Source organism: Erythrolamprus reginae, chromosome 3 (assembly GCF_031021105.1).
Source record: "Erythrolamprus reginae isolate rEryReg1 chromosome 3, rEryReg1.hap1, whole genome shotgun sequence".
Lineage (NCBI taxonomy): Eukaryota > Metazoa > Chordata > Lepidosauria > Squamata > Dipsadidae > Erythrolamprus > Erythrolamprus reginae.
In genome coordinates, this window is record NC_091952.1 from 85,013,898 (window position 1) to 85,302,255 (window position 288,358).

The following is a 288,358-nucleotide window of genomic DNA, read 5'->3' on the forward strand; positions in this document are numbered from 1 at the left end:
AAGTGGGATTCACATGATCTTTATTCTATCCCTCTGTTAATGCAGGCTAGAACTGTGTTGGCTTTTTTGGCAGCTGCTGCACACTGCTGGCTCATATTGAAATGGTTGTCCACTAGGACTCCAAGATCTCTCTCACAGTTACTACTGTTGAGCATTGTACCACATATACTGTACCTGTGCATTTTTATTTGTTTGTTTGTTTGTTTTGCCCAATAGGCAATAATACACAATGAGGGTTATAGAGGATATAATCAGGTAGAATGTATTAAAGGGAGAATAGAGGAGAAAATAAAGGAGTAAAATATAACTATGACAGAAGAGCAGAAAAAGATATAAGGATAGAAGAGAAGATATATGAGATATGGGAGAGACTACAGGACAGGGGACGGTAGGCACTCTGGTGCACTTATGTACGCCCCTTACTGACCTCTTAGGAACCTGGTGAGGTCAAGCCCTTCTTGGCATCAGACCAGAATATCTCCGGGACTGTCTTCTGCCGCACGAATCCCAGCGACCGGTTAGGTCCCACAGAGTTGGCCTTCTCCGGGTCCCGCCGACTAAACAATGTTGTTTGGCGGGACCCAGGGGAAGAGCCTTCTCTGTGGCGGCCCCGACCCTCTGGAATCAACTCCCTCCAGAGATCAGGACTGCCCCCACCCTCCTTGTCTTTCGCAATCTCTTAAAAACCCACCTTTGCCTCCTGGCATGGAGAAATTGACTCCCCTTGGCTGTTCCGTTTTATGTATGGTTTGTTTGGGGTGTATGATTGTTTTTATATTAAGGTTTATAACTATTTTTTAATTATTGGATTTGTACTGTGTTTTGTTGTTGTGAGCCGCTCCGAGTCTCTGGAGAGGGGCAGCATACAAATCTAATGAATAATAATAATAATAAATAATAATAATAAATGTAGATAGTCTAAGAGTGTTGGGGGTTAGGGGATGATACTACAGAGTCTGGTAGTGAACTATTTTGTAATACTGTAGTTTTCTAGATACTGGATGCGATTCTATCATATCTCAAGACCTAAAATGGTCACCTAACATCAAAAACATCATCAAAAAAGCACAACAAAGAATGTTCTTTCTGCGCCAGCTCAGGAAGCTCAAACTGCCCAAGGAGCTGCTGATTCAGTTCTACAGAGGAATCATTGAGTCTGTCATCTGCACCTCTATAACTGTCTGGTTTGGTGCTGCAACCCAACAGGACCGACACAGACTTCAGAGGATAATCAGAATTGCAGAAAAAACAATTGCTGCCAACCTGCCTTCCATTGAGGACCTGTATACTGCAGGAGTCAAAAAGAGGGCGGGTAAAATATTTACTGACCCCTCACATCCTGGACACAAATTGTTTCAACTCCTACCCTCAAAACGTCGCTACAGAGCACTGCACACCAAGACAACTAGACACAAGAACAGTTTTTTCCCGAATGCCATCACTCTACTAAACAAATAATTCCCTCAACACTGTCAGACTTTCTACTAAATCTGCACTTCTATTCTACTAGTTTTTCTCATCATTCCTATCACCCATTTCCTCCCATGTTGACTGTATGACTATAACTTGTTGCGTATATCCTAAGATTTTTATTAATATTGCTTCTTCATTGCTTATTTGACCCCTATGACAATCATTAAGTGTTGTACCACATGATTCTTGACAAATGTATATTTTATTTTATGTACGTTGAGAGCATATGCACCAAGACAAATTCCTTGTGTGTCCAATCACACTTGGCCAATAAAAACTCTATTCTACTCTATTCTACTCTATTCGCAAAGGGATTGTGTCCTTAGGCGCCCCCCCCCCCCCATATCAAAATCGTGCGAGAGATATGCCTTTCTAAAAAAAAATAAAAAAAATCGCAACATTAGCTTCCTGTCAGCTCTTTCTCTCTTTGCCATTTTACAAACCGCCGCTGGAAAGAACCAGGGCACGCGCTAGGACCCAGCGGCTACAGTCAGGAGGAGAAGGGTGGAGTCTTACAGCACCCGGCGTGACGTCAGAGGCGCGTCACTGCCAGAAAATGGAAGGTGGGCGGGAGCATCTGCTAAGGCGGAAAGGGGCTTTACCGAAAGTGGGATCCTTCTGGCTGGGTTCAAATATGATATCCTGGAATTCCCATCAGATTATCGATTTGGTTTTGAGATGAACCGTTTCAAGTTTCATGCATACCGATGGCATTCTCGCTCTGGGAACCTTTGGCCGAGTTTCAGCCGAGAAGCCGATCAATCCGTTGGCTGGTAACTTTCGCCAAGAAATCCTGCAATCGGCGGGGGGCGGGGGGGGCGGTGAGCGGAAGAGGAAAACTACTCACGGCTCTTCCAGGAAAATCAGAATTATAGGAACGATGATGCAGAAGAAAACTTCGGCGAGCGAACGAGAATCCCTGTACTTGCCTGTTAGTCACCCTTCGATAGAAACCAAAAGAAATGTCAGAAAATGTCAGAAAAACATGATGGGAAAACGTGTTTTTAAAATTAATAAATATTGAATTTATATATATATATATATATATATATATATATATATATATATATATATATATATATATATATATATATATATATATTTGTTTTCGTAAATATATATATATATATATATATATATATATATATATACACATACACACACACACACACACACACATAATATAATATATATTATTAAATATATTATTTAATATTAATATAAATATTATATATATATATATAATATATACTGTATATATATTATATTTATTATTTTAATAAATTTATATTAAAATCAATAAATATTGGTCAGGATAGCAATGATTCAGAATGAGATATATTTTTTTGAAAAATTATAGTCTTTATTAAAGATAAATAGGGGGGGGAAAGAGATTATATTTTATTTATCTTTGTAGCATACAAAATCTTTCATTGATTGTTTAGAAAGCAGGATTCTTATTTCCCACCTTCCCTTTGTGACAATGTATGATCCATTCAGTAGAAATCAAAAGAAATGTCATGAAACTTGAATTGAAGAAAAACATGATGGGGAAACATACATACATATATACATACATACTGAAAGTAAAATCAGAGAAAGTGTGAATTGGACAGAGACCTAAAAGTCACCTAGTCTAATCCCCCATTCACTGCAAACATTTACTAAACTAATCTTTGCTAACATCCAACCCAAGTTGGACAATTTCCAAAAAACAGAAGTGTATCATTGTTCTGCACAGACTTTTCAACTATTTAATAGCACCATCAGGAAGTTCCTCCCAATATTCAAAATGAAGTTCCTTCCTTTTGATTGATATCAACTCACTGTTTTGAATCTTGTCCGGTTTTAATAAGAGCAGGTCTTTGTGCAACAGAGCCTGTTATACTACGTAGATTGTTAGGCTTCTGCTTTGGCAGTACTGTAAATTTCTTTAGTTGTGCCTTATGGTTTTTGGTACCCTTGTCAAGACTGTGGCTGAACCAAATTCAGTTTTGCCATGTATCCTTTTAGTCTGCAGAGTAAGAAATTTAGTACAGATGGAAGGATCACCTCTTATGATATTGATGCAGGTAATGCAGCCAAGATTTCATTGTGTCTTAGTTCCTAAGTACTACATGTTCATGGTTAGCTAATTCAGGAGTCCCTAGTTCTCAACCTGTACATTTGATGTTACCATCCAGTCCCTAGACTGTATGCATATCATGGTTAAACATCAATTTTTAAGCTTTTAAGAATCAGTGTGAATTGTCTTCTTGTTCTTCAAACTTTTGGAACATAGAACAGAGTTGGAAGGGACCTTGTATGTCTTCTTAGAAAATAAAAAATTGCCTTAGAATAACACAGTTGGAAGGGACCCTAGAGGTTCTCTAGTCCAACCCCCTGCTTAGGCAGGAAACCCTACACAATTTCAGACAAATGGTTATCCAACATCTTTTTAAAAACTTCCAGTGTAGGAGCATTTACAACTTCTGGAAGCAAGATGTTCCACACTTCTGGAAGCAAGTTGTTCCACTGATTAATTGTTCTGTCCGGAAATTTCTCCTTAATTGTAAGTTGTTTCTCTCCTTGATTAGTTTCCACCCATTGCTTCTTGATCTATCTTCAGGTTCTTTGGACAATAGCTTGACTCCCTCTTCTTTGTGGCAACCCCTGAGATATTGGAACACTGCTATCATGTATCCTTTAATCCTTTTCATTAAACCTGACATACCCAGTTCCTGAAACCGTTCTTCATGTATTTTAGCCTCCAGTTCCCTCTTATTATAATTATTATTATATAACACAGCAAACGAGATCACTATGCTGGATTTCGTATTTCATCACCAGTCAGGTGCTTCCCAAGCACCCATCCCAGTAAAGCGGTCTTTTGCAATTGACAGATGGAGATTTTGTCAATTCTGATGGTTTTCAAATGTCCACTGAGATCCTTTGGCACTGCGCCCAGCGTGCCAAGTACCACTGGGACCACTTTCACTGGCTTATGCCAGAGTCGTTGCAGCTCGATTTTTAGATCTTCGTATTTCACTAATTTCTCTAGCTGCTTCTCCTCAATTCTGCTGTCCCCTGGGATTGCGATGTCGATGATCCATACTTTCTTTTTCTCCACAATTAGGATGTCTCGTGTGTTATGCTTCAGAATTCGGTCAGTCAGAAGTGCCACAGTAGTTTTGCTTACTCATTTTCGACCACTTTTTGGGGCTTATGATCCCACCAGTTCTTTGCCCCACTGGTAAATGGTAGTTCCGGCACAAGTTCCAGTCGATCATCTGTGCCAGAGCATCATGTCTGTGCTTGTAGTCAGTCTGTGCGGTCTTTTTGCAGCAGCTGAGTATGTGATCGATTGTTTCATTTGTTTCTTTACAGAGTCTGCACTTTGGATTGTTTGTCGATTTTTCAATTCTGGCTTTGACAGCATTTGTTCATAAATTATTATTATTATTATTATTATTATTATTATTATTTAGATTTGTATGCCGTCCCTCTCCGAAGACTTGGACCCTAATCATCTTTGTTGCTCTTCTCTACACTCTTTCTAGAGTCTCAACATCCTTTTTACATCGTGGTGACCAAACCTGAATGTGGTATTCCAAGTGTGGCCTTACCAAGTGTGCCTTATAAAGTGGTGATCTTGATTCTATCCCTCTGTTAATGCAGCCTAGAACTGTGCTGACTTTTTGGCAGCTGCTAGACATTTGTGGCTCCGATAAATGGTTGTCCACTAGTACTGCAAGATCCCTCTCACAGTTACTACTGTTGAGCAAGGTACCAGATATACTGGGCATTTTGTTTTTCTTGCCTAAATGTAGAACCTTACTTTTTTCACCATTGAATTTCCTTCTGTTAGATAGCACCCAATGCTCAAATCTGTCAAGATCATTCTGTATCTTGGGCCTATCTTCTGGAGTGTTGTCCAAAAAGGAGATAAATGGCTGTCCAGTCTCTTAAAAGAGCACCCACAACTTCTGAAAGCAAACTGTTCCATTGGTTGATTGCGCTCACTGTCAATACATTTCTCCTTAGTTCTAGATTGCTTCGCTCCTTGATGAGTTCCCATACTTGTTTCTTGTTTTGCCTTCTAGTGCTTTGGAAAATAAGTTGGGGCCCTTTTCTTTGTGAGATGTGTTAGCCAACCTCTGTAGCACGATGTCATCAGCAAATGTGATAACCATCTTTTTATTGGATAGATCATAAATCTGATTGAATAACCTTGGGCCAAGGCTAGAGCCCTGCACAACGGCAATGCAGAATTATCTATAATCTCCAGTGAACTGGACACAACCGAATTTCAAATGAATGAATATCTAGAATCACACTACTTAGTGATTAATATTTTACATCTTCGATTTGCAAATTTGTATTTTAGTTTTACTTCATTTCTCTCGTACCTTTTTTTATAGAATTGAAGCAGCCAAATATTGCACTCATCATAAACTACTTGGTTACGGTTGGGTCACATGCTTTGAAGGTATAGCTAAGGATATACCAACAGGTATATGAGAATCGAAAGGAATGCCAGATTGGTCTAGTGCAGGGGTATAAAATTGGTGGCCCACTGATCAAATTTGTCGTGTGCAATCATTCCTACCCCAATTCCATAAAGGGAAAATCATGAAACATCATGTGATGGCAATGTGACACTGTGAGTTTGACACCCATGGTCTAGTCTAGTGGTTAAGGCATCAAGTTAGAAACTAGGAGATAGTGAGTTCTAGTTCCACATTGGGCATGAATCTTTATCATAAATAAAGAGTATTTAGACTTCGATTGGGAAATCCAGGTTCATCATTTACCTACCTACCTATCTATCTACCTACCTACCTATTTAATTACCTACCTACCTATCTATTTACCTACCTACCTACCTACCTACCTACCTACCTACCTACCTACCTACCTATCTATCTATCTATCTATCTATCTATCTATAAAGAGACCTTGCAAGCCCAACCCCCTGTTCAAGCAAGAAATCCTACACCAACCCAGCCAGATGGCAGTCCAATGTCTTCTTGAATATGTCGAGAGTTGGGGCATTCACAAACCCAGTGGCAGGCCGTTCCACTGGTTGATTGCTCTGACCATCAGGAAGTCCTTCCTTATTATCAGGTTGAATCTCTCCTTGGTCAGCTTCCATCCCTTGTTCCTCGTCTGGTCCCCTGGTGCCCTGGAAAATAGTGTGACCCCCTCCTCTCCGTGGCAATCCCTTAAGTACTAGTGCTGTATACTATAATCCCTTAAATACTGTATACAGTGATCCCTCGATTTTCGCGGTCTCGATTTTCGCGAAACGCTATACCACGGTTTTTCAAAAAATAATAATTAAAAAATACGCCACGGTTTTTTTTTCTATACCACGGTTTTTCCCACCCGATGAAGTCATACGTCATCACCAAGAGTCACTTCTCTCTCTCTTTCTCTTTCTTTCCTGTCATTCTCTGCTTCAATCATTTTCTCATTTCTCTTTTTCCTCCCTTTTTCTATCATTTTTCTCTCTCTACCTTCCACTCTCCCCTCTCTTGCTCTCTCTCTCTTTCTCCCTCTCCCTCTCTGTGAGAACGCCTGCCCCCACCTCTCCTGCAGCCCCCTCGCTGATAGCTGGGACGAAAGTGCTCCCCCTCCCTTTCTCTTCCTTTTTCTCTATCCTTTCTACCTCTTACTCTTTCTTTCTCTCCCTCCTTCATTCAATTTTCTCTCCCTCCCTTTCTCTCTCTTTCCTTTCTCTCCCTCCCTCCCTGTGCCTACCCTGCGCCACCCAACAGGGACGGACAGCCCCCGATCATTGGTTCGTCGGGCCCCCCCCCCCCAGAGGGAGATCGGGCTGCGAGGGCAGTGGATCTGCGTCCCCAGCCACCGGAGGGAGATCGGGCTGGCAGGGGCGGTGAATCCACCTCCCCAGCCGGGCGGAGGGAGATCGGGCTGGCGAGGGCATTGGATCCGCGTCCCCAGCCACCGGAGGGAGATCAGGCTGGCAGGGGCGGTGAATCCACCTCCCCAGCTGGGCGGAGGGAGATCGGGCTGGCGAGGGCGTTGGATCCGCGTCCCCAGCCACCGGAGGGAGATCGGGCTGGCAGGGGCGGTGAATCCACCTCCCCAGCCGGGCGGAGGGAGATCGGGCTGGCGAGGGCATTGGATCCGTGTCCCCAGCCACCGGAGGGAGATCGGGCTGGCAGGGGCGGTGAATCCACCTCGCCAGCCGGGCGGAGGGAGATCGGGCTGGCGAGGGCGTTGGGTCCACGTCCCCAGCCACCGGAGGGAGATCGGGCTGGCAGGGGCGGCGAATCCACCTCCCCAGCCGGGCGGAGGGAGATCGGGCTGGCGAGGGCGTTGGATCCGCGTCCCCAGCCACCGGAGGGAGATCGGGCTGGTGGGGGCGGCGAATCCACCTCCCCAGCCAGGCAGAGGGAAAGCGGGCGGGCGGGGGGCAGCCAAAAATGGTGTTTTTACTTCCGCGCCGCTACATCGCGGAAAATCGATTTTCGCGGGAGGTCTTGGAACGTAACCCCCGCGAAAATCGAGGGATCACTGTACTGCTATCATGTCGACCCTGGCTCTTCTTTTCACTAGACTATCCATGCCCAGTTCCTACAACCTCTTTTTGTATGTCTTGGTTTCTAGTCCCCTTATCATTTGGAATCCAATTGGTGACTTTGGGCCAGTCATTCTCTCTCAGCCTATGACATCAGGCTCAGGTGACAAGCTGGTCAGTCAATTCCTGTCTTGACCAACACATTAATATTGGTTGATCAGAATAAAAGTGGGCCCTGCACTTGCAGAAAAACCGTAGGAAGAAACCCCCCCCCCAAAGATGATGATGATGATGATGATGATGATGATGATGATGATGATGATAATAATAATAATAATTTATTAGATTTGTATGCTTCCCCTCTCCGAAGACTCGGGGTGGCTCACAACAATAATAAAAACAATATTATTGTAAAACAAATCTAATATTAAAAAAGCATATAAAAAGCCTATCATATTTTTTTTAAAACCCCAAGTAACACATTCATACCAAACATAAAACAAAATATAAAAAAGCCTGGGGGAAAGGTGTCTCAACTCCCCCATGCCTGGCAGTATAAGTGAGTCTTGAGTAGTTTACGAAAGACAGGGAGGGTGAGGGCAGTTCTAATCTCTGGGGGGAGTTGATTCAAGAGGGCCGGGGCCACCACAGAGAAGGCTCTTCCCCTGGGGCCCGCCAAACAACATTGTTTAGTCAACGGGACCCGGAGAAGGCCAACTCTGTGGGACCTTATCGGTCGCTGGGATTCTTGCGGTAGCAGGCAGTTCCGGAGGTACTCTGGTCCAATGCCATGTAGGGCTTTAAAGGTCATAACCAACACTTTGAATTGTGACCGGAAACTGATTGGCAGCCAATGCAAGCCACAGAGTGTTGTAGAAAGGTGGGCGAATCTTGGAAGTCTCACGATGGCTTCCAAGATTACCTACCTAAAAATATGAAACAATAGAGAATATGTATCTTAATGGTGGCAAGGCTTAATAAACATTGATTAAGCTGAGTATGTGTAGATCTAGAAGGGGAAATGTAGTAGGATACACTAAGAGGTAAATGATCAAACGGGTGGGGTGGAGAAAAGAAGGCAATTTCCATCTGGATGTAACTATCTGGATTTTGTGGTTAGCTCTGGCCCAGCTCCTGCCCCAAGGAATGTGGAGGTGGATGTGGGGGAAACATCCACATGCCACAGGCCTGTTTCGCCAGCAGAACACTGGATGTGTCCATAAATGCACCAGGAGTCATGCAATATTAGAAGGAGACATTTAATATTTTTTAAACCTGTTATCGTTTAAGATGGGAGGCAATTGGCACATATAGCCCTGTAATATGTGCCACGTTTGAATGTAATTTGATGTCAGTTCTCCACCTCCTATGAAGCTAAGCAGGAAAATTAAGAATTATCTCACTAATGCCAGCCCTAAGAAATGACAACATCAGTGAATATGTTAAGGAAAAAAATGGGTGTATAGACATTTCTTTTTAGCTAGTAAACATAATTTCTAGGCCCACCAAAGTTTGTAGTAGTTCAGGTAGAACTTATGACACACTACAAATTATCATAATTTGGATTTCTCTGTGATGTGAAAGTAGTTTAATGTTTTTCTGCTTCTGTGAGAAGTAAGTGGATACCAAATATCTCTTCACAACGATCTCTAGGTACATCATAATGATATACATTTTCTGGGAAAACCTATGCAATACAATCCTATACTGATAAGAACACTGCAAGAGACAATTGCTGGTTAAATTTTATTTTATTTTATTTTATTTTATTTATTTATTTATTTATTTATTTATTCATTCATTCATTCATTCATTCATTCATTTATTTATTTATTTTGTCCCATACACAAAGAGGGTTTTAGTGGGTATATATCTATATACACATAGTAAAATACATGATGAAGGTTATAGAGGAGATACTCATAGTAAAATATATCTAAGAAATAATAGAAAAGAAGATATAGTAATAGAACATATCAATGAAAGAATAGAAGAAGAGATATAGGAATAGAAGAAAGGTATAGGAGATATAGGAGAGCAATAGGACAGGGGACGGAAGGCACTCTAGTGCACTTGTACTCGTCCCTTACTGACCTCTTAGGAATCTGGATAGGTCAACCGTAGATAATCTAAGGGTAAAGTGTTGGGGGTTTGGGGATGACACTAGGGAGTCCGGTAATGAGTTCCACACTTCGACAACTCGGTTACTGAAGTAATATTTTTTACAGTCAAGTTTGGAGCGGTTAATATTAAGTTTAAATTTGTTGTGTGCTCTTGTGTTGTTGTGGTTGAAACTGAAGTAGTCGCCGACAGGCAGGACGTTGCAGCATATGATCTTGTGGGCAATACTTAGATCTTGTTTAAGGCGTCTTAGTTCTAAACTTTCTAGGCCCAGGATTGAAAGTCTAGTCTCGTACCGTGTTTCCCCGATAGTAAGACCCCCCCGATTGTAAGACATATGGGGGTTTCAGGGGGGTCGGCTAATATAAGCCATACCCCGAAAGTAAGACATATGTCTTACTTTCGGGGAAACACGGTATGAAGAGACAGTAGAACCTCGACATACGTCCCCCCCCACCGCCGCCGTCCCCCCCACCGCCGCCCCCCCCTACCGCCGCCTGCAAGCGCTCTGCCAGGCGGCTCTCCCCGCTCCGCTCTTCGATATGCCGGAGAGCCGGAGAAGGGGGCGTCCGGACCCCCCCACCCCCAGCAGAAGCCAAGGGGGGGGGTTCCTTTCAAGCGGCGCTGGGCGAAAGAGGGTGGGCGGCCAGCAGCAGAAGGCGAGAGGTGCCTCCTTCTCCGGCTCTCCGGCAGATCGAGCGCGCGAAGAGGCACCTCTCACCTTCCGCCGCTGCTGGCCGCCCTCTTTCGCCCAGCGTCACTTCGGAAGCCGCCGAACGCCGTCAGGGGGGCGCTTGGCGACCGCCACTTGGCGAGCGGAGAGGCGGTCGCCAAGCGCCCCCCTGACGGTGTTCGGCGGCTTCCGAAGCGACGCTGGGCGAAAGAGGGCGGCCAGCAGCGGCGGAAGGTGAGAGGTGCCTCTTCGCGCGCTCGATCTGCCGGAGAGCCGAAGAAGAAGGCACCTCTCGCCTTCTGCTGCTGGCCGCCCGCCCTCTTTCACCCAGCGCCGCTTGAAAGGACCCCCCCTTTCCACCCCTTGTCGCCCGACAAAGGAGAAACTTCTGCAAATCGTGCGCCGTCTCCAGCGCTCTCTCCGGGTCGGGTTGTGTGAAAAAGGCTGGGGTTGGGGGAAGGGGAGAGGTAAGATGTGTTGTTTTTTTTTGCAACGCCGCTCCGTTGGGGAAAGAGGGAAGGTGGTTCACTCGGAGTTGGGGCTGAACAGAAGCGCGTGGAGAAGCCCAACCTTGGGGTGGGGTGGGGGAGAAGGGAGAGCATGGAGGGCCATTGTGCATTGCCAGGTGGTGGGGGTCTCCCCCAGTTCAAAAGGTGCCTTGGCTGGAAGATTAGCTGGTGTCCAGGGCATAAACTGGCTCGCTTCCGGGGATGGTGCACATCCGCTCACTTGCAGGGAAACAGCTTTGGGGCTAAAGAGGCGCTCCGGGCGCAAGATTGTATCCCGAGTAGTAATTCCATTTACTGCTCCGATGTGCCTCGCTGCAGGCTTTCTGTCAACAAAATAACAGCAACATGTTCTCGGAAGCCACCGCCTCTTCCCCTGCCTCGCTGCCCCTTGTCTCGGGCGACAAGGGGTGGAAAGGGGGGGGGTCCGGAGCTGCGCCCTCCTTCGCCCGCCTCCTTTCCAATGTAAGACATACCCCGAAAGTAAGACATAGTGGGGCTTTTGGGGGTAAAAAGAAAGTAAGACACTGCCTTATTATCGGGGAAACATGGTAGGGTATTCTATTTCGAGTGGAGGAGTGAAGGGCTCTTCTGGTGAAGTATCTTTGGACATTTTCAAGGGTGTTAATGTCTGAGATGCGATATAGGTTCCAAACAGATGAGCTGTATTCGAGGATGGGTCTGGCAAAAGTTTTGTAAGCTCTGGTAAGTAGTGTGAGATTGCCAGAGAAGAAGCTACGTAGGATTAGGTTTACAACTCTTGAAGCCTTCTTGGCTATATTGTTGCAATGGGCTTTGGCACTTAAATCTTTTGTTATTAGTATACCAAGGTCTTTAACCGAGTGGGGCTTATCTGTGATAATTTGATTATTCAGTTCGTATTTGGAGTTCAGATTCTTCTTCCCAATGTGTAGGACAGAGCATTTGCTAGTTGAGATTTGGAGTTGCCATGTGTTAGACCACTCAGAACAGCGTCAAGGTCTTTTTGGAGAGTAGTTGTATTATCGGTGGTGTTGAAGAGTTTTACATCTTTCCCTCTTATCAATGATGCTATTACTTATTTCCTATTCACAATGCCGTTCTATAATAATCAGTTTTCCCACACTTTGGTAAATAATTCATGCATTATTTTGGTGTGCTGCATTATCTTGTTAAATGTTCAGTAGAATTAGTAATCCATTAAGTTCATTTTACTAAGCAAAGAGATCTTCAGAAAGTCATATTCATCTTGAATCTTTGTCTTATAAAAATGGGGGTGGGTAGGGAAAAACAGTTTAATGGCTCAGTAAGCACAGCAGGAGCATCAAATCATTTCTTATACATAAGTTAATAGGATCAAGGGGTAATTTCTCTGCAGAAAACGTTCCTTCCCACACATAAGCAATGCAATTACTGGAATACAGCAAAGAAATACATCAAGTTGCAATATGCATCATTTTACAGAAAATGTACTTTCTGGTAAGAACATGCTTATGGTTCTCTATTCCTTGAGGAACATGAAGCTTTTAAAAGAACTGTGAATACAGCAAGTCTGCTCCAGGGGAATGGAAGTTGCCTGCAATTTTTAAGCCTCTAAGGATGATGCATGTCCTCTCCTTGCTTCGGTTACTGTATATGGTATTGAAGTAGTTTGTTCAATCTGAAGGTCAATTAAACTATCCCCCCCCCCAATTTATTTTTTTGAAACATGTAATTACAGTGGTGCCTTTACCTACTTATGAACTTTTCTAGATAAGAACCGGGTATTCAAGATTTTTTTGCCTCTTCTCAAGAACCATTTTCCACTTAGAAACCTAAGCCTCCAACTGTAACCGGAAAAGACAGGGAGAAGCCTCCATGGGGCCTATCTAGGAATCTCCTGGGAGGAAACAGGGCCGGAAAAGGTGGGGAGAAGCCTCCATGGGGCCTCTCTAGGAATCTCCTGGGAGGAAACAGGGCCAGAAAAGCCGGAAAGAAGCCTCTGTGGGGCCTCTAGGAATTTCCTGGGAGGAAATAGGGCCGGAAAAGGCAAGGAGAAGCTTTCGTGGGGCCTCTCTAGGAACCTCATGGGAGGAAACAGGGCTAGAAAAGGCAGGGAGAAGCCTCAGTGGGGCCTCTCTAGGAATCTCACGGGAGAAAACGGGGCCTCCACCCTCCCTGTGGTTTCCCCAATCGCACACATTATTTGCTTTTACATTGATTCCTATGGGAAAGATTGCTTTTTCTTACAAACTTTTCTACTTAAGAACCTGGTCACGGAACAAATGAAGTTCATAAGTAGAGGTACCACTGTACTTTAAAATATAAAAAAGTGATTAGAAAGTATCAGGTTTTAAATTTACTGCATTCATAAACCACCATAGAAATATCTGAGGTGATCAACCAGATTACAGGGCTGCTAGATTACAGATAATACTGGCTGGAGTATTCTGGGAGTTGAAGTCACAAGTCTTAAAGTTGCCAAGTTTGAAGACCCCTGAGCTAGTTTTTCAAATCAGATCCAGATATGAATGCTTCCAAAGAGTGACAAGCAAGTTCTATATTCATATCCTCTGTTCAGAGGACACTATATTGCCATTCATTCTTTGAAGAACTCAGAAATTTGGTGAGGGAGCCAGTTTGGTGTAGTGATTAATGTTCTGGTCTAAAAAACAGCCGCCTGTGAGTTTTAGTCCCATTTTAGACCTGACATTCACTCTCTCTCAGCTCACCTCACCTCACAGGAGGAAAAGGGTGAAACTCAAAACATTAGAATATTGTGCAAAAGTCCATTTATTTCAGTAATGCAATTTAAAAGATGAAATGTAATATATGAGAGACACATTACATGAAAAGCAAGATAGTTCAAGCCATGATTTGTTATAATTGTGATGATTATGGGGTACAGCTCATGAAAACCCCAAATCCACCATCTTAGAAAACTAGAATGTTACATGTAATCAATAAATTAATAAACTAAATAATGCCGTCTGGCGGGACCCAGTGGAAGATCCTTCTCTGTGGCTGCCCCGACCCTCTGGAATCAGCTCTCCCCGGAGATTAGGACTGCCCCCACCCTCCTTGCCTTTCGTAAACTCCTCAAGACCCATCTCTGTCGTCAAGCTTGGGGGAATTGAGACACTTTCCCCTTGCCTATGTAGTTTCTGTGCACAATATGACTGTATGTATTTACTGGGGTTTCTCTTTTAGATTTTTTATATGCATAATTGCTATTTTAGATTCTAATTATTAGATCTGTCATTATGTATTGTTTTTATCACTGTTGTGAGCCGCCCCAAGTCTACGGAGAGGGGCGGCATACAAATCTAATAAATAATAATAATAAAATAATAAATAATAAAAGGATTGCACATAGAGCATAAAACTTGGATTGTATATAGAACAAGAATTGTACATAGAACAAGGATTGTACATAGAGCAATATTGGACCTCTGAAAAGTACAGTGATGCCTCGTCTTACAAACGCCTCATCATACAAACTTTTTGAGATACAAACCCAGGGTTTAAGATTTTTTTGCCTCTTCTTACAAACTATTTTCACCTTACAAACCCACTGCCGCTGCTGGGAAACCCCACCTCCAGACTTCCGTTGCCAGCAAAGAGCTCGTTTTTACAATGCTGGGATTGCCCTGCTGGGATTCCCCTGCAGCATTGCAAAATCACGGAAGTCCAGAGGTGGGGTTTCCCATGGAGGGGAGCCTCAGGGGTATCCCAGCAGCGCAAAAACGGGAGCTTCGGCTGGCAAAAGGGGTGAATGTTGGGATTGCACGCATTAATCGCTTTTCCATTGATTCCTATGGGAAACATTGTTTCGTCTTACAAACATTTCACCTTAAGAACCTCGTCCCGGAACCAATAAAGTTTGTAAGACACTGTATCACTGTATAAGCATGCATATGTACTCAGTACTTGGTTTGGGCCCCTTTTGCAGCAGTTACTGCCTCAATGCAGGTTGGTCAGGTCCCACAGAGTCGGCCTTCTCCAGGTCCCGTCAACTAGAAAAGGCCATTTGGTGGGACCTAGGGGGAGAGCCTTCTATGTGGGGGCCCCGGCCCTCTGGAATCAGCTGCCCCTGGAGATTCATACTGCCCCCACCCTCCTTGCCTTTTGCAAGAGTCTTAATACTCGTTTATGCCGCCATTAGATCTTTGCCCACTGGCCAATGAATGTGTTGAGAGAATGTTAAGTGAATGGAATGACTATTTTTTAATGCTTTTGGGGGTTTTAGAGTTTAATTAATTAATTGGATTTAAAGTAATTGTACACTATTATATGTTGTGAGCTGCCCCGAGTCCTTGGAGAAGGGCGGCATTAAAATCCAATAAATAAATAAATGCGCCATGGCATGGAAGCTATCAGCCTGTGGCACTTCTGAGGAGTTATGGAAGACCAGGATGCTTCAATAGTGGCCTTCAGATCTTCTTCAGATCTTCTTCAGTCTCATGTCTCTCATCTTTCTCTTGGCAATGCCCCATGAGATTTTCAATGGGGTTCCGGTTAGGCGAGTTTGCTGGCCAATCAAGCATAGTAATCCCACAGTCATTGGGGTTTTGGTGCTTTTGGCATAATGGGCAGGTCCCAAGTCCTGCTGGAAAATAAAGTCAGCGTCCCCATAAAGCTCATTGTGGAAAGAAGCATTAAGTGCTCCAAAATCTCTTGGTAGATGGCTGCATTGATCCTGGACTTAATGAAGCGCAGTGGACCAACATCAGCAGATGACATGGCTTCCCAAATCAACACAGAATGTGGAAACATTTGCATCTCATTTGGAAACCAAGGACCCAGAGTATGGAGGGAGAATGAGGGGGCACACACTGCAAGATGCTTGAAGTCCAGTGTGGTTTCCACAGTCTGTGATGATTTGGGGAGCCATGTCTGGAAAATTTTCTCACCTGTTCAGAAACAAGAACAGAAGGGAGCAAGGGTAGTAGTTACCCAAAGTAGCAACTGAGGAATTGGCTTTCTGCAAATCAATTATCCTGCAATTTCTTTCTTTCCCCAAAAGCCATTTGGTGAATGACCAATTACCCAGGCAGCATTTTGCATGAACATTTTAAAGTCCAGCATATAAAACTCCATCATGCTTGATTCAAAGAACTGCAATTCAAAACTGCAATTTCAAATTTCTAGGTTCTATCATATCTCAAGACCTAAAATGGTCACCTAACATCAAAAACATCATCAAAAAAGCACAACAAAGAATGTTCTTTCTGCGCCAGCTCAGGAAGCTCAAACTGCCCAAGGAGCTGCTGATAAGTTCTACAGAGGAATCATTGAGTCTGTCATCTGCACCTCTATAACTGTCTGTTTTGGTGCTGCAACCCAACAGAACCGACATAAGATTTCAGAGGATAATCAGAACTGCAGAAAAAACACTTACTGCCAACCTGCCTTCCATTGAGGACCTGTATACAGCACAAGTCAAAAAGAGGACAGGGAAAATATTTACTGACCCCTCGCATACTGGACACAAACTGTTTCAACTCCTACCCTCAAAACGTCGCTACAGAGCACTGCACACCAAGACAACTAGACACAAGAACAGTTTTTTCCCGAACGCCATCACTCTACTAAACAAATAATTCTCTCTACACTGTCAGACTTTTTACTAAATCTGCACTTTTATTTCTACTAGTTTTTCTCATAATTCCTATCATTCTTTTCCTCCCACTTAGGACTGTATGAATGTAACTTGTTGTTTGTATCCTATGATTTTTATTAATATTGTTTCTTCATTGCTTATTTGACGCCTATGGCAATCATTAAGTGTTGTACCACATGATTCTTGACAAATGTATCTTTTTCTTTTATGTGCCCTGAGAGCATATGCACCAAGACAAATTCCTTGTGCGTCCAATCACACTTGGCCAATAAAATTCTATTCTATTCTATTCTATTCTATTACTGAAGTGTGCAAATTTTAGTCAAAATGTATCAAAAACTGAGGCAAATTCTCAGGAAGAATTGTTCATATTGTGTTGAATGATTGGAGACGTTTCTATACAGCATGTAGTGTTGCAGTTGTGAAAACTATTTGTTGGGTTCCGATACTAAGAGACAGGAGGCTGGTGGAATGACTTTGGCACTTTATTTGGTTACAGCGTGCAAACTTCAGCAAAAGCATAAAAGTGGTAGGAGTTTAAATAGGGAACCATTCTGGCAAGGAACCAATCAGAATTTTCCTAGTCCACTTCCCTGTCGGACTGGAGTGAAAACTTCCCAGCTCCTTAGGACATAACAGTACAGTATTTGCTATAACAGTAAGGACTTCCTGTGCCATTCAGCTGGCACTCAGAACTGGCTATGATTCAGCTGAATCAAGCTTGATTCGAAGAACTGCAATTGCAGAATTGTGCACATTTTAGTCAAAACGTATAAAAAACAGGCAAATTCTAAGGAAAAATTATTCAGATTGTGTTGAAAAGGTTGGAGCTTTTTATATACAGTTTGACACTCAGAACTGGTTATGATTCAGCTGAATAGTATGTAAGAGCAGGCTTTAAGATCAACAAACAGAAGATGAAGATGTTAACAAAGAATATGAAAACAAAAGACAAACAATTAGTAAATTGAAAAGTTTTAAGATTGAAATGAAAGTGAAATATCTGGATATCACTATAACAAATATGAACTGTAAGTTATTCAAATTAACCATGTTAAAACATGGAATGAAATTTAAAAAGATAGATTATGATGGGGGTGAAACTGTTGGTAAAATTTTCTGTGATAAAAATGAACTGGTCTAGAACGATGTGTTTGTATCAGACAATATCTTTTAAAGCAACTGATGCACCATTTAAACAGTGGTAAAACATTATGTCTACATTTGTGTGGTAGGAGAAAAAACCATAAATATAAGATGATACAGGATGGAGATGAAAGAGGATGGTTAGGTTTACCTGATTTAAAATTGTGTTTTGCAGTTTGTTTAGTTCGGATGAAAGAGTGGGTGGTGCTGAGAAACAGAAGGCTTTTAGAGGTAGAAGTACATTTAAAAGAACGTTTATGTGGCATGGATATTTGCAATATGACAAAGACAGGGTTATTAAAATTATATAAAATAGAGTTTTAAAAATAATTACATTAGTTGTAGCATATTGAGAATATGGAATAGATATAAATCCAAATAATACACAAAAACACCTTTGTAGCTTTCAGCACATGAAACATATAGAGGAGAAACAATAGATAAATAAAAAGATATCATAAAATACTAGACTTTTCTTAAGGGAAATATAAAATAAAGTCAAGAGAAGAACTGTCAGGGGGACATACTGCTAGTGTTTTTTTAAAATTTAGTTATTAGAAAGATTTAAAGTAGACAAAATAGTATGTGGTTTGGAAAAAAGTCTAAGTTGACAATGGAATTATGTACAAAATGATGGACATGTAGTTGCTAAAATGCATAGTTTAAACTTAAAATTTGAAATACCAAAACAAGAGAATGTAGCTTCACTTGCTTTTTTGTTTAAAATCTGATTAAAAGTTCATACCATTGTTTATGAAGAAATGGGCTAAAATATTGGTGATAACATAGAGATAGATCAATGTGAAAATATATGGTTGAAAGGATTGAAATGTACATTGTTATAATTTTAATGACATTTTAAATAAAATGATGTACTATTGCTCTACGTCACCAGAAAAATTGTCTACAACCCAGGTGTCAAACTCGCGGTGTCACATTGCCATCACATGACATTTTGTGATGTTTTTCCCATTTGTGGAGCTGGGGTAGGCGTGGCCTGCGTGTGATGCATCTGACCTGTGGGATGCTAATTTGATACCCCTGGTATAGAATGAATATAGGCACTTCATGTTCATATTAGAAATGTGAAAAAGAAAAGACTTAATAGATACAGTGGCCCCTCACATCCTGGATATAAATTGTTTCAACTCCTACCCACAAAACAACGCTACAGAGCACTGCACCCCAAGACAACTAGACACAAGGACAGTTTTTCCCAAATGCCATCAGTCGTAAACAAACAATTCTCTCACCACTGTCAAACTATTCACTAAGGCTGCATTACTATTACTATTAGTCTTCTCATTGTTCCTATCACCCATCTCCTCCCACTTAGGACTGTATGACTGTAACTTGTTGCTTGTATCCTTACAATTTATATTAATGTTGATTGTTTCCCAATTGCTTATTTGTATTCTTTGATAATTGTTTAAGTGTTGTATCTCATGATTCTTGACAAACGTATCTTTTCTTTTATTTACACTGAGAGCATATGCACCAAAGACAAACTCCTTGTATGTCCAATCACACTTGGCCAATAAAGAATTCTGTTCTGGTCTGTTCTATTCCATTCTGTTCTGTTGATTAGATTAATTAGATAACCTTTGACCCATTGGACCACTGTTTCATTTATGTCACCATTTCAGTGTTAGTTACTCATCTAATCAGATCAACTGGGGGATGGGACTTTTTGCCTCCGCCAGTTGGATGAAGCTCTTTCTTCCGCAGCAGCTGATAGGCCCTTCCCTCTCTACCATTCTGTAAGTCTCCTGAATGAGAAGGGGGTCAGACTAGATGGCCACTGAGGAGCCTTCCATCTCTATCATTCAACTGGTGTGTGCGTTTATGAAAGAGCAAACTGTCCCATTCTTTCCTTCCAAAAGTAGCATTTTGTTAGAACCGTTCTGATTGGATGGTGGCGAAGTGTCCCACGTGGCCAAAAGGCTGTGGCTGAATGTGGATTTTTGTGACGAAAGGGCTGGGGCAAAGAGCTAGGGGCCTTTGGGCGAGGGAGAGAATGCAGCGGCTATCAGCTGCTGCGGAAGAAAGAGCTTCATCCAACTGGCGGAGGCAAAATGTCCTAAACCCGATCAACTGATATGTCATGAATGGGCAAAAAAGCAGTGGAAACAGAAGCGACTTCTGACTTTCTGATGTTTTTTTATTTTATTTTATTTTATTTGGTTTTTTTTTCAAATTTCTTTATTGTTTTCAAAAATATTTCTCACATATTTTGTTTAGGTTTTACAGATTGTATTCCATCTCTATTACCTTTTGCATATATCTTTCATTTCTTTATATCTTTTATTTAATAGTATACATTCAATTATATATATCATTGGTATAATACATCCTTGGAATAAAAGGAAAGAGGGGAAATGTTTGCTCTTTGTTTCTATTGACATTGGTAAGGTATTTGTTATTCTTCTATATATACTGATACTTTGTATTGTAACATTTTTAGTTTTTCTTTTGAATCCATTCATGCCATTTGTACCATGATCGTTTTGATTCTTTGATTTTAGTTCCCTTAATTGAATTTGTGATTTCATCCATCTCTACACATCTATATATTTTGTCAATACTTAAGCTTTATTTGTTAAAACAAGTATGGAATTATAGTTTGTATTAACATAACAAAGTAGAAAGTTGTGATAAAAAGGATACTAGGACAATAGGACAGGGACGGTAGGCACAATAGTGCGCTTATGCACACCCCTTGCCCACTGACTTTTCTTGTGGGGAGCTTGCAAAGAAAGAAAAACAAGGAAGATAGTCTTGCTTGGATAAATAAGTCATGTATCTTCACCAGCCCTTCTGTGCTTGCACCGCACTGGCTGTTTGCATACACCCATACACTCCCCTAGATCAGGGGTAGGCAAAGTTGGCTCTTCTATGACTTGAACTCCCAGAATTCCTGAGCCAATCATGCTAGCTCAGGAATTCTGGGAATTGAAGTCCACAAGTCATAGAAGAGCCAACTTTGCCTATTCCTGCCCTAGACCTACGCAACACTTCTCCATCCCATGCTCTATGTATCCCACATACCTTTTCCATGCCTACACCTCATGCATTCTCCCCTATTTGAACTGCACCCTCCCTAGCTCCCTCACCACTGGCTCTATCAGCCCCCCCCCCCCGCTCACACCCTCACTGATGCTCACAGGACATCTCATCCACTCCTCACTCCCTTGCCCATCTGCAACAGCCATTACCTCCCAGCTCTCTTGTAACCTGTTGCTTACTTTCTGTTCTGTCGGGCTCTCTGGTAGAATCCTCCCAAAAATTCACAGGTACAGATTTCAGACACACACATGTTTGAAAATTCAAAACAATGTTCTTTATAATGAAAATTCACTTAAACCAAGCCCTCTTTTGGTATAGCAAAGAGCACTCATCTCCAAACAAACTGGTAATTGGCACAAGTCCCTTACCAGTTCTGTGATACTTAGCTTGCAGCTGTGAGGCAATCCACAGTCTTTCTTCTTTCACAAAGTGACACACACTTTGCTCTGGTTTAGTTTCAAAGCGGAGAAAAATCAGCACACAAAAAGTCAAAGTCAGTAAAGCAGTCACGAAACACAACAATCAGATAATCCTCCACAATGGCCAAACCCACAGGCTGCTATTTATAGCAGCCTCACTAATTATCACAGCCCCACCCAACTACAGGTGGCCTCATTTTCTTTGATAATAATCTCTCAGTTGTTGTTGCCTATGCATCGCTCTCCTCATGCGTGGCTGTATCATTAACTCTTGTTCTGAATCCAAGGAGTAGCTAGATAACTGATCTCCTTCTGAGCTGTCTGCCACACTCTCCTCCTCCCTGTCACTCATGTCTTCTTGGTCAGAGGAGCCTTCATCAGCAGATTCCACCAGGGGCAAAACAGGCCTGCAGCATGTGGATGTCTCCCCCATATCCAGAGTCCTTGGGGCAGGAACCGGGCCAGAGCTAACCACAACACTTTCTCACTGACTTTGCTTGTGAGAAGCTAGAAGGCAATGTTGAGGTTCATGATCGAGTGTAGATGTCCTGCTAGCTTTCTCATTGACTTGGGAGGAAGTTGTCCGGGAGGGTTGGAAATGACAATCGTATCACCTCAGTAGTGCAGCAGCCAGGCAGAGATAAAACAGTCATAACTTTATCAAAATTCAATTATTCCACAGGAGAATTGGGGTCTCAGTTTTTGTATGCAATCTATCTGTAAGTTAGCCCATTTGAAATACCTTTGTTCAAAATGTGCATTATTTCACCCAATTGAAGGTTACAAAGAGACAAATATGAGAATTGTAGCAGCATACAGAGACAAGAGGATTTCCTTTTTAGGACTGATGGATAAAATATAGTGGATTTTTTATTTTAGTAAGTGACAAATGCAGTGAGATTATTGTATGAGGAAAGACGTAAAGATTTGACAATACTAGCAATGGAAGAATGGTTAGTAAACATGATGAAATTTATTGATATTGCCAAATTGACTTCTTTGATTAGAGAAAAATCAATATCTATGTTTATTGTTGACTGGAAACTCCTTATGTATTTCTTACAGAAAAAAAAGATTTATGGTTTTGTTGACTAGACAGGACAATTTATAGGAAGAAGACAGATACATTGTAACTTTAGAGAAAGATACATTTCATACTACTATAAGGGAAATTAGAAGCTATTTTGTATCTCTTTTTCTATTTTCACTTTTTAAATTTTTAACTTTCTCTTTGATTATTCTTTTTTATTTTACTTTACTTTCTATTAGTTTTTAATCTTTTTAAAAACACTTTTAATAAAATTATTTCAAAAATTGAAAACAGGGAAACCTATGAAATATAAAATAGTGTCTGTTGTGGACCCTGACTTTTCTGCTTAAATCTAAATGGATCTGACTGTTGTGTAAATGTTTATATCCCTTTATTTCCTGTGTCAGTTTTGAATTATTTAACATATCCCTCATACTTACACACTCAGTTAAAGCTGAAGAGTAACCAATGAAGAGCAAAGCAAGATGGTCATCTTGGGGGGGGGGGGGAAAGCAAGTAAAAACCAACAACTTTTACTTCCTACATCCAGATGTGCTTGAAATAAGATGCACTACAACTGACAGGCTCTTTTATTGTTACAAACAAGCATCAGCCAAATATAATAAGTATTAATGCAAAGAGATTGTGAGCATAGGGATTGCAATCTGAATATAATACCATATACCCCCCGATCATTGCGAGGGTTCCGTTCCAGGACCCCTCGCAATGATCGGTTTTGCGCGAAGTAGCGCTGCGGAAGTAAAGGGACTCAGTTTTGCGCGAAGTCGGGACTCAGTTTGGAAGCCGCGCGGCTGTTTTAAAACGTCGCCGCCGGCATGTACCGAAGCCAAACGAACCCGGGTGGCCGGGCGAGCAGCGAGCGAACGGCGGGTGGCCGGGCGAAGGGCAGGCGAGCGGCGAACGGCGGGCGAGCCGGGCGAAGGGCGGGCGAGCAGCGAGCGAAGGGCGGGTGGCCGGGCGAAGGGCGGGCGAGCAGCGAGCGAAGGGCGGGTGGCCGGGCGAAGGGCGGGCGAGCGGCAAACGGCGGGCAAGCCGGGCGAACGGCGGGCGAGCGGGTGCTGGGGGGGCTTCTCGCCCTCCCGCCAGCAAGAGGAGACCCAGGGAAGCCGCCCAGCAGCTGATCTTCCCGGCGCCATCTACGCATGCGTGTCCATAGAAAAAAGGGCGCACATGCGCAGATGGTGTTTTTACTTCCGGGTTGCAAAATCGCCATATAGCTGTTTCTCATTGATCGGGGTCGCAATACCCGGGGGATCACTGTATAGCATACAGTATCCAGGAGTTCCTTCAGAAATGTCTCATCATTCCCATCACCCATCTTCTCCCAAAATGACTGTATGACTGTAACTTTATTGCTTGTATCCTTACAATTTATATGGACTGGTTCCTAATATGATTTGATTGCTTATTTGTACCCAGACTTTTATGTACACTGAGAGCATATGCACTAAGACAAATTCTTGTTTTGTCACACTTGGCCAATAAAATTCTAGTCTAGTACATTCCAGAAGGAGTTGGGCAGCTTAAAAATTAAATTAAATTTTCTATTTTCAATTTTCTATCTTTTTGCTAGATCAGACTAGGATTCTAATGTCATACAGGTTGACTACTTTCATGGTAAAGCTATAGGATAGTCTTGATGATTTAATTGTGCTTCTATCCTTCTATCCTGTCCTCCTATCCTTAATCTTCATGAGTACCAGTGGTAAGTCTTGGCTGAGATGTTTAGTCAGGGTACATCTATGTCCCATAATCAGTCCACTTTTATTTGGCTGTTGTCTTAGTAGTTGCTTTTCTTTCTAACCCTCAAGGCCTGAAGTGGGCTACTGCCTGGACGGTGTTGGTGGTGAGAAACGCAGTGGGGTAGCGAAAATGGAGCTCCACCCCAGAGCACCCAATTTGCACTAAAAGATGTTGAAAGAAAATGCAGGGCGTGCTGTATAAGCCACACCCACAGTGTGGTAGTAAAATTTTTGATAGCCCTTCACTGCTCAGGGCCATTCTTTTTTCCTGCTATACATTCCTTCTAAGATGTTAAGAATATTGACTTAAAAAAAATAAATCCATTAGGATAATCAGATGAGGATTTCTAATCCCCCTCTCCAACACGAGAGAATTTATTTGCTCCTGTATATCAGCAAAAAATTTTTTTATATTGGGGTTCCTTGCTTTTCAGACTTTTAAAATGTACTATTGTTATTTTAGATTCTAATTATTAGATTTGTCATTATGCATTGTTTTTTATCACTGTTGTGATAAATTGCCCCGAGTCTGCGAAGAGGGGCGGCATACAAATCTAATTAATAATAATAATAATAATAATAATAATAATAATAATAATAATAATAAAAATTGTTTGCAGATTAAGCTCAGATGAAGAGACACAGAAGTGACTGGCCAAACAAAAAATATCAGATTACAGTAAACAGAAGAACATATGTCACATTATTTATTAATTTACATGCCACAGAAATAAATGCACTTTATTTCTGTGATGTGGGGTTTTTTTAAACTTAATTTTGTATACTTATGGTAAATAGAAGGACAAAAATAAAAAGATATATGGTGAATAGGTTTGGTGTAAACCACATTTACAACAGCCAGGCTGTTATCATGGTTAAGGCATTGGGTAAAACTGTGATGGCAAACCTAGGGCACTTGTGAAGCCATATCGGAGGGCATGCAAGACATTGCCCTATATCAGCTCCAGCATACATTCACTCACTAGCCAGCTGACTTTCAATTCAGAGGCTTCAGGGAAGCTTCCTTGAAGTCCCAAGTACGAAAAACAGCCCAATGGGAAAACCGGAAGTTTGTAAAAATGGACTTCCAGTTTGCCCATTGTGCTATTTTTTGCACTCTGGAGCCTTTAGGGAAGCTTCCTGAAGCCCTGAAGTGCAAAAAAAAAAAAGCCCAATGGGAAAATCAGAAGTACATTTTTCCAAGCTTCCAGTTTGCCCGCTTGGCCATTTTTTTTCATTGTCCCAGGCTTTAGTGAGGCCCATGCACATGTACGGGGAATTGTGTGCATATGCAGGGGCAGCATGGGTGTGGATGGGAAAGAATGGGGTGGCGCACACACCACCTTTTGGCACGCGAACCAAAAAAAGGTTCACTGGACTAGAATCCTGAGTCTGTGAATTCCAGTCTCAGATTAGGCCCAAAACCAACTGGGTGATCTCAGCCATAGGAAAGAGCCAATGGCAACCACTTCTGAAAAACCTTGCCAAGAAAATTGCAATGATTTGTCCAGGCAGTCTGAGAATCGGACATGCATGAACAGAAGGGGGAAAAGAAGACTATACTGAGCTATGTTTATTTATCGTATTTTTGGTCACATCTCAATTTCAATTATTTATTTATTTATTTATTAGATTTGTATGCTGCCCCTCTCCATAGACTCGGGGCGGCTAACAACAATAATAAAAACAGCATGTAACAAATCTAATATTTAAAACCACTAAAAAACCCTTATTAAAAACCAAACATACACACAAACATACCATGCATGAATTGTATAGGCCTAGGGGGAAGGAATATCTCAGTTCCCCCATGCCTGACGGCAGGGGTGGGTTTTAAGGAGCGTACAAAAGGCGAGGAGGGTGGGGGCAATTCTGATCTCTTGGGGGAGCTGGTTCCAGAGGGCTGGGGCCGCCACAGAGAAGGCTCTTCCCCTGGGTCCTGCCAAATGACATTGTTTAGTTTGCAGGACCCAGAGGAGGCCCATTCTGTGGGACCGAACTGGTCGCTGGGATTCGTGCAGCAGAAGGCGGTCCTGGAGATATTCTGGTCCGATGCCAAGGGCTTTATAGGTCATGATCAACATTTTGAATTGTGACCGGAAACTGATCGGCAACCAATACAGACTGCGGAGTGTTGGTAAAACATGGGCATACCTAGGGAAGCCCATGATTGCTCTCGCAGCTGCATTCTGCACGATCTGAAGTTTCCAAACACTTTCCAAAGGTAGCCCCTTGTAGAGAGCATTACAGTAATCGAGCCTCGAGGTGATGAGGGCATGAGTGACTGTGAGCAGTGAGTCCCGGTCCAGATAGGGCCGCAACTGGTGCACCAGGCGAACCTGGGCAAATGCCCCTCTCGCCACAGCTGAAAGGTGTGTTTTGTGTTGGGTTGGGTTTGATATTTCATGCTCCTTCTTGGTATATTATATAGCATTGCTCACCCTGACAAGAAATAGCATACTATGTATTACATTTATGTGTTCTTTACTGGGAAAAATAAGCAAATATTTTCCCTGGTCACCCAGACATTTCAACTTGGAAAAAAAATGTTTATGCTACGCATTAACATTCCAGATGTCTTATTTATTTATTTGTTTGTTTGTTTATTTTGTTTTATTTTTTCCAATACACAATAATACACAATGAATGTTATAGAGGATAAAGTAGAGAAGAAATACGAGATAGAGGAGAGACTATAGGACAGGGGACAGAAGACACTCTAGTGCGCTTATGTACGCCCCATCTGTCTTATATACAGATGGACGTGACAGACAATTTTCCAACCGCTTTCCAGAGTGGTTTTTAATCCATAATAAAGTGAAAGTAGAATGCCTACAAGGCATTCAAAATATTTAAGAATTGATTGGCATGGATTCAGCCAAAAGCTGAATAAATGAATCGTCAGGTGGCACTAATGCAAATAAGATCATTTTCATGTGGCAATGAAAACTGGAAAAAGGAGTCAGAACCAACCACATATAGCAGGAGTTTCGTCAATGATTCACCAGTCTCTAGAAAGAAAGATCCTTAGAGTCATATTACAAAGGTTACAGCCAAACTAACCTTAAAGCGGAGTTTGACTAACCCTGGCAAATGTGCATTTAAATATGTGACTCTAGCCTACACAATATATAGAAACATAGAAACATAGAAGACTGACGGCAGAAAAAGACCTCATGATCCATCTAGTCTGCCCTTATACTATTTTCTGTATTTTATCTTAGGATGGATATATGTTTATCCCAGGCATGTTTAAATTCAGTTACTGAGGATTTAGCAACCACGTCTGCTGGAAGTTTGTTCCAAGGATCTACTACTCTTTCAGTAAAATAATATTTTCTCATGTTGCTTTTGATCTTTCCCCCAACTAATTTCAGATTGTGTCCCCCTGTTCTTGTGTTCACTTTCCTATTAAAAACATTTCCCTCCTGGACCTTATTTAACCCTTTAACATATTTAAATGTTTCAATCATGTCCCCCATTTTCCTTCTGTTCTCCAGACTATACAGATTGAGTTCATTAAGTCTTTCCTGATACGTTTTATGCTTAAGACCTTCCACCATTCTTGTAGCCTGTCTTTGGACCTGTTCAATTTTGTCAATATCTTTTTATAGGTGAGGTCTCTAGAACTGAACACAATATTCCAAATGTGGTCTCACCAGCACTCTATATAGCGGGATCATAATCTCCCTCTCCCTGCTTGTTATACCTCTAGCTATTCAGCCAAGCATCCTACTTGCTTTCCCTACCACCTGGCTGCACCGTTCACCCATTTTGAGACTGTCAGAAATCACTACCCCTAAATCCTTCTCTTCTGAAGTTTTTGCTAACACAGAACTGCCAATACAATACTCAGATTGAGGATTCCTTTTCCCCAAGTGCATTATTTTACATTTGGAAACATTAAACTGCAGTTTCCATTGCTTTGACCATTTATCTAGTAAAGCTAAATCATTTACCATATTACAGACACCATTCTATACTAGAATCAACGGCTAAAATGAACTGGTAGCCATTCTGTGTTTTCAGAAATAGTGCTGGATAATTCCAGTTCTGGATTAACAATTAAAAATGTTTTCCCCAAGTGATCATGCCTTAATTATTTTACTACCATAGTAATTCAGCCTTAGTTTCCAACACTTATTTGAGACTTAATAGCCTAGTCAGCTAAAGCAATGGAAGAATCTAGGAGTACCTGTGTTTAGGGCATCGTTTGGCCTTAATCCAGCCTGGGAAATTCTATTTTCATACAGGTAGTCCTCAACTTACAACAGTTCATGTAGTGACCATACAAAGCTATAACAGCACCAAAAAAAAGAGAAGACTTATGACCATTTTTCACACAACCGTTACAGTTTAGACACTTGGCAACTGACTCATATTTGTTGTAGTTGCACAGGGCCATGTCATCACCTTTTGTGACCTTCGGACAATCAAAGTCAATAGGAAAGCCAGATTCACTTAACACCCGTGTTACTAATTTCACAACTGCAGAAACAACTGTGGCAAGATGGGAGGAAATTCACATAACAACTGTCTCAGCTAACCATAGAAATTTGGGGCTTAATTGCAGTCATAAATTGAGGACTAACCGTACTTCAGGCATTCTGCACAAGCCATGTATATACACGCAGAATGTATTGGAATAACATGGTTGTGAGATTATTAGGGCATGGCCTAACAATGCCACTAAGAATAAGGCATAACCGGGCGTAACCACCACTGAGGTCATCTGAACATATGAAGAGAGTTTTGCTTTCCCCAGGTCCCTTAGAGAGCGTATTGCAGTTGCTAAACAGGTTGTCTCTCTAGTTCCTGAAAGCCACTAATCTGCAGTTTCTACATTTCATCAGGATTTGGCTTTAGCTTATTCGTTTTCATGTAGCTTAGCACTCTGTCAATTTCTGGCTTTCAGTAGCAATAATATATTTTGATGGCTTAGTTTTCAAACGTTTTCCTCACATGCTTCAAAGCAACTGTAAAAGATAAGGATTTTAGCTCTTTTCAACTCGGAGGCATAGAAGACTTTCTAGCAAAAAAAAAAAGTGAAAGATTTGATGATACAGCTTTAATTTAGTATGGAAACATACTTAGTGTTATCATATTATTTGTTTTAAAGGAAGCCTAGCAGGAAGGAAGTGCTTCATTGCAAAAAGGAAACACGAGACAGCATCTCAGTAAAGTTGCACAAGACATAGTGAATTTCTTTTTGTTTTCATTTTTCATTATTATTTAGGTAAAAGTGGGGAGAGCAGCACTTTAGAATTGGAAACTGAATCTGGTCTTCCAATGAAAGGACTACAGAATTGGAAGAAGAGAACCTTAGAGTAACTGAAAATTGGAAAGGAATGACAACAGGGTAATTAAGGAACGGTCCGACTAGTGTTAAGTACGATAAAGTGAAATTGTTATTTCTACTTACCCAGAAAAGGTACTTCGGTTGAAATAGCCTAAAATTCCACTTGCCAACTTGTAGTTATGTTGACAGTATTGACTATTAGGTTTGACAAAAATACTAATGACAAACCATGCAAATTTGCATTTCTTTTCTGTTAAATTTTGTTCTGCTATTTCTGTCTTCCAAAGTACTATTAGCTAGTACAGTGGTCCCTCTACCTAAGAACATCTCTACTTACGAACTTGATAAGTTCTAGATAAGAACCGGGTGTTCAAGGTTTTTTTTGCCTCTTCTCAAGAACCATTTTCCACTTACAAACCTGACCCTCTGAAATTGTAACCGGAAAAGGCAGAGAGAAGCCTCCATGGGGCCTCTCTAGGAATCTCCTGGGAGGAAACAGGGCCGGAAAAGGCAGGGAGAAGCTTCTGTGGGGCCTCTGTAGGAATCTCCTGGGAGAAAACAGGGCTGGAAAAGGTGGGGAGAAGCCTCCATGGGGCCTCCTGGGAGGAAACAGGGCCTCTACCCTCCCTTTGGTTTCCCTAATCGCACACCTTATTTGCTTTTACATTGATTCCCATGGGGAAAATTGCTTCTTACAAACTTTTCTACTTAAGAACCTGGTCATGGAACAAATTAAGTAGAGGTACCACTGTACTAGTTTTGTGTTATCTACAAAATAGCTAAGCATTCCATCTCCCCATTCATGTCATTAAAGTATTTAACAATTGGATAGTTGCCCACAATTGCCTGACAGTGTGGAATCAAATGCAAGGCCCAAAATCAATAATCTGCGGTAATGATTCAGTACACATAGGAGAAATTCCCTCCAGAAAATAACAGGAGAGACTCCTACAGACAAAAGGATGCACTCATATTTATATTTTTCAGATAAAAAGGATAAATAATAATTGTACATGTGCATAGGTAACAGATGATGTAAGCACAACTATTCATAATTGGTGAAACTCAAGTTTGCTTTCCCACATCTCTACTGTTACCGTAGTATCTGCTAATATGCTTCCACTTCTCCGAGAATTTGGATATAATTTTAATAAATAAATGAATAATGCACAAGGGTGGTCTCTGGGCGCACTTCATTTGGCAACTTTCTTCAGCGTGAGCACTCTATTATTTTTCTACAAGTTATAATCTACTTACCTCTTCTGCCACCCAATCCAGATTGCTAATGAAACCGTTGTGGCAATATCTAAAAAATTCATACTGGATGTTTGGAATCAATAAATTTACTTCCCCAATAAATTTCTCCAAGAGGCAGGGTGGCACAGTGGTTAGAGTGCAGCACTGCAGTCTATGTCAGCTAACTGCTAGCTGTTGTTCAGCAGTTCAAATCTCACCACCGGCTCAAGGTTGACTCAGCTTTCCATTCTTCTGAGGTGTGAAAAATGAGGATCCAGAGTGTTGGAGGCAATAGGTTGATTCTGTAAACAGCTTTTATAGAGCTTATAAATGCCCTGTGAAGTGATATATAAGTCTAAATGCTATTGCTATTGCTAAATGCTTTCAGTCTCAAAAAGCTTCTGTGACAAAAAATAATCTTTAGTTTAAGGTATGATATGTTTTATTGTATTTGTTTACTGCATACTCCCCAAAAGATCAACATTTGTCAGTGCAAATACTAGACTGGGCTGCCCTTTGGGATAACTTGTTTTTAATTTATTTTAATTGGAAACAGAAGTTCTGTTTATAAAGTTCATTTCAGCCATGTTTATGACTCATTTAGTAAAATCAACAGAGACATGAAAAACTAGTTCTGAATTTTGATTTACTTCAATAAAACTTTTAAAAATGGATTGCTGTTTCATCTATTGTGATGAAAAGAGATGATCTTTTAAATATATATTGAAAATAAAATAACTACACCATGTTATGTAGTATGGCACATTTTGAGGTCAGCATTTAAGGTGGAGCTTTTAAGACTTGAGGTCAGCCCAGGAGAGAAGAGAAGGGCTCAAGACTTCCGAGTGGCTGCTGTTAAATGCAGAGTCCTAATTTCAACGGGAAAGGACAAAAAGTAGCTGTTTAAAATGGATGCATGTTGCCCTTGTGCAAAAAAATCTTACTTAAAAGTTAAAAAGAGCAGATAAGAAATAAAAGCAACCAGGGTAGGAAAAAAGGGATGTGAACCAAATGTGGGCTGCAAGCGATACTTCCTTAAAGTGGCATCTTAGGCTTCTGTAGTGATTGTGATCTCAGGAATCTTCACATTTGCATTAAGGAGAACTCTGGAGCAAGATAATTTTATCCAAATCAAACAGTACCCTTAATGCCTCTTCCTTGTTTTTCTGCAAATGTTTTGCTTCCATGTGAAATCTGTTCCCTCCACCAAAAATGAGACAGGTCTTGTTTGAAGAGCCACTGAGAAATCCTGCCAGATATCCACACACATACTTGAAGGCACCTTTTACACTTGAGATCCCAGATACACATGCTGAGGAGTTAGCCAGGGGTCCCCAACTTGGCAACCTTAAGACTTGTGGACTTCAATTTCAGGGACTCAACTCCCAGGGTTGAGTCCCTGAGAGTTGAAATCCCAAAGTCTTAAAAGTTGCTAAGTTTGAAGACCTCTGAGTTAGCTTACGGCTCTCTTGATGAGGAACTAATCAGGAAGTACTTCTGGTAAAGTCACTAAAAGATTTCACAGCCAGTTGAACTGCAGCCTAGTGTGATAGCACGTAGCTGACCATGACTGATCTCACTAAGCACAATTAGTCTTGATTAGTTCATAGATGAGAGGACATTGAGTAATCCCAGGACTGTGAAAAAGGCTGAGAAAAAAAGTACAGTATATCTAGAAAACAAAGAACTGTTTCTGTCACCTTTCTAAAAAGTCACTAAACCCTCATGGGTTGATGTAAACTCCAAAGGAAATACTGTATTCGCTTATAGAAAAAAATGAGACAACACACACACATATCCAAATAGAAAAGATTATAGTTATAATCTTAAAATTTCTATATATTTTTAAATGTTTTAGATGTGTTTTTACTTATTATCTTACAATTGATATATCTAGGTGTTTTATAAATAATGATAGAGTTAGGTTTTTTCTTTTTTACTTATTATAAATATAAAGATGACTTCTACTTTGAGAGGAGCGATTGTTGCTCCACTAAATGTTACACGAAATGTATGTTTTGTCTGTCTTTGCAATTTAATAAAAAAAAAATTTTTTTTTTAAAAGAAAAGATTTGAACATGATTTAGTAGGAAAAAGAGTTACCTAAATGTTTCTTCAGTCTTTTCCAAAATCAAAGACCTGGAGAAACTCTAGTTCAATCCATTTGACCTGGATGTAGAACTTTACGTATTCCACAATTTATAAAGTATCTCCTTGTAAACATCATAGCTGGAAAACAAGAGTAAATGTGCTAACGTTACTATACTGCTCAAAAAAAAATAAAGGGAACAGTGATGGGCTATGAGCCGGAATGCTAAATTGCGCTCACTGCCGTGGCTCATAAGTTCTTGCAGGACCAGCACTATTTTCCTGCTGCACCTGTGGAGGTAGCAAAATTGCGCCGTGTTTTGGCAAGGTTTTGCCTGCAGCTCCATGTGTGATTTTGCTATCTACACAGGTGCAGCAGCAAAATTATGCTGGTCCCGCAAGAACTTAAGAGCCATGGCAGCGAGCGCAATTTAGCATTCCGGCTCGTAGCCCACTGCTGGGAACACTCAAATAACACATCCTAGATCTGAATGAATGAAATATTCTCATTGAATACTTTGTTCTGTACAAAGTTGAATGTGCACAACAGCATGTGAAATTGTCAATGTTGCTTCCTAAGTGGACCGTTTGATTTCACAGAAGTTTGATTTACTTGGAGATATATTGTGTTGTTTAAGTGTTTCCTTTCTTTTTTTGAGCAGTTTATATGCCAGAGGTCTTCAAACTTGGCAACTTTAAGACTGGTGGACTTCAACTTGTGAATTGAAATCCACAAGTCTTCAAGTTGCCAAGTTTGAGGACCCCTGCTATGCGCCTTCTTTCAATGGGAGTAGTAGCCTAGCAGTTTATAGCAATGCTGTCAGTGTGGATTGTAGTTTCGTCAACTGACCAAATTCCCTATCTTATTTTAGTTAATAGACTATATATAGAGCAAATAACAATACATTCAGGCAGATGGAAAATTGAAAGTGTCCTTTCTGAAATTGGTGGTGCTAGTGGTAGGGAGTTAGAGCAGAGTGTTTTGGCCAGAGAGCACAAGCATCCTTGAGGTTATATCGTTTTCATTTTTTTTTTGCTTCTTCCCAGTTTCTGCCTGGAATTCATGTACCCTGAAAATTATTAACAATGCACCTGTAGTTTTCACCAAGCATCTTGCCATATTTTTAAGCTGGATTCCAAGAATGCCTCTTAAGCTCCACTAAACATTTTTCCTATGTTTATGCTCCTTTATGAAATAATAATTAAACGGAAATGTGTTATGTATTTATTTGTGCCTGGAATGTGCTGGTGGCCCCACTGGAGCTGCTAAACATTCTTCAGATTCTTCCCAGGAAAATGTAAATTTGTGGAAACAGAAATGCTCTGACTCCCTCTTGTGGTCAGTTTTGAACACTGCATGTTTGGATGGCTCAAAAAAACCCAAAACCATTTAGGACTTTTTTCAATATGGCTTATTTTAGAAAGTTTGTATATATTGTATGTACCTGGTCAGAGTTTTACCCCCCCCCCCGCAAAAAAAAATCCTAAACAGGATGTTTCTTCTGAAATACACAAAAGAGAGCTTAGCAGGCAGGATAAACACAAACTGGATTTTTCTTTTGGGTCATTCTCTGTAGATATGAAAGTCTTAACTGTGGTTAAGATGAACCAATTCATGCTTAATTTAGAATATGGAGGTAATTATGAATTCAAAAATGGTTTCAGATATTGTGTACCAATCCTAAAATAGTCCTAAATACAATTCATGTTGTTTCTAATTGTAGCTCCAAATACCTTTGACGGAGAATATAACTCATCCATAATGGGACAGTCAGGATTAAATTTGTACCAAACCTAGGAAATACCTGCAGAGAGCATGCTGCTTTGCTTCACTGCATAACTGTTTTTGAAAAAGATGCATCTATGTTAAATGGTTACATTTAAAATATGTTAAGAGAAAAGTGGGTTAGAATGAGGATCTAGAAGGCATTTTGGTCTTAAGGTCTTAAGACTCTGCCAAATCCCAAACTATGTTTTTACAAAAGTACTGAATATTTCAGCCTCTTAATTTTGCAAGGCTCAAGAACCTAAAATTGGGATGCTTCCAAACTGTTTAATAGCACTTAGCAATAGCATTTAGACTTATATACCGCTTCACAGTGCTTTACAGCCCTCTGTAAGCAGTTTAGACAGTTGGCAAATTGTCCCCAACAATCTGGGTCCTCATTTTACCCACCTCGGAAGGCTGGAAGGATGAGTCAACTTTGAGCCTGGTGAGATTCGATCTGCCAAACTGCTGTTTAAGGATTCCTTTCAGAGTTTATTTAGACTTCAGCAAAGAGAGACACTCATTCTTTGGAATGACTGATTCAGTGTATTATAACTTTTTGTGGAATCCTCCAAATATGATAATAAAGCAAACGACACCTTAAGCCTTTCCTTTTTGATTATTTTTTTTGAAAAAGTTTATTTTTCCCTACATTAAAAAAAACATACATAACAACACATATACCTTCAATACCAATTGATATGATTGTATTATCTCTTGTAATAAACTAACAGAGTAGCCTAAATCGCATTCCAAATTCCCAGTAGTTCAGTCTGTCCAAAAAATTATTCCAAATAGCTAATTTTAATTATATTAAATGACTGATTAGATTACTTTTCTCATTCTTTTTTTCTTATAATCACAGTCTTAAATCTTTATTTCTATTACTTATCTAATGCTGCCTCCGTGTCTATATTTGTCCTCTGAGTTATAATAATAATCTTTCTCATTTCCTTTTATCCAACTTACGGTATATTAAATTAATATTAAAAACTTTATCTACATTCTTTTTCAAACCATTCATAAAATGTCACCCAAACTTTGTAAAACTCTGAGTCCTCTTTATCTTTAATTTTCATTGTCTATTCATTTCTGCACACATTTTTTGATTATAGTCATAAATCTAAGCATGTTTCATCCCTTTAAGAAATGAAATGGTAAGCCACAAAACTGTAAATATGTTTTTCCAGCATCCAGGTGCGTTCTCTTTAATTTTCATCTATAAAGCATCAAAAGTCTTATAGAATTAAGTAATGTCTTCGATCTCGATATGTTGAATTCCTTTGAAGCTAAGATGGCTACCATCCTTCAGTTATCACAGTACTGTACCTTTAGTATAGACAGCATCAGCACAGTGATAACTGAGCCAGGGCAGCCTGTCAATCATTGCCTGACTTCACAGTAGAACCACCCAAGGTGCAGGTTCCATCAGTTGATCCATAGCTGCAGGTTCAAAAGAAGAAGAATACCACAATGAACTCCAAACTTCCTGAAAGCTTTATGTTGTTTGTTTCAAATATACCTGACAATTAAGTACATATAAGCAGAAGCCTTGTCTGAATAGTATATTTGTTCACTGTGCTGAAAGTTCTCTAGTTAATTATGTGTAATAAGTAGAAAATGATTAAACAAACACTGTTTGTATATTTATTGATAAAATAGTAACTGAACCACCCAGATTAGTGCTAGCAATGTAGATTTCTGATGAGAGAAAAGAAAAATATCTCTGGAATTTATGTTTTTCTGCCACATATGTCAATAACATAAGTCCTAAATATTTTTTTCATAACTTTGATGAAATTAATGTCACTTAAGGATGAGCTAACTATTCTGCTGTTCATCCAAGCCAGACCTGGGTTTTGCAAAACAGATGTACAGGATTTCCCATAAAATAAATCCCCAGGGCACATTAGAAATAAAAATACAGTTTAGTGCTAAATTTGGGGCTCCTATAATTTTTATCTCAGAAATCAAATGGTTTGACACTTCATCTCTTAAATAGTTCCCCTAAGCTTGACACAGCCCACTTACCATATTTTCCAGAGTATAAGACGCACCTGAGTCCCATGGGATTGGGTGGCATATAAGTCAATTAAATTAAATTAAATTAAATTAAATTAAATCCTCCCTTCCTAAAAGAGGTTGAAAATTTGGAGGCATCTTATACTCCAAATATACCTTTTTGGAAGCTTTTCCCCCCAGCCTTAAGGAGATGTTAATGATCTTCCCTGCTTGCAGGCTTGTTTCCATTGCTACTCTGAAGTTTTTTTCTAGACCTAAGTCTTTGCAGGCTTGTTTTCATTGGGATTCCCTCCAAAAAAGTTTTTTTTCCCACCCCTAACCAGGGAATAAAATAATGTGCTGAAACTGACCAGACTAAGGGTGCTAGCCAGATAAATACCTGGTAGGTAAGATTTTCCCCATATTTTCCTCTCCCAAAACTAAGGTGCATCTTATACTCAGAAAAATATGGTACTTACTTTGATATGTACTCTACTGGGGCATCTTTACGGTTTTAAGTACAGTTCCACACAGCAAAAGACTGCATCCACCTGTTCTTATTATCCATAAGGTATTCCTTATTATCCATAAGGTATTCCTTATTATCCATAAGGTATTCCTAATTATCTGCCACAAAATTAATAACTTTTGTGTCCAGTTATGTTTTCAGGACTGGACTTTTGGTTAGAGTCCAGGGAACAGAAGTAGAGGAAACTCACCTCTCCTCTCCAGTTTGATTGAGAGACACCTGAAAAAAAACACATTTTTTTAAAGAAAACCAGAAGAGGGCAGTAATGGGATGAAAACATATCTGACAAATGCTCAACCATTTAAAAAATAAAGTTAGGACAAAAAACAGACAACCAGCGAAAGACTGCCGTCTCCTGCGCTACTGGTGCGCCTGTTGTAGGCACGTGGGCACCCAGCGGGCATGTGTGCTCCCATTGGTGCGAGTACTGGCTTCTGCGCATGCGCAGTGAGCAAAATCTTGTGAGACGCATGCGAGAGCAAAATTCTGGCTCTTTTCATCAAAATTTTTGCTTCAGAGCATGCACGAAAATAAAAAAAACAGTGAAAATTGACAAAATCTCACTCTCGCTAACTGCGCATGTGCAGAAGCCAAATCTCAAGTAGGGACATGCAGCTGTGTTTGCATCCTGAAAATTGCTACCAGAGTGTAGCACCTGACCATTCTGGTAGCAGGCTGTCTTTGGAAACAATCCATTGAATTGATTAATTAGCACCTGGCAGGATTACCATATTTTTTGGAGTGTAAGGTGTACCTTTTTCCTCCCTAAAAGAGGTTGATAATTTGGGTGCATCTTATACTCTGAATGCAGTATTTTTCCCAGCCCTAACTAGCTGCTAACGATCTTCCCAGCTCTTACCTTGCAGACTCTTTCATTGTTTCTCTCTGCAAATAATGTTTTTCAAGCCCTAAATCTTTGCAGGTTTTTTTTCCATTTCTCTAATTGGCTCCAAATAAGTTTCTTTTTAGCCCTAACCAGAGGCTAATGATGTTACCAGCTCTTAGCAGCTTGCAAGCTCTTTCATTATTATTCTCTGCGAAGAATGTTTTCCAAGCCATAAGTCTTTGCAGGGTTTTTTCCATTGCTCTATTTGCTCCAAATGTTTCTTTCCAGGTGCTAATGATGTTCCCAGCTTTTTCTGGCTTGCAAGCTCTTTCATTGATACCCTCTCTGAATAAAGTTTTTTTAAAGTCATAACAAGGGGATAAAATAACGTACTGAAGCTGGCCAGGCTAAGAACGCTAGCCAAATAATACCTGGTAAGCAGATTCTTTCCCCTATTTTCCTCCCGAAAAACTAAAAACTCTGGTGTGTCTTATACTCCGAAAAATACGAAAACTAAAAGTAGTTCTCCCTTTATAACCATTCATTTAGCAACCACTTTTGACCATTCATCTATTTTTATTTTTTTTACAGCATGGTCCCAGAAATGACAGAGTCTGTTTTCTGGGGATGGTGTGTGTGTGTGTGTGGCTGCAAATACTCTGTGCCAAAATCCTCAGGATTTGGGCGGTATAGAAGTCAAATAAAATAAATAAATAAATCAAATCCTGCTTAGATTTCAGGATGGATGTTCAAATACCACTTAGCTCAACAACCAAAGATTCTGGTCTCAGATCTGTTTGTAAGTTGGGGACTACCTGTATTTTATTGCATGTGTAAAGTCACATGCATCTTCCCAAAACCCGTACTAGTGCAAACAGAGACAGACATCTAAAGGCTCCAAACAAAATCAACATGTGTAAATAAACTAGAAGCAGGGATTCCCCTTATTTATCTTCCCATACAATATGTGAGCAAAACACCCCATTGAAGGTCAAGGAGTTTCTATGCGGAGAGCCAAAAACCCCCCAAACAAACTATTAACAAATCAGTAGGAATTGTATTTGCACTGTGTGATGAAGACTGATTCCACTACCCTGATGTCCTCACTAAAGCGTATGTAAATATATCTAGAACTTACATTTCTGACATTTGACAACCAATAGCTGTAGAGACAGATGGAACCAACAGTATAATCATGTGAATGAATATAGTATCTTTGTAAGAACTTTGATCTACACAGAAATGTAACTATAGTGCCAATCTGTGCCTAACCTTAAAGTTTTCTTACAACTTTTGTTGATTTTAAGTCAGCTTTTCACCTAATACTAAGGGAGGCCACATCTATGGGCATAGGTGGACAGGCAGGACGGGGTGGAACGCAGTTCCACCAGCGGAAATGAAACTGTGTGCCCACCTCCAGCTGACTATCCCACCCCCCTCCTCCTCAGAAAGCGGCACGAAGACCAGTACCGGCAGGAGTTGCAGGGGGATCATTTCCTCCCCCCACTTTTCTCAACAGCTGATTGGCACCTGTTCATCAAGCTACCCAGCCTGAGGCAGGGGGTGACCCAGGAAGGAGAGTGCGGGAAATGCGAAGCAAATTGTCACCCCAGAGAGCGACACTGGTGAGGTTGTAAGTCGAGAACTTAACAGTTCACGTTAATGCTTGATCATTCAAGCCACTCCCACCTGGCCACATGACCATCAAGCCACATCCATAAAATAAGCCACACCCACAGTGTGGCAGTAAAAAGTTTGGCTGCTCATTACTGTCTATGGGGATTATCAATCATCCAGGTTATTGTTGTCCCAATTTTTTTTTTTTAAAGGCAACTGGATTTCCTTGTTTTTCCCACTCTAAAAACGTTTCACTTTTCATCCAATAATTTCTTCAGTTTGCTGAAACAGTTTCTTAAATGAGAAGAGAAACATTTTCAAAGAAAAGCAACAACAACCAAGAAGTCCATTTTGCCTTTTGGCAAAAGCACCCTTAAGAGACTACTATGGGATAGTCTGAAGTAACAGTGTTTACTATTGATAAAGGACTGCTCCTACTTATTCAGTCTTCCCAAAAGTGCTTTTACAGGTGGAAACTGGATCCTCTTTTCCCCTTTTTGAAGACATTTCATTTCTCATTCAAGAAGCTTCTTCAGCTTTGACAACAATGGGAATGGAAAGATATATGGGTATATTCCTTGTAGACAGCTGGCCAATTGAATTCTTTTGTTGAGGTTTATTTGTGTTCTCAGGATCACCTGAGTAGTGCAAATGGCTGGGGAGCCTTCTTGGACATGTGGTGTTTTCTGCCCTGTGTCCCTTCATTGTTGAGGACAGGCCCAGGCTGTTGGGGATGAATCTATATTGGCTGCATCTCAAACTGAAGTGCAAATGGCTCGTGTAGTCTGAAATTTTTCTGTCAAGCCATTCATACTCCCATACCATTTGAAGGGTGTTCATCCCCAATGCATAGCTAAAAATGTATGGAGATTCTCAATCATCCAAGTCACGGTTGTCCTAAAGGTGCTTTTTCAAATGGCAACTGGACTTTCTTGTTTTTTCTTTTGAAGACGTTTTGCTTCTCGTTCAAGAAGCTTCTCCAGCTCTGACAGTATAGTGGAGAATGGAAGGATTTATGTTCCTTGCAGACAATAGGCCATTCCACACCATCCAAATAAAAAAAGGATTATTGCTTAGAAATGTGTATATAAATTATGAATTCTTCAGATGATGCTGACATATTGGGGAAATAATTATAACAAGATGAGGTTATGGGTTTCCTCTGCTCAGAAATGGCATTCCAAAGTTTAAAATAGACTGTAGCATTGGGACCGGATGCAGTTTTTTTGCTCTACAATGAAACACATAATTGCAACCTACTTTTAAAAGATGCATTAATTCCCTTATCCAGTTGGTGGTGGATCTTCAGATAGAACTGAGGGAGGTTCCTAGAAAATTCTATTCAAAACAAACAATGCTAGAATAAATAGACTAGTAATCTACGGTATTTGGTGTGAAGAAACTTACTACATTCCTTTATATATTTTAGCCTTAATAATATAATATTTTAATAATATGATGATACATTCTGAATCAACAGCACGTAAAATACACTTTAGCATGGCCGCATAAAAAAAATGAAAATATTATTTTGCATTTAAAGTTCAAACATTAAGAAACATATAGTTTTTTTTAAAGGTGTGGATATATCATTAAATAATTTCTGATTTTAAAAAAAATGTAATTGAAAACTGGTAATGTCTTCAATTTAGTCATGGTGGAACTCATTCATATAATATTAAATCATGGCTCAGTGCAGAAATTCTGAACATAGCAACCTCTCAGTTGTTTTAGGAGAGCAACTGCCAGAATTCCCAGACATAACAACCTTGGGTGTGTCTTAGATCTATTTTTATTTGTGAGATTATACCCAGCTTTCCATTCAGAAACTCATGGGGTACATACACTATGCTCCTTTTCCCCATTTCACCACCACAACAACACTGTGAGTTAGGTTTGAACTGAGCCAATCTAAAGACACCCAGAGACTTAGAAGTCACCACTCAATGGCATATGTAGTAGTTATATTTATTTATTTATTCAATTTTTATGCCGCCCTTCTCCTTAGACTCAGGGCGGCTTACAACATGTTAGCAATAGCACTTTTTAACAGAGCCATCCTATTGCCCCCACAATCTGGGTCCTCGTTTTACCCACCTCGGAAGGATGGAAGGCTGAGTCAACCTTGAGCCAGTGATGAGATTTGAACTGCTGACCTACAGATCTACAGTCAGCTTCAGTGGCCTGTAGTATAGCACTCTACCTGCTGTGCAACCCCGGCTCATACCTGGCACTTACATCAGGAAAACAGTTTAAGGGCTGCTAAAATTCCTCTTCCTTCTCAAATTATTTATTTATTTATTTATTTATTTATTTATTTTGTCAAACAATTATAGGTTACAAATAAAACATTAGATAAGTACTGTAATGATAAAAAGTAACAAAAGAAGACAATAGGACAGGGACGGTAGGCACAGTGGTGTGCTTATGCACGCCCCTTACAGACATCTTAGAAAGGGGGAGAGGTCAATTGTAGATAGTCTAAAGTTAAAGGTTTTGGGGTTAGGAGTAAACAAACCACAGAATCAGGGAGTGCATTCCAGGCGTTGATTACTCTGTTGCTGAAGTCGTATTTTTTGCAGTCAAGTTTGGAGCGGTTGACATTTAGTTTAAATCGATTTCGTGCTCGTGTGTTGTTGCGGTTGAAGGTGAAGTAGTCGTTAACAGGTAGGACATTTTGGTATATGATTTTATGAACTATAATTAAGTTGGAACGGAGACGACGGAGTTGTAAGTTGTCTAAACCAAGAATTTCAAGTCTGGCGGAGTAAGGTATTTTGTTGTGAATAAAGTTTCTCAATCCTGGCAACCTTTAAGACTTCAGTTCCCAGAATTTCCTCCTATTTTTGCTAACTCCAATGGGTGTTATTATGACAGACAGCTTAATAGGCAAATGTGGAAGCATGCACCAAAGACAAACCCAAGACCTTCAAATATTTGATTAGCATTCATTGATAGTGATTCTAAGAGATTAAAAAGTAACCACAATAACTGTTGTTAAAATCCTCTGAAGGTTGCCTCCCTCCCCTGAAACAATTTAATTTGGTATATTTGGGGATCATTTTTTAAAATAAAGTTTGGTGAAAATCTTACTGCATCCTTTGCCTAAACTCTTTGTCCTGCCTCACTGAAATGTAAAGTGGTTACTCTGACTAAATTTATATGCAAAAAATAGCTATGACAGGCTATCCTTATACTACTAAACTTCTATAGTCTCTTCCTCAACTGCTACAAAAGGTGTCAATAATACAACTGAATAATAAACACTCAATCTCTGCCTTTAAATGCATAATTTATATTCCTTTTAAATTTCCAGAGAAGTACAGGCTCTTCCTTCTATATAGCAGCATGAAGTTTTTCAATCTTTATACTTAACCACTTTTAAATTGACAGAAATGCATTAGAGTGTGATTAGCAAAAAATTCCTGTAACCTTGACCAAAATTTGAAACATTATCCACTGGGAACTTGAGTACAAGCTCTACTAAGATAATTGACTAATTTCAGGTAAGTTTTAGCAGAAGGTGTTCTCAATTTAACCATCTATGTCTATTAAGGCCTGAAAGCACTGCAGATGCTATTAAAAAAAAGATTTCCCCCCCCTATAAACTTACATTACCTAGATCTCTCCCACGATTTCTTTTTACAAAAAATAAATAAATTAAACCCTTCTGGCCAATTTAATTTCTGAAAAACTTCCATCTTAACATAAGTCAATAATTAAGATTTCTTTATTTTACATTTTAAAATTTAAATTAGTTATTATTTTTACAAATAACTCCAGCTGGTGAACAATAACCTCCCTGTGCAATGGAAGCAGGACTTGAATTCACCATCTCTCACTTTCTAGCCGTTTGCCTTAACCACTAGACCAAACTTGATCTCATACTTTTGTTGTTGTTAGTTGTGAAGGCATGTCCGACCCATCGTGCCCCTTGGACAATGATCCTCCAGGTCTTGGCTCTCATATTTACATGTTGCTATATTTTTACTTAGTTGTCTTTTGTTTTGCTCTGTTTTCCCACATCTGATTTCCACCCTTCACTTTCTAGGCAATAGTTGCTGGAATGTTTTTGGAAAGACTGTAACCAATTTTAATTTAATGTATTATTAGATTTGAATGCCGCCCCTCTCCGTGGATTCAGAGAGGCTCACAACAAAAATTTACCAAGCTGAGAGTTACATCTTACCTACTCAAGATCCATAAAGTACAAGCCAAGCCTAGCATGTTTACTTAGAAATACTTTAAGTTAAGTACACATTAGACTGCAGAATTAAAAAGACCACTGTTTGCAAATAGAGAAAAATGATATATCACAAAATCATGCAGACATCATCTCCTCTCAACTGCACCATCTATCTGCAAAATGTTGTTGTACATACTTCTTGCTAGACTCTGCTTTTAAAAATACCACTCTCTTCCACTACATTATTTTTAATATTTGCTTAAGAATTCTGTGTGAGACAGGAGAATTCTCATCCACCCCAAATGATACTTGTCTTGTCAAGACCACTAAACAAATATATAATTCAACACATTCATCTCACAAGCACGTTATTACTGTCAGTCATAGTTGACATTGAATCCTAGTATTTTCTTTTCCATCAAAGCCTCATAGTCCAAACAAACAAACCCACAGAAAAATACTTACAGTTTTGAGGTTGGCAACATCAGAAGCTGCATTCCTCAGAAAAAGGCATAAGACACCTTCACTTCTTTGCTGTCTATTGGGGGTAACAGAGAGAGAGGGAAAATAAGACTAATATATATAGAGAAGTCAAATTCTATTCACAAATAAATTTAGAATGTCTCTGTATTTACAGAAAAGTTCCATCAAAACCACAGATGCTGCAATAAAAGAATCAAGGTCACAAACCTGGACTTTTGTTACTTACTGGCCAGAGAGAACAAACACTCCTATATTTTGTTAAAATATAACCTATTCCATCATTGTGAAGCAAAAAATTGGATCTAACAATCCCAGCACTGCAGCCATTCTGTTTCAAGATATGAACAAGGGAGACCCTAGACTTCATTTTGCTAGATTTTTTTTAAAAAATCCCATGTTATAAAGCAAAATGTAACCAGAGGAGGTAACAGAGATGATTTGCATAAGATAATGAGATGCAAGTTTTCAGGCATAGAGGTATAAATTGCAACAGAAGAACAGTAAGAGAAAATGGACGTGTCAACTGGATTTTTGAGTTAATATTTCTGGGGACTACTTACATCCATTACTTTTAACATCAGAATGATGAAGATTAATTAATTCAGACTTGTTTAGATTATAGTAGTTAATTTCTAGAAGGTGCAGCAGCTCAGGCCTGAAAACCAAATTCCCTTGGGGCAACCTAGTTTTAACAAAGATACTACAGGGATGCTGCAGATTATACAAATTTAAGATTAAGCCTGTAATTGTAAACACATACCTAGGTCTCCTATTGTATTGCAATATAAATATACCTGGGATCAGTCAGCATATCAGTTTTTTTCATGCCAATACTTTATGTCCTTTTTCTACTTATAGTTAACTGAACATGGCCAGTAAGTGACAAAAGTCACTTTGTATTGATGCATTTTTGTTATATAGCTTTCACTTCATTCCTGTCCATGAGTGAGACAAATTAGCTGTGCAGGTGATTAAATAGTATATTTCCACTCATTCTCAAATCAGCGAAGACTGTTTCAAGCTATATAAAACTTGCATAGTTCCTTACAGGAAGTTAGGTGATTGGCAGTGATTTTAATCAAAGGCAATAGAGGCTAGAGGTCTATATGGGGATAGTGGTTTTTAATGCTTATTGGATATAGCCTTTTGTTCAAGAATTAAAGAATGGGAAGATTAGCACTTTATCTCAATTATGGGGAAAGTGTGATACTGGGAAATATAGTTACTGAGACATAATGACACTTATTACACCCCAATCATGCATTCACTAAGAAGCTAGGATAGGCTAAGGGTAAAAATGTATTGCAAAAGCAAAATATACAGGAAACATGAAAAGCCTGATTTCTGGAATTCTTTCCAAGGATTTAAGTTACAGCTTCATTCTAGGAAGGTAGGGGGCTTAGCATTCTGAGCCCACTGCCCAACTACTTCTTCCATTGGGATACACTGCAGATTTGAAGTTCTGGTCCAGATCCAGCCCCTATTCAAACTCACTGTTCTTTTATTGGAATTTCCTGCCAATCCAATTTCGTTTTCCAAGAATTATCCTGTTGATAAACAAAGTCCCAAGTCTCTTTATTTAATCTCTTTCCTGTTCTGACCCAGCTGCTGGACCAAGGAACACAGCACAAACAAGCCTCTGAACAAACCTTGTTTTAATATTAACAAAACGCTAATTATCTATCTTAGCAGTTGTTCTAAAGTCAATGAAATGATAAACCAGTCCTTTGGGTGCAACAGCTGTTAATTAACCTTCTTAACAGCCGGCAAAAAGAAAGTCCCACACAGTCTTTCTGATAACAGCACACAATCTGACTGTTGTTAGCAGAATGTCCAGGAGAAATTTGCAAGAAACTGGACGTCTTTTAAACAGGAGTTTCGAAGTCACAGACAAGTTGTGGAATAAACTAAGTTGTTCCCTGCAAATTGGTCAGTCCTTTTTCTTCCTTAAATAGACTATGGGAATGACCAAACCTTACTCCTGAGTAGTCCTTCTCCTCAGGAACCATTGATTGATTGATATTTATAGGCCGTCCAACTCCTCATGGACTCCAACAATATAAAACAAAGTTAAGAAAAATTCTAAGACCCTTAAGACTAGACCATTCATATCCATTGGGGGGGGGAGTTCATTCCATAGAGCCGGAGCCATTACGGCCTTTTGACAGCTTTGTGTGCTCATTGACAGGCTCCTCCTCCGCCTCTTCTTTTGCCCTCATGACAGCCTCTGGAGGTTCTGAAGGCCCTGGCTGAATCCCTGTCTCTGGCACCAACTCTTCTCCACGTCGGACACTGGTGCCAGCTGCACAGCCCACTGGCGAATCACCACACCAGCCTCCTCACTGTCTCAATCAGCTATCAGCTGCACAGGCTGCTGGTGGGCCACAACACTTCCTGTATTGGAAAGCATAACATGGTAGGGAACCAATGCAGAACGCGACTTCTGCAATTCTTTCCAAACTCTGATTGTTCACTCTGGGTCATGTGACCAGGAAGGAAGTGGGAAAGGATCTTAAGATGGAACAACCACTAATAGTCTAAATTCATGCCCTTTTCCAAAGGAATGCATTGGGAAATTTTTCATTTATTTTCTCTCTCCACAGACTCCAGGCACATCTGGCCATTTTCAAACTCTAGTCTTTTCTTTGCCAGCTTTTTCCCCACGTTCACCCATTTTGCTCCCATCCATCCTGCTTTTGAAATGTTTCAGCTGATGGGACAGACTGATGGGTGGACAGAGAATCCTGAGAAGCTTATTTACACACCTTTCTTTCCAATACTTCATTGAATCGGACAGAATAAAAACGCCCTAAGAATGGCGAAATAACTCATACTCTGTATCATCCACAGAGTCCTCTCTATACATTCAGGAGTTGCCCAGATAAATGACTTTTGGCAGAGGCGGCATTTCAAAGTGCCGTTAATCCTGGCTTGTTAAGATCTCTCCAAGAAGCCAGGATGCGTCAGGACTTTAGGTCCTTCCAGTCAAGCAGGAGGACAAGCAGGAGAGAATTTTGCTCTGTTATTTGACGGATGCAAATTGATAAGCAAGAGGGTAATTGTTGCTTGTCATTTGCATGGCAAGAATGACAGGCAAGGAACTCTTCCCAACAATGATACACAGACACACACACACACACACACACACGTACATAATAGATGAGACAAGCATGACAGCTAGAGGGGCTGGACCTTCTCTGCTATGGAGAAGAGGACCCAGTAGCATAACCCTCCACAAGTTCACCTCCTTTCCCTCCAAGATGATGCTGCCTTTTTAGCCATGCTGATTGGGAATCTGGGATGGGGGTGGGGGTCCGCAGGTCCAGAAATCGGGAAAGCTCCAAGGGAGAAACAGGTTTTGATCCCACCCAGGTCCAGCTTCTGCTTTATTGGTGGAAAGGCAGGGTGTGCAGAAGTGCACCAGTGTGTCTACCGTCCCTGTCCTAATGGCTTCCTCTTACTAAGTACCAATACCATGTATATAAACAGTGTTATATATTTGTATGCTACCAATACGTACCTGACAAAATAAATAAATAAATAAATAAATAAAGCCATTCCATGCCTCAGAAGCTCAAAACTGAAAGGAGAGAGGGAGGGAGGGAGAGAGGGGAAGAGAGAGGGAGGGAGGGGGAAGGAGAGAGCGAGGGAGGGAGAATGAGAGAGAGGGAGGGAGGGGGAAGAAGAAGGAGGGAGGGAAAATGAGAGAGGGAAAGAGGGAGGGAGGGGGAAGGAGAGGTAGGGAGGGGGAAGAAGAGAGAGGGAGGGGGAAGGAGAGAGGGAAAGAGAGGGAGGGAGGGAGGGGGAAGGAGAGAGGGAGGGAGGCGGAAAGAGAAGGAGGGAGGGAGAATGAGAGAGGAAAAGAGAGAGGGAGAGAGTGGGAAGGAGAGAGAGCGAGGGAGGGAGAAGGAGAGAAGGAGGGAGGGGGAAGGAGAGAGGGAGAGAGGGGAAAGGAGGAGGGAGGGAGAATGAGAGAGAGGGAAAGAGAGAGGGAGGGGGAAGGAGAAAGAGCGAGAGAGGGGGAAGGAGAAGGAGGGAGAATGAGAGAGGGAAAGAGAGAGGAAGGGAGGGGGAAGAAGAGAGAGAGGGGGAAGGAGATAGGCAGGGGAAGAGAGAGGGGGAAGAGAGGGAGGGAGGGAGAGAGGAGGGGAGGGAGGGGGAAGGAGAGGGAAGGAGGGAAGGGAGAATGAGAGGGAAAGAGAGAGAGGGGGAGGGAGGGGGAAGGAGAGAGAGGGAGGGTGGGTGAAGGAGAGAGAAATGGAGGGGAAGGAGAGAGAGGGAGGGGGAAGGAGAGGGAAAGAGACTGAGGGAGGGGAAAGGAGAGAGAGGGTGGGGGAAAGAGTCGGAGAGAGGGGGAAGGAGAGAAGGAGGGGGAAGGAGACAGAAAGGGAGGGGGAAAGAGATGGAGGGAGGGGCAAGGAGAGAGGGAGGGGGGAGAGGGAGGGAGAGAGGGAGGGGGAAGGAGAGAGGAGGAAGGAGAGAGAGAGAAAGGAAGGGAGGGGGAAGGAGAGAGAGGGAGGGAGGAGAGAGGGAGGGGAAGGAGATAGGGAGAGGGAGATCATTTTGGAGGACAAGCCAAGCCCCGACTGAGGGAGGCAACCTGACTCGCCCACCAGGCGCTTCTTCCACCCCAGCAGGCAGGCGCCCGGAGGGCAGCAGCGAGAGAGGCGCTCGCCGACCAAGCGCGCATACCGAACACCGCTGGGTCCGAGCCTCCGGCCCTCCGTTTCCACCGGTAGCTCCTCCTTTTTTGGGGAGAACTCACCCCTCTTGCCAGCTTGGGAAGCGAAGCCTCCTCCTCCGCCTTCCTCTTCCTCCTCCTCTCCGCGCTCCTCCCCCTGGACGGTTTCATGTAAACAACACCCGGGCTATATTTACAACCACTTGACTGGAAAAGGAACCGGGCCAGGAATCTGAAGGAAAAATAAGAAGTGCGCCACATTTTTAAAGAGGCACCGCCGGAGTGGACGCCTTCCCTTCGCCCCGCAACCACCACAGCCCCGCTTCCCTCCCTCCCCGTTCCTCGCTCGCTCTGCCCGTCAAGCGGCGGCCGAGCCAAACCTCCCTCCTCAGAAGACCCACCCGAGGACTGAGGGGATCTTTGCCAAGGATGGGACGGGTCCCCCCACCTCCAGTCCCCGTGCTTCTCTCTCTCTCTCACCCCGGTCTTTTATATCCCGCCGTCGTCGTCCACCCCCCCCCCCACCCTTCGCGAGCCCAAGAAAAGGCAAACATTGGCTCCCTTTGGCCAAAGCGCGCTTGGCGGTGGCCCCGGACGCCTAGTAGTTAGAGCGCAGACTCCTCCACCGCGGAGGGAAACGCGCAAAAAAACAAAAACACCACCGCACAAAACCGCTCAGGGTCGCGTTTATTAAAGGAGGAGGAGGGGGAGAAGGGGGCACAGGCATCTACACCTCGCTCCCCCCCGAGCTTGCCGCCGCCCCTCCTCCCCTCCTAAGGCTAATATAAGCTCCCCCCCCCACTCGCGTTAAAAACCCACCAACCTCTCGCAGGACTGCCCCCCCTCCCCGCAACCGAGGCTCCATGAAGCCGAATTTGCGAGCGGGCGGATGGGAGGAAAATAAAGAGTTGGGATGCCAACCCCGGTGCCCCGCAATAAACGCGCTCGCGCACCTCTCCCCCCCCCTAGTCTCTTCCATCCCCCCCTTTCCACCCCTCGCGCGCGCGCTCCCGCCTGCCCGTCGGCTCCCCGCGCGCTCCAGCGAGCCTCCCCTGCCCTTCGCCCACCCACCTTTCCAGACGCGCCGCTTGTTTTTTTTTTTTTTACCCCCTCGCCTTTGTTCTTTAGCTTTCTTTGCGCGAAGATTATCTAATGACGCAGCGCAGAGTCGCCCCAACGTGACTGTCGCCATTTTTCTGGTGTTTTTTTTTTATTGTATCTCTCTCGCACGATGCCATGTGATAGAAATTGGGAAAGGGGAAGGGGAAAAAAACAACACATCGCCACACGAAACGAAAACGCCAACCCACCACGCAGAGAGACGCGCTCTCTCACACACAACACACACACACACACAAACTTCCGGGTTCCGTGATTGTGTGGGAGGGGTGTTTGGAAAAATTTTTTAAAAAGAGGAAAGCCGGAGGAACGAGCGAAGTAACTTCTGTGCGAGGCAGGCAGGCGGCGCGTCTTTAAGTCTCGTTTTCCTTTTGCGCCGAGCGGGTGAGAGATGTGAGGTGACGCGTGTGGAGAGTATCGTCTGTATCCTCTGCCCCGGTTGGTTTGTCTCGGGTGGTTTTGACAGCTTCCCTGACGGGCTCGAACCCTTCCCGTTCCGATCTCGGAGCGAGCTCTCCAAACTTTGTAACGGATTCGGACGATCGGAGAGAAGGACCGCTTGGAAAATCGGCGTTGGGAAGTAGGGAGCTTATGAAGGGAGCGATGTTGAAAAAGAAGATTTTCCTGAATTGCAGATGCTGAAAGTGAAAATGGTTTTGTTTTGGTTTTTTTGAAGCACCTTCGGGGAGTCTTCGGAGAGGGGCGGCATAGAAATCTAATAAATTATTATTAAATTATATTGAACCGGTTTGGTATATAGGCTCCGTTTATCAATGGGATACTCCGAAGAGTAGATTAGCTGCTACCGAAACGCATAGCAACAGGGCAGAAGGTAGAAAGCTCTTCGCGAGTTGGTTGGTCACACAAAAATCACACACATTGGTCAGCCCGGCACCTGTTGTAACACGTATGGAAAAACTTTCATACGCACGAAAAATTCATTCCAACGTGCTCACTGATGTTTTCTTCTTTGGAGATTTCACCATTCAGCTGTAAGCTTTCTCAGCGTGAAAACCACACACATATTGGTGTGAATGGGAAATGCTAGACAGGTTTATGGTGCTATAAAACCAGACAATTCCAATATTTTTTGGGGTTATATATCAAGATCAGAAATGGGCAGTGTTTCAACATTAAGTCTCAGGTATTAAACTTCTTTTTAAAAGAATGCTTACGCATGCATAATATGTTTTTAAAAATTGAACAACAGACCTTTAGCAAATGGGGCTTTTTAAAAATCAGAAACATGGAAGTGTATCAAATGTATGTGCCTCTAGGAAGGGAAAAAACCCACTTATAATAAGCAATTGTGAATTTTGATTACCAATATCTTTTATTTTGTTCCTTTTTTCAGATCATATAACACTCCTCAATACCTATTTATTTAAGAAAAGCTGTATGGTTGCCTAACTGCATGACTCCAGGAGACTCAAGTTACAAGGATAAAACCTCAATACAAAAAAATAACATCCTCTTGATGTATTAAATGTTTATTTAAATTATTTATTAATTAAATAATTATTTCATCCTGCTTAATTGATTTGTAAATTCTTTCATTCCTATTAACTAATTTACTTGCCTTGTCTTTGTGCTGGTTTTAAGGTGAATGAAAAAGTCCTTAAAGAAATAATTCAAAAAATTATAGAACTAGGGAAAAGGAGAAATTTTCAGGGAGGGTTTCCAGCTGTGCTACCTCACTCAGGCACATACACACATTGTCCCTGTATTGTTGCCATTTATCAATGAATAGCAGCTGAACCTGAAAAAGCAAGAGTTACCAAAGATGTTAGCAAATATTCTTGGGACACATAAATGGTGGTTGATTTGAACCAACTCTTAGAATAAATACATTGTGGCAAATTCAATAATAGATACATTTTTATTTAGGTGATCATTATCTTATTACACTTGGCTACCACCAGCATATGAAGTATACTGCTCAAAAAAATAAAGGAAACATTCAAATAACACATCCTAGATCTGAATGAATGAAATATTCTCATTGAATACTTTGTTCTGTACAAAGTTGAATGTGCACAACAGCATGTGAAATTGATTGTCAATCAGTGTTGCTTCGTAAGTGGACAGTTTGATTTCACAGAAGTTTGATTTATTTGGAGTTGTATTGTTACAGTGTTTCCCTTTATTTTTTTGAGCAGTGTATTTTACATATAATTAGGAATTTGTCACTCCTTTAATAGTCCACTCTCTATTAAAGTCAGAAAGCCTTCTGCTACAGTAGACTGATTTGTTACTAATTACTATTAGCACAATATAAAAATACTGTAGCAGATACTATTGTAAATTGAAGAAATTTAGGGAAAAAACCCAGCTCACTCCAAGACACTGAAATGTGAAGGGCCAAAGTAATGAATGGAAACTTACCAAACAGACATCCAGCCAAAAACTAAGAAGGAATTTTCTGACAGTAAAAACAACCAGTGGAAATTCTGTGAAATCTTCAGACGTTATGGGTGCACAATCACTGGAACGTTTTAAAATGAGATTGGGCAGCCATTTTGTCTGACATGGTATAGGACAGCACAGAGCCATACTGGAGGGCACGCAAGGCTTTTCCCTAGGTCAGTTCCAGCGTGCATGCGCGTGCTGGCCAGCTAATTTTTGACCTTGGTGAAGGCCATTTTGCCCTCTTGGAGTGCAAAAAATGGATCAATGGGCAAACCGGACGTTCAGAAAAAGTGACTTCCTGTTTGCCCATTGTGCTGTTTTTGCAAGCCAGTTTGCCCATTTGGCTGTTCTTTCACCGTCCTAGGCTTCAGTGAGGCCTATGCGCATGCGTGGGGTTGTAAGCATTTGCAGGGGGAATCGTAGGGGGTGCACATGAGTGGGGGGGGAGGGAATGGAGGTGGGCACATGCATACGTGCTAGCGTGCATCCCCCCTTTTGGTACGCAATCCCAAAAAGGTTTGCCATGACTGGGATAGGATTTCCTGCTTGAGCAGCAAGTCTATCTATCTATCTATCTATCTATCTATCTATCTATCTATCTATCTATCTATCTATCTATCTATCTATCTATCTATCTATCTATCCATCTATCCATCTATCCATCTACCCATCTATCCATCCAACCCACCCACCCACCCACCCATCTATTTAATTAATTTACAGTAGTCCCTCACCTATCGCTGGTGTTATGTTCCAGACCTGGCCGCGATAGGTGAAATCCGCGATGGGGAATTTATCGACTGATAGTACTTATTTAAGTATTTACAGTATATGGTAATTGTTTGGTAAGTTTTCATTGTTTTAAGTGTTTATAAACCCTTCCCACACAGTATTTATTTTAGATACAGTATTTAAATACAGTATTTACAATTTTAGATATATATTTTTTTTTAAAAACCTGCCGATCGAGTTCGGCGGGCTGTTTAAATCTGCCGATCGACTTCCTCAGAAACCCGCGATGAAGTGAAGCCGCAGTAGGTGAAGCGCGGTATAGCGAGGGACTACTGTATATGCCGCCCAACTCCCAAAGGACTCTGGACCAGAAGACCTCCAACTTTGTAATTCTGTTCTGCTCTGATTGGAACAAGCACATATAGGGATGCCCTGCTTGGAACTTTGAGCCATTCTTTTATTTTATGAATGGGAGTTTAGACAGCAACCTCCTTGACATTTGTCAGCTTGCCAAATGTTTATCTGCAATCAATTTATGAGATACTGTAAGTTCATAAAGCAATAAACCTTTAAAAGTGCTACCTTTCCAGTAAAGAACTGTAACAGGAAAACAGTAAGAACTGTAGAGTGCCACTTTGGTCTAGTAGTTAAGTCACCAGACTAGAAATGAAGTGAGTATGATTTCTGGAATAAGAGAGCCAGTTTGATTTTGTGTTTACGTCGCTGGATTAGGAACAGAGGTGGGCTACGAGCCAGAACGCTAAATTGTGCTCGCCGTCGCGGCTCATAAGTTCCTTCGGGGCCAGGGTGATTTTGCTGCTGCACCTGTGGAGGTAGAAAAATCATGCATAGATTCGTAGGTGTGCTGTTTCAATAAGATTTTACCTGTGGCTCCCTGCCCGATTTTGCTACCTCCACAGGTGCAGCAGCAAAATTGCCCTGGCCCCACAAGAACTTACGAGCTGCAGCAGCAAGTGCAATTTAGCGTTCCGGCTCATAGCCCATCGCTGACTAGGAACCAGGAGACTGTGTATGCTGCCCTAGGCATGAAAGCTGGTTGGGTGACTTTAGGCCAGTCTCTCCCTCTCTCAGCCCAACTCAATTCACATTAACAGTTGTTGTTGTTGTGGGGAAAATAGGTGAAAGGTATGGTGTTTGCCTCCTTGAATTATTCATAAAAATAGTAAAGGTGGGATTAAAAAAATAACTGAAGCATTACAATTTAGCTTCAATTATACCCCTAGGTTGTGTGTATCATCAAGCTACTATATCCACCATGATTGTCTGATTATAGCAGGGGTGAAATGCTCCCATTCGCTCGTAGCTGTCAGTTGTCAGAGAGCTTGTCTCGAAGGAAGTGCAAGGCTCCACCCACCTGTCTGTGTGCCGCCATTTGGGATCTTTTACCCTCTGCGCATGCGCAGAGTTCTGTGCTTGCGCAAAAGGTAAAAGAACCCAAATGGCGGTGGGTGGGCGGAGCCTGGTGCTCCTTTTGCGGCCTGCTCTCCGAAGACCAACAGCCCCGAGCAAACCGGGAGCATTTTACCCCCTGGGTTATAGCTACAGCTCCATGGCCTGCCAATATTTACTATCATAATTTATTTTATGAACAATATACGTGAGTCTATCCTACATTCCAAGGCTCAAATTCTCTTTATCAAAAACACTAACATTACAGGTAGTCCATTTAATGACCACTCAAAGTTACAATGGCACTGAAAAAAAAGTGACATATGACCATTTTTCACAGCTATGATCTTTGCAGCTCCCCCATGATCACGTGATCAGAATTCAGATGCTTGGCAACTGGTTCGCATTTATGACCGTTGCCATGTTCCAAGGTTATGTAATCATCTTTTGCCACCTTCTGACAAGCAAAGTCAATACGGAAGCCAGATTCACTTATCTATAGGGTTACTAACTTATCAACTGCAGTGATTCACTTAACAACTATTTATTTATTTATTTGTTTGTTTGTTTGTTTGTTTGTTTGTTCATTTTGTATTTATATTAATTAATATAAATATAATTCCAAATGTTCTCTGGGTGGCTTACAATAATAAAAACAATATAAACTAGAGATACAGTCATAAACAAGAGTAAAACACTATAAAAATACATTAATATCCTGACAAAAAATACATACTCTCAATCATTCATGGTCACATCAAGGTGACAACTTAACAGCCCCAGGCCTGCTGGAAAAGCCAAGTTTTAATGGCTTCCTGGAAGGCTGGCAGGGTGGAGATAGTAGGAGTTTCCGGCGGCAGTTGGTTCAATAGCATCAGAGCTGCCACAGAGAAGGCCCTTCCCTACAGTCCCGGCAACTGACATTGTTTGGTTGACAGGACCTGTAGAAGACCAACTCTGTGGGTCCTTATTGGTCGTGGGGAAGTATGAGGTAGCAGGCAATTCCCTAAGTAGTCTGGTCATGTGACAAGAAAGGTTGTAAAGTAGGGCAAAACTCACATAACAACATGTCTCAATTAACAGAAAGGTCGGCCTACCTGTATAACAAAAATATAAATGATTTTTTAAAAGGCTGCAATCCTTTGCTCTGTTCTGAGTAATTAAAAAAACAGAGCAAAGTCTTACATTTTTATGTGACCTATAGTTCTACAAGACAGAACTCGAAGACTTATTTTAGTAGATGGTTGTTTTCAAGGATAAGCATCTTAAATTTTTCCCCTCTTCTTTTAATGCATTAGGTGTGTTCAGTCATTACAGTTATAAAACTCTCAGCATGTAAGAACTTCATCCTAAATTCAAGAGTGTTCAAAGTTAATAATTGAGCAACTAACCTAATTCAAAGATTACTGTGACCTCTGACACAATGAGTATGAATTGGCAGTTACCATTCTCTTTCAGCTTCCAAATAGAGGGACATGGAGATAAGACAACTGGAGTTCAACAGAGGGATTCACTCTTATAATTGCAACTTTCTTCTTCTTGTTTCAATGCACATCTTTACCAAGGGCAAGTAAAGAGGGAGAAAAAAGTTGGGAAAATTAAACCATTTTTAAGCTGGTTTTAAGATTCCAAAAAGCCACTATGGACTTTTACAAAAAGCCACTAACAATTTCTTTTAGGTAATTTTGCTCTGATGACTAATCTCAAGTATAGTGGTAGATCTAGTTGATCACCAAATTAAGGCAGATTTGAAATGAGACATCATTTCTGATAGTTACCATTGACAGATTGATAGATACTACCAACTTTTTACTAATAATTGAGAAAGTCTGAAGAGGAGGTTGAAATAAAATCTGGGCATGCCCTTAGAAAGCAGAAAGCAAAGCTCATAAATTTGTGAATTGATTATGTTTCCTAAAGAGCTCATAGATAGATTTTCTCCAGGAAGCTGACCAAGGAGAGATTCAACCAAGAAATAAAGAAGAACTTTCTGATGGTGAGAGCGATCAACCAGTGCAATGGTTTACACACTTCTACTTTGCACAAGTTTAGTGTGGTGGTTAAGGTGCTTTCCTAGAACCCTGGAGATTGAGTTCTAGTCTTGTTTTAGGCATGAAAGACAGGTAGGCCTAACCCATCTTCTAGGGTGGTTTTGTGAAGAAAACAGAAGGAAGGGATATTATGCATATTTGCTGCCTTGTGTTGCTTATAAACTAATAAAAGGTGAGATGGACAATCTAGATTGTCCTTTTAGAGACAAAGATGGAGGTCGACTTCTAAAAGTGTCAAAACAGTTTCTTTACATCCTCTAGTAAGGACCTACATTTTGTCCTCTTTGCAAACTTTGGAAATCTCCTTACAGAAAAAGCAAACAGGTTTAAACAGGCTTCTTAAAGAAACACGCTTCCTGGACTCCCATAGAAACAAATAAATAAAATAAAATTCATTTTAACATCGCTTCCTTTCATTGCCAGTACAATAATGTATTTGAGACTTTACTCCCAAAAAAGAAAAAAATGACGAAGCGGGGGAAAATAGCTATTTGAGGAAGAACATTTCAGGGTTAAATTTTATTTAAAAAAATAATAACATAAATAAAATAATGCTTTAAAAAAAAACACGAGGCTAACGTCTAAGTCAATTCTGCCTGGCTAACCCTCTCCCCTTCCCACATACGTATCTCTTCCAACGTTTGCAACATTATAAAACAGCAGCACCTTATCCTGACGCTCCACCGCCCACCCCCGCCCAACTTCCCCTCACAGCCCAACAACTACACCTACATTCCAGCCTCTCCATCCAGCCTATTGGCAAAGTGGGTTGAAAAAGGGCGGGTCGCTAAAATTCAGCTGTGGTAGGATTTCTGGACACGGTAGTCGAACGAAGCTGCGAGGTTGATTGAAAAGCGCCCGACAGAGGGCCGCTCAGGACTACAAACCCCAAGACGTCCTGCTTTTGTAAAGAGAGGGTGGAGTCGGTTCGCCTTTGACTCCGACTGGTGGGATTTCCTCCCCTCCTCGAACGATGTACCAAAAGCTCCCGCTGCTGCTGCTGCGCGCAATTGGGCAGAGTTAATTGGGAACAGTTTGCCTTGGCGAAGGCGCTCTCTCTCTCGCTCTATCTGCCCGTCTCTCTCTCTCTCTCTCCCCCCTCTCGCTTCTCTTAAAGGCGCAGGCGGAAACTGTTGAAGTCTCGCTTTTTTTTCTTCTTTGATCGAACGAAGATCGAGAAGATGTGAAACAATCGGTCGACTATTATTATTATTATTATTTTTGAAAAACCACGCCATTTTGCGGATTTATATTCTTTGACATTCCCCATTTCTTAGGATTTGGCGCGTTTGCTTTGCTGTCGCTCGGGGAAGAAATCTGAGTCGGTTGGTTTCTTCTGCTTAAAACAGAAGAGCTCTTTTTTTTGCAATCGGGCGTGCGAGGGGCCGATCCGAGTGCGAACGAGGCGGCGGCGATCGGTCCTGAAAAAGTTTGCAACGGGAGCCATAGATCTACACCGTCTAGGTTCGGGCTCCGACGCTTTGCAACTTCGGAGTTTTAACTCTTAAAAAAAATCGGACCAAAGAAAGTTTTTTTTTTCCTTGCAAGGAACCGCTCCGATCGTTCAGAGGCGTGGTGAGGGTTTTTTTTTTTTTTGTGTGTGTGTGTGTGTGTAGAGAGAGAGAAAATTCGCTCACATGCAACTCCGGAGAAAGTGCCCGGCGGTTCCTCCTTCTTTAAACTTTTGCAAACATTTGCAAAACCACCTTGCAGCCCTTCTGCGTTGAGAGGGGCAAGGATTCCTCTTGGGTGTGCTGGGGTGACGGAGTTAGACAAAGTTTGGCTTGGCTTCAATCAACGCCCTGGAACCTTTTTATTTCTATTTATTTATTTATTTATTTATTTATTTATTTATTAAACTTTATTTATTTATTTAGATAGATAGATGATAGATGATAGATGATAGATAGATAATAGATAGATAGATAGATAGATAGATAGTTACATAGATAGATAGTTAGATAGATAGATGATAGATAGATAGATGATAGATAGATGATAGATAGATGATAGATAGATAGATAGATGATAGATAGATAGTTAGATGATAGATAGATAATAGATAGATAGATGATAGATGATAGATAGATAATAGATAGATGATAGATAGATAGATAAATGATAGGTAGATAATAGATAGATAGATGATAGATAGATAGATAGATGATAGATAGACAGACAGACAGACAGACAGACAGTCAGTCAAGTACGTATTGGTGGTATACAAAGATCTAATAATATTTATACTAAACATGATACTAGTAAAAGAGAAACATTAGGGCAGGGGGACGGAAGGCAATCTGGTGCACTTATGCACGCCTCTTACTGATAATACGCGCAGGGCGATACACCCACCTTGAGCTCAGCTCCCGAACTCCTTTCTTCTCTGCCGGGGACTTGCGATGACTTAAATACCCCCCCCCCCGTGGTCTTATAGCGCCTCTCTGGTTTGGAATGAAAGGGAAAGTTACAGGGAAAGTGAATCTCTCTGGGAGGAAAGTCGGCACGGGTGCTGAGTTCCGGTCTTCCCTTTTTATTTTTTATTTGGAACCGGGATCTCGACGTTTGGGCTCTTCTCTTTCTTTTCTTTCTCCTCTAGGTTCGATTCTGCAATGGCTTCCAAGGTGCTGCGAGCCGTCGTCTTGGGTCCCCCGGGATCCGGCAAAGGGACCGTGTGCGAGCGGCTGGCCAAGAGCTTTGGCCTCAAGCATCTTTCCAGCGGGCAGTTTTTGCGGGAGAACATCGGGGCCAACAGCGGTAAGTTAAAAAAAACGGGGAGGACTCTGGTCTCCTCTCGGCTTTTTATCTTTTATTTTATGTTTTCTTTTTGGGGGATATCCCGGTACGTGTCTTCTTTTGCATGCAGGCGGATCTGGGGCGGATCGGGAACCCCCCCCCCCCCCGCGGCAGATGGAATCTGCACGGACTTTTTTTTTTTTTTAAAGTGCGTATTGGATCTTTAAGCGTTTGGGAGGGGGTAAAGGGATTGGCCTGATGTTGTTTTTTGGATGTGGGGGGAATAGCCCTTTTAAAGAGTTTTGAGCCTGCTTGTTTACGGTCTGTGCTTTGAGTAGTGGCAAATTTGGACCTGTGGCAAAGAGCAGAGAAAATAGAATAGAATAGAATAGGAAATAGAATGAATAGAATAGAGGATGGATAGAATGGAATAATAATAATAATAATAATAATAATAATAATAATAATAATAATAATAATAATAATTGTTCTGTCTGGGTGCCCCCAGACTTCAACACCAACTGGAAAAAGCAGCCAGACACGCTGGTAAAATCAAAAGCACTTTATAGTTTGAAAAATAAACACAGAGAAAAACCTGTTCTTCCCAACAGGCAGGCTATGAGACTTCACAGCAGAGTCCTGATGGCCAGACAATACAGCAGACTTCTTGCTGGCACACCCACCACTGTAGAGAATAAGACCCACACCTTTTTCCCCCAAGGTTTCAGTATTCAAAGTCACAAACCAGAATTCCAAGACGCCAAAGATCACAGCCAGGTCCCAGGACTCCCAAAGATAATACTCCACAAGCCAGGAAGGGTGGGTCTGCCTTTTCAGCCTTTCCAGAGAGCACCACACCCAAACCCAGCTGTTGCCTCTTTAGTGCTGAAAGTACCTGGCTAATTGTCCCCTTCGTTGTGTTGCTCTTCTCTGCTGGAGATCGATTATTGCTTGTGCATTTTCATCTAAGGAGTCCAGGCTGCTTGCTGGGGAGAGCTCCCTCTCGGGGGACTCTGGCTATCCTCCCTCTCCCTCAGCCTGAGATTCCTCCTCCCCGTCTGCCTGAACCTCCTGTTCCTCATCCTCCCCCTCTGAGCAGGAAGCCGGCAGAGGATCAGCCGTTCCCTGAGGGGCCTCAGACGGAATCACAACAAATAATAATAATAATAATAATAATAATAATAATAATAATAATAATAATAATTTATTAGATATGTATGCCATCCCTCTCCGAAGACTCGGGGCGGCTCACAACAACAGTGCAGTACAAATCCAATAATTAAAACTATAGCTAAAAACCCGCTATCATTTAAAAACAGTCAATACTACCCAATCGTAATGACACATAAATCTTACTAGCCATAAAGGGGATACATCAATTACCCCATGCTTGGCGACATAGATAGGTCTTCAGTGTCTTGCGGAAATGGAATGGAGTGGAATAGAATAGAATAGAATAGAATAGAGAATGAATAGAATAGAGAATAGAAAAGAAAAGAGAATGGAATGAATAGAATAGAGAATAGAAAATTAAATTAAAAAGAAAATAGAAAAGAAAAGAAAATGGAATAGAATAGAATACAGTAGAATTCTTTATTGGCCAATGTGATTGGACACACAAGGGATTTGTCTCTGGTGCATATGCTCTCAGTGTACATAAAGGAAAAGATACATTTGTCAAGGATCATGAGGTACAACATAGGGTACAAATAATCAATCAGGAAACAATCGGTGTCAATATAAATCGTAAGGATACAAGCAACAAGTTACAGTCATGCAGTCACAATATACCAGTAGGGCAAGATAAAAATACCAAACAGTACTTTTAAGAACTGGTAAAAGGGAATGGAAATAACTCTTGGGCTGTCCATTTTTAAAATGCTTTGATCTGAAGTGCCTTCATTATAGCAGAGTAGAATCAGTTGTATTGTGTGTTATGTATCCTGCGCCTTCATTCATGCATTTGATTCATGCATATCTAGTAACATGCTATTAAAACCACACCTTCTGTGTTTCTTGCTAACACAGTGTTACTTTTGACCCATTTCAGTCTTTTAAATAAGTTAGTAAGTATCTCCAGAGAGCTTTAAGTTATTGGACTGTTAGAATTAACTACAACCCTTCACCCATTTCTCTGAAAGTGAACTCCGCTGAACTTAATAGGGCTTGGGGCGAACTCCACGGAATTTAGAAGGGTGTACTATATATGCATATTTAAGACTGTAATATAAATGAAGTAATTTTAATAATTTTTTTTTAAAATAGATAATGCTACATGCATATTTCTCTAAGTAACTTTGAAATATGGAAGAAATAATCTGAGTAATCCAGTAGTTACTTCAGCCAATTTAGCATTAGGCATTTAGTGTTTCTAATAACTAGGAGTTAGAACAACAGGTAGTCCTTGCTTCACCAAGATCTCATTGAACAACTGTTGGTTTAAAAAAGTAACTTTATGACCCTTCTTTCAGTTTATAATCTTTGCAAGTCTATAAAGGAAAGTAAAGGAAAGTTGAAATAGGATTGTAAGCACTGGCATGATTTATCTTAGCGATCACTTTGCTTAATGACCAAGTTGCTGGTCCCAATTGTCCTTTAAAGAGGACTACTATAGACTGTACTATTTCAGCAAGATTTACTTCTAAATAGTGAGGGGTAGGATTATAATTCAGGCTGTCAAAGTCGTCAGTTTTGTTTCCGCTCTTCTTTGGAATTTGGATTTATGCAACACTGTAGCATTAGCTATACAACAAGCAAATATATAGGTGCTTATTGCAAATATATGGTTAAAGAGCCCTTTGGAATCTGGAGTCTTGCTTGGCTTTTGTGTTCCATCTTAAAAGTTGTGTTCCAGAAAGTAGGTGGACAAGGGAAACTCTGTATTGGATTAAATTAGAAACAAATTGATTTAATATAGTTAACATGATTAGTCTCTGTGCGGTGAATCATTTTTCTTTTCTTGCGTTACAAATAATTATGACTGCATTTTAGAACTGCCTTAGGCCTTCGTGCAATCCTTGATTTGCTGCTTGGGCAACCAGATTTAATTTAGTTTGTAAGAAGCTATTATTTTGACACTTGCGTCTTTTGGAAAGCTATGGAATTATCTAGAATTACCATAGTGATAGTGATGTGTACATGTAATCTTTGACTTATGGCCACAATTGAGCCCAAAATTTATGTTGCTAAGTGAGATATTGGTTAAGTGGGTTTTGCCCCATTTACAACTTTTTTTTTGCCATAGTTGCTAAGTGAATTGCTGCCATTGTTAAATTAGTAACACTTTTGTTATGTGAATCTGGTTTTCCAATTGACTTTGCTTCTCAGAAGGTTGCAGAAAGGGGTCATAGGACCCAAGGACACTGCAGCCATCATAAATATGAGTCAGTTGTCAAAAATCTGTTGTGAGTGTTCCTTGCCAGCCTCAGGAAGTATCAGACTATGAGGATGAGGAAACAGAGGTTTTAGCTTATCCTGGATTAAGAAGGTTATCAGAAGGCAGGGGGGACGAGAACGTAGGAGACAATGATTTAGAAGTTAGCATGGAAAGTGGTTCATCTTCAGATAATGGGGGAATATCTGACAGCCCATAGGTAAATCCTAGGTTCAGGAGATTTGCAAAACGAAGAGAAGAAATTTTTGGGAAAAAGTTTTGAATCTGCAGTTGTTAGATTTGTGTAAATAAGTAATATGTCACTTCCTGAAATAAAGTGGAAAAGAAGTCCTTTTAGACAACCTGCGTGATTAAAATATGGCGTGATTCATAGCTCCGGAAAAAGTAAGCTTTTGATAAACCATGACAGACTGTGTTAATTTAGATTAACAAGAACACCGAGCAGAGCCTTTTAGTACTGATAAACTCCTATGCCTTAAAAGAGATTTATAGCCTTGCTTCTCCAGATTTTGATCTTGGAATTTGCATCATAAAGTATTCACTCTGCATGATCATTGCAATCCCTGCTTGTATTTTTGCCAATTATATTCTGTGTAAGAGAGAATAAAGGATTTATTTGTTTGAAGATCAAAGCCTTGGGAAAAGATTTGTGGATTTGCCTTAGTTGGACCAGAACAACATCTGAAGGTAAACACATGTTTACGGGGATGCTGCAAAGGACATAAGTGTGAAAAATACCCCTAAGTCCACTTTTTTTCAGAGTTGTTAAAATTTTGAATGGTCATTAAATGAACTGTTGTAAAGTCGAGGACTAGCTGTATTTTTAAAATTGTGCTTTCAACCAAAGCTTTGTTGGGATTGCAACTGCTGTCATTTTGACTGACTGACTATAGGGTGCAATATTCTTGTCTCCTGACATTACCATCAATTCTACTTGTTCATTGCTATTGAATGTACAAATGAGCAATTTTCTTAAGCAGCATTTGTGGTTCCCATTTGATTAGCCGATATGTTAAAAGTACAATGAAGACGATTCTTGGAAAAATGCAGTTGTCAAACATGTAGAAGGCTGTATGATTCCTGAAGTATGAATTTCGTTATCGGTATGAAAATGATCTTTATCCACTGTCACACGTCTTGCATTTAGCGTTAGAAAATAAGACCAGATATGATTATTGTTGCTCTCACTTTGTTTTGCCACTAATTTAGCAAATCAGCTTTCAGGACCTCTGGTACTACTATTCAAGATCTCTTAAAGCAGAGAAGATAGTGGCTCTTTTTAGTACTTTAAAATAAATCCATATACTTCTGATACACGGGTGTCAAACTCAATTATGTCACGTGATATATGGTGATGTATCATGATGTTTTTTGCCTTTGTGGAGCCGGGTTGGGTGTGGCCTGTGTGTGATGCATTTGGCCAATGGACTGCCAGTTTGACAGGCCTGTTCTAATACACATTCCTTTGAATGTTTCTAAATCTTGCTAGTGTTGCAGGTCAAATTGTTGCATCTTAACTCCTTGAATCACATTGACTACAGAAAAGATACCATCAGTTATGTATACAGTGGTACCTCGGTTTTCGAACGCCTTTGTTTTCGTACATTTCGGATACCGAACAAAATTTTCTGCAAAAATTTGCTTCAGTATCTGAACAAAAATTCGGATACTGAACAGAAAATTTTGTTTTCTATCCGAAATGTAAGATCTGAGGGACGAGGTGAGAGGGAATGAGTCGGAACGCCCCTCCTGGCCGCCCTCTTAATAGCCTTCCAGTCTCTACCTTGTAACTGCTCCACGCAACAGGAAGGGTAGGGCTGGCTACAATACCGGCAGCTTCGGGGGGGCTACTTTCCTCAGCGTTCAGTTGGTTACCTCCAGGCAGTTGCACCAACTTTTTCTTTCCCCGCGGCGGCGGCTCGGGCAGCTTCTGTTCGAGGAGCAACAGCAGCGTCAGGAACGTCACGTGAAGGGAAGCTGCTCGAGCCGCCGCCGCGGGGAAAGAAAAAGTTGGTGCAACTGCCTGGAGGTAACCAACTGAACCGCGCGACATTCCCGACGCTGCTGCTGCTCCTTGAAGGGAAACCGCCGGAGCCGCCACCGCCGGGAAAGAAAAAATTGGTGCAGCTGCTTGTAGGTAACCAACTGAACGCTGAGGAAAGTAGCCCCCCCGAAGCTGCTGGTATTGTAGCCAGCCCTACCCTTCCTGCTGCGTGGAGCAGTTATAAAGTAGAGACTGGAAGGCTATTAAGAGGGCAGCCAGGAGGGGCGTTCCGACTCCCATTCCCTCTCACCTCGTCCCTCAGATCATTTGCTGGCTGGGGAATTCTGAGAGTTGAAGTCCAAATATCTTCAAATTGCCAAGGTTGGGAAATACTGGTCTAACATCTTATTTATGCTTTCCTTGAATTGTTACAATAAATGTTTTGAGGATCAGGATAATGCAATTGTCTGCAGTTAGTGCTATGGCTATTAAGTGAAGTTCCATTGTTCAGTGTAGGCTGGGAAGTAAATGCCAGTTTCTCGCAAACTCATTCTAAATTGTGGTCACATGGCCATGCAATGCTGTAAATGTGGGCCAATTTCCAGGCATCTCAAATTTTATCATGTGATTGCAGTGGGAGGGGGTAACTGAAGTTTAAAACTGGAGGGTAAGTAGCTTTATGGTGATCACTTTGTTTCCTAAGTGACCAGTTGTATGCTCAACTGCTACTACTGTTTTCTTAAGTAAATCTTTATTGGTTAGTATCCAATCTAGAATAGCCAACTGGGTTGGACAGAGTGGTAGTGGTAGTATTTAATTAACTACAATACAATTAATTGAAGTAAGCTGAAATTTAAAAACCCTACAGGTCTTACTGACCTTTAATTGTCCAGATGCTTAGGGGAATAAGTAGGGGAATAAAATAAAATAGGAGCATTGATATTTAGTAATTAAAAATATTAATATTCAATAAACAACTTGCTAGCAAAAAAAAAACATTTTTTTTAACTTTTTCTTTATTTTTGGTGCTTTTGAATAACTCTCACCTCCTGGCACCTACACAGACAAGTTTGTGCAGTTTTCTTGGCAAGGTTTTTCAGAAGTGGTTTGCTGTTACCTCTTTCCTAGAGCTGAAAGAAAGTGATTGGCTCCAAATCCCCCAGCTGGCTTCATGCCTAAGGCAGAACTCAAATTCAAGATGTATCATTCCCTAACCAATGTTTTTAATCACTAGACCAAACTGCCTGTTTTCTCTCAAAAGTTCTGTAAACTATGTGTTTCTACTTGTGGGTACTGTATCTGTTTCCGAGTTACAGTGATCCTCTTTGCTAATCGTGCAAGGAAGTGAATTTAATTCATTATTTCATCTCAAAGGGAAGTAGTACTAGGGCTGGGAGAAGTGCTTTGGCAAAATTATTTTTTAATTTTTAAATTTTTTTGCCAAGTATGTGTTGGTAGTATACAAAGATATAACAATGTTTGTATACATGAATACTAGTAAGAGAGAAACATTAGGACAGGGGACAATAGGCATGCTGGTGCACTTATGCACACCCCTTACTGACCTCTGAGAAATTGGGTGAGGTCAACAATGGATAGTCTAAGGAAAAAGTTTTGGGGGTTAGGTGATGATACTACAGAGTCAAGTAGTGAGTTCCATGCATTAAGTACTTGGTTACTAAAGTTGTATTCCCTGCAGTCTGGTAAGGTTCTGGCTTTTATTTATTTATTTATTAGATTTGTATGCTGCCCCTGTACGCAGACTTGAGGTGGCTAACAACAGTAAAAAGACAACGTAAACAAATCTAATACTAAAAAACCCCAATTTAAGAGATCAGTCATACATACAGTCATACCATACATACATTTTATAAGCCTAGGGGAAGGGAATATTTCAATTCCCCCATGCCTGACGACAGAGGTGGGTTTTTAAGAGCTTACGAAATTCAAGGAGGGTGGGGGCAACTCTGATATCTGGGGGGAGTTGGTTCCATAGGGTCGAGGCCGCCACAGAGAAGGCTCTTCCCCTGGGTCCTGCCAAATGACATTGTTTAGTCGACGGGACCCAGAGAAGGCCAACTCTGTGGGACCTAACTGGTCTCTGGGATTTGTGTGGCAGAAGGCGGTCCTGAAGATATTCTGGTCCGATGCCATGAAGGGCTTTATAGGTCATAACCAACACTTTGAATTGTGATGGGAAACCGATCGGCAACCAATGCAGACTGCGGAGTGTTGGAGTAACATGGGCATATTTAGGAAAGCCCATGATTGCTCTCGCAGCTGCATTCTGCACGATCTGGAGTTTCCAAACACTTTTCAAAGGTAGCCCCATGTAGAGAGCGTTACAGTAGTTGAGCCTCAAGGTGATGAGGGCATGAGTGACTGTGAGCAATGACTCCCGGTCCAAATAGGGCCGCAACTGGTGCATCAGGCGAACCTGGGCAAACGTCCTCCTCGCCACAGCTGAAAGATGTTTCTCTAATGTGAGCTGTGGATCGGCTTACCTTGCTGCCGGTTTTCTTCCTAGTGCACCCTGCAGGTGTGCACATGTGCAGTCCTAAAAAACAGCTTTTGCACATGTGTAGAAGCAAAAAACAACTGTACATGCGCAGAAGCAAAAAACAAAATGGTGCCACCATGAGAGTCAGTTCAGGAGTGTGGTAGGCTTGGGTTGCTGATGGTTTTAGTGACCCAGGCCACCAAGTTACTGCCGGTTCTATAGAACCAGTCCGATTCAGAAGAACCTCTGCCCCCATCTATCAAAAAGAGGAATTGGAGAAAAAATAACCTGCTTTAAGAGTCGTATTTACTTTGATATGTCAGATTCTCAAAACAGTGGTATCTTTTTAAAAAGTTTTTGTGAGCAGGCTGCTTTCATTAATAGTACAGAGATGCTTGTTCCTGTGAGTTCTGAAGCACCTCTGAATCCTATCAGAAGCTTACAGAGCCCACCTTGTACCATAAGCTATATCGGCAATGTCAATAAGATAAAAAGCATTCGTGTGATTCAGAAAACCTGGGTGATCAGGAATGTTTGAAGAGATTCTTGTTGCACATGGTCAACTAGTGACCTACTTGAAAATGGAAGAAACCCCAATTGGCTGGTTTTGCACTAAGTTTATAACTGATAGTTTACAAGTCTTAATGGTCAAATTCACACAAACGTTCAGATCACAGTGTGCAGAAAACTGCTTTATTATCCATTCTTTCTGGAAGAAAAAAAAGCATGCTGGAATTCTTGTTAAACTGGGAAAGGAAATAAATAAAACATTGACATTGGGGCACCAAGAAGTTATGCTATATATTGGGTTTTTTTCTGGTTAAATATATAGCATAGTTTTTTACTACTGCTTTTAACACCATCCTCGGTAGCCATAATTCTATCCCATTTCCTATTCTGATAGAGCTGCTGTTGTAACTTGATTCTCCTTGAGATTCCTTCCACCAGTGAGATATCTGGGAAAGAGATCTATTTGTTTTTAAACTTTACATAATTTTTCATACAGCAATATTCTGTTGTTTAACGTTGTTAGCCTTGAATTATAGAAATGAGAAGTAATAAATTCAGACTTCATGTCATTTGATATGCTGGATATAAAAACATCTAAAGTTTTAATGTTTTGGCCTTTTGACCTTTTCCAAAGAACCAAAAGTTGAGGCTGAATGGTATCTGTTGTTTGATTTATTATACCTCTGTGCTCAAACCAAACTTGTGTAGACCTCTCTGTCTCTTTCTCTTTTTGTGTTTAAAAATTATTGTAAAAGAGCAAATGTCATTGTAACTAAAAGATATAAATCTCTCTCTGTGTGTGCAAATGGTTTGATTTTTATCTTTTGGCTGCAGTGACATTTGCTATTTTATAATAATACCAAGCTCAATCTTGATTTCTTCTACTTGCATATGGACCTACATGCATTATAGATCTGTGTATTAAAGACTTCCTATAAGCACTATAGTAAAATGGAATATACTCAACCTTGGTGCAATTTAATAGCCAAGTTATTTGCAGACTTGGAAAACTGCTTAAACCAATTAGAGCTACTTCTCAATTAGTGAACTCCTTCTATACCTAATTCCATCTTTCAATTCTCCATTTTCATTCCCCCCCTTTCCTGTATATCTATACTCTTGAGATTATAGTATAGAATAGATTGTACATGTTGCTTGCTGTCTGACCTTAGGGAGGAAAAGCTGTCTTTTCTTGACCTGTTTTACCCTTTGGTGATTCTTGGATATTGCTATCTTCATTGACTCTTCATTGAGGTTCACATGTAACAGTGGAATACCAAGGCACTTGTAGCTAGTCTGTATGTCTTCTTATGTGGCCCACTGAAGCAACTGGACTTCCTTTTTCTTTTTTCTTTACCAAAAGGTCCAATTGCCTCTTGAAAAAGCACCTTTGGGACAACCATGACCTGGATGACTGAGAATTTCCATAGACGCGTGGCCCGCTGGTAGTTCCATTTCATGGTCTTAATTACCTTCCTTCTCTATATTTTCATCCAACCACATTTTCTAGTCCAAAATGACATCCAAATATCCTTACTATACAGCTTGATGTTATCTTATGTAGAGGAGGTGACTAATGGTAATTTCTTTGCTGGTCTGTGATCATTTGTATGCCGCCCCGACTTTTCGGAGAGGGGCGGCATACAAATCCAAATAATAAATAAATAAATAATGAAAAAAAACATGTAGTTTCAGTCTTGAATGTGTGTGTGTGTAAATTCTCATGTAGTAATGGTTTATTAGGAAACCATTTTGAAATTGTAAGATATAAAATTACCATTATAAAATATTTTATTTTAGCCCCACCAAAACATTACTGTAAACATAATCAAGAATCATTATTGCGACTTCCAGATTGAGTGGCTGATTTTGTTAGCTGAGCTACAACATTCTTAGTCCATTATTTTACTTTGGCTGGTGTTGAATTAACCATAACAAATGTGCATATATGGTGCATATATAAGCTTCTTAAATAAGTAGCTTGCTCTTGGTTTTCCCCCCAAAGGAAATCAGATGTTTTATCTTAAAGATTTTGGACTAGGTCACAATGGAGACAAAATTATGTTATATATTTAAGACAAAAAACTAGAATTGCTACAATGTTTTAAATTTTATTTTAAAAGAACAGTTGTCTGAAATGCTGTTTTGCTCATGGTAGGAGAAACATAGTTGTTACTGTGTGTTTCTACATTCTTATCTATACATGAATCTGCCGTATTACTTACCTTTTGAGCAAGCAGTTTTAATGCAATGCAAGTCATAACTGGTGGGAAAAAGAAGTTAGAAAAACAGGATATATAGCAAAAAAGGGAATTAAGTAAATCTAATAAGTTCACTATTTCTTCCTGTGCATTTTTATCCATAGCGATAGATGTACGTAGAGCAGTGTTTCCAATCTCGGTGACTTTAAGATGGGTGGATTTTAAATCCCAGAATTCCCCAGAAGTTTTAAAAATACTGCTCTGCATATATACTCTGTATTATCATTCTTTTTTATTATGTTCCATACAGCCTATATATTTCTATTTCTATTTCTATATTTCTATTTCTATTTCTATATTTCTATATTTCTATATTTCTATGTTGCTATGTTTCTATGTTTCTATGTTTCTATGTTTCTATGTTTCTATGTTTCTATGTTTCTATATTTCTATATTTCTATATTTCTATATTATTTCTATATTTCTATATTATTTCTATATTTCTATATTATTTCTATATTTCTATATTATTTCTATATTTCTATATTTCTATATTTCTATATTTCTATATTTCTATATTTCTATATTTCTATATTTCTATATTTCTATATTTCTATATTTCTATATTTCTATATTTCTATATTTCTATATTTCTATATTTCTATATTTCTATATTTCTATATTTCTATATTTCTATATTTCTATATTTCTATATTTCTATATTTCTATATTTCTATATTTCTATATTTCTATATTTCTATATTTCTATATTTCTATATTTCTATATTTCTATATTTCTATATTTCTATATTTCTATATTTCTATATTTCTATATTTCTATATTTCTATATTTCTATATTTCTATATTTCTATATTTCTATCAGATTGTTGAATGCATGTGTTTATTTATCCTTAATACTTTTTCATTAAGGACTCAGACTTTTATCTTCTCACAGTCATTTTACTTTTAGTTGCATTTCTTTCACCTTTTCTCCTTTTTTGTTTGTTTTCCTCTAATTTTGCTTTTAACAATCTGGCTCAAGCCAAGAACCTGTCTTGACCCATGAATCCTTCACTAAGCCCTTCAGGCTTTATTGTAAACGATAAAGTGAAGCATGTTTTTAGATGTACATTAATTCCTTTACCACGGCTATGCATGAATAGACTTATACTTCAACCATACATTAAACAGAACTGTTTCTAAGCAGATACTCATCAGTCATTTTGATTCATTCTTGGACCTCCAAATGACCTGATTGCTGCTCTGTATTCACCTAGTTTGCTACAAGCGATCCATTTTTTTCACCTGACCTAACTTTTTTTCCCTTGGTCACATTTGTACAGAACATTTTACTAAGAATTTATAAATTCCCATTATCACCACTCGCTAGAATGAAATATGCAACTGCCTCCACTTAATCTGAATGCCTACTTTCTTAGACCATGAAAAAATTATGCACAAACTCATGACTGAATAGAACAGCTACTTTTAGTTAGTCTATGACCAGGCTGAGACATATACGTTTTGTTCCAATCTGAAAATAGACTGAAGTTTGAAACATAGCTGTTCTGGAGTGAAGTGCTCTGTTTTAGCTGTTGTGATTGGAAGTTGCCTTGCTGCTTCTTATTGGGTAATGGACTTTGAGATTTTTCTCTCTGGGACAGCCCAGTACACAGGAGGGATTGATGACATGTTCTTGTGCTTGACTTAGGCTGATTGATGGTTACCTGGGTGACATTTTAGAGTGCAGCAACAGGCATTTAAGGAGCATATAACCTATTGTGAATCATTTTGTAGTAACTGACATTGGAGAAGATCTGGAGAGCAAGCCATAAAGAAAGAGATTACAGAGTACAGAATTAAAGTTAGAAGGGACCTTGGAGGTCTTCGAGCCCAAACCCCTACTGAACCAGGAGAACCTATATCAGTGATGGCAAACCTATGGCACGGAAGGCACACGAGGTATTACCCTATGTCAGCTGCAGCACGCATGTGTGTGCTGGTCAGCTGATTTTACGCCTTTTTTCGGGCCGTTTTCACAGGGAGCAGTGGGGGTGGGGGTGTTTGTTTGCAAGTGCAAGGGAGGCAATTGCATTATGGGTGAGGGCACGCTATCGTGTGCACACACACCCCTTTTGGCACCTGAGCCAAAAAAGGTTTGCCATCACTGATCTATATTATTCCATACAAAGGGCTGTCCAAACTCTTCTTAAAAACCTCCAGCAATTTCTGAAGGCGAGCTGATTAACTGTTCTCACCGGCAGGAAATTTCTCCTTAGGTCTAGGTTGGATCTCTCCTTGATAATTTTCCAGTTGTTACTATTTATTTATTTATTTATTTATTTATTTATTTATTTATTTATTTATTTGTTTGTTTGTTTATTTATTTACTTACTTACTTACTTACTTACTTACCTACCTACCTACCTACCTACCTATCTATCCAACACACAAATACATAGGAAGAAAAATAGACATATAGTAATATATATAAGAGTAAAGTGAACTTAGAGGAGAGGATATATGAAAGAAAGAAAATATATATGATAAGTGAGAGAAAGGAAAGACAATTGGACAGGGGACAAAAGGCACACCCATGCAGTTATTTTGCCCTGCCCTTAGGTGCTTTGGGGAATAGGTTGACCCCCTCATCTTCAGGACTGATACCCCAACTGAGCCCTTCGTTGGTCCTTCTGCTGCAGGGACTACTGTTGGAAACTGGCTCCTGCCTGCATCTGAAGCTGTGTCTGAAGTGCCAATCCCAGTTGGCTGTCTTATTTTTTGATTTACGTTTTGATTTAGACCAATAGAAGAATATGGAACAATGGGTCTCTCGCCACCTCTTGCCATTTCCTTGTTTTCCAAATCAATCAATTTTTGAGTTAATGTTTTCCCTTCTCCAAAATCTCCTTGCTATAGATTCATTCTTTTATATACGGTGGTTGTTTGTACATGTATGGTCCCGAACACACCATATTTTTCGGAGTATAAGACACACCTTTTTCTTCCCTAAAAGAAGCTGATAATTTGGTTGCATCTTATACTCTGAATGTAGCTTTTTTTTCATTCCTTAGCCCTAACTAGCTGCTAATGATCTTCCCAGCTCTTACCTTGCAAGCTCTTTCATTGTTTCTCTCTGTGAAGAATGTTTTCCAAGCTCTAAGTCTTTCTAGGGTTTTTTCCATTGCTCTAACTTGCTCCGAATATGTTTTTTTCCAGCACTAACAATGTTCCCAGCTCTTATCGGCTTGCAAGCTCTTTCATTGTTACTCTCTGTGAAGAATATTTTCCAAAGCTTAAATCTTTGCAAGGTTTTTTCCATTGCTCTACTTGTTCCAAATGTTTTTTTCCAGGTGCTAATGATGTTCTCAGCTTTTACTGGCTTGCAAGCTCTTTCATTGTTACTCTCTGCAAAGAATGTTTTCCAAGGCTTAAGTCTTTGCAAGGTTTTTTTCCATTGCTCTACTTGCTCCAAATGTTTTTTCCAGGTGCTAGTGATGTTCCCAACACTTACTGACTTGCAAGCTCTTTCATTGTTACTCACTTTGAATAAAGTTTTTTTAAAGCCCTAACCAGGGGATAAAATAATGTGCTGGCTAAGGACGCTAGCCAGATGAATACCTGGTAAGCAGATTCTTTTCCCTAATTTCCTCCCCCAAAACTAGGATGCGTCTTATACTCCGAAAAATACAGTATATTAAATAGAATCCTTTTTTTTCCTTTTTAAAATGAAGCTTGCCTTTAAGGTGTCCGCACCCCCTTATTTTTCTAAGGCTGCTAGGTCAATTGTGATTAGCTAGGTCAGTTCTTCATGAATATCCCACGTCTAAAATTGCACCAAACAAATTCTGGCCGGAGAGCTAAGCTAGTTAGAGAGTTAGAAGGAAACCAGTGCTAATGTTCACTTCTAAAGGTTTCTTCATTTGAGCCCAGGGAATGCACTAGGGATATTGACTCAGATATCTATGGAGATTCTCAGTGATCCAGGTCATGGTTGCCCCAAAGGTGCGTTTTCATGAGACATCTGGACTTTCTGGTTTTTCTTTGAAGATGTTTTGCTTTTCATCCCAGAAGCTTCTTCAGCTCATTTGTTCAGGATGACTGTGCACCTTCCTTCATCAGTTGGCAGCATGGTGATGTTTGGGTCTCTTTGTAGCATGTCATTGTTCTCCTTTCTTGAACTGTGAAGTTGGAAGGGGGGGTTGGCACTAGTGAGGGCTGCAGGTACCTTCATCCTTGTTTTTCTTCTGGTTCTGCTAATTTATTGTTCCTGGTGGTTGATGCTGTGGCTGTGAAGAGATCTACAATGGGTAGCTGTTCCGATGTTACTGCAAAATTCAGTCCTTTGGCCAAAACATTAAGTTTCAGTCCCTTGGGTAAGCTGAAGAGGCTTCTTGGATGAGAAGCAAAACGTCTTCAAAGAAAAACCAGAAAGTCCAGTTGTCTCTTGAAAAAGCATATTTGGGACAATAGCTCAGATGCACCAGGAAAATGCTTGTCAGAACCAAAACAAGCCCACTATATTCCACAATCTGGGACACCTTCAAGACATGGTCAGCAAAGGAAAGATGAGGGATAGGGTTGCCAGATTTGAGTTACTATTAAGAGCTTTCATTATCTTTTTGCTGTCTAGAGGTGACCTACTTTTTTTCTTTGCGGCTCAAGCGGCTCGTTCTGAATCCTAGGAACAAAACAGCCAAAACACAGATTTTGCTTTAGAAAAGATGCTCCTGGCCTGAAAATGATAGAACTTTTGGGATTCAGTGTTTTGTTTCACATTGGGGACCAAGACGCATTTCCCATTTTGTGTGCACCTCTGTTATTCACCCCCAGCAAACTACTTTCTGACATAATTTTAGTCCTTTCGTTCATTCTTAATCCTACGCTTTGCTTTGCATATTCATTGATCTCACTCTACAGCTCTACAAGCTGTCTTCATATCTATTACACCCAGCCCTATTTGTTAGTTGCTCAAAGAGATAAGCAATTTTTTAAAAAAATGATAATAATAATAATAATAATAATAATAATAATAATAATAATAATAATTTATTAGATTTGTATGCCGCCCCTCTCCGAAGACTCGGGGCGGCTCACAACAACGATAAAAACAATATTATACTGGCACAAATCTAATATTTAAAAAAACCCTAAAAACCCTATCATAATTAAAAACCAAACAGCACATACATACCAAACATAAATTATAATAAGCCTGGGGGAAAAGGTGTCTCAAATCCCCCATGCCTGGCGATATAGGTGGGTCTTAAGTAGTTTACGGAAGAAAAGGAGGGTGGGAGCAGTTCTAATCTCCGGGGGGAGTTGATTCCAGAGGGCCGGGGCCACCACAGAAAAGGCTCTTCCCTTGGGGCCTGCCAGACGACATTGATGACATGCAAAGGTGGGCTGCTAAAGTGGAACAGTGATATGTGCTCACCCCCGTGGCTCTAAGTGCTAGTGGAGTCCAGCCAATTATGCTACTGCACCTGGGCAGGTAGTGAAATTGTGCATGGACAGGCAGATGCGCCCGCACAATTTGCTACCTGCCCAGGTGCAGTAGCATAATTGTGCTGGACTCCGCTAGCACTCAGAGCCACAGGGGCGAGTACACATCACCTTTTCACCTTAGCAGCCCACCTCTGATGACATGCATTTATGTTCTATGCATTCTGATAGTTAGTTGGGTGTCCTCCTCGATTCACAGCTAACATTAGAGAAACATCTTTCGGCTGTGGCAAGGGGGGCGTTTTCCCAGGTTCGCCTGGTGCACCAGTTGCGGCCCTATTTGGACCGGGAGTCACTGCTCACAGTCACTCATTTCCTCATCACCTCAAGGCTTGACTACTGTAATGCTCTCTACATGGGGCTACCTTTGAAAAGTGTTCGGAAACTTTAGGTCGTGCAGAATGCAGCTGCGAGAGCAATCATGGGCTTTCCCAAATATGCCCATGTTACACCAACACTCCGCAGTCAGCATTGGTTGCCGATCAGTTTCCAGTCACAATTCAGATTATCAGATTATCTCAGGACCGCCTTCTGCTGCATGAATCCCAGCGACCAGTTAGGTCCCACAGAGTGGGTCTTCTCTGGGTCCCGTCAACTAAACAATGTCGCTTGGCGGGACCCAGGGGAAGAGCCTTCTCTGTGGCAGCCCCGGCCCTCTGGAACCAACTCCCCCCAGAGATTAGAATTGCCCCCACCCTCCTTGCCTTTCGTAAACTTCTTAAAACCCACCTCTGCCGCCAGGCATGGGGGAACTGAGATACTCTTTCCCCCTAGGCCTTTACAATTTTATGCATGGTATGTCTGTATGTACGTTTGGTTTTATAATAAGGGTTTTTTTAGTTGTTTTAATATTGGATTGTTATATGCTGTTTTTATTACTGTTGTTAGCCACCCCGAGTCTACGGACAGGGGCGGCATACAAATCAAATCAAATCAAATCTCAAATCAAATCTCAAATCAAATCTCAAATCAAAACAAATCAAATCAAATCAAATCAATAAATAATAAAATAAAATAAAATAAAATAAAATAAAATATAAAATAAAATAAAATAAAATAAAATAAAATAAAATAAAATAAAATAAAATAAAATAAATAAAATAAAATAAAATAAAATAAAATAAAATAAAATAAAATAAAATAAAATAAAATAAAATAAAATAAAATAAAATAAAATAAAATAAAATAAAATAAAATAAAAATAAATAAAAATAAATAAATAAATAAAAAATAAATAGTTACTTAAGAAATGTGTATTGTTAATTAAAATGTGTATTGTTAGTTAAAGATAGTTAAGAAATGTGTATTGAAAATAAACCTCATCCATGCTTTATCAAATCACTTCATTTTCTCCACCTGTCTTAGCGGACGATGAAACGGTGAGACCTTATTTCTATTACAGAGTTGCTTTTATCCCAAAGTCTTCAGGATTTGTGTAGTTTCCTACCCCCTCATAGAAATAGGACTGATATTATACTAATAGGTGATAGCTAAGTGCTTTGAAGTGAATAATCAAATGTGTATATAAACTCTCAAGGCCTTTGTAATAAAATATCAAAAATAATTGCTACAATGTATGTATTTTAATAAGGAAGCAATACTTGATCGCAGTGAACCGATCATAGCTATTCCACAGACTTAAGTCTGTGGGTATATATACAAACATATGCATGTGCTATTTTAAAGCAGGCTTGCAACATATGTTGCTGTGAAAAAAAATCTGCATGTGCAAAGTGTTGCTATAGGTCATTTGCCATTGCTTGTTGCATAATTATATTTTGCTTGTTTCTAGTGATCTGAGTCAAACTTTGTAGGAAGATTACAAAGAAGGGCTTGAGTTGCCCTAAGAAACAGGCTAAAGGCATGTGTGCAGATATGTGGATTTATCTCTTTTAAAAAAATCTCTATAGCTCTTCAGTGACAAAATATACACACTCTCACCTCTTGGCGTGATTTTAATGACACTCCTATTTATTTAATCTATGACTAACCCTTCTGCTATTCACTTGGCTACCAGTTTTCCTGATATATCATTTCCCACATAAACAGTATAATTTTAGAAGGATCTGAACTGATTTTTAAAGCTTACTGATGGTAGGATTCTTGATTTCCTCCCCTTAATTTCTTACCTCTGCCTATATTGAACAAGTATTCAAATAAGCATTTCAAATAAGAAAGATAGGATTTTCAGGGGGGTTTTTTGGCTTCTGTCTTTTTATTGTTACTAACATTAATGATTTGTGGCTTTTCTTCATTTGGTTGTCGTGGTTACTGCTTTCAAAGGACTTTGCCTTATGTTTTGAAGTGTCTTCTTTTTAAAGGGAACTTTCCTACAAGACTTAACAATATGCTGTTAACACACATCTCACTTTTAATTTGGCTCACACAACACGGTAGGTCAGTGATGGCGAACCTTTGGTAAGTGTGCCATAGATGACACGTGGAGCCATATCTGAAGTCACCTCCACCTCCAGTGCACATATGCATGCTGGCCAGCTGATTTATGGCTGCCTTTTCGGTCGTTTTACACCATCTACGGGGTTCAGGAAAGCTTCCTGAAGCCTGGAGATGGTGAAAAAAGCCCCAATGTCCCAACTGTAAGTTAGTTTCCAAAATTCCGTTTGGTCTGTTTGACCATTTTTAATTCCCCACAGGCTTCAGGAGACTTTCCTGGACCAGAATACCTATGGGACCGCCTTCTGCCGCACGAATCCCAGCGGCCGATTAGGTCCCACAGAGTTGGCCTTCTCCGGGTCCCGTCGACTAAACAATGTCGTCTGGCAGGACCTAGGGGAAGAGCCTTCTCTGTGGCGGCCCCGGCCTTCTGGAATCAACTCCCCCCGGAGATTCGAATTTCCCCCCCACCCTCCCCGTCTTCCGCAAGATGTTAAAGACTCACCTATGCCGCCAGGCATGGGGGGATTAATTCCCCCCTCTCTTCTGAACACTTGAGAATGGTATGACTGTGTTGCATTGATTGTTTTTAATATTAAGGGGTTTTAATTCTGCTTTTATGAATTGGATTTGTATTATTGTTTACTATATTTATTGTTTATTTATTTATTGTTATTGTTGTTGTGAGCCGCCCCCGAGTCTTCGGAGAGGGGTGGCAATTAAATTAAATTAAATTAAATTAAATTAAATTAAATTAAATTAAATTAAATTAAATTAAATTAAATTAAATTAAATTAAATTAAATTAAATTAAATTAAATTAAATTAAATTAAATTAAATTAAATTAAATTAAATTAAATTAAATTAAATTAAATTAAATTAAATTAAATTAAATTAAATTAAATTAAATTAAATTAAATTATTAAATAAAACTAAAACTAAAACTAAAACTAAAACTAAACTAAACTGAAAAACAGCCCAAAAGACTTACTGGAAGTCCAAAGGTTTCAGTGAGGCCTATTCGCATGTGCAGTAGGCGGTAATGTGGCTTCTTGGCTTACTGTGCTTTGTTTAGTCATCATGTTAGATACACCAAAGCAAGTTTGTTTAAACAAACTAGTGCTTAATACAAAATCCTAATCAGTGTTATCAGTCTTAAATTTGGGCCTTACTCTTTATTATTCAAATAGTAACTGAAATGAATTCCTGAGACATCCACAATAATAATATTTGCAATGACGTATGCAGCCATACAACAATAATTGAAGATGTAGATTGAAGATCAGAAGCCCTGGATCAGAATCAAGAGCTATTCTTGTTAGACTGGCTTCATTTAATATGTTGATTTGGGGAATTTTCAGGATTACGTCTTTGCTTTTTTGTAATATTTTCTCTATTCTAATTGTAAGATGCCAGAGGCACTGGAAGTTGGGCGGTCTATAAAATGTATAAATCATACTAAACTGATAATTAAATGTGTAGCTGGATAAATATGTTAAGGCATCTTCTTCATGAACATTGCAAGGAAAACGTGAATATATAGTATTCATACTTCTATTTAGTACTGGTGGAATTTAAGAGTCTAAAAGCCTTCTTAGATTTAATACACCTCAATTTCTGGGCATGGTGCCATAATCAGAAACTTTTAAAAACATGAGCAGTTTTGCATAGGACTAAGTGGCCTTGAGATTACCTAGGCCTCAAGCCATTTAGGGATTTGAAAGGAAGGACTGAATTAAAAACCTGTTCAGGCTTCCAAAACAAAAAGCTATGAACAGATCAGCTTCATTTACAGTTTACAACTCTGGCTGCTCCCTTTTTGCAGCAGAGGCGGAGTAACGACACGGACAAGAGAGCTGGATTTAAACTGGGTCATTTTTTATTAATTAAATTTGCATAATGTATTCATTAAATTAGCATAAATTTAACTAAACAACCTAACAAGGACCTGCAGGGTCAAACAATTACTTCCGGGGTGGAAAATGACGTTAGAACAACTTCCAGGGCAACATATGGGCATAGCTCCATGCTGATCCAGGTGAAGGGCCCCGCTCTCACCTGGATCCCAGCCATGCACCTGCATGTGGGAGGTCTCACTGTCTAACCCCTACAAGGGGATAGAAATGGGTGGGACCCAAAGACAGGTTCCCCCCAATTGCTCAGATTGAATTAAAGGCCTTTGAGCCTTTGGAGAGAACCTGTCAATCATCCCCAAAGATGCCCAAAGGAGAACACGCAGTTGCTAAACACCACCCAATTTTCCGCCCCATATCTGCCTACCCAAATGACCAAAGGTAAGCCAATTAGACTAATCGGGGGGCAAAGCACCCCCTAACTGTCCATCAGTCACCACAGTGTGGAATAGGCGAAAAACGGTCGCAGAAAATGCCGAGACCGCCAAAAATTCCTATTCGGCCCCCTAAGGGCGACCCACAGTGGCACACTGGAAGATAGGGAGGGAGGGCGGGTGTTCGCTGCTCGTCGTCATCGGGGCGAAAAGGAGGCCCCAAGCCTGCACAGCCTCTTATATAGGGCTGGCAGGCTCCGCCCCCCGACGACGTCATCGGCCAGGGCCGATGCCCAGAAAATGGCCGGGATCTCGTGAAATCTTGCGAGATCCCGGCCACAAAATGGCGGTTGCGCCGAGGGCCGTGTCTCCCTGGCCCTGCAGCAAATCCGGGCCGGGGTTGACTCACCGGCCGCGCATTGTATGAGTTGAAGGTACAAATTCTTTTACAAGAGTGGATCCATGTAGAAATCTCTTAGGAAGTTTGATTGGCTCTGGTTAACCAAACTAGGTTGTCCCTGCTAGCTTTAAGTTGCTGTTACAGAACCAGCTGTAACTGGGAAGAGTGGGATTAATGGCAGAGATTCTACTTGGACGTCTGATGTTCAAAATGAATCCAGAAGGAGTGTTGAACTGAAATATATTGTGTCTATTTGTGTATTGAAAACCATGCTTAAAGGCTACATGTTAAGCATGCTGGTTAAACTTTGAAAATAGGCCACAGCCCAGGGTCTCTGGAGCAGTCTCAAGTTCCCTTTTTTTCAGTAACAAGAGGGCTGTTTTTAACAGGGGGCCTGTAGTGGAAAACTAGAATAATTGTTTTCCCAAAGAATTAAGGTGCTAAAAGAGGAATAAATAGAACTACTCATAAAGGAGAGTGTTGAAGTAAAGTGGAAGCTGTCAGAAGCCCAAAATGAATATGCAACTGTTTCTTCCACAGAATATTTAATGGCCAGCCTGGTCATTGGTGTCAGAAATAATCCTCTCCTTCGAGACTCTGCCCAAGTTTCATTTTCTTCCTCTATAGAGTTAATCTCCTCTCTAGCCCACTGCCCATCTGTCTTTTCTTGACCTCACAAGAACAAAACCATCTACCACATTCTTTTCTTCACCATTAACTGTGAATTCATTAAGCTTTCTAGTTGACAAATCTTTGTCATCTGCCTGTTTAATATTAACCCAGATTTTTTCCCTTTCCATTTTACTTTGCTAATGAGCTCTTCTGAATCAGCCAACAAACTGCCACGGCTTTCTTATCTTAAATTGTTAGAATTTCATCCTCCAATTTTGATTCATGCTCTTCGTCCCCCTCAGAAACTATATTATAGTTTCATTTTATTATTTTATTTATTTATTTATTTATTGGATTTGTATGCCGCCCCTCTCCGTAGACTTGGGGCGGCTAACAACTATAATAAAAACAGCATGTAAATCCAATACTACAACAACTAAAAAAACCTTATTTTAAAACCAATCATACCTACAAGCAAACATACCATGCATAAATTGTAAAGGCCTAGTGGGAAAGAGTATCTCACTTCCCCCATGCCTGATGGCAGAGGTGGGTTTTAAGGAGCTTACGAAAGGCGAGGAGGGTGGGGAAAATTCTAATCTCCGGGGGGAGTTGGTTCCAGAGGGCCAGGGCCGCCACAGAGAAGGCTCTTCCCCTGGGCCCTGCCAAACGACATTGTTTAGTTGACGGGACCCGGAGAAGGCCCACTCTGTGGAACCTAAGTGGTCGCTGGGATTCGTGCAGCAGAAGGCAGTCCCTGAGATAATCTGGTCTGGTGCCATCGAGGGCTTTATATTTATAAGCCCGTATGTGTGTTTTAGATATGCAGTAGTCCCTCACCTATCGCTGGTGTTACGTTCCAGACCTGGCCGCGATAGGTGAAATCCGCGATGGGGAATTTATCGACTGATAGTACTTATTTAAGTATTTATATTGTAATTGTTTGGTAAGTTTTCATTGTTTGAAGTGTTTATAAACCCTTCCCACACAGTATTTATTTTAGATACAGTATTTACAATTTTAGATATTTTTGTTTTGTGAAAAACCTGCGGATCGAGTTCGGCGGGCTGTTTAAATCTGCCGATCGACTTCCTCAGAAACCCGCAATGAAGTGAAGCCGCAGTAGGTGAAGCACAGTATAGCGAGGGACTACTGTGTATGTGTTTTAGATATGTAGATATTATATTAAGATCTATTATAATTTAATCACTCCTTGAGTTAAACTGTTATGGGGATAATTCCTATCTGTCTCTCTACTGAATCACATTCTCCAAACTGAGTTCTTATAGTAGCTCCTTGTTCATTACAGAGATTTCTCAGAAAATTAATCAGATGTTCTGACATACCCATTAACATTAATAGATGTCACATTCTGTTATGGATGCATTCTCATTTTCATTTTTGAATTGCTTTTTTGTTTGTTGCTATCCTTGAGTCCTACAGCTTCCTCTTTTCATGCTTGAATGTCCTTAGGGTTTCTTTTCCTTTTTTGGAATTTGGAAATAATATTTTTTGTTGGGTTTTCATAGTGGCTTTTCCAATAGCAAACTGGGCTCTTGTTTCCATAAATGAAGTATTTTTCTATATTTTTTTCATAAATTAATACAGGAATATTTCTTGACTTGGAACCTGCTTAACCATTGTTCAAAATTACAGTGGTCCTGGAATGAGTGCTTTACAGCCCAGAAAATACCATATTTTTCTAAGACGCACCTTCAGCCCCAAAAGAGGCTGAAAATTGGGGTGCATCTTATACTCCAAATGTAGCTTTTACAAAGCTTTTTCTCAGCCCTAACACAGGTGCTAAGGAATGAAGCGATCTTCCCAGTTTTGCTAGCCAAGCAGTCTTCCCTTTGCTTGCTTTTCTCATTGTTTCTGTCTCTGAAGAGAGAGAGAGAAGCAAAGTGTTTTAGAAACTGTCTTTTATCCCCAACCAGGGGATGAAAAGCAAGCAACTGCGCTCAAAACCAGCAAATTAATATGCTGAAGCTGACCAGACTAAGGACTAGCCAGATGAATTCCTGGAAGGCAGATTATGTTTTCCCTATTTTCCTCCCCCAAAACTAAGATATGTCTTATACTCTGGTACATCTTATACTCCGAAAAACACAGCACTCCTAGCCTTCATAAAATGTTGTATCTCTGTAGTTTCAGGAGCTGGGCAACTGATTCATCTTATGATTGGATGTGGCATCACTTGATTACATGACCATGATTTGTGTTGTTGTTTTTTTGCCAGTTTCTGGGGAGAAATACTCCTTCAGAAAAATGGGTTCACACTTATGACCAGTGAAGGGCTACCAAAATTTTTACTACCACACTGCGGGCGTGGCTTATGCAGGGCGCCCTGCATTTTCTTTCAACATCTTTCAGTGCAGGTTGGGTGCTCTGGGGTGGAACTCCATTTTCACTACCCTACTGCGTCCCCCACCCATCCGGGCAGTAGCCCACCCCTGCTTATGACCATGATATTTGCTTAATGACCACCACACAATGTAGTCATGTAGGTGCCTCAAATTATGACCCTAACTATTTGTGACTAGAAATCCAGTTCCAATTGCAATCATAAGTGGATGACAACCTCAGAGGTGAGTTCTAACTCATCTCGCTGCCAGTTCGCGTTGCATGCGCAGTGCTGAAAAGTCCAGGGGAAAAAAAAGCTGAAAACAAGATGGCGAGCACAGTGTGGGAAACTTGGCTTCTGCACATGCTCAGAAGAAAAAAAATAAAATAAAAAATAAAATAAAAAAAATAAATCAAAAAAATAAAACAGAAAGAAAAGAAGCCAAAAACAAGATGGCGACCGCATACACATTGCCAGAAGCTCAGCTTGTGCACATGCTCAGAAGACAATAAAATAAAATAAAAGATGGCGGCGCCCATGGACCAGCATCGACTGAACTTGTTCCATTGCATCATCAGCGGGTTGCTGCCAGGTCATCTCTGGACTACCTGTATATTCTTTATATTTATCTATATTCGAGCTCCCCAGGTGAAATTGCCTTGTCATGCTTACTCTTTTTTAATTCACTAAATTGAAAACTTGTTCATTTCACTACATTACAGTCTGTTCTACAATCTGCTGATTGGTTTGTGTTTTGCTACCTTCTTTTTGCTATTATATAATCCGTTTTACTTTTGTGTGTGTGTGTTGCTGTGCAACACACACACAAAAGGATGTCCACACAAATGATGTCCATAAGTTACCTACTGTATGTATTTCCTGCATATTATGCTGACTGGAGTTGCTTTTTGTAGAATGGGTGACATCATGTGATGAATAAATAAAATATCATGTTTACCCATTTGTATATTATTATTGCTGTAAAACATATTAAATATTTTTTCAGAAATCAAAGTTTAGTTTAGCTGCAAAAACACTTGGTAATTCACTCTTTTGCATATATGCTAAAAATAGGTAGACTTGCCCTTCCCTTTCAAAGGATTTTTTCCCCTGTCAAATTATCATGTAAAAAGAATTATGTTGGGTTTCTTGCTCATAGGTTGCCTATGTTTTACAGGAAAGGACTTGCTAAAACATTGTGGATGTGTAATTTAATAACTTTCTATTCAAAGCTTATATCATATAATTTGTAATGAGTAACTTGAAAACTGGTAGATCCCTTCTGGGATGTTTCTTTTTCTGATGTCCGGTTCTGTATAATATATAATTCCATTTTCATTGTTTCATGTTACATGTCATCCAGAATAAGACTGCCAGTATATGCTGTAAATAAATAATACAATCCATGACTGATGTGAATGCTGTTTTAGCACTGTTATTTCATTATAGGATTTTAGATATTATCTAGAACCCAGGTTTGCTTACGGTAAAATAAGAATATATTTAATTGCTCTAACTTCTGAAGGTTACTCCTCAAGTTGTCTATTTTGGAAGATCTGATTGCCTGAACACTACTACAAGAAAGGATACATTTATTTTCTGATAATATTGGACCTTTTGAAATATTAATATTAAATGGGCAAAGAAACATAAAATCTGCAGTTCCAGGAACCACATATATTTCCAACCTGATGCAAGAAATGTAATATTTGCATTTTAAAGAAGAAATATCTGATAAACAGTGTAAAATACATTTCAAATCTTAGGCACGTATCTCAATTTATCTCTCTTCCAAATGCAGATGGGATTCTTCACGGACTGCAGTGCTTCATTTCGCAAAGTGTTCAACTACAATTTCAAAATGGATAAAAGCCTGTAATGATAGTCCTTGATCTATGACCACAGTTGGGACCAGGGTTTCTGTCGCTAATTCAAGTTTAAATGAATCACACCCAATTTCACAACCTTTTTTTGCCACCAAACCACTGTTCTTGTTAATCATGCAGTCATTATACAAATCTGGCATCCCTTGACTTTGCTCATCAAAAGCTAGGTTCCAGGTAACATCTGAACTAAATCAGAATCCGAATCAAGGTAGTCCTCAAAGTTCCAATTCATTTCCATAGCCATCCTGACACCTACCCATGTGATTTGGATTTCATGGACTCGCCCAGGTGGCAGTTTCATAGGCAAGGGTTCTCCAGACACCACAAATGTGAATTTATGTTTCATCAGTCTTTATCTTTCCAGCGTCACTTCATTTGTTCCAATTGAATTTTAATAGTCACACGCTGCTTCGGAGAAATGTTGAATCAAATTTTACCATTTGCTGCATCCTACTTTGAAATAATTTTCACGTCGTTATTATCAGACACAAATTTTGACCTGCGTTTAACACATGCTCCATCCAGGAAGTGGATTATTGAATGTGAATGTGTGAAAGTTGAAAATGGCAATCATATGACCTTGGCATGCTGCAAGCTTTATCAGTACATGCTGGTTGTCAAGCTCCCAAATTTTGATCATGTGGTCATGACGATGCTACAAATAGTGTAAAGGTGTGGATTGGTTTGGGTCACGTTTTTCACTGCCCTTGTAACTTCAAAGAGAGGCTAAATGAACGGTTGTAAGCCAAGGCCCACCTTATACAGTATAATCTCTGCTATAGATGTAAAAAAACAGTGTGCCCAACTTTTGTGGCATCAAGTTCTGTGGAGAGAGGTGTTTCCACAGATTGGAGGTCGTGTGGTTTCATGTGCTACCTGCGTCCAATGGATGGGGCTTCACTTGTTCATGTGGCCTGGTTTCTGGCATGCTGTGACCTGATGCTGGTCCATGTACCGGGGGTTGGGGACCCCGATGTAAAATATTCAGTTCATCCCAGAATTCTCTGTTCTGATAGCTAAGGAACACAGGATAAGATCGAAATAATTATGCAAAATTTGGGGTTTCCCCTCCCTTAGGTCTGATTGGTGCTTCCTGCTCTTTTCTGTGCCACTCCTGCTAATTTTCTGGTTAGCAAAGGTTCTAATTCTAAGATACCTTGTACAGGTAGTACTATTTTAGCAAGTGCCTTGGGTAGTAACTGTTCTCAGTTATGATAATAGGTGAAAAAGTAACTTTGTAGCCAATGTCTGCGTATACAGTAGAAACATAGAAACATAGAAGTCTGACGGCAGAAAAAGACCTCCTGGTCCATCTAGTCTGCCCTTATACTATTTTCTGTATTTTATCTTAGGATGGATATATGTTTATCTCAGGCATGTTTAAATTCAGTTACTGTGGATTTATCTACCACGTCTGCTGGAAGTTTGTTCCAAGGATCTACTACTCTTTCAGTAAAATAATATTTTCTCATGTTGCTTTTGATCTTTCCCCCAACTAACTTCAGATAGTGTCCCCTTGTTCTTGTGTTCACTTTCCTTTTAAAAACACTTCCCTCCTGGACCTTATTTAACCCTTTAATATATTTAAATGTTTCGATCATGTCCCCCCTTTTCCTTCTGTCCTCCAGACTATACAGATTGAGTTCATGAAGTCTTTCCTGATACGCTTTATGCTGAAGACCTTCCACCATTCTTGTAGCCCGTCTTTGGACCCGTTCAATTTTGTCAATATCTTTTTGTAGGTGAGGTCTCCAGAACTGAACACAGTATTCCAAATGTGGTCTCACCAGCATTCTATATAGCGGGATCATAATCTCCCTCTTCCTGCTTGTTATACCTCTAGCTATGCAGCCAAGCATCCTACTTGCTTTTCCTACCGCCCGACCACACTGTTCACCCATTTTGAGACTGTCAGAAATCACTACCCCTAAATCCTTTTCTTCTGTAGTATTTGCTAACACAGAACTGCCAATACAATACTCAGATTGAGGATTCCTTTTCCCCAAGTGCATTATTTTACATTTGGAAACATTAAACTGCAGTTTCCATTGCTTTGACCATTTATCTAGTAAAGCTAAATCATTTACCATATTACAGACGCCTCCAGGAATATCAACCCTATTGCACACTTTAGAGTCATCGGCAAATAGGCAAACCTTCCCTACCAAACCTTCCCCTATGTCACTCACAAACATATTAAAAAGAATAGGACCCAGAACAGACCCTTGTGGCACACCGCTTGTAACCTGACTCTGCTCAGAATACTCGCCGTTAACAATAACTCTTCGCTTCAGCCAGCTGCAAATCCATTGAACTATCCAGGGATTAAGTCCAATCTTCACTAATTTATCTATCAGCTCTTTATGTGGAACCGTATCAAAGGCTTTGCTGAAGTCCAGGTAGGCAATATCCACGGCACCACCTTCATCCAACACCTTTGTGACATAGTCAAAGAAATCAATGAGATTAGTCTGACATGATTTGCCTTCAGTAAAGCCATGCTGATTTGGGTCCAATAAGTTATTGTTTTTTAGGTGCTGATTTATCCTCTTTTTGAGTAGAGTCTCCATCATTTTAACTACCACTGATGTCAAGCTAACTGGCCTGTAGTTACCAGCTTCTTCTCTACTGCCCTTCTTGTGGATAGGCACAACACTGGCCATTCTCCAATCCTCAGGAACATCTCCTGTTAACAAGGATTGGTTAAACAAATCAGTCAGGGGGGTAGCAATGACAGATCTGAGTTCTTTAAGAACTCTGGGGTGGATGCCATCTGGACCCATTGCCTTATTTATCTTTAATCGTTCAATTTCTTCTAAGACATCGGCTTCTAAGATCACTGGAGCTGAATCCGTACAGCTGGAAGCAATGCTATATCCCTCTATAGTATTATTTTGTAAGGTGTCTTTTGAGAAAACTGAACAGAAGTAGCTATTGAAATGGTCAGTGATCTCCTTATTCCCATTAATGCATGTATTATTCCCGGTACTAAGCTTCCTGATGCCGCAGTTTTTCTTCTTCTTATCACTAATATATCTGAAGAAGGTTTTATCCCCCTTCTTTACAGATTTGGCAATTTCTTCCTCTTTTGAGGCTTTAGCAGCATATATTATCTGTTTTGCCTCCTTCTGTCTCATTTTATACACCTCCCTATCAGCTATACTTCCAGACTCTTTATACCTCCTATAGGCAGCCTTTTTTTCATTGACTATAGCCCTTACATCATTGCTAAACCATAGCGGTTTCTTCTTCCTTTTACCTTTAGTTATTTGTCTTACATACAGTCCAGTGGCATTTAAGATGGCCTTTTTTAATACAGTCCACTGGGTGCTCGCTCCTGCCATTTTATCCCAACCCTTTAATTCATTATCTAAATATTCCCCCATTGCATTAAAATTTGTTTTTCTGAAATCCAATACTTTGGTTGCATTATAGGATTGCTCACAATGAGTTTTTACATCAAACCACAAACATAGATGGTCACTGCAACCTAAATTTTCTCCCACCTTGACCTCTGAAACCCAATTCCCATTCGTAAAAACTAAATCTAGAATATTCTCCCCTCTAGTTGGTGTCTTAACCAGCTGTGCCAGAGCTGCTACTGTAAAGGCCTCTACTATATTCTTACTTTTGCATGTAAGGGCACTGGGGATATTCCAGTCAACATCAGGCATGTTGAAATCACCCATAACCACAATATCTCCCTTTAGTGCCATTTGAGTAATTTCATCCACCATCTTGTTGTCATATTCCTCAGATTGCCCTGGAGGCCTATAGATCACCCCAATTCTAATGACAGAACCTTCTTTATTTTGCATGCAAATCCAGAGAGTCTCCAGATCTTGACATGTATTTTGAATTAGTGTTGTTTTTAGACTTTCTTTAACATAAATGGCTACTCCACCTCCCCTTCTCTCTATTCTATCCTTCCTATACAGTGTATATCCCTGGTATGGATATTTCCCATTCATTAGAATCCTTCAACCATGTCTCAGTTATGGCAACCAGATCCAAATTATCTCTAGATATTATGGCCATTAACTCACAGAGCTTGTTGCTCAAGCTTCGAGCATTCGTGCACATTACCCGAACAACATTATTTTCATTATTAGTTTGCCCCTTATCATCCACAACTACATCTATTTTATTTGCAGCTCCCTTTTCATAAGCTTCCAAAAACTAATTTATCCTCATTGGTCGGGGACAGAAATCACCCACATCAGTTACATCTCTGTCCCCTTTACCTAGTTTAAATGCCTGTCCAAGAAAGTTCTGAATTCCTCACCCAGCACCTGGGTACCTCTGTATGATGGATGCAAACCATCCCTCTTAAACAACTCCCTATTAGACCACCTACTGACATCATGACTTACATAGCCAAAACCTTCAGCTTTACACCACTGCCTTAACCACACATTAAACTCTCTGATACACGTTGTTTTATCCTCTTGGCCACAAACTGGTAACACCTCTGAGAAAGTCACTGAATCAGTTATTTTACCCAGTTCCACACTTAGACATTAAAAATCTCTTTTTACTACATTAACATTTCTCTGGGACAAATCATTTGTGCCAAGATGCACCACCACATCAACGTTATTACCTTTACTCACAGCCTTGACAATGTTTGTAATCCGCCTCCTGTCCCTGCTGGCAGTGGCCCCTGGGAGGCACCTCATCTCCTTCACCACATCCTTACTCTGTCCCAAATCAGACTACAATCTTTCTAGTCTGTCTGTCTGTCTGTCTCTCCCTCTCCCTTCCCACCCAGATCATCCCCCACCCACCCTTTCCCTCTTCACAGAATGGAGAGATTACCTAAGCAAGCTATTGCTTCCTGGGTTGTTTTTTCTGCAACTCAAGTACTAACAGCAAGTTAACAGTCTGGGCTTGGTGACTTTAATGAGTTGATTATAACCCTCCAGTTTACTGGCAGCTTCTGGCAGCAATTGTCAAGATCCTAATCAGTTTCATACTAAATATTTCCTTTTGACTCCCTCGTGTGTCAGCCTGCAAAGCAAGAAGCTGATGGTATCACATTCTTTTTGATGTGGATCCTCAATTTTGTGCCTGCTTTACTCTCTTGTAATCCTATCTTTTCCAGTGAATGCAAATACAAACGATTATTTTCTTGCTAATTATCCTAGCACTGCAGTGAGGATTCTAAAGGGCAGTGGGAATTTTTTTTCCTGGTCTTTAAGCTGTCTTCCTCCTCGGTCAATTTCCAGAAACCTTTTTAGCTGTTTGGATTTATGGATGGTTGGAGTGGTATCCTTCAAAGGATCCTGGAGTGGTATCCTTCAAAGCAAAGGAAAGCTGAAATAAAATTCTAAGCACGGTCATGGTGGTATGATTTTTCAACTTAACAACTCTGAACTTCAGCAAAGCCTTTGATATGGTACCACATAAAGAGCTGATAGATAAATTAGTGAAGATTGGACTTATGGTAATCCCTGGATAGTTCAGTGGATTTGCAGCTGATTGAAGCATAAATATCAGAGGGTTGTTGTAATGGCGAGTATTCTGAGCAGAGCCTGGTTACAAGCAGTGTGCCACAAGGGTCTGTTCTGGGTCCTATTCTTTTAAATATATTTGTGAGTGACATAGGGGAAGATTTATTCTTGGAGGCGACTATAAAATGGCAAATGATTTAGCTTACTAGATAAGTGGTCAAAGCAATGGAAACTGCAGTTTAATGTTTCCAAATATGAAATGATGCACTTGGGGAAAAGGAATCCTCAATCTGAGTATTGTATTGGCAGTTCTGTGTTAGCAAAAACTTCAGAAGAGAAGGATTTAGGGGTAGTGATTTCTGACAGTTTCAAAATGGGTGAACAGTGTGGTCAGGCGGTAGGGAAAGCAAGTAGGATGCTTGGCTGCATAGCTAGAGGTATAACAAGCAGGAAGAGGGAGATTGTGATCCTGCTGTATAGAGCATTGGTGAGACCACATTTGTAATACTGTGTTCAGTTCTGGAGACCTCACCTACAAAAAGATATTGATAAAATTGAACGGGTCCAAAGACGGGCTATAAAAATGGTGGAAGGTCTTAAGCATAAAACATATCAGGAAAGACTTAATGAACTCAATCTGTATAGTCTGGAGGACAGAAGGGAAAGGGGGGACTTGATCAAAACATTTAAATATGTTAAAGGGTTAAATAAGGTTCAGGAAGGAAGTGTTTTTAATAAGAAAATGAACACAAGAACAGGGGTGCACAATCTGGTTAGTTGGGGGGGAAAACAGACGCAACGTGAGAAAATATTATTTTACTGAAAGAGTGGTAGATGCTTGGAACAAACTTCCAGCAGATGTGGTTGGTAACTGAATTTAAACATGCCTGGGATAAACATATATCCATTCTAACATAAAATACAGGAAATAGTATAAGGACAGACTAGATGGACCATGAGGTCTTTTTCTGCCATCAGTTTTCTATGTTTCTATGTTAACAACCAGTTCAGTTAATGACCAAGTTGCTGGTCAAGGCCCACTGTAATGTCTCTCCTAGTGTTAAGGAAAGCAGCAATTCTACTTGCATTTATGGGGATGGGGATGATTGTTTTTAGAAAGGTACAAAATGGTCTACGGCAGGAGTCTCCAAGCTTGGCAACTTTAAGACTTGTGGCTTCAGTTCCCAGAATTCTTATGTCAGCTTTGCTGGAATAGAATAGAATAGAATTCTTTATTGGCCACCTGTTATTGGACATCTGTTATTGGACACCCAAGGAATTTGTCTTTGGTGTCTATGCTCTCAGTGTGCATAAAAGAAAAGATACATTTGTCATGAATCAAGAGGAATAGCACTTAATGATTGTCATAGGGTACAAATAAGCAATCAGGAAACAATCAATATTAATATAAATCATAAGCATACAAGCAACAAATTACAATCATAAGGTCATTAGTGGGAGGAGATGGGTGATAGGAACTATGAGAAGACTAATAGTAATAATAATGCAGTCTTAGTGAATAATTTGGCAGTGGTGAAGGAATTATTTGTTTAGCAGAGTGATGGCATTCAGGGAAAAACTGTTCTAGTGTCAAGTTGTCTTAGTGTGCAGTGCTCGTTTTGAAGGTAGGAGTTGAAACAATTTATGTCCAGGCTGCAAAGGATGAGTAAATATTTTCATGACCCTCTTTTTGACTTGTTGCCTTCCATTGAGTCTTAAAGTTGCCAAAGTTGGAGATCCCTGGTCTAAGGGCCCAGAAATAATATTTTGGAATTAATTATAAAGAATCTTTCCTGTGGGTAAATGCTTTTGTTTTTATTTGTTTATTTTTTTAAAAAGCAAGATTTTAAACATTGAATGCTAGAGGGAACTGGAAAGATTACAATTAAAGGAGAAGAATGCTCAATCTTGACTTATAATTATAAAATGAAACAAAATGTTTTAATGTTGTACATATTGAATATCTTTGAAGAATGGTCCCAGAAGTTTATTCTAATAGTGTCTGATTCTGTAGATAGACTTTGTTTAAATGATGTTATTGAAGGGGAACAAGTTCTACCTGACAATATTGAGACTGCATTGAAAATGGATTTAAAAATGACAAGAATGACATGGAAAAAACGTTATACTGGACATACAAAAGGTTGCACTGGACATACAAAATAAATTGGCTGACATCTTAAAGTTAATTAATCATTGAATAATTAGCTAAAAGGATATGAAAATAAGGAATCAAGAGAGTACCGTAACTTGGATAATTTTCCTGTATTGGATTTACGAAAGAGGCATATTGAAGCTTTGAAGAATGTAGTAGGAAGGGACAAAAAAATGAAACCAAGTTTTACAACATTATTTGAAGGAAGTAAAAATCAAGATTAACAAAAAGAGAGACTATAAAGTTGGTTTATTTGAACAAGGCTAAATAGGTATGTTATCTCTGGTGACCCATGCTAGATTGCTTTGCTGACCTTGGCAATGAAAATGACGGAGGTTTTATAGATGGTTTTAATAGATAAGAGATGGATTATGGGAAGAAGATATCATCTGTTGCATTTTAAGCGAAGGTTGATAACTGATTAAAATTATTTATATTTGTGAAAAGATGAAAGTGGAAAGTCACTTTTTTATGTTTGTTATTTTTCTTTAGTATTGTTTATATTTTTTCTTTTTCTCTTTCCTTTTCTGCAACTTTTAACTTTTTTTTAGTTTTTAAAAACTTTGTATGAGCTATTATTGTTGCAGTTATAATTCTTAATTTTATTAAGATACATAAGAAAGATTCCTATTTTCCCCAAATCCCTATTTCACAAAAGGGAAATGTTCCATTATGAATCCCCCCCCCAAAATAATTTAAGTAAAAGCCCATGTTACTCCATTATTGTTGGTTGCTGTTGGGAGCTGGAATTTTAGAAATGAAAATTAAAGAAGGAATGAATTGGTTAATAATATAAAGCTCATCTAAATTTCTGATCTGTGGCATTTAGTTTGTTGGAAGAAAAGAAGAGTTGAGTGTTCAGAAGTAATTGCATAATAAATCATTGAAATTTAGATAATTTCGTTTTCATTTCTGAACAAGCTGTTCTCTGTCTAAACTAGAGAGAGAGAGAGAATGAGAAAGTGAGAATATGAATCCCATTTAAATGCAAAAAGAGCATTAAAAATACTTTGGTGAACTGCTCACAAGTCTTTTTCCACCCGTGAACAGATATCGGTATAATGGCAAAGCAGCATCTTGAGAGAGGTCTTTTGGTACCAGATCATGTAATTACACGTGTAATGATGTCAGAACTGGAAAAAATGCAATCTCAACCTTGGTTACTAGATGGTAAGTCATTCTCTTGTCTTTTTCTGCAATTAATCCTTAAACATTTCAGTAACATACCGTGTTTCCCTGAAAGTAAGACAGTGTCTTACTTTCTTTTTATCCCCAAAAGCCCCACTATGTCTTACTTTCGGGGTATGTCTTATATTGGAAAAAAAGTGTCGAATATTTTGTTTTAACCATAAAATTAACATTTATTAACAACCTGAACAGACGGTGGCGGCAGACGCGGTGACGTATGGAGGGGGGGCGGCGCGGAAGTGGGCAGGAGGCGGCGCTCATTAAGATCAGAGGGAGGTGGCAGACGCGGCGACGTATGGAGAGGGGGACGGCGCAGGCGTGGGCAGAAGGCGGCGCGCAGCTAGATGAGAGGGAGGCGGCAATACCCCCGTGTTTCCCCGAAAGTAAGACATATGTCTTACTTTTGGGGTACGGCTTATATTAGCCAACCCCCCTGAAACCCCCGATACGTCTTACAATCGGGGGTGTCTTACTATCGGGGAAACAGGGTATATATACTCTATCACGTGATATAATCTATCATGTGCCAATAGTTGATACTACACTGTACCAGAATTAGACTGAACCAATATTTTTAGTAGCTGGTAATAAAGTAGACAAATAAAAACATATTGAAAGAGTCTAGGAACAGAAGATTCATAGTTTGGTTTTTGACAAATATTTATTCATCTATTGCTGTAGATAATTACATACCTATAAATTCTGTTTTGTATATACTGTTATATACTTCTATTTTGCCTCTGTCAATTTGACCTTTAAGAGATTTTTTACAATGCTGTGTAAAATAACAGAACCCCCCCCCCCCCCCGCGCTCAGAATAATGTAATACAATAACAATCAGAAGATACTAAGTTCTCTGTTTTACCAGATTTCTAAACACCAAAGAAAACACCAGTTGTGCCTCTTTGGATAAGTTATTCTATATCAATCCCCTTACTGCAAAACGCTTGTTTTCAAGTGACCAACAACGTATTCTTTCTTTTAGAATATATTTCATAGGGAGTTTTCATTTGGAATTTTGAGATATGGTTTATGTCTCATGCGTGGATCCAACCTGAATTGAAGAGCCTAAGTAATCACCACCTCCAAAAGTTCTTTGCAGTTGTTACCTCTAATCTTCTCCAACATCTTCCCCCAAAATGGAAGTTGCAATTGTGGTTGTAAAACACAACCCTTCAGCTTCTTCATATTTTAAATTAATTTATTTAAAGTTTGTCTTCAGCTTTTAGGAGTTTCTAAGACAGTGGTTTTTAAATTAGGTCCCGACAGCAAACATTATGGATGATTGTTGTGGACTCCAAAGTGCTTTGGTTTATGCCACGGCGTCAAACTCAAGGTATTTAGACTTGGCCTATAGGGGCCGCCTTGGAGATAACAGAGGACTGGCCAGCAGTACTTCTGACAGTGAAAATGGGTCCTCATGTGGCCCTCTTTAGCTTTGTTTTTTCTGGCAGAGGGTTGCAGGAGACCCTTGATTGCCAAAAACAGAGCTTGGGAGCCCATTTTTGCTGGCAGAACACTCAGGCCACCAAAGGTGCTGCCAACATGACTGGCATCGAATTGGTCATATCCATCTGGCCATGCCCACCCCAGACCCCAGAGATCAGACACAAGCCTGATGCAGCTATCAGTGAAATTGAGTTTGACATCTCTGGTTTATATATATTGATTCCCCTCGGCCATCCTGTTTTATGTATGGTTTGTTTGGGACGTATGATTGTTTTTATATCAAGGGTTTTAATTGTTTTGTTTTTAATCATTGGATTTGAATTGCAGTGTTTCCCAACCTTAGCAACTCGAAGATATTTGGACTTCAACTCCCAGAATTCTGGGAGTTGAAGTCCAAATATCTTCAAGTTGCCAAGGTTGGGAAACACTGTTGTATTGTATATTGTTGTTGTAAGCCGCTCCGAGTCTTCGGAGAGGGGCGGCATACAAATCAAAATCAAATCAATAAATCAATACATCAATACATCAATACATCAATACATAAATAAAATAAAATAAAATAAAAATATATTTACTCTATTAAAAAAATTAAATGGAGAAATTATAAAATATTTGATTTGGTACACTCTCTGAAAGACTCTTAGGGACACTTCCCCCCAAGTGTCCCCAGATCACATTTTGAAGAAACGCTGTCCTAGATTAACATCTCTACCACTACATCATATTAGCTGTCTTCTCTTCCACCCAGAAGTGGTATATCAGTATCTTGTTTATCCCCAATGCTTGGGAACGTGACTACTGTAAGCTGTCAGATTCCTCGATCTGCCTTCTGTCACGTGAAGCAATGCACCCTTCATGTACTCCGAGAGCGCGACAAGTAACAACTGGTCGGTGGGAGGAAAGAACAGTGCCAAGATATATTGCTTATAATGATATCATTTTATGCTATCAACAACATTGTTAGTGATAGCTCACTTTGACTAATTGAATTTTAAAAGAAGAAACCTCACCCATTTTCTTTTAAAAAAAACGACAAAGCCTTATTTGACTATAGATAATTTGAAGCTTCCACAAATGACTGCATGAAAAATTGGACAAACTGGATTTCAGAGTCTTTGTTTAAAAAGAGTTCTAAAACAATGGAATAAATTTATTTTTGAAGAGTAGTATTTGCCTTTGTATAGAATAGAAGCAACGTGAAATAAAAAAGCCTAAGTTGGATAATTTTTGCTGTCTCAAAGCTCCCTAAGCCAATTAAAAATGAGGATCCCCAATGTCTTTAATGGGAAGATTCCTTCCACATGTATTTAGAGAAGGGGAATAAGTAGGTCATGTAGAAGGAAAAGATTAACAGGTATATGAACTAGATTCTCATTCGATTCAATCCAATGAGCTGATGTAATGCTAATTCATGCTTAATCTGTAAATCTTCATATCACTGTATTCATATGGATGACTGGGAGAAGACCTGGAATATTAATTGTAAAATTACGAAATCGGTGGCTTTTAAAGAAAATTACTATAATATATTCTATAGATGGTATTTGGCTCCTTCCAGATTAGCAAAAATTACCCCAATCTGAACCCGATTTGTTGGAAATGCAACAAAGAAATAGGCACCTTCTTCCATTTGTGGTGGACATGCTCTAAAGCAAAAGGATTTTGGAAAAGAATTCATAAGTGGCTAGTGGAAATAACTGAAACAGATATAGAATTTACCCCGAAATGCATGCTCCTAGAAATAAAGAGGAAAAAAATATCACTCTAAAATACAATATTTAATCACTCACATAATCACGACTGCAAGAATTGTAAAGAAGTGTGAGGCTCCCAGCTGCCGTAAAGAAATAATTTTTAAAATATTAGCAGAGATCTGGAAACAAGTATCCAAGTAAGAGTTGGTTCTTGATTCAGTTTAAAACTAATATCAGCTCATGAGATGTAACTTCTATCAATTCAGTTCAATTTATTAGATTTGAAGACTCGGGGCGGCTCACAACCATAATAAAAACAATATTCCAGCGAAAACAAATCTAATATTAAAAAACACATAAAACCCTATCATACTTAAAAAAGCAAACAACATATACATACCCAAACATAAATATAAAAAATCCTGGGGGAAAGGTGTCTCAACTCCCCCATACCTGGCGGTATAGATGGGTCTTGAGTAATTTACGAAAGACAAGGAGTGTGGGGGCAGTTCTAATCTCCGGGGGGAGTTGATTCCAGAGGGCCGGGGCTGCCACAGAGAAGGCTCTTCCCCTGGGGCCGCCAAACGACATGGTTTGGTCGACGGGACCCGGAGAAGGCCAACTCTGTGGGACCTTATCGGTCACTGGGATTCGTGCGGTAGCAGGCGGTTCCGGAGGTACTCTGGTCCAATGCCATGCAGGGCTTTAAAGGTCATAACCAACACTTTGAACTGTGACCAGAAATTGATCGGCAGCCAATGTAGGCCACGGAGTGTTGCCTACGAGAAGGCTCTGATCATTAATATGTTTTGCATATGCTTATGGTTAATAAAAAGTTGCATTTCCCCCTTTTATTTTATTTAAAACACTTATATAACCACTTATCTTCCAACCAACTCTGGGTGGCTCTAAGACGTTAATAGCAACACGTAAAATCATACGAAAATTATACGTCTTAAAAGGATTGAAATAAAACATTACAAATAACACTTGGCTTGAATCGCTCTGTCATGAGTGAAATACAGTATGTGATGGAATGGGAAATGTTCCCATGTTGCCACCTTGCTATATAATGAAACCAGTGTGGCCTTGAGCCCTTGGGAACTGATGCTTGTGGCATTTTTGTGAAATAAGGTGTTGTTTGTTTATGAATGGCTTAGATTAATACACAATTTTCCTGTATAGTAATTCTCACTGTTTTTTAAAAAAGGCATAAATGAGTCAAACATGCTGATAGAAAAAGAAAGCTGTGTTGTGTATTTATAAGAGAAAAAGGAAAACATGTTTATTCTGTTTCATATTTTCTGGCCATCTTGGTTCTTTCAATAGTTGCCTTCTTTATGCGTACATAGATGAACGGGCCATTTATACACACATAGGAAAAAGCAAAACTTCTGGCTCTGTAAAATAATTTGGATGTTGTAGAATTCAAACATGTCATTGAATTCAACTTAAAATGTAAGCTACTATAAGATTACAACCTTTGAATTTATGCAACACAATTTGCTTGATTGAATGCAGAATCCTAAGTTATTTTTGCCCTTTCTCTGAAGAACGAAGAGCCTAAAGCAACTGACTATTTTTAGGGGGGTGTCATTGTAAATATTTAACTGCTTGGTCACTGATCAATTTGTAAAGCGTGTGCTGTCAGATTTGTTGAACATCCGACTGCTGATTCTTTTATGATAATTAGTTCACCATTTTGTCATTTTTTAAAAAAATATTTATTAATTAGACTTCTATGCCGCCCTTCTCGAAGTGACTCAGGGTGGTGTGCAGCATAATGAAAACAATATGTAAAAAGAAATCTAATTATTGTTTTAAAAAAGAATTATTAATAAAATCATAAAAAGTCCCCTTATGCAGTCATTCCCATTCATTCAATTCAATAATTCACAACATCTGCCTGAGACAATCTCGTCTCTCACGGCCCCCATGCCCACCGGCAGAGGTAGGTCTTCAGAACTTTACGAAAGGCCAGGAGGGAGGGGGCAGTATGTATCTCCAGGGGGAGTTAATTCTAAATGGCTGGGGCCACCACAGAGAAGGCTCTTCCCCTAGGCATTGTCTGGCTGATAGGACGTAATAATTACGTGGGGAATTTTCTGCCTTTGGAACTTTGAGGGAAGTAGAACGGGTGCAATCTAGGTTGTTCTCTTCTACACACAATTTGGATTTTACTCATCCTGACTGCTGACAATAAATGGATGCAGAAGTGATGACTTGAATTCATGAGATTGTTAATACTTTATTTCCTTAAAGGTACTGCCCTAAAGGTGAATGAAGCTATCTCTAGGTTCTCCATAACTTCTGCCCATTTCCCAATGTTGTTGTTGTTGTTGTTGTTGTTGTTCTTCTTCTTCTTCTTCTTCTTCTTCTTCTTCTTCTTCTTCTTCTTCTTCTTCTTCTTCTTCTTCTTCTTCTTCAGTGCTTATTTACTCTATTTTAAATTGTTATAGCTAGAGGCATAGCATAGCTAGAGGTATAACAAGCAGGAAGAGGGAGATTGTGATCCCCTTATATAGAGCGCTGGTGAAACCACATTTGGAATACTGTGTTCAGTTCTGGAGACCTCACCTACAAAAAGATATTGACAAAATTGAACGGGTCCAAAGACGGGCTACAAGAATGGTGGAAGGTCTTAAGCATAAAACGTATCAGGAAAGACTTAATGAACTCAATCTGTATAGTCTGGAGGACAGGAGGAAAAGGGGGGACATGATCGAAACATTTAAATATGTTAAAGGGTTAAATAAGGTTCAGGAGGGAAGTGTTTTTAATAGGAAAGTGAACACAAGAACAAGGGGACACAATCTGAAGTTAGTTGGGGGAAAGATCAAAAGCAACATGAGAAAATATTATTTCACTGAAAGAGTAGTAGATCCTTGGAACAAACTTCCAGCAGACGTGGTTGGTAAATCTACAGTAACTGAATTTAAACATGCCTGGGATAAACATATATCCATTGTAAGATAAATACAGGAAATAGTATAAGGGCAGACTAGATGGACCATGAGGTCTTATTCTGTCGTCAGTCTTCTATGTTTCTATGTTATTTTATATATTTTATTGTAGGGTTTTTGGGTGTATTTATGCTGTGGCCATTTTGGAGCAGCCTCATGTGTGATATATAAGCATTGTAAATACCTGGTAAAAAGTAATTCAGTTTCAAGTACTTTAAGTACAAGCTATGGAAAATTCATGGAAACTACCAACTCATCTACTTTAAGGCTATAAAATAGGGGCGGGTTGTTTTTTTGTTAATATTCCAAGCTCTTTCCACAATTTATTGTTTTTAATACACTTTTTCATATAGGTTTTCCAAGGACATTGGGTCAAGCTGAAGCACTTGACAGGATATGTGAACTGGACCTAGTGATAAGTTTGAATATCCCATTTGAGACTCTTAAAGACCGACTTAGTGCTCGTTGGATTCACCCAACAAGTGGCAGAGTATACAATATGGAATTCAATCCACCTCAAAACCATGTAAGATAATGAACTGTGATTTGATAAGAGGAAGGGTGGGCAATGGACATTCAGATAATTTAGTATCCTATGTCTTATTAGAATTAGAATTCTTTATTGGCCAAGTATGATTGGACACACAAGGAATTGATCTTGGTGCATATGCTCTCAGTGCACATAAAAGAAAAAAGATACATTTGTCAAGGATCATGTGGTAGTTGTATTTTCTAGACTCACATTGATAGGTTTACGTATTTAAATTCCATGTTTTGGGGAAATGAAAGAGAATGGGAAACTCAACTGGGGGAGGAAGGGAGGGCAAGAGGAATAAGTATAGCCGGCTACCTGTCCAGTTCTTACTAGAAATGATTTCGAAATACAAGTAACCTTTCACTTAATGACTGCTCTGTTTAGCAATTATTTGAAGTTAGCAAGGTACTTAAAAGTAACTTTATGAAAGGTCCACACACTTATGACCATCATAGCATCCCCACAGTCACATGATTGTGATTTGCCATTTTTATGCTTCACAAGCAGACTTAAAGGACTAGCCAGCAATACTGTAAAAATCACAAGTGGTGGTGACATGGTGTCTTTTTTCATGCCCATGGATGATTTGTTTAATGATCACCAGTGTTTCATGTAACTGCCATATTATTTAGTGATGGAGTTGCCAGTGAGTTAAGCAAGGACAATCTACACTATTTAATGGCAGGATGCCTTCTGCCGCACGAATCCCAGCGACCAGTTAGGTCCCACAGAGTTGGCCTTCTCTGGGTCCCGTCGACTAAACAATGCCGTTTGGCGGGACTCAGAGGAAGAGCCTTCTCTGTGGCGGCCCTGGCCCTCTGGAACCAACTCCCCCAAGATATCAAAGTTGCATGGAGAGGGTAAAAACAGCTTCTCCCATTCCCCAGAGGCTCTCTGGAGGTCGGAAACGGCCTGTTTCCCAACTTCTGATGGGCCCAGTAGGCTCGTGTTTCACTCTCCCCAGGCTGCAAAGGCTTCCCTGGAGCCGGGGAAGGGTAAAAACGCTTTCCCCGCCGGAGGCTCTCTGGAAGCCAAAAACACTGTCCCAGAGCTTCTATGCAAGCCAAAAATCAGCTGCCTGGCGCACACATACATGTTAGAGCTGAACTAGGGCAACGACTTGTGTGCCAGCAGATATGGCTCTGCATGCCACCTGTGGCACCCGTGCCATAGGTTCGCCATCACTGGATTGTTGATATAAGCAGGCTACTCCAGGACTGTCTTTATTCAAAATCACACAAGTCAACCAAATATAAATGCCAATCATTGGAAGGGGTTTGTGTATCTGTATATTTTTCCTGAACAGCTTGCCCTGGGTAAAGTTAAAAAGAGATATATTCAAGAATATCTATCCATGTCATCCTCATAGACTCAAGTGCAGGAAAAAAGGGTAAAATGTCAGTCAGAAATATAGAGAATTGCGATCTTCATATCTGGGGAGGTGAGCCATTAATCATATTACAGTCTAGTAAAGGGTGTAAATTTGGATGTGTGTCTTTTTTTTTGGAAGTAAAACCAATAATTTGTATATAACAAGACTGTTCGACAATGAAAAGACTGGTCATTGGGCAAGAGATAGAAATTTTTCAACATGCAGGTTTTTAAAACTTAGTTTCCCACACAGTATAATTCATACCATATTTTAAACAGGGTATTGATGACATTACTGGTGAACCATTAATCCAACGGGAAGATGATAAGCCCGAAGCTGTTGCTGCTAGACTAAGAAAATATAAAGATGCTGCAAAACCTGTAATGGAATTGTACAAGTGAGTTGGAATCCAAACACCATACAATCAATTTTTAAAACAATACAAGAAAAGGAATGGAGTGTGTCAATAGTCTTTTATTTTTAAAATAATATTTCATTAAAGCTTTACATAAATAGAAATAAACTGACATCAGCTCACAAATATATATACATATATATGTATATAAAGAAATGATTTCTCTATTAAGAATAATCTCTGTGTTTCTGTCTGCTGTGGACATACCTCAGGGATATACATACATACATACATACATACATACATACATACATACATACATACCCGATGAAGGCAAATAAGTCTGAAATAGATCTACAGTGATCCCTCGATTTTCGTGGGGGTTGTGTTCCCAGACTGCCCGCGAAAGTCGAATTTCCGCGAAGTAGAGATGCGGAAGTAAAAACACCATTTTTGGCTATGGACAGCCAAAACCTTGCCGGGCTTGAAGTTGGGGGCGGGGAGCGACGAAAGTGCGGAGGCCGGCGAAGATTGTTTTGAATGTCGACCGCCCCGCCCCCTAGTGCCTCTGGCCCCCTCGCCGCTACCCCCCACCCGCCCGATCCGCCCTTCTCACCGGCTTTCTTGGGGAACGGGTCATCCTGCAGCAGCACTGGTGGCTACGGCTTCTCATCCTCATTCGGCCGCTAGCCACTCTGAGCGCTTTGAGAATGCCCGCCCCACCCCTCTCGCAGTCCCTTAGCTGAGAGCGCTTTCATCCCAGCTGTCAGCAAGGGAGCTGCAGGAGAGGCGGGGCAGGCGTTCTCATAGAGAGAGAGCAACAGACAGAGTGAGATAGAAAGGAGAGAGGGAGAGAGAGAGGGAGAAAGAGAGAGAGAGAGAGCAAGAGGGGCGGAGAGTGGAAGGTAGAGAGAGAGAAATGATAGAAAAAAGGGGAGAAAAAAAGAGAAATGAGAAAATGATTGAAGCAGAGAATGACAGGAAAGAGAGAGAAAGAGAGAGAGACATGACTCTTGGTGATGACGTATGACGAAAAACGGTGATGACGTATGACGAAAAACGGTGGTATAGAAAAAAAACCACGGAGTATTTTTTAATTAATATTTTTTGAAAAAACGTGGTATAGCCATTTCGCGAAGTTTGAACCCGCGAAAATCGAGGGATCACTGTATAGTAGTCTCACATCTTTTTCATTTTCAGGAAAAATATGTTACACACACATACACACACACACTCATTCGTAGATTTTCACAGGTATAGGTATGTAGGTCTTGGCATATTCGGGTCTTTTCCTATGTAAAGTTGATAGACTCTGGATGAATACAAAGCTGAAGATAAAAGCCTAAAGATGACAAGTGGGACCTCGTTGAAACATCACCAGAAGTCTATCAACTTTACATGGGAAAAGACCCGAATATACCAAGCCCTACATACATATGTACGTACGTACATACATATATGTGTGTGTGTAAGAGAGAAAGCAAACGTTGGAATGGTTTATTAGTGTCTGCATTAATTGCAAAATATGACAATCTAGGTTGGTTTAAAATATTTTCTATTGCAATATACACATTATTTTTTATGTTTAAAAGAAGATGAAAGTCATGGGATACAATACAAATAGTTTTGGATAACACAAACTTCACTGAATAATATTTTTCCTTTATTCTGTTACGCTACATCAATTGACATGTGAATATATGCCCATCTGGAAAATACTTCCACTCTGAAATATCTTATTAGAAATGCCCTTTATTTTCTTTGTTCAGTTACAAACATGTTATCTCTTTCACAACCTAAAAGACCTCTGGGAATATAGCTAATGGCTTAATTATGATTGCACACAATTTGTATCGAATAGTTGCTAAAAGACTTACATAATTAATACAACTGAAATGAAAATTAGCAGTTGATCATTCAACTATATTACAATTGATTCTAAAATGTGTCTTGTGCTAATTGAAGTGTTTAAATAAAAGATTCAATGTTAGATTCTGGATTTAATGCTCCCATGTTCCATTTTTAAGAGTGTACTGTAAATGTGTATTACCACATTTTCAAGGAAGTAAAAAGTTAGCCTGGATATGTTTTGTGGTCATCCTGCTAATAGATTGAGATTGATCCTAGGTATCTACTGCATTCTCAAGTCCTATTATATAGGTATTGCTGCTTTAAAATGGTGTAAATAATGCAAGATTTTTCTAACAATCAAGTGTCTGATAAAGTGAAGGAAACATGAATTAATAGTTTAGTGTTTAGTATCTTTTTTATTAACTATTTTTAGGTTTATAAAAATATTAAAAATTTATAACACATAAAAGAAAAAAAATCTAAGCAAAACAGAAAAAAAACAAAACAAAAAATACGTTTTGAGATATGACTGCTTGTCCAATGTAAACATTTTATAAATGCACTCACATCATTACTATTCATATTTTAAACACTAAGCTAAACTTAGATAATAAAATTGTATTGTCAGAACTTGACTCTGCTGAAACAAAACTTAACTGCAAAACAGAGTTGACCAATAAAATAGAACCAATAAATTAGTAAATAATAAAAAACTAGTACACAAGCATCTTTCCTGGGGGACAGTGTCTCTTTACAACAGTTGCCAGACATTATTCAGAGTTCTTCACAAATTGATGCATTTTAATCCTTTGCAATTTTCTTTAATGTATTAATATTTCTGAACCTCCAGGTGCTTGATTATCATAATCATCTGTAAGGAATTCCAATAAGGAATTGAGACATAACATGTACAACTAAAGCACAGATTGACAAAGGCTATATACTCATACATTTTTTTATTTTCTTTAATTCTTTAGCCTCTTAATCATATTAGCAATAGACTTACTGTATTTTTCAGAGTATAAGATGCACCAGAATATATGACGCACCTTAGGTTTTGGGGATGAAAATAGGGAAAAGAATCTGCTTATTCAGGTATTCATCTAGCTACAGTCCCGATCAGCTTCAGCACATTATTTTATCCCCTGGTTAAGGGCTTAAAAAAATTATTCTGAGAGAGTAATGATGAAAGATCTTGCAAGCCAGTAAGAACTGGGAACATCATTAGCACCTGGAAAGAAACAGTCTGAGCAAGTAGAGCAATGGAAAAACCCTGCAAAGACTTGGAAAACATTCTTCTCAGAGAGTAACAATGAAAGAGCTTAGGGACATTAATAGTACCTGGCTAGGGCTGGAAAGAAACATTTGGAGCAAGTAAAGCAATGAAAAAAAAATCAAAGACAGGGTTTGGAATACATTCTTGGCAGAGAGTAACAATGAAAGAGCTTGCAAGCTGGTAAGAGCTGGGAACATCATTAGCACCTGGTTAGGGCTGGAAAGAAACTTACTCAGAGCAAGTTAGAATAATGAAACAAACCCCAAAGACTTAGGGCTTGGAAAACATTCTTCAGAGAAACAATGAAAGAGCCTGCAAAGTAAGAGCTGGGAAGATCGTTAGCAGCTGGTTAGGACTGGGTAAAAAAAGCAGCTACATTTAGATATAAGATGCACTCTAATTATCAGCCTCATTTAGGGAGGAAAAAGGTTATTAAATAAATGTCCTTTTAAAATGCCTGTTTATTGGCATTCTATTGATATCTACGACTCCTGGAATTCAAAACAAGTTGCCTAAAGTCATAAGTAAAATCACTTATTAGTAAAGGTATGCACACTGAAAAATATAAAACAGTCAGTCCTGTTTTATATTGTTACCTAATCCTTTTGGCTTTTACTAAAGAACACAGTAGAACCTGCAATACTGGTTTCCTTAAAATTATTCATTTGCTAACACAAATGTCTAATTTCTATTTCAGAAACAGAGGGATTCTTCACTCATTCTCTGGAACAGAGACCAACAAAATCTGGCCTTATGTTTATACTTTGGTGTCTAACAAGATTCCTCCAATCCAAGCAGAAGAAGCTAACTAAGCATCTGTAAAATGGGAATAAGAATTTTATGTTGTTGATTTTGGTCTTGTTTATCATGTGCTGTATCTGTGCTCTGCTCTTTTTTTTAAAGAGTAGCTATTCTCTCTAATTCTGCTGGAGAATAGTGGTGGAACTCCATCTTTCAATGATCACTCTATATGGAATTCTACTTCTTGGCATATAAATACTTGTGCATGGACTTCAAGTAATTGTAATTGATATGCAGAGGCAATTACACCTGAGCAGCTCTAGGATCCATTGTTCAATCACTCCAGCTACATTTAGATCTTCTCTGTATTCAACAAGCATTTTCATGGATCCTTAATCTAACACTCCGTTTAAATGGAAACACAAAGTATTCTAGGTGTATCTTCAATGCGGTATAAGCACTGTGGAAAATACATGCATTATGCAGGTCAAATCATGTATGTTTTGAGTACTTAAAAACCTGAGAAGAATCGTGGTGAATTCAATCTCTCGGTTTGCTAACAGGACAACCTTAGATAAATATCTGTTATAAAATGCTGCTGTATAATAAAATTAGACTTTCAAATTTGAGTGGCTTTAGGCCTTTCTTTGTTGAAGAGCAGGCCTGTTCTAGTTCCAAGAACAGTTTCACGACGTGGTTAGTAGTTTTAAAACTTTGATTTTATAATATAGTACTAAAAGTGCAATATCTCAATTGTTTTGCTCTTGTAAATTTGTCCCAATTAGCCATCATCAACCAGGCCAATGATTATGGGGGCAAACATAAGTCAGGCTCAGTTGGTTGTTGATGTATTGAGTAGCAAAAATCCATTGCTGTAGAGGTGGCAAAATAGATATTTGCAGTTCTATGTCTGCATTTTAGAATTGTCCAGGTAACTGTTAAAGCTTAGTCTTATGAGCAAAAGATGTATATCAAGACTACGATTTAATTTAATAACAAGAGGGCAGATTTTGACTTTATTGCCTATATTTCCTGCATCTTCTTCTTTTCCTTGATAATTGCTTTGTCAGCATCTGACAGAGGTTGTAGGTAAGAGGAAGCTTTGGATGAGGAAAATCTGATCCATCTACTGTGAACTCATCCCTTAACATTCACTCTGCTTTTACAATGTTGTTCTTGAGTTTATATGCTGCGATGGTGCAATTAATGTGAGTATTGACCAAATTCCTGCCAGCCGTTTTAAATCAACAGTTGAATAGATATATTTAACTTTTAGTATGTTTGTTCAAACTTATTTTTTCTCAAGGGATCAATTTCTACTCTGCAATGCATATGAGAAAGCTGGGGCTCTACTGTAGGAATCTCTACAGGTTTTGTAGGATTCAACATAATTTTTTTGATAGATGGTGCTAATGGTCCTTGTTGGCCCATGCTAAGTTCCTCGGAGAGTTGTCCTAAAAGATCTATAGAAGATGTAAAAACAGCATAGCTTTGCTAAATTGTTGCAAGTTGCCTTATTTTATACAGTAGAAAAGGGATGAAGTAAGGTGGAAATGCATTTGAATAAATTAGCCTTTCATGAAATTATTATTTTCCCTTGATGCTTTTGATATTAAAATTATACTTTTTGACACAATACAGTTAAGTTCCACATATAATGAAATAGACACAAAACTCCTAATTTGTCTAATTAAGGTTGGAGCTTAATGCCATTTTTTCTACATTCCTACAAACACTTACTATACATTAGCTCATACTGGGGGAATTGGTAACTGCAATTAATATTTTCAAAATTGAATTGGCAAAGCCGCAGTGTTAGTATAGTACATTGCAAACTGTTAACTACAAGAACTTTGTGTAGTTATTTTTTAACCTTTCTATATAAATTTTATACAGGAAGATATGCTACTGCACAATTCATTTTTTATATCTTTACAAGTTTAGACTGAAGATATAAACCAAATCATATACAGTAAGCATATTTTTAAGTACACTTACAAATCTTCCATGACTGGGAAACTTGTTCCATCTATGTCAATGAGGAACACCCTTTTAATAGGCCTACCGGAGCTTATTTGCAATAATTAGCAAACAAACTTCCAGCAGACGTGGTTGGTAAATCCACAGTAACTGAATTTAAACATGCCTGGGATAGACATATATCCATCCTAAGATAAAATACAAGAAATAGTATAAGGGCAGACTAGATGGACCATGAGGTCTTTTTCTGCCATCAATCTTCTATGCTCCTATGTTTCTAGGTTTCTATAATTACATGATCACTAGATATCAGCAGGTGAAGAAAAATTACAACTCCTTGCTGCCATCTAGTAGTAGTGCAGACTTTTGTGCCTAGATATGGTACCCTTTCCTAGAGATATTTTCATTTTGTCCTTGATTACTACCTTATATAAGACAATAGAAGGACATTGGTTTTCATTTTTTAAAGAAATTTATTTTTACACAAAGCATTAAGAGGGAGAACCAGGCTGCTGTTCTATGTCCATACTTGCCCAGGAGCAAGTGCTCATGAGTTGTGTGGATTTCATAAATTGTTACATGTGGTATTGTCCACTTGCCTTTTTAAACTTTACACACAGATACTGTTACCAATACACTGTTTTGTTACTTGTTAATATTTGATTTAAAGACGTACTCTAGCAATTGCTTATGTGTGAGTATCCAAAAAATGTAAGTTAGTTACTCGCTGTTGCAGTCGTTGTTTTCACAGAGCGATTGAAGTAGAAGCCAAAACATTAAGAGCCATTGCATCACAGTAGCGTATTCCCATTCATTTAAATCAGTGTTTCCCAACCTTGGTAACTTGAAGATATTTGGACTTCAACTCCCAGAATTCCCCAGCCAGCATTTGAACACTGATTTAAATTATGAAGCTGCAAGAGTCATGTATATGTCAGACTTGTTGTAATGATCTACTTTAAAACTAAAGTCTTGCTTTTGGCTGATAGCTACTTTAGCATATCACTACAACCACCATACTTTCATTTATTACTGTCATTTAACTCTCAAGCATACTGTTGAATTTTTATCTGTTTTATACCTTGAACTTTTAAAAATGTTGCCTTTTTATTCCACGCTGCATTGCCATTTACTCTTATTTTTTAAAATGATGTATAAGCATTTATATGAAGCAATGATTGCTGTCTCGTCATTATGGAAGAATGAACATGTCTGAAACCAGCCCAAGATTTTTACTTTGTAATGAAAAATGGATTGTCATTTGGATTGGTGCTGGTTTACAAATTGGTTGTTCTGAGTGCTTCAATGTTTCTTACAATTCATTTATCGAAGATTTCATATATGGAGGTGCTTCCCATCTACTTTATTTTAGCATGACTAGTTTTAAAACTTTTTCGGAAAACAAATTATCCATTACAATATATACTGCTCAAAAAAATAAAGGGAACACTTAAACAACACAATATAACTCCAAGTAAATCAAACTTCTCTAAAATCAAACTGTCCACTGACTGACAATAAATTTCACATGTTGTCAGCACATTCAACTTTGTACAGAACAAAGTATTCAATGAGAATATTTCATTCATTCAGATCTAGTATGTGTTCTTTGAGTGTTTCCTTTATTTTTTTTGAGCAATGTATATTTGGAAATATAGCTTTTCAAAGGTATTTTGACATTCTTTTAAAAGACCTTGAATCATCCCCATCAAATTCCATTAACTCTCACTGCTGGTACTTCAGGGAGTTATTTCCTTGATGTTATTCCTATCAATAAGTGAAATTAAAAACATCACCCTTGTTGCAGTTTTATAAAGTTTAGAAATTTTAATGTAAAACATATTTAAGAAGAGAAAAGGAAACCCTGTTAAATATTATGCACATTTTAACTCTTTTGAAGATAACAAAGCATTGGCCCAATAAGAACATTTTTATGTACATTATGATGAACATCACTCAGAATCATTTGTAAGATGGGCAGCTATAGTAATCAAATTGATACAGTAATAAACAAAATACTGTATGTTAATTGCAGCTTTTCAATGTAGAAAGAAGTTTCACTTGCTCCTAAACTATTCCTGCTCAATGTCTAATGTAACCAAGGAAGAAATGATAAAAATCCTCTCTAGTTTCTAGAGTGTAGATTTCAGTTAATGTTTCTGGAAAAAACTCTCTGTTGGTTTCTGTGATGGGTTTATACAATGCATTAAATCAAGATATAATGGCCTAGTTCAAACCTTAAGTCATAATGGGTCAATTCACATATCTTTGCCCCAAGCAACATTGGGTTTAGCTTTCTATTCTGTCATAAAGTTTTTTCTGCTTGATGTCTAATTAGTGTCAGTCAATTTTGAGCATGGACTTTAAATGTAGGGCTGGGTATGCACCTTTTTTTTTGTGCTCCAAGCACATAGTGAAAATAGCAGATAATGCCACAAGGGATTTAGGATTTTCTGAAGAAAGGATGGACAGAGTTCTGATCTTAAATGGATTATTCAGCTAACTGCTAGCTATAGTTCAGCAATTCAAATCTCACCACCGGCTCAAGGTTGACTCAGCCTTCCACCCTTCTGAGGTGGGTAAAATGAGGAGCCAGATTGTTGGGGGCAATATGCTGATTCTGTAAACCACTTAGAGTGGGCTGTAAAAGTACTATGAAGCAGTATATAAGTCTAAATGCTAAATTAACTTGAACTGAGTCTATATTTCCATCCATTGTCATTCTGTATATCATAATAGCTTGAAGAAAAATCTTCCAAAGAGACTTACAAAGTGATAAAATACCGTAAGTTTCATTTGGAAGAATGAAATAGGGGAGTCCAGTAAATATATATCACCAAATGCTGTGACAACATGTAACTAACCTTTATTAATCTTCAAAAAGCTAACTAGAATCTGACCAGTTTAATGGCTGGATAGGAGATCAACATAGTATGCCTTTAGGTTAGTTTGGGAAGTTGGAAAAGCCTGCTGAAAGAAGGCAATATTAGACATCTTATCTTCCAAACAAAGTGCATGGATATTCCATCAAGTCATCCACCTTTGACTTTCCCTTGAAGGAGAATATTTATACTTTGATATTAGAAGAGAAGCACTCTGTAAGTCTCCAAAATCCATATTTATGGCAAAGGGGTAATCTATGAACACATTATATTGCTTTATGAATCTTCTGCAAGTGTATGTAATTAAATGCATCAAAATATTTTACAGGATTAAAATATCTAGTTGTTTTGAATTGTACACATTCAGATGCTACTGTCTTCTTGTGATACCTTTCCCCCCAAATTATTATCTTCTGTAATTTACCATCATTTTCACCTCACAATGTCAGCACCTTACTGTGAATTGGATGTGTTTTCTAAACTCAGCAATTGTTATATAATGACTGTATAATATTGGAACGTAGGTGTTCTTTGGTTAGACAAGTGTTGTAAACAATTTTTGTCTCAAATGACATCACGGGAGATGCAGTTTAGTTCTGCCTTGCCTAGCCTTCTCTCCACTCCCTCCAAATATTCCATATAGTCACTGTATTAGCATTTGTTGTGTGATAATAAATTATATTTAATTTAAGCCATGCTGTGAGAAGTGTGTATTATGTAGATAAGGTAAAGGTTTCACCTGTCTAGTTGTGTCTGAATCTAGAGGGCAGTGCTCATCTCCTTTTTTCTAGCTAAGTAAGTCAGCTTTGTGCAAAGATGCTTCTGTGTTCACGTGGCTGACAAGACTATATGCCAATATTTTATATATTTACAGTGTTCCCTCGATTTTCATGGGGGATGCGTTCTGAGACCGCCCGCGAAAGTCGAATTTCCGTGAAGTAGAGATGTGGAAGTAAATATACCATTTTTGGCTATGGACAGTATCACAAGCCATGCCTTTAACCCCTAAATGACCATTTCCCATCCCATTAACAACCATTTATTCACCATTATTACTGATACTCACCATTGAATAAAACACTTAGTGATCCTGATATTTATAAACATAATTATTTATTAACAATAATTATTTTTTTTGTTATTTATTTGCAAAAATTATTAGTTTAGCGATGACGTATGACATCATCAGGCAGGAAAAAACGTATAGAAAAAAACCGCGAAGTATTTTTTAATTAATATTTTTTGAAAAACTGATATAGGCTATTCACGAAGTTCGAACCTGCGAAAATCGAGGGAACACTGTATTTAGATTTATAAGCCACCCCTCTCCTGACAGACTCAGGGTAGCGTACGATAAAACCAGATACAAAATGTAAGATATTAGAACATATTCATCCAAGTTTCATTCATACTACTGGTCGGAGTAAAGTTGTCATTTAATGGCTCCAGGCCTGCTGGCACAGCCATTAAAAAAAAACCTTTCGGAAGGCCAGGAGGATGGGGGAGGTGCAAATCTCTGGAGGGAGCTGATTCCAGAGGACTGGAGCTGCTACAGAGAAGGCCCTTCCCCGGAATCCTGCCAGTCGGCATTGTTTGGCTGATGGGACCCGGAGAAGGCCAACTCTGTGTGATCTAATCAGTCGCTGGATATGTGAGGCAGAAGACAGTTCCATAAATAATAATAATAATAATAATAATAATAATAATAATAAAAAAAATAAATTTATTGTCATTGTCAAAACAACGAATTGTCATTGGCAACGAAAGTCGTGTGACACCCAGAGACCAGTCCAACCACACATAAAATTTAAAAATAGAATAAAAAATTGAATTAAAAAAATTGAATAAAATGTCCCACCCACTACAAATTCCCCACCCTGAACCACTCAACCATCTACATGACAAACCGAGTAATATTGTCTAACAGTTCACTGATGGTGACCCTTCAGTTCGTTGTTAAGTGCGAGTATAGCTCTGGGATAAAAACTATTCAGGAAACGTGTGGTCCGAGTTCTAGTTGTTCTGTATCTTCTGCCAGAAGGCAACAGTTCAAAAAGATTGTAAACAGGATGAGAAGAGTCTTTGAGAATGGTATGCACCTTCCTAGAACAGCGAGATGTGAAGATGTCATCCAGGGCGGGTAGCTGGAGCCCAATGATGTTTCTGGGCAGTCTTAAGCCATGTAGGGCTTTATAGGTGATAACCAACACCTTAAATTGTATCCAGATGCACAGAACGCCATTACCTTCCCACCTCAGTGGTACAGTACCTATTTACTTGCATTTGCATGCTTTTGAGCTGCTAGGTTGGCAGGACCTGGGACAGGAATGGGAGCTCACCCCATCAGGCAGGATTCTGGTCTTGAGCTGCCAGCCTTTCAGTCAACAAGCCCAGTGTCTTAACCGCTAGGCCAACACACTCCTATTATGTCGATACATGAATGTAATAAAAGCTGGCAATGTGATTCCCATTGCAAACCTTTGTTTGACCATTGGCCAGTTCTGCCCTGACTTGGTTTCAGTTTTGATTCATTACTTCTAATTAAAAAAAATAAATGATGTGCTTAACACTGTGTTTCTTTATAAGAATGCCTCTTGACATTATGATGGCCACCTGAGTATTCCTAGAAAACAAGCTGCTAACCAATACCTGATCTCTAGAAGTGTGACTTTCTGCTCTAAAAAACCCAAAAGTATAATGAAGATTTTCAGATTACTTGGAGGGATAGCAGAAAGCAATCTTGTTACTTTGCTTCTGTCCAACGCATGTTTTGTCCTGTCTTCTCCACCATGTTAGTCATTTTATAAGAACATGCATGGCAGCCTCTCAAACTCCACATGTGTGGACTGCTATACCACAGAATGATTCCTTGTCCCTGGCTAGCTAATGAAAAGCAGGTCTGGTTTTCAAAATATTTGGTATGGTAGAAAATTAGGCTGAGTCTAGACTCTAGAGCATACTGTTGTTAAAGACTGCGTCCATTTGCAGTTCATTCTGCATTTCCTTGCAATGAATGATGAAAGTCATAAGTGCCATGGTATTAGTTGGTATAGTGCAGTGATGGCGAACCTATGGCATGGGTGCCACAGGTAGCACACAGAGCCATATCTGCTGGCACACGAGCCATTTATTTATTTGTTTGTTTGTTTGTTTATCCAATACATAATAATACACAATGAAGGTTATAGTGGAAATACTGAAGAAAAATAGAGGAGAAAATATAGGAATAGAATATATTAATGAGATAATAGATGAAAAGATATAGGGATAGGAGAGAAGAGATATGAGATACGGGGTAGACAATAGGACAGGGGACGGCACGCTAGTGCACTTATGCACGCCCCTTACTGACCTCTTAGGAATCTGGAGAGGTCAACTGTGGATAGCCTAAGGGTAAAATGTTGGGGGTTAGGAGAGTACACCACGGAGTCCAGTAATGAGTTCCATGCTTTGACAACTCTATTACTAAACTCATATTTTTTTCACAAGTTTGGAGCGGTTAATATTAAGCTTGAAGTTGCACTAATATTAAGCTGTTGCATGCTCTTTTGTTGTTGTGGTTGAAGCATTGTCCTAGCTGAGCTCCAACATGCATGTGTATGCTGGCCAGTTGATTTTTGGCTCACACAGAGGCTCTGGGAGGACATTTTTGTCTTCCAGAGAGTCTCTGGGGGAATGGGGGAGGGCGTTTTTACCTTCCCCTGGCTCCAGGGACACCTTTGGAGCCTGGGGAGAGTGAAATACAAGCCTACTGGGCCCACTAGAAGTTGTGAAACAGACCCTTTCCAGCCTTCAGAGGGCCTCCAAGGGGCAGGGGAAGCTGTTTTCGACCTCCCTAGGCATTGAATTATGAGTGTGGGCACTCCCGCATGTGCGATAGCTCGCGCCCACGCTCTTTCGGCTCCCGAGATAAAAAAAAGGTTCACCATCACTGGTATAGTGGATTAAGGCACCTGGCCAGAAACCAGGAGACTATGAGTTTTAGCCTGGCCTTAGACCCAAAGCTAATTAGAAGATTTGGGATCAGCCCTTTCTCAACCTTCAGAAGCAAGTACAGCAGTACCTCTACTTAAGAACTTAATTTGTTCCATGACCAGGTTCTTAAGTAGAAAAGTTTGTAAGTAGAAGCAAATTTTCCCATAGGAATCAATGTAAAAACAAATCATGTGTGCAAACCCATTAGGAGAGAAATAAAAGCTTGGAATTTGGATGGGAGGAGGAAGAAGAGGTGGAGGAGGAAGAAGAGGAGGAGGACAGTCGCTGCCGAAGGAAGAAGGTGAGGTTAGGGGAATCAAAAAAATCTAGAACTTTAAGGCTTAAAAAAAAAAAGAGGGACTCTGAGATGGCGAGGAGGAGCACGCGCCTCCCATACACCGAAAATTTCCTTTGGCAGCCCAGAAATGTCTCAGATGGCTGGGATTGAAGAGGGAATGGCAGGAAACTGGCCGGGCCTTCGTGCCGCTCTCAAATTTCCTGGGAAATTTTTCTGGGCTCGGGTTCTTAAGTAGAAAATGGTTCTTAAGAAGAGGCAAAAAAAATCTTGAACACCCGGTTCTTATCTAAAAAAGTTCTTAAGTAGAGGTCCCACTGTAATGGCAAACCCATTCCAAAATATTGCCAAGAAAACTGCAGTTTCCTGTCCAGGCAGTTGCCACAGTCAACACTGACTCCAAGACATTCACACAAATCCATACCCTTGTTACATTCCAGCCAATTATCTAAGTGATTACAGCAAACAACATTTGTTTATTTTATTTATTTATTTACTTATTAGATTTGTATGCCGCCTCTCTCCGAAGACTCGGGGCGGCTAACAACAATAAAGAAAACAATGTAACAAATCTAATATTAAAAAGTAATCTAAAAAACCCCAATTTAAGAGACCAATCATACAAACAAGCATACCATGTATAAATTCTATAAGCCTAGGGGGAAGGGGAAAAATTTCAATTCCCCCATGCCTAACGACAGAGGTGGGTTTTAAGGAGCTTACGAAAGGCAAGGAGGGTGGGGGCAACTCTGATATCTGGGGGGAGCTGTTTCCAGAGGGTCGGGGCTGCCACAGAGAAGGCTCTTCCCCTGGGTCCCGCCAAATGACATTGTTTAGTCGACGGGACCCGAGAAGGCCAATTCTGTGGGACCTAACCGGTCGCTGGGATTTGTGCGGCAGAAGGCGGTCCCGGATTTGTGCGGCAGAAGGCGATCACTTGTGTCCATCCCAAAGCACTGGAGAAGTGGCCAAGAAAGATACATACTGTATTTTTCAGAGTATAAGATGCATCAAAGTATAAGACACACCTTAGTTTTGGGGGAGGAAAATAGAGGAAAAAAAATCTGCCTTCCAGGTAACGTCCTTAGTCTGGTCAGTTTCAGCACATTATTTTATTCCCTGGTTTGGGCTTAAACCCCCCCCCCCTTTATTCAGAGAGAGTAACTATGAAAGAGTCTACAAGCCAGTAAGAGCTGGAAACATTGTTAGTACCTTGTTAGGGCTGGAAAGAAACTTATTCAGAGCAAGCAGAGTAATGAAAAAAAGCCTTCAAAGACTTAGGGCTGGAAAAACATTCTTGGAGAGAGTAACATTGAAAGAGCTTGCAAGGTGAGAGCTGGGAAGATTGTTAGCACCTAGTTATGGCTGAAAAAAAAAAGCTTTGATAAACGCTACATCCAGAGTATAAGACACACCAACATTTTCAGTCTCTTTAGAGGAAAAAGATACATCTTATACTCCAAAAAATACGGTAAGCTCTAAACAAGTACAGTGATACCTTGTATTACAAACTTAATTGGTTCCTGGACGAGGTTCTTAAGGTGAAAAGTTTGTAAGACGAAACAATGTTTTCCATTGGAAAAGTGATTAATGCGTGCAAGCCCAAAATTCACCCCTTTTTCCAGCCGAAGCACCCATTTTTGTGCTGCTGGGATTCCCCTGAGGCTCCCCTCCATGGGAAACCCCACCTCCGGACTTCCGTTGCCAGCGAAGCACCTGTTTTTGCGCTGCTGGGATTCCCCTGCAGCATCACAAAAACACGGAAGTCTGGAGGTGGGGTTTCCCATAGAGGGGAGCCTCAGGGGAATCCCAGCAGCACAAAAATGGGTGCTTCGCTGGCAACGGAAGTCTGGAGGTGGGGCATCCCAGAGGTGGCAGTGGGTTTGTAAGGTGAAAATAGTTTGTAAGAAGAGGCAAAGAAATCTTAAACCCCGGGTTTGTATCTCGAAAAGTTTGTATGATGAGGCGTTTGTAAGACGAGGTATCACTGTATTTTGTTCTTTTGGATGCAGTTGTTTGTAAAACGAAAGAGAACCTGAAAAGTAAATACATATGCTGCATGCAAAGATAAACAATGACAAATCATGGTAGATAATGGTTTGTCAAATTGGACCTTTGCTGGAATGTTTCAGTTCACTTTTCTGATAGTCGCATTTTTGTACATAATAAGTCAATATGGATCCACTAATGGCTTAAAATAGCAGAGCATTATTGAATTCTTGGTATACCATGTACATATTAAAAGAGGAAAACAGAGTTTTCAGTTAAACGTTTACATGATTATATACGGGGAATTAAATATGAAAGGATTCAGTCAGAACCATTACAGACATCTGAAATCAAAACAATTTGAGCATGATACTTTGAATGACACATTCTCCTGTTAGATTTATATTTATCTCGTCACAATACAGAAAAAGGAAGGAAAGAAAAGGAAATCAATCTATTGTATTTGAAAAGTTGGATTAATTCTGCAATTGAAAATACTGAGTAAGGATAAAATATTAAGTTTTCAAGAATCATATTTTAACAATACATTTTAGATGTCTTCATGAAGCCTTGAATATTAGATGTCCTCACTGAAAGGCCTGGAAATTATAAAAAGGTAAAGTGCATGACACAACTAAAAGGTCAAGGGTCAAGGAGGGTAAAGGCAGAGAAAAGCATAAATAATCTATCTGGGAGAATTACAGCCAAGGTAATACACGTGACCACCTGCCAATTTATGGACAGGATATCCTTTGTCCATAAATTGGCAGGTGGTATCATTCAAGCGCCCAGATTAATAGCCAGATTTCATAGACAGCACCTGACTAAACCCTGTGTGTGTGTGTGTGTGTAGGAAACATGTGGATTGGAGATTCACCTTTGGTTTCTGTCTTCCAGGTGCTGTCTCAATGGTAGGGGGGCTGCATGTCAGCTCCAGTAAGCCTGCTTGTCTTTCGTGCTGGGGGAGAGACCGGTTATCTGACTGTAAGCCAATATGTGCTGTCCTTGGCTATCAGTGGCTGCATACCAATGACATCAGACAGCCCTGCATCTAACTGGAATAACCTCTGTTTCTACTTATGAGCCTGCCTGCTGATTACAATCCTGCTTGCAAGATTGGATGGCAATTAACCACTGGGGTGTGGCACGCGTATTATAAAAGGTGTTGGGGAGCACACAAACATAGAAACATAGAAGATTGACGGCAGAAAAGGACCTCATGGTCCATCTAGTCTGCCCTTAGACTATTTCCTGTATTTTATCTTAGGAAGGATATATGTTTATCCCAGGCATGTTTAAATTCAGTTACTGTGGATTTACCAACCACGTCTGCTGGAAGTTTGTTCCAAGCATCTACTACTGATGTAAATGTAACACTTTAATGCTACAAAAATTCTTAATTTTTTACTGGTGTTAAAAATGTAACTTTCCCCTCGCCCCTCTGCTAGACTATACTTTCATATTGTTTGTTGCTAAATATGCTAGTTATTTTTTAGGCCCAGGTAAATTTTAATAATTTTTGGAATGGCTTTCTGAGAAAATGACTGAAAACAGGATCATGATTTCTAAATCACAACTCAGCATAAGTGAGAATTGGATCAATCTTGACACAGCAAAGCCTTAGGGCTCCTTTTCCTTTATCTGATGTCCTTGCTGAGATTAACTAAATGAGTCAATTATCGTTTTCTTTTTCAACGAACAAGCGAAGCAGCGTCTATTGAAATGAACTGAGAACATCTTTGACTCCAGATCCTGTTCCATGCCAGATTTTATTAAATATGTTATGTCTTCTTGCATCCCATTCTTCCTCTGGCTCTCTATAATACAAACTATAACCCAGGACTGTGCATCGCTCCTGCAAATTAGCATCACGTCGCTTACCCTGGATGGAGAAACACAGCCTTTGTGACCTATGACTGGCTGTGAATGACAAATCAAAAGTCAGCATTTTAGGAATCAGCTGGGCTTTTCTCCCCCCCCTCCAGCTGAACTGCAGCAAGGAGAGGAAAGGGAGCATGAAAAAGTCAGAAAATAAAGGTAAGGAAAACCTATAACTGGGAACATACCCCGTGTTGCAAATAGATGCCTGAATGTATGTATTGGGTTATAGTGTTTGCTGTTTTGCTGAGTAACCTTTTTTTTTTCCTAAATGGAATTTTGGAATTCTACATCTTGAAAGCAAAACAAGCCTTGTTTAGAAATAAATGCAGTTATATAATATATAGCAGGGAATAGGCAGTGCATGGTATCTTACCCCAAATCTTTGCAATTGCTATTTTGAGAGATAGATTAGTACCATTTATTATCTATTTTTACATAACTGAAAAAAAATGATTTCTGTTACTGAAGTGGTCTTCAATCTGAGTTTGTTTGTACTTTGATGCTATCTTTATTACTACCTGCCGAGAATAATCGGATGGCTTGAAGTTTAAATAGTAACACCAGCTTCTGATTTGCAGGAGATACTTCTCTCCCCTTTAAAAGAAAACACAAATAATAGCGATGCTAAGGTGTTTTTTTTTAATGTTATGTCTGGATCATTTTTTATAATTGAATCAGTGAGATATTCTGAGCTCAAACATCTTGTCTTTACCGACCCTGTCCTTAATTCCAAATCGTACATCATTTCAAAATGCAACCTACATTAATCCAGCTTTGAAATTCACAAGAAAAAGATAAGTGAAGAATGGCTGTTTAGCAGAACGTAAATATGCAATGATGTGAAATAACAATTTTAAGGCTAGACGGCTGTACTTAAATTTGGATAGGAAGAGCTGGGCCCCTGCTATAGGGCCTCCTATTTAAAAAACATAAATATTCCTCTATCAAACAAAGAAATTGTATTAATCGAGATAGTCGAGGCCTCAGTTCCTTAAAGGGCAAGGGACCTGTAAATTTCAACCCCAGCTTCATTTGCCTGATAAAAGCTCTGTCATTCTGCTAGTTTAAAGTCTGCCAATAGCAGCTTGAAGACAATGCAGAGATGTGCTATATTTAGCCAACTGTGTTTTTTGGGGAGGTGGGAGGGAAACAGGAAGGTGCCAACACACAGCTGAGGCAGACCTGCTTTTATAAATCTCTTTAATGAGGAACTCTAGCGTTTTGCCCTTGATGCTTGTTTGTTTGTTTGCCTGCACGCCGATGGATGTGCGAGCAAATTGCTGGTGCTTTCTGTGCAGAGCTTTCATCCCGCTGAAAATTAATCCTCGGAGTAACAAGGCGGCCTACATATCATCCGTTGTGTAAATCTACCAGCAATTCGCCCCATCCTCCCATTTTTCTAAGCAGATATGTTCAAGTTGTTTGTCATGGTCGAATATTCCTTCCCAAAAACGATTCTTAGCTTGGGATGGAAATAACAATAAATTTGAAAGCATGAGTGAAGGGAATCTATCTCTGGTGATGAGCTGAATGTAGGTAAGTAAAGGGCAAATGGTTTTCTTCTTGGGTAGCTATCCAAACGTTGTGACAAATGTATTGGGATTGCATCTTAGGAGCGTGCCGGAGACTGGAGAAGGCTGAGATAGACATTGCAGGAAAGCCTTGCTGCCCATTTGAGCAGAATTACACCACGAGTCTTATCTTTTCTCTCTCTTGGGCTTAATAATATCTCTACCTAGCATAACATCACATTAAGGAGGTCAGTGAAGAGGGGTTAGTACCGGCAGCCAAATCAAATGGCAGTGCTTCTCGGGAGCCGTACCATTTTAGTTGCCAGGGGTGCATCTTGGAAGATTCCTCCCCAAATTCTGAGTCCTTTTCTGCCTGTACAAAACCAAGGCATATTCTGAGAAAAGATAACAGGAATAACCTCATTTTCCTTTGCTTTGCACATATGTGTTCATTGATAAGGCTCATCTTTCCCTTGTGATTTTTCCACAAGGATTTCTAAGCAGCATGCTCACCCTCTCATCTGTAGTGGTACAAACTCAATGGTAAACATAAAGGTAACTGCTCAACTTTTCTGTGTAGTTTTCCTGGCAACTGTACAGTAGATGAACAAGGATCTTTCCTCAGTTTTACCAGCCTTGGATATGTTTCCTTAATTTAGTTTACAGGCTTCGATTCCATCTTTGTTGCCCCTTCTAAAGTTAACCAAGCCTGAAATTCAACCAGGTGCTATTTTTCTAATGGGGTATTGAATATGGTAGCTAGAATTATTAGATTTGTTCTTACATTGTCTTTGTTATTGTTTTGAGCTGCCCTGAGTCTATGGAGAGGGGCAGCATACAAATCTAATAAATAATAATAATAATAATAATAATAATAATAATAATAATAATAATAATAATAATAATAGAAAACTAGCTCTTTTGGGAGATTTCCATGAAATCATCTCTATTGGAAAGGAAAAATAGTTAGTATTTGTGTGGGAGGAGCGGTCACTTTCTCCCTAGCATGGTATGTGACTCATGGCTGGTTTAATAGAAACTATCCTAGAATTCTGGGAGGTGAGTCATTTGCTTAAGCCATCTGGATGGATTATATAAACCTATTCCTTTTTATGGATGCCTTTGACAAGATAATTTTTTCCTGCATTTTGTTAGGGTCAGAAGCTACAATATGGTTGTATGATTTGAGCTACATAATTAATTACTGAATATATATATGAAGATGACACAGAGTACTGTATTTTTCAGAGTATAAGACACACCGGAATATAAGACACACCGGAATATAAGACACCCCTTAGTTTTGGGGGAGGAAAATAGGGGAAAGAATCTGCTTACCAGGTATTCATCTGGTAATCCTTAGTCTGGTCAGCTTCAGCACATTATTTTATCCCCTGCTTAAGGGCTTAATTTTTTTTTTTATTCTGAGAGAGTAACAATGAAAGAGCTTGCATGTCAGTAAGAGCAGGGAACATCATTAGCAGCTGGAAAGAAACAGTCCAAGCAAGTAGAGCAATGGAAAAAACCCTGCAAAGACTTAGGGCTTGGAAAACATTCTTCTTTGCAGAGAGTAACAATGAAAGAGCTTGGGAACATTAATAGCATCTGATTAGGGCTGGAAAGAAATATCTGGAGCAAGTAAAGCAATGAACCCCCCCCCTTACAAAGGCAGGGTTTGGAAAACATTCTTGACAGAGAGTAACAATGAAAGAGCTTGCAAGCCGGTAAGATCTGGAAACATCGTTAGCATCTGGTTAGGGCTGGAAAGAAACTTACTCAGTGCAAGTTAAAGCATAATTCCGGTCACAATTCAAAGTGTTGGTTATGACCTATAAAGCCCTTCATGGCATTGGACCAGAATATCTCTGAGACCACCTTCTGCCGCACGAATCCCAACGACTGATTAGGTCCCACAGAGTTGGCCTTCTCCGGCTCCCGTCGACTAAACAATGTCGTTTGACGGGTCCCAGGGGAAGAGCCTTCTCTGTGGCAGCCCCAATTCTCTGGAACCAGCTCCCCCCGGAGATTAGAACTGCCCCCACCCTCCTTGCCTTTCGTAAACTCCTTAAAACCCACCTCTGCCATCAGGCATGGGGGAATTGAGACATCTCCCCTGGGGCTATACAATTTATGTATGGTATGTTTGTGTGTATGTCTGCTTTAATAATGGGGTTTTTTAAAATGTTTTTTAAATTATTAGATTTGTCATGAATTGTTTTATTGTTGTTATGAGCCGCCCCAAGTGTACGGAGAGGGGTGGAATACAAATCTAATAAATAAATAAAGGAATGAATGAATGAAAAAACCCTTGCAAAGACTTAGGGCTTGGAAAACATTATTCGCAGAGAAAAACAATGAAAGAGCCCTTAAGGTAAGAGCTACATTCAGTATATAAGATGCACCCAAATTATAAGCCTTTTTTAGGGAGGAAAAAGTTGCGTCTTATACTCTGAAAAAAACCATTAATGCATTTAGAATTGCATGATTGGTAGATAATGCTGGATTATCTGAACTTCAAGTTGCATTTAGCCCCATAATTCTTTAGAGAAACCACTAACACGTGATATTAACAACTTATGGTAGCAAATGATAGATATATTTTACTCCTTCCTTTTATTTCTCTAAACCTTTTTGATAATAATTAATTATACTGCCTCTCAGTTTGCTCTTCTGCAGCCAAATTTATATGCATTTTTAAAAATCATTCTTGATAGAACTTTTTCCCCAATCTTCTCAAAATATGAATGGTTTTCCCTCTGAACCTATTGTGGTGGTCAGTTGCACAGTCAAACAGATGTTTAGACTGGATTTGATAATTATTTGATTTTGATCCTGCATTTATTATTGTTTATAAAATAACTCATGGTGGCAAACATACTTAATATTCCTTCCTCCTATTTTCCCTACAACAAACTGTGAAATGGGTTGGATTGAGAGAAATTGCCCAAAGTCACCCAGTTAGTCTTTACGCCCAAGGCAGGACTGGAACTCAGACACTTTTGGATCCCAGGTCGGCATCTTAACCACTAGACCCGTGATGGCGAATCTGTGGCATATGTGCTACAGGTGGCATGCAGAGCTATATCATAGGGCAGTGTTTCCCAACCTTAGCAACTTGAAGATATTTGGACTTCAACTCCCAGAATTCCCCAGCCAGCAAATGTCATAGGGCATGTGAGGTGTTGCCCTATTCAGCTCCAGCATGCATGTGAGTCCTAGCCAGCTGATTTTTAACCTGGCGGAAGGCCATTTTACCCCCCGCAGGCTTCAGAAAAGCTTCCCTAAAGCCCCAGAGTGCAAAAAAACACCCAATGGAAAAACTGGAAGTTCGGAAAAAGGGACTTCCGGTTTGCCCATTGTGCTGTGGGTTGTTTTTTTTGCACTGTGGAGGCTTCAGTGAAGCTTCCTGAAGCCCAGGAGGGTGAAAAACAGCACAATGGGCAAACCGGAAGTCCCTTTTTCTGAACTTCCGGTTTGCACATTTGGCTGTTTTTTTCACCGTTTGTGACGTTCCATGCGCGGGGAAGGGAGGGTGGATTGTGTGCATGCACAGGGGCAGTGCAGATGGGAGTGCACATGCGTGGGAGGGAGGAAATAGGCAGGGACACATCCTGGACACCCCCCCCAGTAATGGGCAGCCCATTTTTTTCTGCCACACTGTGGGTGTGGCTTATTTTGTAGGTGTGGCTTGATGGTCATGTGACTGGGTAGGAGTGGCTTGCCGGCCATGTGACCAGGTGGGAGTGGCTTGAACGATCATCATTGTTCAAGTGAACTGTTAAGTCCTCGGCTTACAACATCATCAGTGTCACTCTCTGGGGTAACAATTTGCTTTGTGTTTCACGCGCTCTCCTTCCTGGGTTGCCCCCTGCTTCAGGCTGGGTAGGTAGGCAAATGGGTGCTGATCAGCTGTTGAGAAAAGAGGCGGGAGGAAAAGGGACCCCTGCCACTCCTGCCAGTGCTGGTCTCCCTGCCGCTTTCCAAGGAAGAGGAGGATGGGAGGGAGGGATAGTCAGCTGGAGCTGGGCACACAGCTTCATTTCTGCCGATGGAACTGTTTTCCACCCCATCCTGCCTGCTTCCCACCCCTGCCCACACCCTTTCGGAATGTGGGCCAAAAAACTTTCATCATCACTGCACAAGACCAAACTTATTCCAATTTGTCAATGTCTTTTAAAGTTGCAATATTCCAAGTTTGGCTTGCCCAAGGCAGAATAATAATATGTGATCAGTGTATTGTGTTAAGTGTAGTTTCTGTGATCTGGATTCTACAGCATGTGCCTGTTAACACAGTTAATAGAGCTCTAAATAGCATCTGCCTTTTAGCAGCTGCATCACACCACTGTCATATGTTCAACTTGTGATTTTTTTGAACACCCAAATCTTTTTCACCTGCACTTCTGCAAAGCCAGGTCTCCTCCATCTAATATTCATTTCTTACATGTTTTTCTCCCCAGTTTCAAGGTTTCATGTAACTCCCTCATATGCTTTTCAGACTACTGTTCAAGCCTACTGAATCTTGTCTTTCTCTTCTGAAGTCCTAGCCACTCCTCCTATGTTTAAATCATCTGGAAATTTGATAATCATCCCCTTAATCATTTCATCCAGGTCATTAATAAAAAATGACAAATAGCCCTGGGCATTGCACTTAATCTCTCTCTCCCCCCTCCATCTGTTCAGTTTTCACCTGTAACTCAGAAACTGCAAAAGTGCTTTGTGATTTCATATTAATGTTCTCCATTCTTTCTGATTTATTTATTTATTTATTTATTTATTTATTTATTTATTTTCCCAATACACAAAACACATCAAGGGGAATGGGCATGAAGTATTACATACAAGGAAAAGATATGAAAATGGACGAGAAGATATATGAAAGGGAGGAAAGATATATGACATATGGGATAAGGGGAGACAAATTGGACAGGAGACGAAAGGCACACTGATGCACTTATGTACGCCCCTTACTGACCTCTTAGGATCCTGGCGAGGTCAATCGTGGATAGTCTAAGGGTGAAATGTTGGGGTTAGGGGTTGACACTACTGAGTCAGGTGATGAGTTCCACGCTTCGACAACTCGATTGCTAAGGTCATATTTTTTACAGTCGAGCCTGGAGCGATTAACATTGAGTTTGAATTTGTTGCGTGCTCTTGTGTTGTTGCGGTTGAAGCTGAAGTAGTCATCGACAGGCAGGATGCTGCAACATATGATTTTGTGGGCAATACTTAGTTTGTGTTTTAGGCGTCGTAGTTCTAAGCTCTCTAGGCCTAGGATTGAAAGTCTGTTTTCATAGGGCATTCCGTTTCGAGTGGAGGAGTGAAGGACTCTTCTGGTGAAGTATCTTTGGACGTTTTCTAGGGTGTTGATGTCCGAGATGTGGTGTGGGTTCCAGACAGATGAACTGTATTCAAGGATCGGTCTGGCAAATGTTTTGTAGGCTCTGGTGAGATTGCCGGAGCAGAAGCTGCGTAGGATCAGGTTAACAATTCTGGAAGCCTTTTTGGCGATGTTGTTGCACTGGGCTTTGGCACTTAGGTCGTTTGATATTAGTATTCCAAGGTCTTTAACTGAGTGGGGTTTGACTGTGATATTTTGTTTATTCAGTTTGTATGTGAGGTTTGGATTCATTTTGCCGATGTGGAGGGTAGAGCATTTATTAGTTGATACTTTACAATTTCTTACTAGAATAGTTTCATCATATAATCTAAACCATTGTTCCTCAATATGGGGCCCATGCCCCATAGGGGGGCAATTTGATTTTTAATTTTTTAATAGGGGCAATTGGAACCTTGTTTAAACCAAGTTAATGGACTTTTTGGCTTCCTCTGTGTGAGTAGTTCACTTTTTGAATAAGAAGAATTATGTGTCATGGGGGGGGGGGAGGGCTCAGGATTTTGGAGATGCTTAGGGGGGGCCTGGCCCAAAAAAGGTTGGGGACTTCCAGTTGCTTACTTTACAATCCATTTTACAGAGTCATCTTTTTGAGGAAAATAAGAGAAGGAATGTGTATTATGTGTATTTGCCACCTTGAATTACTTATAAAAGTAATAAAGGAGAGATTAAAAAAATAAGATCAATCAATAAATAAAGTTTATAGTGTAATGTTGTAACTAACATATCTTCCTCAGCTCTTCTGCCATAACGTCTCTGTTGTTCTTACAACTTTTATTGGGCACTCTTGTGGTTTCTGCCTAGGCTGAAAATTGCCTCACGTGTAGGTTGGACAGGAGATCTTGGATGATATACGAGAGCCGTTTCAGCAAGAACCAAGTAATAATTCTGTTCTTCTGCTTTCTGAATCTGTCCTATAACTAATATAGGACTATTGGTAGGACTATTGATCTGTTTTTCACACTTCATTGAGTTACCATTTGGCTTGGTGTTGTAAGGCTTGATTTAAATTCCTTGGTTGAGAGTATCTGAGAAACGTGAGCAAATCCAGCATTGTTGTAAGACTAGACCATAGATAATCCATTTTGTGGCGTGTTCTTGAGAGGAATCTGGAAGTATGTATGTGTGTAAATATCTATAGTAGAAAATAGGCTTCAGTATAAAGTTCACAAAGTGTTATATGGTGCTCCTTCTTTCTTTAATTTTATTAAATACAGTGGTACCACTACTTACGAACTTAATTTGTTCCGTGACCAGGTTCTTAAGTAGAAAAGTTTGTAAGAAGAAGCAATTTTTCCTATAGGAATCAATGTAAAAGCAAAGAATGTGTGTGATTGGGGAAACCACAGGGAGAGTGGAGGCCCTGTTTCCTCCCAGGAGAGTCCTAGAGAGGCCCCACGGAGGTTTCTCCCTGCCTTTTACGGTTACAGTTTTGGAGGCTCGGGTTTGTAAGTGGAAAATGGTTCTTGAGAAGAAGCAAAAAAATCTTGAACACCTGGTTCTTATCTAGAAAAGTTCATAAGTAGAGGCGTTTGTAGGTAGAGGTACCACTGTAAATTAAAATTCAACCCTTATTATTTTTATACATAATTCAAGCGGTATTATTTATACATAATTCATACCTAGTACTCCCTTCCTCCTATTTTCCCAGTATAACCCATCCTGTGAGGTGGGTTGGGTTGAGAGAAAGTGAATCCTTTTCGGAGCTTGGTTTTTTTCTTGCAAATGTTTCATTACCCAATCTATCAGTAGGTAACATCGGTGCTAGTCACAACCAAGCTCAAAGATCAATCCTGAGCTACACATATTCTCGACGGTTTTGTGATTCAAGACCAATAGACCCCCCTGGACCTATATATACGAACGAGACACTTCACCCAAAACTCTGCTGAAGATATTATCTAGTTTGGTAATGAAACTTCTGGGAGTCAAACTGCAAAATTCAGAGGACAAATCTACAAATAATCTCATTTATTGGATTCCATCTCCTCCATGCATTCATGTTCTTAGAAGATAACTTAGCCTTAATGCTGTATTTCGAGATACATTGTTATGTGGGCTGTTCTATCTATTAGATACCCATTTAAAGGCACTAAAACCCAGTCATCACTTTAACAGAGATTCAGTAGGACTTACTGGAGCGATGTCAGTATTTCATCCCAAACCACAATAATTTTCAATCTTATAAAGGCATGTTCCTAAACAAACAAAGCAATTTCCTCAGGGGTGAAATTCAAAATTTTACCCTATCGGTTTTATGAGCATGGCAGGGGAAGGATACTGCAAAATCTCCATTCCCCACCCATTCTTGGGCCAGCTAGAAGTGGTTATTTGCCGGTTCCCTGAACTACTCAAATTTTCCACTACTGGTTTTCCAGAACTTGTCAGAAAATGCTGAATTTCACCCCTGAATTTCCTCCATTTGAACCAGTCTTCCCCAAACTGTCTGGAGATAATGAAACAACAACCACAGAGTTGGTCTCCTCCGGATCCTGTCAACTAAACAATGTTGTTTGGCGGGACCCAGGGGAAGAGCCTTCTCTGTAACGGCTCCGACCCTCTGGAATCAGCTCCCTCCAGAGATTAGAACTGCCCCCACCCTCCTTGCCTTTCGTAAACTCCTTAAAACCCACCTCTGCCCTCAAGCTTGGGGAAAGTGAAACATCTCCCCCTGCCTATGTAGTTTTTGTGTATGATGACTGTATGTATGTTTTTATATATTGGGGTTTCTTGTTTTTTGGACTTTTTAAAATGTATTATTGTTATTTTAGATTCCAACTATTAGATTTGTTATTATATATTGTTTTTATCATTGCTGTGAGCCGCCCCATGTCTACAGAGAGGGGCGGCATACAAATCTAATAAATAATAATAATAATAATTTATCACATCTGGAAGCCTTGTGTTACTGAAGGATAATGCAGAGGAGTTTCCAATAGGCTTATAAGAAAGAGTTACAAGAAAACCAAGGAAAGGGAAAATATTTCTAACCATAAGAGAACAGAACATTTAAAGAAGCTAGAAATATTGTTTCTACTAAATATCTGAAGAAATATTAATGATGAAATTTAATTACCGTACATGACAATTGGTTCAACTGGATGACAAAACTAGAATAGTATGCAGGGGGAAGAATGAACTACTTACCAACAAAATATTTGTATTTTATTGTACTAAAATAGAAGGTGTATTGCACTGATGAATGTATGTGGAGAGAGGAAAAATAAAAAAAAAATCCTATCCCCCCCAAAAAAGAACATTTAAAGAAGCTTTCCTCAGTGTGTCCATAAATTATATATTCCCAAAATATGTGAAGAATTAATAATTTACAAATGGGTGGAAAAAATGTGAAAAACCTTTAGATAATGTTTTACCTAAATTATACAGCTGTCTTGTGGCTTATCTTGTATTTTCTTGTTAGATTCATTTATACCATTATACATTGGAAGAAACACCATAAGGTCAGACATAATTGTCTTCCTCCCCTGCATATTTTGTCCATATTCCTCCTATTTGAGAAGAACCAATAATTCCCTTTCCAATTTAGTTCATTTGAATTTTGCACATATCAATATAGCAATCTTTAAAGGGCAAAATGATTTGGCACCAAAATCCTTTGTAAATTGCTGCTTCATGACAAAATTTCCAACAAAATTAATTTTCATCTATATTAAAAAAAAGAAACTAAGCCATTAGTACATCCTTATAAAGAGCTATAAAATTCAATAGTGGAACAAAATGGTTCCATTTAACAATTATTTAAGAATGTATTGATTCCCTCCCACCTTTTTCAACTTGCCTTTCCTGGTATATGCCTTACCAAATTGCATTCTTTTGAATGAAGAGGAGAAATAGCTACCGTGTTTCCCCAAAAATAAGACAGCGTCTTATATTAATTTTTGCTTCCAAAGATGTGCCACGTCTTATTTTCAGGGGATGTCTTATTTTTTTCCAATGAATTGTATCCTGTATCCTGCTGCAGCAAAAATGCATCTAAACACTAAGCTGCATGTTGGATGCATGTTGGATGTATTTTGAATCTGATTAATGCAGCTTTTTGGGATGCAATTTATGGACAGCAGTGTTATATACTGTATGTTCTGTTCGGGAATGCTGTGAAATGAAACATCTCCTATGTCTTACTTTCGGGGGATGCCTTATATTAGGCAATTCTACGAAACCTCTCCTATGTCTTACTTTCGGGGGTGACTTATTTTGGGGGAAACAGGGTATGTGATATGCACATTGAAATTACACTGTAGCATTGGCAAATTTTAAACATTAGAATGGCCAGATCTAAAAGGCTTGTGTTCCTTTAATAAGGGAATTGGAAAAAGAGAATTGCAAGTGATGTAGTTTTGTGATAAGCAACATTTGGTGGGTGGGTATAATTCTCTGCCTCTTTGTTTCTCTTTCAAAACTGTAAAAGGCTCTGGAATCCTACTATTTTTAAAAAACTTTGTCATGCTGTTTAAAAAAGGAAGAAAAATCTTGGTTTGGCAAAACAATGAAGACACACTAAAACTGGATGGGATGTTGATGATATTAGAAAAGAATTTTAGAATAAGATTATAGCTGTTTGAGGAAAAAGTCTGCTAGATAGCCAAAATGTTGGTTTTGTTCCCATCCGATTTTCATGGGCCTATTCATCATAAGATATCTGAAATATGGATTTTTTTAATGGTTCAGAAATGCACGTCAAATGCTTCCTATTCTCACATTGTAGTTCTCACATAATCAGAAAACAGCCTCTTCCAGGTTGGTGGGTTACTATTTAGCATAGCTAAGCATGGTACTGAAAAGAGTTGTAGCCCAAGACATCTTTGCTACATGCTGGCTCAGGAATTCTGAAAGTTGAAGTCTACAGGCCATAATTGCCCATCTCATTAGCCAGTAACAGCACTAAAAATTGTAATGTGGTTCCTTGGTCAAGATATGCACTGCTCAAAAAAAAAAAGAGGGGGACACTTAAACAACACAATATAACTCCAAGTAAATCAAACTTTGGTGAAATCAAACTGTCCACTTAGGAAGCAACACTGATTGACAATCAATTTCACATGCTGTTGTGCACATTCAACTTTGTACAGAACAAAGTATTCAATGAGAATATTTCATTCATTCAGATTTAGGATGTGTTATTTGAGTGTTCCCTTTATTTTTTTTTGAGCAGTACATATTCAAAACAATTAAACCCTGACTATTTTAGGATCTAGAGTAATTACCACTGAACAGATAAAAATCAAATGTATAGTTATAGTGAACCATGCCCTGAGAACCCATTTTTAGTTGTTTGTTAAAAAACCATGGTTTTGTTGGTATGAAAATCATACAATACACAAATGCCTCTGAGCATGTATAAAATATTAGATCCTGTATAAGAGTTGAATATAGGGAGACCAATCCACACTCATATTATTATTTTTCTGTCTGGAACTGCCACCTGCACTGTAAAAACGTGAACTCTGGAGATTGTATGACCTTTTATATAATATTTTATTTGTTTCTGTTGCTAAAAATATTGATAGAAGCATAGGAAAGGACTGGAGAGTGTTAACAGCTGGAAGTTTGGAAACACAACTGGAGAGTCTTTTAAAAGTTGGAGGCAAAACTATCAAGTTATATTTTGTTAAGGTGCACCTTGGATAATTATGTTAACAGCTGAAAGGCAGAAATAAGTCTTGTCTGCAATTATCAATAATATGATATAAACTGGTACTGAAATAGATTTATAGACTGTAATTTTCAGGGAGCTCAGTTCAGATTTTACATCTTGTAGTTCAATAAAAACTACTACAGTATCTAATCCAGTCTACTATCCTACTTTGACTGTCCTCCGGGATGACTGATCTGCCATAACATTTTCAATTGGAAGTCTATAGAAAGCCCTGATAGACTAGGGTTTTACCCAAGATTTTATACATCCTTATGAGAACATAAGCTGCAGACATATCCATTGAATGCTGATGGATACTGTTTTCATGTCCTATTTAAATTTTTTAATATGAACTGGATTGAAACAAGCAAGGGTAGGAAAACATTCTAGTCTAGAATGTCCCAGTCTAAAATGCCAGCCAATAATATTTTTGGACACTTTTTCTCTCTCTTAGAATCCAATGCAGAAACAGTGATTTTTTTACTATGGATATTTAAATTGTGCCTGCAGCTTCTATATTTGTAAATTCCAATAAAAACAAAGCACCTCTGAAGATTTCCTAAAGAAAACCAATTTTAATTAAGTGTACAGTGTTCCCTCGCTTTTCGCGGGGATGCGTTCCGAGACCGCCCGCGAAAGTCGAATTTCCGCGAAGTAGAGATGCGGAAGTAAATACACTATTTTTGGCTATGAACAGTATCACAAGTCTTCCCATAATACTTTAAACCCCTAAATTGCAATTTTCCATTCCCTTAGCAACCTTGTTTATTTATTAAAGTTTATTAAAAAAAATTATTAAAAGCAGATGAAAGTTTGGCGATGACATATGACATCATCGGGTGGGTAAAACCGTGGTATAGAGAAAAAAACCCACGAAGTATTTTTTAATTAATATTTTTGAAAAACCGTAGTATAGACTTTTCGCGAAGTTCGAACCTGTGAAAATCGAGGGAACACTGTACTCCTAGAATTTCTGTCTGCATGAATGGGTAGGATTGGAAATGGATTAGAGATGAATTAGAACTATTATTATCAATTTTATTTTCTGCCTGTCTTGCAGTTTGAAGTAACACCGACCAGCTATAAGATGTATAAATTTATACAAATCCTAGGGATATAATTTAAAGAAATCCAATTACAATTTATGAAACAGAAACCATTCCTTGGAAGATGTACTAATTATTAGTATAAAATGACAGCAAATACAGACCTTATATTATTGCAGGGAGTTTTACTTATTGTTCTACTAGTTGCCTAACTATCCTATCTACCTGCATTCCAGGTAGCAGTCTGTTATATAGACCACTAACATTTATTGTATGGATAAAAATGCGGCAACATTTTGAATGATATTAGTATAACCAGCGAAAGGCTTCATGAGATACTTCATTGCATATATTCACTGTATCTTCTATGTTTCTGGCTCTGATGATAGTGATAAGGAAAGACTAGATGGCAGAGAGTTGGCCAATTTCTCACTTTTTGTAGGATACAAAGATAAAAGGAAACTTAGGCTACAAGGAAGGAACAGGGCACAAGGTGAGGTTTTGAGAATTGATTGTGCCCTGTCAAATTAGTGTTGATTCTCAGCGATCACATAGTTTTTCTCCAGATGGATCTGTCTCCAACTTGGACCATAGGACTTCCAATAGGGCACTTGCTACTGCTGTAATTTAGTCTCTTCAGTTTGTCACTGCTCATCTTTCCTTTCCTTTCACCATTGGAATTATTATAGATTTCATCAGAGAGCTGGTCCACTGAACAATTTGTGCAAAGTATAATAATTTGAACCTGGTCAAGTATTCCTTTAAAGGAAAATTCTGGGTTGATTTATTCAATACTTCCTTCCTTCCTTCCTTCCTTCCCTCTCTCTCTCTAATCTATCTATCTCTCTTATCTATCTATCTATCTATCTATCTATCTATCTATCTATCTATCTATCTACCTACCTACCTACCTACCTACCTACCTACCTACCTACCTACCTACCTACCTAATCCGACTTCTATGCCGCCCAATCCCAATGGGACTCAGTTTGTCTTCTTGGCTATCAGTTGTATCTTCAACACCACCTTTCCAAAGGGTAGACAATTCTTTCTACCCCAACTTCTTCAAAATCCAAGTAAGGCTTCCTTAGAGTGTCACAGGGGGGGGGGGAAACCACCCCCACAGATGCTTGCTGGATTCCGATCTTAGATTTTGGAGTGGGATCCATTCTACCCACTTCCTGTCTGCGCCTGCTGCCTTTTCTTTAACCTTGGGGTGTTTGAAATGCCTCGAAATCGGGATGAACGTGATCTGCAAGCCCCCTCCCCACTTTGCACGCGGCTTGATCCGGCTCCTTTCTAGGTCTCCGAGCAGCGGGATGGCGGGGAAGCCAAAGCGGCAGGAGAAGCGCGCGCAGGCCCGCTGGAGGAGGAGGCCGCCTTTGGCATTGCTTCCGGCCATCGCTTCCTGAAAGCGGCAGGCGTTGGAGACTTAAAAGGGTCGGGCTTCAGCGTCTGTAGCGAGCGGGCAAGGTGTAGCCTCCTAAAGGCTGCTCCAATAGCTGCCAGGCAGAGGCGGGCAACGGCAGCCGAGAGGCGGGGAGGTCGCACTCCCACCCCAGTCAAGCAGCCAGGAAAAGGCCCTGCTGGGGCTGCAGCCCCGCTCTGGGTGTGTGGCTGCTTCCGCCTTCTAGGGGAAGGGGAGCCGGTCCGCGATTCCCTCCCGCTTTTGATGCCGCGCTCTTTCTCTCCCTGACTCGCCCATGAGTCTCCTCGGGAGCTACCGGAAAAAGACCAACAATGATGGCTATGAATCTTTGCAGTTGGTGGACAGCAACGGTGACTTCTGCAGCGGCCGGCAGCGAACCGGCGGCGGAGGCGGCAGCGGCAACCTCGGCAAACAAGGGGTGATCCCCGCGGTGGTGGCGGCGGCAGCCCGGAGCCCGGCGCGACAGCATCAGCACCAGCCGCTCGACTGCAGCACCATGGACAGCTCAGGTAGCAGATTGACTTCCTCTGCGCCGGGAGAGAGTAGGGTTATTATTATTATTATTATTATTATTATTATTATTATTATTATTATTATTATTATTATTATTATTATTATTATTATTATTATTATTATTATTATTATTTCTTCATTATCATCATCATCATTATTAATTAGATTTGTATGCCACCCCTCTCCGAAGAGGCGGAAGGGGGGGCATGTACTTGGGGCCCAACCTTCTGGGGTGAGGACTATGCTGCTGGGGAGCAGACCCAAGTGGCCCAGTCTGCCTTTTTTAAGGGGAGGGTCTGCTTACTACAAAAAATCCCGTACCTAGCTTTTATGAGCAGTTAAATGAAGAAACCTGTCCCTTCTTGTTAAGTGCAGGGGGGGGGGGAGAAGAGGACGGGCGGGGCGCACCGATCAGTGTATTGTTCTCGGGCTGCATGTGTGCTTGTGAATAAGTGGGTGGATAGGAGAGAGGGAAGGGAAGAGAAATGCAGAGGAGAAGACCGCTTGGGGCTATTTTGCTAGTGTGCCTTGGTGTGAGACCAAAAACTATTAGCAATGACCTCTTCAGGGGAAAACCCTGGAAAGGAGCAAATGTATATATTTTTTTCCAAAAGTACTTGGGCTTGGGCAGTAAATCTTCTGCTTAAAAAGGGCTTTTTTAAAAAAAATAGATATTTATTGAAAGAAAGAAAAAGTGAATGTCAATACCGGGGAACTATATGTATTTAAAGCTGATGCTGTTTCTATTCTCTTGAAAATGAGGGTCATTCATTTGACTATTAGGCTCAGCCCTAATAAAAAGCAAGGCTTTTCTTTTGTTAGTTTTAAAAGCTAACTGGCAGCTCCAGGTTTTTTTAGTTTAATATAGACTGGGGGAAGCTTAAAACCCATGTCACTTTAAAAAAAAATTCATCGAGTGACACACCTTTTTCCCCCCTCACTGCAAAAATGGAAAGGCGTATCTGTCTCTATGGGGAATGCTGATAGTTAGACCTGTAAAAAGGTGGTTTATAGTCACATTTTTATCTGTTTTAAAATCTCAGTCGGACGGTTTATAGAACTAGTAATAGGCTAGTCACTGTGATGTCCAACCTCTGGATTGCTGACTGATTGCATCAATAACCTGGTAGCTATTGATGGATTATCTGCTGTGCTCTAAAATTGGTTAATGGGCATGTTTCGTTAAGTGTCATGATTTCTTCAATGCCATGAAAGCTAGCACTATAGAAATCTATTCATGGTTCTGTTTTGTTTCTGATGAAGTCTTCCTTTTTCCTGACTAGAGAGCATTTTTTGATGTATAAGCATTTTCCATCAAATGATGTGCTGCTGCTACATTAAGGGGGAAAAAGAGTGTCTTAGGGAGTTGAACCTCAAAGTTATACTGGTTAGACTGAGAATTTTACAGCATTCAGTTATTTTGATATAGTGCCCAATCTTGTTGAACGGTGAGGGGTATGTGCGTGAGAGAGAGAGAGAGAGAGGGAGACTCTGGCCTTTTTCAAATTCTGAAACAGTAGGATGTTGAATGAAATTGCTTCATAAAACCATTCTTCCCTGGATCAGTTTCAAACTCAATGAGAAAGAAATAGTACTGCTTTTCAAAATTTTGGCAACAAATATATGGTTGTTTCCCAATGAGCTGAGAAAATGCTACAAAGTTACAAGGAAAGCCAAATCTCATGTTCCATGTATAGCATTTTAAAGGATTTTATATTAACTTTTATTTATATTGAGATAACTGTGTAATCTACAGTAGTTACATCTGGTTTATTCTTGCAGAGGAAAAGGGTATTCTGTCACCTGCTAATCATGATTTAAACGTATCTTGGCTTTCTAACAATTAAGCATTACCTTTTCTTGTAATTCTTATGTTCTTCTTTTTTTGATTTGAAAAAACAGTGACAATATAGACCACAAATTCAGCAATTATGCAGATCTTGGATTGATCTGCCACTTCAAAAAGGAATAAGATTAAAATAATTTTTCTTACAAAATCAAAATTTTACTTTGCAATATATAGATTTTTCTAATTTTTGTAGATCAAATTAAAAATATTGATTGAAATTTTGAATTGCAAAATACTGTTTTGCAATTTATAGACTAAATGCTTGTGTGGACAAAATGGACAGCCATATATCTGTGCTTATTTTATGATTCTTGATTTAAATCTTTCCATGAAAAGGATAAAAATTACCTAATGGGTTTTAATATTCTTACTGAATCTTGTTATCTTTTTTTTTTTAATCCAGAGTTGCTGACTTTCAATGCTTATCAGAGTTAACAGTATATTCAGGGGAATTGTTGTTTAGCAACATCTAGAAGGCGACAGGTTCCTAAGGATACAGAAGATGATTACCTAAGGACTGTAATAATTATTTTAAGCAAACAGTCCTCAAACATTGATCCATAGGTTTTTAAAAATGGATAAAAATTAAACAGCTTCATTTGAAACTATTTGCAAATATTTTGTAAATTAAAAAACCTGCAAATTAAAAAACCTTGAGTGAATTTCTTAGAACTACCAAGGGGACCTGTTCCTTGATGTTTACCCTTATGGGTAGATTCTAGTTTTAGTCATTTTGGCAATATTGGAAGACATGCTTTTGTCTGCTTCCCTGGAACTTCAGGAATAAGGACATCCATTGGATGTTAGCCTTCATATTCTCATGATTACACATTGTATGTGTGTCTGTGTGCACACCTTTGAGTCAGTGTTGGCTCCTGCTGACTGGCTGAACAAGTCTGTGAAGTCTCTTGACAGGTTTCTGGGGCTAAGTGGCAAGAGTAGAATTCATATCTCCCTGTTTTTAGCTCAATGCCTTTAAACCATTCCACCATCTGTATAGCAATAAAGAAGAATTCTCTGTAAGGATGGGCAATCTTTGGTGGCCAAGGATGATATTTGAGGAAGGGGAAAGGGTTGCAGATTTAGTGGAACAATCTCACATGTGTTTGAGGGAGAATTGAATATTATTTTTATTTTTAATTAAGGTAGTTCTTGACTTACAGCCACAATTGAGTCCAAAATTTCTGTTGCTTAGACGTTGTTAAGAGAGTTGCACCCCATTTTATGATTTTTCTTGCCATAGTTGTTAAGTGAATCATTTGGTCATTAAGTAAATCAAAAGGTTGTGAGCTGCCCTGAGTCCATGGAGAGGGACAGCATGTAAGCCCAATCAATGAATCAATGAATCAATCAATCAATCAATCAATCAGGCTTCCAGCTTGGTTTTGCTTGTCTGAAGCCACTCTGGGAAGATTACAAATGGCGATCACGTGACCACAGGACAGTGCAACTGCCATAAATACAAGCCAGTTACCAAACACCTGGATTTTGATCACATGACCATGGGGAACAATTGTAAGTTTGATTGCAAGTTTTTTCAGTGCCTTTGTAGCTTCGAATCATCACTCAACAAATGGTTATAAGTTGAGGATTACCAAAGTATACCAAAGTATCCAACAGTTTATAATGTCAGAATATCAAGAATAAGCTATTTTTGCATATCATGTGTTGGGCTGCACTTAAGCCTCAAGGCGTGAGTTGCCCAGCCTTGCTTATTCTAGCTCATGTGTCTGTAGCCTGCGGCTCTGGAGCTGCATGCGGCTCTTTTGACTCACTGCTATGGCTCCCTGTTGGCTGAACTCATCACTGGCTGGCTCTGACCCTCTCCTTCACCTCTCAGTCACTCCTCGCCTGGCCTGAGAAGGTAAGGACAATGATGGGGGATGGAGACTTGTTCCATATTCCAGAATGGGAGTGAAGTGCTCCTGTACAGAGCCTCTGTGCGCAGTGGTTAGAGTGCAGAAATGCAAGCTACTTCTGCTGATCACTGTCTGCCAGCAGTTTGGCAGATCAAATCTCAGTAGGTTCAAGGTTGACTCTGTTGTGGTAAGCTCTGGCCCAGCTCCTGCCCCAAGGACTGAGGAGGTGGATGCGGGGGAAACATCAACATGTCATAGGCCTGTTTTGCTGCCGACAGAGTCAGATGGTGAATTGTCCTCTGCAGAAGGAAGTGATGGTGAGATGGAGGAGGGGGGCTTGGAAGACAGCCCAGGATGAAGTCAATCATCCTTATCTTCCTTAGATTCCGATGAGGAAATAATGATAGACCCATGCATAGGAGTGAACAGCTTCAAAAGTATTATAGGAGATAATTGAGTCCACCTGTGGTTGGGTGGGGTTCAAGTAATTAGGGCTGCTGTTAAATTGGCAGCATGCTGGCCTCGCAGTGTGGAGATTATCTAATCGTACTGGTTTGGACTGTGACTTGCTGTTTCAGGACTCTGTTTGTTAATTTTTCAAGACTTTGAAACCAAGGCAGAGCAAAGCGTGTGTATTTCAACTCGTGGAAGAAGGAGGGCTGTGATGTTTCTTCACAGCTGCTAGCTAAGTACTTAAGGACTGCTTAAGGGGTTTTTACAGCCTACAAGTTTGTTTTGGGAAGAGTGCTCTTTGCCATACAAAAAGGGTGCTTTGTTTCTTTTGAATTTTGTGATAAAAAACATTGTTTTTGAATTTTCAAGTGTGTGTGTGTCTGAATTTTTTACCTTTGAATTTTCGGGAGGCTCATACCATAGAGCCTGGCTGAACAGACTCAGCCTTCCATCCTTCCAAGGTCGGTAAAATGAGGATCCAGATTGTTGGGGGCAATATGCTGACTCTGTAAACTGCTTAGAGAGGGCTGTAAAGCACTGTGAAGCAGTCTATAAGTCTAAACGCTATTCCTATTGCTACTTGCCATATCTCACGGGTGCGTCTTTGCTGCTCACACCTTGGTTGCTCAGGCAGATGAGTGAGTTACACTGTCCCAGTCCAGCTGTGGCCAAAGTTCTGCAACATAATGGGCTCCAGGAGGAGGAGACACCATCTCCCCCGAAGCATGCTAAATTTAACTGTGCTGCGCAAGGTACTGCAGGCGCAGCAGGCAGGCTATGGAGGTGGAAACAGTAGCGGCATTGGCCACAACCAGGCCAGGCCAGTGTCTTGGGGTGGAGAGAAAGTCAAGCATCTCCTCGAGTGACCAAGGTATGTGCAGCACCGACAAGGATTGAAAGAGGTGCCTGAAAGATATGGCAAGGAGAGGAGCACTTCACTCCCATTATGGAATATGGAACGAGTCTCCATCACCTACAGTTGCCCTTATGTTCTCAGGCCAGGCGAGGAGTGACTGGGAGTGGAGGGTGAGGGGCAGGGCCAACCCATGGTGGGTTTAGCCAACAGGGAGCCACAGCAGGGGGATGAAAGAGCTTCATTTATCTGGGAACCTGAAATTATATAGTAAAAAGCACCCAAAGAAGAAGAATGGACAAATCTGCAAAGCAAACCAACCATTGCCTGTTTTTGGAACTGGTTCAAAATGGAACACACACACAAAACACACACACACAGAGAGAAACAGAGACAGAGAGACAGAGACACAGAGAGATACCTATTTCCCACAGAAAAGAAAACACCAAGAGCCACAAAACCTGGGTAGGCATGTCTGGGGGGGCTCATGTGACTTGCTGGGAGTGAATGACGTTGAGTTGGCCACGCCCACCCAGGATTTGTGGCTCCCGGTGTTTTCTTTTCTGTGGGAAAAAGAGCCAAATGGTTTAAGATTGCAGACCCCTGTTCAATTTGTAGGAATGCCAAGGGAATAGATGTTTGCCTTTGCCTTTCTGAATGCTTTCTACTTGAATTCTATTGTTGGTAGAATTCAAAGATAGTCATAATGAATATGCAGAATAATAAAAAGATATTAATGGTATGAAATTTAGCATTTTAAAGGTAAAAATAGAAGCCTAGTACTGCATGGAGTAAGCATTCTACAACCGAAATTGCTGGAGTTTTTCAGAGGTAGCTTGTGTGTCATTTGGGTATTCCTGCATTCATTATGCATGAATTCAATTCCCAGGCTTCCAAAATTAATGCCTATGATAACAACAACAGCAAAACCGTTTTCCAATTCTCAACCACGGAAGCACAAATTTTCGGTGTCCCACATAAGAAAAGCCAGCAACACAAGGTGATGTTAGACTGTTTATATAGAAACATGGACTGGCATGAAGCAACCATCACCTACAGGAGACCTCACCTACAAAAAGATATTGATAAAATTGAACGGGTCCAAAGACGGGCTACGAAAATGGTGGAAGGTCTTAAGCATAAAACTTATCAGAAAAGACTCAATGTACTCAATCTGTATAGATTTAGATTAGATTAGATTTATTGGATTTATATGCCGCCCCTCTCCGAAAACTCGGGGCGGCTCACAGCAAGACAAAAACAATACATAATGACAATCCAATACCCACCAATCCAATGACAATTTTAAGCTAAAATTCATAAAAAACAACCCCAGAGTATTAAAACAAATAAACAAAACACGCATACAATCAATCTAATACCAAAACAACATGGGCAAGGGGGAGATGTTTCAGTTCCCCCATGCCTGACGGCAGAGGTGGGTTTTAAGAAGTTTGCGAAAGGCAAGGAGGGTGGGGGCAATCCTAATCTCAGGGGGGAGCTGGTTCCAGAGGGTCAGAGCCGCCACAGAGAAGGCTCTTCCCCTGGGTCCCGCCAGACGACATTGTTTAGTCGACGGGACCCGGAGAAGGCCAACTCTGTGGGACCGAACCGGTCGCTGGGATTCGTGCGGCAGAAGGCGGTCCCGAAGGTATTCTGGTCCGGTGCCATGAAGGGCTTTATAGGTCATAACCAACACTTTGAATTGTGACCGGAAACTGATCGGCAACCAATGCAGACTGCGGAGTGTTGGAGTGATATGGGCATACTTAGAGAAGCCCATAATTGCTCTCACAGCTGCATTCTGCACGATCTGGAAGACCGAAGGGAAAGGGGAAGACATGATCGAAACATTTAAATATGTTAAAGGGTTAAATAAGGTTCAGGGGTGAAGTGTTTTTAATAGGAAAGTGAGCACAAGACCAAGGGGGCACAATCTGAGATTAGTTGGACGAAAGATCAGAAGCAACGTGAGAAAATATTATTTACTGAAAGAGTAATAGATGCTTGGAACAAACTTCCAGCAGATGTGGTTGGTAACTCCACAGTAATTCAATTTAAACATGCCTGGGATAAACCTATATCCATCCTAAGATAAAATACAGGAAGTAGTCTAAGGGCAGACTAGATGGACCATGAGGTCTTTTTCTTCCGTCAGTCTTCTATGTTTCTATCCAAATGGAATCAAAGTTTGTGCTACCGTGGTTAGTTCACCCTCCCCTTATATTGTGTTCCACCTCCCTTCTGTGTACACCCCTCCCCTCCGACCCACTGCTTGCTGCTAATACGGCAGTCCGGCCACGCCCCTAGCCTCCCATTCTGGCCTATCCTGTTCAGTTTCCCACTTCCACCCATGCTTCAATGATCAGCTGTTACAGTTGGGTAAAGTCTAGACCCCACTAGCCAGGCAGCAGCTCCATGGATACAGGAGCAAACAGCCAGATAAAGCCTGGGCCCTGTTAACCAAATGGCAGCCCCATAGATGCAGGAGCGAAGTGATGCAGGACATAGTTTGTGTCTTGGATAGTGGCTCCACCCCATCAGGACCCAAGGGCGTTGATGCCTGCGCGCACACTACCATTCCTCCCCCACCCGAATAGCAGCTCCAGGCCATCGGACAGTCCAGGGCTGAGAGACTTTTGTAAAAGCAAGTATTAGATTAGATTAGGTTTATTGGATTTATATGCCTCCCCTCCCCATAAACTCGGGGCGGCTCACAACAATGGTAAAAACAATACATAGTAACAAATCTAATATTTAGCAATCTAAATTACAGTTTTAGGTTTAAAAATCCAAAAGAACCCCCAATATATAAAAAACAAGCACACAATCGAATCATACACAGAAACTACATGGGCAAGGGGGAGATGTTTCAATTCCCCCATGCCTGACGCAGAGGTGGGTTTTAAGGAGTTTCCGAAAGGCAAGGAGGGTGTCGGCAATCCTAATCTCTGGGGGGAGCTGGTTCCAGAGGGTCGGAGCCACCACAGAGAAGGCTCTTCCCCTGGGTCCCGCCAGGCAACATTGTTTAGTTGACGGGACTCGGAGAAGGCCCACTCTGTGGGACCTAACCGGTCACTGGGATTCGTGTGGCAGAAGGCGGTCCCGAAGATATTCTGGTCCGATGCCTTGTAGGGCTTTATAGGTCATAACCAACACTTTGAATTGTGACCGGAAACTGATCGGCAACCAGTGCAGACTGCGAAATGTTGGAGTAACATGGGCATACTTAGAGAAGCCCATGATTGCTCTCGCAGCTGCATTCTGCACGATCTGAAGTTTCCGAACATTCATTATAGATTTCAGTAACATTCACACTTAATAAATGCAATAGAAGCATTTCTAAGACTGTAAATTGTTCCTCATTCAAGCATTCGTCATTGCAAGATTTATCCCTTGAAAAGTCAGATGAGGATGCTTTCCCTTTTAAAAATTATTTCCATTTATTTTAGCTCCATTCTCATTTTTAGAGATGTCGGTTCTGAGCTCTTCTATAGTGTTTATTGGCCCTGAAATTCCAGCCCTAGTAGCTAATATATACGCTATTAATCTTTCATTTTTATGATGAAGGCACACATTTCCAATCACACTTTTATTACATCTAATAACATGTTTCCTGCAAACTGAAGGCAACACAGAAATAATTCAGTTGTACAAACTAGGTATCCTCTTACATACTGAAGTGCTTATTTCATTTTAGGCATGAAAACTGAACATTTCCACTGATAGCAGTGATGCAGTTCTAATGCATATTGACAAAACGCTTTATAGAATTGTTCCTCGGGAAAATCAATTCAGGATACATGAGGTCCTCCTATATTGGATTAAATGAACGTATTCTGATCTTGAGCTGTTCAAATATGTTGGATTTGTTGATTGTGTGCCATGAAACTGATGTCACCTCTTAGTATCTCATTGCATACTTAGCACACTTTTTAGGATTTCCCATGGTGCATCCATTGCATCATTGTAACTGAGTCCATCCATCTTGTCTTCTTCTCTCTCCCTCCACCTTTCCCAGCAAATACGGAAAAGAGATTTGGGAAATAGAGGAATTAGATTTTAAAATTTGCTGAGAAACTTACTAGCATATAAGATCCACTGTATTTACTATCTTGGGATTGTCCTTTTTATGGGGAAGGAAGACATATAATATCTTCATAATAATTGCTTTATTTTCAGCTATAAGGTACAGTGGTACCTCTACATACGAACACCTCTACTTACGAACTTTTCTAGATAAGAATCGGGTGTTCAAGATTATTTTTGCCTCTTCTCAAGAACCATTTTCCACTTAAAAACCCGAGCCTCCAAAACTGTAACTGGAAAAGGCAGGGAGAAGCCTCCATGGGGCCTCTCTAGGAATCTCCTGGGAGGGAACAGAGCCGGAAAAGGCAAGGAGAACAGAGCCGGAAAAGCAGGGATAAGCCTCTGTGGGGCCTCTAGGAATCTACAGGGCCAGAAAAGGCAGGGATAAGCCTCCGTGGGGCCTTTCTAGGAATCTCCTGGGAGGAAACAGGGCCGGAAAAGGTGGGGAGAAGTCTCCATGGGGCCTATCTAGGAATCTCCTGGGAGGAAACAGGGCCTCCACCCTCCCTGTGGTTTCCCCAATCGCACACATTATTTGCTTTTACATTGATTCCTATGAGAAAAATTGCTTCTTCTAACAAACTTTTCTACTTAAGAATCTGGTCACGGAATGAATTAAGTTGAGTTAAGTAAGTAGAGATATGTATATGCTAGCAATTGTATATGCTAGCAATTGTCAGCTAACAGCTCATCAATAGGTGTGTAACTTATAATCCAACATAGTTAAAGGTTGGAATGAGATGAGTTAAACCAGTGTCTCAGGATTTTTCAGAACAAGGAGTTCTGATACAAAAAGTGCGTTTCAGCCAAATCATAAACCCATATCCTTGACCCACTTAAAGTAAGCTGCTTCTAAACTCAGTTCTTAAGTCTTTCTCAGTTTGTACCCGATTTCCAAATTTTGCTGTGAATTACATTTTAAAATCCAGACAGATGATTTTACATTTATTTTTATTCTTGAAATTGTGAAGACAATCTGTTCATTGTAAGGATTCAGTGAGCTGAAATATTTTGAAGTGGACTAGGATTTTTTTTTTAAGTCATGGCCCTGGAAAAAGTTTTAGTTTGAAGCATGTCATTGGAAAGAGCCAGCAGTGAGAGAATATTAAGAGAGCTGTGCTGGTGCAGTAGTTAGAATGCAGCATTGCAGGATAATTCTGCCAACTTCCAGCAGTTCAATTCTCACCGGCTCATGGTTGACTCAGCCTTCCATCCTTCCAAGGTAAAATGAAGATCCAGAATGTTGGGGGCAATGTGCTGATTGTGTAAACTACTTAGAGAGGGCTGTAAAGCATTGTGAAGTGGCATCTAAGTCTAGCTCCTATTGATATTGTTATTAAAAAGCTTCCCAAACACTCTTATCTTTAAAAATGAACATAGAAAGCATGGATGAAATGGTTGCTTTTAATGTTCAAGCAAATTCTCACAGGAACAAACTGTTTAGCTCCTCAGTCTATGAATTATGAACATCTCATCATATTAAATCAAACAGGTGGAATTTCAACATTGCCTACATTTTAAACATTTCCAGAAATATTAAGGTTACTCAAAATAGCTTCATATTAAGAAAATTATCAGATGTTGGTAATCTGTGGTTTCTTCCCCAAAGCCCCAAAATTTTAACCTTAAACTATCGCCTGTTGACCTCACCCCATTCCTAAGAGGTTTGTAAGGGTCATGCATAAGTGCACTAACATGCCCACCATCTCTGTCCTAATGTTCCCTTTTACTCGTATCCATTTCATATATTAATAACCATGTTTATACCTATATCTGTTATCTAATACAGTGTTTTTCAACCAGTGTGCTGCGGCACACTAGTGTGCCGTGAGACATGGTCAGGTGTGCCATGGGGAAATTAAACATGGGTTCCTGTTCTGTCGGGCTCTCTGGTAGACTCCTCCCAAAAATTCACAGGTACAAATTTCAGACACACACACATTTGAAAATTCAAAACAATGTTCTTTATAATGAAAATTCACTTAAACTAAGCCCTCTTTTGGTATAGCAAAGAGCAGTCGTCTCCAAACAAACTGGTAATTTGTACAAGTCCCTTATCAGTTCTGTGATACTTAGCTTGCAGCTGTGAGGCAATTCACAGTCCTCCTTCTTTCACAAAGTGAAACACACTTTGCTCTGGTTTAGTTTCAAAGCGGGGAAAAATCAGCACACAAAAGGTCAAAATCAGTAAAGCAGTCACGAAACACAAGGATCAGATAATCCTCCACAATGGCCAAACCCACAGGCTGCTATTTATAGCAGCCTCACTAATTACCACAGCCCCACCCAACCACAGGTGGCCTCATTTTCTTTGATAATAATCTCTCAGTTGTTGTTGCCTATGCATCGCTCTCTGCATGCGTGGCTGTATCATTAACTCTTGTTCTGAATCCAAGGAGGAGCTAGATAATTGATCTCCTTCTGAGCTGTCTGCCACACTCTCCTCCTCCCTGTCACTCATGTCTTCTTGGTCAGAGGAGCCTTCATCAGCAGATTCCACCGGGGGGGGGGGCAAAACAGGCCTGTAGCATGTGGATGTCTCCCCCACATCCACAGTCCTTGGGGCAGGAGCTGGGCCAGAGCTAACCACAGCAGTCCCCAAACTACCATTCCTGCCAGGATATCCCTTTTGTGTTCATTGAAACAGGCCCAGGTTTCACACTGTGAGTATAAATACATTTAGAAACTATATTATGAACTATATGTATAATATGAAGTGTGTTAGAGTGTCATTTTGTGTCATTTTGGTTGGTGGTGTGCCCCAGGATTTTGTAAATGTAAAAAATGTGCCGCGGCTCAAAAAAGGTTGAAAATCACTGATCTAATACATGTTTGACAAATAAATACATAAATAGATAAATGTAGAAAACATTAGACTGAAGAACTAATCTTGACTAACTAAAATTACTTTCAGTATACTAAAGGGCCTTAACTTTTCTTAAAAGGCCATTTCTAGAAGTTAAAATCTCTTATGTCATAGTAATTGTTTATGAAGAAACTGGGAGATATCTCCATATCTGTGAAAACAAAAGCCACTCTCTTAAACACTATCTCGTCTGTCTGTTCTCTTGGACAATTTGAAACGAGAAAAGTCCATTTCTGAAGTCTCTTTGTTTCTGGAGCTGAATAAAATTATCAGCTCATCCACAGAGTTTTGGTCATAACAGCATTCTCATTTAGGTTCATATCACCCTTGAGTGTGTTTTATATTATGGCAATTTACGTAGCATTTTAAAGCGCAAAGCACATCTGGTTTTTCTCAAGGTTGCTATTTTGAAAATGTGTTTAAGGAACATGCAGTTCACCATTTTGAGAAAGCATAAAGGAGAATTAAATGAGAGCAATGTTTGAGGAAAATGTTAGTGAAATGCAAAATTAAAATAATCAGCACAATTGCTAATCTTTCTATTCCCCGCCCCCGAATAATCTTTTCAGTAAGTTGAAACGATGAAATATTTCTGTTTCTAAACTACTTAAATATTCATCATAAAGAATTAATATAGTTAATATTTATTATAATTTTATAGTTTTTACTCCTATGCTTTTTTAATGCTTCATTTTTATCTTTATCTATAGACAGTTTTATAATAGGAGCAGCGTAGGAATTATATAAAACAAATGAATGAATAAATAAGTTAGATGGTAATTTGCCATTGCAGCTATTATAATTCACTGGGAGAAAGTTGCTACACAATTCTTCATGAAAAAGCTATGAGGGTTTCAGCTTTGTTCTCTTTTGTAATGAATGCCCAAATTCAAAGATGCATACTCACTTGGATATTTGAATAAAGCTGCAGCAAGTCACTGCATTATAGTTCCATCAGAATGAATGGCAAACTCTTGTATAGACGAACAACAATAAAATGAATATTAGGGATGTGTTTTAAGGATAGAAGTTGACAACTGCAATTCCGTATTGTATAAATCCATGAATGGTTAATAATTATGTCCCTTCAACTTGGTATCAACTACATAGATTTTCTTAGGATGGCCTGCCACTATTTATTTATTTATTTATTTATCTATCTATCTATCTATCTATCTATCTATCTATCTATCTATCTATCTATCTATCTATCTATTTTTATTTTGTCCAATACACAATGAAGGTTACAGAAAATATACTCGTAGTAGAATATATCACAGAAAGAATAGAAGAGAAGATATAAGAATATAATATGTCAATGACAGGGGACGGAAGACACGCTTGTGCACTTATGCACGCCCCTTACTGACCTCTTAGAAATCTGGAGAGGTCAATCATGGATAGTGTAAGGGTAAAATGTTGGGAGTTAGGGGATGACACTACGGAGTCCGGTAATCAGTTCCACGCTTCGACAACTCGATTACTAAAGTCGCATTTTTTACAGTGAAGTTTGGAGCGGTTAATTTTAAGTTTGAATCTGTTGTGTGCTCTTGTATTGTTGTTGTTGACAGTGGTCCTCAACCTTTCTAATGCCACGAGGTACAGTTCTTCATGTTGTGGTGATTCCCAACCATAAGTCTAGCACCAATTCTCCCAACAGAGCTTTAAGCTGATTGGCAGGAAGGTCAGAAGGATACCCCCACTGTAAACTCCTGATTGGTCAGATTGTAAAAATATGTTCCAAGGTGCCAGAATAGAAGCTTTAGTTCTTAACACCATGGGAAATTTGTCTTTCCCCCCATGATCTCCCTGTGAAATGGTTGTTCGACTCCCGTAGGGATCCCGACCCCCAGGTTGAGAACCACTGTTTTAGGTCTTTAATAGGCATATTCTTCCTTAATGTAATCAAATCCTTGATTACAAACCCTTTTTTTCCTTCCATCTTTCCTGACATTATTAACCTCTCTAGAGAGCTACATTTTTGCATAATGTGTTTAAAATATGATATACAGTACTGAGGCATGAATTAAGCAATTTTTCCAAATGCAGATAAATGAAACCATATTCCTATTCATTTGTTTTGGGAGAATTTTATCTCCTTTTGCTTACTTGCCTTTTGACAAAACAACCCCAACAACTTCTTTCAAACAAATAATTTCAAAGCGATGTCCTGGAAAAAAAATCTTCCTCTAACAAAAACCCATTAAAAGAGATGAAATGTTATTATTCTCATCAATGAAGCTATTTCCTTAGAGTGGTGATTCAGATTCATTTTCATCCAGTCAAATTTTGGCAAATAGTAAATTATCCTTGAATTATAGAGGCAAAAAGTGGGCCTAAATATATCTCAGAGCGGCATTTCTTCACTTAATTCAATTGGACAGTATTTCCTAATGCCCTGAATAAATAGTGATTTCATTTCCTGAAATGCGTGATGCCACAGATATGGTGTATGTCTATGGCCTGATAGACAGAGAGCTATTTAATTTTGCAGACTGATATTTATTTATTTTATCCAAGTCTGCTGTTTCCCAGACAAGTGACTGAGTGGTGTACAACAAAGCTAACGGCTATGTATGCTGACAAATGTTAACATTGTTATGTTTAAAAATGTTATAATAGGCAAACCCCCCTATATATATATATACCATATATAGCAAAAAACAGTTGCTAATTACACGGAAGCCATCTCAAGATTTCACCACTATGGTCCTCAGGCCTGATGACATAACCAGATCTTGAGGCACTACTGAAAATTTAAAATAGATAAGGTCAGACTGGCTTTCAGGGGAAGAATGTTCCATAAAGTAGGGATCCGCCAAGCAAAGCTCCCTATTTGATGGGATCAGTGTGACATGCCATTTTTTGCGAGATAATAATAATAATAATAATAATAATTTATTAGATTTGTAAGCCGCCCCTCTCCGAAGACTCGGGGCGGCTCACAACAATAATAAAAAACAATATTATAGCGAAACAAATCTAATATTTAAAAAGAAGCATATAAAACCCTATCGTATTTAAAAACCAAACAGCACATACTTACCAAACATAAAATATAAAGAGCCTGGGGGAAAGGTGTCTCAACTCCCCCATGCCTGGCGGTATAGGTGGGTCTTGAGTAGTTTACAAAAGACAAGGAGGGTGGGGACAATTCTAATCCCCAGGGGGGAGTTGATTCCAGAGGGCCGGGGCCGCCACAGAGAAGGCTCTTCCCCTGGGGCCTGCCAAATGACATTGTTTAGTTTAGACATTGATGGGACCTGGAGAAGGGCAACTCTGTGGGACCTTATCGGTCGCTGGGATTCGTGCGGTAGCAGGTGGTTCCGGAGATCTTTTGCAGGGGCTCCTAACCCCCTGTCCATGGACTGGAACTGGTCCGTGGCATGCCAGCAGCAATAAGCAGGCAAAGCCCCATCTGTGGGATGCAGGCAGCACACAAAACCACGCCCCTTCCTGTCTGCTAAGTTAAGAAGTGTCAGTTCTTATGGCTCCCAGGTCTGCCAGCAGAGCCAGGTTTTCAAGGCCTTTGGGGAAGTAAATAGGGTGGAGACCTTGGGGGGTAGTTGGTTCCAAAGTGCCGGGGCAGGCCCTCCCCCGTGGGGCTGCCAATTGACACTGCTTAGTTGATGGGACCCAAACAAGGCCAATTCTGTGGGCTCTCATTGGTCGCTGGGAGGTATGCGGCAAGAGATGGTCCCATAAGTAGTCCAGTCCTAAGCTATGTAGTAGTAGTAGTAATAATGATAATGATAATGAAAATGATAATTTATTAGATTTGTATGCCGCCCCGAGGACGGCTCACAACAACAATAAAATGCAATAAACACTGATACAAATCTAATATTACTGAAAACTAAAGTTAAAACCCCTAATATTAAAAAACAACCAATACTACACAATCATACCATTCTCAAGTGCTATAGTCAGCAGAAGCAGTCCCCCCATGCCTGGCAACATAAGTGGGTCTTTAACATCTTGCTGAAGACGGGGAGGGTGGGGGAAATTCAAATCTTCGGGGGGGGGAGCTGATTTCAGAGGGCCGGGGACACCACAGAGAAGGCTCTTCCCATGGGTCCCGCCAGATGGCATTGTTTAGTCCAGTGTTTCCCAACCTTGACAACTTGAAGATATCCAACTCCCAGAATCCCCCAGCCAACATTTGCTGGCTGGGGAATTCTGGGAGTTGAAGTCCAGATATCTTCAAGTTGCCAAGGTTGGGAAACACTGGTTTAGTTGATGGGACCCGGAGAAGGCCAACTCTGTGGGACCAGTGTGGCAGAAGGCGGTCCTGTAGATATTCTGGTCCAATGCCATGTAGGGCTTTATAGGTAATAACCAACACCTTGAATTGTGACCAGAGACCAATTGGAAGCCAGTGCAGCACACAGGATGTTGGTGTAATATTGGTGTACCTAGGTACACCCACAATGGCATCCACAGTATTATTTAGTTTGCTAGGACAGATATCTATAACTGAGTATCATCAGTGTACTGATACCTCATTCCATCATAACAAATGACTTCACCCAGTGGCCTCATGTAATTGTTGAATACAAACACAGGGAGCACCAATTCCAGTTGTACTCCACACAGTAGGGGATGAGGGCGGGATCTTTCTCCCTAGTCACCACCGATTGGATCAGTCTAATGGGTGTGGCCCCTCCTCAATGGATTGGCAGAGCAGTATCCATGGTAATCAAAGCTTGATCTGACCTTTGACAAAGGAGGATCCCAAAAGCTCCCTGCAGGTCCAGATCGCTCCATCGGACTTCTTTTTACTGTAGGAACCTTTTGTAAAAGTTACTACTTGCTTGTGATTCAAAGCCACTGTAAAATATCACACTTTCAAAAAAAGAAAAGTAAGAAAGTTCAACTTCACTTGCGATGTGAGGTTCTGTGGATAGAAATCACTACATTGGGATGTTATGATTCAAATGTATCCATTTGTCCGGGAACTCTTTCAGGACCTCTAAAACTAACGCAATCCGTTGACAGATCGCCTTATCTAAACCTATTCCTGCTGTGCCTGTTTCCTGTTGTTGCTTATTCTTGTCTCAGATCAGTTTCATCTTTTTCCAGCTCTAACTGGGAAAGAAAAACAAGAAATAGTCAGTGCCAATACATCTTGTTTTAACAGGACAATAATGTCGTTGTGTTCTGTTTTTGTCATACCATGGGTTACCTTGGTTGCTCCGAATGCCTCTGTTTTCTCATCTCTTTCTAATAAGTACAACAGTGTAACTGAGCTAAAATTTGCTGTAGTGGTTTCATTTCTTGGGGTGTTTTTCCCCACCCCAATGCTTTTGGTTTATGGAGTCTCCTTTTCCTTCTTTCAAGGTGCCTCATCTCCCGACATGGAGTCTAGCTATGGGGGAGGACTATTGGACATGGTGAAAGGTGGCGCAGGGAGACTCTTCAGCAACTTAAAGGATAACTTGAAAGACACGCTGAAAGATACTTCTACGAAAGTGATGCAATCTGTTACAAGGTACTGTGAGACACACCCATATGAAGTGCTCAGCAAACAACACAGTCCCTTGTCATAGAAAATAATTGGATGTCAAGAGGCTTGTGGAAAAGGAAATTTGATTATTGAGCAATAGAGTAGTGAAATGAAAAGCTTTTTTATAATTAAACTCAATTAGCTAAAGTGAGACACAGAATCTGAAATTTAGGTAACATGGTTACAGACAGATTGTCTATCTTACTTGCTTAACTGGCCTGCCTTTTTCAGTGACTGTTTAAACTTATGGAACAGCTGAAAATGTAGGTTTTGTTAGAATAACAAACTTCAAACAGAGTATATGTGGCAGTGATGGATGTTCAGTCACTAATACAGACCAATTATTATTATTATTATTATTATTATTATTATTATTATTATTATTATTATTATTATTAATTAGATTTGTATGCCGCCCCTCTCCGAAGACTCGGGGCGGCTCACAACAATAAAAACAATATTATAGCAAAACAAATCTAATATTAAAAGAAGCATATAAAACCCTATCATATATTTAAAAACCAAACAGCACATTCAAACCAAACATGAAACAAAATATAAAGAAGCCTGGGGGAAAGGTGTCTCAACTCCCCCATGCCTGGTGATATAAGTGAGTCTTGAGTAATTTACGAAAGACAAGGAGGGTGGGGGCAGTTCTAATCTCTGGGGAAGTTGATTCCAGAGGGCCGGGGCCGCCACAGAGAAGGCTCTTCCCCTGGGGCCCGCCAAACGACATTGTTTAGTTGACGGGACCAATCTTGTAAAGGTATAAATATTATTCACAATGTACACAATAGACTAACCAGCATATAAATATTAATGTATACAATAGACTAACCAGCATATACAGTCAGCTACATACAGTGAAGGGCTACTAAATTTTTTACTACCACACTGTGGGTATGGCTTATGCAGGACACCCTGCATTTTCTTTCAACATCTTTCAGTGCAAATTGGGTGCTCTGGGGTAGTGCTCCATTTTCGCTACACCACTGTGTTCCTCCCCATCCGGACAGTAGCCCACCCCTGGATACGTACATATCCAACCGTTAATATTACACACAGTTCCATACAGTATCATAATATAATATATTAAGCACACAGCAAGTACATAGACCATTTTGCACACAGCAGGTACATAGACCAATATTTAGCACACAGCAATATAGAATATTATTAGCATACAGCAATATAGAATATTATTAGCACACAGCAATATAGAATATTATTAGCACACAGCAATATAGCAAGCATCATCAAGCACTAGCCACTAACAACCAACAACACAATACAATCCAATAGAGACAGAGAGCAACACATCTGTCTCTCTTTTATGGCTAATTGCAGCCTAGCTCTTAAAGTAACATTATTGCAGCCTAGCCCTTAAAGTAATATTATACTATTTCCTCCAAACCTACATTGCTGGTTAATTCATATATTGACCAACCCTACCAGTATATTCATAGTACTGACAGGTTTACTTTGGGTCTTCAGACCTGAAGCTATTGCAACGTTCTTCTATTTCTCAAGTTCTTTCCTTTCCCAGGATTGAATTGGCATTTATTTTCTCATCAAGTCTCAGTGACTCTTACATACCTTTGTCAAGGCCATCTCTGCACTCTGTCACAATTAAAGTGTCATATTCTAAATCCACTGAAATACATTTGGCACAATTAATTCAGGAATGTTAGGCCCATGCGATTAGGTTCTTGAACAAGAACTGACAGCTCTAAGTGGGAATTATTGGTGAGAGGTTCCCCCCTGTCTATGTGAAACCAAAGAGACACACTTTTGAAATAAGACATTTTCATAAGAATATATCCTCGTACTTAAAGGAATGTTGGATCAGGACACAAAGACTCTTTCAGTCAAGGACAAAAATATCACCGTTGCTGCATTATGAACCAGGTTGCCATTCTCAACTGTCACTGTTTCTAGTGGGAGACTGGGATCAGAGGTGAGTTCTTACCAGTTCTAACTGGTTCTTTAGAACCATTAGGAAACTAGTGATGATGTCATGGAGCCAGTTCAGTTGGTGTCGGTCTGTGGGCGCTGCCATCTTGGATTTTGCTTCTGCACATGTGCAGAAGCTAGTTTTTAATTGCTGTGGGCATGCACACGCGCCTGGTGTGACCCTGAGGAAGCCAGTAGCAAAATGACCCACAACCCACCCCTGATTGGGATCATACAAACTCTTCCCTGCTCACAACCAGAGAAGTGGCCATTATTGCTTGGCTGCTGCATTTTGAACCAGCTGTACCTTTTGGAGGGCATCTTCAAAGGGCAGTCTCATTAGATTGCATCGCAATAATATCTATCAGGCCATATGTGATGGACTCCCAGGTGAGGAAAGGGCACAACTGATTATTATTATTATTATTATTATTATTATTATTATTTATTAGAATTGTATGCTGCCCCTCTCTAAAGACTCGGGGCGGCTCACAACAATAATAGAAACAATATAACAGTGAAACAAATCTAATATTAAAAATAAAACATATATAAAATCCCAGCAATTAAAACCATACAACACATACATACCAAACATAAAATATAAAAGCCTGGGGGAGGGTGTCTCACTTCCCCCATGCCTGGCGATATAGGTGGGTCTTGAGTAATTTGCGAAAGACAAGGAGGCTGGGGGCCGTTCTAATCTCTGGGGGGAGTTGATTCCAGAGGGTCAGGGCCACCACAGAGAAGGCTTTTCCCCTGGGGCCTGCCAAACGACATTGTTTGGTTGACGGGACCCGGAGAAGGCCAACTCTGTGGGACCTTATCGGCCGCTGGGATTCGTGCGGTAGAAGGCAGTTCCGGAGGTATTCTGGTCCAATGCCATTATTATTATTATTATTATTATTATTATTATTATTATTATTATTATTGTTATTATTATGTCAGTACAACACAGCAAACGAGATCACTATGCTGGATTTCGTATTTCATCACCAGTCGGGCGCTTCCCAAGCACCTAGGACTGCGTGATATAGTGACGAATTATGTTTGCCGATCCCAGTAAAGCGGCCTTTTGCAATTGACAGATGGAGATTTTGTCAATTCTGATGGTTTTCAAATGTCTGCTGAGATCCTTTGGTACTGCACCCAGCGTGCCAAGTACCACTGGGACCACTTTCACTGGCTTATTCCAGAGTCATTGCAGCTCGATTTTTAGATCTTCATATTTCAGTAATTTCTCTAGCTGCTTCTCCTCAATTCTGCTGTCTCCTATTATTATTATTATTATTATTATTATTATTATTATTATTATTATTTAGATTTGTATGCCACCCCTCTCCATAGACTCGGGGCGGCTCACAGCAATAGTAAAAAAACAATATACAATAAGAAATCTAATAATTAAAATATCTAAAAAACCCTTATTTAAAAGCAAGACATACACATTTATCTTGATGCTCAAGATAAACCTGTGCAAATGCCAGCCTGGCCATAGCTATCACTTTCTCTTTGAGCAGTAGCTGTAGGTCTGGGAGGACCTTCAATGTAGATAACAATCTTGAACGGGAAAGTGCAACCTCATCCAAGATCAAAAGTCTTCAACACAAATCTTGTCAGGATTGAGCCAAAGTCTGTTTGTCCTCTTTTCTATGCAAACAGCTTCTAGATAATGGGCCAGGACATTGACAGCATCACCTGCACAACTTGGAGTTGAGATGTATCTTTGGGATCATTCGCAGAATGCTTACACTGAACCGCAAACTGACCTTACCTAAAAGTTTCATATCAGTCATAAATAGGAGCTCTGAACCCCATGTACTCCACAAATGAAGACATGTGGGCCCTGTTTCTCTTCTAATATTGACCTGAACAAACCACTAAGAAAGGATGTGAACTATTGTAACAAAGTGATCCCTCCACTCCCAGCTTTTAGAACACAAGAATACCATAGCACAGGGGTAGGCAAAGTTGGTTCTTCTATGACTTGTGGACTTCAACTCCCAGAATTCCTGAGCCAATCAGGCTAACTCAGTAATTTTGGGAGTTGAAGTCCACATGTCATAGAAGAGCCAACTTTGCCTAACCCTGCCATAGGAGATCGTATCAAAAACCCTTGAAAAATCAAGGAACACAAGGAGGGATGCCATAGGTCATCAACAAGCACAACCAATGCTGTCTTACTAAAAATTGGCTTAAAACCTGACTGGAAAAGTATGGAACATAACAACAAGAATGAGTTCTTCTACCTTAGATTTTCAATATGTACCAAATGGAATGGAATGTAGTGGAGTAGAGTGGAATGGAATAAGCTGCTGAGCACTGTGATGAATATAGAATTCTAGTTTATTTTATTTTTATTTTTCTTCTTATAACTGGAGATTTTTTAATTAGGTAAATAAATAATAATATTTATTTGGTAAATATTATTGTTTGTAATGTGTTGGAAAAGTGGTTGGTCCCTAAAATATCCAGTGAATGTAAAAAAAAGAGGTGATAATACTAGTGCATTCTTGATATTTTTATCAGACAGTTGTATGTATTTATATATACAGTATATGTCACATGTTTTTTGCTGAATTTGAAAATTAAGGGAGACTACGATAGATTTATTTCGGCCTTATTTTGGCCTCATCAGCTAGCCATATCCTCACTGGGACTTGAACCTACAACCTTTGCCTTGTAAGGCAGAGAATTAACCTCTAGGCTACAGTATCCAATCCTTTCAGCTCTGTACCAGGGAAAGGTTACATATTTTTGTGTCGAATCACCCTGGTAATATATATATTACACATACATATACACATTAACCAGGATTTACTTTGTTGTTCTCTTCTGTTTCCTTTTATAGCTATACCAAGGGAGAACTAGATATTTCTTATATTACCTCAAGAATTATTGGTAAGTGATCAATCATTTGAATAATAAAGCAATGCAGCAACTTCCAACTTCTCATTGTCCATTTTATTTGGATTTCACTTCAGAATATGTTTGTTTCCCCCTACCCAATTTCTTGATAGTGATGTCATTTCCGGGTGAAGGAGTCGAACTGGGATTTAGGAATCATATTGACGATGTGAGGACATTTCTTGATTCAAAGCATCCTGATCATTACACAGTTTTCAATTTGTCACCAAAGTCTTATCGTACTGCACGGTTTCATAATAGGGTAAGTTTTGCTGATGCAGTGATGTGACAAAGACCGCGGTAAAGTTGTGACATTAAAATAATATGTAGGTGGTACCATGTCAATCTTCCTTTGAAAAGAAAGAAACATCATATTAATTGTCAGAATCATGACAGATTGAGGCAGTCAATTAAGACACTGCACAGCAAAAATTAAAAAGTTAAAAAAGTGAACTGGGAAGTAATAATAAAAGAATGTTACTTCCACAATTTCAAATTTACAGCAAATATTAATTTTTAAAAATATGCCTAATTTATTTCTCAGAATGATTTAATATTAGGGGCTAATCTCAATTCTGGACACTTGAGTTTGAATCCTGCCTTAAGCACAAAAGTCACCTGAGAGATTGTAGGCCAATCCCTGTTTTCTAACTGGAGGAAGCAGGCAAGGGCAAACTACACTGTTAAAAAAAGATAAAGGGAACACTTAAACAACACAATATAACTCCAAATAAATCAAACCTATGTGAAATCAAACTGCCCACTTAGGAAGCAACACTGACAATCAATTTCACATGATGTTGTGTACATTCAACTTTGTACAGAACAAAGTATTCAGTGAGAATATTTCATTCATTTAGATCTAGGATGTGTTATTTGAGTGTTCCCTTTATATTTTTGAGCAGTATATTTTTGAAATACAGTGTTCTCTCGATTTTCGCGGGGGATGCATTCTGAGACCACCCGCGAAAGTCGAATTTCCACGAAGTAGAGATGCGGAAGTAAATACACTATTTTTGGCTATGAACAGTATCACAAGCCTTCCCTTAACACTTTAAACCCTTAAATTACCATTTCCCATTCCCTTAACAACCATTTAGATTATTACTCACCATGTTTATTTATTAAAGTTTATTTTAAAAAATGTTTATTAAAGGCGGATGAAAGTTTGGCGATGACATATGACGTCATCGGGTGGGAAAAACCGTGGCATAGGGAAAAAAACCGCGAAGTATTTTTTAATTAATATTTTTGAAAAACCGTGGTATAGACTTCGCAAAGTTCGAGCCCGTGAAAATCGAGGGAACACTGTATATTGCCAAAAAATCCGCAAGGACAACTCCTGTAGGTCACCCAAAATCAGGAACCAAAGATATGCATTCAAAACATGTCCACTTGAATCAGTTCTGCAGGTTAACTCCAAGGAATTCTAAAACTATGGCATTATATTGGCTACAGTAACATAATCTTCCAGGTTTGATTGTTTCCTACAGGGTATGTAAGATATCCTTGTAGAGAGGCCAGATTGTTCAATCAATAGCCATCTAGAGACAAATGTTCAGAAGAAATCTTTTTCTACTCTTTTGGGTTGTGTTGGAGGGCGGCATACATTTTTCTCTGACTCACGGAAAAAAATCATTGTACTAAAAAAATCACTATACTCTGGATCTTCACCTGAATAAGAAGGGTTTTTTCCTTTCCACAATGTATAAGCAAAAGAAGTCACATAGTAAAATGAAAAGAAAAACCCTAATCAAACAAACACCTTGAAGGATTAGTTAACAGATGGAAAGTTGCTAACATAATTTTTTAAATCCTTTACATTATCATTTTAACAGACCACTTTATAAATGATGGGTTTTTAAACCATGTTCTTCATATTGTCATTAAATGGATTATAACATGAAATCCATGTACTGCCTGTTCCTCTTGGCTTGATTCTTGTTGTTCAATTGCTGTGTCATGTCTAACTTTTCAGACCTCATATGTCATGGCATGCCAAGCTCCCCTGCCTTCCCTTGCCTTCCAAAGTTTCCCCGCTAACACTATCTAACCATTTCATTCTCTGTCATCTCCTTATCCTTTTGCCTTCAATCTTTCCCACACCTTCTAAATTTCTGAATTCACCTAATGTGCTGTGGTTAGGGATAACAGCAGGTACAATCATTTGTTTCAAAATAGTAGGTGAAACCAAGGTGTTAAAGCCAACACTTTATCCTGTTTCACATGTGTGTAAAGCCATAGACCAGTGATGGCAAACTGATGGCATGGGTGCCACAGGTGGCATGCAAAGCCATATCAGCTGGCACGCGAGCCATTGCCCCAGCTCAGCTCCAACGTGCATGTGTGTGCCGGCCAGATAATTTTTGGCTTGCACAGAGGCTCTGGGAGGATGTTTTTGGCTTCCAGAGAGCCTCTGGAGGGATGGGGGAGGGCATTTCTACCCTTCCCTGGCTCCAGGGAAGCCTTTGGAACTTGGGGAGGGCAAAACATGGGCCTACTGGGCCCACCAGGCCGTTTCTTGGTCCTAGAGGGCCTCCGGGGGGCAGGGGAAGCTGTTTTCGCTCTCCCCAGACATTGAATTATGGGTGTGCGCATGCTCTTTTGGCACCCAAGGAAAAAAAGGTTCGCCATCACTGCCATAGACCATCGATCCATCAATCCATCGATCCATCGATCCATCCATCTATCTATCTATTTTCATCATGCATGTATTAGATAACAGCTATAAATTATTATTATTATTTATTAGATTTGTATGCCGCCCCTCTCCGAAGACTCGGAGCGGCTCACAAAAAAATAGTACAAATCCAATAGTTAAAAACAATTTAAAACCCCTTAATATAAAAAACAGTCATACATCTCAGACAAACCATACATAAAACAGAAACGGCCCAGGGGAATCAATTCCCCCGTGCCTGATGGCAGAGGTGGGTTTTAAGGAGTTTGCGAAAGGCAAGGTGGGTGGGGGAAATCCTAATCTCTGGGGGGAGTTGATTCCAGAGGGTCGGGGCCGCTACAGAGAAGGCTCTTCCCCTGGGCCCCGTCAGATGACATTGTTTCATCGTTGGGACCCGGAAAAGGCCAACTCTGTGGGACCTAACTGGCTGCTGAGATTTGTGCGGCAGAAGGCGGTCCCGTAGATATTCTGGTCCGATGCCATGAAGGGCTTTATAGGTCATAACCAACATGATTATGAATACATGAAATGGATACAAATAAAAGGGAATATTAGGACTGGGACGGTAGGCACTCTGGTGCACTTATGCATGCCGCTTACAGACCTCTTAGTAATGGGGTGAGGACGACAGTAGACAGTCTAAGATTAAAGTTTTGGGGGTTTGGGGAAGAAACCACATAGTCAGGTAGTGCATTCCAAGAATTGACAACTCTGTTACTGAAGTCATATTTTCTGCAATCAAGTTTGGAACCATTTATCATAAGTTATCTATTATTGTGTGCTTGTGTATTGTTGTGGTTGAAGTATTCATTGACAGGTCGGGCATTGTAGCAGATAATTGTATGTACAACACTTAGGTTGGATCGAAGACGGTGAAGTTCTAAGTTTTCTAAGCTCAAAATTTCAAGTCTGGTGGCATAAGGTATTTTGTTGCAAGCAGAGGAATGGAGGACTTTTCTTGTGAAATACCTCTGGACTCCTTCGATTGTATTAATGTCTAATATGCAATGCAGGTTCCAGACAGATGAGCTGTATTCAAGAATTGGTCTAGCAAACGTTTTGTATGCCCCAGTTTGCAGTTCAATATTACCAGAGAAGAAGCTATGCAAGATTAGGTTAATGCCTTTTTGGCAATGCTGTTACAGTGAGCTCTGGCACTTAGATCATTTGAGATTAGTACTACATGGTCCTTGACAGAGAGAGGGTCATCTACGATGTCATATCTGCCCAGCTTGTATTTTGTGTCCTGATTTTTTCTCCTGCATTTTTTTTCTTTTGCACTTTGAAGGTCAGGAATTTAATCATCCCTGTTGATGAGCCTGATCATGCCTAAAGAAATCATTCTATGTAATTATATGATTTATAGAACATACTTGGGTCTTAAAATATGCCAAACTGAAAACTACCTGACCTATTTCTAGTTTCTATTATGCTGTGCAAATCCAGCCGATTGTTACTACTTTTCTGACCTGTTTTCACTCTGTGCTTCCTTAGGTATCTGAATGTAGTTGGCCAATTAGACAAGCACCAAGTCTCCACAATCTCTATGCTGTTTGTAAGAATATGCATAACTGGTTGCAGCAGAATCCCAAAAACGTTTGTGTCATTCACTGTATGGTAAGTCAAGCAGTAAGTAAACATTTATATGTATATCTATATAGAAAAAATATTTGAAATATAAAGCTTGACATAAATTAATATCCTTTTAATGAATATAGATTGTTGTTTGTTGAACGATACAGAGAAAAACTAAAAACACCCTAAAAATTCACTTGTGGCAACAATATGTAAGGGCAGTGCTAAAGACACTGCAACGTTTTAAGATATTTCTTTGTTAAATTTTGCCTGTAATGCTTTTGTGTTTTCTCTTAGCTAGAAATTTATAGTTTTACTGATGAAAAAGTGGAAGAGAATCGCCAGGTCCAGATGGCATCCACCCTAGAGTTCTCAAGGAACTCAAGTGTGAAATTGCTGAACTTCTAGCTAAAATATACAATCTTTCTCTAAGATCAGGCACTGTACCTGAGTATTGGAGGGAGGTAAATGTAATTCTGATCTTCAAGAAAGGATCCAGAGGTGATCCAGGAAACTATAGACCAGTCAGTTTAACCTCAGTTCCAGGTAAAGTGATGGAAACCATTATTAAAGATAAAATTGCTGGGCACATAGAAAAACAGGCATTGCTGAAAGAAAATCAACATGGTTTCTGCAAAGGCAAATCATGTCTTACTAGCTTGTTAGAATTCTTTGAGGGTGTAAATAAACACACAGATAAAGGGGACCCAGTTGATATTGTATATCTTGACTTTCAAAAGGCTTTTGGCAAAGTCCCTCACCAAAGGCTCATAAAAAAGCTCTTCAGCCACGGAATTAGAGGACAGGTCTTGTCCTGGATTGGTAACTGGCTAAATTGTAGGAAGCAAAGGGTGGCAATAAATGGATGGAAAGAAGTAAAAAGTGGTGTACCCCAAGGTTCAGTTTTGGGACCTTTACTTTTTAATTTATTCATTAATGATCTGGATGTAGAAGTAAATAGTGAGGTAGCAAAGTTTGCTGACGACACTAAATTGTTCCGGGTAGTGAAAAGTGAAACTGATTGTCGGGAGCTCCAGAAGGATCTCTTGAAATTGAGTGAGTGGGCAACAAAGTGGCAAATGAATTTTAACCTAAACAAGTGCAAAGTTATGCACATCGGGGCAAAGAACTCCAATTATACCTACCAACTGATGGGGACAAAACTTTCCGAGACAACCCAAGAAAGGGATCTTGGAGTTTTGGTGGACAGTTCAATGAAGCTGTCAACCCAGTGCGTGGCAGCAGTAAAAAAAGCAAATTCCATGTTTGGCATGATTAGGAAGGGAATCGAAAATAGGTCAGCAAGCATTTTATTGCCTCCGTACAAATCGATGGTGAGACCACACTTGCAGTACTGTGTACAGTTATGGACACCGCACCCCAAGAAGGATATAATGGAACTGGAAAAGGTGCAAAAAAGGGCAACAAGAATGATAAAGGAAATGGAGCACCTCCCTTATGATATCAGGTTACAACGCCTTGGCCTCTTCAGCCTTGAAAGACGGCATTTAAGTGGTGACTTGATCGAAGTGTATAAAATCATGCATGGGATAGAAAAGGTGGATAGAGAAAAATTCTTTTCTCTATCCACCTTTTCTATCCCATGCATGATTTTATACACTTCGATCAAGTCACCACTTAAATGCCGTCTTTCAAGGCTGAAGAGACCAAGGTGTTGTAAATTCTTTTCTCTATCATACAATACTAGGACAAAAGTGAGGACAAATCAAGGGAAATATTTCTTCACCCAGAGGGTCGTTGGTTTATGGAATTCACTTCTAGAAGAAGTCGTGACAGCTGTCAGCCTTGATAGCTTCAAGGCAGGATTAGACAGATTCATGGATGCCAAGCATTTAGATGGTTATTGAAACGGATGTCCAAGTGCTGCCTCTATGTTGATTGAGGCAGGCAGGATTCCCTTGAGTACCACTTGTTGGGGGTCAAGGGAAAGGGAAGGTCTTGCCTTCTCTTTCTGCTCAAGATCCCCATGCACAATTGATGGGCCACTGTGTGACACAGAATGCTGGACTCGATGGGCTTTGGCCTGATTCAGCGTGGCTCTTCTTATGTTCTTATATCTTGTTCCTGTAATTTTATTTCTGCAGGTTTTTTGTATTTGATCCAAATCTGTCTCTAAGAAAAATTCATCAATTTTCATCTTAAGGGGAGATGTAGTCCCTATAATGACGTTTGCAGTATCTTATTTTTATAACTATGTAAATAATAAATGATCATTTTTAAAAAATGGACTGCTTAGTTAATAGGGTTGTGTTCTTAGAGAATTTAGAAGTATCTCAATTGCAATCTAGCAATAGCACTTAGACTTATATACTGCTTCACAGTGCTTTATAGCCCTCTCTAAGCGGTTTACAGAGTCAGCATATATTGCCCCCAACAATCTTCTCCTCATTTTATCCACCTCGGAAGGATGGAAGACTGAGTCAACCTTGAATGGTGCTTTCAATAGTGCTTTCAGAATGGTAATTGGAAAACTTGGCATCATTTCCAACATCTTGCCAGTTAAAGGTGAGCTGCCCCGAGTCTTCGGAGAGGGGCGGCATACAAATCTAATAAATAATAATAATAAAATAATAATAATAAATTGTGAAACTATGATACTTATTTTAGTCACTGCTTTCTTCTGGAGTGTTCCTTATCAATTTCAGAAAAGGTGAAAATGTTATGTCAGCATCAGCAGTGGATCTTATCAAAAATGTTGCAGATGAAGAGACACATCTTGAATGCATTGTATCAAAGGCACCATCCCAATGCATTATACATAACATGACTGGATTTGGAGTCATATTATGGATACTGATGAACAATGTAACTTTGGGGAGTTTTATGTGGCTGCTCCTGGAAACTTTACAGATAATACTGGAGGAACAATTGTCCATCCTAAACCCTATTTTGATTATTGTGTTTGGTTATTGAAACGGATGTCCAAGTGCCACCTCTATGTTGATTGAGGCAGACAGGATTCTCTTGGGTACCATTGGTTGGAAGTTAAGGGAAAGGGAGGGTTCTGCCTTCTCTTTCTGCTCAAGATCCCCATGTACAATTGGTGGGCCACTGTGTGACACAGAATGCTGGACTCGATGGGCTTTGGCCCGATTCAACAAGGCTCTTCTTATGTTCTTATGTTCTTATGATTCTTATCTGAGAACATTAAGAATGGATTTCCAAAATTGTCATTTCATTTGTTTATATAGAAATTAAAAAATGCAGCCTGTCAGTATTTTAATACTTCTCATTTTTCTGAACACATCAAAACTAAACAAAGGCTGCTTAAAGCATTTACCACCTACTCAGTTGCATGGTTAGTCTTTGTACCAGACCTTTTAGTTCTTTGGAAAATTCAGTGTGTTATAGAAGTTATTTCAAAAAATTGGACTGGCATTTTCACGGAGTCAAAAATATCAGGATCCATGTGGAGTGCTACTATATTAGAACATGCCTCCATAACTATATTTTAGGTCTGAAAATTTATTTATTTATTTATTTGTTTATTTAATTTATTTATTCGATTTTTATGCCGCCCTTCTCCTTAGACTCAGGGCGGCTTACAACATGTTAGCAATAGCACTTTTTAACAGAGCCAGCCTATTGCCCCCACAATCCGGGTCCTCATTTTACCCACCTCGGAAGGATGACATTACACCCTGTGTGGGCAACACAGAATGTATCTACATTAGCCCTGAGCAGTATTTTAGATATCATTGTTCCTTTTATGTCTTACATAAACATTTGATGTCAGGAGATGCCTAGCAATTCTATAACAATCTCAAACAGTATTAATTCTAGTGGGACCATATCAGTTATTAAAAAGGCTTATGTCTCTAGTAAACATTTTTTTAAAAAAATCCAAACAATAAAATTTATTATTTCAATTTATTCCATAACGATTGCATAGAAAGTAATCTGATTACCACTGAAACGTTCAATGGTTACAATTAATACTTTGCAAATTGTTAAGATAGGATTTTAAGAGTCTGTATAGAATTCAATACATTTAAGGCAGTAATGGGCTGCTACCCCAATATTGGGCGGGGGGGGGGGGAAACGATGCAGTAGGGTAGTAAGTTTATGCACTATTTATTGAATACTTGATAGGTTTTTTATTGTTCCTTCTCTAGTACATTACTATGATCCTTAATTACTTTTAAAATGGGAAATAATTAAATAGTATGTTTTTACCCAGTTCATAATATTGCCACTTATTAGATTTCTAGTAATCAACAGGTTTTCCCCCCCAAATACTCCTTTTTTCATCCTTCTGATTCATATTTTATTGACCTCCTAAAATAACAAAGAATGAAGTAGGGCATTTTCTTCCAATTCTTCAAAGGTGCAACACTGCAACAGAAGGATGATTCATAGACATCCATGAAAAAGAAACAAAATCCATCATTATTTCCCTAGAGTAAACAGCTTTTTGTCACTCAGATCTTGACTTCTTGTGCAGTTTTGAAATTGTAATATGGGGAACAGGCAATCATGCCTCACTGCCTTCTAGAAAACTATTTTACAGATTTTATAGTAAAGAAGCTATAAATCAGAAGGTACCGGCAAGATCGTTAATAATAAGATACTAGCTCTCAAAATCTATTCCAATTTAAGACTCGGGTATAGGCAGGTAAATTTGATTCCTCATTTCAGTATTGCCCATAGAAACTCCATTGCATAGTACTGTAATTGATGGAAGAGAATATTTGTAGGTCATGAAGGAAGTCTGTGGTCCTTAGTCTTGCAGAAAACATCTAGGCCAGTGATGGCGAACCTATGGCATGGGCGCCACAGGTGGCATGCAGAGCCATATCTGCTGGCACACGAGCCATTGCCCTAGCTCAGCTCTAATGTGCATGTGTTTGCCGGCCAGCTACTTTTTGGCTCACACAGAGGTTCTGGGAGAGCATTTTTGGCTTCCAGAGAGCGTCTGGGGGGGATGTTTCACCCTCCATGGCTCCAGGGAAGCCGTTGGAGCCTGGGGAGGGTGAAACATGAGCCTATTGGGCCCACCAGAAGTTGGGAGACAGGCCATTTCTAGCCTCCAGAGGACTTCTGGGGGTGGGAAAAGCTGTTTTCACCTTCCCGAGGCATTGAATTATGGATGTGGGCACTCGTGCATACGTGATAGTGCACATGCATGCTCTTTCAGCAGTCAATGGAAAAAACGTTCACCATCACTGATGTAGGCTAATACCATAGACCATACTGTGCTATACTGTACTGTACTGTACTGTACTGTACTGTACTGATGACAAAACCTACATTTAACCACCAAAGAACATCTTACTAAACGTTTACTCCCACAAGGTAAACTCTCATGGATAAAAGTTAGCCAGAACTATATCAGGATAGTGAGCACATGTCTATCATAGTCCATCTTTATTTATTTAAATATTTTATTCCATTATTTTAAAAATGCACTTAAATTGTTGTATATTCCATAGTTACTTATTCTATAAGGCACAATCTTCCATATTTATCATTCCATATCAAAGTTAAACAATGGCAAACTTCATGTATCATATTAAACTATAATGTTTAATATGTTTCATAGTTTAATTATCATATTAAACTATAATGCTATCTTTATCTTTGTTTGAAAAGAGTGATTTGTGGTTTAGTGTGATGCTTAAACCAGACGACAATAATCTTGCTTTAGTGTAATGTGTAAATCTAGCCCTGACCTTTCACAGGTCTATGGAAGTTATTTTATTTTATCTTTATTTTGCCTGGAACTCTCAAAAATCCCTAAAACATTTTGTTTGTTTAGCAAATTTATATAGTCACCGATCCACCTAAGAAAATTTTGGAGGTGACTAGAAATGAAATAATCAGCTGCACAGATCCATTAAAAATAAACTGGGCCAAGACTCCTAAAAATTATATTGTGAACCCATCAAACAAATCCCATACATAGCCAAATTTCAATAACTTTCTGACCCTAGTGCCAGGTGAAAAAAGCCAGGTCTTTACATCCTTCCAGAAAGTCAACAGGGTTAGATTGGATGAGGACTCAGATCTTTATTTATCTTCTAAGATTCTTCACATGTCACTTTGGTTATTTTATGTTTCCCTACTTTTGCAGCTGAAATCATGCATTGCCTTTGTACTATGATGGCGAACCTATGGCACATGTGCCACAGGTGGTACACAGAGCCCTCTCTGCCAGCATGCAACCCGCTCCAGCTCAGCTCCACCACGCATGTGTATCCCTCCCGCCAACTGGCTGGTTTTTGTGTCTGCCCTGTTTGCGGGAGATGCGTGTGCAGGCACAGGGGGGCTACCTTTCTATTCACTCTCTGCTGCCTGTGGTACCTCTACTTACGAATTTAATTCATTCTGTGACCAGGTCCTTAAGTAGAAAATTTTGTAAGAAGAAGCAATTTTTCCCATAGGAATCAATGTAAAAGCAAATAATGCGTGCTATTGGGGAAACCACAGGGAGGGTGAAGGCCCTATTTCCTCCCAGGAGATTCCTAGAGAGGCCCCACAGAGGCTTCTACCCGCCTTTTCTGGCCCTGTTTCCTCCCAGGAGATTCCTAGAGAGTCCCCACGGAGGCTTCTCCCTGTCTTTTCCAGTTACAGTTTCGGAGGCTCAGGTTTGTAAGTGGAAAAGGGTCCTTAAGAAGAGGCAAAAAAATCTTGAACACCTGGCTCTTATCTAGAAAAGTTCGTAAGTAGAGCCGTTCTTAGGTAGAGGGACCACTGTATATACTTACTAAATTCTACAGCGGCTATATCCCATTCTGATGCGCTCCAAATGTAGTTTTTAACTACCAACATTATCATCTCCCACAGTTGGCCCTGAAACATGGAATTCAAGAACGTTGTAATCTTTAACGTTTGAAGGCCATAAAGTTGTTTGTCAGATTGCTCTGAAGATCAAAGATTTGTAGAAAGGAACATTACAGAATGATCTTAATAGCGATATTGGATTCCTCCAACTACATCCCACACCTGGAAGCTTTTCTCTATCAAACTGATTATCGGAGTACTGGACACTTACTGTTTGTAATTTGAATGCTTCTGGTTTGTTGTGACGGACACACTCTAAGTACACTTTAATCAATGATGACTCACTTTTGGCATAACTGGGAACCATAGGTAGGATGCTGTTTGCTTCCTCTGCACCTCTGGATTACATTAGAAAAAATGAGAGAAACATTCTACCCTATTTGTTCTTCATCTTCTATTTGATGGATTGGCTTTGTTGTAGTCTATCTCCAGCTGGGGCACAATGCCAGGTATAAAAATAATTGTATTTCACACAACCCCATTCTAGTTTTTAACCCATTGTTGGGTTAAACCATCAAACTTCCAAAAGAAAGTTTCACTGTCAGTGTCTAATGGTCTTTCCTTTGCATAGGAAGTACTTGTGTATTTTTTTTCTTTTCACACTTTTAAAAATAACTTCGATGCATTAGAATCGAACTAAGTCAATTGTTTGTTTCTGCTTAATCAGTGTAAATCCTATGAACATTTTTTTTTCAGAGGGAAGCATCTCAAAAGAGTTTCTGTGGAGCTTCGGTTTTAGTTTTAGTTTCAAAGCATCATAGAGCAGATCTTGCTTTATGTTGAAAGCCGCCCTGAGTCATTGGAGAGAGGCGGCATATAAATCCAATAAACTTAAACTTATAGGGGAAGGTTTGGTAGGGAAGGTTTGCCTATTTGCTGATGACTCTAAAGTGTGCAATAGGGTTGATATTCCTGGAGGTGTCTGTAATATGGTAAATGATTTAGCTTTACTAGATAAATGGTCAAAGCAATGGAAATTGCAGTTTAATGTTTTCAAATGTAAAATAATGCACTTGGGGAAAAGGAATCCTCAATCTGAGTATTGCATTAGCAGTTCTGTGTTAGCAAAAACTTCAGAAGAGAAGGATTTAAGGGTAGTGATTTCTGACAGTCTCAAAATGGGTGAGCAGTGTGGTCAGGCAGTAGGAAAAGCAAGTAGGATGCTTGGCTGCATAGCTAGAGGTATAACAACCAGGAAGAGGGAGATTGTGATCCCCTTATACAGAGCGCTGGTGAGACCACATTTGGAATACTGTGTTCAGTTCTGGAGACCTCACCTACAAAAAGATATTGACAAAATTGAATGGGTCTAAAGATGGGCTACAAGAATGGTGGAAGGTCTTAAGCATAAAACGTATCAGGAAAGACTTAATGGACTCAATCTGTATAGCCTGGAGGACAGAAGGAAAAGGGGGGACATGATCGAAACATTGGAGCTGTGAGTTCCGCCACCTGTTTACTGGATCCGTGTCCCTCCTGGCTGGTTTCGGCCAGCAGGGAGGTGACACGGAGCTGGGTCCAGGAGATTATTAATGCTTCCTTGGGGAGGGGATCCTTTCCATCATCCTATAAAGAGGCGCTTGTGCGCCCCCTCCTCAAGAAGCCTTCCCTGGACCCAGCCGTACTTAATAACTACCGGCCAGTCTCCAACCTTCCCTTTATGGGGAAGGTTGTCGAGAAGGTGGTGGCACTCCAGCTCCAACGATCCTTGGAAGAAGCTGATTATCTAGGTCCCCAGCAGTCGGGTTTCAGGCCCGGTTACAGCACGGAAACTGCTTTGGTCGCGTTGATGGATGATCTCTGGCGTGCCCGGGACAGGGGTTTATCCTCTGTCCTGGTGCTTCTTGACCTCTCAGCGGCTTTCGATACCATCGACCATGGTATCCTTCTGCACCGGCTGGAGGGGTTGGGGGTGGGAGGCACTGTTCTCCAGTGGTTCTCCTCCTACCTCTCCGGTCGGTTGCAGTCGGTGTTAGTGAGGGGTCAGAGGTCGACTCCGAGGTCTCTCCCTTGTGGGGTGCCTCAGGGGTCGGTCCTCTCCCCCCTGCTATTTAATATCTACATGAAACCACTGGGTGAGATCATCCAAGGGCATGGGGTGAGGTATCATCAGTACGCTGATGATACCCAGCTTTACATCTCCACCCCATGTCCAGTCAACGAAGCAGTGGAAGTGATGTGCCGGTGTCTGGAGGCTGTTGGGGCCTGGATGGGTGTCAACAGACTCAAACTCAACCCGGATAAGATGGAGTGGCTGTGGGTTTTGCCTCCCAAGGACAATTCCATCTGTCCTTCCATTACCCTGGGGGGGGAACTATTGACCCCCTCGGAGAGGGTCCGCAACTTGGGTGTCCTCCTCGATCCACAGCTCACATTAGAGAACCATCTTTCAGCTGTGGCGAGGGGGGCGTTTGCCCAGGTTCGCATGGTGCACCAGTTGCGGCCCTATCTGGACCGGGACTCACTGCTCACAGTCACTCATGCCCTCATCACCTCAAGGTTCGACTACTGTAATGCTCTCTACATGGGGCTACCTTTGAAAAGTGTTCGGAAACTTCAGATCGTGCAGAATGCAGCTGCGAGAGCAGTCATGGGCCTACCTAGGTATGCCCATGTTTCACCAACACTCCGCAGTCTGCATTGGTTGCCGATCAACTTCCGGTCACAATTCAAAGTGTTGGTTATGACCTTTAAAGCCCTTCATGGCACTGGACCAGAATATCTCCGAGACCGCTTGCTGCCGCACGAATCCCAGCGACCGATTAGGTCCCACAGAGTGGGCCTTCTCCGGGTCCCGTCAACTAAACAATGTCGGTTGGCGGGCCCCAGGGGAAGAGCCTTCTCTGTGGCGGCCCCGGCCCTCTGGAACCAACTCCCCCCCAGAGATTAGAACTGCCCCTACTCTCCTTGCCTTTCGTAAACTTCTTAAGACCCACCTGTGTCATCAGGCATGTGGGAACTGAGACATCTCCCCCGGGCAGATACAATTTATGAATGGTATGTGTGTATGTATGCGTGTTTAGAAAATGGGTTTATAAAAATGTTTTTAGTAGAAATTTAGATTTGTTATAAACTGTTTTTTCCACTTTATTGTGAGCCGCCCCGAGTCTGCGGAGAGGGGCGGCATACAAATCTAAATAAAGATAAAGAAAGATAAAGAAATATGTTAAAGGGTTAAATAAGGTCCAGGAGGGAAGTGTTTTTAACAGGAAAGTGAACACAAGAACAAGGGGACACAATCTGAAGTTAGTTGGGGGAAAGATCAAAAGCAACGTGAGAAAATATTATTTCACTGAAAGAGTAGTAGATCCTTGGAACAAACTTCCAGCAGACGTGGTTGGTAAATCCACAATAACTGAATTTAAACATGCTTGGGATAAACATATATCCATTGTAAGATAAAATACAGGAAATAGTATAAGGGCAGACTAGATGGACTATGAGGTCTTTTTCTGCCGTCAGTCTTCTATGTTTCTATGTTTCTATAAGGTTTTGTGTGTACTGTATTTAACAAAAACAACAATGACACTGTGATTTATCTGAAAGGTGAAATTTTCCTGATTGAGGCTCTTGCATTTTGTCTGACAGGATGGTCGTGTGGCATCAGCAGTCTTGGTCAGTGCAATGTTCTGTTTCTGTCATCTCTTCTCTAATCCAGCTTCTGCTGTTCAATTGCTAAATTCAAAGAGACCTGGGGTAGTACTCTGGCCATCCCACAGAAGGTATAGTAAATGTGTCTTATGGCTGGCAAACCACGTGCAATGTATATTATATCAGGGGATACTAATTCATTTAACAATAGCAATAGCACTTAGACTTATATACAGTGGTACCTCTGCTTAAGAACTTAATTCGTTCCGTGACCAGGTTCTTTAGTAGAAATGTTTGTAAGAAGAAGCAATTTTCCCCATAGGAATCAATGTGAAAGCAAATAATGAGTGCAAACCCATTAGGAAAGAAATAAAAGCTCAGAATTTGAGTGGGAGGAAGAAGAGGGAAGAAGAGGAGGAGGAGGAGGACAGTTGCTGTCCAGAGCGGTTTTTTTCTCTGGGCGCTGGCAGAGGTTTATTCCCTCTCCAAGCACTCAGAGAAAGGGAAATGCTTTGTTCGCTCTGGACTGCCAAAGCCTCCTTAAGCGCCACTGAAAGGCTCCTCTTGCAACCCAGAAAAGCCCGAGATGGCTGGGATTAAAGAGGGAATGGCAGGAAACTGGCTGGGCCTTCGTGCCGCTCTCAAATTTCCTGGGAAATTTTTCTGGGCTCCGGTTCTTAAGTAGAAAATGGTTCTTAAGAAGAGGCAAAAAAAATCTTGAATACCTGGTTCTTATCTAAAAAAGTTCTTAAGTAGAGGCGTTCTTAAGTAGAAGTACCACTGTACTGCTTCACAGTGCTTTACAGCCCTCTCAGCATATTGCCCCCAACAATCTCATTTTACCGACCTTGGAAGGATGGAAGGTTAAGTCAACCTTGAGCAGGTGAGAATCGAACTGCTGGCAGTCGGCAGAATGATTCTTAATTCCTGGATGCAGGTTTTTGTCAATCTCATCCCTTTTTGTGGTGCAGTGGTTAGAATATAGTACTGGAAGCTACTTCTGCTGCCTGTAGTTCAGCAGTTTGAATCTCAGCAGGCTCAAGGTTGACTCAACCTTCCATCCTTCCAAGACGAGTAAAACCCAGATTGTTGGGGGCAATATGCTGGCTCTGTAAACCACTTAGAGAAGGCTGTAAAGCACTGTGAAGCGATACATAATTTTAAGTGCTATTAAGTGTTATTACAACAAAAGCTACCTTTATTTTTGTTCCTTTGAATGTTGACTCCTAATGACTACCTGGACAAATTCCTGCAGTCTTCATGTCAAGATTTTTGCCACTGCTTTTTCCCAGGGCTGAGATAGAGAGTGACTAATACCATTCATCCATTTGTGCCTAATGCAAGACTAGAAGACAGGTTTCTAGCCTGGTGCCTTAACCAGTATAGCAAAGTGGCTTTTTAACAGCTTCCCAACTGCACTCAATTCAGTGGGAATAGTTTTATCAAATTTGGTGTTTTAAAAAGGTTTTCAATGATAGTGTGAAACATTCAATGTTATTGAAGGTTTTTACACTTCTTGTTTTCGACAGCTGCATTCTCAAATATATATAGAGTTCTGTTAAAGTAAGACTCTTCTAATTATGTAGGGACAAGAATCTTCAGTTATTCACAAAGAATATAAATAGTGTTCCCTTGATTTTCGCGGGTTCGAACTTTGTGAAATGTCTATACCACGGTTTTTCAAAAATATTAATTAAAAAATACTTCGCAGTTCCCCCCCCTATACCACGGTTTTCCCCGCCCAATGACGTCATATGTCATTGCCAAATTTTCACCTGCCTTTAAAAAAACATTTTTTATAATAAACTTTAATAAATAAACATGGTGAGTAATAATCTAAATGGTTGCTAAGGGAATGGGAAATTGCAATTTAGGGGTTTAAAGTGTTAAGGGATGGCTTGTGATACTGTTCATAGCCAAAAATAGTGTATTTACTTCCGCATCTCTACTTCACGGAAATTCGATTTTCACGGGCGGTCTCAGAACGCATCCCCAGCGAAAATCGAGGGAACACTGTATTTGATTTTAGACAGGAAGCCATCACCTTTTCAAAAGTAGAAAAATATGTTATTTGGACAGAAACATCCAGATCAGATTTGCTCAGGCTAGTTCCTATCTTCCCAAGCGGGGCTCGTGATATATGTTATACTACAATACACATGGGGTTGTGTTGGAGAGTGGAGATAATAGCACTGGCAAAATGGATTAAATTATATGGCAATGCTTAATCATGGGCTGTGTGCAATTTATTTTGGGACCTGTGTTCTGCTGGGCCACTTGCCACCCAGCTGGTGGATGGATAGCTGAAAATGGGAATAGTTAGAAAGAATAGTTTCTAGAAAAGCAGCAGCAAAATGAAGCTGATATTTTTTGTATATTAAGTACTCATTCTCTTAGCGGCAGGGAGAGCTGGCTTCTGTAGTTTTTAAGTCAAATGTATAAAATCTATATTTTATTTTTTTTCTTCCTTAATTCATCATTTTTCATTGGATTTGCTCTTTTGACACTAATGTTTGCAAGAATGCATTAAAAATTAAATTGTCTTGACTGTAGGATATGCTGTTGAAAATCTGCATTATGATGACCAACCAAGCTCCCTGTAGAACCAAAGAACATAGGCAGTAATGCATGTAGATTTTTATGAATTCAGTTTTTCATTGCAGGTATTTAGGATATATTTGTGAACTAATAGCAGACAAACCTGTCCAGCCTCACTGTAAGCCTATAACCATCAAATCAGTCCTTCTTAGCCCAGTGCCCTGTTTCAACAAGCAAAGAAATGGTTGCCGACCTTTCTGCGACATCCTTATTGGAGAAACCAGAATATTCACAACATCACTGGAATATGAAAGAATGAAGTAAGTTCCTCTCTGTTGACCGCACAGATAAAATCCGCACGAATCCTAGCGACCGGTTAGGTCCCACAGAGTTGGCCTTCTCCGGGTCCCGTCGACTAAACAATGTCATTTGGCGGGACCCAGGGGAAGAGCCTTCTCTGTGGGGCCCCGGCCCTCTGGAACCAACTCCCCCCGGAGATCAGAATTGCCCCCACCCTCCTTACCTTTCGTAAACTTCTTAAAACCCACCTCTGCCATCAGGCATGGGGGAATTGAAATATCTTCCCCAGGCTTACATAATTTATGTATGGTGTGTTGTGTGCATGTTTTTTTAAATGATGGGTTTTTAACTTTGTATTATTAGATTTGTATTGTACATTGTTTCTATCACTGCTGTGAGCCGCCCCGAGTCTACGGAGAGGGGCGGCACACAAATTAAATAAATAAATAAATAAATAAATAAAATCCCACTTCAGTTGTTTAATATGTACCTGTGGTAGCACAGGTGAGCTAATTCCACATGACCTAGGCACCCTGGCTTTCAGTCAATTATGACTGATGTTGATTGGATCTCAGCAACTACTGCTTCCTTCAGGGAGATAAAAATCTCAGTTGCCTGAACTGCTCATACCTTTGAAGGATATCATCCATCCAGTGATGCGCTCCTACGGGTACGGTCAGGTATGCAGAACCGGTAGAAAATTTTTGTTTAGATACGCAGAACCGGTAGAAAATGTTTGATTTTTTTTTTCCTTTTCCCCCCTTCTGAGCTCTAGGTATGTTTTTCCTATTGAGGAAAAATGAGGTTGAATGTGTATAATTTTAGAAGAGCTGTGAGTGCATGTATGTACATATACTTTATATAGTAGATAATGTATATTTTTGTGTGCCTGTGTGTAATATGTATGTACACATATGGCATATATACATAGAATTAAATACTGTAGTACATTTTCGATGTTCAGTAATAGTAGGTGTTGTGGTTAGCTCTGGCCCACCTCCTGCCCCAAGGAATGTGCAGGTGGATGTGGGGGAAACATCCACATGCAGCAGGCCTGTTTTGCTCCCGATGGAATCTGCCAACGAAGCCTCCTCTGACCAAGGAAGTGTGAGTGACAGGGAAGAGGGGAGTTTGGCAGACAGCCCAGGAGGAGATCAATCATCTGTATCATCCTTGGATTCTGAAGAAGAATTAATGACACATCCACGCATGCGTAGAGTGATGCATAGGAGACAACAACTGAAGGATTATTACAAGAGAAAATGAGGCCACCTGTGGTTGGGTGGGGCTGCTGTAATTAGTGCTACAGATAAAAGTGCAACCTGGTGTTTTAGCCTCATGGCAGTTTATCTGATTCATTGTTTCGTCAAGGTCCTTTTATTGTGTGGTGTGTGTTTTCCTGGACTAATTACCCTGTAATTATGGGCGGTTGAAACACGCTGGCAGAACAGTAAAGGAAATTGTATCTCTTTGAGGCAAGGAGAGGCCAGGAACCCTAACCCTAATCCAAACCCTTGACGTGAGTGACGTCAAGTTGGCCATCTTTAAGCCAGTTACATGATCTTTAAGCCACTCTCTGGTCACATGATCATCAAGCCACTCCCACCTGGTCACATGGGCAGCAAGTCACACCCACAAAATAAGCCACATCCACAGTGTAGTGGTAAATTTTTTTGGAACTCTTCACTGCATCCATCCATCCATACACTACTCCCTTCAGACTGACATTAATTAGCCAATCCATTCATGCATCCAGGGTACATGGATTCTGTACATTTGATGGTATTTTGTGTCTTCCCTTGAAGTTTTGCTTCTGCTTCTGAGCAGCTTGAATGTCACACATCTGCTAATACTATGCCAGTATACAATAATGTTTGATCATAAACAGCTTACATGTAGATGCAGGGAAAGTCATATGAGTTGTGTAGTGTTTACTATATGAATTGCTGTCTGTATAATCCAGTGATGGCAAACCTTTTTGGCATTAAGTGCCCAAACCTGAATCCAGTGCCGGAGTGCCGGAGCATTGGAAACCTAAAGAACAGCTTTGCCAGTGCGTGCATGCCTGTTTTTTTTGTCATTTGTGAGGCCATTTTTGGCTTGGAAAAGGCCTGGAAAATGACTGGTTGTTTTAGTGTTTTCTGGGCCATTTCAGGTGGTTTTTCAGGCCATTTTTTGGGCATTTTCAGGCTGTTTTGGGGCCAAATATGATGTAGAAAATAGCCCCCAAAAGGCCTCAAAATGGCCCCCAAATGGCATTTCTTTGCCATTTTTTGCTACTCCAGGGCTTGCAAACATCAGCTGGCACACCAGAAACCAGAAAAGTAGCTAGCAATGGCGTGCATGCCCAGAGAGAGGGATTTGTGTGCTGCCTCTGGCATGCATATAATAGATTTGCCATCATGGATATAATCTATTAATTAAACTGTTTTTGAGAATAGCCAGATGATTACATTTAGCGATCAATAAGATTGCACAGGGTTGGCCTTCTCTAGGTCCCGTTGACTAAGCAATGCAGGTTGGGAGGTTGGGAGGGCCTTCTCTGTGGCTGCCCCGGCTCTATGGGACCAAATTCCCCCGATATCCATACTGCTCCCACCTTACTGGCCTTCTGAAAGGCTGCGAAGACCTGGCTTTGCCAGCAGGCCTGGAGGCCATGAATATTTACATCTGTCACTGCCAAATTGTGTTGAGTGGCATGCATGGGTGTTGATTGGATTGTTTGTGCTGTGGGTTTTATAATTGGGGTTTTATTGTTTTAATATTTATATTTGACTTCTTTTGTTATTGTAATTTGTATTTTTATATTGTTGTAAACCGCCCTGAGTCCCATTGGGATTGGGACTCAATAATGAATAAATAAAATTTAGAAGTCAGAATAAAAATGGACAATATTTTATTTTAATCCCAGTTGACTCCATTCAACTCAACAACACTGAACTGCAATGTTCAACTGCTGGGTTATAACGCATTGTTCAATGTGAATTTTGTGTTATGATTCTCATGTTCTGCTGAATGTTCTGCTTGCTTTTTTTCTTTAGGGAATTCCGTGTTCAAGAAGGAAAAGTTGTTATTCCACTAGGAGTCCTTGTCCATGATGATGTAGTTGTTTCTGTCTACCATATGAGATCCACCATTGGGGGACGGCTTCAAGCTAAAGTATGACTTGATGTATCTTTCAAATGCAACATTGAACATTCAGGAACTTTAGCTGATCTAAAATATTGTAATAGTATGATATAAAAATTGGATTTACGCATATTACTCAGAAAATCTGTTAGAGTAATGAGTCGTTTCCCCTAGTTAAAATATTTGGATATGAAAGGACAAGTTTTGAAAAGTTGTGATGTTTCTTATTGAAACCTCTTTGGTAGCTGAAGGAACAAATTTGCTTTGATAATGTTGCTGAAATATTATTTCATATCAGTACTAGATATCAGCCAATAGGAAGTGGGCAGATTCATTCATTACCTGGGTTGCTGCAGAAGCAACACACATCATGCATATAGCAAGAGTTGGGTCTTATGGAAAATACTTCTTACACCAGCCCTGGATCAACCATTAAGCAAAATAAAAATGTGTTTATGGCATAACAATATAGTTTCCCCCAGCTATCATGCCCTTAACCCTTCAGAGAGGAGCGGCATACAAATCTAATAAATCTTAAATCTTCACTGTCAAACCCAATTTTAGTTTTTATCACTTATTGCAGAGGTCTTCAAACTTGGCAACTTTAAGACTTGTGGACTTCAACTCCCAGAATTCTGGAAGTTAATGTTTGGGGATCCCTGACCTATTGGGTGTACTCTCAGTTAAGCAATGGAAAGGCCAAGGGACACTGTTAAGCTGGGTTTGCTACATCCACTGGCCTTAAATAGGCTCTGATTCAATCAGAAAAAGCCTATGATTCCTAGTTAACAGTCTTAGAGAACACTTAGTGGAGTACCTAGGTTTAGGGAGAGAGGAATGTGTAGATTTGTCACAAGTCTGAATTTAACCATAAACAAACAAATTAACAATTTACTTTTTATAAATAATTTAAGGCAGCAAACATATCCAACACTCCTTCCTCCTCCTATTTTCCTCACAACTACAACCCTGGGAGATCTGTTAGGCTGAGAGAGAGAATAGATTAGCCCAAAATCACTCAGTCAGCTTTCATACCTAAAGTGGGGTTTGAACTACAGTAATCCCTTGCTACTTCACAGTTCATCTTTCGTGGATTCACTACTTCATGGGTTTTTCAAAGGGGGCTTAAATTCATTAAATCCATTGAATATTTTAAATCCATTAAAAATTCATAAAATTCTTCTACAGTACTACTGTACTCTATTAAAGAAACTGGTAGGATATCACATGTAGTTCCAGCTGAGAAACATTATAGAATGACTGTTTAATGCAAAGGGTGGGTTTTAAAAATCCAAATACTCGTTAAATACATAAAAAAAAATATTTCCTCTACTTCATGGAAATTCGTTTGCAGAAGAGACGGAGTAACGACACGGACACGAGCTGGATTTAAACTGGGTCATTTTTATTAATAATAAATTAGCATAATTTATTTAATTAAATTAGCATAAATTAACATACTCAACTATGACCTGGCAATGGACCTGCAGGGTCAAACAAATACTTCCGGGGCAGAAATGACGTCAGAACAAACTTCCTGGGCAACTTATGGGCGTAGCTCGATGCTAGTCCAGGTGAGGGACCCCTCCATCACCTGAGACCATGCCATGCACTTGCATGAGGGGGGTCCCGCTGGCTAACCCCTAACAGGGGACTTAAAGGTGCGGGACCCAAAGACAGGTTCCCCCCAACTGCTCAGGTAGCCCCCACCACGAGCTTGGAGAGAACCTGTCAATCATCCCCAAAGATGCCCAAGGGAGAACGCGCAGTTGCTAAACCACCACCCAGTTTTCCGCCCCTAACCTGCCATGGAGCGGGGGTCAGATCTCTATCTTGGCCCCCCGACTCCCCCCTCTAGCTGCGCAAGCTCACGCAGAGACCGCTGCAGGTCCTGTAAGAAAATGGCGCCGGCCCGGTAAAGCCACAGCCGATCTACAGTGATGAGGGGATGGGCCACTACAACCCCACCTAATTCCCGACTATCCTGCCCAGGGCTTTATTTACTCTACGCCTGACCCGGTGAATGGCCCTAAGGGAAAATGGCGACCCACAAATGATCCCCGGGAGGATCGAAGACCGCACCACATGCATGGCGGGCCACACAGCGTGAAGCCACCGCAGGCCTCCGCAAGCCTGGCAGGTCCCCTACAGACCCCCAAGCAGGTACCGGTCATTGCCCGAAGAGCAAGACCAGCCACCGGGGCGCAGCAATGGGATGCCGCCCTCCCCGAACAACTGGGCGCAGCAATGGGATGCCACCCACCCAGCACCACCTGGGTGCAGCAATGGGATGCCGCCCTCCCAGTACCACCTGGGCGCAGCAATGGGATGCCGCCCTCCCAGTACCACCTGGGCACAGCAATGAGATGCCGCCCTCCCAGCCATAGCGGTAGAAACACCCGTCCCACCGCACACCCCTTCTCACCCAGCCAGACAACAATGACCCAGCCGCCACGACAGCAGGGTCACTCCCCCGGCGGTACCTTGTTGCTGAGTGGTCGGCGGAGCGCTCTATGACCCAAAGCAACACCGTCGGTTGCGTCCTGGCGGGGTTGCATAGAAGGGGACCAAAGGGGAACCTGGCCTAAGATCGTAACCCGGATCCTCAACCGGCCGTTCGTACCCTAAAACAGGCCGCTGACCGCCAGCGGTCGACTTCCCCGAATCCTCCGTATCGAGGAGGCCGTTACCGCACTAGTGGCAGCGCCGCTACGGAACGAGCGTTCCCCAATCGGCGGGATCCATACTTGGCCTGGCCAAACCCTGCACTCCAGAACCCACCTGACTAAGGCAATGAAATGGAAGGCACGAAATGACCTGGCAGCCTGCAACAAGGCCCTGGCCCAGCCTTCCCGCATCTTCACATAGAAACATAGAAACATAGAAACATAGAAGTCCGACGGCAGAAAAAGACCTCATGGTCCATCTAGTCTGCCCTTATACTATTTTCTGTATTTTATCTTAGGATGGATATATGTTTATCCCAGGCATGTTTAAATTCAGTTACTGTGGATTTATCTACCACATCTGCTGGAAGTTTGTTCCAAGGATCTACTACTCTTTCAGTAAAATAATATTTTCTCATGTTGCTTTTGATCTTTCCCCCAACTAACTTCAGATTGTGTCCCCTTGTTCTTGTGTTCACTTTCCTATTAAAAACACTTCCCTCCTGGACCTTATTTAACCCTTTAATATATTTAAATGTTTCGATCATGTCCCCCCTTTTCCTTCTGTCCTCCAGACTATACAGATTGAGTTCATTAAGTCTTTCCTGATACGTTTTATGCTTAAGACCTTCCACCATTCTTGTAGCCCGTCTTTGGACCCGTTCAATTTTGTCAATATCTTTTTGTAGGTGAGGTCTCCAGAACTGAACACAGTATTCCAAATGTGGTCTCACCAGCATTCTATATAGTGGGATCATAATCTCCCTCTTCCTGCTTGTTATACCTCTAGCTATGCAGCCAAGCATCCTACTTGCTTTCCCTACCGCCTGACTGCACTGTTCACCCATTTTGTGACTGTCAGAAATCACTACCCCTAAATCCTTTTCTTTTGAAGTATTTGCCAACACTGAACTGCCAATACAATACTCAGATTGAGGATTCCTTTTCCCCAAGTGCATTGCGGAAGTCACCATACATCAACAAGCCCACCCCCGCCTTAGACAAAAGGCGAGGCCGGCCAACCTGGACCTCAAAGTCCTAACTGAAAGGCCAAGCTGCCTGAGCTGGACACAAATATGGCCAGGTACACAACTGGGGCAGGCCAGCTATAGGAGTAACCCGTATCCTGCCTGAAATCCACGAACTCTTCAACAGCCTGCCGCTAAGCCCCCCAGAGTGCCAGGCACCACTGAGAGGGCCGTAGCCCAGCAGACCTCTACTCTCCACCACCCAGGAGCCCACTCAGGCTCCAAAGGTGGTCGGGGAAAGCCTCTGGCGACTCACGTGCCCACGGGGCCAGGGACCGAAACCTGGACAACTGACCACGGGACAAGGCATCAGCAACCCCGTTGTCCAACCCGGGGACATGCCTGGCCAAAAACAATGTGTTTAGGGACAAGGACCTGTGCACAAAATGGCGGACACGCCGCATGACCCTGTCACTCTTAGAGGACAGGGCGTTCACAACGTGAACAACCGCTAGGTTGTCACACCAAAAATGCACAGTCCTGTCCCTAAACTGCTCACCCCAAAGCTCTAGGGCCACTATCAAGGGGAAGAGCTCCAAAAAAGTCAAGTCCTTAACCAATGAAGAGGCACTCCATTCCGGAGGCCAAACCGACCAGCACCACTGGTCACCTAACACTACCCCAAAACCACAAGTCCCCGCAGCATCGGAGCAGAGCTGCAGCTCAGCTTCCAAAAGAAGCTCATGCCTCCAAAAAGACAGTCCATTAAACCGGTCCAAAAACTCCCGCCACACGCAGAGGTCAGCCCTGACCCCTGCGAATAGGCGGGTACGATGATGGGGCAAACGGAGCCCCTTCATCGCAGTATACAACCTCCTAGAAAAGGCCCTGCCTGGCACCACAACCCGGCAGGCAAAATTAAGTAGCCCCGCTAGTTCCTGGAGCTGCCGGAGAGTGACCTTCCGGCAGCCCAGAACCTCATCGAGCTTACCCTTGATTTTTAGCAACTTATCCAGGGGCAATCTAGAAGATTGCTCCTCTGAGTCCAATTCAATACCGAGGAAGGTAATCTTGGTGGCGGGGCCTTCGGTCTTCTCCGAGGCTAAAGGCACCCCCAGGTGAGCACAGAGGGCCGCGAAGTCCCGCATTAGAGCAAAACATTGCTCGGAACGCGCAGGCCCCGCCATCAAGAAATCATCAAGGTAGTGAACGACCGAGCCCAGACCACTGCGCCTCCTGAGCGCCCACTCCAAGAAGGTGCTAAAACTCTCAAAAAGAGAGCATGAGACAGAGCAACACATGGGTAAAGCCCTGTCCACATAAAAACCACCTTCGAAATGGAAGCCCAACAGCTCGAAGTTGTCTGGGTGTATGGGGAGGAGCCGGAATGCCGACTTAATGTCGCATTTACCCATAAGGGCTCCAACCCCACACTTCCTAACCATGGCCACGGCCGCATCAAAGGATGCGTACCGGACTGAACAAAGTTCGTCAGGAATGAAATCATTCACTGACTCCCCTTTTGGAAAAGACAAATGGTGAATCAACCTAAATTCACCACTCACCTTTTTGGGGACCACACCCAATGGGAACACCCTAAGATTCGGGAAGGGCGGCTCCGGGAAAGGCCCTATGACCCTGCCTTCGGCTACCTCCTTCCGAATCTTTTCCCTAACGATGTCTTCATGTCCCACAACCGACCTGAGGTTGTCAGACATGAAGGCCCTCCTAATCCCCATGTAAGGGATCCTGAATCCATTTGAGAATCCTAGCAAGAGAGCAGCTGCTCTTGAGCGAGGGTGGTAGTCCTTCAACCAACCCTCTAGTGCTTGTAAATTAATTGGGCTGGGCCCCTTTACCCCCAACAGGTGGGGGAGGTTTTGTTGGACCCCCACCCTTCTTTTCCGCCCCCTTCTTGGGGCGGGGGCACATGGAAGAGGCATGGTTCCCCCCACAATTCCCGCATGCATGCTTGTACCTGCAAAAGGGACGAAAACACGTCCCCTTTGCAGCAAACTCATGGCATGCTGGGGAGGCCCCCTTCCCCGCTCCCCCCGCAGCCGCCTTGGCTGGCATGGAAGCCACGGGCTCCTCCTCCATAAAGTGACCGCTATCGGTCCTGTCGCAACCTTCCTTGCTGGACATATACGTGGCCTGGAACCAAAGATCCGGCACCACCATATCCCAGGGCAAGGAGGGGTCATGGGCTATACGCATCCGGAAACCCTTATCATAATGCCGCCAAATAGTACCTCCGTACTCAAAATTAGCCCTGGCAATTAAATCAATATATTTAAGCAGGGAAGCGGCCCTAGCTGGCTGCCTCTGGATCACCACGGATGCGAAAGTCAAGAAAGCGTACAGCCATGAGCTGAAACACTTGGTGACTTTGGTCTTCTTTATCTTTTCCCCGGGCACTACATACTTGTCCTGCTTGTGGACCTCCCTGTTTAATAGGGAGAAGAGGTCCACATACTCCCCCCGCCAAATCGCCTCCTTCACTGACGGGTGGAGGTGGTACCCCAAGGGGGTGGCTGGCAGCCCACATGGGATGGCCCCAGGCTTGATGCTGGCGAACGGGTCCCACACGGTGGAGGCCCCCGTCCCCAGCATGCCTAGCCCCGGTGGATACACCAAAGGGGGCGGGGGCATAATAGCAGGCGCTGGAGGGATCCAACCCCCCTGCTCCTGGCCCTGGTGGGAAAACTACCCTTGGCGCTACTGCCGGCAGAGCCGGCAGGGACCAGACCTGACCACATGTGCCTAAAGTGGACCCCAGAAAACTAGCACCACTCCCCGAACCAGGCGGGTTAAACCCCGGACCCTGCATGGGGAGGAGCGGTGTGGTGGCTAAGTGTGGTGCAACCTCACCTGCCCCATAAGGGGTTGAAGACATCCACGGGGGGCCCATCCGAGCGGGGCCCTGGAATGCCGCCATCTGCCCCGACTGGGCCATCTGCCCGGTCTGGGCCATCTGCCCGGCCTGGGCTGCTTCATCTTCCGGATCCCTTCCCCAGGCCGCCGATGCAGCCGGGGGGAGCTCGCCTGGGCCCGATCCGGACCGCCAACGCTCCAACTCATCGAGCCTCTCCAGGACCCTGGCCCAAGAAAGAGAGGGAGAAACATCGGGGTGAGGGGCTGTGGGCATAAAACCCACCACCCCCTCTGATGGGACCACCCCAGGGGGCCCCTCCATGCTGGCCCGAGCCCGGGCAGAAGGCCTCAGAGCCCTTCTAGGCCGCACAGCTGGTTGGGCCGGAGGGGCCCGTGCTTGCCTCTTCTTTGGGGCCATCCCACCTACTGCCCAATTCAATGGGGATGAAGTAAGCACTCTAACCCCAAAACCCCAGCACTAAGGCCGCAGGCCCTACCAGGGGAAGGCCCAATCGGCTAAATGGGCCAATAACGCCCAGGGGCAGAAGAACCCTTAATGCGGGGCACCCCCCAGTATCTGCAGGTGTCCCAGTGGCCAGACGCCCCCCCCACCCTGGGCAGGGCCCAACCGTGCCCCCTCCCAGCCGGGAGCGCCCGATTCCACCACTCCCCCTCGAGCCCGAGGGGGACCAAGGACCACCAGCGCCGACACGCTCAGAGGCTCTCCGCCACCGCTGTGAGTTCCGAAAAGGCCTTTTTGCCGGAAAAAATTGCCACAAAATGGCGGCCGCAACACGAGGCCACTACAAAATGGCTGCCGCGAGCAGACTCAGCCGAATGTCTGCTCGTGGCCAATGGTCCGGGTGAAAAGGCTGAGCCCGGGCCTGCACGCCCTTAAATAGGGCCGGCAAGCCCCGCCCGGACCAATCAGCAGTCAGGCCTCGTTGGCCTGACTCTCGGGCGAAGTCTCGTCTCGCGAGACTTCGCCCGAGACCCAAGATGGCGACCGCCAGGAGCCCAGTGTCTTCCCGGCCCTCCTGCAAACGCTGCCGGCGGGTAAGTCCGCCGGCGCTATTTTCACGGGTGGTCTTGGAATGCATCCCCTGCAAAAAATGAGGGATCACTGTAATAGTTTCTGAGTTTCTAGCCAGATGCCTTAATCACTATATGCAGTGGTTCTCAACCTGGAGATTGAGGCCACTTTGGGGGTTGAATGAGTGTTTCATGGGGGGTCGCCTAAGACCATGGGAAAAGACCAATTTCACATGGTGTTAGGAACTAAAGCTTCTGTTCTGGTGCCTTAGAACATATTTTTACAATCCGACCAATCAGGTGTTTACAGTGGGGGTGTCCCTCTGACCTTCCTGCCAATCAGCTTAAAGATCTGTTGGGATAATTGGCACTAGATTTATGGTTGGGTGTCACCACAACCATATTAAGGGGTTGCGACATTAGAAAGGTTGAGAACCACTGCACTAGAGCAAATTAGCTCTCTAGACCAAATTTTTATTTCTTTATTGCTTCAATATTTTTGTTTTGTTTTGATGCCTATAGTAATAAAATAAAGTGAATTACAACTGACTTGATAGTTCTTCCATGGTAAACATCTGAATTTTATTATGGTTTTCTTTAAATGTTATAATTATGTATTTAACAATTCTTACAGATGACAAATACGCAAATGTTCCAGATTCAGTTTCACACTGGATTTGTACCTCTGGGATCAACAGCATTAAAATTTACTAAGTAAGTATCTCTAGAACACTGAACTGAATGAAAGTGGATATTATGAGATCTTGCAATAAATAGCTCACAAATCCAACAAGTGGAAACTGTAGATTTAATTTATTCAAGAAATATTTACCTTCAAAACAGGAATTTTTATAGATAGATAGATAGATAGATAGATAGATAGATAGATAGATAGATAGAAAGATAGATAGATAGATAGATAGATAGAAAGATAGATAGATAGATAGATAGATAGAAAGAAAGAAAGATAGATAGATAGAAAGAAAGAAAGAAAGATAGATAGATAGATAGATAGAATATAATTGCATAAGAATAATTACAATGCATTAATGAAGTAAATCCAGCTGCAAAAAACTATATTCAGGCTCAAAATATGATTTAACAGGTGATCTTCAAACCATTTTTTTGAATTAATTTTTAGGCCTGAGCTGGACGCATGTGATTCACCAGAAAAATATCCCCAACTCTTCCATATCATTGTGGAAATTGAAGTAGATTCTACTGATAGGCAAACTGACTTAACTCCTCCGTGGGAGAATTTTACCACAAAAGACATCAACCCAAGCATTCTTTTCTCATCACATCAGGAGCATCAAGACACCCTGGCTCTGGCAGGTAATGAAGGCATTTGTTTAACCTGGAGAAATAATCCCCAACATAGATGATTATGAGTTCCACTTCATAAACTCCCCACTCAGCATGGCCAAAGACTGGAGATTTCGGCTGTCATGAAAATATCAAGCTTGGCTATTTTAAATTCACTCATCTTTGATTTATTTGGACTCCTTTTACATTATAGGTAGAAGTTCTGTAGATGCAGTGCAAGATAACCTAAAGAATGTTGGCCAGGGTGCCTTCTTGTCCTCTCTCAGCTGGCAAGGTACATATGATTTCTCCTCAAGTCATCTATCTTTCAGAACTCACAGTTCACCCTCCTTCCCAAAGGTGGGTTTCAGCAGATTCTGACCAGTTCTGGAAAACTGGAAGTGGAAATTTTGAGTAGTTCAGAGAACCGGTAAATACCATCTCTGATTGGGCCCACCTCTATCTGTTCTATGCCTCTCGACTTCCAGCTGATTGGAAGGAAATAGGGATTTTGCAGTATCCTTCCCCTGGAGTGGGATGAGATTTTGCAGTATCATTCCCTCTGGAGTGAGGTGGGAATGGAGATTTTGCAGTATCCTTCCCCCTGGAGAGGGGTGGGAATGGAGATTTTGCAGTATCCTTCCCCTAGAAGTGAGATGGGAATGGAGATTTTGCAGTATCCTTCCCCTAGAAGTGAGATGGGAATGGAGATTTTGCAGTATCCTTCCCCCTGGAGTGGGGTGGGAATGGAGATTTTGCAGTATCCTTCCCCCTGGAGAGGGGTGGGAATGGAGATTTTGCAGTATCCTTCCCCTAGAAGTGAGATGGGAATGGAGATTTTGCAGTATCCTTCCCCTACAAGTGAGATGGGAATGGAAATTTTGCAGTATCCTTCCCCCTGGAGAGGGGTGGGAATGGAGATTTTGCAGTATCCTTCCCCTGCCATGCCCACCAAGCCATGTCATGCCCACCAAGCCACGCCCACAGAACCATGAATATATATATTTAATCCCACCACTTCTCCTTCCTGCCTCTTTTCAGAGTCCTCGAACATATTACGCCATAGTCCACAGGCATTCTTTACTTTAAACCAAATACCTGCATGTGCATGGAATTCAGTTCACATTTTTGAGTCAGCCAGATTTATTCTTGCTATTTGCACTCAACAATGTATGGCTGTAAAAATCACTGGAATGCAAACACCATACATTCATTTGTATTTTGGATATTCTCTGTGCATTGAGAATTACACACTATTACTTAATTATTACTGCTGGTATTATCTGCTTTCCCATGTGGCTGTTTCCCCCCCCACCTCCCTCCGAAGGATTTTTGTTCTGCCATAGAACAACCACAAAGTTGCTAGCTAATAATAAGCTGTTTTTACTACTTAGATCAAAAGGCAGAAAGAACCAGTTCTCATCCCAGCTCTGAGGACAGGGCAGCCCTGGTCCATGAAGAAAGCGAGCAATCGGATGATGAACTCTTATCTCTCTCCAGTCAGCACAGTGGGACCAGCACTGACAAAATTCATGGCGCTTCAAAGCACAGCAAAAAGCAACAAGAGCAACCAGGGCCACCTCCACAAGAGGATGCAGATCTTTTAGGTTTGGATGGCACTGCCATGAACTATCCAGCAGCTCCCACTGCACCACCTTCTAACTCAGATTTGCTGAGTGATCTTTTTGGGGGTGGAAATTCTGGCGGAATAAACCAAGGCAGTCAGGGAGCTGTTGAAGATGTCTTTCAGGTGGGTGGAACTGGTTCGGCACACTCAACTCCACGGCGGCCTGCAACTTCAGCATCCCCATCGTTGTCCCCAAGAATAGGAGAAGGTAAAAGAAAATCTTAACTATTAATGTATGAGCAGAGTAATCCTTGTTTACCAGGGTTGTGCACGCACAGAAACGTTTAGATATACTAACTTGAATTAAAGTTTACTTTGAGAAATAACATATTCAGATAAACAGTCTGTTCTGCTGGACTCTCTGGTAGGAGCCTCCCAAAAATTCAAAGGTACAAATTTCAGACACACACACGTTTGAAAATTCAAAACAATGTTCTTTATCACAAAATTCAAAATAAACTAAGCACTCTTTTTGTATTGCAAAGAGCACTCGTCCCAAAACAACCTGGTAGTTTGTACAAGTCCCTTATCAGTTCGTAAGTACTTAGCTTGCAGCTGTGAAGAAAGTCACAGCCCTTCTTCTTCCATGAAGTGAAACACACTTTGCTCTGTTTTGGTTTCAAAGTGGTGAAAAGTCAACAAAGGCCAGAGTCAGCAAGACATTCATGAAACACAACGATCAGATAATTCTCCACAACAGCCAAACCCACACACTGCTATTTATAGCAGCAGCACTAATTACAGCAGCCCCACCCAACCACAGGTGGCCTCATTTACTTTTGTAATAATCCTTTAGTTGTTGCTTCCTATGCATCACTCTACGCATGCGTGGATGTGTCATTAATTCTTGTTCAGAATCCAGAGATGATACAGATGGTTGATCTCCTCCTGGGCTGTCTGCCAAACTCTCCTCTTCTCTGTCACTCAGACCTCCTTGGTCAGAGGAGACTTCGTCGGCAGATTCCACTGGGAGCAAAACAGGCCTGCAGCATGTGGATGTCTCCCCCATATCCACCTGCACATTCCTTGGGGCAGGAGCTGGGGCAGAGCTAACCACAACGCAGTCTAAAGTCATACACATAATAAGTCAGAATAACAACCAAAATATTACCAAGTGCATACTATTTCTTGTCTTTGTCAAAATAACCAAAGAAAGATATCAAGCCTAAACACATTTTAGCTATAATACATGACTACAATACAGAGAATTGCAAAGCAAACCTAACAGTGAGTAGCCAGACGAAGAGAAACAGACAGGATGACTCAGAGAAATCAGCTATGAACTCTAGCTCCCTCCTGTGGCAGCCTGCAATACCGGCAGCCAATATATTGCCAACCCAATAGTTATGGACAGAGTCCTAACATTAACCATAACCTTACAGTACTTTACAAACAAATTCACTTTAAGCAACTGATGCTAAACAAGATTCCTTAGTTGTGTCTTCCTTTGCATTTATAAATTTTGGATGCTTTCTCTAGCTTGATTGTGTGCTCCAAGGGAGCAGGACATGTTATGACACCTACTGGCATATCCTGTGCCCTTGCACATATAATCATCGTTTACCTATGCAATGTGAATTGCCTATTTACATTGTGACAACAGGCATTCTTGATGTATTTGCTGAAAGCTGTGTGGCATCTATCATCACCGCAGCACGGGTCCAGTGTTGTTTTCCTCAACCTAATGACTGCTGTGATCTCCATGTTTACAATTAGATTAAAAGAATTGTGATACAGTGATCCCCCGGTTATTGCGTCCCCGACCATTGCGAATGGGCTACATCGCGATTTTTCAACCCGGAAGTAAAAACATCATCTGCGCATGTGCGCCCTTTTTTCCTATGGCCACACATGCGTAGATGGTGTTTCCCGCCGGGCAGATCAGCTGCTGGGCGGCTTCCCTGGGTCTTTCCCCTCTTGCTGGCGGGAGGGCGAGAAGCCCCCCCCCAGCACCCGCTCGCCCTCCGTTCGCCCGCCCTTCGCCCGGCCACCCGCCATTTGCTCGCTGCTCGCCCGGCCACCCGGGTTCGTTTGGCTTCGGGACTCAGTTGGGAAGCGGCACGGGTGTTTTAAAAGGTCTCCGCCGGCATGGGGGGCTTCTTAGCACCCCCCCAAACCCAGGTTGGGGGTTCGGGGGGGTAGGAAGCCCCCCATGCCGGTGGAGACCTTTTAAAACACCCGTGCCGCTTCCCAGCTGAGTCCTCAAGCCAAGCGCAGAAGTTAGCCTTGAATCCCTTTGAATCCCGCCGCTTCTGCTGGATACGGGCGATGGGGGGGGCGAGCTGCCACAGCCCCTGGCTTCCTCACCGCTCGTCCCACCCACCGCTCGTATCCAGCAGAAGCTGCTGGATTCAAAGTGATTCAGGGAACAGAATGGAGCGTTCCGCGGCGGGGCTGCTAAGGGGGGGGGAGCCGAGCCCAGCCCCGTGACATTCGCTTTCCTGCCACCCGCAGCCGAGTGATCCTGGGCTCCTTCGCAACCTCGGAGAGCTTCCTGGGCATGAAAGCTCACGAAAACCAGGAAGCTCTCTGAGGTTACGAAGGAGCCCACGATCACTCGGCTGCAGGCGGCAGGAAGGCGAATGCCACGGGGCTGGGCTCGGTTATCCCCTCGGCTCCCCTCCTACCAGCCCCGCCGCGGAAGGCTCCATTCTGTTCCCTGAATGGAGACCGCCGGCCGCTCAATCGGGCCGGCAGGGAACAGAATGGAGCCTTCCGCGGCGGGGCTGGTAGGAGGGGAGCCGAGCCCAGCCCCGTGGCATTCGCCTTCCTGCCGCCTGCAGCCGAGTGATCGTGGGCTCCTTCGCAACCTCAGAGAGCTTCCTGGTTTTCGTGAGCTTTCATGCCCAGGAAGCTCTCCGAGGTTGCGAAGGAGCCCAGGATCACTCGGCTGCAGGCGGCAGGAAGGCGAATGCCACGGGGCTGGGCTCGGTTATCCCCTCGGCTCCCCTCCTACCAGCCCCGCCGTGGAAGGCTCCATTCTGTTCCCTGAATGGAGACCGCCGGCCGCTCAATCGGGCCGGCAGGGAACAGAATGGGGCCTTCCGCGGCGGGGCTGGTAGGAGGGGAGCCGAGGACGGAACCGAGCCCAGCCCCGTGGCATTCGCCTTCCTGCCGCCTGCAGCCGAGTGATCGTGGGCTCCTTCGCAACCTCGGAGAGCTTCCTGGGCATGAAAGCTCACGAAAACCAGGAAGCTCTCTGAGGTTGCGAAGGAGCCCACGATCACTCGGCTGCAGGCGGCAGGAAGGCGAATGCCACGGGGCTGGGCTCGGTTATCCCCTCGGCTCCCCTCCTACCAGCCCCGCCGTGGAAGGCTCCATTCTGTTCCCTGAATGGAGACCGCCGGCCGCTCAATCGGGCCGGCAGGGAACAGAATGGGGCCTTCCGCGGCGGGGCTGGTAGGAGGGGAGCCGAGGACGGAACCGAGCCCAGCCCCGTGGCATTCGCCTTCCTGCCGCCTGCAGCCGAGTGATCGTGGGCTCCTTCGCAACCTCAGAGAGCTTCCTGGTTTTCGTGAGCTTTCATGCCCAGGAAGCTCTCCGAGGTTGCGAAGGAGCCCACGATCACTCGGCTGCAGGCGGCAGGAAGGCGAATGCCACGGGGCTGGGCTCGGTTATCCCCTCGGCTCCCCTCCTACCAGCCCCGCCGTGGAAGGCTCCATTCTGTTCCCTGAATGGAGACCGCCGGCCGCTCAATCGGGCCGGCAGGGAACAGAATGGGGCCTTCCGCGGCGGGGCTGGTAGGAGGGGAGCCGAGGACGGAACCGAGCCCAGCCCCGTGGCATTCGCCTTCCTGCCGCCTGCAGCCGAGTGATCGTGGGCTCCTTCGCAACCTCGGAGAGCTTCCTGGGCATGAAAGCTCACGAAAACCAGGAAGCTCTCTGAGGTTGCGAAGGAGCCCACGATCACTCGGCTGCAGGCGGCAGGAAGGCGAATGCCACGGGGCTGGGCTCGGTTCCGTCCTCGGCTCCCCTCCTACCAGCCCCGCCGCGGAAGGCTCCATTCTGTTCCCTGCCGGCCCGATTGAGCGGCCGGCGGTCTCCATTCAGGGAACAGAATGGAGCCTTCCGCGGCGGGGCTGGCAGGCCTCGGAGCCGGTCTGCCTCACTGCCTCCAGTCCGCGGCAATTCCCCTCAGCACGCTGCCGGATCCAGCGGGGGAGGGGGGGAAGCGAAGGCGCGGCGATGGGCAAGGGCTGCCAGTGAGCCTTCTCCGTCCCTTTCCTGCTGCACCGGTCTGGGGCCAAGTGGGCGGGGGGCGGCCGGGACCTCGCCTGTCTCCGCCGCCCGCATCGCCCCTCCGGCGGGCCGGCCTCCCCCGCCCGCCTCTGCTGCAGCCGCCACCGCCTCCCCGACTGGCACAAAAGGGCCCCGCCCGCCCCGCCCCGAAGCTTACCTTGCGGCGGGATTCCCTCCCCCCGCAGCCAAAACTAAAAGCCTGTCTCTTTTTTTTCTTGCGGCGAGCCCAAGCCGTTTCTCTCTCGACCGCAGCCGAGCTTCCCTCGGCCCCCTTTGGCCCCGTCGCCTCCTCCCCGCCTGCCTTTCCTCGCCAAGCGCACGAAAAAAAAGAGAGAAGGCTTCTACCAGAAGCTGGGTTGGGGGTTCCCATGTCGGCGGGGATGTTTTAAAACACCCGCGCGACTTTCCAATGAGTCCCGAAGACAAACGCGTTGTCTTCGGGACTCATTGGAAAGTCGCGCGGGTGTTTTAAAACATCCCCGCCGACATGAGGGGCTCGCTAGCACACCCCCAAACCCGGGTTGGGGGTTCGGGGGTGTGCTAGGGAGCCTCCCATGTCGGCGGGGATGTTTTAAAACACCCGCGCGACTTTCCAATGAGTCCCGAAGACAAACGCGTTGTCTTCGGGACTCATTGGAAAGTGGCGCGGGTGTTTTAAAACATCCCCGCCGACATGGGAGGCTCGCTAGCACACCCCCAAACCCGGGTTGGGGGTTCGGGGGTGTGCTAGGGAGCCTCCCATGTCGGCGGGGATGTTTTAAAACACCCGCGCGACTTTCCAATGAGTCCCGAAGACAAACGCGTTGTCTTCGGGACTCATTGGAAGGTCGCGCGGGTGTTTTAAAACATCCCCGCCGACATGAGGGGCTCGCTAGCACACCCCCAAACCCGGGTTGGGGGTTCGGGGGTGTGCTAGGGAGCCTCCCATGTCGGCGGGGATGTTTTAAAACACCCGCGCCACTTTCCAATGAGTCCCGAAGACAAACGCGTTGTCTTCGGGACTCATTGGAAAGTGGCGCGGGTGTTTTAAAACATCCCCGCCGACATGGGAGGCTCGCTAGCACACCCCCAAACCCGGGTTGGGGGTTCGGGGGTGTGCTAGGGAGCCTCCCATGTCGGCGGGGATGTTTTAAAACACCCGCGCGACTTTCCAATGAGTCCCGAAGACAAACGCGTTGTCTTCGGGACTCATTGGAAGGTCGCGCGGGTGTTTTAAAACATCCCCGCCGACATGAGGGGCTCGCTAGCACACCCCCAAACCCGGGTTGGGGGTTCGGGGGTGTGCTAGGGAGCCTCCCATGTCGGCGGGGATGTTTTAAAACACCCGCGCCACTTTCCAATGAGTCCCGAAGACAAACGCGTTGTCTTCGGGACTCATTGGAAAGTGGCGCGGGTGTTTTAAAACATCCCCGCCGACATGGGAGGCTCGCTAGCACACCCCCATCTCGGCGGGGACGTTTTAAAACACCCGCGCCGCCCCCAAGTAAAAACACCATCTGCACATGCGCAGAAGGTGTTTTTACTTCCGCAGCGCTACTTCGCGAAAACCCGCTCATTGCGGGGGGTCCTGGAACGGAACCCTCGCAAAGAGCGGGGGATCACTGTACTTGCTTTGGCAGTTGTTCACCTTAAGGACACAGTTTGTGTAAAGTTAAGAATATTACACAATTTCTTTAAAAATATAAGCATATTACCTAGTATTGGAATAGAAAGGAGTAGCGTGTTCTTATAATTAACTTTTTCTTCCCCAGCATCTACCTTTGACCCATTTGGGGGTAGTCCTAAGCAGCCTGTCCCAGATCTTTTAGGCTCTTTCCTTTCATCAAATGCCAAAAGTGATCCTTTTCTTCAAGCAACAAGGAGTCCTTCGCCTACAGTGCAAGGGGATCCTTTTAACATGGGTATGATGTCCTTTGTAATTTTGAATTATGAGAAAAAACAATGATGCTGGCCCCTCCCCCCGAAAATGTGGGTTACATACAAATGGAATAAGTAAAATGTTTCATTTTCCAAATTCTTTACATTGTGCTGTGAATAGTATCTGTTCATGAATGAAGGCAAATTTATTTTATTTATTTATTCAATTTTTATGCCGCCCTTCTCCTTAGACTCAGGGCGGCTTACAACTTGTTAGCAATAGCACTTTTTAACAGAGCCAGCATATTGCCCCCACAATCCAGGCCCTCAAATACTGTATATGTGTCCCAGGACAGGGATCCAATTTGGGTTGGTCATTGGGACCAGAGGTTTCTGAGTTTTCAGACTCATGTTGGATCCTGTCCTCAGATAACTTTTCTCTCGGATGACTGACACAGATTAGATCCTTCAGTATCTTTCAGTGAAGATAAAGGGATAAAATCTCATAAGTTTTGGAGTGCAGAAAAGACTTCATCTCTTCGGAAGCATAAGAAAATGCATAAAAGGCAGGAAAATGAAGCCAAAAGGAAAAAAAGAATAAAATTGAAAAAAAAAAAATTCAGCTAGAAGGCCAAATAGAACTGGCCACTGGAAGAAAATGTCTTTATGATTGAGACAAAAGTAGAGCCTTTTTTTGAGTATTATTATGATGGATACATATTGTAATGCAATTTCAAAATAATTATGTTAAGGCTGGAATGAAAACAAGGATATTTTAAGAAGGGAAAAACTTCTTTATTTATACATAAATAAAGAATAGGTTTCCCAAAGTGAAAAGATCCTTAGAAAAGTGAGAAACCACTTTTATACAGTTCAAACATTGGGTTTGGAATGTGTTCTCTCATTGGATAGCCTGATTTGAGTAATAAAGCATCTCCATGTTCATTTAATTAAGAATAGTAAACCACAAAGTTCAAATTGTTCACAAGTCAAACAGCAAAACATTGCGTGGTTATTAGTAAGATTTTTGGAGAAACTCTCATATTTTTTTAAAAAATGTGAATAAGACTGTAATCTTATTTGCAAAAAATGTGGAATCTGTTCATCCTCAGTGACCTGACTCAACCTTGTCAGATACTTCTGAGACACCTGAAGTAGCATGACTGTGTGAGAAATTAAGTTTACATTAAGTCATTGACATTGTCAATGAAGTAGATGCCTTTCTCATACTCATACTATCAAGTGCTTATTTTCCAATATTTCCATGGCTGAAGCAATATTTTGCCTTCTGGTTTTCACCCAATGTCATGGAGAAAATCTATGTGGTAGCAAATAATATCAATTTTCATCCAGTGATCTGCTGGACATTGGCACAGTTGATGTATTTTCTATATTGAGAACTCCAGTTCTCACACGAGCTGTTCTTTGAACTTTGACCCCACCAATATTTTAGAATGAGATTATTCATATATGATCCACTCCATGATTTGTACTAGACTACCATGGCTTAAGCATCCACAGCTAAGGACAAGGAAAGGATTGGAAAAAAAAATCTAAAATGTCTAAGTACCAAAAATACCTGGACACAATATTCATCACAGCCAATATTTAGGGAATTGTGTTCCCTCAAAAATTATTGCAGAACAATTTTGTCCACTTCCTACTTTACACAATTGGGAAGATGCAAAAATGGTTGAAGGAGGCAACACTTTCTTCTGATTAAATATCATATTTTTTTGGAGTATAAGATACACTTTCCCCCAAAAAGAGGGTGGAAATGTTGGTGCGTCTTATACACTGAATACAGCCATTTTTGTCCTCTGTCCAAAGCCCTATCCCAGTGTCCTATTTTTGCAAAAAAAAAAAAGAGAGGCAATTTTTCACAAAAATTGGGTGCACAAAGGATTTGGGAAGCCTGCAGAGTGCTTCTGGAAAGGCAAAAAAAATGCCACTGTTTTTGTGAAAAATGGGTGAAAAGCTGTTTTTTCACAAAAATGGCCCTTTTGGCTTCCCCCCAAACCTCTGCAGGCCTCCCAAACCTTCTGTGCGCCCTGTTTTTCACCCATTTTTGCAAAAAATGGGGTACACAGAAGATTTGGAAAGCCTGCAGAGTGCTCCTGAGTCTGGGCAGGACAATTTTTTTTTCTTATTTACCTCTTCCAAATCTTGGTGCGTCTTATGCACCAGTGCGTCTAATAGTCCGAAAAATACGGTAAGTAGAATTTTGACCTTCATGCATTCTAAGGTCAAAATTCTACTTACCATATTTTTCAAACTATTAGATGCACCGATGTATAAGATGCACCAAGATTTCAAAGAGGTAAATAAGAAAAATAAATTCTAAGCAATAAATAAGTTGATAGAGGCCAACATTTTGTTTACAGCACTGAAATTTGCATTTTAAAAATATGGAATTGGGAATATAGTAGTGCACTGATATCCATTAAGATCATATTGACTGCTTGTGGTTTAGACATTGTTGCATGACAGTCTTTAAGTGTTGCATGAAAAATTCCACCTATGTAAAGTTCATGAACCTGAATTTTTCAGATGATAAAAAGCATGCACATTGATTTTGTGAAAATGAATTTAGAATATTTAGAATGTTTTCTAAATTCTTATTAGTGAATACTAATTTCAGCAGAAATTGGCTATTTTTTTGGGAGAAAATTGCATATATGTTTACTTAATGAAAAGACATGGTGAATTTCCCATAAACAATGTGCTAAAGGCTGAAACAAATGCCTGGAGGACTTTTTATACTGCTATTTAAAAAATATTGCTAAATGGCAATGTTTATCTTTTAAGGTCCTTCAAACACACCATCCGTTTCCATCCAGCCAGATATTTCAGGAGACTGGGAATGGCCTAGTAAATCAGGTTTGTCTGAAATTAATATCTGTTTAAGATGATTTATGCCAATAGCGATAGCACTTAGTTCTTTACAGCCCTCTCTAAGCATTTACAGAGTCAGTATGTTGCCTCCAACAGTCTGGGTCCTCTTTTACTACCTTGGATGGATAGAAGGCCAAGTCAACCTTGAGCCAATGAAACAAATATCTAATACAATGTTCCCTCGCTTTTCGTGGGGGATGCATTCCAAGACCGCCCGTGAAAGTTGAATTTCCACGAAGTAGAGATGCGGAAGTAAATACACTATGTTTGGCTATGAACAGTATCACAAGCCTTCCCTTAACACTTTAAACTCCTAAATTGCAATTTTCCATTCCCTTAACAACCATTCAGATTATTACTCACCATGTTTATTTATTAAAGTTTATTAAAAAAATATTTATTAAAGGCAGACGAAAATTTGGCGATGACATATGATGTCATCGGGTGGGAAAAAACGTGGTATAGGGAAAAAACCCGCAAAGTATTTTTTAATTAATATTTTTGAAAAACCGTGGTATAGACTTTCCGCAAAGTTCGAACCTGCGAAAATCGAGGGAACACTGTATCTAGTAATTAAGATTGTTTTTGTGAAAGGTGTCCACCTAAGAACTGTGACATCATCAGTTTATAAGTAGCTGTTTGCTGTAAGATTTATATTCCACCTTCCCTTCAAGAGCTCAAGATGACATACTTAGCACTATTTGGGGTGGAGGGTGTCTTCAAATTTCTATCGATTCCTGATAATTGCTGAGAGCAGACATTGCAATTTGCTTAGCAAGATTTTTTGAAGTGTTTTGCCACTTTTGATAAGGCTGAGAGAGAATGACTGGCCTGAGATCACACAATGGGCTTCATGTTTAAGGCAGAATTAGAATTTATTGTCTCCTAGTTCTTAGCCTGGTGCCTTCACCACTACAGCAAACTGACTCTCTAAATAAAGTGGCAAGAACTGTATTTTTCAGAGTATAAGACACACTTTCCCCCCCTCCTAAAAGAGCTGAAAATTAGGGTGCGTCTTATATTCCAGATGTAGCCCTGCCCACTCATAGGGCCCTCAGCCATCACACGTCCTCTTCCTAGATGCAGAGATTGCCACTGACAATGGGTTGTGTTTTTGAGCTCCATGCATTTTTGAGCTCCACGCTTCCAAACGCTTTCATGGTACCCAAAATGGCTGTCTGGGACAGCTGTTGCCTTCTCTTACCCCTTCCCCACTTTGCCTGCTTTAGTCACTGGACCTCCCTCTGAGAATCAGCTGTGCCTTTTCAGCCCAAACTGAAAATAATAATAATAATAATAATAATAATAATAATAATAATAATAATAAAAAATTAGATTTGTATGCCACCCCTCTCCGCAGACTAAGCAATTTTCTGTGCTTTGCCTGCTTTTCTAATTGCTACTCCCTCTGACAACCAGCTGTGCTTTAAAAGCACAGCCCTCACCACCCCCAACCTCAAAACTAGCAAGTGAACTAATGTGCTGAAGCTGACCAGGCTAAGGACTAGCCAGATAAATACCTGGTAGGCAGGTTTTTTTCTCCCCTATTTTCCTCACCAAAAAATTAAGGTGCGTCTTATATTTATTTATTTATTTATTTAATTTATTTATTGGATTTGTATGCCGCCCCTCTCTGTAGACTTGGGGTGGCTAACAACAATAATAAAAACAGCATGTAAATCCAATACTACAACAACTAAAAACCCTTATTTTAAAACCAATCATATCTACAAGCAAACATACCATGCATAAATTGTAAAGGCCTAGAGGGAAAGAGTATCTCAGTTCCCCCATGCCTGATGGCAGAGGTGGGCTTTAAGGAGCTTACGAAAGGCGAGGAAGGTGGGGGCAATTCTAATCTCCGGGGGGGGGGAGTTGGTTCCAGAGGGCCGGGGCCACCACAGAGAAGGCTCTTCCCCTGGGCCCCTCCAAATGACATTGTTTAGTTGTTACTGAAGTTTTGAAAATATGCTTGTTCAATGGACACAACACATTTAAATTTTAATATTTAAAATTTTAATATCTTAAATTTTGAAAGGCTGCCTAAAAAAAAGGTATCATCAGAAGTGCTAATGAAATAGAAAAAAATATGACACCCAGAGAAGTATTGATGTATTACAGAAATTTTACAAAAGCATGTTTACTACAAGTTATACATACTGCTATTTATATTTATCTAGTTACCAAAAGCCTTTTTATAGTACATGAGCCAAATAAACTTCTTTATTCTCTATTTACTTAATAACATGTTTTAATGAAAAAAGTAATGTAGATGTTATTTTTTTCTACTCTGCCAAAGAGTGGGTGCTTGTTGAGACTTGTTCAATGTTGTTTGAATGTACTGTATCTTCAATGCAGACCTCATAGAAAGACATATTCCCACATTATTCCCATATTCCCACATCATCCGACGTTTTGGGGTGAGGTATCAGCAATATGCTGATGATGCCCAGTTGAATATCTCCACCCCAAGTCAGTTCAGTGAAGCAGTGGATGTGATGTGCCAGTGCCTGGAAGCTGTTAGGGTCTGGGTGGGTGTAAACAGGCTCAGACTTAACCCAGACAAGACCGAGTGGCTGTGGGTTTTGCCTCCATAGGACTGTATTGAGTATCCATCCTTGACTCGGGGAGTGTGGGAGAGACTACCACCACTCTATTGCCCTTCTGGAAAGCATTGAAGACCTGGCTTTTCTGGAAGACTTGGGCCATTGATCTCGCAATTTTATGAGGTCTGGCCTTGAATGATATGTATGTATGTATGCGATTTTTAAAACTGTTTTAACTTAATCTTTATGATTTTTTAAATGCAGTTTATATCTTGTTGTAAGTCACCCAAAGTCCTTTAGGAGTTGGGCAGCATAGAAATACAATAAATAGTTAGATAAATAAATAAATAAATAAATAAATAAATAAATAAATAGATAGATAGGTAGGTAGGTAGGTAGATAGGTAGATAAATAGATAGATAGATAGATAGATAGATAGATAGATAGATAGATAGATAGATAGATAACAATTCTATGAACGATATGGTTTGCTTATGTTGATGGGGTTGGGTTGCTTATGCAGTTAGGTTGTGCTAGTTTTAGCTCTGATTCAATGTCAATTATATTTTATCAACTTGCTCTTTCTCTTCTTCTTACATCATCTAGGTAGGATGAGCAAATCAACTGCTTCCAGCCCTACAGGATCACTGCACAACACCCCTACACATCAAGCCAAACCACAAACTCTGGATCCTTTTGCTGACTTGGGAGCTCTTGGTGCAAATCTAGCAGGTTGACTCATGATTGCATGACTAAACCACATGTATATTCAGAAGTGCATGTTCATATAACAGTCTGCTATTAATGTCAGTTGCTTGCTTCTCCAGAATGAATAATCAAAGTCAATCCATGAATGGCAGATAACAAAAGACTGCCATTTACGCAGCTCTCAGTATTTTACATGATGCTCTAGACCAGGGATAGGCAAAGTTGGCTCTTCTATGACTTGAGGACTTCAACTCCCAGAATGCCTGAGCCAATACATGCTAGCTCTGGAATTCTAGGAGTTGAGGTCCACATGTCATAGAAGACCCAACGTTGCCTACCCCTACTCTAGACAAATATTAAGCTATTGGAGGCTCCTCTAAATTTTAAATAAAACTAACATAAGCCATAAAAGTAAAAAGAAAGTAAAAAGAAAAGTGAAAAATAGAAAACAAAATCAACAATCAAAGAAGAAAAGAAAAAGATGTTACCTCCCTTCTTCCCAGCAAACATACCTGAAAAACATATTACCTCTTCTTAAAATGTAACAAACCGCTTAACCTTATATCTCATCTCATTATCAATAAACATAAACATCCTCATCATTCTTCCTAATCAGTAAAGTTCAGTAAGGATTATCAGAATTATAATCTATTATAAACTTAATCTAATAAATCTAACAAATCCACTTATTTATATCCCCTTGTCTGTTCTTAAGCAAATCCCACAAACATCACCAATTAAATACAACCAATAAAGGTTACCAGAGTTAATACTTCAATCATTTTAAACTTAAATAAAAAACAATTTAAATATAGCAAATAAGCTATTTTCATTAAAACAAAACCTTAGAACATTATTTTCCAATTCTAGTAAAAAAAATCCTTTCAAGACTGGTAGAAATAACCATAGCCAATTTTATCCTTGATCAAATAAGCACATTATTTATTCTTTCCCCTTACGTCCAAAATCTTAATAGGTCTCCTCAAATAATATTCAAACATATCGTTTCTTTTCATTTATTTTTCTTTTCTCATAAAATCACCAACAACATTAATAAATCCCTTTTGTAAATCCAGTATAAAATACTTATGCAAATCATTATTCTGGCCTATTATTCACATATCATTTTTAATTATTAACCATCACCTAGCTTTATTGGTAGGTTCAGTTCATCTTATTCTATATCTTTCTTATAGACTGTTATTATTTAAATCCATATTTAAGTCAAATTCATTCTCCAATGAAAGTTATTTCACTTCCATAGCATCATCTAGTCTTTCAATTACAGCCAAATATATATATACTGTATGTGTTTAAGTATCTGCTGAATAATTTTTTCCACGCACAGCTTGCAGTTATTTTATTTGCTTTACATGCCCTCTAGTGTCCAACCTTCAAAGACCTAACTTATTACACTATGTTTTTTCAAGTAAAGTACTGTAAATATCCACTGTTTCCCATGGGAAAGACTTTATAATCAACGTCAATGTTCTATTTCAAATCTGTTTTTGTTATTTTCCAAAAAATAATATTTTTTCTAGTCCTTACATTCACATTTAAAACACTTCTTTCACTAAGGATAAAGAGACTTACCCAGTGAATGTAGTAAAAACTTCTCAGTCGAAAGGATCCTAATATTTCTGCAACAGTAAAAAGATAATACAATACATTGATCAAGAAATGAGACTGTTTCACTTTTGTCCTTAAAAGGAGGCATTGCAGCTGTAAGGTTAAGTGGTATCCCAACTACTCCCAACCATTCAACTCATAAACCAACTGCAAAATTGTGGTTTCTGTGATGTACTCATGAGAAGTGGTTATCCAGAATAGACATGGTTATCTCATGATCTGTCCTTTTTTTGGGGAGAGATTTTTACCAGTGCAGATTTATTTATTATTTATTATTTTATTTTATTTTATTTATTTATTTTATTTATTTATTTTGTCCAATACACAATGAGGGTTTTAGTGGGTATATATATACACATAGTAAAATACATGATGAAGGTTATAGAGGAGATACTCATAAAATATATTTATATATATTAAATATATATATAAATATATTTATGAAATAATAGAAAAGAAGGTGTAGTAATAGAACATATCAATGAAAGAATAGAAGAAGAGATATAGGAATAGAAGAAAGGTATAGGAGATATAGGAGAGCAATAGGACTGGGGACGGAAGGCACTCTAGTGCACTTGTACTCTCCCCTTACTTTCCTCTTAGGAATCTGGATAGGTCAACCATAGATAATCTAAGGGTAAAGTGTTGGGGGTTTGGGGATGACACTATGGAGTCCGGTAATGAGTTCCACACTTCGACAACTCGGTTACTGAAGTCGTATTTTTTACAGTCAAGTTTGGAGTGGTTAATATTAAGTTTAAATCCGTTGTGTGCTCTTGTGTTGTTGTGGTTGAAGCTGAAGTAGTCGCCGACAGGCAGGACGTTGCAGCATATGATCTTGTGGGCAATACTTAGATCTTGTTTAAGGTGTCTTAGTTCTAAGCTTTCTAGGCCCAGGATTGAAAGTCTAGTCTTGTAGGGTATTCTGTTTTGAGTGGAGGAGTGAAGGGCTCTTCTGGTGAAGTATCTTTGGACATTTTCAAGGGTGTTAATGTCTGAGATGCGATAGGGGTTCCAAACAGATGAGCTGTATTCGAGGATGGGTCTGGCAAAAATTTTGTAAGCTCTGGTAAGTAGTGTGAGATTGCCAGAGCAGTAGCTTCGTATGATTAGGTTTACAACTCTTGAAGCCTTCTTGGCTATATTGTTGCAGTGGGCTTTGGCACTTAAATCTTTTGTTATTAGTATACCAAGGTCTTTAACCGAGTGGGGATTATCTGTGATAATTTGATTATTCAGTTTGTGTATTTGGAGTTCAGATCCAGCACCCAATAGTGATCTCCATCATAAATGCCATTCCATGTTGGTAAGACGTCTGGCTCTGCATGGTATTCACTAGAAGTTTCAGTTGTAGTAGGAATTCTAAGGAGAACTCTGAACAATTCTCTTGTTTTTGTCAAGCTTCTTATGCATTCAAATGTCAATATAGAGTGCTTATGTGTTAGATGCCCAGGATAGTTTGGGAATTTTGCATGTGTACTGTACATATCAGAAACTGGTGGCATTGGACATTGTGTTAAGAATTGCATAAATGGTAGCTTTGAGGAGATGGCAATAACTATGCTAGGTTCTTTTGAAGCAACTCAGGATTTCGGGGGTCTGCTTCAATCTGGCATATTTTTTTAAATCACCAACTTGTTTATTTGCTTCTTGACCTCAAGATATTATGTCTAATTGGGAGAATTGAAAAAAAAACAATTTCTTAATGGCATCTACACTTAATTCATGCTAGAAAAATAATAATTGAATCTAGAATATCCAAATAATTATAGTTCTATGACTTATTCTCAGAGAAGAGTCTAAAATGAGTGGAGCTCATTTTACCTGATTTTACACTGATTCCCTTGGTGGCCCAGTGGGATAATTTTGTTAAGAGAGATAGAGAGTGATTATAATATCCTTGTATGTAAAGTGTTGTCTGAATTTAGCTTTGAAGTGATTTTCTTCAGACTTATATAACTCACCCGAGAATAATTAAAGACGTAATATCTACGCAGAGGAATTCTCATACATCCAGATTTTCAAATAGGGTATGTTATATATATGAATAGTTTTATTAATTATCTTTATGAGTACATTCTCTAAATGGTGAGCAATTAGAAGTTTCATATCTCATTCTATCTATCTCATTCTCTTGATTATACATTTTTAGTTGATTGGGTGACTTTAAATTTCACTTCCCACCCACACTCCAAGCCATCAGTCAACCACAACCACAACAATACACAAGCACCTAATAGATTCAAACTAAATGTAAACGGCTCCAGACTTGTTTGCAAAATATAGTGGTACCTCATCTTACGAACGCCTCTTCTAACGAACTTTTCAAGATACGAACCCAGTGTTTAAGATTTTTTTGCCTCTTCTTCCGAACTATTTTCACCTTACGAACCCAAGCAGCTGCTGCTGGGTTGAAGGGGTTTCCTTTTCCCCCCCTTTTTTGAAGAAAGAAAAGGGAGGGGCTGCTTGGGGGAGGAAAAAATTTGTAGAGAACAACGTGCTTGCAAAGGAACTGAAAGGGTGTCTTTTTAAGAAAGAAAAGGGAGGAGGGAGGGGCAGCTAGGGGAGGAAAAATTTTGTAGAGAACAACATGCTTGCAAAGGAACTGAAAGGGTGTCTTTTGAAGAAAGAAAAGGGAGGGGCGCCCCCCTTGCCTTTCTTCCTTCCCACTCACCCTTTAGCCTAGCCTTGCTTCTTCCACCCGCCCCCTTTAGCTGCTCCTCCCTGCCCTCTGTTCGCCTCCCTTCTAAAGTTTGGGATTTTCCTGAAGGATTTGCACGCATTATTTGCTTTTACATTGATTCCTATGGGAAACATTGTTTCATCTTACGAACTTTTCACCTTACGAACCTCCTCCTGGAACCAATTAAGTTCGTATGATGAGGTACCATTGTATACGACTTTATCAATAGAGTGATCAATACCTGGAATGCACTACCTAACTCTGTGGTTTCTTCTCCAAACCCCAAAAACTTTAACCTTAGATTGTCTGTAGTCGACCTCACCCCAATCCTAAGGGGTGTGTTAGGTGGCGTGCATAAGTGCACCACTATGCCTACCGTCCCTGTCCTACTATTCTATTGTCCTCTTTTATCATTACTTTTTACTTATGTTATGTTTATACAAACTACTACTATCCAAGTTTGACAAATAAATAAAATAAATCAAAAATAAAACTTCATCCTGCACTTGAAAAAAACAGATTTTATTTATTCTGGAGAAGTGTACAGCCATTTGCCACTCTCGTATCTATTAGGAAATTTGTCTTGTAAGTTCTGTGTGCCCATATATTATTGTGGTGTACAATAACAGTCAGCATTTATAATCTTGGAAATGTGCTTTATTTATAATTCTGATGACTTGATACTTGGTTATAGGTGTAACAATTCTCATTCTGGTTTCTTACTAAGCCATACATAACATTAATACACGTTGCTTTACTTCATGTTCCAGGTTGTCCTTCCTTTGCCAGCAAACCCAGTACACCTACAGGAATGGGAGGGGTTTTTCCTCCTATGGGATCACCACAGAAACCATCTCCCCAGCCAATGGGAGGTGGCAGCTGGCCACAGGGCCCTGGATTCCCCAGGCCTCAAACCCAGACTAAACCTCAACAAAGCATGCCTCATTCTTCTCCGCAAAATAGGCCAAATTATAATGTGAGTTTTTCTGCAATGCCTGCTGGTCAAAATGATCGTGGAAAAGGATCGGGCAGTTCTGGTAACTGAACTTTTAATTTTTTGAACTATGTTTTAATGCAAATAGTATATTGCTTGGTAGGCTACAAAGTGCGATATTTTCATGGCCAAGTCTCTATTAATTATGATATAAGTGACGTGTGAAATTAAACTAGACACTCTAAGAGTACACCAGCTTGCTCCAACCAGATGCCCTCTGTGAATTTTGGAAAGACAATATCCCAAATTAGGAATTGTTTACAGGGATCTTGGAAGTGGCAGTCCTAACACATCTAAAGAGCTTGGGAAGACTGAATTAGATATTATTGCAGAGGTGGCACTTCTGGTTATTATAATAAACCAATGTTTGTCCTTCCCAATGACTTGTAAGTGAAAAAACAACAACAGATAGAGATTTCTGTAGATTTCCTGATAGTATCTCTTAGTATTCCTCATGGTTGGCAAGGACTGATGGGAAATGAATTTTAACAACCTCTGAAGGCCTACCTGTTGCCCATTATTTTGAAGTGAAACTCAGTGTAAGGTATGCTCTAGTGTTACCAGTTTTCCCATCTGCCAATGATACGGCTTGCATACAGGGAGCTCTCATATTTGATAATATTATGTTCTACAATAAATTTCATTGGATGTGGAAAGAGAAAAAGCAAAATCCAGGTATACCATTTTACAGCAGTATACAGTGGTACCTCGTCTTACGAACTTAATTCGTTCCGTGACGAGGTTCATAAGTAGAAAAGGTCATAAGATGAAACAATGTCTCCCATAGGAATCAATGTAAAAGTGAATAATACGTGCAATCCCAAAACTCACCCCTTTTGCCTTGCGCCGCTGGGAATCCCCGCCTCTGGATTAGATTAGATTAGATTAGATTTATTGGATTTATATGCCGCCCCTCTCCGCAAACTCGGGGCGGCTCACAACAACAATAAAACAGTACATAATAACAAATCCAATGCCCACCAATCTAATTACAGTTTAAAATTAATAAATTTATAAAACAATCCCAATGTATATAAAAACAGACACACAGTCAATCAATCAATGGCGAAACAACATGGGCAAGGGGGAGATGTTTAGTTCCCCCATGCCTGACGGCAGAGGACTTTCATTGCCAGCCGAAGCGCCCGTTTTTGCACTGCTGGGATTCTCCTGAGCCTCCCCTCACTGGGATTCAAAGCAGCTCCAGCAAAAATGAAGGGAATCCCAGGGAGGGGAGCCTCAGGGAAATCCCAGCAGCACAAGAACGGGCGCTTCGGCTGGCAATGGAAGTCCGGAGGCAGGGTTTCCCAGTGAGGGGAGCCTCAGGGGAATCCCAGCAATGCAAGAATGGGCACTTTGGCTGGCAATGGAAGTCCGGAGGTGGGGATTCCCAGTGAAAGGAGGCTCAGGGGAATCCTAGCGCTTCGGCTGGCAATGGAAGTCCGGAGGCGGGGCATTCCAGTGGCGGCGGCTTGGGTTCATAAGGTGAAAATAGTTCGGAAGAAGAGGCAAAAAATTCTTAAACACCGAGTTTGTATCTCAAAAAGTTCGTTAGAAAAGGTGTTTGTAAGACGAGGTACCACTGTACTTGTATACTTGTAATTAAAGTTTTTTAGTTACCACATGTTCACGCGAGTTTAAAAGAGCTGAACTTCTCAAAGGCAAGCGAAAATTACATTCACATTGCTGAGCGAGTTTAAGTCCAAAATGGGCCTATCTGGTAAAACAAAGAAGAGGGTTCTTACTCAGATAGGTAGACTAGAAAATGCAATACAGTGATCCCCCGGGTATTGTGATCCCGATCATTGCGAAACGGCTATATGGCGATTTTTGAACCCGGAAGTAAAAACACCATCTGCACATGTGCGCCCTTTTTTTTCTATGGGCACGCATGCGTAGATGGCGCCGGGCAGATCAGCTGCTGGGCGGCTTCCCTGGGTCTTCCCCCTCTTGCTGGCGGGAGGGCGAAGCCCCCCCAGGACCCGCTCGCCCGCCGTTCGCCCGGCCACCCGCCGTTCGCCGCTCACCCGCCCTTCGCCCGGCCACCCACCATTCGCCGCTCGCCTGCCCTTCGCCCGGCCACCCGCCGTTCGCCCGCCCTTCGCCGCTCGCCCGCCCTTCGCCCGGCCACCCGCCCTTCGCCCGGCTCGCCCGCCCTTCGCCCGGCTCGCCCGCCCTTCGCCCGGCTCGCCCGCCCTTCGCCCGGCTCGCCTGCCCTTCACCCGCTTTAGGAGTCAGCGGAGAAGCAGCGCGCCTGTTTTAAAAGATCGGAGCCGGCCTGGGGGGGCTTTCCAGCAACCCCTGAGCCCCCAACCCGGGCTCGGGGGTTGCTGGAAAGCCCCCCCAGGCCGGCTCCGATCTTTTAAAACAGGCGCGCCGCTTCTCCGCTGACTCCTGGCGAACTTCCCCGCTTTAGGAGTCAGCGGAGAAGCGGCGCGCCTGTTTTAAAAGATCGGAGCCGGCCTGGGGGATCGGAGCCGGCCTGGGGGGGCTTTCCCTTTCAGTTGGGAAGCCGCGCGGCTTCCCAACTGAGTCCCGAAGTCAAAGGCGAACTTCAGGACTCAGTTGGGAAGCCGCGCGGCTGTTTTAAAACGTCGCTGCTGGCATGTCCCGAAGCCAAACGAACCCGGGTGGCCGGGCGAGCAGCGAGCGAAGGGCGGGTGGCCGGGCGAAGGGCGGGCGAGCGGCGGGCGCGGCAGCAGCGAGGAGTTTGCGTGGGCGGCGGGGAAACCCCAATCTTCGGCTCCTCGCTGCTGGGAAGTAAAAACACCATGTGCGCATGCGCAGATGGTGTTTTTACTTCCGCAGCGCTACTTCGCGAAAACCCGCTCATTGCGGGGGGTCCTGGAACGGAACCCTCACAATGATCGGGGGATCACTGTATATGGAGTGCTAAAATACAGGTAGGACCTCAATTATGATCATAATTGAGCCCAACATTTCCACCGCTACGTGAGATGGTTGTTAAGTGAATTTGTCATTTAATGACCTTCCTTGTCACAGTTGCTAAGTGAATCAATTGTTAAACTAGTAATGATTGTTAGGTGTATCTGGCTTCCCCATTGACTTTACCTGCCAGAGGTTCACAAAATGTGATCACATAATCCAGTGATCCACTGCAACTGTAATAAATACATGCCAGTTGCCAAGCATTCAAATTTTGATCATGTGACCATAGGGATGCTGCAGTCACAAGTGTGAAAAATAGCCATAAGTCGCTTTTTAAAATGGGGTTGTAACTTTGGTCACTAAATGAATGGTTTTAAGTCAAGGACTACCTGTATACATTACATAAAAGTTCTGCAATTGAATTTCCAGTGACTGCTGTTGCGGAAAGTTCTGCTTACAACGTTAGCACTGCGGGAGAAAGTATAAATGCCCATATTTTTCTGTGCAATGGATGCCTATGTATTAACTTGTTTGGCTTAAGTTTCAGGGTACAGTAATTTGTCTTAAGAGAAATATTGAACTATCTCAAATCAGGAAGGCTAGGCTAGGATGAGATGGGATGGATGGGATAGAATTCTTTATTGGCCAGGTGTGATTGTCTTTGGTGCATATGCTCTCAGTGTACATAAAAGAAAAAGATACATTTGTCAAGAATCATGAGGTACAACAACACTTAATGATTGCCATAGGATACAAATAAGCAATCAGGAAACAATCAATATTAATATAAATCGTAAGGATACAAGTAACAAGTTACAGTCATACAGTCATAAGTGGGAGGAGATGGGTGATAGGAATGATGAGATAAGTAATAGTAATACGGTAGTAATGCAACCTTAGAGAATAGTTTGACAGTGCCAAGGGAATTATTTGTTTAGCAGAGTGATGACATTCAGGGGAAAAAACTATTCTTGTTTCTAGTTGTCTTGGTTGTCCAGTTGTCTTGATGTGCAGTACTCTACAGTCGTTTTGAGGGAAGGAGTTGAAACAATTTATGCCCAGGATTTGAGGGTTATTTTATAATGTCATTATATTTAATAATACTTTTTTTTTTTTACTGTTCAGATTCTAAGCCCAAACTGTCTGCTGATTTTGAGGATCTCTTATCTGGTCAAGGTTTTAATGCACATAAGGACAAAAAGGGTCCTAGAACAATAGCAGAGATGCGAAAAGAAGAAATGGCCAAAGAAATGGATCCTGAAAAATTAAAAGTAAGCATTGGGGTAACTTAGAAATTTTAAAAATAAAGTTTCAACGATGCATTAGGATGCAATGTTAATTGTGTAGGCCATACATAAATAATGTAAATAATGTCCAGCTTCTCGGGATCTTTTGCATTGTTATTTTCTATATACAGTACTTTCAAAATGTTAGCATCCACATGGTGACAGTGATGGTAGAAAGGAGGGGACAGAGAATCTCATTGAGATAATCCGGCTACGGAAGAGTAGTTTGACATTTCTATGTGATGGTTCCTTTCCCTAATTTTGAAACTAAGTTCAGTCTAATACAGAGCCACTTTAGCCTAATACAGAATTCCCCAGAACCACCTGGGGCAGGGGTAGGCAAAGTTGGCTCTTCTGTGACATGTGGACTTCAACTCCCAGAATTCCTGAGCTAGCATGAGTGGCTCAGGAATTCTGGGAGTTGCAGTCCACAAGTCATAGAAGAGCCAACTTTGCCTACCCCTGACCTGGGGAAAAGAGGGGATGATTTTGTTGGAGAAGCAGGTGTATGTGTGTGCTCATGGTCACGCATGTCCATGACATTCACGGCGATGCTTGTGTGAGTGGGACCGCTAGCCTCTGCAACGAGGCTCACATGAATGGGGTTGCACTGGCCGGCCACTCATGTGTCCAGGTAGCAATGGGGCCACAGCCCAATAGAAGGCTGTAGTTCACAGGTTGGTGAGCCCTGGTCTACCTTAATAGGATTAATTACACCCACCTGTTTAGCTGCTTGATTCGGGATTCTATCTCTCTACACAGATCCTTGAGTGGATTGAAGGGAAGGAGAGAAATATAAGAGCACTGCTATCTACCATGCATACAGTGCTCTGGGAAGGAGAAACGAAATGGAAACCTGTGGGCATGGCCGATCTTGTTACTCCAGAACAAGTGAAAAAGGTTTATCGGAAAGCAGTACTTGTTGTTCATCCTGATAAAGTAAGAAACCATGTCTTGGGATTCATGACTTACAACATTAATATTCTAGTTCTATGTATTGCTTCAGGCAATGTCAGATACATAAACAATTGTACATTGTTGTTACCATTATTATCTTCAAATATTAAAATCGTCTACATGAGAGGATGTTTCTTGGGATATACAATGCATTGTCTAGTGTGATTCATCTTGATAATCTTTCATTCATACTAGATCTACACAGCCTAGCAAGAAGACTTGAAATTAATTGTCCTGTTAGGAGGAGAAGGAGGGAGATGGTTTAGGTCTGAAATCTCAAGATAATTTGCAGTATTTCTTTTTTCGATATTAAAAATGTCTAGAAAGTTCCAATAAGTTTCATTTAACTAGTGGAAAAAATAGATTTCTTGCATTTTAATCCTCACGATGACTTTTTTTAATTAAAAAAATGTGATTTGAAAAATTAATAGCCCCAGGTTACAAATAAATACAAAAGCCACTCCACAGATCACTAGCTTAAGGTTGGATTTTGTGATAAGCAACATTTTTTCTTTTCAAATTAAGGTTACATTGATTGGCAATCATTAGCCAGCTAACAAAGAGAGTTTTATATTGCAAGTACTTCTTTAGAATAAATGAACATGTACAACAGTAGTGGGTTCTAAAACCCTTTACTACCAGTTTGTGTGCTTGCAACACTACTGCGCATGTGCAGAAGCATCCTGGGCAGTGGGCGGAGCTTCCCACCACCACCGTACTACCCTGTTTCCCCGATAGTAAGACACCCCCGATTGTAAGACGTATCGGGGGTTTCAGGGGGGTCGGCTAATATAAGCCGTACCCCGAAAGTAAGACATATGTCTTACTTTCGGGGAAACACGGGTATTGCCGGGGGGGGGAGCCCGATGATGTCGCTTCCAAGATCCCCGCGCGCACTTGCCTTCGCCTCGCCGTGGCGCCACCGCCTCTTCCCCGGCGTGGCAAAGCGAAGGATGGCGCTGGTCCGAAGCGAGCCGAGCGGGCGGCGGCTTGCAGCGAAGGCGCTCGTCCCAGCAACCGAGTCCTGCCAAGGCTCGGCTGCAAGCGGCCAGCGAGGCCGACCAGCTCCGAGGTGAGTGGCTGGAGCTGCGCCCTCCTTCGCCCGCCTCCTTTCCGGCAGGCAGGTGGGGCTGCCCAACTGCGCAGAGCGGCTCCTCCCCTCCAGACACACGCTTCCCCGACACGTGTCTGTGGCTCCACGCGTGCACGCCGCTTGGAGCCCTGAGGTTGAACTTGGAAAAGGGCTCACGAGGCTCCTGTCCCGTGGCTGCCCTTCTGGACTCTGGGGAGATGCCTTCGGGAACGCGACCCTTTCAATTTTTTTCCAATGTAAGACATACCCCGAAAGTAAGACGTAGTGGGGCTTTTGGGGGTAAAAAGAAAGTAAGACACTGTCTTACTTTCGGGGAAACACGGTAGTTCTTGGAACCGGACCAAACCAGGACCAACCTACCACTGATATACAACCGATTAAATCCCACTATAAACGGACATGTGTAACAGTAATTTTATTGTCATTTCTTTGCTGTTTTGATTACTAAGACTTTCCTGAAATAATCAAACTTGATAAAATGTGCACTGTTCCACAAATTAATATAGCTTTGTGGTTTGATTTGTTTCAAAAACAAGACTTAGCCTAACCATCTGTTCATTTGTCAGGGAATAAATTTACGGGCTTATCTGCATTGCCTGGTTATCCAACTCTTTTTGGAGGACAGAAATAGACAAGGTCACCCTCTATGAATCCTCACTCACTTTTGAGACTTTTTTTCTATTGCCTTGTCTATAGGGGCTCTGTCAGTTTGAGATGAAGGCTTTAGTTGGCTTCAGGTTAGTTTTTATGGGGTACTTTATGGAGGAAGGGCGGATTTCGGCTGAGTATTTGCTCATATCATTTAAACCTTTCTGCTTTTCTGCTACTGTAACTGAAGCAATATCATGGTCAGTATTACTCTCACCTTGAAAGTCAAATTTTACAGATTCATAACCCAACAGAATGTTAAAGAATTATATTCTCCCCACAGCTTCTCTCTCTCACGCACATACCTCTTGTGAGGTTCCTAATTCTCCTTTGGCTTTATTCTATCTTTTAAATAAAACGAAGTGTCACCATTTCACAATTTCCCACCACCCTCACCTTAAAGTCTTTTCACCTCAGGTAACTGACACAAAGCTAAGCTCTAGATAAATAGTGAAGTAGAAGAATATGAAGAAATTAAAATTGCAGCAATAGAAAGTGCCCAAGCAACTATAGTGCTTGGGTGGAAAGATGCTAATAAATGGACGATTAAAAATTGGTGCAGGTACATGGTGGATCACATTCACTACGAAATTATGGAAATTAGATTACATAATTATAATGAAGAGAAATTAGTAGCAACAATGAGGCGGTGGGAAAAGGTTAAAAATCATATATTAATATTAGTAAGCAATGCAAATGTAAAAAATAAAATTCAATCACTCTATAAAGAATGAGCAATGTAACCCGGAGCTGAGGTAAATGAAAGATATAGAATTGAATCTTCCCTGGTGGAGGGACATATGATTTTGTTTGGTGATGGTACACACATTTATGTTTTTGAATTTATGTTTTTTCTTTTTGTTAAAATTTAAAAAAATCAATAACATTTATTTTTTTTAAAAATAGATTTAGTGTTTTTGTTTTCAGTTAAAATTCCATGGAGAAAAATGGATTTGCCTAAACAGCCCCAAATGTCTGTTGGATATTTCTGTGTGCATGTCCAAACAGATTTATGTCCTTACTGAGATGTGTTGTTTTGCTTTTCTTCCAGGCTACCGGACAGCCATATGAACAATACGCAAAGATGATTTTTATGGAGCTCAACGATGCCTGGTCAGAATTTGAAAACCAGGGCCAGAAGCCTTTGTATTAGCATCCCTCCTCAGAAGTTGCTGTAGATCTGTGCTAGTGCTTGTATTGTTCCTTGCCACATGATTTTTCACAGCTGAACTGAGGTCTGGCTGGAGGTGTAAAAGTATTAATACTAGCCCAATTAAAAAAAAAAAAACCTCTTCAGGGACAGGAACAAAAGAGAAGGCTGATCTTCATGAATAACAGATGCAAAAAGAAAGGAGTTCTTGGGACTGATTAATGTTCTTTCAGATTTAAGTAGGCACTCTAGTAAACTAGGATTTGTTTGCCTTGGAACAAGTGAGATGAAATTGTCTCTTTGCCTTTAGCAAAAGGGACTCTGTACCACTTTGGATGTGGCTTGATTTTGAAGTTTGTATCCAGAACTAGCTCAAACTATGGTACATCTTCATTCATATGCAGTTATTTAAAACACTTCCTTTCTTATCCCAACCGGCCCTTAAATCGTTTGTTTTATTATGTTTCTGATATGTCTGACAAATAACTGGATTTTGTTGCTGGTAACTTACTGCAGCCTTAAGCGTAGTATTGCATTTCAGATTTGAGATTTAAGCAGGCATTCTTCACCATAGTTGAATTGGGAGTTGCATCTTTAAATAATCTATTATGTTAAATCAGAAACCTCTTGGAGGTGATATCAAAATCATCAGCACGCTGTGTTGACTGTTCTGCACTAATAGGAACTGAGGGTGTGGTTATATTACAAGCTTTTAAAATTCCCCATTGAGATATACTGTCTTCTTACATACAGGTGGATCCTTGATTTTTCCTCTAATTATGTTTTAATCGAGTTCAATCAAACATAAGCTTCCCAGATCATTTTTAATGCAACCTAAGTGCAACATAGGCTCACCTTCTAAGCCTCTGGAAATAATTTATTTTGCAACTTATTCAAATGATGGAATCTTACTACAATAGATATATTGGCTCAAAAAGCAATAAAATACAAACATCTGTATGGTACCTATGAAGATAAAAGTGTTCTTTTCTCCTTCTTACAAAACTAATTTTATATAGTACTCTTCCTGCAGACAGACATTTTATTTCGGGGCATTTCCTGAATAAATCTGGTCACAGGCAATTATGCATTATTTTTCCTCCTAAACAACTGTCAATTTAAGTCAGAAACAACCGTGTAGCCCCGGACTGAGTATTATTGATCCTGAAGTGACATTTTAAAATTGCATTTCTCATTGATTGAATGTACGGTAGCATCGCAGTCTTGTCATACACCAGAATCTATTATACAGCCTATCTCCTCAATAAAGCTTTCAGAGATAGGTCTAAAAACACTGGGTGGAGGAAAATTGTTCTGTATTTTCACTAGGAGGCTAGTGGATGGGCAGAAGTTTTCACTCTTCAATGGAGGAATTTCAAGCTAATGTGAAAATCTTTGTCTATTTAGTGTTTTTAAGACAATCTGTTTTTCTGTTCTGATTTTCTAGTGAGAAACCCTTTTCTGCAGATACAGCATGTCAACCAGTCTACATTTATTTTTATATTACATGCCACCTTTTTGTTGTATCGATCCATTATTTATTGCCATTTACTGCCAATGTGAATCAAAAACATCAAGTTCTCCTTTTTTTATATATCCAAGACATTAAGATGTTTGAAAAGTATAACACACTGGATGTTATTTATTAACATATTATGAAATGTTTTGATCAAGTATGTGCTTGTCTATTAAAAACATTTTGGAATGTGAGTTATGTTCCTGTGAATGGTTTTACTCCTTTATTTCCACCTGTAGATGCTTATGATGCTGTATATAAATAGATTTAATTAATATAGCAAACATTGCTGTATTAACATAAACATGATTAGCTTAGTGTATGAAATTTATTATTTTTATAAGTCCAGCTAACTCAAGTTTATGTGAAACACAAAGCAATCCTTCAGTTTCATCCAATTCAGCATCATGAAAAAGTAATCCAGTTTAAACGCCTCCTCTAACTGCTGTGTTTTATGCATGAAAACCAGACTTGGGTTTGCGATCAAAACGATAGAGACCAGGCAAGGTTTCCACTTCTGTCGTTTTGTTGCTATCAGGAAATAACACTTTTATTCAGGTGTATCAAGAATCTTTTTTTTTTTTGTAAATCTGCAGTAAGCCCATTGAACTGTGAATAGTCTGAAAGATCTGTATATATTAAAAACTTCAAAGAACTCAGACCATTTGATTTTGTATTTATTCTTTGTGGAATAAAAGTTTGAAGATGTAGAAGGATAACAAGATGTACAGGTACATCAAATACGATGCCATAGAAATTTGATTCCATTTTCTTTTTAAACAAGCTCATAAAAGTCTGTGGTGATTGACCCCATTCTGCAATTTTCTGAATTTATATTCTGGGGAACCTCCAAGCAACAGTTCCTTGTTCAATTATTATTTCATGGAATTTTAAAATATATAAAAATGATGCTGTTTCTATCTATAGCTTTGCTGTGCTTTGACACTTTTTTTTTTTAAAAAAAAACTCCTCCTGAAGAAAGAATACCTACTATTGCCTTTGGATTGCTTGTAATTCTACCAATGTCTTATGGGTATGGATGGTCAGAGAAGCAATAGATTCAGTCGATATAAATGAAGTATCAATTCTTCTTTACAATAGTCTAAGTCTTGAATATTATGCTGGCTGAAAAAAAGGGGGAAGTGATTGGATTTTGTTGTTGTTGAAGCCACTTCACTTGTTAGGAGACAAATTATGTGAATGGAGTTATTTTCTTATGTAGTTGTGGACCTTTAAGGCACAGAAACATTCATAGGCATATGCAATATTCACGTTACAGGGCCAGTAAAAAAAAATAATCCCAGGGTAAAATGGTCATAATGGTACTGAGAAATAAATCAAAAAGTATAAAACAGGCATTTATAATTTAGGGATTTATTCTCTACAGCAGCCAATGGTAAGTCCAGAACCAAATAATGGAAGCTTTATAGGGACAGATCTAAATTCGAAATAATGAGGAATTTTCTGACTTTCAGAGGCATTAATAAATTGAACAACCTGTTCTTTTGAAGTACAGAGTCATCAGTGGATATTTTAAAGAAGTCTTCAAAGTTGTGGATGTCAACTCCCAGAAATCTCCAGCCAGCATAGTTGACTGGAGAATTCTGGGAATTGATGTCCATAAGTCTTAAAGTAGCAAATTTGAGGACCCCTGTTTGAAAGAGATGACTGAACAACTATTTGTCCCACACTGGACAGGAATTAGATTAGAAGACCTCCAAAGTTTCTTCCAACCTGTTTACTAAGAACACCCATCATCCTTAACTTAACACTTTGAACTGATGGTACTTCCACATGAAGATCTAAATACTGCTCTACAAGTAATCATTTTAATGATTTTCTTTCCCTGTCTTATCAGACTCTTCATCTGGAAAGGGAAGAAACCTCTTCATGCTTTTCTAAACATTTTGATCATGGTTTAAGCTGCTTTTGAGGAATCCAAAGAGTAAAAACTGTAATTTCATTTCCTATGCCATTACAGATTTTTGAGTAGGTGTATTATGTTCTAAAAGTACCAAATCATTTCTAAATATCAGCATGCCCACGGAAGAACATAAGAATCAAAGTATTTTTTGTGCGTTAATAAACCCACGAGTGGTTTTTATTCCAGACAAACTTCCCCAGTCCTCAGGAAATTATCTCCAAAATGCTTCTTAAAATAGCAATAGCATTTAGACTTATATACTGCTTCACAGTGCTTTACATCCCTCTCTAAGCGGTTTACAGAGAGTCAGCATATAGCCCCCAACAATCTGGGTCCTCATTTTATTGATGTTGGAAGGATAGAAGTTGATGGTGAGACCACACTTAGAGTACTGTGTACATTTCTGGTCACCACACCTCAAGAAGGATATAATGGAACTGGAAAAGGTGCAGAAAGGGCAACAAGAATGATCAAGGAAATGGAGCACCTCCCTTATGATACCAGGCTGCAACACCTTGGTCTCTTCAGCCTTGAAAGACAGCGTTTAAGGGGTGACTTGATCGAAGTGTATAAAATCATGCATGGGTTAGAGAAGGTGGATAGAGAAAAATTCTTTTCTCTATCACACAATACTAGGACAAGGGGGCACTCCCTAAAACTCATAGGTAAGAAAGTGAGGACAAATCAAGGGAAATATTTCTTTGGTTTATGGAATTCACTTCCAGAAGAGGTTGTGACAGCTGTCAGCCTGGATAGCTTCAAGGCGGGATTAGACAGATTCATGGATGCCAAGTGTATCGGTGGTTATTGAAACGGATGTCCATGTGCCGCCTCTATGTTGGTTGAGGCAGGCAGGATTCCCTTGAGTACCATTTGTTGGGGATCAGGGGAAAGGGAGGGTCTTGCCTTCTCTTTCTGCTCAAGATCCCCATGGACAATTGGTGGGCCACTGTCTGACACAGAATGCTGGACTCGATGGGCTTTGGCCTGATTCAGCATGGCTCTTCTTAGGTTCTTACAGAAGGTTGAGTCAACCTTGAACCTACTGAGAGTCCTCTGCCAAACTGCTGGCAGACGGTGATCAACAGAAGTAGCTTGCAGTACTGCACTTTAACCACTGCACCATCGAAGCTCTATGAATGAAAACTGAATGTAAATTTATTTTTCAGAAGCTCTGAGATGACAGTGAAGGAAAAAACAGTTCATTTTAGTCCCAAGGTTCTTTTTCAGGCGGTAACTGGACTTTACTATTTTCCTTCAGCTCTAGCTGGATGGTGGGGAATCGCAGCCAGAGCTGAAGAAGCTTCTTGATGGGAAGCAAAATGTCTTTAAAAAAACACACAGTTCAGTTGCCTCTTGAAAAAGCACCTTTGGGACAGCCATGACCTGGATGACTGAGAATTATTATTATTATTATTATTATTATTATTATTATTATTATTTATTAGATTTGTATGCTGCCCCTCTCCGTAGACTCGGGGCGGCTCACAACAATAACAAGAACAATGTAAGAGCAAATCTAATAATTTAAAAAACACTAAAAACCCCATTATTAAAAGCAAACATACACACAAACATACCATGTATAAACTGTATAGGCCCGGGGGAGATGTGTCAGTTCCCCCATGCCTGACGGCAGAGATGGGTCTTAAGAACTTTACAAAAGACACGGAGGGTGGGGGCAGTTCTAATCTCCGGGGGGAGCTGGTTCCAGAGGGTCGGGGCCGCCACAGAGAAGGCTCTTCTCCTGGGTCCCGCCAAACGACATTGTTTAGTTGACGGGACCCATAGGCAGTTCATTTTAGCTTGCCAATTCTCCTTTCTTGCTAAAAAGTCAGCCAGCTGGTTCTCAAAAGGAGGGATTGGCTGGGCTCTAGCAGAATAACAAGAATAATAAAAGTTGGAAGGGACCTTGGAGGTCTTCTAGTCTGACCCCTTGCTCAAGCAGGAGACTTTATACTATTTCACACTTGAATCCCGTCCTCTCTAGATGCTAGATCCATGATGGTGGCTGTTTACAGAGCAACCTGCAACTACAACACCTGGTTTTATACTTTTCATGTATTATTATTGGTTGTGTGATTGTTAGGTGTTTGGTGCACAAAACCTTTTTCTCCCCGAGTTCCACACATGGAAGGTACTAATGAAAAACTTTACCAAAGACATAACTTTGTCTTTGGTCGGGACGGCGTACAAATCTAATAAATACTAATACTAATAACAACAATAACAAAATAATGATAATGATGATGATGATGATAATAATAATAATAATAATAATAATAATAATAATACTGTACTTGGCATGCTGGGCAATTGTCAAAGGATCTCAGCGGACATTTGAAAACCATCGGAATTGACAAAATTTCCATCTGTCAATTGCAAAAGGCCGCGTTACTGGGATTGGCACATATAATTCGCCGCTACATCACTCAGTCCTAGGTGCTTGGGAAGCGCCCGACTGGTGATGAAATACGAAATCCAGCATAGTGATCTCGTTTGCTGTGTTGTACTGACATAATAATTTATTTTATTTATTCATTTGTCCAATATACAAATACATAGGAAGAAAAATAGTCATGTAGTAATATATATAAGGGTAAAGTGAACTTAGAGGAGAGGATATATGAAAGAAAGAAAATATATATGATAAGTGAGAGAAAGGAAAGACAATTGGACAGGGGACGAAAGGCACACCAGTGCACTTATGTACGCCCCTTACTGGCCTCTTAGGAACCTGGATAATGATGATGATGACGATGATAATAGTAATAATTGAGCCAGTATAGTAATACCTACGTAAAAGAATGTTAAAATAACCAATCGTATTTCCTTAGGGAACACAAGCGGTCACGGAGAGCGCGCGAGAGAAACAAACAATACAAGTAGTAGAATTTATGTCTACTTTCTCGCGCGGTGGAGAAACCAGAACTTCCTACTGAGAGAATCCCTGCCTCAAAATCTATGAGAAGGACGAAGAGAAAAAAAAAACCCTTGTGAGATTTGCGAAGCAGCCCCTCCCGAATGATCTCACTCGATCCCGCCAGATTCCCCCGAATCTAGGGATGCGCATTTGGATATTTTTAGGAGGCCACTTCTTCCCGTTCCTCCCACTCTCTGTTTTTATTTTTTATTTCCCTTGTGGGGAGGGGCCGGCGTTGGCATCGGACCACGTGAAGCGAAGGCGGAAGAGGAGCTCCCTTACACTCCGCCTCCGCTGCCTCGGAGCCCGGAAAGCGATCGGGAGACTCGCCCCTTCGAGGAAGGAGGCATGGCGGGGATTAAAGGTACGAGCCGTTTCCCCCTCTTCTCTTGTGAGGGGTTTTCCCCGCTCCTGCTTCTTGAGGCAGTCGTAAGGTTTCCGCCTTTTCATAGAGACTGTCGCGGTAGCAATCGAATCTCTCCCCCCAAGAGATCCCAAGATCTCTTCTCTCTTTCGCTTCTATCTCTGCCCTACTATTACAACTAGTTTTTGCTCATCATCTCCTCCCACTTATGACGGTATGACTGTAGCTTGTTGCTTGTATCCTTAAGATTTTTATTAATATCGTTTCCTGATTGCTTATTTGACCCCGATGACAACCATTAAGTGTTGTACCCCATGATTCTTGAAAAAAGTATCTCTCCTTTTATGTACACTGAGAGCATAGACACCAGAGACAAATTCCTTGTGTGTCCAATCACACTTGGCCAATAAAGAATTCTAAATGTCTCTTTTCTTTTATGCACACTGAGAGCATAGGCACCAGAGACAAATCCCTTGTGTGTCCAATCACACTTGTCTATCTATCTGTCTGTCTCTCCATCCATCCATCTATTTATCCATCCATCCATCCATCCATCCATCCATCCATCCATCCCATAGATATAATATTTGTATACAATACTAGTAAAAGAGAAACATTAGGAATCGGAAGAAGTCAACAGTGGATAATCTAAGGGTAACGTTTTGGGGGTTAGGTGATGATACTACAGAGTCTGCTAGTGAGTTCCATGCATCAACTACTCGGTTACTAAAGTCGTATTATAAGAGAATTATATTCTCTTCCCCATCTCTTTCTCCCCATCTTCTCGACAGCTCGACTCAGATTCTCTTAGTAAAGAATTTTGAGTTTGGACAAGCTCTTTTCTCTTCTGCTGTTGCTAGTGGCTAGTGTTGCTTTCTCCTGCACCCTGCCTTTGGGTGCCAGGCAAAGTTTATTCTTTGCCTGTAATTTCTCTTCCTCCTGTTCGCCCATCAGGTTGAAGCACTCCCTGACCACTCCCTTGCCTCCTCTCAGCAGATTTTAGTGCATTGAAACCACTAAGACCAGTTTGTCCTATTTCTGTGCCACTTTGCAGAACTGTTTGTTTCGTGGTATAATTAAAAATTCAAGCCAAAATCTAAGAAGTTCCCAATCTGGAAAGTTTTTTGCAAGCATCATAATCAAAGTTTGCTCCTTTGATAAACTGTAGTAGGTATGGTGGCAGCTTTTTTTTTTTTTAAAAAAAGAAAATATGAAATCATTCTATATGATCAAGTTAACTACATCATTTATGTCTCTGTTTAGAACTTCCATGATGTGTGCTAATGTTATTGTTTAAAAAATGTCAGCAATCAGTAATTTTATAATTATGTTCATGAGAGTTGCTTTATTAAAATTAAATAGAGTGACATTCTTTTTATTTCCACTTTTACAGCTTTGGTTGGTTTATCGTTCACTGGAGTTATTGGTTTGACTTTTCTTATGTTGGGATGTGCCTTAGAAACATATGGGTAAGAACATATTAGTTTGAGTAAGAGAATACCAGTTCTTTGTATCAATCATGTAAATTCTGGACACATTTAAACCCTTAAAACCCACCTTTGCCGTCAGGCATGGGGGAACTGAAACACCTCCCCCGGGCATGTACAATTTATGCATGGTATGTTTGTATGTGTGCTTGTTAGTAAAAGGGGGTTCTTTTAAAACTTTTTAAAATATTTTAAATTTATTTGGATTTGTTACGATTTGTTATATTTTGCTGTGAGCCGCCCCGAGTCCGCGGAGAGGGGCGGCATACAAATCTAAATAATAAATAAATAAATTTATTTGGCATAAAAGTCTATAAATATAGTAAAGGAATACAATTTGATTAGTAATAGTGGGATTAATACTTGGAAATGGTATGAAAAGAGAGAAAAACTGAACCAGTCCGGCAAAAATTTACCAAAAATAGTGCTCGACTTGAAACAATTTATTTAGTGACCAACGTTACAACAGAACTGAAAAAAGTGACTTGAGATCATTTTTCGCCTTTATGACCATTGCAGATTTATTCCTTATGGTCACGTGATCCAAATTTTAACATTTGCCAACTGGTATGTGTTTATGATGGTTGCAGGGGGTCATGTTATCATATTTTGTGACCTTCTGACAAGCAAAGTCAAAAGGGAAGCTGGATTCACTTGACAACCCTCCTACTAACTTAACAACTGCACCTAACTTGTTCTTTTTAATATTAGATTTGTATTATATTATATTGTATTGTTATTGTTGTTGTGAGCCGCCCCGAGTCTTCGGAGAGGGGCGGCATACAAATCTAAGAAATTATTATTATTAAATTATTATTATTATTAACAGCTGTGGGAAGAAAAGTCATAACAGGGAGCAACACTCACTTAACAACTGTCTTGTTTAGCAATGGGAATTTTGGGGTCAATTGTGGTTGCACTTCCAGGCCAGGCAGGGGTTGCAACTTACCTCCGCTACTGGTGCTGATGGGCGCACAGTTTCGGGTGACCAGCAGGCACGTGCATGCGTCAGAGCGAGATTTGGGTTCTGCGCATGCACAGGAAGCAAATCATGTGAGAAGACGTGTGGGCATGCAGGATTTCAGCAATTTTTTTCCTTCTGCGCATGCAGAGAAGCAAGAAATTGCCACAATCTTGCCCGCCCGCACATCCTCATGAGGTTTTGCTTTCTGCCCATGCGCAGAAGCCAAATCTCACTCTGATGTGCGCACCATTTTCACTATCACCCGTCCAAGTAGGAACCAAATACAGTGGTACCTCTACTTAAGAAATTTTCTAGATAAGAACTCAAGATTTTTTTGCCTATTCTTTTTTGCCTATTCTTTTTTCCCCCCCAATATATTTTATTAATTTTTAAAATAGACAAAACTAACAAACATACATTTAACATAAAAGTGGGGTTGTAACTACCCCGCTTATTCTACAAGTAAAATTTCAATACAGAAAAAGAGTACAGTACATTTAAAAAATACTTAAATTCAACTTATTACTTTAAATGAAAAGAAGAAATTTGTTTTACCTTATATAATAAATTTTCATACATAAACTAAACCTAACATAACTCTTAAAACATAACAATACTAATTCTAATATAAATCTTAAATCATAACACTGCTAATATAATTCTCTTATTTATTTATTTCTTTTTTGCCTCTTCTTAAGAACCATTTTCTACTTAAGAACCCGAGCCCAGAAAAATTTCCCAGGAAATTTGAGAGCGGCACAAAGGCCTGGCCAGTTTTCTGTCATTCCCCCTTTAATCCCAGCCATCTTGGGTTTTTCTGGGCTGCCAGAGGAGCCTTTCGGTGGCGCTTAAGGAGGCTTTGGCAGTCCGGAAGCATTTTCCTTTCTCTGGGCGTTTGGAGAGGGAATAAACCACTTTGCTGTGGTGACTCCCTCATGCTGCCTCCCATACCCCTGGCGCGAGGTTGCCTCCCGGAGCATCTAGGCGCGGAAAGGCAAAAGGGGGCGCTCACCTTACCTTCTTCCTTCGGCAGCGACTCTCCTCCTCCTCTTCTTCCTCCTCCACTTCCCAGCCAAAGTCCGAGCTTTTATTTCTTTCCTAATGGGTTTGCACACATTATTTGCTTTTACATTGATTCCTATGGGATAAGTTGCTTCTACTTAAGAACGTTTCTACTTAAGAACCTGGTCACGGAACGAATTAAAATTCATAAGTAGCGGTACCACTGTACTAGTCCAGGTCTACCTGTATTTATCACGTACGATGAGATACATATGTGAATGTGTACAGCTGCATTTTTGTAAACCACAAAAAAAAGATTGATATTGCATAAGCATTTATTTTAAACTTCCTTAATCTCCTTTTCTTTATCATTCTGCAGTACCTACTGGCCATTATTTGTCTTGATATTTTACGCCATATGCCCTATTCCTCACTTCATTGCACAAAGAGTAAGCGATGATACAGACGCCGCAAGCAGTACTTGCAAGGAACTGTCGTATTTTTTCACAACTGGAATTGTGGTCTCTGCTTTTGGACTTCCTATCATACTTGCACGTGTTGAAGTGGTAAGTCTTGTAGCAAGATATGTATGCCCTGATAATTCCTGCTGCCTGGAAAGATTCTTAATAAATAGAATAGAATAGAATTGTTTATTGGCCAAGTGTGATTGGATGCACAAGGAATTTGTCTTGGTGCATATGCTCTCAGTGTACATAAAAGAAAATATAGATTTGTCAAGAATCGTGTGGTACAACACTTAATGATTGTCATAGGGGTCAAATAAGCAATCAGGAAACAATCAATATTAATAAAAATCTTAAGGGTACAAGCAACAAGTTACAGTCATACAGTCCTGTGGGAGGAAAAGGGGTGATAGGAATGATGAGAAAAAACTAGGAGAAATAGAAATGATTTCTGTTATGATCTTGACAATACAACAGGATGGGTTTTTTTCAAGCATTTCCTTCATAAGTGGCAGGAGACATTGCATAAATAATAAAGATTTCATAATTGAAATTACATTGCCTGGTTCCTATTTTGTGCTAAAATTATGGTTTAACAAATCACAACTCCAACCACAAGCCACAAGCTGTAAATCATGGTTTGGAAGTGACCGTTCCTGGATTTTGGATCAGACAATCAATACATTTTTATTGAGGTCACAGAACAATAGTGAAGCTAAGAAAGAAAATAGCATACAGTATTAACTGGAAGAAAAAAGATGACTGTCTGCTGCTTCTTGTTATATTGCCATGCCTGGCAAACTGCCAAACAAAATTGGGTTATTTGTTACTTTGAAACTTGGTCTGCAAGCAAAAGCTCAGATAAAAGTTGTCCGTTTTTTGTATTAAGGAGGTGCCGTAGATCAGTGTTTCCCAGCCTTGGCAACTTGAAGATATCTGGACTTCAACTCCCAGAATTCCCTAGCCAGCATTTGCTGGCTGGGGAATTCTGGGAGTTGAAGTCCAGATATCTCCAAGTTGCCAAGGTTGAGAAACACTGCCGTAGATAATCATTATAGACTACAGTACAGAAAAACAGGTTACTGTTTAAATTCTCTCCTATGAATATTTGTTGGGAATTGGGAGGAATTGCTGAAGGGATGATATTTTAAAAATTCAGGAATGAAAATGCTCCAATGCTTTGAAAGAATAAGATGTTTGAGATATTTTCTGTCTACGAATTAAATAACTAGTTACTAGTTAATATATTTACAGAGATTCTGTCCTGATGAGCCAAAACTAAGCCAAAATATGTTTGGCTTAGTGTGATATGTGAATTAACCTGTTTTTCAGCAGTTGAACCCATGCAGGCCCCCCCCCACCTGTGGCTTATTGAATTTCATTACTTGCTAAAACATATACCAGGACTTGTTGAGTTACATTTAGAATGGGTGGAAAGTGCAACAGAAGTAAAAATATATTTAGCATTGTTGCATTTCATTAATTTTACAAATCATCACTTACTCTTGGTTGCTATATTCAGTGATGTTTGCTTCCAGCCCATCCACATTTTTCTCAACATTAATTTTGTGTATCTTTATTTATTCGTCATTTTTAAATTTCTAAAATCTTGCCTTTATTGTTTTTATAAATAACTGAAAGCAAAAAACCAGATCCCTTCCTCCTCCTATTTTCCCCACAATAATGAGTTGAGCTAAGAGCAAAAGATGTTTTTTTTATAATTTATCTATTTATTTATTTATCTATTTATTTAATTAATTGTATGCCGTCCCTCTCCACAGACTCGGGGCGGCTCACAACACAATAAAAACAGTTCCTGACAAATCTAATAATTTACAATTTAAAATTTAAAACAGTTAAAAAAACCCCATTTTTAAGCAGATATACCTACAAACATACCATACATAAATTATATAGGCCTGGGGGAGATATCTCAGTTCCCCCATGCCTGACGACAAAGGTGGGTTTTAAGGAGTTTGCGAAAGGCAAGGAGGGTAGGGGCAGTTCTAATCTCTGGGGGGAGCTGGTTCCAGAGAGTCAGGGCCACCACAGAGAAGGCTCTTCCCCTGGGGCCCGCCAACCGACATTGTTTAGTTGACGGGACCCGGATAAGGCCCACTCTGTGGGACCTAATCGGTCACTGGGATTCGTGCAGCAGAAGGCGGTCTTGGAGATATTCTGGTTTCCGATTATGATTCTATTATTTTGTTTGTCCTAATTTATTGAGTGCCCAGTGGGATCATTTAAGCAATATGATACCATGTAAAACAACCTATTGAATTTCTTCAGTTTTTTAGTTTTTGAGCTAGTCTTGATGATTAAATAATGGGTGTTCTTATTAAAACGTAACTATATAAATATATCTATACTTTTCATCTTAGGTTATAGGGTTGTTTCTCAATTTTTCAATTCCATTTTTGTGTGTTAATTCTTTGACTTGTTGCAGTTATAAAATTGTCTATGCCAATTTCTGAGAATATTAGCAATAACACTTAATATTTTCAGCTATACTTTTGGCTGTGTATTTTTTTTTCTTATGAAAGATACAATATAAGAAAAAACAATTCCGTAGTCATGCCACTAGAGGGAGCTCTAATTCTTTCCTATTATTACTAAAATAAATTTAGCTCTTGGTTAAAAATATAAAATGGAGAAAAACATTTTCAGACAATTTTCTTTGGAGAGGAAATGTAAGCTCTGTCATATCCATAGAGCTTAAGATTCACCATAAGAAAATAAATTAATAAGGCATAACTTGATACAATGCTGATTCACTGATACATTTCTGAATCTTAAAAGCACATATCATAATATAGCGTTTACCTTTTACAAGGAGAATGGAATACAGAATAACAGAGTGGGAAGGGACCCTGTCTAGTTCAGTGTTTCCCAACCATGGCAACTTGAAGATATCTGGACTTCAACTCCCAGAATTCCCCAGCCAGCATTCGCTGGCTGGGGAATTCTGGGAGTTGAAGTCCAGATATCTTCAAGTTGCCAAGGTTGGGAAACACTGTAATCTAGTCCAACCTGCTGCTCATGCAGGAGACCCTATATCATTTCATACAAATGGTTGTCCAATCTTTTAAAACATCCAGTATTAGATATCCAGTAAACATCCAGTATTAGATATTGGAGTGTTGTGTTTAAGTGATGCCTTAATTTATTTCACTTCATGCTGTCTGCTGCCAACATTTTTATACATAGTAAACATATCGGTCTTTCCTTGTCTTCCACTGTAGTCACAGTGAAGCCAAACACTACAAGCGCTTAGTCATATTTCTTTATCTTAGCTTGCATCTCATTATCTCCACCCTTCTCCTTTCTTTTTATTCCTGTTAAATATTTTTCCATGGTGTCTCTTAAGGACTTGTTATCTGCACTTCGTATCTCCTGCTCTGTGCTGTGTGCTATTGTTCGGTGCAAAAACTCCCTACTCTCTGCGGCAAAAAAAAAAGTTCCTTGAGGTCACGCGCTGCCTGGCATCGCCCTCCAGGGGGGGCCTGCCCCAGTATTTGAGAGACACTGAACTAGACATACACAATTCCTGTAACCTTTCCTCTTATGTTTTAGCCTTCAGTCCTTCAATTTGATAATAGAATAGAATAGAATAAGAAAAGATGACAAAGCACATTTACTTTATCAGCTTGGTATCAATGGCATGCTAAGGACAATCTAAAATTATCTATTTTGAATTAAAACTCCACTATTAAATGAGGTTTTCTCCGTAGTAAGCATGTTTGTGATTCTTCTAGTCTCGTAGATCAATGTTTCCCAACCTTGGCAACTTGAAGATATTTGGACTTCAACTCCCAGAATTCCCTAGCCAGCGAATGCTGGCTAGGGAATTCTGGGAGTTGAAGTCCAGATATCTCCAAGTTGCCAAGGTTGGGAAACACTGTCGTAGATAAAGCAGCATCTCAGCTGTACTATGAAAATACCTAGAATGGGAAAACAGGTACAATAGCACAAAGTGTTTAAATCTATTTCAGTTTTTGACTAAAAATATTAATAAAATGGGGACACTAGACTTTTAATATTGAAATAGATTATCTGGTTGAAATAGATTATCTTATATTACAATATCACAAGTAGAATTCTTCAATCATTTACAGGTAAACACAAGCAGGAGAATTAGTATCATTTCAGTAGAGCAGACAAGCACAGAGAGGGCAGAGTGGGAAGAGTGCAGAGTGGACTGGGTTACTCCCAGCCTTAAGCTTAAGTTCCAGTTTTGATTCTCTGCACAGACTTGGGAGTGTTTAACTCCCATTGGCTTACTTAGTTGCTATGCCTATTCATTGGCTGACCTTGTTACCATTGGCTGTACCAGTTCATGAATATCTTAAAACCCACCCACCCACCCCAAGGCAGCCACAATGCAAAGTGTTTGGGGTCAAGGAGCAGGCAACCAAGGTTTGGCAAATAGCAAGAGAGGAGAAACAATCAGCTCTCAACTTAGTGCTCATACCGCCCACCCTTCCCCACTCACAGTTGTGTTGGGTTAAATAGATGAAGGGCAGGATCCAAGGGAAGGAAGGTCCCTGCAGATTGAAGCTGCAAAAGGGCCACACTTCTTGGAGCCGGCTGCAGGAATGTACAGCAGATCAGCTGTTTTGCAGAGGCATGTGGAGGCTCCTGCTGCATTTGCAGCCACAATTGCCATGCTTCTTGGAGATGGCAGCAGGAATGCACCCGCAGATCAGCTGTTTCATGGACCAAGCTGCTGGTAACGCTGTTAGGCAAGGAGGCATAAGAGGCAGGTCATCCCCCTGGCTCCTACCAATACATGGGGAGGGAAAGTAAGACACACCCAAAAATAAGACCTAGCCATTTTTTTCTGGGGTAAAAAAAAAGATCTGGTCTTATTTTCAGGGAAACATGGTAAATAGATGTTGGTTGCATGGATGGATGGATGGATGGATGGATAGATGATAGAAAGATACAGATGATAGATAGATAGATACTTAGATGACAGATAGATACTTAGATAATAGATAGATACTTAGATAATAGATATATAGATAGATTTATTTATTATAGATTTATACATTTATATATGTAGAGAGATGATAGATAGATTCTTAGACTTTAGATAGATAGATAGATAGATAGATAGATAGATACTTGGATGATAGATAGATAGATACCTAGATGATAGATAGATAAATAGATAGATAGATAGAAAGATAGATACTTAGATAATAGATAGATAGATAGACAGATGATAGAAAGATACAGATGATAGATAGATACTTAGATAATAGATATATAGATAGATACAGTGTTCTCTTGATTTTCGCGGGTTCGAACTTCGCGAATAGCCTATACCACGGTTTTTCCCACCCAATGATGTCCTATGTCATCGCCAAACTAATAATTTTTGCAAATAAATAACAAAAAAAATAATTATTGTTAATAAATAATTATATTTATAAATATCAGGATCCCTAAGTGTCTTATTCAATGGCGAGTACCAGTAATAATGGTGAGTAAATGGTTGTTAAGGGAATGGGAAATGGTAATTTAGGGGTTTAAAGTATTAAGGGAGGGCTTGTGATACTGTCCATAGCCAAAAATGGTGTATTTACTTCCGCATCTCTACTTCGCGGAAATTCGACTTTCGCGGGTGGTCTCGGAACACATCCCCCGCAGAAATCGAGGGAACACTGTATATAGATAGATTTATACATCTATATATATAGATTTATTTATTATAGATTTATACATTTATATATGTAGATAGATGATAGATGATAGATAGATATTTAGACTTTAGATAGATAGATAGGTAGATAGATAGATAGATATTTGGATGATAGATAGATACATACTTAGATAATAGATATATAGATATATATATAGATAGATTTATACATCTATATATGTAGATTTATTTATTATAGATTTATACATTTATATATGTAGATAGATGATAGATGATAGATAGATATTTAGACTTTAGATAGATAGATAGATAGATAGATAGATAGATAGATAGATAGATAGATATAGATAGGTAGGTAGGTAGATAGATATTTGGATGATAGATAGATACTTAGATGATAGATAGATACTTAGATGACAGATACTTAGATAATAGATAGATAGATAGATAGATTTATACATCTATATATGTAGATTTATTTATTATAGATGTATACATTTATATATGTAGATAGATGATAGATAGATGATAGATATTTAGACTTTAGATAGATAGATAGATAGATAGGTAGGTAGGTAGGTAGGTAGATAGATATTTGGATGATACATAGATAGATAGATAGATAGATAGATAGATAGATAGATAGATAGATAGAGGCATTGCCTATCCCTGGAGGATAAAATGCTTCTTGCTTTTAACATTTTTATAGCATCTTTTGAAACAATAGTTCTTTTATTTTGCTTTTTCATTGGAAAGTAAATGTATATCTATAAAGAAAAACTTGCTCTCAGGTTGATTCATGCTTTGTAGTGTGCTCGATTTACAACTCCATGATACTCTTCGTAGTATTTTGTCAAGCATTAATGATTTGAACCTAAGTGAGTCTTGTCATTTAAAAGAAAATGCTTTTGTTGCACTTTCTAATGATGGTATCCCAAATCCATTATGCCATATAATATCTTGTTCAAGCACCTCTCCATTTACTTGTTTGATGTGAAAACAGAACATATGTGTTTGTTTCCTTTCTCCCATTTTCTCCTGCCTTTGACATCACTTCGTTTGTTAAATTGCAATTTTCCGTGACATCCGAATTGGGGAATTATAGTTTCAGAAATTGGAAAGTACTGAAGTATGAAAAACAAAGATGAAGGATCAAACACACACAGCTTGCTTCCGATCAAGCACGTTGACTAGGATAATTATGTCTGAATTAATGTATCTTTGACCGTGCTTCTTACACTTTCAGACTTACTTCTGTTGTAATTGCTGGCTGAAAGATTAACTAAGGCAGTGATGGGCAACCTTTTGAGCTTGGTGTGTCAAAATTCGCCAAAAAACCAAGCATAGCTCAGGTGGTGTGTCACCTTGAGAAAAAAAGTTTGGACAAAACCCCCCTCTTTTCCTCCCTTTCGCCTATTTCTCTCTCTCTCCCTCTTTCTTTCCCCTTCTCTCTCCATCCCTCTTTCTTTCTTCCTTCCTCTCTTTTTTGCTCTTTCTCCCTCCTTTCCTCTTTCTCTCTTCCTTCCTTCCTTTCTCTCTCTCTCTTTCTCTGTCTCTCTTGCTATCTCTCTTTTATTCTCTTTCTCACTCTCTCTCTTGCTTTCCTTCTCTTTCTCTTTTGCTTTCTTTCTCTCTTCCTTGCTTTCTTTCTCTCTCTTTCTCTCTCTCTCTCTTGCTTTCCTTCTCTTTCTCTCTTGCTTTCTTTCTCTTTCTCTCTCTCTCTCTTCCTCCCTTTCTCTATTTCTTTCTTTCTTTCTCTCCCTTGCTTTCTCTCTTTCTTGCTTTCTCTCTCTTACTTTCCTTCTCTCTTTTTCTCTCTCTTTCTTGCTTTCTTTCTCTTTCTTTCTCTCTCTATTCCTCTCTTTCTTGCTTTCTCTCTCTCTCTTGCTTTCTCTCTCTTTTTGTCTCTTACTTTCCTTCTCTCTTTCTCTTTTTCTCTCTCTTGCTTTCTTTCTCTTTCTCTCTCTCTCTCCCTCTCACACACACACACTCTTTCTCTCTCTCTCTCCCTTGCTTTCTCTCTCTCTTGCCTTCTCTCTCTCTTTCTCTCTTATTCTCTCTCCTCCTTTTTCTCTCTCTCTTTCTCTCTCGTGCACCACGGCAGCAACAGAGAGAGAAAGAGAGAGGGAGAGTGGAGAGAGAGTGGAGGGCCGCTTGCTGGTCCGTGGCCCCCTGGATCAGCGTCCCTGCATGGCCCCAGCGCAGACTCCGCCATCGCCTTCGCCTCCGCCTAAGAGGCAGCAGCCACATTCACCCCTTTGCCCTCCCAGGTGTCCATGGAGCTCAGCGCCTGGCCACGCACCGCCTCCGCCTCCCGGTAGCGCGCCAGACATCTACCTGAGGAACGGGTGGTTGGGCGCCACGAAGGGCGACGCTTGAAGGCCACCATGGCGCCGTTGTTGTCATCACGGCGCAAAGCCAGGCAGTCCCGGATCGCTCGCTTCTCCGGCCAGCAAGCCGGCTGCCAGGGAAAGTGGCGCGATTTTTAAACGCACGCTTTTCAAATGCGGTGCTTTCCTGGGCAGCCGACTTTGCTGGCCAGAGAAGGGAGCGATTCAGGACTGCGTGGCTTTGCGCCACTTCAAAAATTTCTGCCGGGGGAGGGGGTTCCTAATGGCTGTGCGGGCACACAATGGCCGGCGCCCTCCCACCGGGTCCCAAAAGCTCACGTGCCATCACCGCCAGGGAAGCTCCAGCCGGGCCGGGCTCCTATTCTCGCTCTTCGCACGTCCTTTTTTTTTTTTGGTGCTCGGAAATCAACAATGCGGATCCTTTAAGAACCTGCGCTTGCGCTCTGCCGGCTTTTTCCTTCCTGGGCTGGGTGGGGGGGAGGCGAAGGAGGCGCGGGCTTCTCCAAGCAGCAATGAAGGTGAAACAGGAGGGAGGGGTGAGAGTGAGGAGGCTTTTTTTTTTTTGGCTCGCGTCGCGTGCGTTTGGCGCATTCTCTCCGAAAGTTTCTCCAGCGGCCGCGTGTCACTAAAAATGGCTACGCGTGTCAGTGCTGACACGCGTGTCATAGGTTCGCCATCACTGAACTAAGGCTTCCATTTCTGAAATTTCTGGAACATGTTTCCAAACTCCGTGCTTTTCTTATAACTAAATATGCCTTATAACACATCATTACTGTATACCACTGGATACAAAACATAATGTGATGAAACAATGTGGCTGACCTCTTAACTTCCCTTTTTAACAATTTGAGACTTGCACAATACTTAATAAAAGTTCTCAGTTCTTATGGGGATTGTTGCATTAGTTACAAAACCTTTAACTTTGGCACAAATATACATTCTCTTTACAGAAATCATGCCAGGCCACCAAAAGAGGAAAAAAATGAGATGAGGAAAGATAAACATTGTCAAGTCATCCTAAAATGATAATTGCTATGTTTTAAGAGTAGACTGAAATTCTTTGCTATTGGGGCAACTACCAGCAATTTGACTTCTAAGTGACTAAAAAATTAACCAAAATTTCTAGACAGTTGTTAACTTCGGTTACAATCTTCCAGTATGTTATTGGTGTCCACTGGTTCTCTAAGGCAGTGTTTCCCAACCTTGGCAACTTGAAGATATCTGGACTTCAACACCCAGAATCCCCCAGCCTGCATTTGCTGGCCTGGGAATTCTGGGAGTTGAAGTCCAGATATCTTCAAGTTGGCAAGGTTGGGAAACATTGCTCTAAGGGATTTAAACTATCACTGATGGGCATTATTTTCTTCAAAATACAGGTTGTCCCCAACTTAGGACTCCAGCTGACCCTCAAAATTATGTTGCTAAATGAGACATTTACAAAAGGTGCTTTGTCTCCGTTTACAAACTCTCTGGCCACAGTTGTTGAAGTGAATCACTGCAGAGGTTAAGCTAGTAACACAGTTCTTAAGTGAATCTGGCTTCCCCATTGACTTTGCTTGTCAGAAGGCTGCAAAAGTTCATCACATAACCCCAGCATACTGCAACTGTCATAGATATAAGCTAGTTACCAAGCATACACATTTTGATTAAGTGACCATGGTGATGCTGCAACAGTTGTAAGTATAAAAATGTCATAAGTCACTTTTTCAGTGCTGTTGTTAATTTGGGTAGCTAAGTGAAAGGTTGTCATGCATGGGATAGATAAGTTGGATAGAGAAAAATTCTTTTCTCTATCACACAATACTAGGACGAGAGGGCACTCCGTAAAGCTCATAGGTAAGAAAGTGAAGACAAATCAAGGGAAATCTTTCTTCACCCAGAGGGTCGCTGGTTTATGGAATTCACTTCCAGAAGAGGTCGTAACAGCTGTCAGCCTGGATAACTTCAAGGCAGGATTATACAGATTCATGGATGTCAAGTGTATCGGTGGTTATTGAAAAGGATATCCAAGTGCCGCCTCTGTGTTGGTTGAGGCAGGCAGGATTCCCTTGAGTACCATTTATTGGGGGTCAAGGGAAAGGGAGGGTTTTGCCTTCTCTTTCTGCTCAGGATCCCCATGTACAATTGGTGGGCCACTGTGTGACACAGAATGCTGGACTCGATGGGCTTTGGCCTGATTCAGCATGGCTCTTCGTATGTTCTAAATCAGTGATGGTGAACCTTTTTTTCCTTGGGTGCCGACAGAGTGTGGGCAGGTGCTATTGTACATGTGAGAGTGCCCAAACCCATAATTCAATGCCTGGGGAGGGCAAAAACAGCTTCCCCCACCCCCAGCGGCCTCTGGAAGCCATAAATGGTCTGTTTCCCAACTTCTGGTGGGCCAACTAGGCTTGTGTTTCGCCCAAAGGCTTCACTGGAGCCTTTAGTGGTGGGCCAACTAGGCTTGTGTTTCGCCCAAAGGCTTCACTGGAGCCGGAGAAGGTAAAAGCTTCCTCCCCCATCCCCCGGAGGTTCTCTGGAAGCCAAAAACACCCTCTCAGAGTGTCTGTGTGAGCCAAAAATCAGCTGGCCGGCACACACATGCCTGTTGCAGCTAAGCTAGGGCAATGGCTCATGTGTCAGCAGATATGGCTCCACGTGTCACCTGTAGCACCTGTGCCATAGGTTCGCCATCACTATTCTAAGTCGTGGATTACCTGTTCATATATAACAACGACAGCTTTTCCATTAGAACAGTGTTTCCCAACCTTGGCAACTTGAAGGTATTTGGACTTCAACTCCCAAAATTCCCCAGCCAGCAAATGCTGGCTGGGGAATTCTGGGAGTTGAAGTCCAGATATCTCCAAGTTGCCAAGGTTGGGAAACACTACATTAGAATAATTTATAACATGCCAGCTTGATAATTCTTTTCTATAGCACATGGTTCCCCAGCCCCAGGAGGCCCACTACGGGGCCATGGCCCATTTGGAACCAGGTTACATGAATAAAAAACCAGCGCGCATGCACAGCTTGACTTGCACGAGCGGTGGGCCAGTGTGCATGCACACCCCTGGCCCATTGCTTGGTTGGCCCAATTCCCCTCCACCCACATTGCAGGGTCACCAAGCCATAAAAGTTGGGGACTTCTGCCACAGCAGCTATAGGTTAGAATCTTGGTGAAAATATATGCTAGATTGAAAAATAGTACAGATAGCAGTGTTCTCTCTAATTTTTTTGGGGGGTGGGCGGAAAAGTATAGTGTCTGAGCAGCAGTCCCTTCGGGACTGGGCGACACAGAAATAATAATAAAATTTCCCTCTCGGCTTCTGGGCAGGTTTGGAAAACTCTGAGTTGATGATGATTTTTAAGTGAGCGATTGCTCACCTGCTCAGCTTAGAGGGAACTATGACAGATAGTACAGATTCTGGTGACTGCCACTACTATCTGTATTATTGTTAGTTTATTAATTTGGATGTGATTTTTACAGTATTGTATGTCTGTTTTAGTTATATTAAGTATAGGTTGTGTATCTTTATTGCATCCACTGGCTTAAGGACATAATAAAGATTTTATTTGTATTAACTATATAGTCACTGATAGGATGGCACATAACGAGAGTTAGAAAGCAGTAGCTGATAAATGAAAAATATTCAAGTCATGAATGAATTCCAGAATTGACAATTTTAGGAAGTGTCGCTTAAAGAGATGTATGGCAGTTTGGACCTTATATAAGCAGTCTGCATTGGTTTCCGATCAGTTTCCGGTCACAATTCAAAGTGTTGGTTATCACCTATAAAGCCCTTCATGGCATCGGACCAGAATATCTCCGGGACCGCCTTCTGCCGCACGAATCCCAGCGACCGATTAGGTCCTACAGAGTTGGCCTTCTCCGGGTCCCGTCAACTAAACAATGTCGTCTGGCGGGTCCCAGGGGAAGAGCCTTCTCTGTGGCAGCCCCGACTCTCTGGAACCAGCTCCCCCCGGAGATTAGAACTGCCCCCACCCTTCTTGCCTTCCGTAAACTCCTTAAAACTCACCTCTGCCGTCAGGCATGGGGGAATTGAGGCATTCCCCCCTCTCCCGGGCCTATACAATTTATGTATGGTATGTCTGTGTGTATGTCTGGTTTAATAATGTTTTTTTAATTTTTTTAAAAAATTTATTAGATTTGTTGTGAATTGTTTTATTATATGTTGTGAGCCGCCCTGAGTCTACGGAGAGGGGAAGCATACAAATCAAATCAAATCAAATCAAATCAAATCAAATCAAATCAAATAAATAAATAAATAAATAAATAAATAAATAAATAAATAAATAAAATACTGTGATATAATAAATTAAATGTAATATATTTAAATGAGCATTTCATTCCTTGTCTTTTTTAAAAAAATCTTGTCTCTATTCCACTTTTCAAATTTCAGCCCAAATTGGGCTGAGATAAGGAACTTCTTGTAATCGGGGGGTGGAGGGGGGTGGATCCAGATTACAGATTTGTTCTGATGATAAGGAACTTCTGTTGTATGTTGTGGCTGATAGCTTACAAATAATCCTTCACAATTAGCTTTATGCTTTGGTGGATGAGCTTTCTTGTAAATTTTCATTAATTGCTCTCTTGAGCCATTCAAGGACTTGCAATTGTTTTTATGTCAAGTTTGTTTTAGCAAATTATATGATGAGTTCGATAATGACTCCTAATTACATAATTAGTAGCTCTCTTGGTTCTTTAAAATTTGGTGTTTTATCGTAAGTGCTTTTACCATCATGCTGTTGTATTTCCTTGGACTTCTCTAATGCTCAAAATAGCCTATGCTTTGTATCAATGAATAAAAGGTTAATTTTATTTTATTTTCTATTTCAGATCAAGTGGGGAGCCTGTGGCCTTGTGCTGGCTGGAAATGCTGTAATTTTTCTTACAGTTTTAGGCTTTTTTGTCCTGTTTGGCAGAGGAGATGATTTTACCTGGGAGCAGTGGTAGAATTTACTGAGATATTAATCTACAGTACACGTGTTATTCAGGCCTCCCTTGATATTCATTCATTTACGTATTATAATTTTAGTGTGTATATGGATATAATATGTATACATGCGCACATGCCAATATATTTAGTGAATGAATAATTTGATAACTTAACATAGAGAAAACGTACCTTTATTAATTTGTACTTTTATTTCACGAGATGCAAGTAATTTTACACAGTACTGTGAGCAGCAGTGGTTTTAGACCGATTCTTACAACCTGTAGCGGTGGCAGCAGGCCCCGTCCCAGGAGGCTCCACCCACCAGAAGGTTCCGCCCACCCACCTGGGATGCTTTTGCTCGCAAATTAGTGGCAGTCTATTTTAGAACCCACCATTGACTCTGGGTGACGTTTTTAGAATGCAAGAAAAACTATATGAGTAGGGATTATTTTGTAACAATGGAGGGCTTTCTTCTGAGTTTTTGAATTAGGAATCACATTTTCAATTTTGCTTTACAGCAGGATAATAAAAAAATATAAATTTATCTTCAAGGTAAACGCATCACAATTCTTCAATATAAACTGTTTACTAGTCAAAGAATCAGCATTTTAAATCACTCCAGTTTTATACAGTTTTAAGAAGCAATTGCCAGATCAACTGAATTTAGAGAAGGAAGATATCTAGATATCATTTTGTCTGCTGCATAATGAAGAAAATGGAACACAATCTTGTGCATGCCTGGATTGGATCCAAAGTCTGCCACTAGTGAACAGAAAAATTACTTTCCTCCACTAGAAACTTCTTGTCCAGCAGAAGAACTCCACTTTTGCAATATCAAAAGATGCAGCAATCTTGGGATGCTCTAGAAGATTGAAGAGGTTTTCAGAACATTGGGAGATATGCTCAGACTAGATGATCTACAAGGTTCCTTCCAACTCTAAATGCTCCCACAAAAATGCTCCCAGAAAACTTCTCAAGGTCAGAAAACCTGGCCTTTTGAGAATCCATGTATTCCTTTACATAAAAAGCTAGTTTTTATAACAAGTTGCTATACCGTGGATCCTATCCGGTAGTAGGTTTCATTTAATACAATGAGGCACATTTCTGAGTAAAGATGTGCCTTACAAATATTAAATAAACATTTTGCTTTGGTCTCTGTTGCACTTTAGAAAGCTACAGTGTACTGTATTTTCTATCCCCAAATAAGTATATAATTTGTGTATTAGTGTAATAATGGATGGAACGTGCAACCTTTTACACATATCTACGAAAACTGCTTGGCTTTTGGGATCTGATTTTGGAAAAAAAAAGTTTTGCATTTTCAGACTTGGTGCACATAAAAACTTTATAATGATTTTATGATCTGTATCATGTGGAATACTGAAATTGTGCAATATGTTTGTGACCTGAAACACATATTTTTGATCTTTAATAAAATAAGATTTTAACATTGTTGTCAGGTATCCTGAATTGCTTTGTGCCAACTTGCATCTGATTAAAAATGGCAACTAGTTAAAGATTACTTTGATCTTACATAAAGAAGTAGTACAGTAATACCTCGTCTTACGAACTTAATTGGTTCCGGAAGGTGGTTCGTAAGGTGAAAAGTTCGTAAGATGAAACAATGTTTCCCATAGGAAACAATGTAAAAGCGATTAATGCGTGCAAGGGGGAAAAATGCAAAATGGCACTCTGCCCGGCTGTCACCTTTTAAGACAGCCGGGGGGCTTCTCGGCGTGAACCCGAACTTTTCGGGTTCAGGTTCGGGAGGCCGCCGAGAAGCACCGCCACCCAGCTGTCACCTTCTGAAGTTCGGCAAAAGTTCGGGTTTGGGTTCAGATTCCGGAGGCCTCCGAGAAGCACCCGGCTGTTTCAGAAGGTTACAGCTGGGCAGCGCCGCCCGGCGGAGCATCGTTTTTGCGATCAGCAGTGGCATTTTCGGCCAATCTGGAGGCTGAAACGGAGGTGGGGAATCCCAATAGGGAATTCCATGGGCGGAGCTTTGATGTCACAAAGACGTCCTTCCTGGAGGCCACGTTTCGGCCGAAACACTTCTGAAAAAGTATGTAACAAGAGGCAAAAAATTTTTGAACCCCGGGTTCGTATCTCAAGATGTTCGTATCACGAGGGGTTCGTATCACGAGGTACCACTGTATATGGCAGTTATGGTGAACCTTTTTTGGTTTGCATTCAATGTGACCCCTACATATGCACACATGAGCCGCCCTGCTCCCTGCACACTATGGCATACTCACTCTCCCCAGGCTTCAGAGCCTTTCTAGGAGCCTGGGGAAGGTGAAAACAGCCTTCCCTACCCTTTACGAAGGCTGAAAACAAGCTGTTTCCCAACTCCCAGTGGGCCCAGGAGGCCCAAAAATTAGCTGGCTGGCTAATTTTCATGGTCACGTGATCAGAATTCAGATGTTTGGCAACTGACTCGTGTTTATTACAATTGTTGTATTCCAGGCAATGATGAAATCCATTTTTTAAAATTACTGGTTCTGTGGCCATGGCTTGGTGGGCATGGTGTGGCTTGGTTGGCATGGCAGGGGAAGGATACTGCAAAATCTCTATTCCCATCCCACTCTAGGGCCAGCTACGGGTGGTATTTGCCGGTTCTCTGAATTACTCAAAATTTCCACTTCCAGTTCTTCAAACCACTCAAAATTTCCACTACCAGTTCTTTGAACTACTCAAAATTTTCACTACCAGTTCTTTGAACTACTCAAAATTTCCACTACCAGTTCTTCGAACTACTCAAAAGTTTCACTACCAGTTCTTTGAACTACTCAAACTTTTTGCTACCAGTTCTTCGAACTACTCAAAATTTTCACTACCAGTTCTTCGAACTACTCAAAATTTTCACTACCAGTTCTTCGAACTACTCAAAATTTTCGCTACCAGTTCTTTGAACTACTCAAAATTTCCACTACCAGTTCTTCGAAATACTCAAAATTTTCACTGCCAGTTCTTCGAACTACTCAAAATTTCCGCTACCAATTCTCCAGAACCTCCTGGATTTCACCCCGATTCTGAGGTCATGTGATCACCTTTTGTGATCTTCTGACAAGCAAAGTCAATTGGGAAGCCAGATTCACTTAACAGCCATGTTACTAACTCAACAACTGCAGTGAAATGGGCCAAAGTTCACTTAAGAAATGTCTTAACAGAAATTTGGAGCTCAATTGCGGTCAAATGTCAAGGACTACCTTTATATTGTATTGCACTGCATGCATGTAGAAGGGAATAGGACTTGGATTGTCTAATTGTGTCTGATGTTTTGAAGCTAGTGACTATTACTGCAGATGCTTTTGGCTAGGTATACTTAGGATTACCACTTCAGTAACATTTAGAGAGCCATAGTCTCCATTCCTATTTAACATATTGATCAAATGTGTGATTTCTTTAACCTGCAGCTTTCTTAATTGTAATTGTGTGAGATCTAATGACTCTAATATGTTGATGCACCAAAGTTGTTGGAAATAATAGTGATTTGAGATTTTTCCTAATCATTCAGTTGCTGATTTTAAAAGTATTCCAAACCTGTAATGATTAAATGATAATTACTGTATTTTTCGGAATATAAGACGTACTTCCCCGCACCCAAAAGAGGGTGGAAATGTTGGTGCATCTTATACACTATGGGTTGCATTATTTGGATAGCCTTAGACTAACAATTCAACAGTAATTTTTAAATAAAGATCTTGGCTGTTCATATATATTATCAGTAAGATGAAGCAGTGCCTCCTTTGTTTTTTTTTCCTTTGGCATCTTGTGAAAAAATAAGTTAATCATTTTTAGTATGTAAAATCATTATTCTGATGATGAATTTATAAAATGTGTTCATTTCATGATGTGGCTCAAGGTGCTATGAATTTGGTTTTTAATTGTGGGTAATTTATTTATTTATTTATTCAATTTTTATGCCGCCCTTCTCCTTAGACTCAGGGCAGCTTACAACATGCTAGCAATAGCACTTTTTAACAGAGCCAGCATATTGCCCCCACAATCTGGGTCCTCATTTTACCCACCTCGGAAGGATGGAAGGCTGAGTCAACCTTGAGCCGGTGATGAGATTTGAACCGCTGACCTTCAGATCTACAGTCAGTTTCAGTGGCCTGCAGTACAGCACTCTACCTGCTGCGCCACCCCGGCTCAATTGGTTTTTGAGTCAAAATTTCAAATCTTAGAAATAGTTTAAATATATTGAACAGGGTTTGGAAATGAAGTCAAATGGCAGTTTTATGTTTTCAAACAATTGGTTTATTCCAAATATCACACTTTGATTTGAACCATACATTATATCTTTCAACATGTTTACCAGGATAACAGCACTCAGCCTATTTTAGTTACTCAAGTACACCTCAATCATTTTCCCAAATAAATATTTTACACATGTAAATGTTGTGCCTTTTCCTCTTTTATCTGCCTATATACATATTCATTATCTAATTGATTTCAGGGTAAGTAACTACACCCAATGCAAAAATTCAATAAAAATAGTAAGGTAAATGAATGCAACTACCTGCTCCAATATTTAACCATTTATGAGTTTCTTACAAATATAAATAATAGAGAAAAATGTAAAACACATTTACACCAACAACATTAGAAAGTATACATCTCCACATGCTTTTATTTTTGCAATTCATCCTTATGCTCATCATGGTGTTGCAGTGCTTCATATATTACTTTTTTCTTTAAACCCCAGATATTATATATACTTTTTGAGGATTCCATTAACACTATCCAAATGGGACTTTCTTGGCCTTTCCTCTCAACCAATTTGGTCTTTCTTCACATATTTATTTTGCAATTTAATCATTCTTTTGTTTTCTGTGTTCCAAAACCACATTCAAAATATTTCTTCCTTAATGGTCACTTGATTTCTGCCCCAATTTATTCTTGAGCCAATTTCCACTTGCTTACCAAACACATTTCTTAAGTTTATCATTCCCAGCGCATTCAATTTTAGGTTTCTACTGCCATACCCAAATCTCATTTTGAAACAAAGGAAGTGGGCAGGACCACATTATTATAAACAATCATGTTTCCTTTGTTCAGACCACCTTCATTCCTTGCAACAGCTCACCCGTTCTACCCGTTTTTGTACATCTTAAAATTTCTCTATTTCCTATAAATATTCTGCCAAGGTATTCAGATGATCTACCTGTTTAGCATTTCACCATTTATGTATTACTCATGGTTTGTCCTATGTTGTCAGTCAAACATAAGTACCTCTACTTGTGAACTTAATTCGTTCCGTGACCAGGTTCTTAAGTAGAAAGGTTTGTAAAAAGAAGCCATTTTTCCCATAGGAATCAATGTAAAAGCAAATAATGCGTGCGATTGGGAAAACCACAGGGAGGGTGGAGGCTCTGTTTCCTCCCAGGAGATTCCTAGAGAGGCCCCACAGAGGCTTCTCCCCGCCTTTTCTGGCCCTGTTTCCTTCTAGGATATTCCTAGAGAGGCCCCATGGAGGCTTCTCCCTGCCTTTTCTGGTTACAGTTTCGGAGGCTCAGGTTTGTAAGTGGGAAATGGTTCTTGAACACCCGTTTCTTGTCTAGAAAAGCTCATAAGTAGAGGCATTCTTAGGTAGAGGTACCACTGTACCGTACTCTTTGATACATTTTTTTTCCAGAGCCATGCTTTTCACCAAATAATCCAATGTAACATTTGTTGCAAATAATATGGGATCTTCATTAACAGCATAGCACCATCAGCATACAAAAGTTCACACAACATGATCCCAACATATAATATGTATAACAAGTACATTAAAGAACAAAGGGGATATCACATTTTTCACTCCTTAACCATTGAACTGTTTGCAACATTGTCCATTCCCATGCATTCACTATTTTAATAATTTACCACACTCTTGTCAAATTTAGCAATTCATCTTCAACTCCATATTCTATGGAGTCAATTTCATGCAAAATATTCTATTATTCAGTCCTATTTGTGTGTGTGTGTGTGTGTGTGTTTGTGTATGTCCATGTGCACACACGCTTGTGCACTTGTGCATGCATTTTCATGTCAGTCGACTCCCAGTGATATCCTTGACAAGTTCCTGCAGTTTTCCTGCTAAGATTTTACAAGAGACAGAGAATGACTGGCTCCAAGTCACCCAGCTGGATTTGTGCCTAAAGGCAGAACTAAAATTCAGTCTCCTGGTACCTTAATCCATTATGCCAACAAGTTCTCCGTATGCATTTTACAATATACTTTATCTAAAACAACAAATGCAATGAATCCACTTTCTGAAATGTTCATTCCCTAGTTACCCACTGAATAGCAAACTCTGCTTTGCATATCTGCTTTCTGGCATAAAATAGAGAATAGAAGCCAAAGCCAAGGAAAACATTTTTTTAATAAAGAAACTGAATAGAGTTTCAATCTACAGAGGTTTCAAAGGGGACAAGAAGCAGAATTCAACAACATCTGGAGAAAAAAAATCACAAAATATAAAGATGTTCAAATAGAAGGTGAACCACTTATATCAAAAAGCAAAGATACTACCAATCAGTTACCAAATATCTATATTTTTTCTTCATCTTCTCAATATTTGCATGAGGTCTGCTGATATTCTGGTTACAGTTCATACTCTAAACATGTCTTACAAAATCTGTTTGCTATTTGACATAAATATTAATGCATCTGTGTAATACAAATAAATTCTATATTATCTGTTTTCTTCAATGTCAAGAACAATTTAGGTATTATAGAAGAAGAGCAAAACATTATCAGTACATCAAGTTATCACAAGTCAAATGGCAAACCTCAATGATCTTGCTGTTTTGTTTCTCTGACAGAGAAATGGACATTTTGTTATACGCATCACTAGTAAGCTAAAGTAAGAAATTATAACTTGTCAAAATGAATGTTATTGCTTACGCTAAATCTCTTTTGTAATGGGTAGATAATGAGGAAGTCTTCTAGTTAAATTCATTATTAGGATGTATAATATGTGTTTCCCTGTAGCACTTTTTGTAATTTCATTAACTCTACGGTATTTACATCAGCATTTTGCACACGGTAGGTTTAACTAATTCTTTTAACAAAAAAGCTTTTAATGCATCTAGTATTGTACTATACATTTTTCTCAGAAGAGCAGAGTAGTAAAATTTCCAGTAACAGAAACATATTCCTTTCACAGTAGCAGTTATGTCCTTATTTCAGTGATTTTCAACCTTTTTTGAGCTGTGGCACATTTTTTACCTATACAAAATAATGGGGCACCTTGAGTGGGGGGGGGGGGGCTAAAAAAAGTTTGGACAAAAAAAATTCTCTCTCTCCCTCCCTTTCGCTCTATTTCTCTCCCTCTTTCTCTCTCTTCCTTCCTTCCTCTCTCTCTCCATCCCTCTTTCTCCCTTCCTTCCTCTCTTTTTTGCTCTCTTTCTATCTCTCCCTCCTTCCCTGCCTCTCTTTCTCTCTCTCTCTTGCTTTCTTTCTCTCTCTCTCTTTCTCTCTCTTGCTGAGCTTCCCGGCACACCTGACCATGTCTCGCGGCACACTAGTTGAAAAACACTGCCTTATCTTATAAAATGATCAACTTCTATTCTGATAAATTTGAACTCTCCAGATCAGGGTCCTCAAACTTGGCAACTTTAAGACTTGTGGATTTCAACTTCCAGAATTTATCAGAATTCTGGGAGTTGAAGTGCACAAGTCTTAAAGTTGCCAAGTTTGAAGACCTCTGCTCTAGATGCTCAATTAGCTTGGAATGTTCCTTTTTCAGAAAGTAATGTGTAAATACATGTACTCTACTGTATATATTTGGTTAACTTCTCCAGATATTATATTCTAAAATGTCAGTAAATTACAGATTACAGATTGACAGAGTTGGAAGGGAACTTATAGGTCATCTAGTCACCACCCCTGCTCAAATAGGAGATCCTATACAATTTCCAACAAATGAGAGTCCAATCTCTTCTCGAAAGTCTCAAGTGTTGAAGCTCCCAGAACTTCAGAAGGCAAGCTGTTCCATAAAATTCCTCCTTATTTCCAAGTTAAATCTCTCCTTGATTAGTTTCCATCTATTATTCCTTGTCTGGCCTATACATTATATAACTATAGTATATCTACATACAACCAAAGTCAATTGGGAATCGTGTTCCTAATTTAACTGCAGTCATTCCCTTAACTGTGGAAAGAAAGATTGTAAAAATGGGGCAAATCTCACATAACAACTGTCTTGGTTAGCAATGGAAATGTTGGGCTCAATTGTGCTTGTAAATTGAAGACTACTTCTATTCCTTATTTGAAATAAATGTGCATTAAGAATTCATTGAGATTAAGGGACTGTTTTATAGGTGAGATATGCTAAGCATTTTTCAATCGGCAAAGCTCCAGTATGCTCTACCCTCCACATCGGCAAAAAGAATCCAAACTGCACATATGAACTGAATAAACAATCTCTCACTGCTAACCCACATTCAGTAAAAGACCTTGGAATACTAATATCGAATGACCTAACTGCTAAAGTCCACTGCAACAATATCGCCAAAAAAGTCCCTAGAGTTGTTAACATGATCCTACGCAGCTTCTGCTCAGGCAATCTCACACTACTCACAAGAGCCTACAAAACTTTTGCCAGACCCATCCTAGACTACTGCTCATCTGTTTGGAACCCATACCACATCTCAGACATCAACACCCTTGAAAATGTCCAAAGATATTTCACCAGAAGAGCCCTTCACTCCTCCACTCGAAACAGAATATCCTACGAAAATAGACTAACAATCCTGGGCCTAGAAAGCCTAGAACTACAGCGCCTAAAACACGATTTGAGTATTGCCCACAAGATCATATGCTGCAACGTCCTACCGGTCAATGACTACTTCAGCTTCAACCGCAATAACACAAGAGCACGCAACAGATTCAAACTTAATACAAACCGCTCCAAACTTGACTGTAAAAAAATATGATTTCAACAATCGAGTTATCGAAGCGTGAAACTCATTGCCGGACTCAATTGTGTCAACCTCTAACCCCCAACACTTCTCCCTTAGACTCTCCACGATTGACCTCTGCAGGTTCCTAAGAGGCCAGTAAGGGGCTACATAAGTGCACTGGTGTGCCTTTCGTCCCCTGTCCAATTATCTTTCCTTCTTTCACCTATCTTATATATTCTCTCCCTTTCATATATCCTCTCCTCTAAGTTCACTTTCACCCTCATTTATATTACCACATGTCTATTTTTCTTCCTATGTATTTGTGTATTGGACAAATGAATAAATAAAATAAATAAATATTACAATGATCACGTGTGTGCTGAATCCTTGCCTGTTATAGTTTACGTATGTTGCCAAGATGGGGATTGGGAATTGGTTGAGAGGATGATAATAATGAAAATCGCTCTACAACAAGGAGTAATTCTCCACTGAACCCACTGTTATATGTCTTAGCTACAAGATGTTTGGGAAAAGTGGATTATTTAAATCCATTTAATTTTGGATTTTGGCTTAACTACAAGCCAGATAATTGTTTCAATGGATGAGATAGTCTAGGAGCCAAATAGGAGGAACTTGATCCTGTTACACTGATGAGCTTTCAACATATTTCTCTATGTAACACATAAAAAATGGTTATCAGCACCTTTGGAGCACCAATGCAGATGGAAATGGGTCTCATGTGTTCTTATCTTATATACCAGAGGTGGTTTTTAGCCAGTTCTGACCGGTTCTAGTGAACCAGTAGTGGAAATTTTGAGTAGTTTGGAAAACCAGCAAACGCTACCTCTGGCTGGTCCTCTCCCCATCTATTCGCTGCCTCCAGAGTTCCAGCTGATCAGCTGGGTCTTTTTTTATTGACTGAACAGGAGAACAGAGCTGAAAAGCAGGTTAGTGAGGTGGAGTGGAAATGGAGATTTTGCAGAATCCTTCCCCTGGAGTGGGGTGGAATGGCAATTTTGCAGTAATCTAACCTTCCCCAGGAGTAGGGAGGAAATAGGGATTTTACACTATCCTTCCCTCTGGAGTTGGGTGGGAATGGTGATTTTACAGTATCCTTCCCCCTGGAGTGGGGAGAGAATGCGTATTTTGTACTGTCCTTCCCTTGCCATGCCCACCAAACTGAGCCATGCTTAATAGCCACACCAGAACTGGTAGTAAAAAAAAATAAATCCCATCACTAGTTATATCCCTAGTCAAGAATAGACTGTCCGGGTTACTCAGGATAAAAAATAGAGAGTAGGAGGCAAGAGTGAGGTGAGTAGTGGTATCACAAGAAAATAAATTTTAATATTTTTTCTGAGTGTTGGGAAAAGTCACTACTGTCCCACCTAGATACTGCTAGGAAAAGCAATTTTGTGGAATGAATAAATGTTTATGTAGGCGAACTACAATGCAGCATAATTTTTTTTAAAAAGAGTCACATTTTTCCCAGAACATTTCAGGATGTTTTATTTATGAATGTGCTGTTTTAAATTGAAAATTGACATCTCAAGGTTTTATTGCTCTCCTCCCTACTCCCATCATTCCTTAATGTCATGGTTTCACATAGTTAATTTTGTTTTGAAGACTATGGTTGGAGTAAATGTTACTTTCCTATGATTGGATTTTGTTCTTTTAGTTTTTAAATGATTGAATCCCACGTGTGAATACATACATTTGTCATTATTGTATATTTTAAAGACTTTGCCCTTGATTTTTATTGTCCTTACAAAATGCTAATTTTATAAGGAAATGGTTTTGCATTTTGAAAGGAAATGGCTTATTGGAATGAAATAAACCCAATTTCTGAAACAATATTTGAATCTCAGCTGGTTTAATCATTGCAATTGGGGGAGCCCAAATGGAGAAATAAAAAGGCAAGATTATATGACCGAAGGCCCTTTTCAGATTTGAGGTTTTGATTGTTTTGATCACCATTTTAAAAAGCAGATTACACTAAATTTCTTAGTATCCACAATGAAAATTATAACAAAAATATTAGAGGCATACAAGTATAGAAAATGTCCCTTTCCAGCATCAGAAAAGGCTGGCTTTTTCAATCACAATATTTTCCCAAGAAATCTTTATTTTCAAGAATGTATGCTAGGAATAATGTAGAATTGACAACATTTTTCAACTTTACTGTAGAAATGCATGACAGGTTCAGAATAGAGAATAGAGAATAAAATGTGAAGGAAATCTCTTAGTCCAGGGGGTCTCCAACCTTGGCAACTTTAAGACATGTTGAGACATTTAATTGTTTGAAAATAAGTATTGATTGGCTAAATGTTAGATGGGCTGAAATAATTTTTAAATTTGGGATTAGGTAAATGTATTATTTAGAGGGGAGAAAGTAATCTGAAATTCTTACATATTTATGTTTTGTTTTTAATTTTCTTTGTTTATTATCTGATTGGCTATAAAACCATTTTTTTGTTTCATAGAAAAATGTATAAAAAAGGAAGGAAGTACTCTGGTATAATGGTTAACAAGTTGGAAGTATAATTGTTGTATTTTTTGCAGGAACATTAAAGAGGGAAATTAATTAAAAGAAAATGTATGTAACTGGATGACAAAATTAGGGAAAAAACTTTTGCAATTTTTTTGATGATTGATGTTAGTTACTAAAAAAATACTGCATATTATTTATGGAAAACTAAATAGTACATTGTATTGTTTGAATGTGTGTTGAGAGAATTTTTTTTTTTTTTACAATATCTCATCAATGTCTGCACTAACTATAAAATTTATGTAACTACCATTTACATTAAAGAACTCATCTCTTTCTCTCTCTGTTTCTCTCTCTCTCTCTCGCACACTCACACACACACACACACACACACAGGTACCTGGGTAACCGTGCTTCACTACGAAACTGAACTCCTTAGCATGGAGTAGAATGTCTAAACTCCCATCTGGATGAATCATGTGCTGACCACACCTGCTGGCAATTGGAACAGAGTTCTTTTTAGGTGGGGAGGGGGAGTAGAACATGTAACGCCTTAGCATAAGAGCATGTTAATAAGCAATAACTAATGATCTGATGGTCATTCAAAAATTCATTTCTTAGTGAGTACCTAGAAGCCAAGAGGAACATACGTGCTATGTTTCAATTTTGTAGGCTTTATGGCTCTGGAGATTTTGTGATGATACATGAGTGGTATTTTGCACATGTGCACATGTGTGTGTGTGTGTGTGTTTATGTATGTGTATGAGAGAGAGAGAGAGAAAAGAAAGAAAGAAAAGAGAAAGGAAAGAAAGAAAAAAAGAAAGAAGAATGAAAAAAAGAAAAAAGAAAGGGGATTATTAGTATATTTTTCTTCATTAGGGGAGCATTGACTTATATCTATTCCAATTTTGTCAAATGCAAATTTTTCTCAATGCAAGTAAAAATGAGGTAGACATTGAGGTAACCTCAGAGATCAGACTGAATGGTGGTTACTTATAACACAGTCTAAAATATATTGATACATACGGACTTATGGTTTACCTTCAACCAGATAGGTACTACTAATGTGCTCATTTATATCAATTGGGAAGTATCAATATCATGCAACATGTTCCATTGAATTATATGAGATGGGGTTTCTTTCTTTCCTACTTTGACATCAGTAAAAAGAACCATAAGTTCTTTGTAAATGAAAGAAAGAATGAATTCAAGAGGCTTGAGGAGTAATAAGAACCAATATAGAAACAATCTTAAAACTTGAGTATCATGAAGAGGATAGGTAGATGTGGTCAGAAATGGTCTCAGCCAGAAGATAGTCCATAAAGCAAGTCAAACATACACAGATGTGTCCTCTATTTATGGATTGACATGATATGAACAGACAAATGCTTGAGTCATGTACCATGAGCAGATATGTAAGATAACACAGTAGGCTTTCCATGCTGTGGTTCAGTTAAATGGGAAATTATTATATCTACTGTATTTGGAATACAAAATAATAATCTTTATTTAAAAAAAATCAAATTAAATATCTTTAGATTTATCTTGGACATAACATATAAGACAGGATTCAATTTAAGAAGAGAAAAGCAATTTGAATGTTGCAATAACAGCAAAGTACTGTTTTTAATCCAATTCACCAGAAACTGAAGAAATTATTGTCTGTTAAATATGGAATAAAAAACTATGGAAATGGCAGGTTGTGAATTTTGTTTGCCATTTAGGAAACACTGACCAGAAGAAAATATTGTGCAGATATTTATGTATAGGCTTAGAGAAGAAAATAAGTGGAAGAGATGCAATTAAATGGGATACATTCTAAAGCTGTGATGCTCAGTTTTCACAACTTCAAGATGTGTGGACTTCAACATTCAGAATTCCCCAATCCATACATCTTAAAGTTGCCAAATTTGAGAATCAGTGTTCTAAAATAAGAGCAACACAAAATATTTTACTTGATATGTACCCAAATGCATGTTATGAAAATAACGCTGCCAAAAACGTATGAAACATTTTTAAAAGTGTAAAATAATTAATTTCATCTTGGGATGTAAGATGTCAGATTCTGAAATGTTTTAAATTCTTTACTTTTCCAGAGAAAATACTGTATCCATTTGCTCAGGACCAAACGTTTGTAAAGAAGTTATAGAGCACAAATGGAGTCAAGCATTGGAATTAACTATTTTTCTATTTTTCCATACCCATCGCATGGAAATTGATTCTGGCCAGCATATAACAATGAATTAAATAATTATACAATAATTATTGAAAATATTTAGAAATCATAAAAGTAGTGAGGGATGTTAATAAAAAGAGCACCAATATTGATGCTTTTCCAAGAGACACTATAGATGCAAGGCAAATAGATTGCTCCAAGCAAATGATGCAATAAGATAATTTGGTAACAAAAATGGAGGAAAAAGATCACCTCTCAAATGGAAGTGAGGGTTTAGGTACAAGAATAGAGAAGAAAGAGAACTAGATAGATTCTATGTATATCCTCCCCTGCCCCAACGCCAGTGAGGGGCTGCAATTTTTTTTACTACCACACTGTGGGTGTGGCTTATTTTTGGTGTGTGGCTTGCCGGACATGTGACCAGGAGGGAGTGGCTTGGTGCTCATGTGACCGAGGGGTGGCTTAAAGGTCATGTGACTGGCTTAAAGGTGGCCAACTTGATGTCACTCACATCAAGAGTTAGCGTTAGGGTTAGGGTGCCTGGCCTTTCCTCGCCTCAAAGAGATACAATTTCCCTATCTATTTACTATTACTGAACATTATTATTATTTTATTATTATTGTTTATTAGATTTGTATGCTGCCCCTCTCCGGGGACTCGGAGCAGCTTACAACAACAAAACAGTATAAATCCAATGGTTAAAACATACCATTTAATTCTTTGTATATATGCCCTATGTGTACATACATATTACATACAGGCATACAAGACATATACATTGTTCTGTTGGGCTCTCTGGTAGAATCCTCCTAAAAATTCACAGGTAGAAATTTCAGACACACACACACATTTGAAAATTCAAAACAATGTTCTTTATAATGAAAATTCACTTAAACTAAGCCCACTTTTGGTATAGCAAAGAGCACTCCTCTCCAGACAAACTGGTAATTTGTACAAGCCCCTTATCAGTTCTGTGATACTTAGCTTGCAGCTGTGAGGCAATTCACAGTCCTTCTTTCATAAAGTGAAACACACTTTGCTCTGGTTTAGTTTCAAAGCGGGGAAAAATCAGCACACAAAAAGTCAAAGTCAGTAAAGCAGTCACGAAACACAACAATCAGATAATTCTCCACAATGGCCAAACCCACAGGCTGCTATTTATAGCAGCCTCACTAATTACCACAGCCCCACCCAACCACAGGTGGCTTCATTTTCTTTGATAATAATCTGTCAGTTGTTGTTGCCTATGCATCGTTCTCCGCATGCGTGGCTGTATCATTAACTCTTTTTCTGAATGCAAGGAGGAGCTAGATAATTGATCTCCTTCTGAGCTGTCTGCCACACTCTCCTCCTCCCTGTCATTCATGTCTTCTTGGTCAGAGGAGCCTTCATCAGCAGATTCCACCGGGGGCAAAACAGGCCTGCAGCATGTGGATGTCTCCCCCACATCCACAGTCCTTGGGGCAGGAGCTGGGCCAGAGCTAACCACAACATACATTATCTACTATATAAACTGTATATGCAGGTATGCACGCATGCACAACTCTTCGAAAATTATGCACATCCAACCTCATTTACTGTGATAGGAAAAACATACCCAGAGTCCAGAAGGGGGGGAAAAATTCAAAATTTTTCTACCGGTTCTGCATAACTGACCAAAAAGTTTCTACCAGTTCTGTGTACCTGACCATACTCATAGGAGCCCATCACTGCCCTATGCATTTACAGAAAAATAAGAAGAAAATGGATAGTAAGGCAATTAGCCCATTGTGGTGCTTACATTTGTCTGGAGTTCCATTGCCATTTATTCTCATTAATTGAGATACGTTCTGAACTTGTTAAATTGCCCAGTTACTAATTCATGTCAGGTCCTGGAGATTTTTTTCTATTGGCAAAACTTTAAAAATGAATATATTTTTTTTCATTTTATATACAAATTACATGCTTATTTGTTCCACAGTTCTTTCCATGTTTTTCTGTCCAAACAGCTTTCGATCCAGCACGTACATCTTGAGCCACAAACAGTTTGTATAAAGCATGGATACACAGAGTCTGCTTTTTCTGCGGCATAGCAGGAAAATGTATATTAGGTGCCATGCTGGTTGAGATATGCCCCATAATTAAAGAATAACTTCCCTATAATAATAAAGTGAAAGACTACTAAGGATAAATGTTAATTAAAAATGGTTTCAAATTAAGAATGAACAGTGATTTCTTTGCCTGGTGTTACAGGAATGCGGAAGCTGCACACTACCAAACTAAAAATTAAAAATCTAGCTGCATATGAGCAAAGTTAATTATATGGTGGTGAACAGTGAAAAAGATATAGATAATTAGCTCTCCCATATATAGTGGACTTCAAAAGGCGGCAATTAGAAAAGATAGATAAAATGGGCTAACCAAGGGATCCATATATATGTAACATTTTATAATATATGAGTAAATATAGGAAAAACATTTCTTTTCCATACTGTAATTCCTTTTTCCTAGAAGCCATCCTATGTCCAAATGAAGCAAAGGAACCCTGTTTTACACAAGGTTGGGAAACTTATGGCATTTTAGATTTTGCTTAATTATATTTAACTCCTGAATCAGATTTCTGAGAAATTTAGCATGTGAAGGACCTCTAAGTACCATTAATTCTATATAACTGTGGAATGGATGAGAGAGGAAAATGCTAGGCCTCAAAGATCAGGTGATACTTCGGTTTCCATTTTCTGAAACAAACATGGAAACTAACAGTGGATAATTCATTGAGTTAGATGAATACAAAGTTATACAATGAGTATAAAGACAAAGACAAGTATTTTTATAACTGTTGTGGTTGGCTCTGGCCCAGCTCCTGCCCCAGGGAATGTGGAGGTGGGTGCAGGGGAAACTTCAACATGTCATAGGCCTGTGTTATTGCCGACAGAGTCAGTTCAGAGTTTAGTTTCCTCGGATGAAGAAGAAGGTGGGAGTGACTTGGAAGAGGGGGGCTTGGCACACAGCCCAGGCAGTCAATCTCCATTATCTTCCATTGATTCGGATGAAGACGTCTTGGACCCACGCAAGTGCAGAATTATGCATAGAAGAGACCAAGTAAGGACATATTACAGGAGATAAGAGAGGTCACCTGTGTTTGGGTGGGGTTCCAGTAATTAGGGCTGCTGCTATAAATAGCAGCTTGTGGGTTTGGCCATTGTGGAAGAGTATCTGATCGTAGTTCTTCAGGAATCATGTATTGCTGTTTTCTGGACTTTGTTGATTTTTCACGCCTTTGAAACCAAAGCAGAGCAACGTTTGTGTGTGTGTGTGTCTCACTTCATTGGAAGAAGAAGGGGTGTGAAGTTTCTTCACAGCTGCTAGCTAAGTACTTAATGACTGCTTAAGGGAAATTGTACAGACTACCCGGTTGTTTTTGGACGAGTGCTCTTTGCAATACAAAAATAGTGCTTAGTTTATTTTGAATTTTGTGATAAAGAACATTGTTTTGAATTTTCAAACGTGTGTGTGTCTGAAATTTGTACCCTTGAATTTTTGGGAGGCTCCTACCAGAGAGCCCGGCAGAACAATAACGAAGAATGAAAAATGACAGAAGAAGCAATAGGAAAATTGTGATGGATAAACATTAAACATAATCTTGACAAAAATAGGGAATAAGCCCAGTAGCTACTATTCTATTCATAAATGAGGAAAAAATGGTGAATCTTAGTCTATCATTTGAATCCATGGAGTAGCTGCTAAGAAGTAGCTAAGAGATCTATACAAGGCAGTTTTTCTTACTCATCTATCTCTCTTTTCTGTTTTTTATTTCACTTTTCAGGGAATTTCTGAATCTAATCTTCTCAAACTTTGGAGCCTTCCCAATGGATGCACTTTCACTCCAAACGTTCCAAGCAATGGTTACATTCTCTAGGCAATTGTGGGTGTTGACATCTGGATGTTGCCTAAACAAAGATTTTAACCCATTTTGGGAGGGGGGAACAATTTCCCTCAACATGTTCTCATGGTTTTGGTTTATTCAGAATTACATCTTTAGAGAGAATGGCCTTACGACATTTACAGTCAGACTACTTAAGAATTCTACAGTCATATGAAATGAATAATTGGAAAGGAAGATTGTTGTACCATGAAGTGGATGTCCAGCAAATAAGTCAGATTATTTGATTTTTTTCAGGAAATGAGGTTTTGCAGGGAGGGTGGGCATTGTATAAATGGCTAAGGACTGTAATACAACCTCGTTTCAATTGAAGGGTCACAGGAAAGCTTCTATGGTAGTAGCAGCATATAAGAGATGGGGTTATTTTGGGAGGATTTTGGGGGAGAGGCAGAAATTGGAATGCCTGAGAAAAGTGCTTCAAACCATGCCAATTCCTAAAACATCACATTGATGAAATTCAATATTTGGCCCTTGAATTTTCACAGGCATAACTTGTGGTTCTAGAGGGACCAGCAGCGACCTATAGGTTACAGGTTGCCTTCCATGGCTTACAATACTATATCTTATAATTATAATTATATCTTATAATTATGATATTATAATAATCAGCCTCATAAACAATCTAATTTGAGGATTGCATCAATTTGATCCAATCACAACTTTCTCAGTTTCTTCTTATTGACCCATAAGCTACTACTACTACTACTACTTCTTCTTCTTCTTCTTCTTCTTCTTCTTCTTCTTCTTCTTCTTCTTCTTCTTCTTCTTATTATTATTATTATTATTATTATTATTATTAATTGGATTTGTTTGCCGCCCCTCTCCGTAGACTTGGGGAGGCTAACAACAGTGGTAAAAACAACATGCAACAATCCAATACTAAAGCAGCTAAAAACCCTTATTTTAAAACCAATCATACATACAAACATACCATACATAAATTGTAGAAGCCTAGGGGGAAAGAATATCTCAGTTCCCCCATGCCTGATGACAGAGGTGGGTTTTAAGAAGCTTACGAAAGGCAAGAAGGGTGGGGGCTATTCTAATCTCTGGGGGGAGTTGGTTCCAGAGGGCCGGGGCCGCCACAGAGAAGGCTCTTCCCCTGGGTCCCGCCAAACGACATTGTTTAGTTGACGGGACCTGGAGAAGGCCCACTCTGTGGGACCTAATTGGTCTCTGGGATTCGTGCGGTAGAAGGCGGTCCCGGAGATAACCTGGTCCGGTGCCATTATAGGTCATAACCAACACTTTGAAACTCATATATTTATGTTGAAATTTAATCATTTTGTCTTCATGACTAAACCATTCAAAACGCTCAGAAACATTTGGATCACACAACTCGACCAGGGTAAAGCAATAGACACAATCGACAAAAGCTGGGTGGTGCAGTGGCTAGAGTGCAGCACTGTAGTTAGCTGTAGTTCAGCAGTTCAAATCTCACGGTTGACTCAGCCTTTCATCCTTCCGAGGTGGGTAAAATAAGGACCCATGTTGTTGGGGCAATGTGCTGATTCCCTAAACCATTTAGAGAGGGCTATAAAAACACTATGAAGCAGTATATAAATCTAAATGCTAAATTTACATATACTTCTGTAAAACCTTTGATTCAGTGGTACACAACAAACTACTGTTAAAACTAAGCTCTTATGGTATTTCCAGTTCCCCACAAGAGTGTATAACTGCGTTCTTGTCAAACAGGCTACAAGTAGTCAAAATAGGGAGTTCTCTACCAAACCCAGCACCCATTAACAACAGTGTCCCCAAAAGGAGTGGATTAGGACTCACATATTCGTACTTTACATAAATGATCTTTGCAATCATATTATAAGCAACTGCATCCTCTTTGCTGATTACGTAAAATTATTCAACACCACTGATAATGTTCATGCCCTACAAAGCGATCTTGACTATGTGTCAGAATGGTCAAACAACTGACGCTCCAAATCTCAACCAATAAATGCTGTGCCCTACACATTGGCAACAAAAATCAGAACACCAAATACAAACTGGATGGTTATAACCTTGTAGACGATCCTTACTCTGTCAGGGATCTAAGAGTACTCATCTCAAATGATTTAAGCCCCAGAGTTCACTGTAACAGCATTGCCAAAAAGACATTAAGAGTTATTAACCTGATCTTGTGAAGCTTCTTCTCCAGTAACATTGTATTGCAAATTACAAAACCTTTGCCAGATGAATTCTTGAATACAACTCATCTACATAGAGTCCACAGTATATTGGACTAATATAATTGAATGGGTCCAGAAGTATTTTATGAAAAGGGTACTCCACTCCTCACAATAGAATCCTTTATGCCACCAGGCTCAAAATTTTGGCTTTGGACAACCTGGAACTATCCTGCCTATAATCTGACCTAATCACAGTACACAAAATTGTCTGCTACAATGTCCTACCTGTCAATGAAGTAGTCTTCAGTTTCAACTTCAACAACACACGGGCAAATAATAGATACAAACTCAAATTAAACCACTCCAAAATTGATTGCAAAAAATATGACTTCAGCAACATTCAACGCCTGGAATGCTCTACCTTACTCCGTTGTTACATCCACTACCCCTCACACCTTCAACCTTAAATTGTCTACCATGGACCTCACCCCATTCCTAAGAAGCACGTAAAGGGGCGTGCATAAGCACACCAGCGTGCCTACCATCCTTGTTCTCCTGTCCCCATTTATTTGTACTCATTCCTTATTCATGTCCATGTTTATACTTATACCTGTTATCTAATACATTATTGACAAACTAAATAAAAAAAAATAACTTAAATAAATGGTTTATCCCTTTTGCATTTAATTCATATTCATTCTTGAGCCCATTGCCTTTAGTTTATTTTTATGTTTCTCCCTACCAAGTTACCATCTCTATTTAACAAAGTGGACAGCATCATGCTCTTCTACACTCCTTGTAGGCATAACTGGTCGCAAAAAATATTATTTCCTTATTTTGAGACTTGTGAATGAAATGAAAACAAACAAATCCCAGAACAACAACAACAGCAGCAGCAGCAGCAAACAACCAATTATACTATATAGAGAAAAAGTCATTTGGTCCAATTTGACATCTCATAATTAGATCTTAATACACAAGATCAGCATTTCCATTAAACTGACAGTTCATAGGCAGACAGTAAACATATATAATTGATCCAAAAATACACTCTTGGTGTGACGTACACTATATTTACCTCTACTGCACACATGCTCAGTGAAGGAGTGAGCATAAAAAGAGGTGGTAAAACCCTACAAACAATATAAAACAAATATAAAATAAAAGCTACACCCCCAGTCAATTTCAACTTTGCCTAGCAGAGTCCTATCCCTATCCCAAAAATTTCAGTCCAAATTTCAGCCTCTGGGGGTGATCACGAAAAGGACCTCATCACCTTTCCAAGTATTATTCCAAGTTGCTGTAAGATGCCATCCATTAAGGTTTTAAAGTCATTCTCTGCCAACCCATCATCTCTTGTATCTTGTCTTTTTGGGATGATGGAATTTAAGCCAGATATGCCTAATCAAAGATGGTAAATTGGTTTTACCATCAGTGCTAGGAAGACCTCTCATTTACCAAAGATGAAGGGAATATTTCTTCACAGCTGAGATATAGAGGCTACATAGGAAAAGTTCTGCTTCCGTGGTTTCAGCTCATTTAAAATGAATTCATCAGTTCATGCAATGAAAATGAAAACAATTTTAAGGAAATAAAGTCTTCTTGGTGGTGCTGTTGTATTACTATCCTTCCTCCCTCCCTCCCTCCCTCCCTCCCTCCCTCCCTTCCTTCCTTCCTCCTTCCCTTCCCTTCCTTTCCTTTCTTTCCCTCCCTCCCTATTTTAACCACTTTTTGTCTGTTTGACAGGAACACAGTTATCAAATCATGTAGAGGTCCAGAGATGCCATAAGATTTTAATTTCAGAAGTAGTTTGTCGTGTACCACTGAATCAAAGGCTTTATAAAAAGTCTATGTAAATAGTGTCTATTTACTCTGATCGAGTTGTGCAGTCTATATGTTTTTGCAGTGTAGGAGTTGCAGATTATAGGATATTTTTTTCTGAAACCTTTTTTTTTTGTCAGAGAGTGGGTTGTTAGTTTCTAAGTGGAGGATAATGGATTGGTTGATGATTGATTCCATGACTTTGCAGGTGATTGGTCTGTAATTTTCAACATTGCTTGGATCTCCTTTTTTGAAGATAGGGATGACTGTGGCTAGTGATCATAAGTTGGATAATGAACTAGTCCTGAAGAATTTTTCAAAAGTTATGCTTAGATGTTCAGTTATGGCCTTAGAGAGCTTTTTAAAGAAATATGCACATAGTCCATCAGGTTCAATAGCTAGAGACGGTTTTAGGATGTATAATGTCTTTTCAACATTATCTTCTGTAAAATCAATTTGTGTAAAATCATTGAAGATATTTGTGGTAGGACTAGGAAATATTGGGCATGAGCCATTGCTGTTTACAAAAGGTGAGCCAAAGAATGTGTTAAAGAGGTTGGCTTTAATGGCTTCATCATTATAGTCTTTACCATTTGGTCCTTTAAGGGATGGGATGGATTTTTAAAAATCCATTTATTGAAAAATGCATTTGTTCTAAGAAAATATAAAAATTCACAGACTAGAATTCTCTTTCTATATATTTGGCCGCCAGCATAATTGCAACCTGTGATGCAAATGTTACTATAGAAACTGATTTCATTTAAAACACTGTAAACAAGCCTGCTAAACACATGCATATGAAGAGTTGTAAAATGAGCCTGGTTGGCTTTACATTTTCCTGAATGACCTGGCCATCTTCTTTGTATTGTAAAACTAGGTATTTATTCTTCAATTGGTGTTATATTACCCTTAATTAGGCAGGGCTCTTTACAAGTAAAGTAGAAAGAAAAAGTAATTTTCTCTTTAGTATTAGCATTACTCCAAGCTTACTACTAAAAGCTGTGGTTTCTTCTTGTCTGGGGCAGACTGCAATTGCAGAAATGTGCCAGAAAAATAGTTGTTGTAAGAAATGATTCCCATTCTAGGATTCTCCCTCATTGAATATTTAGGAAGTAGTTCCTATTATTGACAATTTTCTTTTTCTTCAAATTCAAACTTGTAAATTTTCTACTTAGGAAAACCTGTAATGGTGTGGCATTTTTGGCAAGAAAAAGCATTCAGACCAGAGGTTGTATTCAGCTGGTTCGAACCAGTTCAGGTGAACCGGTAGTGGAAATTTTGACTGGTTCACTGAACCGACAAATATCACCTCTGGTTGGTACCGACCCCACCTGCCCACCTGCCCACTTGCCCCGTCTGCCTGTCCGCTGCTCGTCCCACCTGGCTATTCATCCCACCCACACCCTGCCCCACTTTGCCCGCTCTGCTCAACAAAAGTAAGCATGCTGCCCACTCGTCGTTCACCTTGGGTCAGGGCCCAAGGATGTGCTATTCCCCCAGGCCCCAGAGGCTCCGCATGCTCACCGTTTACCTTGGTGAGGTCAGGGAATACGCCATTCTCCAGCTTCAGCCTTGCCCTGGAGCCTTTGCTGCATGCCACCTGATCACTCTATGAGGATCCCCAGCAAACTTTGGCCAGTGAGCCTCCAGCCGCCAGTAGTTTTCAGCTGCCTCCCGAGAAGCTCCACTGATACTGTCCATCCAGCACAGCAGGCCGTTCTCTTAGCTGGGTCTGGTCGTGAGTTGCACCGGAAAGCAATGGGGTGTGCATGTATGGCTAGAAGCAGGGCAGCAAAGACAACTGCAGCAACAGGACTTCTTCAGGCTTCTTTTTCAGCCTGTAGTTTTTGGTCATTTTCGACACAAGAAGCATGCAGCCACTGTTGGCTAGGTTTTGGCTGGAAAAGAGTCTTCTTGTGCTGAAAAAGAGGCAGTGGCTTCAGGTTTCTTGCACCAACAACTACAGGCTGAAAAAGAGGCCAAAAGTTCCGTCGCCACCATTGCAACCCTGTTCTTTTCACCAGCCATGCACACACACCCCGTCGCCTGCCAGTGCGCGTGCACAGCCACATCCCATTGCCAGACCCAACCAGGAGAATGGTCTGCTGCACTGGAGGTATGGTGTTCTTGGAAGGCAGCCGGACGGCAGTATCTCTTTAAGGTACTTTGACATGGAGGGAAGGGTGGACCATAAAAGGAAAGGCCACAAGAACTGCTTTTTCTGCTGGTTCTGTGGGTGTGGCTTGGTGGCGGTGTGTCATATGACTGAGTGGGTGTGACGAACTTGAAGTCATTCACAGCAAGGTGCCACCCCACCAAGCCATGCCTACCAAGCCACGGCCACAGAACTGTCATAGAAAAATTTGAATCTCACCACTGACTCATAAGAATAGGGTGCCTTCAGGAAGAAAAGAAGAAGATGCCATCAGAAAGAGTCAGAAATCAAGAAAAAGATATGTATATTTTTCTTCTGGTAATTGACTGAATGTTTCATTAACTAGAATAAATGCGTACATGTACGTGGTTGCTCCTAATGGGAAATTGCTTCGCATACTCTGCAGTATAGAGACAGATTTTTTTAAAAAATAATTATATGTTTCAGAAATCCATAACTATTAAAATTTCACAACAGTTAAAAGTACATGTGATTTACCTAAAAGGAAAAGGAAAAGGAAAGAAGGAAGGAAGGAAGGAAGAAAATGGAAGATATGGAGAGGCAGAGATGATCATAGAACAGGAGTGGGCAATTAATTTTGCCATGAGGCTGCATGAGAAATTGGGATGGTTTTAGAGGGCTGGATTAATATAATTAACTCAGTTCTACCCAATACTGTATATTATTGGGTAGAACTGAGTTAATTATATTATAATTACAAATTGTAATTATATATTATATTTATATAATTATGTATATTAATTATATTATAATTATAAATTAATTGTCCACCTATTTATTTATTATTTATTATTGATTGATTGATTGATTGATTTTCCTTCCTTGTTTCCTCCATTTCTCCTTCTTTCCTTCCTTCTCCAGATGGAGAGAAGCTTCTGTCTCTCTGATTTTCTCTGCCTTTTATTTTTGCTTTTGGGCAGTTCTTTACTTCTCTTTCAAAATATTCCTTTCAGGTGCCTCTCTTCAGCTGACCTACATTGTCAGTTGAGAAAACATAGTAGAGACTTTGCCTGAAAATAGCTTTGGATTCCTTTTCTTCTTCCTTCTCCCCTTTTTCCCCCTGAGAGGTGGGTGGGGGGTTTGCTTTAACTTTCTTGGAAAGGCCAATGAAACCAATGAACAATTAAAAAATGAGCATTTATTGGACTTTTGCAAAAGAGCATGGAAAGAGAATTTCTTCTTCCTCCCTCCCTCCCTCCATTTCTCCTTCCTTCCTTCCTTCCTTCCTTCCTTCCTTCCAACATTTCTCCTTCCTTCCTTCCATCCTTCCTTCATCCTTCCTTCCTTCCTTCCAACCTCCGCGTCGCACTTTGCTCAGGTCTGTCATAGAAGGAAGTTGCAGAAAATGTATGTTGTTATAATATATTTAATGCTTAATATTTCAACAACTGCTCTCAGAAAATAGACAAAGAGCAGATGAAAATACCTCTCTGCCTAAACTGTTTGGCTTCCAGGAGCTGCCTTAGAAGTACACTGATTTTGAAAACTGAAAATGTTCTCCAATTTTATCTATTCTTTGATAACATTCTGCTTCATGAATGAGTCCAGTCCTTAGAAAAACTCATAAAAGTTAAAACACTGTAAAGAACACTAGCATATATTCTTTCTATGAAATGGGACACATACTGCACACTACACACTACAATAATGACAAAACATGATTGTGGCATCACAAAGTAAGCTCTTCCGTTTCATATTTGTATCATGATGTCACATGCACATAAGGATTGTTTTCATTCAGAAGTGGGTTCCTCCTGGTTCAGACCAGTTCTTTAGAACCAGTAGCGAGAATTGCCCCCTGCTTGCCAAACTGGGAGTGACTGCCGACTGGCCACGCCCACAAACTAGCTCTTTTGGCAGAGGTTTTCCATTTCTGCACATGTGCAGAAACTGTTTTTTTGGTTCTAAGCTTGCACAGAAGCTGAGTTTTCAGCATTGCATATGCGGGAGGGTCGCGGGAGGAAGTGAATTGGCAATGAGGTAAGTTAGGACCCACCCCTGTTTTTATTGCAATATTATAATACATATTTCATCACTATTTATTTATTTATTTATTTATTTATTCATTTGTCCAATACACAATACATATGGAAGAGAGTAGACATGAAGTAATATATATAAAGATAATATGTAAAAATAGAGGAGAAGATATATGAAAGGAAGAAAATATATATGATATATGAGATAAAGGAAAGACAATTGGACAGGGGAAGAAAGGCACACTAGTGCACTTATGTACGCCCCTTACTGACCTCTTAGGAACCTGGAGAGGTCAATCATGGATAGTCTAAGGGAGAAATGTTGGGGGTTAGGGGTTGACACTATTGAGTCCGGTGATGAGTTCCACGCTTCGACAACTCGATTGTTAAAGTCATATTTTTTACAGTCAAGTTTGGAGCGGTTAATATTAAGTTTGAATCTATTGCGTGCTCTTGTGTTGTTGCGGTTGAAGCTGAAGTAGTCATTGACCGGTAGGACGTTGCAGCATATGATCTTGTGGGCAATACTTAAATCGTGTTTTAAGCACCGTAGTTCTAAGCTTTCTAGACCCAGGATTGTTAGTCTATTTTCGTAGGGTATTCTGTTTCGAGTGGAGGAGTGAAGGGCTCTTCTGGTGAAATATCTTTGAACGTTTTCAAGGGTGTTGATGTCCGAGATGTGGTATGGGTTCCAGACAGATGAGCTGTATTCAAGGATGAGTCTGGCAAACGTTTTGTAGGCTCTTGTGAGTAGTGTGAGATTGCCGGAGCAGAAGCTACGTAGGATCAGGTTAACAACTCTAGAAGCCTTTTTGGCGATATTGTTGCAGTGGGCTTTGGCACTTAGATCATTTGATATTAATATTCCAAGGTATTTTACTGAGTGTGGGTTGACTGTGAGAATTTGTTTATCCACTTACTCCACTTTCATGAACCTATGACTACATATATGAAACAACAAGGAGTTTGTTTACCACATTTATACAGCTGCCTATCTTATAATCATATCTTGATAGCTCTCAATAAAAACAACATAAAACCATAACAAAACTCAATTGGAACTAGAACGCTGGATTTTGAACAGGGATGATAGTTGTTACGATCAATATTTTTAGTTGAGCAGAAAAATATATCAAGATGGGAAAGTGCAGATTCAGAGAGCAGTCAACTAGCCAAAGGACAATATGTCAGGAAGCACTCATGGGAGAATAATTAGAAAGGCATAATCATTCTAATAAGAGGTAAAATTAAAAGGATAGAACTGGAAAGAGTCCAGGGTGGGTGGGGGGAATAGGCAGGCAAGCATGGAGGAAAACTATCAAAACAGAATGTCTCCAGCATCTCTAGAAGCAACCTGCTAGTACTATTCACAATTACAACTGACAACCATTTTTTTAGTGATTGTTCGAGGTTACTACAGCATCAAAAACGACTTAATAACTATTTTTCATACTTATAACCTTTGTATCCCCATTGTCAAATAATCAAAATTTGAATGCTATGGTATCATTCCTGCACCTTCCTGATCTTTGAGTTTCTGTGAAGTAGCAGCAATACTGACTTGTTTAAGTGGCCAAACTATGTACCAGATTGGAGTTATAGATGAAGAATCCGAAAATATGATGCTTTGTTCTGCTATGATTCTGATAAAGTCTGCCCCACTAAAATTACCTGGTCTTACTTTTATTCTTTTTCTTCTGAGAAGGGCAATGAGCTCTGTCAACAACCACCCCATAACGTTAAATTTTCACAATTTTTCCAGAATGGAATGGAACGGAATGGAATGGAATAGAATAGAATAGAATCAGAGGCAGGTTTCAGCAGGTTCTTACCAGTTCTGAAGAAACGGTAGAGGAAATTTTGAATAGTTCGGAGAACCAGTTAAATAACACCTCTTACTGGTCCCTCCCCATCTATTCTCTGCCTCCTGAGTCCCAGCTGATCAGGAGGAAATGGAGATTTTACAGTATCTCTTCCCTGCCACGCCCACCAAGCCATTTCCACAGAACTGGTAGTAAAAAAAAATTAATCCCACCTCTGATGAATAGAATGGAATAGAACAGAACAGAATACAATAGGCCAAGTATGATTAAACATACAAGGCAGATTATCATTTAATAGCACACCTATTAACAGGAGCGAGATTGATTTTCGTGCAAAACTGGAAAAAAGAAAACATACCAAATGAAGAGATGGTGAATTAAAAAATGTTAGCCTGTGCAAAATTAAGCAAACTTACATTGGAATTACAGAATAAACAAGAAAAAGAACATTATACCGTATGGCGGAAATTTTATAGTTGGATTGAAAAGAAAAAGGAATTAAAATAACTTTAAAAAAGAGGAGAAATTGTAGAAACAGAAATGTAAATGTGAATTTATATTAAGCCTGTTGACCTTGTTGTTTTTACAGGGTGTTTTTTTTTGTGTTTTGTGTTTTTAATATAAAAAAAACATACAAGGAATTTGTTTCTGGTATAGAAGCTCTCAGGAGGAAGAGGAAGCCTGAGGAAATTGTTGGAGAAAATCTCTGAGAAAAAAACTCAAGCTCTCTTTCCCCTTCTTTGCCATTCAGGTGATGAAGTTTGAGTTGGTTTCTCTACTAAATTGCTCAAGGATTAAAGATCTCCAAAACTGTATAGTATTAAGAATTTGGCGAGTCTTGGTCAGACATGCAGAGGCATGTTAAATTCTTGGATTGAAAGCACAATATATGTAAATAAGAAATATTACAGAGTTCATTTCATGCAATAAAATTAAAATAGTACAATTTACATCAGCTAATCCTTATCCTAACCCTATGTGGATTTCCCTTCCAATACAATTTTTCCATATATTTTACCAGGAAACCAAAACTGGTCAGAATGTAAATGGAAAATACTGTGAAGTCCTGAAAATAATGAACTTCTCAGAACCTATTTCTGACATTTATTTTACTCTTCAAATTCATGAAGGCCTAATCCTAACCCTAAATGGATTTCCATCCCATCCTAATCCTAACCCTTACCCTAACTGCAGAGGTGAAATGCTCCCAGTGGGACAGACTTCATCAGAGTCATAGTTTGTGGGATGGCTTTGTGTGTCACTTCCAACACGCTTTCCATGGGTTCGCCACAACGGATATCAGCGTTCCCAGACTTGTAGTTTTTCCTTTCATTAGCAGGTGACGATGCTTAAATTTCAATATTGCTACTAGTCAATTGACATTTTAGTTGTAAATCAATTATAAAAGCAGAATAGGTTTTATAAGTAAATAATTACAGCATTTTAAAATGCCCTCCCAATACCATGTTTTCTCAGTCTAATTTTAAGAGTCCAATTTTCTGTATATTGGTCTGGTATTTTCTCAGAATGCTTAAATGGTGCTTTAACAAATAATTCTGAGCAAATATATTCCTTGGGATAGGTTTAAGGCAAAAAGGAATCCTCTCCCCCGGTTCCAGTCACTGTTCACCTACTTCACTAGATCTCCAGTCTTAGTTGTTCCTCAGTTGTCCCAGCTTTGGGGCAGCCATCTTTAGGCTGCCTTTTCTATCAGAGTTTGTTACAGAAAATTAAATCCAGAAAGCACACACAGGTAGACTGATGCAGCAGGGTTGATTTAAATAAGAATTTTTTTTAATATACAAGAGCATATATACAATACCAACATAAATTCTTCTTCAATGTAATAGCAGTTACAGGCAGGAGAGAACAGTTAGTTTCATTTCAGCCGTTCAGAGCAGAGAAAGAGTACAGAGTGGGCTGAGCCACGCCCAGTCATTTAGCTTCAGTTTCAATTCTCTGCACAACAGTAAAATTCTAAGAAAGAAAATGCAAAATGAGGGCTAGACAATGCTACTATTAAATTGTTATGGAACTGATTGGAGATTTGTTACCAATAAGTTTATGTCAATGGTGTTTGGTTGAAGAGTTAGAAAATATGATAATCTGATAATTTGTGGATGATTTAAATTTTACAGAGATAGCAAATATCTTAAAGTCATTATTAGAATTCATTAAACCTTCACATGATATAATAACGGTTAAAATCCAACAAGGTAAACTTCAATCAGCACAAATACAAACTCTTAAATTGAACAGAACAAAGGCATGTATGTAGAATAGGAAAAATAGTTCAATTGAAAATAATTTACAGTATGTATCTTGGTGGGTTTCAAGCAGAACATAAGTCAGCCATGTACTGCAATGTATTCTGTATTCTTCAGATAGCACTTGGAATGATGCATTCTGTTATGAGTGTCACACTTTAGGTGCTGGTATCCTATAGTATGTCCAGAGAAGAACAATAAAAAAAAAACTCCAAAGAGGCTGGAAGAAAATACTTATCAGGATTGGCTGGATGTATTGAATGACCTTAGCCTGTGTCTATCATCTGGACTTTGATTTGATATCAGAAGAATTTCCTAAGAGCAAGAACTGTTGAACAATGGAAAATATTGCTTGGGAGTATGCTGGAAGTATTAAAAAGACTTCAAAGAGCCACATTTTGGGGATATTGTGTTAATGAAGTCCTGTACAGGGGAAGGGCTGGACCAGGTAATTTCAGGGCTGTTTATAATCCTTGTTTGTATGATTTTATGATATTTCATTGCAGGGTTGGCTTTTGACTTACCTCACTGCTGGCTCACTTCCTGATGTGCTGCATGGACATGCACACATTGTGTGTCACACAGGCACATTGCATGGACACATGTGCTAAAACCCCAGCTTTTGCATGTGAGCAGAAGTGAAAAACAAGATGGCTCCAACTATGGTAGTGCTGAGCGAGCTGGTTTGGGGGTGTGTACAGCTGGCCATCACTCCAATTTGATGATCAGGGGGAAATTCCCCTTATTAGTTCTATTGAACTGGTCCGAATCAGCAGGAATACACCTGTTTCATTGATAATAATACATAAGAGAATAATAACTATAATACACCTCTCTGGGTTTGCTCTGCCAGATGTGTTAGAAAAACTCAAACTGATTTTATTTATTTATTTATTTACTTACTTACTTACTTACTTACTTACTTACTTACTTACTTACTTACTTACTTGATTTGATTTGATTTGATTTGATTTGATTTGTATGCCGCCCCTCTCCGTAGACTCGGGGCGGCTAACAACAATAGTGAAACAACATGTAACAAATCTAATATTTAAAATAATTTTAAAAACCCTTATTTAAAAAACCAAACATACACAAGCATACCATGCATAAATTGTATAGGCCTAGGGGGAAGGGAATATCTCAGTCCCCCCATGCCTGATGACAAAGATGGGTTTTAAGGAGCTTACGAAAGGCAAGGAGGGTGGGGGCAATTCTGATCTCTGGGGGGAGTTGGTTCCAGATTTATTGCTCACTTGTCTGGAAGTGGTTATTCCTTCCTTCCTTCCTTCCTTCCTTCCTTCCTTCCTTCCTTTCCTCCCTCCCTCCCTCCCTCTCTTCCTTCCTTCCTTAATATATAGCTGCAGGATTTCATGCTAAATATTCATATACTTGACTAGGTCCCCTGCTTATCTTTTGGGGAGAATAGTTAAGATCATCTAAGCATTCAGGACTTAAAACAACAGGGATAATAACTATAATACACCTCTCTGGGTTTGCTCTGCCAGATGTGTTAGAATTACTCAAACTGATTTTTCGCTTACTTGTTCTGGAAGCAAAGATAGCTTTCCCAATATTTCACCTTGCTGTACATCTTGATTGTGTCCTCAGTGGGATACGTGATGCTTCCATCTACTCTAGGTACAGAATTACTAAGAAAAATATTTGCTAAAGTGAAATGTAACTTGAAGGAATTGCAAACTTGAAGAAAACTGATTGTACCTATTAGCTGAAATAAGTACATGTTTATTTAGTATACAATTGTGTAATTTTGTAATTCTTCTTTCTGTGTCTTCAACTGTGTTCAATTCTCAGACTACCGTGACAAGTCCCTTGAGTTTTTCTTGATGAAACTTTTCAGAGGTGGTTTGTCACTGCCTCCTCCTTAGGACTGAAGGAAAACGACCGACTGAAGCTCTCCCAGTTGGCTTTGTGCCCAGGCTTTGTGGAACTAGACCTCATGGTCTTTTGGTGCAAGTATTTTTTTTGGGGGGGGGGGGCAGATTGTTCAGATCATTTGGCGGCTGGAACTTGTATTGAATTCTGAATTTCTGCATATTGAATGTCCTGGCTTGTTTTTGGTCATTTCTATAAACTAACAACCTTTTTTCCACAACTTAGCTGAATAAATATTAAACTATTGGAGACTCTATATTTTAACTGTGTCCTGTGGATATTTTTTATCTACTCAGCCAGATTATACTTTCCTTGTTGCTTTTCCATCCAATCTTTATTAATACATCAGTAGATATAGCTCTTGCGATTGTGCTCCTGGCTCTGTAATAATGGCCATATCTAAAGCTGAACAAATCAGGTTTGGTACTTGCTGGTAACACTAAAACTATAAAAATATGGCCAAGGAATAAAAGTCCTAATTGAAGATTTAAAACTGAAGCAGCTTTAAGATTCTTTTTGGACACCTTACTTTTGAGATAAAGCTTTTAAGCATGATTGTTATAGATTTTTATGTATTTTTCATAATTGGTTATACAGAGTATTAGGTTAACATTATTTATGATTGCATATGATTATTCAAATGTTAAAAGCTTTGGTTTGCAGATCTAGTTTGTCTGCAAGTAATCTGATAATGCACAAGACTTAACTTATTGGTTTATACGAATACACTAAGGAATGGTATTTGAATCCTTCAGCCTTAGTATCTGAAACTCATGCATAATCACAGGAATAAAGAGAGAGCAAGATCTCCAATTAGCCGCAGATAATTAGCTTCTATAAAACAATAAAACAACAGAATGGAAATTCAGATTTAAAAAAGCCTAATACTTAAGACAATGATACATGCACCAACCTGCCTTCCGTCCCCTGTCCTATTGTCTCTCTTATATTTCTTTATATATCTTTTCTTCTTTTCCTATATCTTTTCTTCTATTCTTTCATTGATATATTTTACTATGAGTATATCCTCCGTAACCTTCATTATGTTTTGGACTAACTAACTAACTAACTAACTAACTAACTAACTAACTAACTAACTAACTAACTAACTAACTAACTAAACAAACAAATAAACAAATAAACAAAAACAAATAAATAAGCAAATAAATAAATAAAATAAATAAAATAAATAAAATAAATAAAATAAATAAAATAAATAAAATAAATAAAATAAATAAAATAAATAAAATAAATAAAATAAATAAAATAAATAAAATAAATAAAATAAATAAAATAAATAAAATAAATAAAATAAATAAAATAAATAAAATAAATAAAATAAATAAAATAAATAAAATAAATAAAATAAATAAAATAAATAAAATAAATAAAATAAATAAAATAAACGAGCGAGCGAGCAAGTAAATAAAGAAATAAATAAAATAAATGATGTTTATCATACAGATTTAAAATCTTAAGAGCTGTTGCTTTTTGACCCTCATGTAGATTTCTCAAGAGACAAATAAGATGGCCTGGTACTCCCATCTCTTTAAGAATTTGCCACAATTTGTTGTAATCCACACAATCATAGGCTTTAGCATAGTCAATGATGTTTTTCTGCACAGTTAAGGAACTTTAAAGGTATATAAAAGAAATACTCTCTTTATTAGGAATTACATTTATTTAGTGCATTGGTTAAGGCATCAGGCTATAAACCAGGAGACTGTGAGTTCTAGTCCCACTTTGGGCAGAAATCCAATTCTGCTGGGTGACCTTGGGCCAGTTACTTCCTCTCAACCTTGGAAATGGGACAATGGCAAACCACTTCTGAATAACTTTGCTCAGAAAACTGGAGAGATTTGTTCAGTCTGTAAGAACTGGACACAATTGAATGGAAGAAAAAAAAATGCCTTTAGTCTATGTTTGTTCAATGCAAATTCTAAACTCTTTCATTCTTTTAACAATTTTATAAAGTCTGCCATATTTAATTACCAGATTACACATTCGTATTACATTGCAACAAAATGGAAGATTTTTTGATATTTTGTCCAAAATTGAAATTGTCTGAATGAATGTACATATTGTAAAATAAGTAATTATTTTAGCTTTTGGAGCAAGGTTACCCAAGTTCTATTCTTTCTTAGAATTTAGAAACCAATTGGGTGTTTTGGGGCCAGTCACTCTCTTTTAGCCCTGGACAGATGACAAGCTATTTTAATATATTCTTGCATTTAATGTATAATGCAAATACAGGTAATTAATATTTAATGTATAATTAAATGTGTAATATGTAATGTTAGCAATGAGCATAGCAGTCCTTATAATAACAGAAGTGATGGCATTGGTGGGAAAATGACAGAACTTAATTCTTCTTCTTTTGTGTCCAGATCAAACTTTAGATTGCCAGAATGAGGCCACCTTCTGATTAACACTTATCTAAAACTGCCATTTGCATTTAGAAGAAATCCCATATTTAAACTAATATGTCCTTTCCTATTGAAACAACCAGTAGCTTATAGGAATGTAATTTTGCTAAGTATTAAAATTTCCCCTCCTTGCTTACAGAAATGTCAACAATTGCAGTCTCCCTAAGTGTATTTTTTAAAGTGTTGCATCCAGATTAGCCTTGACATGATTAAATATGAAAAGTCTTTCTGATTTGTCATGATTCATGTTAGATACTGCAGTACACCAAAAGTAAATTTACGGGTAGGAAGGAGACAAAAGGCTTAAATCATAAGTTCTACTCAATGTTTTCTATTAATTCTCTCTGTTGACTGTCAATCAACTATCATTCTCATGGGTCAAAAGTAGAATATGTACAACGGGGTTTACAAAAACATTTTTTTTACTCATAGGATCTGAATGGCAGTTTCCATCTGCAGTTATTCTTTGTTAAAAGAAGTCCAAGAACAAATTGCCTAGCAACAATATTTAGACATAAAGATGGACCCCAATCAAATATGAAACCCACAGACTTATTCCCTTTTCTTGCCAAATGCCAATAAAAATTTCTATGGGAAAATTTCAGTTTTGATAGACCAGAAATCATTTCTATCAATTGAACAAATTTTAGAATGTTGATTAAAAGAAAGAGGGAAAAATCAGTGAATGCATGACAGTTGTTTTAAAAAAGGTTTTCTGGGAATAGTGAATGTGTGGTCAAAAGTCCACTATACTATGAAATAGATATTTTTAAATAAACCTAGTCGATCAGTTGCCAAATCCTTTTAAAGTTCTTTCATTTGTTTGTCAACTTTCACTGGCCTCTTCACTAAACAAATTAAGACTTTTGGAGCATTCTAGCTCATTGTTTTGAGTTTAACTCTGAAGCATACTTAAGGGAATGTTTGTTTTTATAGTTCTGCTCTGGATAACAGCAGAATGTGAATGATTTCTAGGATAAAAATGGATGGTGTTAAACTGGCAAAGACAGGTTACTAGTCTTTCATCCAGTGCTTGTTCTTTTGGGGTTGATAAATGTCCTACCCTGTAACAAACAAATATTTGAATTTATAGTTACCATAGTTTTGTTGTCTAAAGCAGCCTTCCCCTAATGTGAAAGCTATTGGATGTGTTTGGACTGCAATTCCTAGAATGATGCCCACATCTGGAGTGTACCTTATTAGAAAAAGCTGCTGTTGCTTGCTAATTATGTAATTTAAAGTGCTCTCATTAAATAATCCCAATTTTCACAAGAAGCCAAATATTCTAGGAATATATTAGCAAAACTTGTAACATGTCGAACAGCTTGACTATGGGATTGCTAAAAAGTAAATGAAAGAATTTATTTTTAAAAAGTTTACAGCATTTTTAAATATTAAACTTTAAAAATGGTAATGCTTCATGAAATGATAATACAATCTCTTAAATATTTTTCTGAGTGAATAATATTATATTACTTTAAACAATTTTAAACAAGGGTAAACAGATATTTTTTCTACCCAAACACTCTCTTTACAAAATATAATTTATTGCCTCAGCAATATTAGAGTATGCTGTTAATATTTAAATACATTAAACATAACTAGTTGAATCTCAAACATGATCATTCATTCATTCATTCATTCATTCATTCATTCATTCATTCATTCATTGTATTTATATGCTGCTCATTCCAAAGTGGACTCAGAGCGGCTAATAAGTGGGCTAAATACAATAGTATTAAAATACAATTAAAATTACATAATAAAATCAGTAATATAATAATAAAAAAATAATATCTTAAAAAGAACCATACACACACATATCTTAAAAAGAACCATACACACACAGGTCTTAATGGCTTTCCAGAAGACTGATAGGGAGGAGAATCTCTGGGGGCAGTTGATTCCATAGGTTCAGAGCCACCACAGAGAAGGCCCTTCCCTGAGGTCCCATCAACTGGCATTGCTTTGCGGACGGGACCTGGAGAAGGCCAACTCTGTGGACCCTTACTGGCCATAATGAGATATGAGGTCAGAGGCGATCCCGTAAATAGTCTGGCCCTGAGCCATTTAGGGTTTTAAGGGTAATAACCAACACCTTGAATTGGGTTTGGAGACCCATTGGTAACCAATGCAGCTTGCGTAAAGATGGAGTACCACGGACATACTTAAGTATGTATATTTATAGTGGTTATTTAAATCATTTCAAGTTGATACCTAGAATCACTTTTGATAGTTAGATCAAAAGTTAGTTAGGTGGGGTGGGATATAAATTAAATTAATTAATTAAATAAATAAATAATATATTAATTGAATGCTAAAGTTACAATATCTTGGGAAGAATCCCTGTTTCCTGTCATAAACTTAATAATGTGTAATATATAATTTTTCATAATTATTGAACAGAATTGTAAAAATTATCAGAAGATGCTTCCCCTCCTCAGGAGTTATCCTAATTTGTTCCTTTCTAACTCAATTTAATAGATCTGAAACAAAGCAGAGATCTTTTATGTTTCTTTTATCTTTTGAGGACAGAAATCTAGAGAGCATTATGGAACTTTATTTTGATAATAAACATGTTGGTTGTCAGGCTGTTGACATACGTATTGTTTGTTGAAGTCTTCTTCATAGCTTGATATTAGTATCAGCCAGTAATGGGCAGCCAAAAATTTTACTGCCACACTTTGCATGTGGCTTATTTTGGGGTGTGGCTTGATGGTCATGTGACTGGGTAGGAGTGGCTTGCCAGCCATGTGACCAGGTGGGAAGGGCTTGAACGATCATCATCGTTCAAGTGAACTGTTAAGTCCTTGACTTACAACCTCACTAGTGTTGCTCGCTGGGGTGACAATTTGCTTCGTGTTTCCCGCATTCTCCTTCCTGGGTCGCCCCCCCCCGCCTCAGGCTGGGTAGCTAGGCAAACAGGTGCTGATCAGCTGTTGAGAAAAGAGGGGGGAGGAAAGGTCCCCCTGCAACTCCTGCCGGTGCTAGTCCCCCTGCCGCTTTCCGAAGAGGAGGAGAATGGGAGGGGGGGATTTAAAAATATTGGAAAGCCGAGGGAGAGTTACATGGTTATTATTGCCACACGATGCCTTTTCATCTCAGCTGTGAGGGCTTGTTTATTTATTTATTAGATTTTTATGCCGCCCCAAGTCTTCGGAGAAGTTCTATAATGCTCTCTAGATTGTCAGAAATTAAAAATCCCTAGGTAATATCATAATGCAGAAAGTAGGCCTCAGTTAAGAATGCCGAGTCATTCAGAGGCAGTTGAGCATGCAGCAACCTAGCAATTATGTAAAAAGTATTTAACTAGGCAAGAGATCCCTGCTCTTTCTCTCTGTCTGTTCGCTGTTAGCTGTGGGCTGTTGCTGTTCGTGGAAGTATGCTTTGAAGAAGCTGTAACACTGTAAAAGTTAGTTCCTGTGAGATATAGAACTAAGATAGTTGTAGCAAGGTACTAGTAAGATACTAATTTATTGTTTTTGTTTTTAATACATTTTTATTGGTTTTTTAATAGTTTACATACAACATACATATAACAGTGCACAGTGCATGTGCCCATCACCTAACAATAACACAACCCCCATCACCCCCACCACCCATACAAGAGGATTCAAAAAAATTTAATTGTTTATCTATTATTCCTTGGCTCTATCTTGTTCTAGTATCTTTTAGATACTAATTTATTGTATGTATAGTATAGACAATAATAATAGTAGATAAAGAGTAAATATATTTTCCATAATTTCCTACTGCTGCTGTGTTTCATTGAAGACTTCAACTCCATTTCTACTGGTCTGTGGCTGGCTGGCTGGTTTGGTTGGTGGGCTGGCTGGACTGGTTTGCTGCTTGGGCACGAACAGGCTAGTTTCCGCAAATGCAAGCTCTGATATGTTATGGGCCCAGGGTCTGGGGCCCAGGGTCTGATTGGTTATTAGCCCAGAGTAGCCCAGAGTAAGCCAGGATTAGGTTCAGAGTAAGCCAAGATTAAGCCCAAAATAAACTAAGTTAAAGCCCATACCAGGCTAGCCCAGACTGAAGAAACAGTGTTCTTGTGTTCCTGTACTTCTGTATTCATTAAAGTCCTGTACATTCAAAAAATAAAATTCTGTTGGTTGATTGTTTGTTTATTTATATTTCTATGCTGCCCTTCTCAACTGACTCAGGGAAGTTTATAATAGAATAAATACAAATACAAAGTGTAAAGAAATCTAATATAAAAAACAAAAAAATTCTAAAACCCCATTTTTCCTAAAAACATATGCAACTATGAATGGGCGTAGCCTACAATACAATACTCGTTTAAATAATGTGTACAAGTAAAGCATTATTAAGTACTGAGGTTTTTTAAATTTAGAACTGAATATACCAAAAAGCTATCAAAATAACATTTGTCCATTTTCACTTCCTCAAGATGGCAAGAAGTTATGTGTTACAGTAATAATTTCCTTCTCCTGAGGGATACAGAACACTACTTTTATTTTTCATTGTAACCCACTGAGAGATTTCAGTAATCGAAAAAGTTGTGTAAGGACTAAAGCATACTAAAGGTTTAAGTTGCTGCTTGTGTATCTTTTTATTTATGGGTATAAACAGAGATGGAAAAGAAATGCAATTTAACTTCAGGCTCCAACACCTCTGATCATACTCTGAAGGAAACAACCTGGACCATAATAACTTCTGGACTGTTTCCTAGCATGTTCAATTTCTCCACAGAAAGCAAAGAATTGTAGTTTTTCAGCTAAAATTTATCTGTATACATAGTCTTCATTTAGCAAACACAATTAGGATTGGCATTTCAGTTGTTAAGTGAAACAATCACTAAGATCAACTATGATTGTGATCCTACTTTAGCTGTCTTTTGCTTTACAGACCTGCAAAAGTCACAACTGTGAGGTTTGGTTGTAAAGTTACTTTTTCATCATGATCATTACTGTGAATGGTTGCTACTTGTAATAAAATTGTTTTTCTATTCCTCCCAAAGTTATAACTTGATCACCTTCAAATGCAGGAGAATGAGAGAGTTTTTTCATGTGGAGGTACACCTCTTAGCACTAATATTGAATTTTTTAAAAAATTATACATTATTTGCCTTGCAATTCATTACATTTATAGCAATCAGTGGAATTTATAACCCAATTATTCTCAATGTACAACAAATTCTATCATATGTTCTATTTTTAAAAATGAGCCTATAGGGTGAGCAAGTGGAACTTGTGGGATAACCATTATTTATAGTTTACTGCTATGTCTTCTATCATAACATTGCAATGGGTTTTGATGCAGTTCATATATTGCTGAACTGGAATGATCAAAATTGATAGAGCTAAACATTTATGAGTGAAAATTAACATTTGATTTATATATAAGATTTTTCCTCTTCTTCTTTTTTTTTTGCCAAACACATTAAAACTCCTTCCAAGTGTGGCATGAATATGTTACTAAAAAGGAAATTAGAATACACTCCTTAATTAACTTAATGTGTGACTTAATTTAAACCTACTCAGAGCATTGCACCTGTCATCAGGAGAGCATCTAACAAAACCCAATGTGTGCTTTGAAGTCTTGGTAAAGGTAACAGGAAAGGTAACAGAAAATTATTCAGTATTTGTTTTTCAGAGTTTATATAAATCCTGAATGCATTTGGTAATGTATCTTAACCATTTTAAAGCACAGTCTAGCATTAATTAAAACAAACATAATTCATAGGAACTAATGTTATTTATATTATTATAAATTCTATCTCCAGAAGGCCTGATATGCTCCCTCATCATCGTAGTGATAGGAGCTGTTTCAAGACGTGTGTGTAGGGGTGATGAGTAAAGAATGCCAGGATGCCAATGTACATATGCAATGTTGTGCCAGTATTATATAATCCCAATATGGTGGTAATCCTAGTTGTCTAGCTAAAATCAAGCAGGCATCTAAATTAGGCAGTAGTGATATTGGAAGATGGAGTAGATGATTCCTTTAGTGACAGAATTACAGTGGAAACATGAAACATAAGAAGAATATGGGAAAACTGAATTCAGTGGAAGATGTAATGAATTGACATCTGTACACATTGACATTTTAGGCATCAACAAATTGAAAGGGAGTGGAACTGGGTATTTTCAATCAGAAGATAATATTCTTTACTAAGGCCATAAAAAAACCAAATAAGGAACAGTTTTGCTTTTTTAGGAAGGAGAGAGACTGTTTGGGTAATGTTGTGGTTAGCTCTGGCCCAGCTCCTGCCCCAAGGAATGTGCAAGTGGATGTGGGGGAAACATCCACATGCCGCAGGCCTGTTTTGCTCCCGATGGAATCTGCCAATGAAGCCTCCTCTGACCAAGGAAGCATGGGTGACAGGGAAGAGGGGAGTTTGGCAGACAGCCCAGGAGGAGATCAATCATCTGTATCATCCTTGGATTCTGAACAAGAATTAATGACACATCCACGCATGCGTACAGTGATGCATAGGAGACAACAACTGAAGGATTATTAGAAGAGAAAATGAGGCCACCTGTGGTTGGGTGGGGCTGCTGTAATTAGTGCTACAGATAAAAGTGCAACCTGGTGTTTTAGCCTCATGGCAGTTTATCTGATTCGTTGTTTTGTCAAGATTGTGGTTTTTGTGCTGTTCAAGATTGAGTGTGGACTCTCTGGACTTTAGAATTGGACTCAATTTCCCAGTTATTGGATGAGCAATTGGATTGCATTTAACCTGTGCCTTGTGTGTACCAGAAAATCCCTTTGACATTAAAAAGGGAGCTGTTTCTGTTTCTCTGTTTATAAAAACTTTTGGATTTTCCTTTTATCGTGTAGTGTGTGTCTTCCTGGACTAATTACCCTGTAATTACGGGCGGTTGAAACATGCCGGCAGAACAGGTAATAATAAAAACAATGACAAAATAATATCAATTAGATTTTAAGGACTACTGTTCAATAAGATTATCCACGTTTATACTCAATCACTTAATGACTGGAAAAAGGGGTTGATGAATTTTATAGCTAAATCAACTAAATGTAACTGATAGAACATGCAAGCAAGATGTAATTGGAAACTACATGCCAAAGCTGGAAATAGTATGGAAAAGAACATAGTATGTATAGCAGAGGTGGGCTGCTAAGATAGCACAGTGATGTGTGCTCGCCCCCTTGACCCTGAGTGCTAGCGGAGTCCAGCGTAATTATGCTCCTACTCCTGTGCAGGTAGCAAAATAGTGCTCAGAGATGCAGATACACCTGTGTTTTGGCATGGTTATTTGCTTCCATGCATGCTAATCCTTCAGGACTAGTTCCTTACCCAACCTATGGTACTAGCCAAGTTATCCTTATCTTCAAAAAAGGAGATACAAGTAACGCTGAAAATTACAGACCAATCTCTTTGGGTTGCGTTACCTGCAAGTCATGGAATCAATCATAAACCAATCCATTACACATCAATTAGAAACTAATAACCTACTCTCCAACAAATAATTTGGTTTCAGGAAAAATTATCCTGTAATCTGCAACTCTTACACTGCAAAAAAATATGAATTGCTCAATTTCATCAGGGTAAAACAATAGACATAATTTTCGTAGACTTTTGTAAAGCCTTTGATTTAGTAGTATACGACAACCTACCTATGAAATTAAAATCCAATGGCATCTCTGGACCACTACATGATTGGATAATTGCATTCCTGTCTAATAGACAACAAGTGGTCAAAATAGGAAGTGCCATATTAAATCCTGCTCATGTCAATAGCAGTGTCCCTCAAGGCAGTGTTCTAGGACCAACACACTTCATACTCTATAAATAATCTTTGTGACCATATTATAAGCAACAGTGTTCTCTTTGCTGATGATGTTAAACTATTTAACACCACCAACAATGCTGCTACCCTTCAAAAAGACCTTTATCATGTATCAGAATGGTAAAAAAAACCTGGCAACTTCAAATCTCAAGCAACAAATGCTCTGTCTTATACATACATTAGCAAAAAGAATCAGAATACAAAATACAAACTTGGAGGAAATGAACTTGTAGATGACCCTCACTCTTTCAAAGACCTTGGAGTATTCATATCCAATGACCTAAGTGCTAAAGCCCACTGTAACAACATTGCCAAAGAGTTGTTAATCTTATCTTATGTAGCTTCTTCTCTGCCAATATTACATTACTAGCCAGAGTTTACAAAACATTTGTCAGACCAATTCTAGAATACAGCTTACCTGTCTGGAACCCACACTGCATATCAGACATTGATACAATCAAGAGAGTCCAAAAATATTTCACAAGAAGAGTCCTTCATTCCTCTGTTTGCAACAAAATACCTTATACTACCAGACTTGAAATACTGGGATTAGACAATTTACAACTATGCCACCTCCGATCTGCTCTAAATGTAGTTCATAAAACCATATACCAAACTGTCCTACCTGTTAATGACCACTTCACTTTCAACCACAGCAATACATGAGCAAGTAATATATTCAAACTAAATTGTAAACCCCTCCAAACTCGACTGCAGAAAATACGACTTCAGCAATAGAGTGATCAATGCCTGGAATGCACTACCTGACTCTGTGCTTTCTTCCCCAACACCCCCCCCCCCATTTTATCCTTAGACTGTCTACAGTCGACCTCTCCCTAATTCTAAGAGGTCTGTAAAGGGCATGCTTAAATGCACCACTATGCCTACCATCCAGTGTAGGGCTACCAATTTTTTTACTACACAGTGGACGTGGCCTATGCAGGATGCCCTGCATTTTCTTTCAACGTCTTTCAGTGTAAATTGGGTGCTCTGAGGTGGAGCTCCATTTTTGCTAGCCCACTCTATTCCCCCCATCCGGGCAGTAGTCCACCCCTGCTACCATCCCTGTCCTACTGTCCTATTGTCCTCTTTTATTGTTACTTTTTACTTATGCTATATTTATACGAACTACCACTATCTTATACATGTTTGACAAATAAATAAATGAAAATAAAAACAAATAAAAATAACTAAATTTAATTATTAATTGATTAAATGAAACAATACTGTTTCATTTCTTATTCACTTTTCTTATTTATTTACTCTGTAAACTGAGAAAGGCTCTATTGGGAGATGATGAATGTAGTTTTAAAATTCAAAGAAGAAACATCAATAACCTGTGCTACGCGATGACACTAATTGCTGAAAATTCAGATGATCTGGAAACTCTGGTAATGAAAGTCAAGGAGCACAGTGAAAACATGTGATTAAGATTAAGATTAAAAACACCAAGACCATGACAACAGGTACAACAACTAATCTGTAAACTAACAGTGAAGATGTTGAAGTGTTTTGGATAACTTCTGATGTTTAGGCTTGATTATCAACCAGCGTTGAAAAAATAAGCCTCAGACTAGGATTTGATCATGGAAAAACTATTTAGATGCTATGTTTATACCTGTAAAAACACTAGTCCTTTAAATCATGATAGGATTACAGGAATGCTACATTATAGTAAATGAATGAAACTTGAAAGCTCACTTTATCCATCACCTCTTATGCCAAAAAGATTCAAAGGAGGGTTAATTTGAATATGGTTCTTATATTTTCTTCTTATTTTCTGTCTTAGGTATTCCTGCATATCTATTTTATATTTTATTTTATTTTATTTTTATTTATTTTGTCAAATACATATTGGTGGTCTGCAAAGATATAATAATATTCATATACATGATACTAGTAAAAAGAACGTCCTTTACTGACCTCTTAGGAATCGGGAGAGGTCAACAGTAGATAAGAATGGCCAGTGTTGTGCCTATCCACAAGAAGGGCAGTAGAGAAGAAGCTGGTAACTACAGGCCAGTTAGCTTGACATCAGTTGTAGTTAAAATGATGGAGACTCTACTCAAAAAGAGGATAAATAAGCATCTAAAAAACAATAACTTATTGGACCCAAATCAGCATGGCTTTACTGAAGGCAAATCGTGTCAGACTAATCTCATTGAGTTCTTTGACTATGTCACAAAGATGTTGGATCAAGGTGGTGCCGTGGATATTGCCTATCTGGACTTCAGCAAAGCCTTTGATACGGTTCCACATAAAGAGCTGATAGATAAATTAGTGAAGATTGGACTTAATCCCTGGATAGTTCAGTGGATTTCAAGCTGGCTGAAGCATAGACATCAGAGAGTTATTGTTAATGGTGAGTATTCTGAGCAGAGACAGGTTACAAGCGGTGTGCCACAAGGGTCTGTTCTGGGTCCTATTCTTTTTAATATGTTTGTGAGTGACATAGGGGAAGGTTTGGTAGGGAAGGTTTGCCTATTTGCCGATGACTCTAAAGTGTGCAATAGGGTTGATATTCCTGGAGGGGTCTGTAATATGGTAAATGATTTAGCGTTACTAGATAAATGGTCAAAGCAATGGAAACTGCAGTTTAATGTTTCCAAATGTAAAATAATGCACTTGGGGAAAAGGAATCCTCAATCTGAGTATTGCATTGGCAGTTCTGTGTTAGCAAAAACTTCAGAAGAGAAGGATTTAGGGGTAGTGATTTCTGACAGTCTCAAAATGGGTGAGCAGTGTGGTCGGGTGGTAGGAAAGGCAAGTAGGATGCTTGGCTGCATAGCTAGAGGTATAACAAGCAGGAAGAGGGAGATTGTGATCTCCTTATATAGAGCGCTGGTGAGACCACATTTGGAGTACTGTGTTCAGTTCTGGAGACCTCACCTACAAAAAGATATTGACAAAATTGAACGGGTCCAAAGATGGGCTACAAGAATGGTGGAAGGTCTTAAGTATAAAACGTATCAGGAAAGACTTAATGAACTCAATCTGTATAGTCTGGAAGACAGAAGGAAACATTTAAATATGTTAAAGGGTTAAATAGGGTTCAGGAGGGAAGTGTTTTTAATAGGAAAGTGAACACAAGAACAAGGGGACACAATCTGAAGTTAGTTGGGGGAAAGATCAAAGGCAACATGAGAAAATATTATTTTACTGAAAGAGTAGTAGATCCTTGGAACAAACTTCCAGCAGACGTGGTTGATAAATCCACAATAACCGAATTTAAACATGCCTGGGATAAACATATATCCATTGTAAGATAAAATACAGGAAATAGTATAAGGGCAGACTAGATGGACCATGAGGTCTTTTTCTGCCGTCAGTCTTCTATGTTTCTATGTTTCTATGTTTCTAAGTCGTATTTCCTGCAGTCGAGTTTGGAGCGGTTTACATTACGTTTGTATCTGTTGTGTGGTTGTTTGTTGTTGTGGTTGAAGCTAAAATAGTAGTTGACAGGAAGAACATTGTAGCAAATGATTTTATGGCCTATGCTTAAATCAATTCAATTCAATTTATTACATTTGTATGCCGCACTTCTCTGAAAACTCGGGGCAGCTCACAGAATAAATATAAAAACAAAGTATATAGAACAAATCTAATATAGTTTAATATATAGTTTAAAAAGTACAACTAAAAACCCTATGTAACCCAGTCCAATGATACCATACATCACATTTATCATGTTTAAGGCGATGTAGTTCTAAGCTTCCTTCGCTTAGACTTAGATGTAGATTAAGCAAGATTGTCTTTGCATTTATCTACAAAAGATCAGAATTATGCCGGTTTACCCTGTAACACTTGAACAAAGTGAAAGTTGGACTTTGAAGAAGTGTAGAAAAAGTATTGATGGTTTTAAATTTTGGTATTGGAAAAGATAAGTAAGATAGCAAACAAATTAATGACTGAAAAAGTCAATTTGAAGCTTGAGGCACAAATGGCTAGGCTCAAACTATTATATTTTGAACACAATATATGAAGACTCCTTTAAGAAGCTCTTTTAAAAATCTATAATTCTTAAAACAGCAAGATGGACAGACTTGGCTGTAACAGAAATGGCCAAGTTGGGGAAAGGCCAAGTTGGGGAAAGATTGTCCTGAGTTTATCTCCATATGGGGTCATTAACGTTGATACTGACTTGATGGCATATATAACCAATCAATGAAAGTTGTTATATGAATGGATCTAAGTGATTATGGACTTATACGAACGTCTTCAATTCACAATCGCTTTCCATGTTGCCAGTTTGGTAAGAAAGCGATATGCATTTAAGCTTTTACTTATATATGCAAATAAACACTATCATGTGCATATAAATTATGCTATAAATTATTCTGCATTGGCTTGTTTTTCCAGGAAATTCTCTGTATGTTATAAATACATTAATAGATATTTGCATTACATGTGTTTTGTTCCTGGCTACAGCAGTGTCCAAGACATGTTTTTTTGTCCTAAAATTACATGAGTTTCTAATTCCACAAATATGGAACTCCTCTAGACAAAGATGTAGACGTTCATGTGGAAGAGAATTAACAACAAAAAGAGAAGGAAAAGTGTTTTAATACTTTTACGAATAAATATATATGATGAATTTGATTCTCAAATAATCCAGTATTTAACTATAAATTTATCAAATCAGCATATCTTTATTATTGTTAAACTTAGTAATAATGTCATCAGTTTCATTTTACTTTGCCTGTGTCATCTCCATGGAGCACAGTGTTATAAGACGCAGTTCCCTTCTCATATTACTCTGGTAACATCTGCATATCAAAACTGAATGTGCTGGTGGGTGAATAACCCAGCAATTGCTCTCTATTTATTTAACTTTTCTGATCCGGGAGATACATCTTAAAATCTATTGTGATAGGCTAACACTTCTTGGTAACAATGAAAGATGTCCAGTCAACGAAGCAGCGGAAGTCATGTGCCGGTGCCTGGAGGCTATTGGTGTCTGGATGGGTGTCAACAAACTCAAACTCAACCCAGACAAGACGGAGTGGCTGTGGGTCTTGCCTCCCAAGGACAATTCCATCTGTCCATCCATTACCCTGGGGGGGGGGAAATTATTGACCCCTTCAGAGAGGGTCCGCAACTTGGGCGTCCTCCTCGATCCACAGCTAACATTGGAACACCATCTTTCGGCTGTGGCGAGGAGGGCGTTTGCCCAGGTTCGCCTGGTGCACCAGTTGCGGCCCTACCTGGACCAGGAGTCATTGCTCACAGTCACTCATGCCCTCATCACCTCGAAGTTCGATTACTGCAATGCGTTCTACATGGGGCTACCCTTGAAAAGTGTTCGGAAACTTCAGATCGTGCAGAATGCGGCCGCGAGATCCATCTTGGGGCTCCCTAGATTCGCCCATGTTTCTGCAACAATCCGTGGCCTGCACTGGCTGCCGATCGGTTTCCGGTCACAATTCAAAGTGTTGGTAATGACCTTTAAAGCCCTACATGGCATTGGATCAGAATACATCCGGAACCGCCTTCTACCGCACGAATCCCAGCGGCCGATAAGGTCCCACAGAGTTGGCTTTCTCCGGGTCCTGTCAACCAAACAATGTCGTTTGGCGGGCCCCAGGGGAAGAGCCTTCTCTGTGGTGGCCCCGGCCCTCTGGAATCAACTTTCCCCAGAAATTAGAATGACCCCCACCCTTCTTGTCTTTCGCAAATTACTCAAGACCCACCTTTATCGCCAGGCATGGGGGAACTGAGACATCCTCCCCCAGGCTTTTATATTTTATGTTTGGTATGTATGTGTTGTATGGTTAATTGTTGGGGTTTTAGATATGTTTTATTTTAATATTAGATTTGTCTCACTGTTATATTGTTTTTGTATTACTGTTGTGAGCCACCCCGAGTCTTCGGAGAGGGGCGGCATTCAAATCTAATAAATAATAAATATTAATAATAATTTGAATTATCAATTAGTAATCTATGAATTGAGCTTAGGTTTCCACAATCGAATATATTTAGAATTAGACTGTGGATTTTAGATAAATATGCGAGAGTTGACATATTTTGAAGCAATAACTAAGTTGATTAGTTAGCTCACTTTTCATTTATTGAATATGCCATTACATTTTAATGACATGTCAACTGTATTAAAGTGATATAACAGAATTTCTCATAATGGTAGTATACAGTAGTCCTTTTTAATAAATGGTCACCCTACAACCATCCCAATTGTGGTCATATTACCTAGAAGTTTTGAGAGTTGTACTTTCAGTATATTTGGTGGATGTCGGGAACAAGAAGGCTGGTTTATATCTTCACTAGGCTCATAGAGTATCAAGCTAATGATAAGAATAATGTACCATTACAATTCATTTCAAGAAAAGTGGTAAACTGTAAATTGTTCAAATTACCTTGTTATACAAAGTACTCATTTTAAACAAATGGTTTAGGTATTAATTGCATTTACAGTCAAACAGCAGGGTAAATAAAATAAATTGTTTAACTAGTGTGATGCTACAAGACGCTTTACAATTTTACAATTACTGCACAATTTTACAATTACTGCATAATTTATATTTATTTCACCTATATTACAAAAATTAGATACTCCGTGAATAATGCAGAGAAAATACTGAATCATCTCACAGTGACATATGATTTGAGAGAAGCAATATTTCAATATTTTCCATTACACTATAGTATTTTTGTATACTACTATAAAGTTAAAAATAAAAATACTTGAATAAAGTACCATTTAATTATTGACAAATGCTATGGATGTAAATCAGTCCGTTTGTTGGGGAATGAGAACTTTTGGGAGTAGAGCAAGAAATAGCATGCATGCATTCACAAAATATACAAGACCTGGTGGTTAAGGCATCAGACTAGAAACTGGGAAATCTTGAGTTCTGGTCCCACCTTAGGTATGAAGTCTGCTGGATAACCTTGACCCATTCACTTTTTCTCAGTCCTAGGAAAAAAGCAATGACAAATCACTTCTGAAAAATGTTATTAGGGAGAACTGCAGGGACTAGTCTAGATTCTAGGGCAGACCTGGGCAAGGGGCGGCATCCGGCCCGCCCGCTGTCTGTGACCGGTTTCCTAGAAGAGGAATCCATGGAGTGTGTGTGTGTGTGTGTGAAAACAAGCGCCTCAAATGAACAGGGCAAAAAAGCACCCACCAACAAGGCTTTCTTAGAGCCCCATCATTGCGGGACAAATCAGGGTTGCCCTTTTTAGTCCCGTTTTGCCGCAGGAAAGCAACAATCCCTCCTTCCTCACGGCTCTCTCCTCTCTATGGTGCCAAAAGGTAGCGGGTTGGGAGGGGGGGCAGTTGCTGAGGCTCAGGGCGGCAGCGGCGAGAACAGGCTGGGAAGCCGAGATGGGGGGGGGGAACAACAGCCCAGAGGATAGGATAAAGGCCAACACAGAGGGGAGGAAGGTGGGCTGGCGGCTTCTTGCCATATTGGGTGTTATTGTGCCATAAGTGAGTGTTATTGTGATAATGTGGGGGCGGGACCAGCCAGGAATGGGGGCATGGGCTGCTGGGGAGGGCCAGCATGAGTGAGGAAATAAATAGAGGAGGGGGAGGAGAGCGGAGGGGCAAATAAATAAGGAACGGGGGGAGGACACACACTCTTTGTGTGTGTGTGTGTGTATGTTTGGGATGGGGGTAATTTGGGAAAAGAAAACAAGGAAGAGGGTAGAACTGAGTTAATTATAATAGTCGGGCCCTCTAAAACCATCCCAATTTCTCATGTTGCCCCATGGCAAAATTAATTGCCCACCCCTGTTCTAGGGAATTGCCAGAAGTTGAAGCTCTGCTCACAGTCACTCACACCCTTTTCACCTCACATCTTGATTATTGCAACATGCTCTACATGGGGCTACCCTTGGAAAGTGTTTGGAGACTTCAGTTAGTCCAGAATGTGGCCACGAGAGCTATTGTCACACATCACACCAACATTCTGGGTGCTGCACTGGCTACCAATTAGTCTCCGGTCACAATTCAAAGTGTTGGCTACTACCTATAAAACACTACATGGCTTAGGACCAGACTATTTACGGGACTGTCTCCTGCCACATACCTCCCAGCGACTGACTAGAGCCGACAGAGTTGGTCTTCTCCGGGTCCCATGGACTAAGCAATATTGGTATATTATTTATTTATTTATTAATCAGATTTCTATGCCACCCTTTTACTGGTTGGCAGGCCCATGGGGGAGGGCCTTCTCTGTGGTGGCCCCAGTTCTTTGGAATCAACTAACCCCTTGATGTCCATACTGCCCCCACCCTACTGGCTTTCTGTAAGACCCTGAAGACCTGGCTCTGCTGGTAGACCAACATCTTATTCTAGCCAATATATGATCTGATTGGGACGTTTGATAGTGATTGTAGTGGATTATTTAGGATTTTAAAGTACCTTTATTTGTTGTATTTTAATTACTTTTTAAAAATCTTGCTGTAAGCCGCCCTGAGTCTCAGGGCAGCATATAAATCTAAATAATAAGTAAGTAAGTAAGTAAGTAAGTAAGTAAGTAAGTAAGTAAGTAAGTAAGTAAGTAGGTAAGTGATTCAGAGGTACAATACATCCCTTCTTCAATCATTTTGGACTGCAACTCATTGCCTTGTGCAGTATATGGCTCTCTTGTGTTATTGGACAAATGTTTAGTGATGGGGAGCCCATTATCTCCATTGATACTGTCACTACTGAACCGATATTATTATTGGTAAAATTTCCCTAACTTTTCGTTCTGCCCACTTTTTGCACAGATTGCAAATGCTCACAACACCATTCTTTAATGACTTTATTCACAACAGTTTTCGTCCAAATTATCAAACAATCATTTCATTTCCAGCTAAATTCATTAGCTCTCAGCAACCCTGCATTCCAATCTCAGTTCTAATTTAATGGCTTCAGGAGCCGTGCCAAAGGCTAAATCATT

The 288,358-nt window shown here is 40.1% G+C and overlaps 3 protein-coding genes and 1 long non-coding RNA gene across 11 annotated transcripts; 3 read left to right on the forward strand and 1 right to left on the reverse strand.

The window, feature by feature from the left end:
* Positions 1-35,299: 35,299 nt before the first annotated feature.
* On the reverse strand, positions 35,300-50,405 carry LOC139164225 (uncharacterized). The gene is made up of 6 exons (XR_011558589.1): positions 50,126-50,405; positions 49,103-49,250; positions 44,320-44,392; positions 40,929-41,006; positions 37,416-37,444; positions 35,300-36,138 (listed from the first exon to the last, which is right to left on the reverse strand). It is a non-coding gene; the product is annotated as an uncharacterized lncRNA (long non-coding RNA).
* A 7,338-nt stretch (positions 50,406-57,743) lies between these two features.
* AK4 (adenylate kinase 4) lies at positions 57,744-107,154 on the forward strand. 2 transcript variants are annotated; one of them, XM_070746078.1, is made up of 6 exons: positions 57,744-58,314; positions 59,339-59,496; positions 94,152-94,271; positions 100,749-100,921; positions 102,581-102,699; positions 106,482-107,154. In XM_070746078.1, exons 2-6 carry the CDS (start codon positions 59,352-59,354, stop codon positions 106,594-106,596), a joined length of 672 nt encoding a protein of 223 aa, XP_070602179.1. In that variant the 5' UTR covers positions 57,744-58,314; positions 59,339-59,351; the 3' UTR covers positions 106,597-107,154. The 2 variants fall into 2 exon arrangements, with proteins under 2 accessions (XP_070602179.1, XP_070602180.1); XM_070746079.1 differs by lacking the exon at positions 57,744-58,314 and having other exon boundaries at positions 58,924-59,496.
* A 12,338-nt stretch (positions 107,155-119,492) lies between these two features.
* Positions 119,493-216,246, forward strand: DNAJC6 (DnaJ heat shock protein family (Hsp40) member C6). 7 transcript variants are annotated; one of them, XM_070746087.1, is made up of 20 exons: positions 119,493-119,683; positions 134,896-135,070; positions 152,384-152,534; positions 157,354-157,403; positions 157,523-157,671; positions 161,584-161,706; positions 172,057-172,190; positions 174,723-174,917; positions 177,939-178,056; positions 186,201-186,280; positions 186,708-186,901; positions 187,086-187,166; positions 188,266-188,706; positions 194,488-194,637; positions 197,402-197,473; positions 200,641-200,766; positions 205,825-206,091; positions 210,063-210,208; positions 210,986-211,162; positions 213,973-216,246. In XM_070746087.1, exons 2-20 carry the CDS (start codon positions 135,058-135,060, stop codon positions 214,072-214,074), a joined length of 2,769 nt encoding a protein of 922 aa, XP_070602188.1. In that variant the 5' UTR covers positions 119,493-119,683; positions 134,896-135,057; the 3' UTR covers positions 214,075-216,246. The 7 variants fall into 7 exon arrangements, with proteins under 7 accessions (XP_070602188.1, XP_070602183.1, XP_070602187.1 ...); XM_070746083.1 differs by having other exon boundaries at positions 119,595-119,683; positions 161,584-161,718; XM_070746085.1 differs by lacking the exon at positions 119,493-119,683 and adding an exon at positions 120,706-121,063 and having other exon boundaries at positions 161,584-161,718.
* Positions 216,247-220,683: 4,437 nt separating this feature from the next.
* LEPROT (leptin receptor overlapping transcript) lies at positions 220,684-239,126 on the forward strand. Its single transcript, XM_070748978.1, has 4 exons — positions 220,684-220,798; positions 222,192-222,267; positions 224,631-224,817; positions 237,572-239,126. Exons 1-4 carry the CDS (start codon positions 220,783-220,785, stop codon positions 237,686-237,688), a joined length of 396 nt encoding a protein of 131 aa, XP_070605079.1. The 5' UTR covers positions 220,684-220,782; the 3' UTR covers positions 237,689-239,126.
* The last annotated feature ends 49,232 nt before the right edge of the window (positions 239,127-288,358 follow it).

Bases quoted from the DNA above. Each gene is read 5' to 3' on its own strand.
- AK4 (XM_070746078.1), top strand. From the start codon at position 59,352: ATGGCTTCCAAGGTGCTGCGAGCCGTCGTCTTGGGTCCCCCGGGATCC. The intron at 94,272-100,748 runs GTAAGTCATTCT...TTTTTCATATAG, and splicing joins TCAACCTTGGTTACTAGATG to GTTTTCCAAGGACATTGGGT. The intron at 102,700-106,481 runs GTGAGTTGGAAT...TTTCTATTTCAG, and splicing joins CCTGTAATGGAATTGTACAA to AAACAGAGGGATTCTTCACT.
- DNAJC6 (XM_070746080.1), top strand. From the start codon at position 134,836: ATGAGTCTCCTCGGGAGCTACCGGAAAAAGACCAACAATGATGGCTAT. The intron at 188,707-194,487 runs GTAAAAGAAAAT...TTTCTTCCCCAG, and splicing joins GTCCCCAAGAATAGGAGAAG to CATCTACCTTTGACCCATTT. The intron at 210,209-210,985 runs GTAAGCATTGGG...CTCTCTACACAG, and splicing joins TGGATCCTGAAAAATTAAAA to ATCCTTGAGTGGATTGAAGG.
- LEPROT (XM_070748978.1), top strand. The intron at 222,268-224,630 runs GTAAGAACATAT...ATCATTCTGCAG, and splicing joins TGTGCCTTAGAAACATATGG to TACCTACTGGCCATTATTTG. The intron at 224,818-237,571 runs GTAAGTCTTGTA...TTTCTATTTCAG, and splicing joins TACTTGCACGTGTTGAAGTG to ATCAAGTGGGGAGCCTGTGG.